Consider the following 288358-nt stretch of genomic DNA (forward strand, 5'->3'; position numbering starts at 1 on the left):
CACGTGGGCTTCAATAGTTGTGACACGCAAGCTCAGTAGTTGTGACTCATGGGCTCTAGAGCACAGGCTCAGTAGTTGTGGCGCACGGGCTTAGTTGCTCCGTGGCATGTGGGATCTTCCCAGACCAGGGCTCGAACCCGTGTCCCCTGCATTGGAAGGCAGATCCTTAACCACTGCGCCACCAGGAAAATCCTAGACTTCCAAAATTATTATAATTGGTTGAATGATAACCCCCAGAAAGATTTGTCCACGTCCTAATCCTCAGAACCTTTGAAGATGACCTTATTTGAAAAAGTCTTTCCAGATGTAAGTTGAGGATCTTGAGATCAACCTGGATTATCCGGTGGGCCCTGTATCCAATAACCAATGTCCTTTATAAGAGTGAGGCAGAGGGAAATTTGACATTTACCTAGAAGAGAAAGCAAAGTAACGCCGAGTCAGAGAGGAGAGGGATGCAGCCACAAACCCAGGAAGGCCACGGCAGGCCCCAGAAGCTGGAAGAGGCAAGGATTGGATGTTTCCCTAGAGCCTCCAGAGGGAATGTGGCCCTGCCAACACTTCAATTTTAGAATTTTAGCTTCCATCGCTTCTCGGCCTTCTGGCTAAGATCAAGTGTAGAATTTTAGCTTCCAGAACTGTGAGAGAATAAATTTCTATTGTTTCAAGCCACAGTTTATTGGCAATTTGTTATGGCAGCCTCAGCAAACTCATACGATCATTATTAAACTGGAGGAGAAAAGAACATCTAGAGTTTGGAGGCAAACGGATTCTGACCCAATAGAGAGGTCAGGTTCCAGAGCCATGCCCCTGAAAGCAGCCCTCTTTAGCTTCCTCCCAAACAACTCCTTTACTGTTGTCACCAGCTCAGACTTTCTTCCTTGGCCATGTCTGAAACTGAGACCCAAAACAGCTCCACAGAAGAAAGTAAACACTCAACTTACCACTTACCAATTTTTCTTGATTTGGCACAGGCAGATTAAGTACTAATTGATCCAATCCAGACTTTGAAAAGGAAGTTTATAAAAGCTTGCTTTTTTTTTTTTTTTCCTCAAAAGCTCAGGTGATGGCAGATGGAGACTCACATACCTACATCCATCTTAGCATAACTGATCCAGTGAGAGCCTTGCTGGAGAGGGGAGAGCATTTTCCCAGAGAATCCTTGGTCTCTCCCCTGGTGAAGAATTATCCTGCCATCTGGAACAAGGCAGTATATTCCTTTCACAGAAGTTGAGAAGCTAATTATCAACCAATTCCAACATAGACTGGCTTAGAAACAGGCAGTGACCGTCTCTATTCCAAGTCACTGCTCTGTGAGCGGCCAATTTTGACTTAATGAAACTAATCTTATTTTATTCTTAAATAGTGCTTACAGTTCAAAAAGTGCTGCCAAGTGTAGAATCTCAACCGTTTTATGCTGTTTCTCACAACACAACTATGAGATAGAAATGGGGCAGGAATGACAGTATACATTTTCCAGAAGAAAAGTGAATTTCTGAGAGGCGGTAGGGCTTGTCCAAGCTCCAAACTTCAAATCCACTGATGTCCTCCACACCAGCACCTCCTGAGGACCGACCCATGTGAGCTACGTACATAAAATAGGAGCCTGTTTATTTTCAGGTGCTCTCTTGTTGGGAAGTGAGGTGTTCGTAGACTGAAAAGAAATCTGTGTGTACACGTGCAAAGGGGCATAAATATCAAGGCTCATATTTATGACCATCCAAGTCCACATTTTCCTCTGACTCAAATATATTTTAGTCCTTTGCTCATGGTCAGTTTTACTTTGAATAAGATTTGTTTTAAAAATGATTATCCCAACTTGAACTCTATTTTGGGTTAAATTTGTTTTTAAAAAATTATCCCAGCTTGAACTCTATTTTGGGTTAAGTGTGGATTTACCCTCTACCATCAACAATCCTTCTGGTCTCTGCTATTGTGTCTTTTACAACCAAGGATGGTCATCAGAGAGCTCCTAGGTATTTCAGAACGACTTGTCTAAGTACATAGCTCTCAAGACTGGATGCCAACGTTTCTTTGGCAAGTCATTAATAAGTAAAGTTTTCAGGTGGTCATTCTTCAGAGCGCTATAAAAAGAAAATTAAAAGCAAGGTCAGGGCTTCCCTGGTGGCGCAGTGGTTGAGAGTCCGCCTGCCGATGCAAGGGACATGGGTTCGTGCCCCGGTCCGGGAAGATCCCACATGCCGCGGAGCGGCTGGGCCTGTGAGCCATGGCCGCTGAGCCTACGTGTCCAGAGCCTGTGCTCTGCAACAGGAGACGCCACAACAGTGAGAGGCCCGTGTACCTCAAAAAAAAAAAGCAAGGTCAGTGGTGCTTTTTAAAAATGCTGAGAAAAATCCTGCATTTTTTTATGACTTCAAAAAACCAAAAAAGTTCTTTTCCAAAGACAATTCCCATTTCTGCTCCATGGGTCATAGGAGTAACAAGTAATGTGAATTAAAGGCAAGAGATCTGAATTCATATAGTCAAAGATATTAATTCACCAAATATTCATGGAGTCCCCACTAGGTGTCAAGCATATGCTGGGGCTACAGCAGTAAGGAAAACAAAGTCTCCAGTTGTAACAAGCATACCTTCCACTGGGCAAAGTCAGGCAATGAACATGTATCAACTGAGTCGCCAGTTTGCAGCAAAACATATTCAGAGACTCAAGGTTGACCATACCTGCTGCCCTCAGTCAGCACTGAACTGGAAGATTACAGAAGGCTATAAACACACGCAAAGCAGCTGGCCTCACATCTACAACTTAATTTTAGATAGCCAAGGGTAAAGTTCCTGATGATAGTGACAGACACTGAAAAAGCAATCAGAGACCCAGGAGACACTACCGTTGCATAGGAATTTTTAAGGATGTAGACTCCTCAGAAGGATGGGCCTCTGGGATCAAGTACATGTTTGCCAAGGACCCCTCCCGGTGCCTGGGGGTTCTTCCACTTTCTTGCATCTGTTCTGCTATTATATTCATACACGTTCCCAGAGAGCAGGGGGAGAAGGACCCAAAACACAGAGAAAGTGAATTATAATGAAGTTACAAAGCATTTATTCGTCCCAGAAAGAGTTTACTGAATGTTTGCTGTATAGCCAGCCTAGTGATGAGTTGTTCATCTTCATAAGTTTTGCTTTGTTACCAAAAGAAAAATTAGAAGCAAAACTTGAAGCAGCATGTGATCTCACATGCATTAAACATTGTCCCTTTAGCATGAGAGAGCCCTTTTGTGGTGAAGGAACAGTTCTTTCTCTTGACTGTGGTTGTGGTTATATAAATCTATATAGGTGATTAAATGTCACAGAACTAAACACAGAGAATATAAAAAAATAAGTGCATGTAAAAACTGGTCAAGTCAGAGCAAAGGCTGTAGCCTAGTTAACTGTATTGTAGAAGTGTCAATGTCCAGGTTTTGGTGCTATGGTTATGAAAGATGTTGCCTTTGGGGGAAGCTAGGTGATGAGTGCACAATCCTCTCTGTACCATTTTTTGCAATTTCTTTTAAGCCTATAATTATTGTAAAATCAAAAGTTTTAAAAAAAGAATACACCAAGCTATTTTTTAAATTGTCCCTAAAGTGGTGTGCCCTTTACTGTGTCTGAGTTTAATCAGTCAATCCTTCATAGAAACAATAATGAAATAAGAATAATACAAGAGCAAATAAACAGGGTAAATAGGGTCTGATATAGTAGGAAGTCAACCAATTGTTGTTTCTTAGGTGACTAGGGTATAATTAATAAATAAAATAATAACAGTAATAGTGGTTGACTTCTTTGTTATTTACTATATGTTAGACTCTGTTTTTATATATTAATTCATTTAATCCATATTCAACATCCTTGTGAGATATATACATATTATGAGCCACACTTTAGAGATAAGGAAACTGGGGCACAGAAACGTTAAGTAACTTGCTAAGGCCATGCCATGTGTAAGTGGCAGACCTAGATTTGAACCCAGGGAGTCCAGCTACAGAGCTCTAACCACTAACCACCTAGGGTAGGGGGACATGCCTTCTTTCACTTTGATTGGACTCCATGAATAAAGCAATGCCTTATGCATCATATTCTGGGTTCCCCAGAACATTGGATAAATGATGGAATGTCCCAACGCAAACAGCTAACCTTATTTTTATTTTAAAACGTTTCTCTAAGTGTCATGTGACACTTCAATGTGCTGAGTCACCTCTCAAAAATCCATTAATTGAAAGATGATTCTTCTTCCAGGGCCCCTGGGCTAGGGTGAACAATGCACTTCCCTCACAGACCCGTCCCTCTGCCAAAAAATTCTATACCATTATTCAACAGTGCACATTGGAATTTGAAAACTAATTGCTGAGTCTGACACTTAATCCTGTCCACATGACTGGAGTTCAGTCCCTGTGAAAGTCATTCTGACTGTTGATGTGAGCGGACCTGATGTTTTCCTCACAATGACACACTCAGGAAACCTAATCACTACACAAGCAGCAAGCCTGGGGACTCTTACAGGAAGAGGAAATGTATACTGAATCATCAGGCCAAAAGAGGACCTTAGTATTCTTCAAACCTACCTCTGTCTCTTCTCTGATGACAAAACCTTAGAGTCGTTAAAAACACGTACCACATCATCAATACAGTAGTATTCACTCTGGAGGTTTTCCAAGAGTCCTTTGTTGCTAAAATAATTTAGAGCCTCACACTTTCTCCTACTGTGATGTCCAAAGAACACACCTTGGGTAACTAACTTCATTCTAAACATCACCTCTTAATGAGAGGCAGCCTAGGTATGAGTCCAGATCTACAAACCCTGAGTAACTTCACATAAGTTTCCCAAACTCTGTGCCTGAGTTTCCTCATCTGTAGAGTAGAAATGATGATAATGTTGTCTACCTTGAAGACTAAAGGTAAAGATTAACTACATCAATGTATACAATGTACCTAGAACAGGAACCGGCACAAGTGCTAGATGTATATTTGCTATTATTATAATTCTTTAATCTCATGAGAACTATTGTTGTAATGATTTGACAATTTCAATTGTAATAAATTAGAACTTAACACATCATCTCTATTACATCAAAACCTGGAGCTTTCTAGGGACTTCCCTGGTGGTCCAGTGGTTAAGACTTCATGCTTCCACTGCAGGAGGCGCAGGTTCGATCCCTAGTCAGGGAACTAAGATCCCACATGCTGCGTGGTGTAGCAAAAAAAAAAAAATTTTTTTTAATTGTAAAAGAAAAAAAAAAAACCTGGGGCTTTCTACTTACCAGGGTACGAGGATGACATCTCCACAGTGAGGTTGTATTGCTTCACAGTCTCGTGGTCTGGCTCTGTGATGGGCTCAGTCATTCCAGAATCTTTGTATAACCTGGATGTCACCATTGGTTATCTTATACGTCACACAGTTTGGTGGGTTGTCTTCATCAATGGCTGTCACTCTTCCAACTTTGTAGAAAGCTGCCAGTAATGTTTATTAAGGTTCATTCTTGTCATGCAGATATACCATTTTAAAAAGCTTAACATGTCTTTGCCTTCCAAATAGTATCATAGTTTCTCAGAGGGTCAACCTGCATCCTTTTGGACAATGCAGTGTGTCTGAAAAGCACAACTCTACACGATGGAAGGTGGATTTATAGATGGTCCACTTTAAGCCGCATGGCATGGGTCAAATGATATGAGTTAACACTAACTTTATAAAAAGAATAAGTAGCCTCCATGTAGTGCACATTTGTTTTCTTCCAGGCATTATGCTAAGATTAGCATCAGATAATGGCTCACCGCACAGATTCTGAAACCAGACTGCCTAGGTTCTGAAACTCAGCTCTACCACTCACTAGCTGTAACTCATCAGAAAGTTCTATAATCTCTCTGGGCCTCATATTCTTTATCTGCAAACTAGGAATAATGACAGTGTCTACCACATAGAGTTGCCGTGAGGATTAAATGAGTTAAAATACGTAAGACATAGAATAGTGTCTGGTATATAGTAAGTGTTATATAAGAATTAGCTATTATTTATACACATTATCTCATTAAATCTTGTCAACAGCCTTATGATGTATGTGCTATCACTGTCCCCATTTTATAGATAAGGAAACTACAGCCCAGTGGTACTAACTTGCCCAAGGTCACAGAGCTACTAAAGGTAGAGTCAGGATTCAAATCTGTGCTTGCTGAATCTACAGCCCACATTTTAAAAATGACTTGCTCTAAGTTCAGTGTGCAGTTCTCCCAAATAATCTTCTAGAAGAAACACAGGTGTGGTAGATGGGTTGCATTAACAGGGTCAGTGTCTTTACCCTTCTCATGTTCATGCTCTTTGTGTAACCTTATTGTGCCCTCCCACGTGGCTTATCTTGACCAATGGGACATGAGCAAACCTGCCGCCCCCAGAGGCATGAAAAGCCCTTGTGTGCCTAGGCTTGCCTCATTCCTGCACCTCTTCCTCTGCCCTGAGACCTGCTCAGACTAGCCTGTTGGAGGATGAGAGGAGCCAGATCATCCAGCCGCGCCCACTGAAGCCAGGCTAGATCCACAAAAAGCCAGCAAATCCCCCCAATTCCGAGCAAGCACAATCCAGCCAATTCTCAGACTCATGGGCTAAATAAATGTTTGCTGTTGAGTTACTCTAATTGTTTGTGGGTTTCGTTACGTGGCATACTTATAGAAAACTGACCCAACAGAGTTACCCCTCAATCATTTTCTGCCTGGATAATAAACTCCAGGGAAGATACCTGACCTTCTCCATTTAGTGGAATTCCACCTCACAATGACCAGGCTCACCAACATGTATTATCTAGGACAGCGGTTCCCAACATTTTTGGCACCAGGGACCGATTTTGTTGGAAGACAATTTTTCCAGGGAATGGGGCAGGGAGGCGGTGGTGGGGGAGGATGGTGCAGGCGGTAATGCAAGCTATGGGGAGCTATGGGGAGCAGCAAATGAAGCCTCGCTCGCTCACCGGCCCCTCACCTCCTGCTGTGCGGCCCGGTTCCTAACAGGCCGCGGCCCGGGGGTTAGGGACCCCTGATCTAGGACGTCTGGGTTACTGATAACCAAGAATGAAAATTAGGGTGAAGACATCATTTCATGTGCTGTCCCCACCCCCTTCAACCTACAGGGGCTCTTTCTCTGTTTGCATTCTTCCTTTACCAAGATTCATCAGTCTCTGAAAATGTATCATTAAGCAGGCAATGAACACAACCCAGAATACTACGAACAGAGAAAACGCCTTTGTGAAAAGGGACTTACTGTTTCGTTATGCCAAATCCAGAATCTAAAAAGTCCAACCTATTGGTTGTGTGAAAGCATCACTAGTAAGAGAAAGGTGTCATAACTGATACAGGACCACGGAAAAACTAGATGAAGGGTAAACTTGCCATCTCTAGCATATATTCCTGAGCAAAGATGGTGCCATTTTCACATTTAACACCTGGCAAAGTAAAATGGGAAGGTTATTTTTCTGTAGGTGTAAAATTAACCTTTCAATAAAACTAAAAGCTATCTTGAGTGTCTTTAGCTAAGTTTAAAATAGAGTAATTATGAAACTGTAAGCCTGCCAAACTTCCTCATCAAAAAAACCATTGGAAATGAAATATGTTTTCCTTTGTGACTTGAAACCCAGCGTGACTTAATTTTCATGTTTCCCCCTCAGTCATTTCTGATAAAGGAATTTCTTTGCCTATGCCTCCCTCCCTCCAGAAGCCTTTTGTCAATGAGAGATTCAGGTATTCATTACATACCATCAGAAATTTTTTTTTTTTACTTTAAAGATAATAGACTCCCATAATTTTTTTAAGATGAAAAACCTCATGTAGTCCTCAAGGCACACTCAAATCCTCTGTTCTAATCAACACAGCATGAAAAAAGACCTCCACGGTAATAGATTTTTAATATCCTCAAGGTCCATAGGCTAAATGTTTGATATCCTGAGGAGAGTTTGTTTTCCGAGTAGTAGTAACTTTCCAATTTCCTCCTTTAAAGCAAATTGCCACCAAGTTGTGAAGATTTTGTCTTCTCTGATGGGCATCGTCTCAAAACACCAACCCTTCCCTAATTTTATTTACTATGGTAGGGAAAATCAAGGGATGATTTTAAAAAGCAAGGAAAAGGTTCTAGCACATTGTAGAATGTTGAGTATAACATTCACTCAATGAATGTTAGTGGTTATTTTAATTATTGGTGTTATTATTACTATTATTATTATTATTATTGGCAATGCTGTCATGGCTACTGTTAGTATGTATCATGTAATTTCAGTACCTACAATGATCAGTTAATCCTCATCGCAGCTCCATGACATAATTCTTACAAGCTCCATTCTACAGATGCAAACTCGAAGGCACACAAAGGTTGTGGGAAGAGCCTAAGGTCACTTAACTGACAGTGGCAGAGACAGAATTGGAATCCATTTCTTTTTGACTCCAGTTCTGTTTGACCCCAACCGTTACGGTACTTCTGCTACATCATGTCGCTTTCCTATGAAGACCTAGACGTCTTCTCTCTGCTACAGCGGGTCAGTAGCCAGCTATTTGGAGATTAGTGCACATTAGAATGACTCACTCATCTCTTTGTATGAATTCTCAGCACTTGTTTTCAGACTTCTGGTGTCAGTCATCCAAATGCATCCCAAAAACAGCCTGGAATACTAAACAGAGAACTGGACCAGAAATGATAGCATTTAGCTGTCATCTCTGCCACTCACTAGCTGTGTGACCCAAGTCTCTCTCCAGCCCCAGTTTTCTCATTGTAAAATAAACAGGTTGAATCTTTCCAGCCCTCCCAGATTGGTGATGCTGTAATTAAAAATTCTAAACGCTTCTCCTCAGCTATCAATAAGGCATTAAATTTTCCTTAAGAAAACGTAGAAGTGTTCAACACATTTAGAAAGTTTTGCCTTCAAAATATAAAACTACATTTCAGGACAACTTTGGATAGTTGGAAAAGAAACCGACATAAAACAGTTGATTCCCGTAAAACACTAATTTTTTTAAATGTCAGTCTTAAAAGGTAAAACTATAGACATGTTAAAAAGAGCAGAGGTTTCCAGAGGTTAGGGGAAAGGGAAGAGTGAATAGGCAGGGCATGGAAGACCATTGGGGCAGAGAAACAATTGTGTATGATACCGTAATGGTGGGTACATGTCATTATACGTTTGTCAAACCCATGGAATGTACAACACCAAGAGTGAGCTCTCATGTAAACTCTGGACTTTGGGTGATAAGGATGTGTTAATGCAGGTTCCTCAATTGTAGTAAATGTTCCACTCTGGTGGGGGATGCTGAGAGTGGAGGAGGCATGCATGTGTGGGAAATCTCTTTCCCTTCTGCTCAATTTTGCAGTAAACCTAAACTGCACTAAAATATAGTCTATTTATTTTAATGCAAGTTTCTTTTAAATTCTACATTGATTGTCATTAACTTTGGAGGGTCATGGAATCCCTCTGATAATCTCATGAAGACTATGGGTCGTTTCCCTTAGGGACCCTCAAAGCCAATGCTCAGACCCTCTGGTCCAGATTTACAACTTATAAGCTAGGAGATAATGCTCCATTAACTCTAGAACCCCCTAGAACTAGAAGAGCACCACAGAACTGGGAGAATGCAAAGGGAGGAAAGAAATTACAGTAATGAGGCTCCCTCATTACTCAGAAATCAATTCTGAGTACTTCTGAAAGAATAGCAAAAGTCTATGGGGGGAAAACCAGGATCCTGTTTACAATAATTCTATTTACATGCAATTTTTCTGTAATAGCCTGGTCATATACTGTAAGATTCAACTGTGTTATGTTCTAGAACTAGGATATAGTTATTTATTTTACAGAGAGGTTAAGAACTTGTCCAAAACGGCATGGTGAGGCAAATAAAGAACTGAAATCCAAATACGTGGGGTTTTTATTTCCTAGTCTTGCCTCAAAACAACTGTCTAAAGAATGTATTTGTCTGCCAAGGAAATAAGCTGGTTTGAAGTAGTGTGGGTTTCACCCAGTGATATGCTGGGAAATGTTTAACAACCAGCTCTCTGTGGGGGAAAAAAAAAGAGTGTGTGAATGTGTGTGTTTGTAAGCGTGTATGTGAATATATATCCACATAAATACATAAGTTTATTAAAAATTTTACTGATATAAAAGATGTATAGAATACATTTTACAAATAAAAACAAAATATACAATGGCTGCCTTATGAGAAGGCCACATGGCAGAGAGAGGTGACCACTCTTTGCTCTTTCATGAAGGGAATGAGCCGTGGAACTTGGCATTGTCCCACAGTTTGCATTAAAACTGGCTCTAGGGCTTCCCTGGTGGCGCAGTGGTTGAGAGTCCGCCTGCCGATGCAGGGGACACGGGTTTGTGCCCCGGTCCGGGAAGATCCCACATGCCGCGGAGCGGCTGGGCCCGTGAGCCATGGCCGCTGAGCCTGCGCGTCCGGAGCCTGTGCTCCGCAACGGGAGAGGCCACACCAGTGAGAGGCCTGCGTACCGCAAAAAAACAAAACAAAAAACAAACAAACAAATGACAGTTTTCCATCGCATTTCAAAATGAACATCAACCCAGGAAACCTCTTGGTTCAGTGCCTAAGCTTCCAAATTCACAACATATATAAATGCTCAGCCTGTAACTTGTGGAGTTTTCCAGAAAATTTAGGGTTTGGACCAAAAAATGAGAGAGATCATCAGTTGCTTTCTCAGCCATGTCTTCTGGCTGAGGGGGAGTATCTGGTGATGTTTTGGTTAAGGAACAATTAAGCCAACCTAACAGGGACTGGTACTTTGAAAAAAAGACCCGTGGAAATTAGAAGGAGGATTCTCCCAAAGCAGAATTCCATCTTGTGAAGGGAAAAAAAAAAAAAAAAAAAAGCTTACTGTGTCCATCCTCTGCTAACGGTGAAGGTTTACAATCTCAAGAGGGTGGGGAAAGAAGGAGCTGATCTATCACTCCCAGTGCCGGGAGTATCGGCCATCATCACACGTGTAGACAGACTTATCTTTATGGAAATCAATGTGATTTTTAGCCTCCGATTCATTTCCCCAGCTAAATAGGAAGTAAATTATATTGTACTCATGACAAGAAGGAGAAAATGATGGCCGGCAACAAATAATGAAGGACTTGCCCAAATGCCTTCCAGCAAGACAGCAGAGAAGGCCAGATTCCTCTCTGCTGTGTCCCAGCTCCTTTTGCAGAGTCTACCAACACTAAGTACACGGAGGCCATGAAATGACTCCATCTCCTTGGGGAAAAAAACTCACTGGAGATGCACCACCTGGTGCTCACCTGGATGAAATTTCCAGCAGTTGGCACTTGCTCAAAGAGTTGTCCAGAACCAATTGCCCCCAGGCTAGAAGTGTAATGGATCACATCAGGAGGTTCATCAAGGTCATGACACAAGAGTTTTGCAACTACTGTATCTTTTGCAATCATCTCTTTGCCTGTGTACCTGTTTTATTTTGCAAGGAGAAAAAACACTTTAGGTGGATAGTCTTAAAAGGTAATGCTTTTCCCATACATATCCACTCGTTTGGATAATGCACATGTGTGACAGCCCTACTTATCCTGGGACAGACAGTTCAGCTATGAAGCATCATCTGGGAGCCATTTCCCAACGGGTGCTATGAATTTGGTCTGACTTTGTTCCTCTTCTGGGAGTATTTCCTTTCTACACCCAGCTGGGTACTTGTTTGGAAGTCTATCAGGGACATCACCTCAATAGAGCAGGCGCAGGTGGGAATCAGATAATTCTCAGAGATTGTTCCAGTCTACAGCATCTGCATGGTGGGCTCAAGAGGGACGATCTTAACCTCGCGGTCGTAGTGGACTGACTTCTATCTCTGTATAGTCACCCATTTCTTCACTGGGATCCCTCTGCCCCAAATGCTCACTTTTAAGCCTCCAACCTCTAAATCCTAGTCATTCTTCAAAGACTCACATAGATCTCACCCCTTGAGGAAGCTCCCCTGAATACTCTAGTCCCACGTGTTCTTCTTTTAATGTAAAATCATCTTGTTTTTTTTTACAGTCTTTTTACATGTATTCATCATATCATCCTGACAAGATACAACCTCCTTACAACAAAGGAGCATAGCAAATACTCCTGTCACCTCCAGGGGCTATAGCACTGGGGTCAGCATGTAGCAGGTGTTTGGTTAATTAACTCTAATCCCTGGGAAGGGGGGGTGGAGAAGAAGGAGAAAGAAAAGGAAAAGGAAGGTATCATTTACTGAGTGTCTGCCAACTCCTATACAGAACAGATTCCAAGCATTGTATTTGATTCTTAAACCAATGCTATGAGGTAGATGCAGTTATCATCTCAATTCCAAAGGCAGAGTAAGTGGGGCCCAAACAAAACCACATGGCTTGTAATTAGCAGAAGCTAGGTTTTAGTTCTCATTAGATAATCAGGAATAAAGCTTAGGAAACAGGGCATGAGGTGGGGTGGGACAGCTGTCCTATGTGTAGTTGAGACATTGGTTGGAGGGGGGAGGGGAGACACAGAAAAGTGACAGAAACGTAGGTTCGGAGACTGAGCTTCAAATAATAAAAATAGCCATACTGACAGAAATACAGCCCCATAATCCCTTATCCGGATTCCAAAATCCAAAAGCCCAGAACTCAGGATTTTCTCATAATTTATTGAGATCATCAAAGCCTGGCCTAACCTGACCTGCCAGATCTTTTTTTGTCCCACTTAGTGTGACTGTTTCTGTGTACCACTGCAGTGCTATTCATTGATGTGAATAGTGGGTACTTGCAAAATATATGATAGACACACCATATTACCTTTCTAAAATTCAAAAAAATCTTTATCTTGAAACATAGCCAGTGCCAAAGTTTCCAAATAAGGGATTGTGAAACTGTGATAAATAACATTTATGAAATTCACACCACATGCTCAGCACTGTGCTGAGAATGTTTTTATAAATTACCCCATTTATTCTTCACAACCACCCTAAAGAGTAAGTATTATTGTTATCCCATTTTATAAAGAAAGAAACTGAAGATCAAAGGGTTTCAGCAAATTACCCAAGATCACAGAGCTCTTGTGTGATAGAACCAGGATGCCAAGCCAGGTCTGTGACTCCAAAACTTAAGCTATCAACAACTTACTGTCAGATCCAGGAAACCTAGATTTCAACAGGTCATTTCTGAGGACCAGAATATGAGACTAAACAAGAGTCACTGTGATCACCAACCACATATCCAGCTGAGCCAATAAACATAGCAACGCCTCTGCTTTCCATTCACTTAAAATTTTTAACCCTGACCACCCATCTCAGCTCACCTAATCAGATATTGATCACAGCAAGGTGCATTGTCATTAATGCCGTGGATATAGACAGTCACTGGAATGGCCGCACGCCACTGGTCATGGTCACAAGCCTTAATGGAGAAGGACTGAGCACATGCAAACCCAGCTCTCTCCACATCAAGGCAAGAAGCAGTAACCACGGTCCCACGCTCTGTAACAAAACAGCACATCTTGCTGCAAACTGGCCCAGGCTGTCACTCTCAAAATTACTTTATTATATAGTGATGGAAAAAATAAAGTGTGAATTATGCCCTATTCGTTAGAATTAAGGATCTGACTCAAAATGTAGACACAAAATACCCTCATTCATCATATTCTATTAGCAAGTAGCAAAACAAAAAATGGTTTTTGGCTTAGCGGAACAGGGAAGACTTTCTAGAAGGGGTGGTCCTTATTTTAGGCCTTAAAGGATATGTAGGGTAAGGAAATGGCAAGTAGAGATCATTCCCAGCAGAGAGAACATCATACATGAAAACACAGTAATGAGGTCATAACTTATCAGACTTCCTTCCACCCAATCAATCCATGCATTCATTCAGTTTCAACAAGCATTTGTGGAGTGCCAGCTGTGTGTCAGAAACTGTCTTGAGCACTGTATGAGCCACAATTAAATCCCTGCCTTTATGGAATTAATCTGGGCTGAGAAGCCAACACTAAACAAGTGTAAACAAGAAAAGAAATTCAAATAGTCACATTATTAAGGAAATGAAAACTGTTATGTGATTAAAAATAATGTCTAAGGGTGAGGTTCTGAAAAATGAAAGGACAGAGGTCCCAAGGCAGTCGGCTTAGTCATTTGGCTGCCGACTAATGTAATGGACCAGGGGAGACAAGGAACAGTATAAGGTTGGAGAGAGAGGCAGTGGCCAGAGAAAACACAGTCTTGGGGATGAGGTAAGAAGTCTGGATTGCACTCCAAGTGCAAAGAAAATTACAGGAGAATTTTACAGAGATCCAATCTGGCTTTTAAACAAACTCATTTTAGCTGCTCTGCTCAGAGTATTGGAGGGGGAAAGTGGGAAGGCAGAAGCCCAGTTAAGAGATCTATGCAGTAATTCAGGTTAGAGGGGATGATGGCTGCCTTCACTGGGATGCCCCACCCCACCCCCCACCCCCGGAACAGAAGCTGGGATAAGAATTTGAGTGCAAGTAGTTCATGTGGGAGGAGAGCCAGGGCACTGTGGCACGGCAGAAGTGAGATAGTAAAGGAAAGCCTGCTGATAAAAAAAATGCATTCATTATCAGACAAGTTATTGCTCTGAGCAACTAGAGCTTAATACCCCTGGGGAACTCTGGAAGCCAGCACAAAACACGAGCTCAGAATGGTCCCTCCAAGGGCAAGGAGCTGGAGTATTCATACGCCCATTCTCTTCGGTGATTGGTTGAGAGCTTGTGGGGGTGGGTAGTATTTTCCCAACATTTCTAACCTGCTCTTTGTGGAGAAGGGGCAGGGCAGATGTCAGACCCCAAATCATCCCTCAAGCAAAGAAACACAGATACTTACTGGCAGTTGGAAGTCAGGCCACCAAAATGCTAAGGCCTGAAGACACAGACAGCACCTGCTACAATGGCTTAAACCTATAGATGTGCTAAAGATGAGCACCTGTCTTCTCTGCTCAGCCCCCGGAAGAAGCCTTACATTCCACATAATCTGATCCACACCCCACCCCAGCCTCAGCCACAGCTGATTGGACAAGAAGTGAATGACTAACTCTAGAAAGTTCAAACCGATTCTCTCTCAGAAAAACTTGAACGTAGAGCAGAGAGAATGATCTAGGTCTGAAAAGATGAACTAGAAGGTCAGTGGAGTGGAAGAGCTAAGGTCCTCATTCTGTAGCAACCATGAAGAGCCACAGGTTAGCTCATGAGTGGACAAAAAACTAGGTTTTGCCAAAAGTTATGCAACAGATGCATAAGCATCTACCATTTGCTTCTTGTAGGGGTTCTGAAAATGAAGACAATCTGGTATCTACCCTCAAGGAACTCAGTCTTGCAGAGGAGACGTAATATAGATGATAAGAGTAGGAAATAAGAGAGAGAATTTGAACAATCTCAACCTACCTTTGTCAACTGCAGAGTAAGCATTCCATGGGTCTAGTTCAAAGGTTAAGTCTCCCAAATAATCTTCCTCGGTTGCCTGGCATACTCCAACTGTTTCCCCAGTTGGAATTTCCTCATCCAGTGTGATGTCGACTTTATGGTGCAGAGTTGAGTTTACAGAGGTTACACTCAAAATAGCATTTTCCATAGTGAATAATCTTGTTTTAAAGAGAAGACAATTAGAGTGGCATTTGTTTGGTGTGTATTGTTCTCCACCTCTTATGGTGTTGGAGGGGTAGGGACTAGAGGTAGTAATGATGAAAGTGGAAACTATGGACCATGGTATTAACCCATTTGCTGAGCACTTGCCTAGAGTCTAGACACAACGCTAACCACTTTTCATGTGTTTTCTCATTTATTCCTCACAGCCGCCCCAGGAAGTTGGTACCATTTTACAAATGTGGAAAGAGATTTTAAGAAATTAAGTAACTCTAAGAAGTAAATACCAAGGTGGCTAAGAAAGGATTTGACCCCTAGCCTATCTGGCTCTAGAGACTGTATGCTTAACCATTGTGCTCTTAGCCCTATATTGTAAGAACCAGTTTCTTAAAAACGCTGTTCCCTCAATATGGTTATAAACTCCCTGGTGGTAATTATCACCAGAATTTTCCTTGAGGGCAGTAAAAGAGAATCCAGCCCATCAGATACTAAGAACATATTGCACTAATAACACCTACTTCTGTTGCAATTTCAATATATTTTATACTTTAAAAAACTACTTTGGGGCTTCCCTGTTGGCGCAGTGGTTGAGAGTCTGCCTGCTGATGCAGGGGACACGGGTTCGTGCCCCGGTCCGGGAAGATCCCACATGCCGTGGAGCGGCTGGGCCCGTGAGCCATGGCCGCTGAGCCTGCGCGTCCAGAGCCTGTGCTTCGTAACGGGAGAGGCCACATCAGTGAGAGGCCCACGTACCGCAAAAAGAAAACCAAAAAAACCAAAACTACTTTGCTTTCAGTTATTAAGAAAGCCTTTTCTTTGGAATCTTAAGAGATTGTTTACATCTGACTTGTTTATTTTCCTTCTCAGCAAAAAAAAAAAAAACAAGAAACCATTTCATTCTAATGGAAATTTGACTAATGAATTTCAGAGACTACATTTTCATATTCAATTTTCAAGGCCAAATTAGAAGAATACATTTTATTTCCTTACCTGCAGGTAAGAATGGGGTCCTTATTGTTGACATTGACGAGGAAAATCTTTAGATTCCCAGCAGTAAACAGTCCTCCGGGATCAATCACTTTAATAACTAGTGAGAAACTGAAAGGGCAACCACAGGAAAGACAGCTAAGATTTTATAATAAGTGACAGACTTTCACAGAAATAGAATCTATTGGACTTTAACTGACCAGTGAAAACAATTGATTCATTTAGTTAAAATGTCAGTCAAACAAGTCTGTGTTTGTTTTTTTTTTTTTCTTTGCAGTACGCGGGCCTCTCACTATTGTGGCCTCTCCCGTCGCGGAGCACAGGCTCCGGACGCGCAGGCTCAGCAGCCATGGCTCACGGGCCCAGCCGCTCCGCGGCACGTGGGATCCTCCCGAACCGGGGCACGAACCCGTGTCCCCTGCATCAGCAGGTGGACTCTCAACCACTGCGCCACCAGGGAAGCCCTGATACATAATAATTTTTTTTAAATGGAAGCAAGGGGATCTGATTTCTTAAAAACCTCCATGAACAGAGAATTCACGCATGTTGTATCAAATGGTTTCCCCTTCATCCAGCCCACTTTTCCACGTTATTCTTCCAAATGACAAAGCTGATCACATCCCTTTGCCTACTCTAATTTGTCACAATTTATCCTAAGCACTTTACAAATAGCTCATTCTATCCTTGCTATGGGTACTATTATTGGGTACATTTTACAGATGTAGAAATTGAGGCCTGTAGAAGTTAAGCAACTCAGCCAAGTTTTCGCAGACAGAAATACGATAGCTCTGGACTCCATCTGACGTCACACTTATGCTCCTACTCCTTTTTTTTTTTTTTTTTTTTTTTTTGCAGTACGCAGGCCTCTCACTGTTGTGGCCTCTCCCGTTGCGGAGCACAGGCTCCGGATGCGCAGGCTCAGCGGCCATGGCTCACAGGCCTAGCTGCTCTGCGGCATGTGGGATCTTCCCGAACCGGGGCACGAACCCGTGTCCCCTGCATCAGCAGGTGGACTCTCAACCACTGCGCTACCAGGGAAGTCCATACAAGTTGTCTTAACAGTTGGAAATGGCTAACACTTTGTTAGGAACCATATTAGTCAAATCCATTGAAAAGACAGGCAGAAACTTAGAAAAGTCTGTTAATCCCCTTCAATCATACAAAATCGAAGGGAATTCCTTAGAGTGGTAGAGCAAACAAAGCTATGGGTTCTTACCTTTAAACATTGATTTTTCAATATGGAAAACTGATTGACAAATGCAAAGAAGAAGGTGTTGGAAACACTTCAAAGTAACGTAACGACAATGGGGAATTATTAGGCCGGTTAGATGATTAAAGGGTTTTTATCTCAGCAAAGATATTTATGGGTTTGAAGAATGAAAGTACAGAATATATCCTGATGGAGAGATGAATGTTCACACCCATAAACTGTGTCCTAGAGTCACCAATGGTCCCAATTTGCCCAGGACTGTCCAGTCTAGCACTGAAAGTCCCACACACATCAGAGAAACTTCCCAGGCAAACCAGGACGGTTGGTCACCTTTCCAGAAAAAAAAAAAAATCTATTTTAACTTGAAATATACTGACAATCGAGACCAGAATTAATGTTTTACTTCTATTTATCCTAAAAATCAAATCAGTTCTCAATTTTCCTCTTATTTTAAAACCTCTCTTACAAAAAGATGATTATTTAGGAGACAACTCTTGACAAAAATCATAAAGCCAATCCACTTTTGAGAATAGAGACATTTCTTTCATAATTCTGGGAAGTCTTAGCCACAAGAAGAGCAGGAATAAGGTGTGGGCAGGATTACATTTGGTCTAGCTGGATGCTGAAGAGTAGACTGCAAAGGAATAAGGAAGAAATGAGCCTTGTTAACTCTTTCGTATGGATTTGAACAAGTGCTTTCACAGCCCCTATATCTCCTTTAAAGAGAGGGAATTGATGATTCCCTTGCCAATGAGGCATTCCAAAATTTCCTTTCCTCCCATTTATAGGTCTGCTCAGTGACCCTGGAAACTCTGGAGTTAGGAAAATTAAGGAGTAGTGTGCTCTCTGTAAAGTTTTAGTGAAAATCCACTGCAAAATTTTAGCCAAAGAATTATTTATTCAAATTCTTCAAACAGAGCTTCAGGCTTTCAGTGCCAGCTCCTCTGATTTCAAAGATGCTGAAAAAAAGGAAAGCTTTAGTTTTCACTTATCAAGATAAAAAGTTAATTTCTTAAACTCTCACTAATAAGTTTTACTCCAGTTTGTTAACAAATTTAAGATTTGTAAATATCTTGAATACACATAATCATTTTTCCATGATTATGCCAGGCCAAAAAAAGAAAACTGTTACGGACATTATCCATTATTTCCAGAGCTATTTATGTGATCAGATAAACATGGGGGCAGAGGATTTTGAGCGTAAGGGGAAATGGATAAAGATTTTGGCAATTTCTACCTCCCAAATATATAATGATAATACAAATTTAGGAGTGTTCTTCTCCTGCGGACTTCAGTCACATCCCATTTTTGAACCCTCAGTCTGTTTTACTGAAGATGCTAAGACAGGATATATCCCGTCCTCAATTTTCATAATCAGGAAGAATGTCCGTAAGAGATTCAGGAGCAAGCTAATTGGAATGGTTTAAAGGTCCATTTTGTTTTCCCGTAGAGCACGTAGATGCAGAACATGAGACTGAAAAGGGTGGTCATAAAAAACATTATAAAGGTAGAAATAATAACTATAAACCACTCCCCTCCGGCAGATATGGAGGAAATAAGGAGAAATTGTCAGTCCATTAACTTTTCAAAGCTGCCGGATTACATCGTAAATGAATTCTGTGTCCCAGCCATCTGGAGGGAAGTCCCCACCGTTTTCTATGGCAGGTCACAAACGCCATCACCGAAATCACCTTGTTGCTTAGAGCTGAAGAAAGTGGATGATTCAGAGAAAGGCCAGAATAGCCACATCTATACCTAAACCAGTAATTGTGCAATTACAGTTTAGATGATGATTTCATATCTAAGGCAATGCCAAAAGCATCCTCATTTGGGAGCACATTAAGGCCAGATGGGGTGAAATACTCTTGAAAAGGGAAATATGAACCAAAGGGCAGGCATTTTGAGTAAACGAAAAGCCAGTAGCAGTATTTACCTTCTAGCTTCGCTCTCAAAATCAAAAACTGCTGATGTAGAAATTGTTCCAGTGCTGTGGATTGTGAAGCCAGAGCCCTCCGAGGAAAGGAAGTACTGTTTATTGGACAGGAAAGAGAAAGGAAAATATTGCAGAGACATTGACATAGCTAGGTTACGCCCACCTGCAAGAACCAGGACTGAAATCTCTTTGCGCTCTGGGCCACCCCCCTCCCTCCCCCCCACCCCACATGAGAAGATCCTCCTTAAATGTTTGCCAGTGATGATGATGAAATTGTACTCCATTCAACGGACTTCAAGCCAGATCATTTGCCCTTAAATATTAAAAACAGATTTTCCTAATACAATACATTCCCTATGTTATCTGAACATTTTTCACACTCCAACCAAAGCTAAAATTGAAAAGGAGTTACACTTAGAAAAACATGATGACTGTCTAATGAGAACTTAGAGATTATTTTGTGTTCATTTGGTGGTGCTGAAGGTACACTTTTTGTGGGGGGAGGACTTGGGGGACAGAGATGTGGAAGGGGAAAACGGAAATATTGGGATGTCTGTTCATCTCATTTTATGTGTGTAGGTACAGGCAGTCCTTTATTAAGTTGTTTTTTTCTTTGACTTTCATTTATACTATCGTCTAGTTTTCTGTTAAATGCTGCAAATACATTGTCTTTTACTGATCACAACTCTGCCATAGATACTGATAGTATTCCCCATTTCACAGATAGGAATTCTGAGGCTTAGAAAATTCAAGTGGCTTGCCTCCAGTCTGAGAGCTGAGCTTTCCATAATGCCTCTTTGCTCACCACACTGCATCCCCAAGAAAAATGCTTTCTTTGTTTTGTTTTTGTTTTTTGCCAATGAGGGTAGGTGTGGTCAAGGTTTCTAGAATAGGTAAGAATCAAATGATTAGAAAAAGCTGGGGCAAAAAAAAAAATCCATGGGAGGATTAATATCAGTAGTTAATTATACCAAGCACTACTGGTTTAATAATTGTGTAGACCCAGAGATAATTTAACAGAGAAGACTAAACCCAGAAGGATTGCAAAGCTGCCTAAAAATCTTTTGGAGACATTTGTGACCTTTTAAATTTATTGATTTTCTGATGAATCACAGTGTTCTGATTAATTTAAATTCATACCATCCATTTCTACACATAAAAATAAGATGGAATTGAGTTCTGCTTTTTCTGTAGAACAATGTTGTAGAAATTAGCATTCAGAAACTGCAGGAAAATCAATACTTACTTTTGGGCAAACAGAGGAATAATGATGCCCATTTCATGGTGGAAGGACGAAGGATGGCTGGTAGTTACATTACTTGAGAGTGCTCAAAAGCACTGGTTATATGTAAAAATACATGATTATTTAAAAGACACCCGCATTTATGTGTGTAACCACTCAAGAATTGGCAGTTCTCAATTCAATTTCTACACTACAGAGTTGTCAACAGTTGTTTGGGAACAACATATAGTGGGAAGCTGTATTTTTATGAGGTTTAATTTTTCATAAAATGAAACGGTCTTTAAAAAAATTGATGGCACTTTTATGAATAACTGCCGTTGTTCGGAGAAGGTTGGAGCTGACGGTTGCTAGGCAGCCAGGGCCATCACTGGGAAAGCCACCGAAATGAACGATCCCCAGCACAGGAAGTTAGTCCAAGGGATGAGAAATTAACTCCCTGTGGAACCAGGCACCTTAGATTCATTTTTCTCCATTTTATCTATAACAACACCATCAACTGGTACAGAAGTATCTCAGCCATAAGAATAGCAATGGCAGTCTCATCCCAGGTTCAGAATTATGACAACATCTCATGGAGGGGAAGTATGGCAAGGGGAGCTTTATGTCCTTCTGGATGGACTTACCTTCAAAATCCAGTTTATTCCCTTCTCTGAAAGGCTTGTTCATGACTATTTGCTCTCAGAGAAGCTCAGGAATTAGAAATGTCAGAGCCCAAACTACAGGCCAAGCCCAGCAAAGAGAGTTAGGGCCTCCGTGCTTCAGGAGCAGTGACAGGATTCTTCTGGATTTTTCTGTGTTAATAAAAACAAATGTGGGGCTTCCCTGGTGGCGCAGTGGTTAAGAATCCATCTGCCAATGCAGAGGACACGGGTTCGAGCCCTGGTCCACTAGGCTAGCTGACATTAGAATCTGAACTCTTTGCTGAAATACTGTGTGAACTTAGTAGTTTGTCCCAAGGTAATATTTTCTTGAAGGAAATTAGTACAGAAGTATGATCTAAATGTTTTCATAACAAGACATTCTGTGATGTTTTTAAAGCACAAATACTGGCTAATCACAGATCACCTACAAAACCTTTTTATAAGAGAGATACATTCTCAAGAAAATATTTTCAAACTATAAAGGATATGATTCTAGACTAAACATTAATTATGTTAGTATAGCCTTGTATTTCAGTCCTATTAGAGCACTCTGTTACATTCACTTTATAAACAATAGGAATAGTTTGCTACCTATACACTTACACTGGAATATTAGAGCCCTCATTCTTTCTAGAACAAAGCCTTATTAACCATGTCTAACACATTGTCCCAGTGGCTAGCTAAAGTTACAGACCTTTAATGAAGTGCTGATCATGGTATCTTTGCTGGTTGAACCTAGACTCTGCCTCAGAAGCTTTCTCTATCCATCAGAGAGGGTATGCAAGTTGAAACAGATTTGCCATCCCGGGACCGAGCCAGATGTTCCCAGCGGACTTGCCCAGGTATTTATTATACACCTGGTAGCAGTTACAGCATCTGAAAAGCTAACTTTACAAACCCTCTTGCAATGTTTCTCGGCCTGTGGCTCAAGGACCACCTACGCATTAAGAACCTTCATCCGTGAGTCAACCGTTAAAGCTGGGATTCAGTGGGAATTCATTACACTGTTCTCTCTACTTTTATATATGGACGAAATTTCCATAAATGTTCATTAGATATGCAGACCTACTTGATTCAGAATACCTGGGGCAGGGAAGCCTGGGAATGTAAATTTTTAGCAGGCTGACAAGAGTGACTTCTAGGTACCCTAAAGTTGGTTCTTTTAGAGTGATTGTCAACCTTGGCTGTACAGCACATTCACTTGGGGAACTTTAAACATGACAATGTTCAGACCACATCCCAGATTAATGAAATCAGAATCTCTGGGCGGGGGCGGGGGTGGGTCATCTGGGCATCAGTATTTTTCGAAACTCTTTGGATATCTTCACGGTGCAGTCACGTCTGAGATCTATTGATACAGCACATCCTACCTCTTCTCACCCATCAGTAGTCTATTTAGGTCCCACATTTTTCATGCACTGAAAGGTACAAAGGTATCCAAGGGGATCTGGGAAGAGCATGGATATTATCTCATACTGTCTCTAGAACTTCCTTTGTTACAGCAGCTGAAAACAATTGTTGGGCCAACTTGTACTAGAAAGCAGAGTTAGTTACCACACACACTTTCACAGGTTTCCACCAGATGGGTGGACTCTGCATGATTTAAAGAATGGTTTATATAGATGCTCCTAGAGTCCAGTAGCCTTAAATTTTAGCCTCTGTCTTAGGGATTCCCCAGCAACTGATCCAGAGGTGAAAATTTCTGTGCAAGAAATTTATTCACTAAGTACTCCAGGAAGACTAAAGTGGAAGTTGGGGAAACAGGACAGAGAAGGGGAGGAAGCCAAGCAAATTGCTACCTCCAAAGCCCACAGAAGCAGTTTCAGCCTGATGCCACAGGGAAGCTGTGGAGGGGACCTCACGCCCCTGAGTTTTCCCCACTCAAAGAAAAGGAGATGGGGCTTTCCTACCCTTGCACCCCTCATTCAGTGGTTAGGGGCTACCCCAGAGAGATGGAAATTCCCAGGTGCTTCCTGCCCTTGGAAGTGCAAGAAAAGTCCAAGGACCGTCCTCCTCTTGCTGAAGGAAGCAAAAACACATTGAAGTTGGCGGAAGGAAGCGGGGAGCATCACACAGAAAAGGTACAAAGGTATCCAAGGAGATCTGGGAAGAGTATGGATATTATCCCCTACAGTCTCTAAAACGTCCTCTGTTACGAGCAGCTGAAAACAATTGTTCGGCTGACTCAGGCTAGAGAGCAGAGATAGTTACCATATTAAGAAACCCATCACCTTCCACGGAACAGTTCACTGTCCCATATTCTTTGATAATTCTGATAGCAAGTAGGATTCATTTCAACTCTGAATTGATTGGTAAGGGCTACCCAGAGCATTTTACTGAGAGAGACCGCGAGCTCCGGTTGGAAAAGTGTCACGTTCGATTAGTGATGCCTGCCACAAGCAAATGAGAAGGCAATCGCAGTAGGTACTCTCAGAGAACTTTGATATCTAAGATAGCGCTAGATTGCCTGGGCAAGTTTTTAAAAACACTGATGCCTGGATCCCACCTCCAGCGATTCTGATTTAGTCTGAGGAGGGAACCTGGCATCTGTGTTTTATTAAAGCATCCCAAGTGACTATATTATTGCCGCAAAGGTAAAGAACCACAGTAATATTCAGATAAATCGACATGCTGCTTCCCAGTTGTCCCAGGAAATGTTTTCAGGCATACTTTAAAAGAACGAAATAAATCCTCCAAAACCCAAATATTTTATTTATAATTCCTTTCTCAGTCTCATAAAAATGTCTTTTCGAACGTGAACAGCAGAACACTTTTATTTGTTTTGTCTTTTCTTGAAACTTCAATACAACATGGACTTTGAATAGGCTAGTCATGGCCAAATCTTCAATTGCCTTGTATGAATAGACCTAAATTACTGATTTCTATTCACACATTCTTCAGATAATTACATTTTGATATGCATCTCTGAAAGGCAATGGTCTTTACCTATTGAAAACATTGCTTGAATGTATATACTTGCAAATTGTAAGGCAAAAAACTAACTTGTCTGATGTGAGTCAATGTAATTGTTACAAGATCATTTAGCAAGAGCATGACTACTGGCTAAAGTATGTTACAAACTTGCATGCCATCTTGTGGAGGATGGTGCAAGTGATGTAATTACAAAGTAAATACTCCAAAAAAATATTTATTAAAAATATGACTGTGGTTTTCTCCAAACATCTGCCTTTTGTGTGGAGAATTAAAGATTTTTTTTCTAGGTAATTAAAGCTTTTCTTAAAATCACTGTTTTCCCCAATTATATACTATTCTAAGCAAAGTTTTTCTTTAGCTTGAATAACCCAGATAATTATCTCAATTCTCAAATTCATTTAGCTAGTATATGCCAAAACGATATATTTCATCACATACCAGAACTTGACAAGAATGTCATATTGTAGGATTTAACCCTTTCCCCCCTTTCTCTTGGTGTCACAAAGAGATGAAATTTTAAGGTGAGGTTAGGGTAGAAGACCAGGCCATTGGAGCAACTCAGAAATAAATCTTTTGGATACATACCCAGAAGTGAGATTGCTAAATCATGTGTAGTTTAATTTTTTGAGGAACCTCCATACTGTTTCACATAGTGGCTGCACCATTGTGCATCCCCATCAACAGGGTACAAGCTTCCCAGTTTCTCCACATCCTTGCCAGTACTTGCTGTCTTTGTTTTTGTTTGTTTGGTTGTTGTTGTTTTCTTTTATAACAGCCATACTGACCCTTATAAGATGATAACTCGTGTTTTTGATTTGCATTTCCCTGATGGTTAGCGACACTGAGCATTTTTTATAGACTTCTGGCCATTGTATGTCTTTGGAAAAATGTCTGTTCAAGTCCTTAGCCCATTTTTAAATTGGGTCATTAGGGGGTTTTTTGCTATTGAGTTGTAGGAATGCCCCCCCCCACACACAAATGACACTTAAAAAATTGAAAGTGTAGATGCTATCCAAAGGAAACATGGGCCTTTTCCCTAAAATGATTATACTTAAAAACAAGCCATTAAAACCAGAATTGCCACCCCAAATTATAAAGCAAAATTTACATATTCTGGTTTCTAACTCAATAGACTGATCTTTTCCTCCCTTTAATGTTTGTTTTTACAGCTGAGTTATACCATAGGAGTATATAATTAAAATCCTCAGGTCCGTAATTGTAAGCTCTACTGCAGTGTAACTGTTGAGTCTTTTGATGATTCCATCACTAATTATGCCTCTTAGAAGATCCAAATATCACTTTACCATAAAAATCTGATCATCGTCAGCTTTCAGTCAATATACTTGACTGAACGGAAAATATTATTTATTTCCATATAAAATCTGTAGGCTGCAATAAGTCATTGTACATATTTTATCAAAGAGGGAAAAATAATAAAACCATAGAAACAGATTTCTTTTTGTCATTAAATGGTATATCTTTTATCTTTAAAGGGCTACCATGAAAGTTCCAGAAATTATTCTTTATTGGAATTTAAAAAAAATCTTTCCAGCAAGTTATTAGTATGCTGGTTTAGTTAGCTGATTATTTCCTTATCCTATTACATAATGCCCAAAAGAAAGTAAAAGTTTATTAATGAAATGATATATATCCAAGATCTATATTCTAAGATTTGTCACTAACTTTGGAATACCTTGTATGAGATATTTTACCTTGAAATAGAGTGATTAAATCTTATTTCATGAAAATAGTCCCATTTTATCTAACTTTCATCCTTCTCACCCTCAACCCTACTCTCATCTCTCCCACTGTCCCGCCGTTTCTTGTCCTCAAAGCCAGGGCTTATTTTTACAAGCTACTAATTAACTGTTTTGATAGACACAGTAAGACACAACATAGTACTCTGAAAACTAACTCTGAGGGAATTTTATTTCACCATGAAGAAAGGAAAAGACAGAATACATGTTGAGCAAGATAGCTCTCTCCCTGCTATTTCTTGTTCATGACAGTCAGAGGCATCTATACTTCCCCAGGAAGTAGGATTCTTAAAGCAAAATTGAATTGAGACAATGTACATAGATTTCTAAAACTGCCTCTCTATGTAATAGATAATAGAGAAAGCCACATGCAACCCCCTTACCACCACTACTCCCACCACCATGGAACCAGGAAGGTTAAGATGGTCACATGGGGGGAGGGGTTGGTAATATGGATGGGGTGTGACATGGAGAGTTGGGGTACAGTAGAGATCCAGGGAAGCATTGGAAAGACCTCTGTGGGGAAGAGTAGGGTCAGCTTCAAGTCACCCAGGGATTTCAGTACTATGGGGTGGGAAAGAAGGGGGATCATCTCTCTGCAGCCATTTTTTGATCATCCCTAGATGGACCCCAGATATTGCTGACTTGCCCTTTCTGGAAATTCCCTAGCTGCCTACTCCCCACTTTCTGTTTGAAATTAATATAGCTACTCCAGCTTTCCAGAAATTGCTGTTAACATGGTATTTCTTTTTCTACCCCTTTACTTTGAGCCTATTGGTGTTTCTATATTTAAAGTATGTTTCTTACAGACGTTATATAGTTGGGCCTTGTTTTTGTTTTTGTCTTCATCCACTGACAATCTCTGTCTTTGAATTGATGCATTTGGACCATTTGTATTAGTTGAATTCATATCTACCACATTTGTAACTGTTTTCTATTCATTGCAATTGTCCTTTGTCGTTTCCCTCTTTGTTTTAACTGAACATTTTATACGATTCCATTTTGTCTTCTTTACTAGCATATCAGTTTCACTTCTTAATTTTTTTGTTATTGCCTCAATTTCTAATGTACATTTTTTTTTTTTTTTTTTTTTTTTTTGTTGCCGTATGCGGGCTTCTCACTGTTGTGGCCTCTCCCGTCGCAGTCCCGTTGCGGAGCACAGGCTCCGTACGTGCAGGCCCAGCGGCCATGGCTCACTGGCCCAGCCGCTCCGCGGCATGTGGTATCCTCCTGGACTGGGGCATGAACCCGTGTCCCCTGCATCAGCAGGCGGACTCCCAACCACTGCACCACCAGGGAAGCCCCTCTAATGTACATTTTTAACCAACCTAAACGTAGCTTCACATAACACTATATTGCTTTCTAGAAATGGCAACAATAACAGTGTAGGTAGCTTATACCAGGGTATTCCCAATTCCTCTCTCCTGCTGCTTGTGATACTGCTGACTTTCATTTCACTTAACAATATGCTATAATCTTCTACTACATTGTTACTATTAAATAAAATTATCTTTCAGTGAACTAAAAATCGAAAATTATTTTACCTTTATTTCTTTCTTCTCTCATGCTTTTCCTTTCTTTATGTAGATCCAAGTTTTTTACCTATATTATTTTCCTTCTTACTGATGAACTTCCTTTGACATTTCTTGCAGGTCAAGTATGCTGGTAATCAATTTCCTCAGTTTGTGTTTGGCTGAAAAAGTCTTTATTCCTCTTTGGCTTTTGAAGGACAATTTCACTGGATATAGACTTCTTGTTGATTTTTTTTTTTTTCCTTTGAGCATTTAAAATATTTCACTCCACTCTCTTTTCGCTTGCATAGTTTCTAACAAGAAGTCTGCTGTATTTCTTACCTTTGTTCCTCTACAGGTGTGGTGTTCATTTTCCTGTGGCTTCTATCAAGATTTTCTCTTTGCCTTTGGGTTTCTGAACTTTGAATATGATTTGCCTAAGGGCATGTGTGTATGTGTGTGTATCCAGATGAGATAAGGTTCAGGAAAATTCTTCTCTCCAAGAGAGTAGGCTTTGTTAGGAGAAAGCTCTGGGTTTATTTCACAATGATTCTTTTCTCTCTCTCGCTCACCCCAAGACACAGGTGATATTTTTTGAATCTTCACTGTGAAAACCTAATAAATGGAGTTCCTGGTGGTAAAAACTATGAAAGTGTGGGGTCCGCCTAAGACTGTGGCACCCAGCACTTTGTCTCATGGTAGTCTACCTTCAGCCTCCAGCAGGTCATCAGAATTACCATGAGAAGTCTTTATACCTGCTTATGGCTCTAGCAGTTTCTGCTCCAAGTAAGCAGAACTTGGCTGTGACTCTTGGGATTCACCAGTCTATCCACATTTTGGAGTGCTGGTTCCTCCTGATGGGTCCAAGAAAAGTCTTGGATTTTCAGCTTGTTCAGGATAAGAGGTCTTACTTTTTCTATCTCTAAGAACAATCCACGAACCAGAGTTTCAGGGATCTTTGAACATGTACAGTAGCAATGGTGGTACAGCATGAAAAATCTTAGTCCTGGAACATAGTGAGTCTAGATATATAAAAATCCACTCGCGTTACATTAATTATTGTGGGCCAGGTCTTCATCTAGAATTTCCTCTTTCATCATTATAACGACCCCAGAGATATGTCACGTTTTATCAATCTTACAGCAGCATCTAATATAATCTTTCTACCCTGTGGGGTGCTCGATAGGCATTACATGAAAAGTTAACAGGTGTTACATTTCATTTAAAAAGTGCTATGGACTAATAATTACAACAAATCAGATTAAACAAACATCTCTCTATTAGAGAACTCCTCAGGGAATTTAATATGCTGGGTATTGCAAATTCAGAGGAGATAAGTAGACATCATTGCCCTAAATCATTTGATCGTAGGATGTTTTATTTTTCTCTTGGAGCATCTGGTGGGACTTGTGTTTGGTGGAATATACTTTGGTATGGTTTTGGTAGTATGAGAAGAAACACACTGGCTTTCGAGCAAAAGGAACATGGGTTTGAATTTCAACTACACGGATTATTTTTTAGGCCAATTGCTTAATCCTGTTAGCCTAATGATGCTCATCTATAAATTAAAGGCATAATACATTAGCTTATTGATCCATTACTTAACATCATGATAGACAGTAGTATCTGCTTCAGGGATTAACACAGGGATTCAATGATATACGATATATGCCTGTCACCTGATAAACACTTAACAGTTATTAATGGCATTATCATTGTCATCATACACCAGACTCCAAAGAGTGGTAAGCTCTTTCCCAGATGAGAACCAGTTTTTCTCTGAACCAATGTGAAGTCAAATGCAAATGAAAGTTGTTGCCCAGTCATGAATACTTGAATAACACATCTGGTCTGATCTCCTGTGTTAGAAGGATGTGTGTAGGAGTGGATCTAAGTGTAAGTTTCCACGGCCTATATCAACACTGAAATGTCATTCCATGTTTGGTAAGATTCACAAAGAACATTGCATGAGACTTCCAAATATGGCCCAGCAACCAACTCTCTTCTGAGAAAAGTATAGGGTCAGGGCCAAAAGCATTTAATCTCTACGACCAGGCATTTGGGAGTCTTTCACGTGAAATGAATTACTTGCATTCACTGGCTAGTAAGTCACTGTGATTGCATATTAAAGTCACAGCGAAGCCCTGTTGGACTGTGATGTGTTTTCCACACTAAAATGTCAACGTGGTGGGTGACCTGCCATGCAGAACACCAGGGAAGCAATTGCAATATGATATCTGGTGCCCGTGTGGCTGGAGTTGCTCAGTGCTGGACTCAGCACCGTAATCTCGAACAGGTTGATTTGGAGCAATATGCATGCTTAGGTGGCTTAACCGCATGTTGTAAAGGAAGCTGTGACCTTTCCAGTCCCATCCTGGATGTGGTATTGTGCTCTTGGGAGGAGGATAAGACAAATGTGTGTGTGTGGGGGGGGGGGAACTTGACAACAGCAGTGTTCATTCGTGTAATTACTTGAGTGTGTTCAATACCTTATAAAACCATACGGACAATGCCTCAGATATTAGTGGCCATCTATTGTTTAAAGAAAATTTTGTAAAAGTCAAGTTGCCTTGGATAAGGACCCAGTAGCATTACCAGTAAATTGTAAATGTTGAAAGTACAGCATCAGCATGAACGATTCTCTAATTTTTCACCAATTTAGAAAAGTCGTACCACATTAAAAATTTAAGGCCATGATATTCTTGTCTATCAATCCATTAGCTAAAAATGTTACAGCCTAATAACGTCATAACGATTCCATATGACATCAAAAATTAAGACAGTAATATAAATCCTGTCATTTGCAAGATATTTTACAGTTGAAAAACTACTTTTAAGTCCATTATAACATGAGAGAAAGCAGTATGAGAGAAGACAAAGCAGATATCATTTTCCCAATTTTACAGCTGAAGCAGAGAAGCAGGCGTGTAAAAGACTTAGAGCAGGGCTTCCCTGGTGGCGCAGTGATTGAGAGTCCGCCTGCCGATGCAGGGGACACGGGTTCGTGCCCTGGTCCGGGAAGATCCCACATGCCGCGGAGCGGCTGGGCCCGTGAGCCATGGCCGCTGAGCCTGCGCGTCCGGAGCCTGTGCTCCGCAACGGGAGAGGCCACAACAGTGAGAGGCCCGCGTACCGTAAAAAAAAAGGACTTAGAGCAGTAAAGTTGGGACTTAAATCCAAGCCTCTTGGCACAAAATCCACAGTTTCATCCCCCTCCCATGGTATCTGTACCTAGAGGACACCTATTCAAGTTCATTCTTGGGGCATTATCAAGCCTGAGGACCAGACCTAGTGCTTTGAAATACAAGTTAATTCTGCCAGGAAGTTGTACTGTTTCGCAACAGTATGTGTAGCCAAAATCCCCAAGAATGAAATGAAATGCTTGGCATCTTTTGACAAAAGTTACCTAAGGATCAGGCTGGGCCTGCCTGCGCACAGTGAAATGTACCAGAAGGGAAGAAATTACTCAGACAACCCAGGCTTCTTTCATTTTCCCCTGAAATGTCCTCATAATTGAGGCAAGAGTTATGTTTGGAACATGAATTGTGGGCATAATTGATCTGGTTATCTCCATGACTCTATTTGGGAACACAGTGCCACATAAAACCACCAGGCACTGATAGTCTCTGCCCCAAAGCATAAATTACCTCGAAAACGGCATCCTCTGGATCCTTGGCCGCTGCTCTGTAAATGACTGTGCCGGGGGCAGTGTCTTCTAGGATATCAATCTCAGTAGCCGCCAGAAAATGTAAAATAGACGTCCTTGAATGAGCGTCACCATCATAAGCCCAGAAGCTCCTCGTTCAATCCTGGATCTTAGATCAAACAATGCATTGTGCTTGCTCTGTGCAGATGTTTTTATAGGGTGATTCCCATTAATCATCATCATAATAATAGACATCGTTTATCAAGTGCCTGTCGTGTATCAGGTATAGAGCAAAGAGGTATATAAATTTAAGTAAAAACAATATTGAACGTTTCATGAGTGCTTATAACTGCTAAGCACTCAAAACCATTGGTGACTATTATTTCCATTATTACTGAGGATCAGAAAGAGTAAGTAACTCAAGGTTACACAGCTAATACATTATTGGGTACTATTATTGTCTGACTATTAATGTCTTTCCTTAAGTCTGCCTTCTTTCTATCCATTTTTAAAACATTGGGGACCATAAACTTACATATTTACTAGTCAAACCACTCTTCAGGGGTCAGGAACACTGGGGCAGAGGGAGACCCCTTAGTGCTGGAGGAGAGGACCCACCCCCAGAGAAGCTGCTGCACCATTTTGCCAAGGGGACAGGATTTGTGCAGCAAAGGCATCCACAGCCTGCTTGGACTCTAGTCAGCGCACTGGCTGGGGCATCCCATAAGCAAAGGTGCATGGCGTGTCCACCAGCAACCTGGCACCAGGCTCACTGATTTAGAAGTCAGAAGAGTATGAGTTCACATTGGATCTGCCCTTGAGGAGTTTATCCTCTGCTTGGAACAGGGAATAGAAGGAAACGAACATGTATTCAGCACCTCCTGTGTGCCTGGCACTAGGGTTGGCCTGTGAACACACTCTGTCAGGTGACTTTCATCAAGAAGGGACTAATATCTCAGTTTAACTACTGGGGACACTTGAGGCTCAGGCAGGATGAGTAACTGTCCCTAGTCAGTGACCATCCCCACATCTAAGCCTCAAATGCTTACGCTTTTAATAAAGAACATGGATCGTCCACACATAGCTGTTAAATATTTGACTACCTAGCAAAAGGCAGAGTTGAGAATAAATGAGAAGAGAGTGAGAAAAAGAGATTCATATGTGGTGAAAATCAAATAGAAAGGGATTGGGAGACAGAAAAAGAGAGAGAGGGAGAGAGAGAGACAGAGCACAAAAAGGACTTGATCCCTGCCTTCATGAAGCATCTAACTCAGTGACATAGACATGCTGTTCATTAAATCATCACACAAATAAAGGAATAATTTTAATACATAATAAACAGACAAATGAATAATTCTTAACAGTGAGCAAGTTACTTCACCTTTCTAAGCCTGGTGACTCATCTATGCAATGGAATGCAAATAGAACGTACCTCCAGTGCTCTCAGCATTAAATAAACTAATCCATCTGTTGCTCTTAGCATAGTGCCTGCTACATAGTGCCCTGTAAGTGGCAGTCATGTATCATTATTTTTGTTATCATTATTCACCTTATCACTCTTATAACCGTGACACTATTAGAGGACACAGGGCATGATGCCAACATACATATGTCCACAGTGTCCTTCCTTCCTCAAGAGAACAGCTCTGTACCTTGGTCTCTTTGAGCAAGGGATCCGATGAAGATGGGTGTCTCATTCACAACTGCAGTCTGGATTAAAATGGTCTGTGAGGCTGTTGCCCCTTGATCGTCTTTGGCATAAATTATCAGGGAGTAGAGAGCCACCATCTCAAAGTCCAGCTTGGGTACTCCAGTGGTGAATAATGAAAAAATTTTTTAAATGCAGAATAATGGAATGAATGACTGGCTTCCTAAAGATGTAGACAGAATATTTTAGATCTATAATTCCCACTATGAATCAGCGCTTCAAAAAAAGAAATAAAAACCTTGTATTTAAAAAGTGGAAGCAGGGACTTCCCTGGTGGTCCAGTGGTTAAGACTCTGTGCTCCCAATGCAGGGAGCCCGGTTTCAATCCCTGGTCAGGGAACTAGATCCCGCATGTCTGCATGCTGCAACTAAAGATCCCCCATGCCGCAGCTAAGACCCAGCACAGCCAAATAAATAAATATTAAAAATAAAATAAATAAAAAATGGAAGCAAGGGGATCTGATTTCTTAAAAACCTCCATGAACAGAGAATTCACGCATGTGAATTGTTTCCCCTTCATCCAGCCCACTTTTCCATGTTATTCTTCCAAATGACAAAGCTGATCACATCCCTTCGCCTACTCTAATTTGTCACAGTTTATCCTAAGCACTTTACAAATAGCTCATTCTATCCTTGCTATGGGTACTATTATTGGGTACATTTTACAGATGTAGAAATTGAGGCTTGTGGAAGTTAAGCAACTCAGCCAAGTTTTCGCAGATAGAAATACAATAGCTCTGGACTCCATCTGACGTCACACTTAAGCTCCTACTCTTTTTTTTTGCAGTACGTGGGCCTCTCACTGTTGTGGCCTCTCCCGTTGCGGAGCACAGGCTCCAGACACGCAGGCTCAGCGTCCATGGCTCACGGGCCCAGCCGCTCCGTGGCATGTGGGCTCTTCCCGGACCGGGACACGAACCCGCGTCCGCTGCATCGGCAGGCAGACTCTCAACCACTGCGCCACCAGGGAAGCCCTATGCTCCTACTTTTAATCATCAGCCTAAACTGCCTAGCACCTCAAAACTGGATAGAAAGGGATCACAAGAGTCTTTTTCCTCCCCATTCAGTCACCCCAAATCTCTTACTCTATGTTTTCCATGATTGTTTCACACTGGTTTTCAGGGGGTTTTTAATAAATTTATTTATTTATTTTTGGATGCATTGGGTCTTCGTTGCTGCGTGCAGGCTTTCTCTGTCTGCAGCCAGGGGGGACTACTCTTCGTTGCGGTGCACAGCCTTATTGTGGTGGCTTCTCTTGTTGCGGAGCACGGGCTCTAGGCACGCGGGCTTCAGTAGTTGTGACACACAGGCTCAATAGTTATGGCTCACGGGCTTAGTTGCTTCACGGCCTGTGGGATCTTCCCTGACCAGGGCTTGAACCCGTGTTCCCTGCATTGGCAGGAGGATTCTTAACCACTGCACCACCCGGGAAATCCCTCACACTGGTTTTTGAACTGCTGTCTTCAGGGATCCCCTGAGGTTGAACAACAAGAGAACTGGGTTCAAGTCCACGTCCACTATGAAATGGCTTCAAGACTTTGGCCATGACCCTTCAGGTCTCTAATTTGGATTTCTTCACCCTCACATGAAAGGCTTGTATGTTCTGTTGCTAATGTCCTTTCCATGTCTGGTCTGATATGGGTGGGTTGGGAAATTCTTGTTTCTAAAGCTTTTCTCACTGGTAAAGTTATAGAAAATAAAGATTTTATTGAGTAGCAAAACCCACTGAAAGTTTGGCCACTTGTCTTTGCATGTTCTCTGTCAAACCATGAACCCCTTGTCCATAATGATGATGGATTCTAAGGCAATTATAATAGCTTACGTGTACTAAGCACTTACTATGTACCAACTGCAAATGTTTAATTTGACTCATTTAACCCTGAAAAGAAGACAAGACCCAGTGTTATCGGTACTATTAGTATGCCCAGTTTACAAATGACGTAACTGAGGCTTAGAGAGGTCACCAAGCAAAGAACAGAGGCAAGATGTGAATCCAGGCTTTTTGCACCGAAGTCCATGCCCTTAACCACGCTGTTCCACTTCCAGTGTGTCTGCCTTCTCAGTAAGAGAATCACCGACCCTGAGTACAGAGGATCATCACGCCATCCTGCCAGCATCATGCTAACAAGGGCTAACATTTATGGAGCACTTTCTATGTGCCAGGCATTGCTCTCAGCTTTTGACATCATTTAAACATCAAAACAAACTCACAAGGAAGATAACATTATTACTCCCATTTCACAGAAGAGGCAACTGAAGTTTGGACTATATAATACAGCCAGGAAAGTCACACTGCTGGAGGAGGCAGTACTTGGACCTGACCCCTGCCAGTCTATGCCAGGGCTCTTGCACTGACCCACACCACCTCTGGTAGTTACCCCTGAGTGTTTTCCTCCCACTACCATGAGAAGTCAGTAATATATTCCTATTTGACAGCACTCCTCTACCAAACACTTATCGCAGGCTGGACACTTCATCTCTTAGATTCTCACAATTATCCCATGGAGCAAATGCTGTCAGCGACCTCATTCTACCAGTGAGGAAACCGAGGCCCAGAAATTAGATGACCAAAGTAACACAGCTAGGAAGTGACAGAGCTAAGATTTAAAGCCAGATTTAAAAAGTCTTCCTGACTCTACAACCTGTTTTCTTTCTCTCAAACTCTGATGCTTCCTGATAAGTTAATTTAATACTTTAGCCTGATTTGAAGATACATAGGATTTTCAATCTGCAATTGAGCGCAGTCTTGTTCTCAAGGACTCTTGCCCAAGAAACACAGCCCTCAACTCAGGACGGCCCTAATGGTGTGGTTCCCTCTGCTTCAGGAGCCCACGGGGGCAGCAGCTGTGTCCTTCTTACTCCCTAGCTCCTTCCACAGTATCAGGCTTTTCAACAAATACTTGCTAAATTTTTAAAAATGCAAATGCTATTCGTTACACTTTACAATGGAAGAAGACAGGAAGATGGTGTAAGTCTTCCTCTGGTTGATTACTCCTGTCCAAGGAGCAGAAGGTGCACACCCAAAGGGTAACTTGAATTCCTTTTGCCATACTGCCTGTGCAACCCCATTAAGATTACCCAATGACAGGTAGCAATTTGAAGATTACATAACCGGAGCGTACCTTGTCTCATTTCATTGATGTATCTATATAATCAGGTCACTTCAAGCTTTGTTATTGTTTCTTCAGGAGACTAGTTTGGCTTTGAATTTCTTTCTTTCTTTTTTTCTTTTTTTTTTTGGTTTGACTGCCTGCCCAGTCACCCCTCCCAAGTCTTTTGCAAACCAAACAAGCATATATCCTGCAAGGAAGGAAGTTCAACAAAGGATAATGATATGCTAAACCTCACATAAAACAGTATATCCCCTTTTATAGAGTGATGTTGTAAAAACATATTCACTCATTTAGTTGTGCCTTTATCTGTAGATTTATTTCCATGCTATGAAACTGTTTCATGATTGAAATGTTTCTAAAGCTATCTAGAGCTGGTGTATGACATAATTGTGGTAATGTGACAATCTTTCTTTGTTCTCTGTAATTTAACTACACTAGCGCTGAATATTGAAGTATAAATATATTTATTATAGTAACATGTATGGTGTTAATTGCTCCTTATGGCCAAGCACTAAATGGCATTTTACATACATTATCTCATGGGATCTTCTTACCAATCCCTGAGTGAGGTGGTATTATTATTATTAATCTCTTTATACAGAAAAGAAAACCAAAGTGCAGAAAAGTAATTTTCCCAAGGTCACATTGCTACTAACTGGAGGGGCTTTGATTCAAACCTAGGTTTCTTGAACCACAAAACCTATGCTTAGAACAGCTGTGATTCACTTTTTCACCAAAAACAAAACAATAAGCAAACTACTGAACAATCTTTGTGTCTTTTGAGGTTTAGACTTATAACAAAAATCAAATTAAGAACAAGCATTAGATAGCATTTTGCACCTAACTGAGGTTGGAAGCAAATGTAAAATCTGACAATACCAAGGTTTGGCAAGGATATTCAATTAGCCACCTAGTGGATATCCTTTGCCTCCCTCTAGTCTGTTCTCCTTACAGCAGCTAGAGTAGTCTTTTTCAAATGTAAGCAAGTCATATATCTTTTCTGCACAATTCCCCAAAGTTTTCTTAGATGTGGGATGTGGACTTAATGTCCCTACTTCTTTACCCTTCCCTATCTTCAAGTCCTTTGCCATGTGATTTTACAGTTCCTTCTATTAGAAGCAGTGTCTGTATCTCCACACCATGGCATGGACATACGACTTGCTTTAACCCATGGGATGTGAGCAGACATAGGTCTTGAAATGTACATTTGGGCTTGGGCATGTCCTCAGTGTTAAAGTATGGTGAGAGGCAGGAAAAACAGAGCCTGAACCCAACATATAGCCTGGAGACAAACCAGGCTAGATCAGCTAACCACAGGCCAACCCACAGATACATGAGCCAGAAACAAATGCTTACTGTTGTGTGCCACTGAGTTTTGAGGTGCTTTGTTACACAGCATTGTTGCAGCTGTAGTTAAATGATGCCCCACCTTACTGAGAATACCTCTAAAATCCTAGCCATTCCCCATAAGATTTACAGTCCTTCCTATGTGACCACTCCCCTTGCTCACTCCCCTCGGCCACAGTAACTGCTTGCGGTTTTTTGAAAGCATCTTACTGTGCTTTACAGAGTATTTTATATCACTTGATCCTCCTAACAACCCGATGAAATTATGAAGGAATACAGTACCATTATCCCACTTTGCAGATGTGACAACTGTAGATCCAAACCTTGCACAAGGTGCTACAGCTATTTAATGATAGCATTGGGGCCAGCAATCTGTCCACTAACCTTTGCATTACCCCACAGGATTTTATCTATTTTCCTTTTAGGATATTTTAATAGCATGTAAACAACTATATTCTAAACAGTGAATTTTAAAAATTAAGATGAGGATGCACTGTGTCCCCGTATACAAATTGAGACTGGTGTGACCACTTAACTAATTGCGCAGTAACCTCGGGGGTCACCAGCATCTCCCCTAACACTGTCTGACAGTGTGTATTTCCTCACATCTTTATAATACTAGGTATTATCAAACTTTATTAACTTTGCCAGTCTGTTAGGCATAAAGCTATCTTTATTAAGCTCAAAACTGTGTATATTCATTCTGAATTTACTTACAACTTTTGGTGATCTTTTTCAGTTTCTACAGGAGAAAGTCTAATCCACTTAGCAAAGCTTTCATTCACTCACTGAAATTTGACTGAGCACCTACTATGTGTCAGGTACTATGATAGGCACTGGGCACCAAAGATCAATTAAGACCAGGCACTTGTCCTCAAGAAACCCACCATCTAGTTGAGGAGATAAATACCTGCACAGTGAACGATAATGCCGTGTCATAAGAGGAGTGATAAAACCTGTGGTGGACATTTGTTGTCTACCACCTAATCTTTTCTCATCCTTGCTTCAAGGGTCCCATTTTTAGTACAGATTTGCATTGCAATTCCACCTCTTTCTCTACTGGTCTTAGTGGGGCTGTGTTCCCAACCAAGGTGAAAGGCAGTAACCCAACTTTAAGTCAATCATCGTATCTCATTCCACTGGCCTTAGTGGTTGGTTCAGAGTGAACACGTGACCCAAACCAGTCCAATCAGATTGAATCTCAGGACTTTTTAATGGAATGCTGGGAAATGACCCTGGAAGATATAGCCCTGGGATTTGTTGGTAGCCATCTTGCAGCCATGTTGGAGGGAGGCTTCCTGAGAATGTAACCATATAGAGAAAACCAGAGAGAAACCGAGTCCTCTTCACATTGTTTGAATCATGGATCAAGCTGCACCTAAAGTAATATTAGATCTACTTTCTTAAAGAGTTCATATTTTAAGGAAGTTCTTTTTCCTCTTAAGTCATTTTGGGTTGGGTTCCTGTTATTTTCAACTGGAAAAATGCTAACTGATGCACAGAGGAGAAGAAGCTAACACTGGCTGTGGCTTTCAAGGATGGCGAACTGGAGAAGGGGAAGCCTGGTTGAATCTTAAACTATGGGAGGCAAAGGAGATCAAGACAATGCAAGCCAAGGAGACAGTGTATATTAGGGAAACTGCTTGCTGAGCAGTAAGGCTTGAGATGCACAGACCCTTCAGGATGTGATTCCACCTACGTTTTCATGACTCACCTCTGGCCATTTCCTCCTCACACTCTTCGAGCCGTACGAATACTTGGTCTTTAAGAAATGCCATATTTTTATACTTCTAGGCTTTCGCTAATGCTGTTTCCTCTGATGTAATGCCCTTTCCCTTGAGTCCTCTAGAAGGAATGTTAGCTCCTTGACAAAGGTTATCCCAAGCTTTCTCAGTTTGGATTTCTCCTGAGTTATGACTGCTCTTTGTGTCAACGTCTGTCTGGCCCACATCATCATTATAGTAGCATGACTAACACTGATAGAGACCTGACTGACTACCAAGCACTAGCCAAGCACTTTATGTATTTAATAGTGCCTATGAGGCACCTGTTGTTTTCATCCATATTTCATAAATGACAAATCCATATTTTATAGGTGACAAAAATCAGAACAGACAAGTTAATTCATTTTGCCCAGAGTGATACATACAAAACCAGTATCTGAACGCAGGCAGTTTGGCTCCACAGTCCATACTCTTACCCACTGTCTCATGCTGCCTCTCCTGATTCACTACAGCTGGTCATTTAGCTATCCGTTCACCCTCTCGGTTTCAGAGCCTCTTAAAGCCAGGAGCCAATGCAGATGCCCCTACATAATAAGTAAGGCTCTTTGGTGGAAATCACACATTTCTCTTTAGGACTCTATGACCCCCCCCCCAGCACAGCAAACAACATGCGCTTCATGTTCATATGGGTCCCCTTGCTCCTGAGTCCTATGGGGGGTGATGCAGAGGGGTCCATGTGAATGGTATGCGTGCAGTGACTTTGCATCATATTTGAGGAAGCTTGAGCTTAGGAAACCCAAACCTTGTAAAATGAGCAGTAAGCCTGCCTGAACTTTGCTCCAGAGGGGTAAATTAGCTTTATTATACTGGCTGCTAAACAAGACTTTCTAACATGGCTCACAGACGCTGTAGGATCTACCCAGCGCTACCGCCACCTCCTTTACAGCCTAGTCTCTCTTTTTTTTTTTTTTGGTCACGAATGGACTTTTATTTTTTTTAATTTATTATTTATTTATTTTTTTACATCTTTATTGGAGTATAATTGCTTTACAACTGTGTGTTAGTTTCTGCTTTATAACAAAGTGGATCAGTTATACATATACGTATGTTCCCATATCTCCTCCCTCTTGAGTCTCCCTCCCTCCTAGTCTCTCTTTCTACTCCCCCTTCAGCTCCTGTCATTTGGGCCTCTTCTCAGTCCCTTCTCTCCACTATATTCTTTCTTGCTACAGGGCCTTTGCACTTGCTGTTCTCGCTACTTGGAGTTCTCTCTCTCTCTCTGTTTAATTCCTATTCATTCTGAAGATTGCTTCTCATGTAGTTCTTCCTCAGGGAAGCCTGACTAAGTCACATGTCCCATTTAAGTGCTCTCACAGACCGGTTGGCCTCTTTTCCATGCCTCCTATTACACTTACAATGTTATACTTCTGTGAGTATTTACTTGACTAGTATATTTCCCTATGAAGCAGTAAACACCATGAGGGCAAGGACAATGTTCCGTGAGAGCCCCACTGCCTTGCCCTGTGTCTAAGGATGTCCTCAGTAGACACCTGTAAAATAAGTGCATCTTGGATTTTTCCAGCAACTGATACATAATGGGGTCCCAAAGCAGCCATTACCTTCGCTTACAAGATGTATAGGAATGCAAGGGACCCTGGAGAACTATCTCCTAGGCAGGGTTGGTCTTTTTCTTTCCTTTCCTTTTCTTTTTTTTTTTTTTTTGGTTTCCAAACTTGTTTATAAATGTGTACAGATGCTAAGTGTCCTGCCCCCATTCCATCCATACCCACCTCTACGTGCAGAAGGCTACTTACTGAGAGCATTTCCAGCTCTGCCAGGGTGGCAGCATGGCCTGTGCTCAGGGAGAGCCAGAGTGCCAGAGAGTTCATGGCCCTGGATGCAGCCCTCCACTGGTGGCCGACAGGGACCTGGTGGTTAAACAGCTCAACCTCTTCACCCTTGGTAACTCGAGATGTGCTTCTGCATTGGGTGCTTGAGTCCCAGTGGGACTGAGCTCTGGTTGCCCTCACGGCTTACATGCTTGATGACGCGCCTTTTTATTAGCTGCCTTCCACTTCTCATTTCGTTATCCCCCTACTGGAGCTTTCTGGGATCACCTCCCAAATAAATCTACTTGCACTGGAACCCTTCTCTTGGGTTCTGCTTGCAGAAGAACCAAACTAAGAGCATGTGATATAACCATTTTTAAAAATGTACAGCAAAGCATAAAGATTATTGCAGTGGCCATCCACAGTAAGAAAAGAACAGGAGGGGACCAGGAGGATGCTGTGCATACACTAGTCTTGTATCACCTTTGAGAAACTCTCTTCACGATCTCTGTTCCAATTATCCTGACCTGCTTTCCATTTCTCTTGATCATCTCTGGATAATTATATAAATTGTTTCTAAAATACTTTTTGCTTCCCCAAATTCTACCCATTCTTTTGTTCCCTCTTAGATACCACTTCCTTCAGAAAGCCTGCCCTGACCTGCCCAGGTTAGATTAGATACTCCTCAGTGTTTCCATGTCACGCCATCATGACATTGGACACATTGTGTTATAATTTCCTTTCACTTGTGTGACTCCCCGGGAAACCACAAACTTTAACTGCAAGGAATGTATCTATTTTGGACACTAAATAAGAGTACCTGATATGCATTTGTTGAATGAATAATAACTAATATTAATGACCATTTATAGGATATTCTTTCACATGAATTTTTTTCATTTACTCCTCACAATAGCTCTGGAGCAAGGGGTAGTATTATTATCACTTCCATGTCACACATAAGAAAACTAAGGCACAGAAAGTCCAACTGGCCTAAAATTACACAGCTAATAAGTGGTAGAGTCAGGATTTGAACCCCAAACTTGATGGATCCAAATCACGTATTCTTAAATGATAGAGATGAGTTCATGATTCAGAGTGAAGTCCTTTGGGGTAAAAATTGGGAAAGGTAAAAGTCCTCAGAATTTCAAATTTTGAGAAGGCCCTCACCAAACTACTACTAGTTCTGGGGAGAAAAGAGAGGGACCACATCAGAAATGGACTTTTGAACCAAGCAGACCTTGACTTACATCCCAGGTCTGGCTCTTACTGGTCACGTGACCACTTGGGCAAGCAACTCACCTCCTCTGAAGCTGGAAGTCAACTGCTGTTTGATTAGAAGCCTCTTTGGCTGAACTAAGCCAGGGAGCAGATCACTGTATTTAAGAGATAAGTGATTTAGATTATTGGCCATTATTTTAACAAAGATTTGCCATTTACTGTCATGGGAAACGTAGGATTTCTTTTTACATCAACTCATTATAAGTTTTATTAGACAGGATGCATGAAATGTGAGTAAAAATAGTTTCCTAAATGACACTATTCCATACAACTCCTATCTAGCCCTGCAGTGCCAGGAAATTACTCAGTGCTCGAAGTCACAATACATTCAGAGACAAAAGCCATTATACTCCCTACTGGGCTGGCCCACTTCAACTCTGTTTTTCTATCTTTCCTGCTTTCCCTCTCTTTTATTTGTTCTCTGCTGCCCTTGAATTTCAGCTGGGCCTCTTCTTTACGGTGAAGATTTTAGCTAAGGTAGACTAAGGCTAGACTCTCAACTTCTTTGGAAAGAGGAAGGAATAAGACAGTGCCCTGAATTCAGGTCCTGTTGCCTCTCCACTCTCAAATTAAAATTCTGTTCCAATTTAGTTGGTCAAGCAATTATCAAGTGCTAGGGAGTGGACCAGGTATTGTTGTATTGTTATTTTTTTGAAATGAACAACAAAACTTAAAAGACATTGCAGTGGTCATTCACAGTAAGAGAATATGTATATGAATGCTCTCATACAATGATGAATAGGGCTTTTTACCTGCTTCTTCTCTCCCACACCAGGCACTCCCAGCCTAATAGCAGGTGTGATGTCTCCAGGAAGAGGAAGGAAGCCGTTTCAGTGCCTTGCCCATGTTCCTTTTTCCCTTCAGCTCTTAGCATTTCAGGGCACTCAAGCCCAGTTCTGTCTGCCAGCCCCTGCGCCTTGTCTGATGGCGCCCTCTAACTCTGAAGTGCTGGAGAATTAATGCTTCTCTCTCTCTTTTTCTTTTTTTTTTCTTTTGTCTCCATCCAAGGAGACTTTCTTGACTCAGTTATTTCATGAATCTGTTTCTGAATATGTTGGCAAGGTTTTCTCCAGTCATAGATACTCCACCATGCTCTTTCGTATATCAACAAATTCTCTTCTGCTTCCAAATGTGTCCTTTAGGTCACAATTAAGAAATGATCTGAAAATTTCAGAAGCATGAAATTTGTAAATGGAAAACTTTAAACTTCTGCTCATCACTTTTCCTCTGGAACAGCATTTCGAAGTCTTATTCAGAATTTTTTTCTCCATAGCTGAAATTTGCACTCCATGAGGGATATATGTGTGTGCTGGGGTGGGGGGATTGTGGTTATTTAGCAAAGTATGGTGCTTGAGGGTTGTGATAGAATAATGGCCTCACCCAAAGATGCCCACTTCCTATTCCCCAGAACCTCTGAATATGTTACCTTACATGGCAAAAGGGACCTTGCCAGAGTGATTAAGTTAGGGATCTTGAGATGGGGAGATGATCCTGGGTTATCTGGATGAGACCAATATAGTCCCAAGGGTCCTTAAAAGTGGAAGAAGGAGGCAGAAAAAGAGAATCAGAAGGAGGTATGATGAATGTCAATACTTTGATGTTAGCCCAGTGAGACCTGTGTCAGAGTGCTAACTGCAGAACTGTGAGGTCATAAATCTATGCTGTCTTAGTCACCACCAAGTTTGTGGTAATCTGTTACAGCAGCAAAAGAAAACTAATACGGGGGCTATTTAGATTATGTTAGAAAATACTGATACGCACATTTTACATGATTGAGCAACTCGGAGCAGAGGTGACAATGTGCTAAAGCTGAAATCAGGTAACACCATGTTTTTTCTCAAAATCCTATAATAGCTTTTCATCTCGCACAGAGTGAAAGCCAAGTTCATATGCTGGCCTCCAAGCCCCACATGATAGGTGTCTCCATTTATTATCTGGCCTCATATTCCTCTACGCTTGCCTTCACTCCCTTCTGCTCAAGCCACACAAGCCTTTCTGTTCCTTAGACATATCAAGCAGGTCCTGCCTCAGGGCCTTTGCCTTGACCATACTCCCTGTCCAAAAGCATCTTCCCTGGATAGCCACATTTCCCGTTTACTCACTTCCTTTAGGACTCTGATATGATGGGGCCAAGAACAGTGTCTGGCCATAGTAGGCCCTTAATAAATATTTGTTGAATGAATAAATGAATAAAATGATTCCTTTTTGCTAACTGAAGTAGCTCAGTTAGATACTACTGACCTACTTATCAAGACCTTATTATTTTGTGACACTGTATGCATTAGAAAATTTACAATTACATGTCATTTCATTGGTTCAGATTTTCTATTCAATTCTACAGGTTGGGCCATGTCAACAGTGCATTTCTGCGTTTGACGATGCCTCTTTGCCATCACATTAAAGAATGAATTGATTTTAGGTTCTTCAGTATATTTTTATGTGCTGAGAAACTTAGGAATACTAAGTTTCCCACTAAAGGTGTATTCTGAAAAACAGCTCAATACCTTGAATATATAATAATTTCTAGGAAAGAGGACAATTATTTTAGGAGCATATCAACACATCCATCAAATTGTTATTTAAATAAGTAGAGTTGGCATTTCCAGTCAGAATAATTACAAAATGAATGCTCCATTTTGTGAAATTACATCAGTAACTCGAAATAAAAAGTATAAAAATAGTGGTAGGCCCATAGCTGGATCATAGGGAGAAATAGTGAAAAATTACTGAAAGCTATTTTAAAATCCTGGCATGTGACTTCATAGAATGATGGAGATTGAAGAGCCTACATATTTGTACCCAAGGACAAGAGAAGATGTGAAAAACAACTGGTTGAATTCTTTTAGTGAAAATTGTAATATAATGTCCAACACCTGGGCGTAGGACATAAGGGAGTAGTGGGGACTGTGGTGAAACTGAAAGCTTGTTTCAGGGCAGCCACTACTCAACTCATGGGAATGTATGCTGAGTTGCCAGATCTTCTTATTTTTTGTGAGGATCCTAAAATGGAGATTTTTATGTAAACTCTTCTAATATTCAAAACATGCTGGACACCAAATGCATCTGAGAGTCTATAGTTTGTGACCCCAGGTTTAAGATAAAAATCTTCACCCAAACACACAAAAATAGCAAAACAGAACAAATTAATAAAGTCTTTCTTAGACTTCATTAGATCCTGACTTTACTAAATGTCCCACCTGCTGAGTTGATGTGATCAATTCATCTGTAATTTCAATTTCAAAAAGAGAGATGCATATATAAGACAGGAGTAGTGGATTCAAGTAGAGTATTCCATACCTTAAGAAAAATTCCGTTTACAGAATTTCGAGGACTACAGAACAGCCCTGTCTAATATGTAATTTAAAATTTTCTAGTAACTACTTTGTTAAAAGTTTTTTTATTAAGGTGAAATTAATTTTGATACTATATTCTATTTAACTCAATGGATTCAAAATATCATCACTAAAATATATAATCAGTATTTTTAAATATTAATAATATATTTTATATTCTTTTATTCACTTTAAGTCTTCAAAATCCAGTATGTATTTTACACTTAAACTGCATCTCAGTTCAGACTAGCCATATTCAAGTGGTTAATGACCATGAGTGGATGGTGGTTACCATATTGAGGAGCACAGCTATAGAAGTTCATTGTTGTTTTTCCAAATATTATTATTCATCTTTATTGGAAGTATCAAGTCTAATCATGGCTAACTAAGAAGCTGGAAATTATCTTAGAGAACTTTTTCAGTTTTAAGACACCCATCATTTATTCTTAGAATTTTAACATATCTTACATGACTTTTTGTTGGCAATAATAACAGTTTGGCTTTTATCCTGTTCCAGAGGCAACTGATTCTAAAGCAAATAGCTAAATTCATCAATTGAGTTTTTTTTAATGAAATCAACCCATGCAACAGTGAGGGGAAAAAAATCACTTATACAAATGTCTTGGTATTATGCATTCAAAATTTGGATAATTAATTTTTAAATTCTTGGGTTTTATTTTTTTAGTTTAATGTAATACATACTCATTTTTAAAAAAATCAAACAACGCCGCAACTACTGAAGCCTGCGCGCCTAGAGCCCGTGCTCTGCAACAAGAGAAGCCACCTCGATGAGAAGCCCGCGCACCGCAACGAAGAGTAGCCCTCACTCGCTGCAACTAGAGAAAGCCCGCGTGCAGCAACAAAGACCCAACGCAGCCAAAAATAAATAAATAAATAGATGTCTTTTTTTTAATTATAAAAAGAAAAGTTATAGGATATGAGTCTAAAGTTATAGATACCAACCTGGGGCAGCAACCAACACAAAAAGCAAATGAAAACAAGGCATCATTTCTTGAAAAGCCACTTGCTTCAGCCCGAGCCTTCACTGACCACTAGGGAGTGGCACCTCTTGGTAAGGAGTCCTCTGGTGAAACATTCTGTCTCTGGGCGCCCAGTATACACCTCCTCGTGGCACAGTTCTTGCTAAGTGATCTGTAAAGTGACACCCTCTTCTCTCAAATGGGCAAAAGCTCCAGTAAGAAGATTTTCTTGAGCAAAGAGAAAAAGTCCCCGATTTTCCCCTATATGCAAAGGCCTCCCAAACCCTGGTAAATCTGGGGTGGCCAGAATTAGTGAGGACTCTTCATTCATTTTCAAAAGGATTCAGTTTTTAAATGACTCCACTAAGACACGTTGTCCTGCCTTGTTCTATGTGTTTATCACTCCAAGATTTGGCATAAGACTGAATGGAGAGTTTACATTAAAAGATCTCTGGGGCCAGCAAATAGGTGACCCACAGGCTAAATAGGACTTGCGGGCCACATTTTTTTTTTTTTTTTTAAAGTTATCTCTTTATTTATTTATTTTTGGCTGCGCTGGGTCTTCGTTACTTCACACGGGCTTTCTCTAGTTATGTTGAGTGTGGGCTACTCTTTGTTGCCGTGCACGGGCTTCTCATTGCAGTGGCTTCTCGTGTCTCAGAGCACGGGCTCTAGGCTTGCAGGCTCAGTAGTTGTGGCGCATGGGCTTAGTTTCTCCATGGCATGTGGGATCTTCCTGGACCAGGGCTCGAACCCGTGTCCCTTGCATTGGCAGGTGGATTCTTAACCACTGTACCACCAGGGAAGCCCGCGGGCCACATTTTTAAATGCATGAAGAGCCTTCACAATTTGAACTCCAAGAGCATTTGATTGGTCCAGCACCCTACAGTTTACCACAGTTGCTGCGCCTCCTTGTTACACCCCGCAGCTTCTCACATTTACCTGTCTCGGCCCATGAGCATTCATGTTTGCAATCCCAGACTCAGTGGTTCAATCAATTGCTATCTGAATAGGAGTCACATGTTGTTATGGTTACCTAAATAGGATTATGTGATCTCAGGTATGTTCAATGGAAGGATGATGTTAAGAACAAGGGAGATTGTGTTTTGACCAAGCTTTGCCCTGCTCTGGCTTTTTAGAGGGACATTTACAAATGTCTAGGGAATGACTGTATGGGTTTTACTCCAAGCCATATCCCGTGAAGGACGGTGGAAAAGAAAAGTAGCCATATGGGGGACTCTTGAATCAGTGCACTTCTCTCTAGCGCCATTACCCACTATTTAGTTAAACCACTCCAATCTCAGACTCGAGCTACTGGAACAAGCTAACTTCCCAGTCTAGTATCTCCCTCTGTCTTCTCACCACACCCCACACCCGGTTCATTTCAGCATGCTCCCTCCTAAATATTTCCAGATTCGCTAAACGTCTGTCTCACTCCACGCCTGACCACCAGCATCTCCATCCTTGACCGATTACCTCTTCAGCCACCATACTTCTTCCTCTCCAATGCATTTTCCAAGCGGCACACAGCAATCTTTTTTAACACACAAACATTAACGTTGCCTTCCTTTGTCACCTGTGTTCACCCTCACTACCTTGGTCCCCTTCCTGTCCTCAAACATGACCTAGTTCCCACCTACCTCAGAACTTTTGCTCTGGTAATTTTCCATCTGTGGAATACTTTTCTTTGGAGCACAGATCTGACCATAGTTTGTGTCCTTTTTCGATGTGGCATGTCTTACCTCAAATGTCACTTCTTGGAAGTGAAGCCCTTATTGATCACTCTGGCAGAAGCATTCACTTTCTGTCACTTTCTACAGTGTTCTCCTAGTTTTTTCATAGCATTCCTTATCAGTGTCTGAAACGTTGTATCAATTTATTAATAAGTTTGGTATCTGTGTCCTCCACTAGAGTGTCAGTCCTGGACAGGGATTCTAGTTGCTTTGTCCAGCGCTGGATCCTCACTGCCCAGAACAAATATGTACTGACTAGCTCCTGTAACCAAGCAGGACCCCATGAGGCTTTCCCAGAATAGAACCCCACCTGCTTTTGGTCTGTAGAAAAACTTTAAAGGATAAATTTAATCAGAGAAGTGAGAAAATGGGGAAAGAAAGGAACACAGTCAAGCAAGACAAAATAATAATACTTTGGCCATTAAACAAAGTCAAGGACCTTTAGTTCTTCCCCAAGGTCTATAGATGATATTCTAAGCCATGTCCTTTGAGCTGTTCTGCAGATACTGAAACCCACCCCCCAGGTGGAAGAAGTTAATTGTATGCTGCCCACAAGCACGTTGACCCCAGAGCTCTCACCGCAACTAGAGAAAGCCCGTGCACAGCAACGAAGACCCAAAAACAAACAAATAAATGAATTTATTTATTTTTAGAAATTTAAAAAATAAAAAAGCTGTTTACCCTCATATCCTTCTCCTTAGCCCTTCCTGTTTCGTTGTCTGTCTTCTATACAGCAGATTTTTCTCACCTATTGTATGAAGAAATTGTGATGTATATTTTCATGTAATTTGATTTTTGGAATTCTGTCACCTTATGTGGTGAGTTCTTCCAAAATGTAATTTTTTTCCAATTAAAAATATTCATGGAGACAGAAATGTTATTAGGAGTTATTGTTTAGTGGGCATAGAGTTTCAGTTTTGCAAGATAAAAAACGTTCTGGAGACGGTGGTGCTGATGGTTGCCCAACAGCGTGAACATACTTCCTGCCACTGAGCTGTACACTTCAAAATGGTAAATTTTATATGATGTCTATTTTACCACAATTAAAATTTTTTTTTAATTTTCTATTTTTAAAATTTTAATGATTGAAAAACCCTACTAGGGATTTCCCTGGCAGTTCAGTGGTAAAGTCTAGGAGCTTCCACAGGGATTCCAGTTGTCTTGCTCAACGCTGGATCCTCACTGCCCAGAATAAATATGGATTGACTAGCTCCTGCAGGGGGCATGGGTTTGATCCCTGGTCGAGGAATTAAGATCCCGCATGCCGCGCTGCACGCCAAAACAAAACAAAACAAAAACTCTAATTACTTTCCATTATTCTGAAGAGCCAGACCAAAATCTTTCAATTGTTCTGTAGGATCCAGCAGGTTTGGCCCTGCCTATCTCTCCAGCTCCCCAGATACATACATCTCTTTGCTGCAGCCACCCTGACTATCTTGTAAATTTTCAAAGACATCAGACTCCTACCACCTCAGGGCTTTGGTACGTGCTGATTCATCTGCCTGGAGCAGACAGATCCTCGCAAGTAACTCTTTTATCTTGTTGAGCTCTCCGGCCCAATGATCTTATCAGGCAGAACTACTGCATTAAAATCTGCATTTTAATAAGATCCCCAGGTAATTTCCGTGCACACGAAAGTCTGAGAAGCCAGCTCCAGATGACTGATGAGCGCAAACACAGCAAACTGAGTAATCCTTGCATCTCCCAACACTTTTCTAGAGTTTTCCTTCTTAGCTTCTAGTTAAGTTCAGACTGAAAAACTCAAAGCACCAGAGAAGGATGGGAATAAATCCTAGTGTCTGCTGCCACCTTGTGGTGGGAAGTTCAAACCCAGCCAGAATTTGCTCTTCTCCGGGAAATTAGCAAATGTTAAAGGGAGCGGTAGACTCAACTTTCTCAGCCACGTGTGTTGAGAGATCACTACAAAATACGAGATATAATAAGATCGCCCTTGGAAGTGAACTGTGAGAAGGCCAAATAAAAACCTGACAGAGAGAGTATTCATCAGCTCTACTTGAAAAATCTAACAAAAGCTGGGATCATTGGAATTCCTATTGGTTCCGGTTCTACCCTCTTAGGAATTCAAACATGCACACCTGACTGTGATAATCAATTGGTGTGTGATTATTTTATTACCAACCCAAATGGCAGTGGTTAGACAATCAGGTCACCTGTTCTGCCTCTGCCTTGCCCAGAAGTTCACAACAGAAAAGGGAATTTCCCACCGCTCTGTCAAATGCATCACTGGCGACCTCTGTGAAGTGGTAAACAGGGCCTGTCCAACAAATGATGTCTCTAACACCTTAAAGGGAATCAGGAAGCAATTCCAAAAATTTCCTACGTACTTTACTCCAAACAGCCCAGAAGTTAAAAGCGCCTCAGTCACTCACTGCATGATTTTGTTTTGAAGTTTGTGAGCTCAAGAGCTAAAGAAATCCAAAACAGCTACCACAGGTGAAGTTGATAGCAATGGACCATCCCCACCTGTATACACCAGAGCCCTTTAAGGTTGCTTACGGAAGAGTTGGCCGGTACCGAAGATTTCAGCAACCCAGAAAGAGAAATGGCTCATTCAAAAGGAAGGGGATTGAAAGGTAGGAAACTGGGACTCATTTTCTTCTCTCTTGAGTGAGATTCTTTGGATTTTGCATTGACCAGTATTCACCGTGATGATTAGAAAAGGCAGCATCTCTTTTTAAGCGTTGCATTCAGAAATGAAGGCTCTGTATGGATTAGAGGAAGAGGAGACAGCATTTATACACTGGATCAGAGAACCTAGTGCCACAACGGAAGCTTCATTTTGTGATTAGAAAAGTCTTCATTGTAATGGGGAAAACCTTTCCTTTCTACCTGAATTTGAGTTTTAATATTGCATATTATACTAAAATAAGCAGACAGTAAGTTAATATGTCAGTCTCACAATTTTAGACAGCAAATACTATTATTTTGAAAATTCAATAGTGCATTTTTCAAGATGAGTCCATAAGCAATGCTCTTTCTGTTCCCTTTTCCAGCAATTTTGGCTGCTGAAATACATACTAATTGTATTTCACCCAAGTGCATGCTTTTTAATGTAACCTAAAAACTGTCTTATACCTAATTTTTCTTGCCAATGGCAAAACCATGAAGACAAGCATGAAATACTCCAAAAATAATACATTTTAATTTGGAAAGTCAGTGAGATGAATTATTTTCCAATTTTGAGGGCAGGGTGTCTTCTTTCTTACCAGGTTCATGAGCAGTAGCTTAGATAGATAGAAATGAGGTGTTTTCATGAGACCTGAAGCCTCAAAGATCAGACTTCTGAACTTCCACAGGCAAAATGAAATTATGCAGAGATTTCCACTTTCAGTAAGAAACAGGGGTTAAAAGGAGAGGCAGCACAACCAAATAAATTCACAACCAACCAAGATACTTAAAAGCTTAGGAAAGAAAGGATTCTTTTCATAACAGCAATGGCAGCAGTTCTATCCTAGGCTCTGGAGCAAAATTACATTTGTTAATTATGTTATAAATAGACTGGGAATAAGGGTGGAGGGATGGGAATGGGAGAGGCATTCTAGAGATTCAGAAACTGCCTAGGTCGGGGCTTTTTATTTGAGGGGGTGCATGGACAGCCTTGGGGGTTCCTGAACCTCCTGAATTGTATTTCCATGTGTATGTGTGTTTATGGTAGTAGAAACAGATGGCTTTATTAAAAGATTCTCAGAAGGGTCCATAGGAAATCAGTCTTGGCCCGTAAATGACCTTTGGGCAAATTAGAATATGGCACCCCTTCCTCAGGACACTTGACTGCCCTCTGCTGGAAAGTTATTGTATTATAGTAACTATGCTCAACTATAATGAATGTGAATAATACCACCTCGTGAGTGTGTGTGTGTGTGTGTGTGTGTGTGTGTGTGTACAACTGACATAACTCTACGTCCTTGGTCCCACAAAGGAGGCTGCTAGCCTATGAGGGCTCCCTTGTTTTGACCTCTTAGCTTGCACTCCCTTCTTGCCTTTTAAATTTTTTCCACACAGATCTGTTCCACATGGTAATAAAAGCTATCATTTATTGAATGTATTATCAGGTTCCAAGCACATAAATTATTTTCTTTTATTTGTACATTCTTGAGAACAACATACCTATTTTCAAATGAGAAAACTGAAGCTTATAGATGTTAAATAACATGGCCAAGATCACACAGTTAGGAAGTATGGTGCTGGTTTGAACAAAACCATTTAGCTCCAGTGCTTGGGCTGAACTATTTAGTGGGCTGAACTACTTCTCCTGCATAATGACAGAGAAGCTGAATGATTTAGGTTCAATTGAGAATAGTGTTTTTCTGGAGGTTGGTATTTTGCTACTGGTGGGACTTGACATAGTTTAAGTAGTATATGAAAAATGTTTTTAATAGTTATGAATTTATATCCTCATTAGAAATATGTATTACAAATATAATGTAACATAATATAATATAAAACCTGGGATTTCACCCAGAGAAATGAAGATTTATGCTCACACAAAAACTTGTACACACATGTTTATAGTAGCTTTATTCATAACGGCCCCAAATTGGAAACTACCCAAATGTCTTCCAATGAGTGAATGGTTAGACAAAGTCTGGTACGTCCACATCATGGAATGTTACTCATCAATAAAGAGGAATAGAATATTGATAAACACAACAACCTGGATGAATCTCTGGAGAATTATGCTGAATGAAAAAAGTAAACCCCAAAAGATTTTACAGTTGACTCTTGAACAAAGCAGGGGTTAGGGATGCCAGCCATCTGCACAGTCAAAAATCCATGTATAACCTAGAGTCAGCCCTCCATATCTGCAGTTCCTTGGTGTCTAAGGTTCCACATTCACAGACTCAACTGACCTTGGATCATGTAGTACTTACTATTGAAAAAAATTTGCATGTAAGGAGAACTGCACAGTTCAGACCCATGTTGTTCCAGGGTCAACCATATGCTGTATGATTCCATTTATCGTACCTTCTTGAAAGGACATAGATTATACACATGGAGGACAGCTTAGTGATTGCCAGGGTTTAAGGAAAAGGTAGGGGTCAGTGGGAAGTGGGTGTGGCTATAAAACAAAGGATTCTGGTGGTGATGGAAATGTTCGGTATCTTGACAGTATCAGTGTCAATATCCTGCTTGTGCCAATGTATTTTAGTTTTGCAGGAGTTTGCCATTGGGGGAAACTGGATAAAGAGTACACAGAGAATCTCCCTGTATTATTTATTACAAATGCATGTGAAACTACAATTATCTTGAAATAAAAAGGTTAATTTTTTAAAATGCCTGGGATTTTATGGATATTGTTGCTTTGGAGGAAACTAACAAAAAACAGTTAATTGAGGAAGAATATTAGGTAAATCAGGGTATCATGGAATGGGTGATATTTACCTAGCACAGAGGATAACAACACAGACTTTGGGGTCAGATTGTCTGGGCATAAGTTATTTAATCTTATTTAAACTTTCCAACTTTTAATTTCCTCATTTGTGAAATGGAGAGGACAGTAGGAGGATTAAATTGTGTAATACATATGAAAGAACTTAGATGAGTGTTTAACACATAGAAGTCTATTAAGAAGTGTTAACTATTTACTAAAATATGCAAAAATGGTGAAGATGCTATATGACTATTTGGAATTTTGGAAATAATGCATTTAGAATTATTCTCTCTAAATCAGTATTCTATGTAAATGCAATGTTTATAGGACCTGCATTTGGAGACTATATTCTTAGAGACTATATTCTTTATTGACTACCCTAGCAGACTCTTTCATCTCTCATCACTGTAGCCTGGGAACCACTAAATCCAGCAAAAACTATCTCAAACCATTACTGAAATAAGATCTCCAATTTGCTAATATGAGGTAATATAATTTAACAATCACAAACCAAGGTTAAAATCTGCATTCTATGCTTGGTCAATTAAGTTAATCTCTCTATGTCTCAGTTTACTCATTAGTAAAATGAAGATAATAATATAACCTACCTGCTATGAGGATTAAATGAGATAGTGTCCAGAATGCACTTCTAGAGTTTGGCAACAAAACGCCAAGTGGTTGCTTTGGCTTTATTCTTCTGTGATTTGGGTCTTCAAATTTATTTTTTGCAACTGTATAATTTTTTCACATTTGCAGTGGATTTTAATGATTTAAATGATACCTTTTTTAAAAAACTTTTCAATTTCCTTGATGCAAATTATTTTTCTTTTGTTCAGATGGCATAGAGCTGTATCTCCCAACTTAGTAAAACAAAATGTGTTGGTCCCCAAAGAGGAATCAGCCAATGAGAGTGACATGGAATTTCATGAAAGCCAGCAAAATCAGAAAAGAGATTTGGTCAAGAAAGTGAAGACTTTTTTGGTGAGGATGCTGTCACACAAGTACAGAAGCAAGGCCAGCAAGTGTCAGCAGAGAGGGCTCCACTAACCCTAAGGAAACCCTCCTTTCAAATACGCAGAGCCTTCTTCCTAGAATTGTCAAGGAGCTTCCATCGCCCAAGTTGTTTACCAAACCAAGAATGAGAAAGCTCTCACAGAATGGTAATCAAAGGCAACATATGGTTAAGCGTCAAGGCCAAGAGGAAAAATGAAATTAGGATGGCTTTTCTTGCTACCCCAAGTATGGCATCTCCTGGGAGCTGGTCTGAAATGCAGAAGCTCAGGCCCCACCCAGGTCTACTGAGTCAGAATCTGCATTTTAGAAAGACCCCCAGGTGACTGGTATGTACATGCATTTTGAAAAGCTCTGAATTACATCACCTTTGAGGTCCCTCCCAGTCCAATTAATCAGTGGTTCTCATCAGTCTAAAGCTACTTTTCATTTAAATACAGATGCATACATAGGCATATGTATGTGTATATGCATATACACATACACATATATTAGAAAATCAAACCAAAGTGGGATTTTGTTTTGTTTTGTTTCTGGCAAAAGGAGTGAGGCAGACTTTCAAATGGGTACTTCTAACAGAAGAGGGTGTGGTGAGAATTCTATTTTTTAAATCTATGATTGGTAAGTCAGAAAGGAAGTTTTATTTTGTTGTATCTGCTTCCCATGTACCTTGTGAAGAATCAGCGTTTGAACGGTTAACTTTGTCATTTTTGCAACGCGGTGATGCTGTCTTGGGGGGGCCCTAATGAGTGATGACTAGTGATACTACTACTATTTGCATTCTCCTCTGTAGCTTTTTAAAATTAATAGACCTTATTTTTTAGAGCAGTTTTAGGTTTACTGGAAAATTGGGCAGAAAATACAGAAAGTTAGTTCCCATATACCTCTCTCTCCTTACCCTACCCCCATGGTTTCCTCTGTTATTAACATCTTGCCTTAGCATGGTACATTTGTTACAATTGATGAGCCAATATTAATATATTATTATTAAGTATAGTCCATAGTTTACATTAGGGTTCACTCTTTGCCCTGCACACTTCTATGGGTTTGAAAAACCCACCATGTAATGTGTCTCTCATTATAATATCATACAGAAGAGCTTCACTGCCATGAATATCCTTTGTAGGTTTCTAATACCCTTTATAGCACAGCATCCAGAAACATATAAAGTCCTTATGTATATGTAGGAAATTCAAACATACCTTCAAATTTCACATGGTTATAAGGCTGCAAGCCTAGTGGATACTTTTTCCAGAAAAAAAAAAACCCAAAAAACAAAAATGATGGCTTCCAGCTGACTGATTGCCCTTTCAAACAAACTCTCTCTTCCGGAAAAAGCAGTCACCATTACAAGGATCCAAGCATCTAGCAATTACCTGGTATGGATTGACCTGCCTATTTCTGTTAAAAATAGCAAAGAGGACAGGCTTATATACTGATGGGGCTGGAGTTGGAGAGTCCAGCAGAAAACAGAGGACCAAAATCTTCCCCTCATCCCATGCATTGGCTTATTTTCATCTTAGTTGGAATAACAAATCTCTGCACTAAGATCTTCCCGAGAAACTTGCCCATCCTTCAGGCTTCCACTCAAACATTCTGACCCTCAGCTGTGACCAAAAGACAGTTGCTCCTCCCTGTTGACCCTCATTACACTCTTTTAACAAAAACGTAGTAAGTAATTATTATATGCCAGCCACACTATTAGGGATAGAGTAGCAGATAGAACACACATGGTCCCTACCCTCCTGGAGTTACAGCACAGAGGGACATTCCAGCATTATGCAGATAATTACCTCTGATGCAAAGTAGCAGCAGAAGGCACTGTGGGTACACATCACGGATGCTAATTTAGGGGAGGGGGCTCAGGAAAGGCCTCTCTGAGGAAGGAACAGCTCAGATGAGATCTGAGGGACAAGTAGAGTTAGATAAGGAAAGGGTGGTGAAAACAGTTTCCCAGGAAGAGGGGAGAACACTTTCAGGTTCCAACATCAAGAGAGCGCTGGGCATAATTAAGAAATTAAAGTAATCCAGCCAGGGAGAGGCTGGTGAATAAGGTGGTAAGGGTGTCTGTAAGCCATGTTAAGAAATTTTAACTTTTCCTAAGGGTGATAAGAAACCATCAAATACTTTCGAGCTGGTGATTTATATAATCTGATTGGCATTTTTTTAAAGGTAGCTGAGGCTGCAGGGTAGAGACTGGATCGAAGGAGAGCAAGAAGAGATACAGAAGGAACAATAAACAGGCTCTTACCTTCGTTCAGGCAAGGGATGATAATAGCTTAGACGAGTCGTGGCAGTGGGGATGGTGAGATCAAGGGAGAAATATTCATAGGTAGAAGTTGCAAGATTTGGGGGTGAGCTGGACAGTGGCAGGGGAGAAGGAAGGGTCCCTGGGTTGAGCATCTGCTTTGAAGGTGGAGCCACCAGTCACTGAGATGAGGAACCCCGGCTGCTAGATATGGTTATCAATGGACCTAAAGCAGGTGAGTTGATTTTAGGTGCTGCGCACAGCTTGAAGACGCTGAAACAGAACAAGCTGCAAAACCCTTTTTCCAAATGACCCTGTCGATCCCTTTGACCACAGCAAGGAAAAAGCCTCATTTCCCGCCCTTTTCTGTTTTAGTAAAAAAGAGAGTAACCTCAAGTTTAGTGCCTTCTCCAGGCAATAACATGGTTTTGGTTTTACCATACTAGTCTCAGTGCCTATATTTCTGATATTGGTTTTTGATTTATGATAGTGTTTTAAGTTTTCTTTATAAGTACGTTTATTGTGTTAAGAATTGAATTGATAGAGAAAAATATTAAGGGCTCTAGGGTTCACGGGGCTCCTGGAATGTGGGAAAAACTATTAAGATGGTACGTGAATGACTGAGCTTTGTGCCACTTTGCTGCAGAGTGGATTTAAACTTGGCTTTTGTCAACAGCAAATACTCAAGGGATTGTCTTACACATTAGAGGGTTACTTTTCCGAATTCCACAAGAGTTACAGGGAAAGGCAAGAGAGGTCAAAACTGAAGTCTCAAAGACAGGTAACCACCTTGTTAAGATGGGTCGGTGACCACTGAGGTCATGACCACAAGAAAAGGCAAATGTTCAGGAGAAAGTGTAAGCTTCAGCAAAAGAAATCCATTTTTAATTTTTAACCCCAAAGAAAAAAGCCACTGAGACAGCGTGTGATGCTGGCTTTTCAGGAGACTTTCTAATAGGGAGCATGTGTCTATTACTGTGATCCTTCAAGATTGTCTGTTTTTTTCTTCCCCTTCCCTCCAAGCAACTATACAACTTGATGTTGTAGAAGCAGAGACAGAGGAGATAACCCAAGGAAATACACTCCTCCGAGCCAGGAGAACCACCAAGCAGTTATCTGTGACATCCCTTCCCTCAGGACTGCAGAAGGTAAAATGCTAAAACAAACTCGCCTCTAAAGACTTATCAGTAAGTCAGTGTTTAGGGATGTTGTAAAAACCAAGTTCTCTGCCACTGCAAGTCCCTCATAATAAAGCATTTAAAGCTGCTACTTGTGTGTCTCCTCTCCCAGAATTTAGGGCACAGAATGTAGACTTTCCAGTTCTGATTCCTCTAGTTCTGAGCTCAAACTGTCCAGCTTCTGCTACAATCTGGGCAACAGTGGAGTTTACAGCTTTATATTGACTTTGTCAGCTGTTCAGATATCAAGACTCATTAGTATATTAGCACCTGGCCTATCATGCATACATGTGGAGAGGAATTCTCTAGACCAACCCAATAGAATTTCTGCGAGGATGCGAGTGTACATTTGTCCAAAATAGTAGCCATTAGCACGTGTGGCCTTTTCAGACTTTGGAATGTGGCCAGTGCAACTGAGGAGCTGAATTTTAAAGTTTATTTCATTGTAATTGAAACTAGAATACAAATAGCCATATGTACAGTATAGACAGTACAGCACCAGGTGATCCAGGACTCTCCAACCCAAAGCCTGTACTACCTGTACTTATCAAGCTTTAGCCTAAATTTCCCAGACTATCTTTTTAATAGAACCCTGAAATACTATCATTACTTTAGATATAATAAGCATTTACTTAAAGCTGACTGTGTTCCAGGCCCTGTTCTCAGTGCTTTAAAAATACCAACTCAGTTAATCCTTAACAACAGCCCTATAAGGTAGAGAGCAATAGGTTACTACAGTAAGTAGGATATTATTTTAGGGGTGGCAACGAGAGGTTAAGTAATTGGCCCAGATAATTGGAAGAGCCAGGCTTCAAACAGCAGAAGACCTGGCTCTGGAGTGCTTAGTCCTAATTACTATGCTAGGTACTAACTGTACTGTCCAATATGGTAGCCAATAGCCACGTGTGACTATTTACATTAATTAAAATTAAAGTCCATTCCCTTCGCTGCACTAGCTACCTTTCAAGTGCTCAGTAAACATATATGGCCAGTGTCTGTTGTACTGGACAGCACAGATAAGAATATTTCCATTTTTGTGGAAAGTTCTGTCGAACAGTGCTGCTCTAGAGCGTCACTGCCAGAGTGCACCAATATTAGTTTTGAATTTTACCTCTTTTGTGCTAAGTTTGCACTTACCGTATTCCTATTATGTGCTGGGCAGTTTGGGGAGGCTATAAAGGTGATCCAAGGTCATGGTCCTGTTTGTGTGGAACTTATAGTTTGATAGAGGAGATGGACATTAAACTATGGTACTGTTAGCTCTCAGAATGTTCTCAAAAGTATATTTGAATAGCCCACATTTCAAAATTAGAAAAATTCAAACAGAAATCTGGATTTTCAACTTCCTTTTGGAAAACAGGAGGATTTGGCAACACTGGGCCCACAATTCCTGGGGCAACTGCAGCAGGCGCAGAGGCCTGCCCCCTTTGCAGGAGGGCGTGTTCTCTCCAGTTCACACCAGCCCCAAGTGAGCCTGTTTTGCAAACCCTGCCTGACCCTTCAAGGCATTTGACTTTTTAATAGTGGCATTCAACAAACACAAATAACTTATTACCAAGTGCTTAACAGAAAGAAAAAAGCCCCCGAAACACTTGGTTTTACAAGAGAGGAAAAAGAGGGGTCGTACTCTGGACGGACCGGGGAAGATTCTGCCAGTGACACTTGAGCCTGGGCGAGCTGGCAGGGCAGAGAGGAGGTTCCGCAGACTCATTTGTAAACTCAGGCAAAGGGCAAGACCCAGATGTGGTCCCACATCCTACTTTGTGTAGCCCTCACAATAGTCCTGATGCTAATTACTAAGCACAGGGGGAAGGAAGAGTGAACCCAATAAGACTAAAAAGGGCATATTATCCAGGAGCCATGACCTAGGAGTGATTTCCAATAGCACAGGTACTTGTAACCAGCAAGCCAGGGACCAGGGGAAGAGTATCAGGCATGCAGCGAAAAGAACCCAGAGCTTTCTTTTTATGTTTGGAGACATGTCTGTCATGAAAATAAGGAAACCTGCAGAAACGAGACCAAATTAACAACTGGATCCAGTGATAATGAGCTTTCTGGGGCACTGGTCTACAGCAGCCCCACACTCTGTGCTCAGCGGCTGCAGAAGCAATTTCTTCTTCTTCCCCTTACAAATGACCTGCTTTTTTCCTGACACTGTATTTTCTCTTAGAACCAGACAATCTCATTTCTCTGCACCCTATAGATCTCTTCAAAGCGAGCTCTGGGCACAAAGGAGATACCTGGGGGGTGGAGAATAATATGAATACGACCTCCAACTCGACGTTGTTATGTGGCAAATGTTCAGTTTATAAGAGAATGTCCCAAAGGTGAGAATGTTCATTTAAGCACCGTCACAGATATCATGTTGGCACTTCTTAATCTGATGTATTTTTGCATTTTTATGATAGTTCCGTATTCCTCAAAAAAGAGACCACACTTTCCAGCATTTAAAAAAAAGAAACATAGCACGGAAAACATCCTCCGAAAATCAGATTTGACAGTAGGAAAGCTTCAAATGCAGGTAGTGGACAAAGGCTTTTACTTTGGTGTTTCAAAAGCATCAGAGGGCCAGGCTTAACTGAATGCACAGCCCTGCTAGACAGCGCGGATGTGGGATGAAACTAATGATTAGCATGAAGGAACGTTAGTGGGGGGCGTTCAAGAGTGGCTACAGGATTGCTGAGGGCACCGAGAATGGTGCTGTGTGCCTAATAAATATTAAGTGAATTCAGTTAAAATGAAGGCACGCATATGGGCTTCTTTTGAGAAGAAATGAGATCCTCTTTACCACTGGGTGGTAAATGCATGTTTTCAAGCTCTGTTTGCTATGACTTGAATTAGATTAATACTTTGGGACTTGTAAACGTCCAACAATTCCTGAACTTATCTCTCAGGAAAAACAGGCCACCTTTGGGTGTGGACAAGGCTTTCTAACACATGGTTTCATTTCTCTGTATCTGGCTGTCATAGGTGGATGACCTCATAGAAGCAGTGACAGATAAATCCATGAAGCTATTGGCCCAAAGACACGCTGAGCTTCAACAGTGTGAGTTTCTAGGGGATGAAATCCTTCAGTCTTCCAAGCAGTTCCAGAGGATATCCAAGAGAACCATGAGGAAGTATAAATTGAAAAACGTGTGTTTCCCATGTACCTGGTGCTGCTTCTGATTTTGTTTCTGACAGCGCAAAAGTTATGTTCATAGGGGTTCTTATCTTTTGGTACATAATCCTGAATAAGTTTCTCTTAATCAGTGGTGGCAGTGGGGGGGTTAAGGGGGGTGGGGTGGGTGGTAAAAATATTCTGCCCAGCAGTCCTTAAAAAAAGATCCTTTGGGAAAAATTGATTTTTAATTCTGAGTCAATATAAGCAAATTTTTGCTTCATAATTCTTACTAATAATGGAAAATAGAAATATTTATCAGGGCATAGCAGTTCTGCAAAGAAATTTCTCCCATGAAATTTGCCAGATGAAATTAGAGGAAGCACTTAAAAGTATTTTGACACTTTCACTGTGTCTACTATTGAGCTAACTTTAAACTTTCGTTTTTAAAGATGCGAGTTTGTATCAAAATTACAAAAATGTAGCATTATTAAGGTATGATTCATGCAAAATGCCATGTTTCTGAACTAAAATAAATGGATAAGGATAGACCCTAACAAGTATTAGCCATGTAATTCAATATTTAAGACAATTATAAGTGATTCAGACCTGGCTTAAGTTTTTTAAAAAGATCATGAAATCCTTTTTGCAAGACTCTTGAAAATGACCCCTACAGAACAAAACGATAGAGAGAAAACATTTCAACAAAACATTTAACAACCACATTGCTCAAGTATTAAGGACAGAGATCTAGAAAGTTTTGCATATTGATTTACTTTGCATCTTGTAATTACCTCTGATATCCGTGATTCTTAATATCATGGAACCTCTCCCACAATAAGCACACACCACAAACATTTTGTACATAATTTCACAAGTTCACAGCCCTCCTGAGAGCCTATTCATGGACTTCATTTTCAAAAGTGGTAACGATTTCCAGAAATGGACTAATTTTCTCAGGTACATCCTACAAATGTCACCTTCTCACTATCTTCCACTTATTTTGTGAGCAAATCAATGTTACCAGTTAAAAACTACCTAGAATACCAATGAGCACTAACATATCTGGCTTGAAAATATTTCATTAAACATTTTTGGATGTTGCTTCCTATCTTTTAAGTATAAGAAAGGCATTTCAGGGCTTCCCTGGTGGCGCAGTGGTTGAGAGTCCGCCTGATGATGCAGGGGACGCGGGTTCGTGCCCCGGTCCGGGAGGATCCCACATGCCGCGGAGCGGCTGGGCCCGTGAGCCATGGCCGCTGGGCCTGCGCGTCCGGAGCCTGTGCTCCGCAACGGGAGAGGCCACAACAGTGAGAGGCCCGCGTACCGCAAAAAAAAAAAAAAAAAGCATTTCAATAAAAACAAATATATAATGAAGTCATCTCCCTTTGTGTGAAGAAATATGAATGAACTGTGAATTAAAATTTAACAGCAACGTAGTTCACTGCCAAAACTTTATATGTCTCAAGAGCACAACCAATTCTGAACACACTAAGATCATGTTGCTACTTCAGTATTCTTGGGAATGGCGAGTGATTGGCGGGTCTACGGTTTAGGATCAGTTTCCATGCTTGTTTCTTGAGCTTCTTCCACCTCTGAGAGCTTTTCATCATCTGCAGAAGGAAACATAAAACTTTAATCAAATTTGCTCAAATTATATGTTTAATGAATACGTGAAAACACTTTTATCCTTTATTAGCGAATATATTTAAACCAAAAACGGCAAAATGGCAGCCTATGACTGTAACTGACCCACACAAGTGGGTTTGGTTTTAAAAGTCTTGTTTTGGTTCTTGTTATTAGTTGAATCAAAATGCAAATTTTATGTGATAGACTTCAGCTAAAAAAAAAAAAATCTAGGTCTTAGGCTTTTTTGCAAACAATCAGAAGATAGGTTACATAAAAATTGGCTTTAGTCAATACAAAGAGCAAGTCCCCGGGTCCCCAAAGCACCTAGTTCATTGAGAATGCAAATGTGTTTATGCATTGATTATTTCATTCACTTATTGCCTGCCTGGGTCCTGAATTGTTACTTTATAGCAATATACTACAGTAAACCAAGAACAATTCCAAATCTATCATGCTTAAATTTCTCTTAATTTACAAACCACTAGACAGGTATTCAAATCGTACATATTCAGGCTTTTCTGCATATAATCAGAAAGATGAACAACATGAGTACCTTCTAATGTCATCCAGCTACACTCCTGTTCTGAAACTGAAGGTGCACTCTCTTTAAAATGTATATTTTAGAAGACATGCCTCTGATCATTTAAAAATCTTCATAGACATTCATTTTGTGACTCTTGTTACTTACTTTCCAGTGTTTGCTGAAGTTCGTGGATGGTACTAAGAAGAACGTGAAACTGTTTCCTTCTCAATTCTAGCTGTGTTAATAAGAAAAAAAATTAATACACATTGATCTATAAACCTATACAGAACACAAAGGCTAACATATACCACATGCAAATACCTTATCTTCAACACTTTCTTTAATATGTGAAAGATGCTCTAATTCTTTTCCCAGAGCCTCTAGTTCCCTGAAAAAAATAAAATAGTGTTATATTTTGCTAATTGGGGGAAGAGAATTCATAATTAATATCTAACTTTTTAGTTAGTAAATAGTATTTATTTTAAAAATAAAAGATAAGGAGTTATAATACTCCATTATGATGAGACTTTTAAAACTAAGGGTGATTTCTTCTAAATATGCACTAATTTTCATTAAAATTAAGTTTTAGATAACTTTTAAAGTATAGAAAAACTTGATAATAGGATATCAAACCCCAAGAGTTGGTAACTTTTAACATTTTGTCATAATTATTTCAAGTCTTTTTTTTTTTTTTTTGGTAAATTGCAGGTTAACTTGAAATACCCTTTGAACTTTACCCCTAGTCCTCTGAACGAGGCCTTTTTCTCCTCCTCTACTCCCCATTCAGGTAATCACTATATCATTCTAATCCTTTTTTATACATATATTTGTATCTCTAAATAACATACAGTATAAGTATATAATACTTGGGGGGCCCTAACTTTTATAAATGGTTATTATTCTGTATGTATTTCCGAAACTTAGGAATAATTTAAAATTCATTGTATATGTCTTCTGTTTTTCTTTCACTAATTGTTTTTGAGATCTGCGTTTAAAAAGTGTTTATCTAGTTAATTCTTTTTATTGAAGATCGGACTCCTCCTTTTGATGATGTACTCCCACAAAAATGGAATGCATAGACTAGTATGTAAACATTTATGGATAAAGATTAGTTTCTTTCAGAGTAAAACTCTGAACTTACTTTAATGTCTCATGCCTGTCTGGATGACGCTGGATCACTTTTGCCAATGCATCATATTCTGAAAGATATAAAAATGTTTACTAAAATAAGGTTTTTTGAACCTTGTTATCAAACCAAAATGTCTAACATCACAGAGCTCTCCTAATCACTTTCTTAGTACATAAAGAAGTGGAAACACTGAAGGATGGACAGAGTATCGTCAGTTTCTCTTGATTCAATTATAATTTCAAGGATACATGACTTCAAAAGTATTCCAAACAAGGATTTTACCTCCACTCTGTTTTTCCATTTACCCATGCCTGGGCAGAATACAAGAGGCTAGCATAAACGTAAGTGAACTTAAGTCATTACTGATCATCAAGTGAACTGATTCTGAAGAGGATCTTATTCCCTATTTGCCCATCAAATAGAAGATCAGCAAGGGGTATATATCTATATATCTCCTACCATTAATTTCAGATCTTAGACAACAGAAAATTATACTTCTCACTCATTTCAAAGGTAAAGATCTCATAAACTTAGAAATGATTTATAGTTCATGAACTTTGTTTCTGCTCCACTGAGAACTCCAAGATAAGTCATGTGTCTCCTGTTAAGTTTTCCTATGAAATGATATGTGGCACATTTATTTAAAAGTCTCTTTAATCAATAAAAATACTGTAAATTGACATTAATTCTTAAGTAAGTTGGTATATCCTACTCTAAATTGGCCACTGCAACCTGACCACATGCATTTTAGACTGAATTCAAAAAAAACCTTTTAAAAATAAGGAATTAGGGGCTTCCCTGGTGGCACAGTCGTTGAGAGTCCGCCTGCCGATGCAGGGGACATGGGTTCGTGCCCCCGTCCGGGAAGATCCCACATGCCGCGGAGTGGCTGGGCCCGTGAGCCATGGCCGCTGAGCCTGCGCGTCCGGGGCCTGTGCTCCGCAATGGGAGAGGCCACAACAGTGAGAGGCCCGCATACCGCAAAAATAAATAAATAAAAATAAGGAATTAGGAATTAAATATCATCTTAATTAGCTCATTAAAAAGTAAAATTCAAGAGTCATGTACCACAGGGCTTCCCTGGTGGCGCAGTGGTTGAAAATCTGCCTGCCAATGCAGGGGACATGGGTTCGAGCCCTGGTTTGGGAAGATCCCACGTGCCGTGGAGCAACTGGGCCCATGAGCCACAGCTGCTGAGCCTGCGCGTCTGGAAGCCTGTGCTCCACAGCAGGAGAGGCCGCAATAGTGAGAGGCCCACGCACCGCAATGAAGAGTGGCCCCCGCTTGCCACAACTAGAGAAAGCCCTCGCACAGAAACGAAGACCCAACACAGCCAAAAGAAAAAAGAGTCATGTACCACAATGTTCATTGCAGCTCTATTTACAGTAGCCAGGATATGGAAGCAACCTAAGTGTCCATCGACAGATGAATGGATAAAGAAGATGTGGCACATATGGAATATTACTCAGCCATAAAAAGAAATAAAATTGAGTTATTTGTAGTGAGGTGGATGGCCCTAGAGTAGTAGTGAGGTGTAGTGAGGTGGATGGCCCTAGAGTCTGTCATACAGAGTGAAGTAAGAAAGAGAAAAATACCGTATGCTAGCACATATATATGGAATCTAAAAAAAAAAAGGTTCTGAAAAACCTAGGGTCAGGACAGGAATAAAGAGGCAGACGTAGAGAATGGATTCAAGGACACGGGGAGGGGGAAGGGTAAGCTGGGACGAAGTGAGAGACTGGCATGGACATATATACACTACCAAATGTAAAATACATAGCTAGTGGGAAACAGCCACATAGCACAGGGAGATCAGCTCGGTGCTTTGTGACCACCTAGAGGGGTGGGATAGGGAGGGCGGGAGGCAGATGCAAGTTGGAGGAGATATGGGGATATATGTATATGTATAGCTGATTCACTTGGTTATAAAGCAGAAACTAACACACCATTATAAAGCAATTATACTCCAATAAAGATGTTAAAGAAAAAACAAACTTAAAAAATGCAAAAAAAAAAGTAAAATTCACTGTTTTGTCAATCAGTGTATTAATTCGATATAAGTGTGAATTTTTTTTTTTTTTTTTTTTTTGCGGTACACGAGCCTCTCACTGTTGTGGCCTCTCCCGTTGCGGAGCACAGGCTCCGGACACGCAGGCTCAGCGGCCATGGCTCACGGGCCCAGCCGCTCCGCGGCATGTGGGATCTTCCCAGACCCGGGCACGAACCCGTGTCCTCTGCATCGGCAGGCGGACTCTCAACCACTGCACCACCAGAGAAGTCCATAAGTGTGATTTTTAATAAAAAATATTTTGGATTACAGTGTAAAAAAAAGAAAAAAAACCACAAAAGAACCCTAAGTCATAAAACCCCCACAACTCCAAAATAACCATTAACATTTTCTATATCCTTCTAGTTTTTTTTTTTTGCGGTACGCGGGCCTCTCACTGTTGTGGCCTCTCCCGTTGCGAAGCACAGGCTCCAGACGCGCAGGCTCAGCGGCCATGGCCCACGGGCCTAGCCGCTCCGCGGCATGTGGGATCTTCCCGGACCAGGGCACAAACCGTGTCCCCTGCATCGGCTGGTGGACTCTCAACCACTGCGCCACGAGGGAAGCCTGATATCCTTCTAGTTTTGCATTTATATGTCACAATTGTGACTACACATTATATTTTTTATCTTTCTTTCAATTTACATTATAGGAGGAACAATGCCCCTGCCATTAAAATTATTTTGAAATAGTTGTTATAGACTAAAATAAGACAGACGCTAAATAAAAACAAGAGATCAGAACAAAGCTAAGCTTTATCCTCTTATTAGAAATTTAGGCAGCTTGTAAATGTTTGCTTGCATTGTGCTTAATAGTGGCACAGTGGTTACGAATCCGCCTGCCAATGTAGGAGACACGGGTTTGAGCCCTGGTCCGGGAAGATCCCACATGCCGTGGTGCACCACAACCCCCGTGTGCCTAGAGCCCGTGCTACGCAACAAGAGAAGCCACCGCAAGGAGAAGCCCACGCGCAGCAGCAAAGACCCAATGCAGCCATAAATAAATTTATATATAAAAAAAAATTCACGGGCTTAAATTCTTTTCTGTTTTTTGAAAGTAGTTCCATTAAACAAACAAAAAAACAACAAACAAAACCCTAAATAAATTACCTTTGCTCATTAACCGTAACACTATTTAAGCAAAGGGATCTGAGTACAGTAAAAAGAAAAAAACAAAAGAAATACTTGTTTAATCAATACAGTCCAACAACAACAAAATTTTTTTTCAGCATTACCTTCCTTCTCTGCTATTTTAAAGAATAATATAGTTTTAAAGAATTAAGTTTGACTCATAATTCTTTTTTATAATTCAGGTTGATTCTAGCTGAAGGTTTTCCCTCACAATGTTAAAAACTGCATGAAAATACTAGTCAGTAAGAAAGTATTTGCACACTAAATCCCACAAAACCCTTACCTTGGCGATTTTTTCGTATTCGTTTTGCTTGAAGAATTTGCTTTTTGCACTCAGCAATTTTTTCATGTGCTCCAGCAATGCTACATTCTATATAAAAGGTTTTTTTTTTAAAGATAGTTATAACAACATGTATAATCTCCACCCATTTTCAATTTTAAAATATGTTTTTAAATTAAGTTTCATTGCTAATAAAATAGATGCTGGCATTTAAAAAATAGCTGTAACTCAAAGTATTACATATCATTTTAGAAAACATTCTTTCAATTAATGTTGTTATTGTTATTATTTTACCACTAACCAAAGAAAAATGTTAGCAGATATTATTTCCCTTAGACCATAAAAATTACAATTACAGATAGAAACAACAATTAAGCTTCCTTACCTATTTCTTTGTAAATTTTTTCATAATTTTCCATTTCTCTGAGATTCATATCATATACCAGCAAAGTTTTGCCCATTGAAAATTCACATTGGGACAGTGTGCTCAGCATACGTTGGTACTGGCTGTATCTAACAAAAAAAAGAGAGAAAAAGAAAAAAGATTTTTGTGGATTTCCAGTTGAAGTATTATAATGCAGGCACAGATTTGCCAAGTAAATTATACCAAGTTCTGAGAGAATAATTTTCTTTGTTTAAAAAAAAATTAGAATATCTGTCCCTTATGTTTTCTTTTTCCAAATGTGGTTTAGTTGAATATATAAACTGTATCAGTTACAAATGCAAAGACGGGACTGTAGATCTTAGCAATATAAGCTTAATTCAAACAACTATTTGTTGAATTTTGTTTAAAATCCTTTTTAAAATGTTTTAAGATGGTTTTTATCTTCACAATTCTGTTCTCATATTTTTTTTACTCTATACAATTATGTGAAAAGCTAGTTCAAATGATGAAAAAAATTTAAGTTAAAAAAATTATCAAAAATATAAAACCTTGCCGCAACTTTTATTAGTATGTTAAAAAAAGAAAATTTCATTTAGATATTTTCTTACTAAACACTCCTCTGCTTTTAAAAGTGACCAAAGTAATGAGTCTGAATTTCACCTTCATTTCTTACCACTATGCCTTCTGCACATTTTTTTTTTTTCCTTCAGTACGCAGGCCCCTCTCACGGTTGTGGCCTCTCCCGCTGCGGAGCACAGGCTCCAGATGCACAGGCTCAGCAGCCATGGCTCACGGGCCTAGCCGCTCCGCGGCATGTGGGATCTTCCCGGACTGGGGCACGAACCCGTGTCCCCTGCATCGGCAGGCGGACTCTCAACCACTGCGCCACCAGGGAAGCCCGTTCTGCACATTTTAATAAACATAAAGCAGGCCTCTGAAGAGAAGGCCAGAAAAGTCTACTCTGGATTAACAGAGTTGACTCCATTGGACATTTAAGGTGAGTGAAAATCTGAAATATTAACAGGACTGTATATATGGTCTAAAAAAAAAATCACACCAGGACATTAGTATAGAAACAACAGCAAAATGAAATACCCCTCTTCCTGGGATCCAGAGTTGCACCATTTAATGAAGCTTTTCACTAGCAGATTAATTCTCCGATCATCTCCAGCACCATCTCCATCAATTAGGAGACGCTTCCGTATGACTTCGTCTGGAGGAAAGAACAATGTGAATTAAAATGACTGTCTGGCTCTTGTTAACTTTCGGGGAAAATAACCAATACCATTACTTATTCATTAATCCAAAAGAAAATTATTGAAATGTAAATGTACTTAATGCCACTGTACATTTAAAATTGTTAAATTTTGTTAGGTTTTACTATCATATATATATATGGAAAGTTATTAAGTGTTCGTGTCAGGCACTGTTTTAGGGGCTAGGGTTATAGCAGAAAAAAGCCTTGCCCTCACAGAACTGGCATTCTACTACCGGATTGTTGAGTAGAAATAATTTTCGGGTACTACCAGGGAAATAAACCAATAATTCTCGGAGAACTTTTTTTGAAAATCCTGTTCAGACAGAAGGAAGTCTAAAGCATTCATGTCTCTGACTAGTGTGAGGTACTGGTAAAAGGGAAACAAAGAAAAGAAGATTTAAAAGATGTAGTGGCAGAATAGGAAAAGAGAATGAGATGGGTCAGAGAAAAAGGAATAGTTTTTTTTTTTTTTTTGCGGTGCGCGGGCCTCTCAGTGTTGGGGCCTCTCCCGTTGCGGAGCACAGGCTCCGGACGCGCAGGCTCAGCGGCCATGGCTCACGGGCCCAGCCGCTCCGCGGCACGTGCAATCATCCCAGACCGGGGCACGAACCCGTGTCCCCTGCATCGGCAGGAGGACTTTCAACCACTGCGCCACCAGGGAAGCCCTGTTTTTTTTTTTTAAGGGTAATTTTAAAAATAAATTTATTTTATTTATTCATTTTTGGCTGCGTTGGGTCTTCGTTGCTGCACAAGGGCTTTCTCTAGCTGTGGCGAGCGCGGGCTACTCTTGGTTGCAGCGCGCGAGCTTCTCATTGCGGTGGCTTCTCTTGCTGCGGAGCACAGGCTCTAGGCGTGTGGGCTTCAGTACTTATGGCACACGGGCTCAGTAGTTGTGGCTCACGGGCTATAGAGCGCAGGCTCAGTAGTTGTTGCGCACGGGCTTAGGTGCTCGGTGGCATGTGGGATCTTCCCTGTCCAGGGCTCTGAACCCATGTCCCCTGCATTGGCAGGCAGATTCTTAACCACTGCACCACCAGGGAAGTCCCCAAAAAAGTGTAATTTAGTTATTATATCTGTAATGTTTCTTTCCCCGTGAGGACTTTTTTTTTTTTAATAAGTCTGTCTCACTTTTGTTCCAAGGAAAAGAAAAAAGAGCAAAAGGAACAGAAAAGCCGTGCAGATGATAATGATGAGTAACAGGTGGGGCCCCAAAGGGTCTGCCTGGCAGCCCGGACCTAGTGTTCTTCCTGGACAAGATAATGCTGGATCATAACAAGAGAAACGCAAAATGAAACCACAATAAGGTATCACTTTAATCTATCATATTGGCAAAGATCAAAGACCTGATAATCAGTGATGGCAAAGGTGTTGAGAAATCGCACTTACGCACACTGATGGAATGCAAACTGGTACACTCTTTGCAGGGCAGCTGGCCAATAATACAATATTCAAAACGCACATACCTTTCTGACCCCATTATTCCAGTTCTAGGAATTCATCCTATAGATACATGTGCACCCATGCACAAAGATAAATGTAAAGGGACGTTCTTAACAGTGCTGCTTGTGGTAGAAAGATTGCAAACCTAAACATTCACCAGTAAGAGACTGGGTAAATTATGAAACATTCATTAAATGTAATAATATGCAGCCAAAAGAATAGTGTGGATGTATATACTGATATCAAAAAAATCTCCTTAGATATGTTAAATAAAATGAAAACAAAACAGGTGCAGAGAAACAGTTTGCTGCCATTTGTGTAGAAAAGGAGGAGGCCATGTGTGTATATGTGCGCCCATCACATATATGTTTGTGTATTCAGAGAACATCTTTGGAAGAATCCACAAGAAACTGGTAACAGAGGCTGTTTCTGGTGAGAGGGATTACAGATATAGGATGAGAAGGGATTTAATTTTTATATGACTTTGTAGGATTTGTTTTCTTACCATGTGCGTGAATCTAAAAAAAATAATTTTTAAAGTGTGAATAATTCCTGGAGAGCCTGCAGGATGAATACAGAAAAATCTTTAAACAATAGTTCCTGTGTGTAGGCAGAAGTATTTCTGAGCGCAGGTGCAACAGAGATAAACTTTGGAAGGCAGATGGCTCCAGTTTTAAAATCTATTCTGTGACATCAGATAAACATTTTTAGAATTAGGTATTGTTCTCAGAGTCATGGCTTTGACAGATGGCTCAAGCTACAGATTCATCAAGTGTTTTAATTTTACACTTTAAAATATAAACTAATGCTTTCCGTATTTAACCACCAACAATGTTATTTGAGGAGACTAAGGACAAATCACAGTCCCTGAAGAGATTAAAATGCAGAAAATGAAACTGACTTTCTAAAATCACAAATGTTTTAACTTTGTTAAAAGTAAACATTCAGTGGGTGAGCAATGCAGTGGTCAACTGAGGCTGTTTAGTTTCTTTTTGATCTTCTTATCTCTAATCTTCCAAGCCCCCAAGAAACCCCATCTTCCTCTCAGATACCCAGGCACCCTACTTTATTGAGGACCAGGGATTTCAAATGTAAATGAATTCAGGGAATAGGGAGTAAGTAAAATGAGGAGTAAGTACCTAAAGGGGTAAGCTATTACCAGAGCTGGCTCTTCAAGAGATTTGTAAAGTTCGGTGACTAACTAAAAATGTTTCAAATACATTTTGTGATCTTGTCAGCTGTATACTTAAGATCTGAGCACTTTTTATATATGTATGTCATATCCTAATTACAGAATTTTTTTTTTTTTTTTTTTTGCGATACGCGGGCCTCTCACTGTTGGGGCCTCTCCCGTTGCGGAGCACACGCGCAGGCTCAGCGGCCATGGCTCACGGTCCCAGCCGCTCCGCGGCATGCGGGATCTTCCGGGACCGGGGCACGAACCCGCGTCCCCTGCATTGGCAGGCGGATTCTCAACCACTGCGCCACCAGGGAAGCCCATAATTACAGAAAATTTTGAAAAATGTTTAAAAGATTGTACAGGCCAAATAAACTTGGGAAAAAGGTTTGTCAGGGCTCACCCTATGTCTTGTTCATTCTGTTTGCTCTCCTGCCTCTCACACTGTGTCTTTACATTTCTGATGCTCAATAAAGATTTTTAAATTGGATTTGTGGTGCCTGCCTGGGACCATCTGCCCTCCAAAGAGTTTGTCTCAATAAAACACTAACAAGGACTAGCAGCAACCATCTTATTTTCAGGTCCATAGCAGAGATTTCCCTTCTTGTACAAAAGACACAAATATTTGATCAATGAGCAGATGTGTCCGCAGGTACCGGACTAAGTTCTGAGGACATGAAGTAAAGACCTGAGCTCCTTCACTCTAGTTGGAGAAGTAACACCCATATGAATACACACACACACACACACACACACACACACACACACACACGAAGCTGGGATTGTTAAATGAGTGACACACACAGCAGGAGATTAAGAGGAGAGCTTCCTTTAGCTTGGGGGGAACAGGGAAAGAGGATTTTGAGCTGCTCTTTTGATACTTGAAAACCATCAGTCAAAAAAGCCAAAAGGCATTTTAACAGTATCTATTGAAATTTCAAATAATATGGCCTCTTTGACCCAAAAATCCTAGATATACTTGCCTATATGCAATATGACATGTTCATCAACAGGGGGTTAGATAAATTTCAACATAAGAATATGATGGAATACTAAGAAGCGATAAAAAACAAAGAATGAGGAAACATCTGTGTACTGGGAGAGAGAGAGACCACTTAATACAACTTGTTAAAAGTGTAAGGTGAAGAATCATATTTATGGCATGCTTCTTTTCATATAAAAATGGGGGGAAATAAGAATATATATTCATGTGTTTATATTCACATAGATATCCTGGAATGCTATACAAGAAGCTAATAAAAGGGGTTACCAAGGAATTGGGGCAGTATCAGTTGGGGAGCTGGAGGACAGGCTGGAAGATGGGGAAATATTTTTTATATTATTTGATTTTTGAACCATATAGGTACTCAAAGTCTGTTAGCTGTTGTTTGAAAAAGAAAGCAAGCTATAATTGTGGTGATGGTATCATAGGTGTTTGTATATGCCCAAACGCATCAAATTGTACACAATACGCGTAGTTCTTTGTGTATCAATTATACCTCAATAGAAGTGTTAGAAACAAAGAAAGCAAGCTAAAGTTGTTTCCCTACTCCCCATCCCCACCCCCAGCAGGCAGGGAGAAAGCTGTGAGCTAAGGCAGAGGTGTGGAATGCAAGGCTGGATCTGGCTGAGAGTACTCTAGGACAATAGGGAGGCTGGATGTGTGTGAAGACAGATATCATCATCGAGACCCAAGTTCAAAAAGGCAGTTAGAGGTCAGATTATGGGAGTCCACACTAGTAAATGCCATCCTGGTAGACTTGGACCTTCCTGGTAGGCAACAAGTTGGAGTTGCTGAAGATTCATGGCTGGACTTTCTAGGAGGATCAAGTTGAGGGCAGAGTGTACAAAATGGAACGCAGCTGTGAAGCACCTAGGAGGCTACCAAAGCATAGGCAGTAGGAGCTAAAATGCCATGAATTAAAGCAGAGATTAGAATCGCAGGTCCCGGAAGGCAAATTACGAAAGGCAGGGGCCAGGGCCAACACTGGCCGGCACAGCACGAGGAGGAGTGCAGTCTGATGAGTTCTGGTGAGGGGGGATTCGCTGTCCAGGCATTCACGGGTCTTTCTCCTACTTCAGTCCTATCCCTCTTTTGTCTACAGAGCATTTCTTCACAGCCAGACCCTGGGCCAGAAGTCAAAACCTGGGTCCAACGTTCTGGTTAGTCCACAGTGTTTACTTTGTGTTTGTGACCAACTTTTAACTTCACCTCTAAAAATGGGAATAAAACTATCCACTTCATAGGACTGCTGTGAAACTTTATGGAAATAAAAGTGTACAGAGGAGCATGATGCCTGTTCATTGTAGGAAAGAAAAAAAGGAAAAAAAAAGTTATTCCTATCTTCATGCTAAATTTAATTCACAATTTAATGTTAAAAAGTGAGTATATGTTGGAGATACATCTATAGATACATCTATATACCCATGTAGATATATATTAGGCATACAAAGTTTTGTCCAGTTATGATTTCTCACAAATTTGCTTGTCTCAAGCTTTGTACTGTAAGGTCAGATATTTCTAGCTTAAACTGCATAGGCAGTTGCTGCCTAGGAAATTCTCTGGGGATGAGGATGATTGAAATAACATACATAAAGTACAGAGCACAGCTCCAACAGCAACAAAATAAAACCAAAGGGTAAGTTGCCAGTTTGCAAACAGCCTCTGTTCTTTTTAAATTTAAAGATGGCCAGCTGCTGACAGTTCCCAGCGTGTATGATACCAGCATTGTTATTTTTAATCGTACCTCCTCAATTAGCTCTAGATTGAACACACCTAAACATGTTCTGTTTACTGTATACATTGACTTCATAAATTGTTATCATGCTGAAACTCTCTGTAAGCAATCTGGATGCTAATATTAATCCTGGCAGGCCTTGGCCCACCTGTAAAAATGGTGAAGATGGCTTAGAAACTATTTCAGTGATGTTATCAACATCATTCCTCAGTTGTCCCAATTACTTTCTTAACTGACCACGAGGATCAAAACCATCTGGGAAAAGCCTTGAAACCAAAATACCTAACATCTGCTCTGAGAGTGGTGGTTTTCCACCTAATTTTAGGCTCGTAGGAAGATTTCCTACTGGATTCAGTTATATGTGTGCCATAATTATATCTACAAAATGTCTGCCATTCAAAAATCATTTTCAAATCAGTTATGACACATGCATGGCGACAAGCAAATATTTACTCAAAAAACTGGGATGTATTTTAGACCCTTTCCTGTCTTATATGCCACTTTCTACCTAGAAGAAATATGTCAAGAAGTCCTTTTAAAGGGTTAGATTTTAATGCCCGATTTTCCATAAACAGGCTGGAAGAAATGACTGCTTTACAGTCACTAAACCAACTCTTCATTTCCAAGCCTCTGGTTGGATGACACAGCCATCTTAGGAATTTTCTCATTTTAGTGTGGAAAGGACAATCTCTCCTAAACCCAGACTAACACGGCTTTCAAAACCCCTAATTGTTATTCCCTCAAAGTGGCTATTGAAACCTTGATTACAAAACAAGTTTTCATACCCTCTTGGAGCAAATACTGAAAAAAGGAAAGAGAAGAACAATTTGCAAGATAATGGTGGGCCAAGTTCCAAAACACTTACTTTAGGGACATGTCAAGGCTTGACAACCAGTGATAAGAGCCTGTTATGTAACTTCCTCCTAGGGCTAAGCTACCGCCAAGCGTGCCTGCCGATCTGCTAGACCGCACAGCTCCCGATCTCACCTGCTTTCAAGAAATAGCAATTCTGTGATCTAACAGTGAGGATAAGCATTTCCTTTCTGAAGGCACTTTAGCAAGAAATTCTGCAGGCACACAAGCACACCACTGGCTTTTTCTTGGTGTTCCTAAACACTCTGGATCCAAACTGAAAACCACAGGAAGGGATAACGAGATAAGATTACACAGGAAAAAACAGCTAGCTACTAGGAAACCAATGAGGCAATATGTATTTTAATTAAGAATACATATACCCTTGACCTGTCTTCTAGAAATGATTCCCACAAGTGTACAAAGACAACTATGCATATATCTCCAGTCATACTATTTGTAAGAGTAAAAAACAGAAAATAAAAAAAAAATGTTTACAAGGGGCTTAATTAAAAAATATATATAACAGAATATCACAAAATAAGGTAGAAAAAGCTCCAAAAGAACTCAAAGATGTATCATTAATTATGGAAGTATAGTTCAAAAGAGCACGTAAACGTTTGTGTAAACTTTATACATGCATACCGGCACACCAACTAACATATACATAATGCTTATAATATGCTGTTATCCTCACAAGAGCCCTATAAAGTGGATATTACCCCTATTTACCAATGAAGGCACTGAAAGTTACTTGAAGGAGTAAAGCTGGGACTCAAACTCAGGAGTTTGATGCCCGAGGTGTTTTTTGCCTTTTATGGCATTTAAAAACCATTCTGGAAGGGTACACAAAAAAACACCTTACACTAATTACCTCTGGGAAGTGGGATTAGCAGTGGAAGGTGAAGAGGGGAAGGTTTTCACTTGTCGCTTGGTGCATTTCTTCTTGAATTTCCTAACGTGTATTATTTGTCTTCCTCACAGTATCGACAGTCGTTATCTGGATAGAGAGCTTATTGGTCATTTTGAGGTATTTTTCTTCACTTTTTCTGAATTAAAAATTCTCATCAGTGTTCTTTAATAGATCTATGATGTGTTAACAAGAAAAAAGAAAACTGGCTTGACTTGACCTATTAACTAGAGGAGAGACTAAGGCCATGTAAAAACAACGTGTGTGTAGATTCCTCTTAAGAGTCATCACTGGATCACCATCGCTTATGGGTTATTAAGCTGAATTACATATATCCCATTGTGTTGGATTCCTCCTGGTAAAATAACACCTAGTCCCTCCTTTCAAGGAGCTTAAAATCATTAAAACAACTTTTAAGGCCAACAATATTAAGACACAAAGAAGTCAGGTGGAAAGAATAAATAAGATGGTTTGATTCTTCCATGTAAATATGGATCTCTCGGGAGACACTTAGGCCCAGTCTAAATAAATTGCTGATACCAAAGTAAATTACATAAACCAAAATTAAATTAAACATTAAAAAAAGAAAAGCAAAAAAATGAATGTTGAAGGCCTTTGTTTTTCTCTAGATTTATTTAAATGTTTATAGAGTATGGCCCTAATAAAGTCAAGGTTGAAACTCCAATCTTGCTTTGAGATACCTTTTATCTTGGCTAAAGAAGTATTATTTTATATTTGAACTGCTTCAGAAACCCCTGTGCTGGGACCACAGATGAGGGCAAAAAGTGGTCAAATCCACTGGCACTAGTGAAAAAAAAAGCCACGCAAACTCCTTGGCCACAAATGTCTAATTAACTTTCCGTCAGCAATTGAGATTGGAATAGCGGCAGCAGCAGACACTTAGCGTTTGTACACTCCTTTATTTGATGACCATAACTCTTGTTTGTTTCCTTTCACTCTGAAAAGTGTCCTCGTTTGGACAATCAATTAAATGGTCACTCAACTTCGAAGTGCTTTACATATATTAATCACGCTTCATCCTTGAAAACACCCTATAAAGTATGTATTATTGTCTTCCTTTTACAGATCAGTAGTGTCACCTCTGCAGTCAGAGGAATATATACACAATTACATTATTAGAAAAGCCATAGTGCCATTCCATTATTCTGTCATATTGTTCATGGGCATGTTAAAAACCATTATTTCAAGTTTTAACAAGCATATTATCCATGCATGACACTTTCTAATTTAATAAACAACAACAACAACAACAACAAAACGCTGTCAAAACCAACAAGCTCTATGAAATGGAGTGTACAGCCACATCCTGCTCCCACCCCCCTTCTCATCTCCCATCTGTGGCTCTGGCATATCAAGATATACACCTAATGTTCTCTGTACTGAAAAAAGTGCTTCTGAAACACTTTCTATCAGAGTACTAACACTGTTTAACACCCTTTAAATTAACACATACAAAATACAAACTGTGAACATAGTTTAAATTAACAGAAACAACATCTAAACTGTTTTCCAGTTAGCCAGAATGCTGGGGTGGCAACAGAGGAGAGTGGCTTTGCCAATAACTAGCTATATGACAGTAAGCCACTAACTTCCCAGGACTTCCACATGTCCATCTAAAGGCAACGGTACTGGTGATAATATTTATAGTTCAGTATCTATAGGTAACAAGATAGCGTCTCTCTCCTTCCCTTTGAGGAGGGCAGTTCCTCCAATTAACCAATGTGTCCTTGTACAGGAAATAAAGAGGTTCTCCTTCAAGGGCTCCTAGTCCAATTGGATATGTAAACCCAGATGTAAGGACTACACAAAGGCACAGCACCTTGCCAGGCACTCAAACTTGGAAGAGGACATCAGCCCTCCTCTAGTCTCCAAAGACAGGTATTGGAACTTCTTCAAGACCTTCTCAGGAGGATGATAGAAATATGGAGGCCACCCACTCCTCAGTCCTCTCCACTGTCATGTCATCATCCTAATCCAAGCCCACCTTGGAGTACTTCTCGTTGGCCTCCCTGTTTCCATTCTTGCCTTCCTAGAATCCATTCTCTACACAGCAACCCAGAATGATGCAAAAGATGTATCACTAACTCTTCTGCTTGAAACCCTCCGATCACTTCCGAGTGCCCACAGAAGACAACCTGATCTCTTTTCCATGGCCTGCAAGGCTCTGTTTCTCTGACCTCCTTTTGTATCCCACCCGTCCTGGTCCACCTGGATCCAGCCCCAGTGGCCTTCCCCATTTTCCTTAAACGGCGCAGAGCTTGTCTGCACCTCAGGCCTTTGCACTAGTTGTTGCCTCTATCTGGAATGCTTTCCTTGGCTCTTCACGCAGTGGACCCCTTCAGGTCTTAGCGTAAACATCACTTATCAGAGGTCACACCTGAGCACCTGATTTTAACCTAACTCTCCACAGCCCTCCCCCATTACTTTCTTATTCCATCTAGTTCATTCTCAGAACCAAATTATGCTCTTTCTCAGAAATTATCTTACTTACTTGATTGCATGCTGTTGCTTCCCTCCCCCAAGTAAGAGTCGGGTCTTCCTATATACAGTCTACTGTTATAACCAGCACTGTGCTTGGGAGGCATGCAATAGATATTTACATTATGTATCACTCACTCCTGCTTGATTCTTACCAAAAGCTCAGCTGAGGAAAATCAAGTTTACCGAGATTACCTAAAGAAGTTGTGGCTTGTCCTTTCCTCTATGGTCTAGATAATTCTTAAAACAAAAAAAGCCCAAAAACCTTGCTCTGAAGTAAGGCAGACCAGCAGAGCTCTTCACCTAAACCACATGGTCTATCTGCTTTGGAATGCCTTTCTAAGTTGTGATTTAGCCTTCTTTGACCTAGTAAGGCATGTGCTAAGAAACAGGTTTATGATCCTCAGTGCTGAAAAGAGGTTAAGGATATGACACTGGCTTTTGTTTATGAGGACCCTAAAGAGAAGCTTATTTTTTAGTGTTTAAATTTTAAAAAAAAAAATTTTTTTTTAAAAAACAACAAAAAAACCCCACTGCTTGTCCTGGGTATCTAATGTTGCCTTCCTGCTCTCATGAACACTATATCACAGGATGGCCTAGGTCCTGCCTCTTGGTATGGACAGCTGGGGAAACAAGTCACTTGCACCTTTAATTAACGTACAGATTTGACCCCCTGATTACAAGGATCACCCCACTTCTAACTTCCTCTTCTTTTTACTAGTCTTGATCTTCTTTTGGCCTTGTTTCCTCATCCATTTATTTTAACGTTTTCTCATTATAACGAGCTGCTTTAAATATTTTCTGGAATATGCCATATAAGTAAATTAAGTATTAAGGGCTAGAGCAGAAATATACATAAGGTAATATGGTTAATAGGTTAACCTACTGAAAGATCAACTGGTTAAGAGCAGAGAATATTTGATGTGAGTCCTGAAGAATAAATGGGCGGTCACCAGGCAGAAAAGGCAGGGAGTGGCAACCTGCACAGATAAAAGAGAGGGAGAAGGCACAGTCCTCATCAAAGGAAAGTGGAGGAGAGGCAAGTAAACCAACTCTTACATTGAATAGTATTTACTGAACATTAATGTATCAGATGCAGTGCAAAGCACTTCACAACTTTTACTGCATCTAATTCTCAAAACCAGCCTATGAGGTAGACTGTATTATTATCCCCATTTACAAGGAATGAAAGTAAGGCTCAAAGAGGTTAATTAACCTGCACAAGGTCAGACTGCTTTTAAGTGGCAGAGTGAGGATTCTGATGGCTTCTTTGGATGTAGGGAGCATTTGACTGCAATCAGTGCATTTACTAGAACTCACCTTCCCTCTCCATTTCCCTTCTGACAAAACCTCTCTCTCCCCTGCCGTTGTCTACTTCAATGAATAGAGAAGTTTCCAATCAGAAACCAGGGATAGTCCTCGGCCCTTCCCCTCATATCCATTTGCTCTCCTGACATTTGACCTCATAAATTTCTCTCCCACCTGTCTACTTCTCTGCAGTCCCTCTTGGTCCCAGCCTCTATCATCTCTCACTAGGACCAGGGCAGCTGTAGCTGAGAGATGGGATGCACAAGGGGGAAGAGGAAGAACTCTGAGCCAGATTGCTTGATGTGGAGCTCAGGCTCTATAACTTGCTACCTGTGCAACCTGGGGCAAGTTACTTCACCTCGTTGTGTCCCAGTGTCATCTGTAAAGTGGGGATAATAATTAGAACATGCTTGACATACTAACATACTATATAGATGTTAGAAAGGAGAGAGGCCACTTAACTCCTCACTTTCCCTTCCCCTCATCACATAGTAGAGTGTGGTGGTTGTTTTTGATGCAAATCTGATAACATCCCACCAATGCTAAAAAAACTTTTAATGGTTTCCCACTCCCCTCAAAAATTCCTGGCTCATAACTTTCTAACTTCTAGCCAATACTTACTATCTTTGAGTTCTTCCAATGCTTTGTGGCCTTTGCACAAGTAGTTCTCCACCTGGCATACCAATCCAACTACATCTAGTTATCCTTCAAAAAACGGGATTAAGAGTAACTTTTTCAGGGAGGCTTTCTGATCTCTGAGAATGGATAAGCAATCTTTGTTACATGCTTCTACGGTTCCGAACCTTGAACTTCCTCTGTAGTAACGTTTGCCACCGTGAAAACTAATTATCTGTGTTTTTCCCACCAGACTGTGACCTCAGAGGAGGAAAAGGTCTTGCCTGTTGGTTCTGGGCTGTTAAGCCCAAGGCCTAGTCCAGGTGGGATAAATATCTACTGAATAAATGAAACTGGAATGAAGCGAAGTTTTAACTGGACCTTGAAGAGACTTCACTTCATTACTCCTCATCATGATCACAAATTTGGGCCTATTACTCTTCCCCCCAGTGGCCTGGTCCTTCAAGGTGGAAACTCTGTCTACCTCCCACTCTTCAGAAATGGCCTCTCTATAGGCATCTAAGGTTACTGGCCACTCTTTCTTCAGATAGACCCTGCACCCCTAGGTCCCCCTTCCCAAATGTCAAAGGACTTCCCTACTCCTTAACTGGATACCTTCTTAGATTCTCCCTCCAGTTGCCCATCATGCTTGTCCACCTTCCCCAAGGTGTCACTCTATTTCTGCTCTCAATCTGTAGACCACCCCCTGGGCCCCTCCTTACATGGAGGGACCTCCTAAACTGTCCTCACAACTTTCCCGAAACCCAGCCCCTGCCTCTCCTCCGACTGCATTCCAGCAGACAAACCACCCTCCCCAAGACATACACACAAAGGAATCTTCTAGTGTCCTGATCTACCCTAGGTGGCCCCATCCCTATACTGGCTCCTCTTAATACCCAAGGGACAGTCCCTGGCTGTCCTCCGGACACCCCGTCCACATCTACTCTTTTTAGATACTGTCCCCAGCTCCCTCTCGCTACCCCCAAGCCAGGACTAGTTCTCAGGCCTCAGTGCGATCCACCCCATGGTCTGGGGGACCTTCCCAATCTGTCCAGAGGTCTCCTCCAGGTGTCACCCTCTGTGCGCTGACACCCCTGGTACTATTGTCCCGGGACTCCCTTCTTTCCGACTTGGCCCGAAACTCTCGGCCCATCCCCGAAGTTCCCACTCCCTTTCAGCTCTCCAAAGGTCCTCCGGACGCCCGGCTGCAAGGCCTCCACCCCTTCCTCCCCTTCGCCGCCCCTCGGGCCCCATCACCCCCACTCAGTGCTCCCTCACCACATCCTCCGACAGCCTGGACCCCTTCCGGGTACCATCCGCCAGCGCGTAGCTGCCGGCCTCCCCGGGCCCCCACGTGTGCTCCCGGCCCCTCGACGATCCTCCCAGCGCACCCTCCCCACGCCCCGCGCGGCCTCGGGAGAGCGGGCCTCGGAGTTCGCGGGGCTCCGAGGGGGACGGCGAGGGCTCCGGGGAGAGGCCCAAGGGCTCGGGGGAAGCGGCCGGGAAAGCCCGGGTCTCCGAGGGGCCCGATCGGGGAGGCCAAGGGGCTCCCGGAAGCGGCGGGGGAGGCCGAGGGTCTCGGGGGAGGCGGCGGCGGGGGCCGGGGAGGCCGCGCGGCCCCGGGGAGCGGGCCGGAGCGGCAGCGAGCGGGTCTCACCGTCAGTCACGGCTCCCATGGCGTGCGCGGCGGCGGCGGCGGCGGCGGCGGCGGCGGCGCAAGCTGAGGCGGCGGTTGGCGGCGGCGGAGGTCAAACTCCCACAATGCAGCCGGGTAAACAGCCATGGAGGAGGAGGCGGCGGCGCCCGCGGCCGCCCGCTCCGCCGTCTGAGCCGCGCCGCGCCGCCGCCGCCGCCGCCGCCGCGGGACCTGCGCTCTGCGCGCTCCCCGAACTCCCCGGGGGCGGCCGCGGCCGGCGCGTGTGGGGCGAAGCCAGGCGGGCGGTGGCGGCGGCCCCGGTGCAGCCCCGGCCTCTGCCGCCCCCCCCCCCGCCCCCCGCTGCCCCCGTCCGGCCCACGCCCAGAGGCCGCCCCGGAGGCCTCCGCCAAACGCCAGGTGAGCTCGCCTGGGCGCCGCCGGGGCGGCGGGGGCCACGCGGGGTCCAAGCCCCCCTCGCCTCCCGGGGGACGGCCACCGCGGCCCCGCCGCCCCATTCCCGCTACCGCTGCTAGTGGTGCGCTCGCTCTCCTGGGGGGGGCGGGGTGGGCGGAGGGGGCGCCCTGCCCGCCTGAGCACGGGAGTCGGGGGAGCCAGGGCACAGAGGGGGCGCGGCGTGAGGGTCCCTGCGAAGTTGGCGCCCACGCGCGCCTGGGCGGGTCTCGCCCGCGGATACTTGCGCGGGGCGCGGCCGGCGAGCGAAAAAGGCCCCGGGTTCCAGGTGGTGCGGTTCCGGCCCCGGCGGCCGCCCCCTTCCCCTCGGGGCTCGGGCGGGTGCTGGGAAAGGGGGCCCGAGACATTTAGCGAGCTGCGGGCGGAGTTCGCGCAGCTACTGGGAGCCGGCTGCCGGGCGTCCTCCCTGGGCGCTGGAATCCCCGTCGATGACCGGGATGGGGTGCTCTTATTTATTTTTCTCTGTGATTTTCAAAAACTGCCCCCATCTTAAGGGGAAGTCGCAAGTGAAGGGAGAGGGAGGTGCTCGATGAGAAACGATGCCTAGTGTGTAGAGTTACACATTTCTGGAGCACACTGCCGGTGATACTGGTGTCTTTTCCCAAAAGTCACTTTGATTCAACTTCGATGGGTTTCTCGCAAATGGCAACATTTCGATGGTGAGGGGCGAGAGGAAACGAGCTGCAGCAGTCCGGCTGATTTGATCTCCAGTGGGATCGATTCAGTGAGCTGCAAGAAGCGGGTCTGAGTTTTCAACCCAGGTTTGATATTCTGTGAGTTACTTTCCAATATTTCTGCCCCCCAGGTACCTCGCTTCTTCATATTAGGGATGAAGTATTTATCGAGTATGGATTTGGTTGTTTCAGTTTCCTTAAGCAAATTGGGTTCATTCTCCCGGTTTTCTCTTAGTTGTAGAGGAAGAGCTGTATATGCAAATGGATGACAGTGAAGGGTGTATCACCTCTAGTGAGAAATCAGTATGCATGAAATTTTATTCGTATATATGAAGTCTAAACTTCAGTAATGCTCTTCAACAGTTCTCTAAAGAGTTAGCACCTTTGAGTTTTAGCACAAAGGCAAAAAAAAAAATTTACCTTGAGTGAATATTTTGAGGTATAACTTGCCCTCCCCCACCGTGGGAAATCTCTCCTGGTTTTGAAAAAATATTGGCCTAAATTCTGGCTGTGCATGGGTTTGGGATCCTGTGCATTTTCTTGGTTTACAGGCAGAGAAGACACTCTAACCAAAAGATGAATTAGTTTAAATCTTAAGTACTACATATTGTAAGTTGAAGTGTCAGTTGACTGTCTATCCCAAGTGGCATTTTGGAGGGGATCATTGTTGTTTAAAAGATAATAGTCAAAAAAAAAAAAGTAATAGTCAAGTGGTGAAAGGGTGTTCTTTTTAAGTTACTTGTTACTTGGCTGTATCATCATAATACTGATTTGGAAACAGTATCTAGTGACTTAAAATAATCTTTAATGTTGTTGATGGGAAAGTATCACTGCTCCCTGTAACTTAAATTTTCATGAGGCAGGCTATCCGTGATTCGTAGATGGGGTCCTGGCGAAACACTTATAAGTTCATTTTGTATTTTGTTGGGCAGTGCCAGGAATTTTCTGAAGTAATAAGACCAAGAGAGATTGGAAAGACTTTAAAGTTTGAGGTATACCTGAAAATAAACATTTCTGAACATTCTTGACTCAAGTGGTGGGAAACACAGCAAAATTTGAGCCTTTCTGAACTTGAAAAAATCTGCTTTGTCAGCCGCATAACTGGCAATTGCATTGACACAGATCTTTTGTATTGAACATTTAAGCACTCTTTTAATTGACTTTTCTCCGTCTCATATATAGTGAGAGAACATCTTTTAATAAATCTTACAAGTGGTTTTCTTTTATACAGTTTATTATATATTCACATGTTCATGAATGTTAAAGTAGAAGAGACTCAAGCTCTATGCCATACTAACATTTCTTCCTTTCCTAGGGAAATCTCTGTGAACAGAAAGAAGTAGCGGATTTTAAACTATAAGAAAACTGATTTGGACTTTGCACATGTATGACTTTAGGTTTGGTGATTTACTCAAGTCATTAGATTTGTTCTTTGAGAGTATGAGAGTCTAGTTAAGGAAGTTTCTTTGAGTATTTATTTAATATTAGCCTCTGACGCTATAAAAGATGATGAGAGCTAGCTCTATGGTCTTTACCCTGGTCCTGTAAAACAGGCGTTTCGTAATATGCTTTTAGGGCTAGGATTATTTTGGCAGTCTGTGGACCTCAAGGAGTCATGAGTGGGCTTCAGGAGATTCCTGCACCCCCTATGGTTGTGACCTAATCTTTTTTGTGTATGTGTATTTTTCTGGGGAGGGGTCTATAGTTTTATAGGAGAGGTCCTGGGCCCCCCTAATAAGAGATATATGTTTTTATTAAATAAAATGGGAGTTAGAATAATTCTTAAGAGAAAAAAAATAAGAAAAAGTATATCTTTGTGCTCAGTACTTGCCTTTTAAAGTTGTCTTAACCTTGTCATGTGGTCTTAAGGGTGCAAAAGCACTGCCATTTTGTTCCCACAGCAAACTGTTGTCTGTCAGTTGATAAGCCATGCATACACATAGAGGGCTTGACATGCTGGCCCTAGGTGCATTGTGGCTGTTTCTCAATTATACTTAAAAATTTAGACCGAATACCTTGATGGTCGATAGGCAGAGGCTTGAGCTTGACAACCAGTTCTTGGAGTGAATGGTTCATTCAGTTCCACTCTCTACTGCTCTCCAGCAAAGATTCTGGAAGAAGTGAATTGTATTTTCCTTTCTTTAAACATTGAAGGAAGAGAGGATATTATGAGTGAAGAGAGAGATGAATAAAATGCTCATGGCCATAAAAATAAACTTGCTTCCGGTATTCCTGTGGTCTTTCCCTTTCCCTCTCATTTATTCCTGGTGAGCATTCTTGCCCTTTGCTTTCAAGTTGGAGAGTGGTTAGGAACACAGGCTTTAGACTCGAACCTGGATTTGATTCCCATTTCCTGAGCCAGCCAGCCAGCCTGCCTCTCAGAGTCTAGAAAAGATGACCATTAAATGAGATAAGAAACGCAAAAGGCTTTGCTCAGTCATAGGCCCCTAGTAAGTGCTCAAAGGTGGTAGCCCTTTTGAGGATGGTTTTATTCTCGTCTGTAGAAGGAGATAGCTCATACGTTCTTTCAAAGAGAAAACCTTTAATCATACTCATTCCCACATAAACCTTCTGGGACCATCCTGCTTTCAATTCAGAAAAGCCTTTCACATCTTTCTGGTTATCATGGGTAGGTACCCCAGCATCTATAGGTCCTATTAGACCTGTTTACTGTTCTTAACAATGGGGTTGCATTCTCTGTTAGGCTGGCAGGCTATGTCTAAATCCTGGGTATGTCAGAGCCAAACTAATAAGCATGTACCAAGGTTGAGAGCTGTGAACCATTCAAAAATGACTTGATTTTTATGGCCTAGAACAGAGATCAGCAAACTTTCTGTAAAGGATGAGGTAGTAAATGTTTTCAACTTCGCTGGCCACCCAGGTCCTCGTCACACCTTCCACCTCTGTCAGTGCATGGAGAAAGCAGCCATAGATAAAAGTGAGTTGGCATGGCTGCATTCCAGTAAAACTTTGTGGACACTGATGCTTGAATTTCATATAATTTTTATATGCCATGAAATATTAAAAAATTTTTTTCAACCATTTAAAAATGTTGTGTACAGGCAGCAGCTCATGGTGTGTACAGGCTGAGGCTGGATTTGACCCATGCATGGGCCATAGTTTGCTGACCCCCTTGCCGAGAAGGCCCGGAAGTCCTATAGGTTTATGAAGTCACCAAGCAGCACTCCCCGCAGCCATTTGCCATCTCAAGTATTCAGTGCTTTCGGTATGCAGACTTTATCTAATGCCCCCATCGTCCCCATTAGCATGAGACTCCAGTACAGTTAGTTGTTACTAGTTTTGGTGTGTGGCCTTCCCTTCTTAGCACACGCGTTGTACTCACCAGTAAATTATTTATTGCTAAAAATGTTCTCACTTTGCCCAGTTTTCTGTAGAGCTTGATGAGTGAGCCCTGTCCTGTGTGATGGTTTTGAAGGGAATCAGTGCCTTTGGAGCTGTCTTACGCCTCAAGTTCCTGTTACCCTCCCTGTGCCCTGGAAGGGAAGTAATTGATACTAGGCCTCAAGCTGCTAAGGAGCCGCTCTTACCTGTATGCAGCCTCCTCCACCCCCCTCTGCATGATGTTTGCTCAAATAAAGCACACAAAGATTCCTCTTGTGTTCTAACCCCTGGAGATTAGCTCCAGGATTGGTGTGTACAGAGCATGTAGATGTATATGTCTGTGTGTAATTTCATCCGGCCGTCACTGAAGCTCTGAGAGTCGCTGCTTCTTCTTTTCACCTTTTCTCTCTCTTGACCCTTTTCTCTTGGCCATTGTATAGGATGCAGATTTGGTGACCTAGTGGTTGCTATAATTGATTATTTTTTACTTCTCTTCCTGCCTTTTAGAATTCTCTACTAATTGCTTGTTTTGCAGCAAATATGTTCTTTTTGGAGTTTAACTTTTCAAAACCACATTATGCTGGAAATAAAACCCACTAATTGGGTGTTTTAGAATTTCCCTCCTCCAAATGTAAACCTAATGCAATATCAGAGGCCTGAATTGATATTTTAGATACTTAGTGATAAATTGCAGTTTTAAAGTTCTTGGCCATTTAATCTAAATGTTAGAAATGTAAAGTATGTTATTACGCTTAACATTTAAGTGTTTCCTTCTTTTGAAAAAGGTAAATTTGGTACATATTTTCTGGATGACACTTGGGGCAATATGAATCCAACAAAATCATGAAATAAAATGCGAAGCCAACATCTAGGAATTTATCTTAAAGAACCAGTCAGTCAAGGGTGCATAGATGTGTGTGCCAGACTCCTCACTACCCTGGTTTTTGTAATAGCAAAACACAGAAAGTAATCTGAATGCCTATTAATAAAGGGTTGATTAAGTCAATTAGAGCCTATCCATACAGTGAAATAAAATACTGTGCAATCTTTAAACAGGATGATGCAAGTTGATATTTATTGACATGGGAATGATGTTTAGGAGAACAGAGGATAGCATGAGAATATGTTTAATGTGTGATTTTTAAGGTGGATGAAAGCCCTGTGTATAGAAACCTAAAAGCAAGTATCTGGAAGGACGTACACCAAATACTAATAGGAGCTTGTTACCTCTAGGTAATAATATTGTGGATGATCTTTTCTCTTTATGCTTTTTTTTGTTTGTTTGTTTGTTTTAGGTAGCATATGCTGCTTTTATAATGAGGAAAAAATGATAAAGTTATTAAAGAATAAACATACTAATGGAAAACATCTCCTATATGTGGCTAAATGAGGCCTCATTCCCCGAGATGACCAATTTCCCTCATGGTCTGTGTTGTATTGAATGAGAAGTGAAATATGCTTTCTCAAATGCCTTTAAAAATGTTTTCTATATTACTAATAAGCAAGAATATTTTCCAGACTCTTCCAACAGGAAAGAAAAAATTCCATACAGGACTAAATAAATATCAGGTTTTAGAAGAAACTCACTGAAAACACAGACGCATAGGCATTGATAAAGAGAGTATGTTGTGCCTCATTTCTTGTTGTGAAGGATTCTTTTCCCGCTGTTGAAATTCTTATAAAACTGTAAGGAATTCATATGTATGGAGGGAGTCTAGGCTAGTGGTTAAAAGCATGAGCTCCAGCACTTCCTGTGTTGCTCTTGTCCAGTTAGAACTCAGTCTCCTCATCTGTAAAATGTGGATAATACCCATGCTAAGCTGTTGTGAAGATTAAATGATAAGTGCTTAGCAGAGTGCCAGATACTTAGCAGTATCCAAGGAGGAAGAAGTGGTAGGAGGAGTGAGGGCATAATAATAACAGTAATGATAGTGATAATAGTGCTGATAATGACAATATTAGCTACTAATATTTCCCCCCTTCTAGATATAGGTTTGCGCGAGGGCAGAGCCTTGTTTGCTGCATTCATCAGCCTAAACCCTCTAACCAGACCAGTTACCTTGACCAAGACAGGTGTGTGGTCTAGTTTCACCCAGTCATGCTCCCTTTACCCTGGCATCACTATCAAAAAAGAAGAAGAAGAAGAAAAAGGAGTGCTCAGGGACTCACAGGCATAGAGTTGGTGCTCCGTAAATAGTTGTTGAATGGATGGTAACCTAAAGCAAGCATTTTCTCTAGATAGTATGTGGTGAGCTTTTAAAAGAGGGTTTTTCTCATTTTTCAAGTTTATATGGAAGGCGGTTCCAGGCAGAGAAACTGTTAAAGGGAGAATCTGTTTTGAGTTCTCTAGTTTTTAAACTAAGTTTTTAGACATAGCAATTTTGCTTCATTTTTCTTCTTTTAGCCAGTTACCTTCAATTCCAGCTCAACCCTGTTTGTACCTGCATCCTTGTGGTATAACTATGATAACTAGAGAAAATTTTCAGTTTATTTTCACCTAAGTTAGCTGGGCTTTGGAGTATGTTCTACCTCCTGCCTAAACCTCTGTGTTCTGACTGAGGTACATTTCATTGTTTCTGTGGACTTAGAAGCATTGACCTGGCTGTAAAGAATGAGAAGTGTAACCACATCTGCCTCTGACAGTTATTTGGAAACACTGGAGTGTTGAGTTCCTTCCTAGGAAACTTTAGGAAATGCATGGAATAAAAGAATGTAGACATATTATGATAATTCATGAGGCACATCTGTCAGTTATCTATTGCTGAGTAATAATGACCCTCTCCAAAATTTTGTGGCTGAAAACAGTGATCATTTTTTTGCTTACAGTTAGGGCAGGGCAGTTCTTCCACAGGTCTTGCCTGGCCTGAGATCAAATTCTAAAAGTTAAGGAAAGTTAATCTCTATACCAGTGCTTCTTAAACCCCTTGCTAAAGACACTTGCATGGGGCAGGGAGAGAGAGTGAGAAGTGGGAGGAAGCAGATCTTTAACAATCTCCAAAGGACAATCCATTATCTTAAAATTCGACATGAATTTTGTATTCTACTCCATGATGCATGCCTTTGTTTTACCATAAAATTAAGTCTAAATTACTTGCCAATCAAATTACATTTTATCTCCCAAATCTCTGAGAAAATTGCATCTTCTAGACTCAGAATAATGACTAATCAGCTAAAGGTCTTCGGTTGTAAGCAACAGAAACTAAATCTGGCCACTTTAAGTGAAAAAGGAGGTTGCTGGAAGGATGTGGTGTAGCTCTCAGCATTGACAATAGAGCTGAAGAACCAGACCTCAGAATGGATCAGATCCAGAGCAGCTTCAGGGATCCACGTAGCGGGACTCGGTGGAGAGTGTCCTCGGCGTGCCGGACTTCATAACTTCTCCAATTGTTTTTAACCCCTCTCTCTACTGAGTGTGTCTCTCTCAGGCTCAGACTGCGTGCTGGCAGGTGCCTTGGTTCCTGCCTCACCAAGAAAGTACTTTTTGGGGCAATTATCATTTCTCAGCAGCGGGGAGTGGACGCAGGGCTGGTAAAACCACGGACGTCCACGGTCTAAACATTTGTGGGCCTCTGTGTGTGCGTTACTTTGTGCATTATCTATCACATTTAATACTTGCAACACTTCTTTCCCTCCCAATCCTACATGCCTCTTAAACCCCAGTTTGAGACACAATCTTGTGGCTCCACACCACCTATTTCCATTTCAGCTAATCTTACCACTGTAAGTGCAGTAACATATTTATCCATTTCTTATGTGGTAATCTTTTATAAAACAGTATGCATTTCCCTGATATTTTAGAAGAAAAGCACATGGACTGTAATTTAACCATTTTTTGGTAACACAGTCCCTGTGAAGAACATTTTTACCCAATGCACAGTGATCCCTTCAGGACACAGTGAGATAAATACTGTTATTGGCCTCTGCACTAAATGTCCCAAACTGCCCTGCGTTTGTTTCTGTCTCTCGAAATGTCTAGCTGCTTTCATTGTATTCTTGCTAATACCTTAAAATAAACATTTTAGACCTTCCATCTTATAAACTGAAGGGACAATCTATGTTTATATAGCCTTTAGAGTATAAGTTAAACCATGCTTCAATCAGTAAAATGTGCAAATACAATGTGATTTTATTCAGAGTGTTTTCACATATTTTCCTGTTTTATACTCTTATCTTTTGAAGTCAGAGAAGAGCATATTTTCCCCTGTTTTTTAGCTGAGAATATGGTTTACAAAAGGTAAGCAGTTACCCTTGCAGCATATTACTGTTGGCAGGAGAACCCCTGGGTACTTTTACTACCCATGCTTTTGCTGAGGGCAGTTCTAGAATGGTGGTTTACCAATTGCAGAAGCCCTTTATCCGGTTACTCAAGGTCCCACGCTGAATTAGAGATGCGTGAACCTACGATTAACCTCTTACTGTGGGCACATTGGTGTGTAATGGAGGTATCTAATGGTTTCCTTGGTCATTTGCAGCCGCTTTTGTTTACTCTTGCTCTGGAGTCCCAGCGTCTTTTTATTTCCCCACAGATAACCAGTTGAGAAGCCGCTGATTTACCCCACCTCGTCTTCCCATGATTAGCTGGTTTTGAAGTACCTCTTGGAGACCTTTAGTCTGGCCTTTTTTACTTCCCCAGGATGTAATTACCACCTTTGGTGTAGTCACTTGTCCTCCCAACCCCTGGACTCTTCTTTTAAATGGTCTGCCCTGTTTTCTGCTCTTCAGGTCCATCACTACAAGAGATTTTGAGAGGAGCACTTGACGCTTTTGTTTAATTAAGTCTCCAGACAGTGTTCTGTTAATAATAGGGTTGTATGTTAGGCCTTTTCCGCCTCAGTTTTAAAGTTTCATTGTCGTCTGAACCATCAACATGATCATAATGGCAATATGGTGGTTCTTGTTTGGCCATAGAGACGTCACAAGACTTTTCTGTAGCTTTAGAACCTCATTTTAGCATTTAACACTAGTTTTTAAATTATCTCTCTTTTTCTAATTTGTTTCAGGCACTGATTTCTACAGCTTTTAAACATGTTCTGTTAACAACAGTAGTCAAAAATCTAATTTTCTCATGGTCTCTTGCATTTCTAATTTGTATTAAGGTCTCATTTTTGCAGACATTTTGAACCTTTAGGATCCTTGAACTTAATCGTGAAGAGTGCTAACACAGTTCTGTATTGAAAAATGCATACTTTTCATTGCTTTGTATTTTATTCACTTTTTTATCCTTAAGTTTTAAAGTACTGAACACAAAAGGAGATTAAATATCTCCTCTTAGCTGCTCTTAAGAGGAGATATTTAAGACTCTAGTCTCTGCTCCCTGTACTCCTCACCCTGTTGATTATTATTGTTCTGGTAGTTATAACTATAAATCGAAGCTGGAAAAGAGACCATTTGCCATTACATTAGGACAGTTTAAATGGAGTCACTTGTTCAAATTTACCAGCTTCCTGAAGCTAGTAAAGATGTTTATGGTTTCTAAGATTCCTTGTTAATTTATTTCAACACAAGACAGTGAATAATACATGTTTAGCTATTATAGATAATGAGAAAGGTAGCTCCTAGAAAGCTAGTACATATTCCAGCTTTCTGTTTAGAACTATAAATGGCACTAAATTGAAAAATCAGTTGTCATAGTAAACAGCAGTGATGATGTCGTAGTAGGCAGGTTTCTGAATGTGTCTGTTGCTTTAGCTGACTGCCAGCAACGATTAGCTTTCTTTTCCAGAGAGCTGGTGTCAAGTGTTAATCAGCTATAGACTGGAAAGTTTTTACTGGCTAACATTTGTGGTGCAAGAAACACCAGTCTGTGTTTTATCTGTAGTCTCTTAGCCATATCATTGCATATGATATCATGCATATGATATTGCATGGTATTCTTACAAAAAGAAACAGTTCCATTTTTCATCTGTATTAGGAGTGCTTCAGAGTATGAAAATAGTGAATTTTGACCTCGAAGAGTCTAAATTATCTCTGTTAAGGTTGTGATGTGTCCCAGAAAAAATTTACACATTAAACCCAGTTCATCATTCTTGTTTTTTACATTTAGAGTAGTTTCTTAAATTGAAAACATAGTTCATAAAAAGTAGTATTGAAAATCTTAAAATACACAAAAGCTAAGAAATGTAACTTGGATTTTGAGTTTCAAGAATTACATAAACTTGGTTCTTACAGAAAGCTGAAATTCCAGAATGCTTATAGGGTTTTTGTTTAATAATTATTCCCTGATTTGCATAAGTCAGAGGTGTTTGTAGAAAATTTGGAAAATTTCACAAATACACAGAAGGAAATAAAAGTTACTCATACTTCTACTACCTAGAGGTACCACTATTAACATTTCATGTATGTCCACCTAGCTGCTTATAGAGTTTGCCAATAAAATATCCTTTGAAATGAACACTTAAGGGTAACAAGTGTTAGAAATGGATACACTACAGTGAGAACCAAGTTTTGTTAATCCCACTGCTTCTCAGTGTTTCCTTCAGGCTGAAGAGAGAGGCCTCCCCCCTGGGGTGGGACATGAGAGCTATCTCACTCTTTGGCCAGCTTTCGCTGAAGTGTAGCCGAGCATCTTTTCTGCAGACTGTAGTGTATCTGCCTGTCTTTATCTTAGCAACTCTTGCTGTCAGCTTTGAATGCCTGCTGGTTGCAGAGGGAGACATTTGGAGTCTTTGTTGGAGTGGCTTGTTGACATAAGCCCCATGGATTCTTATCAACCTCCTAGAAGGATTCTTTCAGTCAGCTCTTGATTGATCAGAAGAATGCCCCAATATTCAGAAATATAGTAACCTCCAGGGTAGTCGTGCCAAGTGAAAGCAAGGTGGAGTGTTTAGAGACTCCCAGGTGATTTCAATTAACATCTAACCTCAAATCCAGTCGCCTTGGTAAAAAAATCTGAAGGAGCTCAGAGCAGATTATGGTATAAGCATATGCCAGTCCTTGCCATTGGAAAAGTGCTAATCTGGTCAGCTGTGTTAAAGAGACAAGCGAGGCTGAGCAAAGCAGAATTTCTCATCCTGTTCATCTTTTGCCTAGTGCAGACGTACCCTGTGAAAGAGAGAAAGAAGGAAAGGTCACAGGCAGGTGGCTAGTAATACAAGATGGTTGGCTTTTCTTTCTGTGTGCCTTGGCTCGTGGTAAGCAGATCCTCAGGTCTGAGAAAATAGCAAAGTGAAGTGACACACAGGACAACTTCCCCAGGCAGTGATACAACTTCTGGGTATTCAGTGTGAAAATACAGTGCTGACTTTGATTCCAAAGCTCTCAGGGAGAGGAAACCCAGGGAGAAATAGGAGGAGGTGGCATCTCTTTGTAAACATTTTATTTTTCACATGTAGCAGACTCCTGCCTAGAGAATTGTTAAGTGTCAGCCCCTCCATTCTGCCAGCTGTTTTTCAAGAGCGCCCTCTCATGTTCTCTTGAACTGACCAGTTTAAAAGGTGTCACTTCTGCCTGAGAAACCTAAGAGCTTACATGCAGTGCTTGGTGTGAAGGAATTGCTCTGGAAAATGAATAACCTTCGTGATAACTGCTCACATGCAAAGGAGGGAGACTGCTGGTTTTACAAGTCTATGGTTTGAATTCTTAGTTCTGGCTGGAAACAGAGTCCAACTCTGATGGTTCAGGACTTTAATGAAGGGGTTATTTTCAGAGAGTGGGCAGAGTTAAGGGTGACATGGGGTTCCTGTCACCCAGAAACTAACAGCAATGGGAAGCTGTTGTCACTGCTAGGTCCAAAGGAGCAAAGAGAAGAAATAGCATTCATTCCTGGTGTCCAAAGAGAGAGCTAGAGCCAAAGAGGAGGGGCTGTCTGACAGGCGCAATAGCCCTGGAGGGATTCAGCCACTGCCAGAAAATGCAGCCCAGACCGGGGAGAGAATAAAGAAGCAATACTCCCCTCCTCCACTTTCTTTCCTCCCTCTTTGATCTCCTTCCAGTGCCTTCTATTGGCCAAACCCACCTGGAAGCCTGACTGCAGGAACCTAGTGATGCTACCCATAGAGGTCAGCCTCTGGGGCACAGAGCAGGGCCAGAATGGTGGAAAATTGGTCTGGGGATGGAAAAAGGATCAAACAGAAAATTACTAGCACACCCTAGTAGCATATTCATAATCCCAGTTTCATCATTTTATCTTATCATCCTCATCTCCTGAAATCCCAAAATAAACCCTCAAGTATATGAGCTATTGGTTATAACTCAGTTCTGTCTTTTAATATAAGTAGCCTAAACAGTTACCCTACCCTTATCAGAGTTTTTAAATACTCAAAGAGAGAATCTGAACAATTCTCAGAAGAATTGGAAAATCACTGAAAGACCTTCTGTTGGGGCATTTTGTTGTTGGTTAAAATTAAACTAAGATTAGAAAAAATGCATGCGAACTGTACAAGTGATTTCTCCTAAAATATAAAAATTGTAATTTCAGTCACACATTGGTGAGATGGGTTTTTGTTGTTAAAATTAAGCTGCAAAAGGAAAGCAGAACTTTTTTTTTCTTTAATCCTTGCCAATTATCCCTTCAGATCTATTTCACTAAGGTAGGTTGAAGATTCTTACTCAGGCAATCTAGAGATAGAAGAAGAGATTTTTAGCTGTTAAAAGAGGATATGTTTCAATCCATAACTATTGAGTATTTGGCCTTGAGAGATAGAAAAATAAATAAGATATTTACTCTGCTTTCCAGAAACTTATGACCAAACAGTGAAAAGAGGTTCACACCCATCTATAATAATCAGCAATAGGAACTTTAATAGAAGCATCAGCTGTGGACTTAGAAAGAGGGAGAAGTGGTTTGTCTTTCCCAAAGATTCTTTCATATGGCTCATAAATATTTATCAAAAGTATACTTGCTGTGTCCTAGAAGTACAGACGATAAAAAGATACCAAATGGCCCTGACCTCAGGGAGCTGGGGTCAGAATAAGCATTTTACTACTGTTTCATCAAGGGCAGCCAATCATTTGATGCCTTACCATTGCCTCAGTGATGGATGACATCGAGAATCCTTACCATGCTCTACCGTGGTCCTCTGATCTGGCCCCACCTACCTGTCCAGCCTCCTCAGGTGCTCTGGCTTCTTAGTTCCTCGAATATGACGTGCTTTCTCAGAGTTTCCCTTGCCTGGAGAGCCTGCTGCCACCCTCATCTCTGAACACCTCTTCTGTCTCCTGGACCCTCCTGGTCCCAGTTTAAATGCCACCTCTTCATAGAAGCCTTCCCTGACCTTCCAGACAAATTCCAGGGATCTTATTACTTTCTGTCAAACCCATATGTATTCAGGCACCCTGCTTTTACTCCTTCAAGCACCTTTCCACTTATTTGTGTGAAGTTTCGATGGCTGTCTTCCTTAGCAGAATGTAAGCACCATGAGAGCAAGGTACCTGTCTGTCTGTTTCACAGTTATGTCCTTAAGTGCCAAGCATGGTGCTCAATAAAGAGTTGTAGAAGGAAGGAAAAAACTGGTTTCAAGCCCTGGCCCCTACCACTCACCAGCTCTGCGACCTTTGTTATTTCACCACTTGGAGACTCAATTTCTTATCTGTAGAATGGGGATAATGGTGATAATGGCACTTAGAATGTGCTAGGCACTGTGCTTTATTGGTCTTATCTCCTCCATTAATTCTCATCGGGAGAGGTGAACTGATTTGCTTGAGGTCACATAGTTTGTTAAGTAGAAAACAGGATTTAAATCCTGATCTAATTCCAAAAACCGATTGCTCTTCTCCAGGCCTGTGATTGTCCTGGGGGTAAATCCAGGAGGGGAGAAGGTCCTTGATACAGGGTAGTATGGATGCCCAGGTTGGGAATGTTAACATGAATGAGGAAGCCAGCTGGAGATCTCTTAAACCAGTTTTAGGGAATCAGTGTGTGTGATTAACTCCATTTAGATGGAGAGGTAATGACTTGAGCCCTGAAGAAGCTAGCTGCATCTAGAAGTGGCCTGTAGTGTGAACGCCCTGAGGCAATCACTGGGGCCAAAGAGTAAAGCCAGGGAGTTGCTACTTTCTGTAAAATGCTGTAGGGGAGACCTCAATGGGTTTTATTTATTGAAAATATTTTGGAAGTAGGAAGTCTCAGTTTGGAGTCCCTTTGGGGGCAGAAGTGTCCAAAGCCCTCTCAGTTTGCATCTCTGTAGCAAAGGATACATTTTAGCTGATTCTTTCATTCCACTGTAGCACCCAGTGCAACAGTGTTTGAAAAGGAAGCACCAGTGTGAGGTAAGGGAGGGATGTTTATGTTCAGTTGTTTGATATAATTCTGTTATTGTTGGTTATGGTTTTTCTGTGAGAGTATGCCTAGCCCAGATGGGTGGCACCTGTGCACAAGTTACTTCACCTCTCTAGCCTCAGTTTCTCATTTGGAAATTAGGGACAATTAAAATACCTATTTCATAGGCCTGGCGTGCTGCATCCACACAGTGTCTGGCACAAAATAAGCTTTCAGGCATTGTTAGCTGTTACCGTTGTTAATATTTCCTGTCCATTCTGGTCCGTGCCTCTTGAATGAATGGGCATCGTTTACTTATCAAAGACAGGTTGACTGGGGCATGGGAATTGACTCTTTTTTTAAAGATCATGATTTTAGGGTTTACAAAGATAGTAAAAGTGGCAATGAAAAAAAGGCAATGGCACACCCTAGTTGGACAGTCCTAGTGTTTCCTAGATGTGATTATGATGAAACGTAAAGCGTGAACACAGGCTAATTCTTACAGAATCCATAGTGTGGGCCGGGGCTTTGCTTTCCATGCATTCTCCCTGAGAAGTAGGTTTGATTATATCTATTTTACAGATAGGAAGTTATGATCTTTTCTAAGATGTTATAAGACAACTCTGGAAGTAGACTCTAAACCATGTGCTTCTCCAAACCGTTTTGTGCCTTCAGCATTGACAAGGCCTGACTTACCTTCCAACAACTTCAACAACTCTGCTGGGAGGGCAGAATGGGAACAGAGCTAATTTCTTTTGAATCTGTAGGATTAATTGGAAGCAGTAGGCATAGTGTGCTGTCTAGTGCACAGAAGAGGCTCTAGAAATGTTTACTGAATATAAATCTTAATCAGATTGAGTGAGAAAAAGATGACAGAAAATCAGTATTAGGTGCTGGCTCCAGCCTATTTTCTATTTAAAAAAAGGCGGGGGGGTGAGGTCACTATTTTATTAGCATAGTCTGTTTACACAGACTGATGGCTGGAGTCTGAGGTGAAGAATTTTCCTGTGTGTTTTGCATGTGCTTAACTCCATTCTGTGCTGTTCAGTTATCTGTGGAAATCTGTTTGTTTCCCATTAGGTAACCCCTGATGCCCAGGAAGCTCCTAGTTCTGTCCTTGTGTTGGGCTGATTAGTTTAGTCTCAGTTAAGATAAACTATGTGTAACCTTAAAATATTCAGACCATAAATAGGAAGGTGTAGCTGCTGTCATTGGTCATCATCAATGTATTTCATAGATAGATCTGACTGATATTTCTATTTTCCTTTAACTCGGGTAATTAAGAGCTGACATAAAGGAAGTACCATATAATGGTAATGGGGCGGAGGGAGAGAAAAGAGGAGACCTTCTTGCATTTAAAAAAAAAAAGTTCATTCTGTTTCTCCATTGCCCCCACCCCCACCCCCGCCCAGCCCCGCCCCGGAACTTTCTTTGCAATAAGGCATTTATTGTCATATCAAACCTGAAAGTTTGGCCAGTCAGATGGTAGTTTGATTACTAAGCATCCTCTTCATGATTTAGCATGTTATACCACACAGTGAAGATACTTAATGGGATAATTGTGTTGATTTACTATGCAAGTAGTTCATACAGAAATTTAAAAGTGTCAAACATTAAAAGACTTTGATAAGCCCCAACTCCCAGATCTTGGTTTCTAATACCATTTCCAATAAAAGGAACAACGACACATGACTTAATTCTATGGCTGGGGCAGGGAATAAGCAAGATGAGCCTGGAGGGTATTCTGATGCCAGAAAGCAAGAAAGTGATGAAATAAAACACACATACACAACACACAATGAATGATGAGGTAGTCAGAGGGACACAGGAGCCTGAAAGAGTGCCCAGTGGTCACAGCTGGGATGATTTAACTAAATAATGTAGTTTTAAATTATAACCCAAGATATAAAATAAATATAAATAAAATATATAATGTACCTATAATAAATAGTAATAAAAAATATATAACTAATATGTAATATATATATAGCAAAATAATAATGTAAAGCACATACCCCTGAGTCCATACTGATACAAATAAATGATTGAAGAAGTAAAGCAAATTAGAGAGCGTAGATAAATTTTCTGTGTGGAAGAATTCCAAACGATTTTTGTCAATAATCCCCTGAAAGGAAGTGTAACATAACTGCCCATCCCTTAAATGTGGGCCTTGCACAGTCACTTCCTTCCCCAGAGTACAGTATGGAAAGAGGAGGGAGAACCTTTACAGGGGAGAAACCTGACAGGCACTACCTCAGCCAGTTGACCAAGTTAACAACAGTGACAAATGTACACTTGATATGACATAACAAGGGTGGCACTTGAGCTCTGTGGTCTTCCTCCCCCAATCCAAGAATCTCATTATAATCCTGAGAAAAACATTGGACAAACAATTCAACACTTTCTCAACAGTACTCCTCAAAACTGTTGTCAAGGTTATCAAAAAAGGAAAGTCTGAGAAACTGTCCCGTTCTAGAGGAGGAGAAGGGAGACATGACAACTAGATGTAATGTGATATGGATGGGATCCTGGAGTGGAAAAAGGACATTAGGCAAGAACTAAGGAAATCTGAATAAAGTATGGACTTCAGTTAATAGTAATGTGTCAGTATTGGTACCTTAGTTATAACAAATATGGCACACTAAGAGGTGAACCATAGGGGAAATGGGGTGGGGTGTATAGGGACTCTGTTTAATCTTTACAACTTCTCGGTAAACTTAAAATCACTCTAAAATTAAAAGTTTATTTAAAAAAAAGAAGACTGTGGCAAAGATTAATCTATAGTTCAAGTTTAATTTTCATCATGCTGGGAGCCTGAAGTAAATAAAACAGCCCATGGTGTTCTAGGCTGATTATGGTGTAAAGTGGGGCAACTTCCTTGCTGTTGTCTTGTAAAGCCATGACAGTTTGTTTGCAGAATCAGAGAATGCAGTATTTCTAAATGTTCTCTTGTGGAATTTCCTACTGGCATGACTTTCTTCCCCCTTTGCTTCTGCCCAGTAGCAGTCCCTTGAGTGGCATTTGCTGTCCTAGTTAATCAGAGGGTAGGAGAAATGACAAACTCTCCTCTTCCCCCTCCTACGAAGTTTCAATGGGCACTGGAAATGTAGGTCAAATTGCATCACTGTAAGGAAGGTACTTATGAAGTGCTGCCAGCCTCTCTTTAGATTCCGAGTCATCATGAACCAGTGTTGAGCCAGCTTAGGTGTGAGATACAGGGAATCGGGGAGTCATGTTTTTGATGTAGTCCCAGAATGTTACATTTTAGTCAGTGATAAAAAGATCTCTGTCTAAAGCCCTAGTGAAAATAACTTACACTGGCTTTAATTTGCATCTCCCAGCTTCTGGAATTCTTTTTGTCTCATTTATTACTGGCACATTGCAGCAATTTATATTAATTTAGCCAGAGAGATGTTTGAATTGTAGACATGATTGCCATGTGTACATAAGAAAATAAATCTCATATTTGATAATCACATAAGTCTAATAATGCATTTTGCAAATTGCATATAATCATATGCTCATTGGGATCTTGATATCACAAATAGGTTGTTATATTTAAAGTATACTATTTCATGGCTCTCTATTTTTTTAATGGCAGAACCTTACAGATTTTAAAATAAGTCTTTAAATACATGCTCTTAGTTTTTACACATTGTATACCTCCTGCCCTTTGTAAGACATCCAGATGTTGGCTGCCAAAGTGGTCCATGTTACATTGTCCTGAACAGTATGTATCCTGACAGCAAAACCAATTCTAAAACCTACTCCGTTTTCACTCTCTCCTTGCCTCTGTCAAGATAATTGGTAGTTCATTTGTATACAAAATGGAAAATCAGATGATAAAATATATTTGCATAGGCTTGGGTATTATTTATAATCTTATAGGATGAATAAATTATTCTGTGAAATATGTTTATAATCCAACATTTAGCTGTTTCTTTAACTTTGAAATAATTCAAGATTCAGAGGAAATTGTGAAGATAGTACAGAGAGGTCCTGGTTGCTCTTCACCTAGTTTCTCCCGTTGATTACATCTTACCTAACTATAGCACAGTAGCAAAGCCAGGAAATTGACATTGGTATATAAGGTATGGGTATAGTTCTGTGTTAGTTTATCTCATCTGTCGATGCATGTAACCACTACAGTAATCAAGGTGCAGAACTATTCCATCGCTGCAAAAATCTCCCCTGTGCTGCTTCTTCCCAGGCACAGTCATTCCTGTTACCCTCACAGTCTCTAACTCCTGGCAACCACTAATCTGTTCTCCAACTCTATAATTTTGTCGTTTTGGGAATGTTACATAAATGTGATCTTTTGAGATTGGCTTTTTTCACTGAGTATTTTTTAAAGACTTTTATTTTAAAAATAATATTTATGTTAAACATTTTTAAGGAATATTTATTTTTAAAAGAAGTTATCATCCAGAGTTTGATTCTCGAATTTTCAAACCTGTATTTTTCTAGCTTGGGTGTTGTATACTCTGTGTTGCTATATTTGAACAGCAGCAGAAGTCGTATGTGCCGACGTAATAGCTGATCATAGCATTAACCTTATTGCCTGCCGTTAAGGATGATACGGAGAAGTTAAAGGGAAAATTACCCCGGGAGAAGCCAATTTCATCAACAAAGTAAATATTACAATTGATTACTGAGCAGGAGTAAGAAGTCCAAATATATACTTTAATTGTACCAAATACAGTAACTGACCCGCATTTGCGTTCCATTTCATCCTGAAAGAACTCTTTAAAGAAGAGAGACTTTTTGGAACAGGATATTTAAATGAACAACAATTGAAATATTTACATTAATTAGCTAATGTAAAGATCGTGTCACAGAATTGCTATATGTGGTTATTGTGAAATATCACCATAAGAAAGCCAGTATCTTTATCGTGTTAATGAGATTCTTTGGAAATGGAGTCCTGTGTGTAAATGAAGGCTGGGAACAAACAGCCTCCAAAGGAACAAATCTTCCTCAGAATCCGGTGTGTTGTTTTTGAACAAAATATTAAAAATACTCTGCGAGCTGTAGGAGGGCGCCTTAGTGTTTGGCTACAAATAATGATACCATGGCTCTAGGGAATCCCATGTGGCCAGACCTACAGAATTGTAATTGAGCAAATAGAAGGTGGGTCCCAAGGCACCATTCTGAGCTCACTGGTGGTGAAGGTGAAGGAGTGAGCCCTGCTCCTCGGCTTGCCCAGAGTTCCTGTTCCTGCACAGATTTTTACAAATGGGATACTCTTGCAACTGGTGTTTGATCTCCATTTGACTCTAGCTCCTGACATTGTAGACAGTCTTCCTCCCAGACAGGAAAATATTCTTTGCAATTAAAATCAGCCTCTATTTACTGACAACATTTTTCTTTTTTTTTTCTTCAAGTAGCATTTGATCCTACTTAAAGTAGCTATTGGTATGGAGGAGAAGGGAAACAATCATTTATCAATCATTGAATGTATGCCAGCCACTGTACTGTGTATGTACATTTACACATGTAATTATAGTATTGAAAAATTGCATTAATGATACTCATTAAGTGATGGGTCTGAAATAAATAGCATACTAAGTAACTCTTCATAGCAAATAAGCCATTTTTCTTGGTCAGGTATACCTAAGAGGGCTGTGGCCCAAAACACTATATCTATATCTATATAGATATATACACACACACACACATTATATAGAGATAATTTAAAGAATATATATCAATTAATTAACTTGTATATTTATACAATGTGTGAAGTGATACAGGATTTAAAGATGTAAGATCTACCCCTCCTTTTAGCAGCTTTCTATCCAGATGAGGAAAATAATTTATAGGTACAAGAAAAAGCAACTAACTACAGGAGTGAACTACTTAACCTATCAATGCAATGTGTATAAGGCAATCCATAATTAATTACTAAGTAAATCTTTCAGATTGTAAATGCTATAAATATTCAGAGGAGGAAATGATTATTGATCTCTTACCCTTAATTTTTGTCACCTGTAACATGCAGATAATACCTACCTCATAATGAGAAATGAATAAAATAGGTATGTGTTTCCTATTAGTACACTTTCAATCAATTATAGTTGTGCCATTGATAATGAAAATTATGATGATATAGTAACAACAATAATACTGTATTAGTGTACGTTGACTGCTGTCACTACCCAAAACCTCAGTAGCTTAACACAATACATGTTTACGTGTCACTCAAGTCACAGCTCAGTGTGGGTTGGCAAGGAGGCTCTTGCTTCACCCAGTCATTCAAGGGTGAAATTTTGTGACTTTGCTCATCACCTCTAGGTGTTTGGAGCCTTCTCCATTTGACCAGTAGAGGGTATGAGAGATTGAGTATCAAGACAAGGAGGTTTGTCTGGGCCAAACCTAGAAGTGGCCCCAAACATTTCTGTTCATGTTTTAGGACTCAGTCATATGGTTACACCTTACTAGAACAAATACTGGGAAATTTAGTCTAATTGTGTGCTCAGGAAGAGGAGAATGTGGATATAGGTGAGCATTGGCAGTCTATACAAATAATAATTAGAAAGGCTTAATAGAAGAGGAGGGATGTTTCCTGGATCTTTTAGAGAAGAAAGTGAGATTTGTAATAGGTTACTCAGCCTGCCTTTAGGTGGCATTATTTCAAGAGGAAGGATAGAAGAACTTAAAAAGCCTGCAAGCATTGTGAATAAAAATTACACATTTGTCCCACTAGCCACTGCCTTTACTGTAAGCCATTTGGTAATGACCTTGGGCATGCCATCTAACTACTATAGACCTCCATTTCCTCACTTACAAATATTCTTCATAGGGATGTGGTGAAGTCTAAACAAGACTGGGCATACAAAGTGCTTAGCACAGGGTCTGGCCCAGAGTAAACATTCAGTAAGAGTTATTATTACTGATAATGTTAATATGTATGGCCCCAGAGCTAAATACTTGCTAGCTGTTCATTTATTTGTCATCTTTCCTAAAGGACTACTTAGAGTAGCAATGACTTGACTGAGTATATTTCTATGAACTTTAGAATTCCATAACCCCAGTTCAGTAATAAGAGATTAGTGTTCCCCTGGCAGAATACTGGGGGAGAAACCCTCTCTGTCCCCCAAGGCTGGCATCCTCGCATTTAACTCCACAGACTTTTTATTCTTCTGTGAAGAGGACAACAGTAGTATTGGGCTGTGATTTACCTCTACTCCCTTCTTCCCAGGAGTTTCTCAGTGTTGAACTCTCTCTGTGAGTTTGTCAGGGAAGAATGAGGGTAAATGTCAGAACAGCTACTTTTTGCTCAGGCCTAATTGCAAGTTCTTAGCAAGGCAAGAACATCCCACCCAGGCCCATGTTAACTTGAGTGGATGGGTAGCTGTCAGAGCCTGTGGTTCCTTTAACTTAATTCTGTTCAGCAAACATTTATTAACAGCCCTGGGGATACAAGGTTGAAATGTTGCAGACCCTGCCTCTAAGAAACCGACTTAGGAAGGGTGAGTTTCTTGGAAGGTAGGAAGAAAGGAATTCAAGGTGGTGAGAAGAGCAGGTGTGGAGGAATAGAGGTAGGAATTGCTGTGGGCGGCAGCGGAAGGAATGGCACAAGCTCAGCTCCAGTATGCAGCTGCCTCAGGTCTGCCCCTAATCGGCCTCTCCTCGCAAGCCTCAGTTTTCTCTCTTTTAAAGGAGTGGAGTAAAAGTTCTGACATCATAGACCTGGGACGATTAAGTGAGATGATATATGTAAAGGGTTTACTATGTGTTAATAGTACTGGGTACATAGTAAGTGCTTAGTACATGTCAGCTGCTACTATTGTTATTGTTTTTGTGTGCTTTTGTAAATCGACTTGTAAACCCACTGCCTTGACCAAGGATTTTGTGCAGGCAAATTAGAGAACTACTGGGAATTTTATTATATTTTTGGTTCTCTCTTAAGGCTACTGGTGAAAGAGTATACTGTAGTCACAACTAATGGAAAAATGGCCTGCTGACCCCTGAGCTAAAAGGATAGAGAGCCCAGTTAATCTCAGTGAAATCTGGGGGAGTTAGAGATGGGAGAGCCGTGAGATGGGAGAGCTTGAGATGGGAGAGCCGTGAGACTTAAATAGCAAAGGGAGGGAGGGATGGCTATGTTGAACCCTTTGGAGAGAAGAGGGGCTCAATGTGTGTGGATATGTAGAAGTTGTCAGAAAATGGAGCCTCCTTTCTTTTTTTTTTTTTAATGTTTATTTTATTTTATTTATTTATTTTTGGCTGCTTTGGGTCTTTGTTGCCGCGTGCGGTTCTTCTCTAGTTGCGGTGAGCAGGGGCTACTCTTTGTTGCTGTGCGCGGGCTTCTCATTGCGGTGGCTTCTCTTGTTGCAGAGTACGGGCTCTAGGCGCATGTGCTTCAGTAGTTGTGGTGCACAGGCTCAGTATTTGTGACTTATGGGCTCTAGAGCGCAGGCTCAGTAGTTGTGGCGCACAGGCTTAGTTGCTCCGCAGCATGTGGGATCTTCCCAGACCAGGGCTCCAATCCGCGTCCCCTGCATGGGCAGGCGGATTCTTAACCACTGTGCCACCAGGGAAGCCCTGGAGGCTCCTTTTAAAATGTTAAGACTTCGCGTGAGGAGTTTTATGGAGGGTCAGGAAAGCCCACGACTGACTGCAGGTACTAAAACGTATCCCTGAAACCTAGGCCAGAGGTGCTGGAGTCCTTCCTCGTAACTGGCTTCAGCTCCCTCTTTACAGGTTATGTTTTCAAACTCTTTTTTGTGTTCAGTGGAGTGACCCTTAGAGCAGTAGGTGCAAAAACTTGACGGTATCTGTGGGAGATTTATTCCAGTACTGCACTGTGGACCCTCCAGTCCCATGGTATCCATGGGTTCCGCATCCACGGTTTCAACCAACTGCGGACTGTAAACATAGTGCCCGACCAGATGAGTGATGGTTGAATCCACGAATGTGGAACCTGTGGATAGGAGGGCCGACTGTATAGAGTTTCATTATTAAATTTGCTTTGCCAGGGAGAAAACCGGTTAGGGTGAAAGCAAGGTGGAACTTGGGTGGGAAGAGAGTGAATAAACTAGGGACACTGTCAAATCATATTTTTGGAGAATATGCCTACAGTTGACAATGTAACCTGTTTTAAAGTTTTTGGTTTGTGGTTTTTCATTTGGGAGAAGAGACTTAGGAAAATGACAAAGGCTCAGTGTCACAAGCTTGGCTGCCTACAGGAGACAGGCCTGGAAGGAAAATAAGTGATGTGGCCAAGCTGCGTACTTTGGGAAGTACATGCCCACTGACAAGAGGTAGCCCACGACGCAGCATCAGCCAATTATCCCCATGTGGGAAAGCTGGCCTCAGTGGCCAGATTTTTGGACCTTCAAAGAGAAAGTGGAAATACGGAATTTTAAGTGAATCCTTCTAACTTTTAAATATTAGCAACAAATTCCCTTTTTCTCCCCCTAAGATCACCAAGCAAACAGACAAAAAAGTGAACTATTTTAGGCCCATGTTCTTTGTTTGCAGTGAGAGTCAAAGAGTGGAGAGAAAAATGTGTAACCTGGGAGTTAGGCAGCTCAAATGAATACACTCCTGGTTCTGGTGCCCACAAGGCACAGAACCTGGCATGGGGCACGTGCTCCACACGTTTTCATTGAATAAATAAACCGGCTGGGGTAAACCTCTCTAGAGAGATGGAGAGAGGAGTCTGCCTTCCCTCACCTCCAGCTTAGAAGATAGAATCAAGTCAAAACCTGTGTTGCCCTCCTTGTTGGGCCCACCTTTCTAGCCCTTTCTCTTCCCTTTCACAGCCTCTGCAAGCACCTGAGGTGCATTCTCACACTGCAGCTCCATGGTTTGCCTAGAATTTAAGGAAGTTTAGGAAATAAAAAGAAAGTGTATACTGCTATGCTTAAAAACAGGACCAACTCAGTTTAGCCTGTATTTTCTTTCCTGTATCATGGTTAGTGCTTAATTTTGATAGACTCAATTATATAACAAGAAGTGATCCAGATTATGCCATAAATTGCAACAAGGGTCTCAGAGTCTTAAAAGGACGTAGAAATGTTACTCCTGGAAAATAAGTCATTTTCTTTGTTAAAGTTGATATAACAGTGCCCATGTAACAGTGTGGGCTTTTTGCTGTTTAAAGTTAATGAGAGGATTTTTCTGAACCCTTGGGCATTCCACAGGATCTTCTTTTATATCAAATTCTGCTGATATCTGCCCTTTTATTTATTTATTTATTTTTAGTACAGAAGTTTTACTGTCTTGAGCAAGATTATTTTTGTTGCGGTTATCAGAAATCAATTCCTAAAAATTCAAGCTCTGATTGGGGGGGGCATTTACCCTTCAGGTCCAGGGGATTCTTAAAACCCTACAGAAGGATGTGCTTGGGTCCTCTGGGAGACTATACGTGGGATAGGAAAGCCCTAGAACCCCCTGGGCAGAAACTGTTTCCCTTTCTGTCCTGTGGGGCTTCAGGGCCTCCTGGGGCTGATGTACTCTGAGCAGCATGTTCATTCGTCAGTCTTTGCTGACTGGCTTTTTCCTAGAGACTGAGGGCACATGGGGGAGCTTGCAGCGTAGATCAGAGTAGACCCTCTTCGTCCCAATTTCTAGTGCTCAGGAGAACCAGTTGAATGTCTCAGTTTGGGTCATGTGTCCAGCTTTCACCAAAACAAGAGAGGAGTTTGGAGTTTCATAGTACAAGCATTACTTGGCATTGGGTTATATGGTGCTTACAAAAAGGGTCACCATGGGCTAGGCAGCTACTCTAGAAGAATGCCATCTTTTACAAGCTCCATCTTCCACCCCCCAACCAAAAATTTAAAAAAAGAGTAAATAAATTAAATTTATGCCTGTCAGGACTTTGGAGAACACTCAGATTAGGTCTTTTCTTTCTTCTTGTTTCCATCTCCTCTCCCACCTCTAATGGGTTGCCATTTAAAAAATCTTTTAAAAAATCGTATTTGTTCAATGCTTGTTACATAGTAGGTGGTGAATGAGTAAAAGCTATCAAGTTGTATGTTTCTATTGTTAGACAGTGTTCTCCAGTCTTCCTTTTAAATTATTTCTTTCTCTTCGCAGAACAAAATTAAGTTGCTGTTTAGGCAGTTTGGTATACTGGAAAGGGAGCTAAATAGCACCAAAGGCCTCCATTCTGGTTCCAGTTTCAAACCATTTATTTTCTGGGTTATCTTGAGCAAATTATGACCTTCTCTCAGTTTGTTTCCTCACTAGTAAAATGGAGATCATAAATAACAGCTCTTTTGAGCACAGTGTTATTGTGAAGATAAAATGAAAGAATATATACAAATATGTGATAGTTGCTTTTTTCCTACTAAAGAAAGATTTCTGACCCCTACTCTAAGTAGAAAAGTTACTATTTTTAAATGCTTATTTTTAGTAACTGCCACTACCATTTTTCTCTAAGAACAGGGTATCTCTTAAAGCATTTTTACAGTATTCAGGCTAGTAAACGGTGAATTCTTTTTACTAAGGCAAACACTATCTTGGGGGAGATTTCATAGCACTCTGATGACTTCCTTGGATACTTTGGAGATATAGCTGAAGTGTTCTGATGGAAAACTGAAAACCAGCTTGACTTAGAGAAGTAGGGTCAAGCACACATGATGCCGGTGTTGTTGTATCTGCATCTCCAGCCTACCTTGAAGGAATCACCTTCAAAGAGGTGGTTATCTGTAACGTAACATCTTTAGTGGCTGCCTGTATCCTGGGAATTTGTAGCTTCCTTTGAGTGATTTTGCATAGCCGTAAAATGTTTAGAATGCAAAGAAATGAATTTTGGCTCAGGACAGACATGTTAAACAAGATAGTGGCTTTTATTGGAAATAAGGCAGAAAAGGAACACTGAAATGGAAATCAGAGAAAATTTTTAAAAGATAGGAGACTGGGAAGCAATTAGAAATCTGAGAAAGAGAAACAGCTGGCTTATAAAGATTGTAGGAATGATTACTTTACTGAATGATTACACTGCTGAGTAACATTTTGTGGGTGAATAAAACTGTTTAAAAAAGGGAGAGGGGAAGGATATGATCCAGGAATAACTTAAAAGCCAATAAAGGTAATTATGAAAAAATGTTCAAACATGGCATAGAATTTCAGCCACTGACTTTGGAAGATGCTTTATTGGCACCTCAAACCATAGAAATATTTGCCGTCTTAGAGTACGTGATAATAAATAAAAGTTGAGCAAAGCCTTGGTGTATAGCCAGTGAGGATTATAGGAAGAAAAGTGTATTACCAGTGAATTTTTCATATGAAATCAGCCTGCCTTGTGCTTTATCTACTTGGACAGCATCTGTTCCATAGCTGTGTCATTGCCCACATTTGCTGTTTTTTTCCCTCCTGCTGCATGTCAAACTTGAAAACCAGCTTAATTTCTAACTCTGGTTTGTTAATCTCCAATCCCTTGATTCCATAACTCAATGCTCTTCCCCAAATTAATTTGAGTAGTACCCACATTCTACTTGAAATATGTATGAGTGCATATGTACAAAAATATGCAGATAAGGCAACAGGTAATTTCTTTGTGTCTTTTTAGGAAGATGGTTTAATTGAGTTTTTGTTTCCTGTTTGTACTATTATGAATTGCTTTTATAAACTGCTGAATGATAAAGGATAGAGAGAGCTTTCCAAATAATATTCTCACTCAGTGTGTTATGTGTGGGTTAAAATCTGACAGGTTTCGTAGGAGCAGGCTTTCTGAATAGCCATTTAAAAAATTAAGTGAAAACTCACTAGTGGCAAATTACACACAGTGATTTTAAGCCCCAGGAGGCTGACTCTATGTATATATTGAATAGTTGTTTGTTCTTAGTTTATTGTATAAATATAGCCAATTAAGTTCATTGTAAAAAAAAATTGAATTGCATTTGTTGTAAAATTGGTAAAGTGACTCGAATTTTAACACTTCGACATTTTAAACATATAATTTTGGGACACCTGGCAACTAATGAGATTGTAGATTTCTGATTAATTTTATACATTGTTTCATCCCTTTGCCCCTTTTTTTTGTAGGTCTGAACAAAATTAAGAAGAAGGAGCTTCTACAATCACAGCAGATGAAGATCCACTGGTAAATCGATCAGGATTTTTGGCCTGCCCTCCAAAGAAAAGGTAACTGGTTCTTTCAACATAGCACAGCTGAGTAAATGCTGCAGTGCCTCTGATTATAATGGAGTTTGAGTTTTACCAAAGGATGATAATTTTTTAAATTTAAGGTATCTGAGTAAGGTCTCCAATTTTAAGCATTGGATCATTGAATATGATCTTATTAATATGAAATGACAGTGAATTTTAGAGTACAGTATTTTTAGATGTTTGTCAAAATAAAATCTGCTAAATAACCTTCCCTCCCCCAAATTCATTAAAATTTTTGGAATACTTTGGAGATACGAACCTGCACCGCCCGCACCCCCCCCACCAATCCATATTCACCTTTTCCTGTGAAGTTGTCTAAAGATGTGCTCTTGCATTTTTGTCCTGTTCCACTTTCCCAAGCTCCTGTTTTCTTCTCTCTACAAGCAATGTAGACCCAGCTGCTGAGGGCAGGGGAGATTGTAAGGAAATTGTAAAACCGACCGGAGAACTTCAGGTGCACTTTCTGGGCCCAGTGCCTTTGCCCAGCCTGCTGGCTCTGCCCGTGAGCAGTCCCATATCATTACAAAAATAGCAGTCACCATTGATTGAGTTCCTCACTACATACTCACTATTTTCATTTACTATTTGGGGAGGAGGGTGGTAAGTTTCATATAATGTGAAAAAGAAGAAAAATTTCTGAAGGTGTTTTTATTAAAAAAAAAAAAAATGATGCATCCTCCCATCTACTCTTGAAAGGAATGAGGGGGGCTTCCAAGTTAAGATGCAGTTTAAGATGAGTCATTGAAGGATAAAACTGAACAGAACCCAAACAGGAAAGACCAAAGGAGTTTCAGCCTCTGAAATTGATCAACTTACATATTTAGGCAACAAATGCAATGCCTCAGTCAAGGTTTTAGGCATCTGTAGCAAAGATGGAAACATTTTGGACAACATGAACATGCATCTGCAAAGATAACATTTTGACTGTGACCAAACAGAAACAGGAGATTGTAGAAGGATGTAGCAGTTTTGTTAAGGTGTTTAGAAGAACAGGACTGGGCAGCTCTGAAGTCTCCACCTTCAAAATAGGCCCTTAAAATTTTCCAGCCCAAAGCTGAAAGGCCAGCAGTGCAGAGGTATCTTTCAGTGATCATCAAAGTCATCACAAAGGATGGCATTCACTGTGGAATGTCTGGAAAGTGCCAGAGAAGCAAGAAGCAGGGCTTTCCTAGATGGTGGTCAGCAACTGGCAGTGGTGGGATATGAGGGAGTGGGAGGTGAAGGTAGAGAGGAAACATTTGACAGAAATATGCCAAAGGACCTCTTTAGTCCATAACTGTTTACTGAGCTTCTGCTACGTGCAGAAGGATTATCCTTGAGGAGGAAAAGAGAATAGGAGGTGATTTTCACAGACTATAATTATGACTTACCCTTTTTGAATACTGTTCCGATGAAAAGTCAAGTATTATAGGATACCAGGAAGCCAGTGACAAGGGGGGTAAAGAAGTATCGCAAATCAAGACTGCAGGGATCAGACATGTGGAGGAATGAAGTGGACCAGGTGGAACTATGAGAAGCTGTTAAATTCATGACTAATCTCAAAGGGCTTTTACCTTTTCAATGCCAGCTGATCCTAGTCCCAAAATCCATTCAACAGATATTAATGGAGTGCCTACTTATATGCTGTGCTCTTCCAGGCACTGGGAATTAATTAGTAAATCAAAGTCCCTGCCATTGTGGCACTTACCTTTTAATAAGAAGAAATAGATGTAGCAAATGTAATAAGTAAATACATTGATTTGACTTCTGTTTTAATAAAACCACTCTGGCCACTATATTGAGATAGGATATAGAGGGCAAGGGTAAAAGCAGTGAAAGCAGTTAAACTGTGGTTATTGAAATAACCCAGGCCTTTCAGAATTTTAAGGGAACTGAAATCATAACTTTAATGACTTTCCTTGATTTTTTTCAAAGTTAGCAATTTAAGAAGACAGTTTGAGTCCACCTAAATAAGTCGGTGGGATTCTGCCACGTGGTGACAGTTTGCTACCTTGGGTATAGAAGTGATAAAGGAAGTCAGAAAAAGGTGAGGACTTTGGGCCAGGCTAAGTTGGGGAAGGTCAGAGTTGACTTGAAACTCACATGAAAGCTTGATTTTGATTAGCACATGAAGCTGAAGGAAGAGAAAAGATAATGGCATGTAACTAGTCACAGTAGCAAAAAGGTGGAAAGAACCCAAACGTCCATCACCTGATGAATGGATAAACAAACTGGCATATCCACACAGTGAAATTTTATTCAGCCATAAAGTAGAAAAAATTACAGATATATGCTCCAACATGGGTGAACCTCGAAAACCTGGCTAACTGAAAGAAGCCAGACGCAAGAGGTCACATACTGTACGGTTTCAACATTGTGAAATATCCAAAATAGGCAAATCTATTGAGAAAGAAAACAGATGTGGTTTCTAGGGGCTGTGGGAGGGATGGGAGATGGGGAGTGACTGCTTAACAGGTACAGGGTTTCCTTTCAGGGTGATGAAATGTTCTGGAACAAAATAGTGATGATGATCGCACCACATTGTAGTGTACCAAATGTCACTAAGTTGTATACTTTAAAATGGTGAATTCTATGTTATGTGAATGTTACCTCAATTTTTTTTTAAAAAAGGATGGCATGTGGAAAAGTATTTGGAGGATGTGTATTTTATGTCTTGTTTAGCTGGAGTGGAGTCTTTGTAAGGGGGCGTGATGGATGATAAAACTGGAAAAAAAGGATGTTGAGTCAGATAGTGAAAGTTGTTGGCTGCCAGGCGAGCAGTTTAGACTCTCTTCTGTTAGCAGCTGTAAAACATAGCAGTGTGTACTCCCTAAGTAAGAAGGAAACTGAAGAGAGGTTGGTGCTTTGGGAATCGCAGCCTCTGGGATTCAAAGCAAAGCAAGCGGCCTCTGGCTTTATCAATCTGTGCTATTGCTGCTCACCTCGTGGAATTTTATGATAACCTCATGGAAGTCGCAAACAAAATTAATTTAGAGTTTCTTCATCTTTTAAAGAATATGCTTATTATAGTTCCTGATTATAAGTGTTTGTTATTAAAAAAATTAGGTAACTATGTGAGGTGATTGATATGTCAACTAACCTTATCGTGGTAATTGTTTTGAGATATATATATATCCATATCTATATATCTGTCTCAAGTATCTCAAATCATCACATTGTATACCGTAAACATACACAATCTTATGTGTCAATTATATTTCAGTAAAACTGGAAAAAAGTTTAAACATTATATAAACCCTAATAAAAAGCATAATAATTACATTCCTTCTCTCCCTAGTACCCATAAGTCCAAAGCTATCTAGACTGTTGTCTGTGAATAGACTTATCGTCATCATCATTATTACATTTTCACAAAAACAGGCACATATTATGCATAGTATTTTGCATGTCACTTTTAAAAAACTTACTTCTTGGCTGTCTTTCTACTTCTTTCTTTTGGATTGCTACATTATATGCTAGACTTTCATTTGTAAAAACGAGCAAAAAAATTGAAAAGCAAATGCCATTTACCTCTATTACGAAGAAAATGAGGTATCATAAAATGTAAAAGTAGCTAACACTTAATGAGCCCTAACTATTTGCCAGGCGCTCTTCTAAGCATATTAATTCACTCACTCCTTGTAACAACCTGATGAGGTAGATACTGTTTTGATCCTCCTTTTACAGAGAAGTTAACTGAGGCAGAGACAAAATGTGTCCTGTTATGGTCCATGGTTAGGCTGTAGCAGAAATGGGCTCCAGGACCCGCTTCAGCTCCAACTGATGGTCGTTACGAGGGAGCTTGTGGCCACTGGTGTGAGATTATAAAGATTTTTCAAGAGAAGTCAATCTGGAATTTTGTGTGAAATTTTCCAGATTTTAATGTTGGCTTTAAAAAAAAATAGCTTTATTGAGATATAATTTAAATGCCACAAATTTACCACTTTAATCATTTTTAGTGTATTGACAATGTTGTGCAGACAACACCTCTATCTAGGTTTAAAACATTTTTATCACCCCCAAAGGAAGCATCGTTTCCATTAAACAGTCACTTTCCATCCTCCCCTCTCACCAAACCCTGGAAGCCGCTGCTCTGCTTCGTTTCTGTGAATTTGCCTATTTTGGATATTTCACATAAATGAAATCATATAATATGTGGCCTCTGTGTCTGGCTTCTTTTACTTAGCTTGTTTTTGAGGTTCATCCATATTGTAGCATGTATCAGTACTTCATTCCTTTGAATGGGTGAATAATACTCTATTGTGTGGCTGGCTATACCACATTTTACTTAGCCATTCTTCAGTTGATGGACACTTGGGTTGCTTCCACCTTTGGCTTTGTGAACAATGCCATTATGAACATTGGTATACAAGTATCTCTTTGAGTCCCTGCTTTCAGTTCTTTGAGTGTATACCTAGAAGTGGAATTGCTGGATCATATTGTAATTGTTTGTTTAACCTTTCAAAAGACTGTCAAACTGTTTTCCACAGGGGCTGCACCATTTTACATTCCCATCAACAATGTAGAAGGATTCCTATTCCTCCACATCCTTACCAACACTTGTCATTTTCTGTTTTTGTTTGTTTTTATTTCCTTACTAGCCATCCTAGTGGGTGTGGAGTGGTATCTCATTGTGGTTTTGATTTGTATTTCTCTAATGACAAATGATGTTGAGCATCTTTTCATGTGCTTGTTGGTCATTTGTATTATCTCCTTTGCCCATCGTCTTTTGTTGTTGTTGTCAGAGCTCTTTATACATTCTAGATACAAGTCCCTTATCAGATATTGGATTTGCAAAAATTTTCTCCATTATCTGGGTTCTTTTCACTTCCTTCAGGGTGTCCTTTGAAGCACAAAAGTTTAATGATTTTGATGAAGTCCAGTTTATCTATTTGGCCCTGTTTTGTAAGAAATACTTGGTAAGTTGGATTCCAGCCTTCTAATCATCCACTTGTGCTTGCTGCTGTGCTGCCACTTCCCCCAGAAACCAGTAGTGGTTTTGTTTTGATTCACCGTTTCGGCTCCCGAAGTTCCTTCACTTGGAGCAGTTTGGTGGAGAGGAGGATGCAGTAGAAAGTGGAGAAGATCATGGTCTCCGGGTCCTGCAGATTTTATGTCAAAAGAGAGGTTTGAATAGGTTAAAATAAAACGTCAAAACTTTGCTGTGAGTCATAGGTGGTGCCATTTAAAATCAGAGAGGCCCGGGGAGTGAAGTAATTGTGTGTTTCTGGGAAGAAAGGTTTAGGGACCCTGAAATCTGGAGAGTCATTTGGGTTCAGGTCTCGCCCTCTGTATGAGAAAATATGTGTTTAGGTTGGGGGTTGAAGATAGGGAACTGTATTCATTCATAGTCATTCATTCACATGTTAGTGAAATGTAGTAAAATCTGCATGCCATCTATCTTTACCAAGAGGTGGAAGGTTTTGTTTTAGAGGTGGAAAGGGGTTGCAAGCCTTTGTGGAACAGTCTGCCTTTGCGGAAGCAGTACAAACCCAGATGGGTTCCTGGATCAGGGTGTACACAAAGAATGTGGAAAAGTTAGGTGGATTGTGTTTGCTAGATCTGTGTCTTTACTTAGGACTGGAACTTTGCTGCAGAAAGGGGGAAGAAAAAGCTGTGTTGTTCCTTCCTTCTTGTACTAACACACCTATACTGTTAGTCCTAGAGTTCAGCCCTAAGGCATTTTGCTGACCAGCTTGGGGACCTGGACACTGCACATCTTATGGTTTGTGAGGAGGTGGGTTCCATGTTCCAAATGACACCCTTATGTTGGAATGCAAACTGTTAATCCTTGGGAGACTAAGCATATATCTCATTGCCACCTTGATTTCAGGGCATATACTCTTAACCCTAGTCCAGGAAGTCCAATTTAGATTTAGATGTAGAAGTGGGGATGAGTTCCTATGAGCTTAGTGTGAAAGATCAGGAAAGATTTTGTTAAGGAAATGGAACTTGAGGGGGAACGTAACTGAACAGTAGGATTTCAGCCAAGGGGGGGGACGTATTACAGATGGCATGGCCTGTATGAACAAAGGCTTGAGAGCTGGGATCTGGAGGGGGAGCATATTCAAAGCTATGAATTGGTCATTTGGGCTGGACTGTAGGGTACCTGCAAGAGGGAACACTGTAGATGCGGTGGAGCTGAGCCTGGGGCCAACTGGAGAGGGCCTGGAGTGCTAGCAGAAAAGTTTTTTTTTTTTTTTTGTGGTATGCGGGCCTCTCACTGTTGTGGCCTCTCCCATTGCGGAGCACAGGCTCCGGACGCGCAGGCCCAGCGGCCATGGCTCACGGGACCAGCCGCTCCGCGGCATGTGGGATCTTCCCGCACTGGGGCACGAACCCGCGTCCCCTGCATCGGCAGGTGGACTCTCAACCACTGCGCCACCAGGGAAGCCCTAGCAGAAAAGTTTTTATTGAGTTCAGTGGTCAGTGCTGAGCCCCTGAAAGTGTTAGAGCAAGGACTGACAAACTAACGCCATGCTTTACCCTGCAAGAATGATCTGCTAGCATATCATGGCTAGATTAGAATTGGGGCTTCTTATGTGACAGGTATGGTGCTAGTAATGATAGCTCTACGGTAGGGTACTTTTGCACTATTAACTTCTTTAATATTCCTCGTAAAGTAGATACTCCTATTTTACATCATATTTATTTATTTATTTATTTATTTATTTATTTATTTATTTGGACTTTGTTGGGTCTTTGTTGCTGCACGGGCTTTCTCTAGTTGCGGCGAGCAGGGGCTACTCTTCATTGCGGTGCACGGGCTTCTCACTGCGGTCGCTTCTCTTGTTGTGGAGCACGGGCCCTAGAGCTCGCAGGATTCAGTACTAGCAGTGCGTGGGCTCTGTAGTTGTGGCTCGTGGGCTCTAGAGTGCAGGCTCAGTAGTTGTGGCACACAGGCTTAGTTGCTCCGTGGCATGTAGGATCTTCCTGGACAAGGGATCGAACCCGTGTCCCCTGCATTGGCAGGCGGATTCTTAACCACTGCACCACCGGGGAAGTCCCACATCATTTTATAAATGAGGAAACAGGCACAGAGAAGTCAAAATTTCCCCAGAGTTATACAGTAAATAAGTGGTAGAACTGGGATTCAGCCTGGGCATATTGGCTCTAGAACACCTGTTCTTAACTGCTGGGCCCATAAGATGGTAATACTTACCATCACTTCAGTGAGAGCTGATGGGTACAAAGGTGACATAGGGAATTATTTTTAACAGTGTGTTTAATCTTTGCATTTTAGTGCATCTGAGGCAGTGCGCTAGAACTATGACTATACAGTCAGCCGCTTTTTATAGCTAAATGTTAGTCCATTTAGCTATTTTTTCCATTCCTTTCCTATAACTTAATCCTTTCTCTCTCTTTTTTAAAAAAACTCTTTAACCTGAAGGCTTTAAATGAAGACTTTAAATGAAATTTGTCAATCGTTCAAAATTACAGGCCAGTATTAAATTCCTAGAAACATTTGGGCCTTTATTCAGTTTAAAGTTACATGTTAATACCTTTTTATAGGTGTATTGTTAAATTTTCTCTCTTTTCAAGCGGTTTGCTATTACTGGTGAATGATTCTTTGGGAGAATTTGTACGTAGCTACACACATATGATTAAGAAAACAAACCAAAAATTCAAAGCTTTGAACTTTTGGGCAAATGACACAGTTTATAGAATGACTATGCATACAGGTTAAGCCTTTAAAAAGATAATTACCTTCATCTTTTAGTCTCCACTTTTGCAACTCTCCTTATTATTCCTAATTTCGCATTTGATTGTCAGCAATTCTAGCCACCCAGCTGATGAGTTAAATTTCTTCCACTCCTCTTCTCCCCCTTCTGGAATACTGATGTATTTATAACAGGCTGTAAGGTATTTCACTAGAGGGAGCACAGTTAAAGAGGGGCCTTGCCTGCCATACCCCTTATGCAGAAGAGAGCCCTGGCTCTGTCTCCAGAAGAAAGAAGGAAAGAGTTAGGCGTGGTCGGAGGAGGGAGAGAGGATATGAACAAAGGCACAGCCAATTTTAGGAGGAGATAATGCAACCCAAGGCAACACATTCCTAATTTAGCGGTTCCAAGTTTCTTTTTACTCAAATGACTGCAATCCTTTGGGGTTGATAATGGAGAATCTCTGTTATCAGCCCTGTAATTTGCACACATAAATATACTGTAGTTGCTGGTTTTCAAGTTTATTAAAATGTTGTATTGGGACTGGTGGTTCTTTCCAAATAAAAAGGCTGGTTGTGTGGGGTCTTGCATCTTAGGCAAGTTTTGGACAGTTTCAGCCATTTTACATTGAACCGAATCTAAAGATTTTGTTATTGTTGTTGCTGTTGTTTTGTTTTGTTTTGTATTTAGTGATGCCTTTGGCCTTTGAACAAAGCATTTTACAAGTGAATCTGCTGTGCAAAGAATCCTTTTTGTAAAGAGAGACCTTGTTACCCTGGCACCTACTGGGAACATCCCTAAATTTGGATGGTGAAGTAAGGCCACCTTTTAAATACATCCCTGGAAGGGATGAAATACTCAGAACTTGGCAGCGTTTCACTTCTGACGGCCTAGTTCTTAAGCCACATACAGTCTAATTGGTGGTGACAGCTTTTTCCATAAGAGCATTTTGATTAAAATTAAATTAAAAAATTTCCCCTACTTCTCATTCTTCTCACATCCTCAGTGAAATTACAATGTTGTGTTTACTCTGGTGCCTAGCAGAGTGCCTGGTATGTGGTAGGCGAGCAGGAACGGTTTGATAAATTGAATCCTCATTACTCAAACCTTACAAAACATATCATTTATCTGTACAGACAGATGCTGAAGATCTTCAGAACTATAGGACATCATCAGAAGTACACCAGTAGGAGAACTGATTGATAGCATACAAGGAACGCTATTACATGAAAATAATTATAGTAAATCAATGTAAATTGTTCATGTTTTAAAATATTTTTTGGGTGCAGAGGAGGGGTGTTTAGGTTAAGAAGTCATCAGGTTCTTTATTATAAAACCAAGTGTTTGAGTTTCTGTCGTACTCTTGTTTATAGAGAGTGCCCTTTGTATAAGAACACTTTTTAAATGTTGCCCAGATTTGAGTATCAGACAACTGTACTTTCTCAGCTAGCAGTTTTGGCTTTTGTTGGTGACTCATTCAAACGGTTGAGAAACCCAAACCAACTATGGATATCAGAAACTGCATGTTCTGGAAGGGGTTAGGACTTTCTCATGGGTGAAGAGAATGTAGTAAAATACATTGGCTGCAGCAGAAGAGAACTGGTAGGGAGATGGCCAGGAATTGCCTGTCATTCTCTTGGTGCTCACATCTTCTTCAACTTGGTGACACATTTCTTAGATGAGAATAGATCTGAATTGCTCCGTGTGATATAAGATACTTGTTTATAGTGTTCGTTTTGTGTTATTTTGTACTTTCCATGGATCTTTTTATGCAATCCTCAGAAACCTGGCTTTATCTCTGTTTTACAGATTAGGAAACTGAGGTCCAAGTAAATTAGGTAACTTGCTTACGTTACACAGTTTGTAAGTGAAAGACCCAGTATATGAACCCAGAAAAAATTCACAGGGACTGGCTCCAGAGCCCTCCCTCATTTTCCTTATCTGTAAATAGTAATACAACTCCTACCCTACACAATTGAGAATATTAATAGAGATAATGCAAAAAGGTACCTACGGCAATGCTTGGCACCTAGTAGGTGCCCAATAATTGATAGCTGCTATTAGTAACAATTTCTCTTAATAACTATCATAATACTAAGAGGATGTTTGGTATTTTTTATTCTAAGGCCTGTCGTGTTTTCTTTATTAAACCAATCAAAAAATGGGGGGGGAAGTATGAAACAAGAATAAGGACAGAAGTTGAAGTATTATAAATTGCCATATTGACCCCCATTGGCTTGAAGTCATATTAGTGAATCTTGAAGTATTTTCACATGTAAAAAGGGGGAAATCAAGCAGTGTCTTGAGGAAGTAGGACTGTACCTCATGTTTGCCATTCTTCCCCTTATTTTCATTCTCACCCTCTACTCTCAGGGATCAGAGAAGGGCTGTACTCAATAGGCAAGCTGTCTTTTTTACCTATATAGCTGGGTGGTCCTAAGCTTTTCTTTTTAATGGCAGCTCCAAATGCCATAAAATTCAAATTTTTGTTTCCCTTAAATGTAGAATTAGAAAATTCAAAACAATTCATAAATTGTGCACTTTAATCTCGGAAAACTAAAAAGTTAGGTGTTTTTATGTATTTCTGTAATTCTACAGATTTTTCAGTGATCTGGATGAAAAATTGAAGGTCTGCATTGGTGACATCCAAGATTGAGGGCCTTGGTTAAGAGTTAGGAACCTTATTACTAAGGGAATTATGTTTTACCTATGCATTTTTTTTCTCATTGATGCTCTTATGTAGGAAGTTAAAGCTTTAGAAATACGGTTTTTAATCCTACCAATCATTTCTATCATTTTTGTTTATTCTGTTTTTTCTGCTTCTTAGATAAGGACAGGAAGCATCCATAGTTTTGGGGAACTTTTGTTTGCATGCAATCCAGGAAAAAATGTACGCACTTATTTCTAAACATTTAAAAAATAAATTCATATATATGTGTGTATATATATTTTATTTTTAATTTTTTTCACTAAAGCCTTTAAATTTTGAACAAGCATTTTCTACAGGAGCCCTGCATTGAGTTTAGGTTGCAAAAACATTTCCTTATTTTTACTCTTCTTTTTAAACATTTTTATGTTTCCGAGAGTTGGACTTTGTTTCTTTAGCAGAGAAGTTGGCCACCTCTATGACGCCAGATGTTCTAGATAAAAAACCTGAATAAGCCCGCTTTTTCCCCACCTAAAGAAAGCACCTCTAGGCAAGCAGCTATGACACACGTGCCTCAGGAGTGCTGATATTACTGCTATGTGAAACATGATGATTATTGTTTCATGTCTCAGGCTGCAGATTTTCACATCAGTCTGACGGAAGAGTAATGATAAGAACACTTAATCGAAAGTGCTTGATGTGGTCTGCTACTGTTTCAAATATTTCAGGTGCTTTAGTTCATTAAGTAGCCCTTCATTTTATCATCTTTACCCATCACTTGAGCAAAAGCTTTGCGCGCAGTCTGTGTATTGGGGAGGGGTGCTAAGTTGTGTGGGCCAATGCTTAATTTAGTGAACAATATCTAACAGAAAACAGTATTTTCTAGAAATGCTGTACCTACACCTAAACCTTAGGTTCCCTCCCTGCCCAGGCAAAGACAATCATAAAGAGGGAGACCAACGGCTTGAATTAAAACTAAACTAGATTTGGGGGGGGGGTGCGGGGCGAATGAATCACTTCCAGGAGCATTGGAAAGAGAAATAAAAAAATTTGGGGTAGTGTCTCCAAAACAGGTAAATGGATTCGCCTCGGTCTCTCTCTTCTCCACTCCATTTTACACTGATTTCATGGTCTCCTCTTTGCTGGACGAGCTCAAATACCCCGGGAGCACGCTGTGACCTCCCGTGGTGGGCTTAGGGCCGACACCTGGGACTGCACCTGGGCCGCATTTCCTCGCCTGCCAGTGGTTTCCTCCACGCCAGGCTTCCGCTCGGCGGCGGTTTCCCATTCATGCTTTTGACAGCCGTGCGGCCGCCCGCGAGCGGAGATCCAAGTGCTCGCTGAACCGGCCCCTGCGCCCCAGGTTGGACCCCGGGCGGGAAGGCCCTACGGCGACGCCGCCCGCTGGTGCTCCGGGGCCAGCCGGCCGGCTTCTCCATAGGTGGCTGCGTTTCCGACTTCGCCCTGGCTCCACTCCGGGGGCTTGACGCGCAAACTTCGCCGGAGCGAGCTGAGAGGGTGGGACCGGCGAGGGGGAGGAGGCGGCGGGAGGCGCCTCCGCTTAAGGGAGCCGGCCGGGCGCCGCCGCTCGGACGGACGCGCGGACGGAAGGGAGGAGCGGGGCCGCTGGGTCCGGCCCGGGGATGCGAGCGGCCTCAGGGTGGGCAGCCCGAGGGCCGGGGGTGCGTCTTGGGCCTCCCCGCCGCGGCGGGGCGCGGGGCTGGGGCGGAGGCAGCTCGGGGCGCCGGCCTCCGCGCCGGCTCTCCGCGGCGGAGGCAGGCTGGGGATCCTCCGCCGCGGTGGCGGGTGGCCGGCGCTTGTCCCCTCCCCCGAGGGGCGCCGGAGTCGAAAGCGAAAGCGAGCCCGCGCAGCGGACTTTGCGCCTGGGGCGGGGGGTGGCCCGGGAGGGGACGAGCTGGGGGGCTGGGCGGCTGGGGGCGCTGTCAGCGCGCCCCACCCGGCCCGCGGGCCGCGCACGCCGCCGGAACTCCCCGGCGCCTCCTTAAAAGCGGCCCCCGCGCGACTCTTTCCCCCCTTTTTTTTGTTACATTGTAGGAGCGGAAAGAATGTCGGAGCGGGCCGCAGATGACGTCAGGGGGGAGCCGCGCCGAGCGGCGGCGGCGGCGGGCGGAGCAGCGGCCGCGGCTGCCCGGCAGCAGCAGCAGCAGCAACAGCAGACTCCGCAGCCCCAGCGGCAGCCGCCGCCGCCGCCGCGGCGCCTACGGCCGGAGGACGGCGGCCCCGGGGCCGCCTCCACCTCGGCCGCCACCGCAATGGCGACCGTCGGGGAGCGCCGGCCCCTGCCCAGTCCCGAAGCGATGCTGGGACAGTCGTGGAATCTGTGGGTCGAGGCTTCCAAACTTCCTGGGAAAGACGGTGAGTGTCCACGCCTTCCTCTTCCCCCCCCGCTCCGCCCCCCCACCCCCGCTCCCCCGTCGTGTGACCCTTCTCCCCTCCCCCGTCCCGTGACCCGCCCCCCTCGGGGGTCAGAGATGCTATCGCTCGGTTGGGGAACGCGGAGGTGCCCGCACCTACTCCGTGCGTGCGTGAGCGTGCGTCACACTCCCGGCCACTGACCTGCCTCTCCCCTCCTCCTGTGTGTGTGTATCTCCTAGGGACGGAATTGGACGAAAGTTTCAAGGAGTTTGGGAAAAACCGCGAAGTCATGGGGCTCTGTCGCGAAGGTGAGTCCAGCCCCCCGAAGGAGTTTGTGCAAGGCTAGGGGAAGTACCCCGGCCGGCTAACCAGGGAGGGAGCTCGAGCCCACCTGACCCGCTCCGCCCCCGCACTCGAGGATGCTGTCTGAGGAAGAAGGGGGAGGACTGCGCGTTTGGAAAATCCCGTTTCCGGGGGGCTTCCTGTAACAGGGAGCGTCAGGAACCCTTCAGTGCAGGCCTGGCTGGGTGCAGTTTGAGCGGCGCTCGGTGATGAGCGCTGGGGAGCAGCAGTGATTTTAACCCAGATCCCTTCGGGTCTGACCCCCTTATGGAGAAACAAGAGGAGTGGCGGAATTCTCAGCTTCCGAAAGCTTTTCCACGAATGTTTTAGGGGGCTCTGAAAAGGAAACCTTGCCACCTGAAATTTATTGCCGGCAATCGAAATGAATTTTGAACTTTAAAAAAGGTGACACTTCACCTGTGCAGCCTATTTCTATGGGATTTAAGTTAGGGTTTTATCAAAAGGATCATCACAACTGAGGAGCTCTTGGTCGGGTTTTCTTTTTCTTTTACTTTTTTTTTTTTTTTGAGCTGCCAAAATCAGCAAGGCGGTGGGGGTGAAGAATTTTATATGGTGAAACAAGCCTTTAGTGCTCTTAGCTAGTGAAAGCAGAGTCTAGTTATTGGTCAGTTTTTAATAAAACTGGTAGAGGGGTACTCTAGGGAAATAACTGTAGTTAAAAGTGTGCCTCCAAATGAAAGGTCAGGTATCTAGGAACTGTCACACCTTTACTTCAGATTTTCTTTTTCTGTGAATAGTCACCTTTGCTGGCTAATGCCTCTGCTAGGCCCTGGCACACGGTGGTCAGAAAGGACTTCTGAAGCCCAGTCAATTTTAGGTTCAGTTCAAGCGATTCCTTCAGTAGCAGTGCGGACAAGGACTTGAGTGAGTTTTGGTATCCAAAATACCGAGTTTATATTCCCAGTGCAATTTTAATTCTCAGCGTGACCATGTATTTTGGTATAGTTATTGTCAGGGGCCCAAGAATAGGTACAACTTTGGCAAGTGGAATATTTTAAGGTCCAGAGTTGGCCCATTGTTATTCTGTCTCCGCAGTTACTTCTTGTTTTTAGTGCCTGTGTTACCTCCACCACGTTCACTGTTTTGGTTTCTTTGAACTGGCCATTTGTTGGCCTCTTGGCGCTAGGAGAAAGAGTAATACCAGTGGCAGCTCTCTGAGAGCTTCCAGTTGGAACAGATTAGAGAGCAAATTAGTTGATTTCTGAGAATGAGAATTGCTGTTTGAGACCAAAGGAAAGAGAGGGAAAGCACAGGACTTGCTGGCAATGTTGCAATAGGAAAAATCAGTTGTTAGTCCGGTTTTACTGTTGAATTGGCAGCCCGCCTGGGCTTAAAAAAATTAAAATCACTAGGTGGTAACTCATAGGAAGCAGTTGGAGTAGAGCTTTAGAGGACCTGACCCGCTCCTGTTCTTAGTTTCTTTCTCTGGGTGTGGATGCATTTCCCATAAAGGGTTTCTAAATCTGTGTGAATACAGGGTGCTAATTATTGGTAATTCCCCTATAGAGGATGAGTAAGTGTATTAGCGTTTCACTGGGCAACTTGGTCTGGATTGAGACCCAACCAAATTTAGTTGCCTGGACCCACTTTTTGCTGTATTTATTATTTTCAGTTGGGACATAGTCATGAGTGGATTTTACCAAGAAGATCTAGGACCTCTTAATTACTTTATTCAGGCACAAAGGGATCATAGATTATTTGGTTGTGTGTGCTTCTGACCTATCAAATTATTTGTGACTGTTAGAGGTGCCATTTTTGTGTAAGCTGCTCTAACCATTCAGAGGATGCTGAAGCAGCCAGGATGGCTGAAACTCTGCCTGCCTGTTTTGAGTAGAGACTGAAGTTTTTAACTCAGTCAGTTCTTGATTCATTTGTGACTTTGTGGATTTTCTGGGACAGTTTAAAAATCCAAGCATAAGGATGTTCAGCACCTAACACAGTGGGCCTTTGTTTTTCTAACAAATAGTTCATGTCAGGCTGTTTAAGAAATGAAGATACATTTTTAAATTATCAAATTATTAGACAGTTATCCTTTGTCTTTGGTTGAGATTATCTACTACCAAGAAAACGTGTTTTGGAATTAAATTTATACTAATTCCTCTTGTCAACAAAGTTAAATTGGAAAGAAATATGTAGATAAATTGATAAAAATTGATAAAATTGAAGCACTCAGTCAGAAACTCCTCATCTTGGAGGATATTGAGGAATATTGGCCAGACGTTTTGAATTCTCCAGTTCACAGTTGGTGCATCTAAGAGTTGGAAACCTGGGTGTAAGATTAAGTTGCTTAATGTTGCATTTCACCTTTCAGAATCTAGCTTTCCCCTTTGGAAAAGGAGATGATAACACCTACTTCCCTTGGTTGTTACAAGGGTTGACATTAAATTAGATTATGGAAAATGACTTTACACATACTAATTCCTTTCAACCCCTTTAAATGCTGGTAATCTTAGACCTGATCTCCTAATTTGGTATTTGTCAAGGTCAGAGGTTTTTAACCTGGGGCTTGAATGGGCTTCAGGGGGTCATAGTTCCCCTGAAATTGTATGCAAAATAGTATGTATGTCCACTTTCAGGGCAAGTGTTCCCAGCTTCTCTTGGATTCTCAAGGATTCTTCACATATCTCTACCCCCAAAATTCAAAACTGCTAAGCTAGGATCTCTGCCCTTTTTTCTTTTTGCTCCTGTAGCTTATTTTGGCCAGTTTCCTCATGTGAGACTGCCCAAGGGTTAATGCTGTGGGAGAGGTCGGAACTATAGATTTAGATGGAAGTGAGATTATTAGTGGTTTAGCTAATATGTCATCCCCCTGTTTTCCTATTAGCTCAAGTAGGTAAATGTTAAGATAAAATTTAAGCTATCTTTCAGAGGGCAGCCTATTATTTATCTGCATCCTCACATTTTTATTGCCTTGATTGTTTTATTCTGTAATTTGTAATATTATTTGATGGCACACTTGGTTTTAGTGGAAAAAGATTGATAATACATTTTTAACTTTTTCAAAGACTAAACTCAGAAGAAAATTACCTTTATTTAAAGGTGATTTTTGAAATTGTAGATTTAACAAAGTAATGTTTAGATGAAATTAATTGGTATGAGTAACTGACTAAGGTTTCCATATTAGTACCTGAAAATGTAGGGAGCCTCAAAAAATAAAAACGTTAAATGCCTTCACAGCAAGTTGAAACAAAATGTAAAGTGTTATTGTGGGAGTCAGCAGTGAAAATACGACGTTTTCTTTGGGAAGTCATTCCTAACTTCTCTTGCGCCCACTTCTTATACAACATCAACGAACCCAGTACTTTTCCTTCCTCCAAACACTCTATCACCATTTGAAAGTGTGTGTTATGTGATGGCTCTTTTATTAGAGTGCAAGCTCCCATAGGACAGGCTTCTTATTGACCAAGATATATTGAGCTCCTGCACATTGTTTGTGTTCAGTGAATATTTGCCCCCAAAATGAATGAACTGGGCTACTAGGAAGACTGAAGAGTTCAAATGACCAATTTTCCATTGTGTTGTGACTCAAAAAAAAGGTACCTGTTCTGTGGCGAGATGCACTTTCTGGCCCCAGGGGAGGCCAGGGACTGTCTTTCAGCATTTCCTGTGTCTCTGTCCTGAGTTTAGCACTCCATTTACACTTTCCAGAAAGAGTGCAGACGGGACACCACCTCTCTTATCTCTGATACTTAGGCAAGGGAGTAGGATGGCAACCTAGAGGATATCCACACTTGATGACAGTTGACCTCCCTGTCAAAATAACAGGGACACAGTTGAGCCTAGGGCAAGATGGAAGAGAGGTTGGTTGGCATCTACAGGCAGCTGGTTAAAAAAAAAAAAAAAAAAAAAGACAGACTAGGAAGATGGGTAGCCTCAGTCAACACGGACTGAGTCAACATAACAATACCACCTTTTTCTTTCCTAGGGAAAAAAAAAATGTTCATAGTGAGTTAACTGAAAACAAATTAGGTATTGGTGCCAAAGACTATTAAAGTAACTATGTTATAGACATAAAACTTTCTCTCTGAAGTAAAGAGCTCTTCTGTTTTTCTCTAGGGTTTCCCTTATGTTTTTCCCCCCAACTTTTCCTTTGGACAATTTGAAATGTACAAAATTAGAGACAGGATTTTAATGAGCCTCCTTATATCTTTCCTACAGCTTAAACAGCTAATGAGTCCCTGCCCAATCTTGTTTCATCTCTGCTGAACTCCCCACATGTCCCAGACATCATTTTTCTTTTGGTTTTCTTTTTTATGCTTGCATGGACTTAAGCTTGTCTCCTGCAAAATGGAGCCTTCCTGTACTCTGCGCCTTCTCTTGAGGCAAGCCCGGCTGCCATTTGTGATCCCCTCCATGCGTGTGTAAGGGTTCTGCAGGTGGCAGGGCTTGCAGTCGGCCGACATCTCGAGTAGAGACTGAAACTAAGCCTCAGACAGGAGTCAGTGCGATCCAAGTTGACTGCATCAGAATCGCATTAGCATACATTTAAGGAGAGCATTCGGATGATTTGGTTGCAGATCACCCACACTTGACACTCCCTGGATGAGTGTTAGGGCTGCAGTAGTCAGTGTCCTTGCTGACAGTTCCTGTTTGTAACTTTCTACCTGTAAAGTCGGCGCTAACCCAGGAGTGAGAGCTCCGGTAGACCTAGAGAGACACTCCTAAGGAACGATTCTTTCCCCTGAGTGTGGCTCCTTAGCTATTTTACCGCAAGCTGCACTCTAGCTGAGAATGCTTTTTACATTGTTGAATGGTTGAAATAAAAACTTTCGAAAGAAGACAATTAGTTCATGACCTGTGGGAAAATATGTAAAATTCAGCTGTCAGAGTCCATGAGTAAAGTTTCATTGGAACGTAGCCACAGCCCTTCATCTACTGACTGTCTGTGGCTGCTTTCTCCATGCAGTGAACCGTGGAGCTGAGTTAGGTGCGACTGAGACCATACATACCACCAAGGCCTAAATTCACCATCTGACTCTACAGAAAAAGTTTGCCATCCCTGTTTTAATGGGTTTCTTGGTTAATGAAGGGCCATTCTTTCTGCAGAATGTGATTCTACTACTCGAACTTTCTGTTTTGAGGGGGAGAATCTTCAAAATAGTAAAAACCACTATTAAACCCAAAGTTAATTCAACATTGAAGAAATAATGTTGAGCTAGAAGGAGATACATGTGAGAGTATTAGGTTTTGTGTAAGAAGGTTCCTATTTTTGTCACTTGTTTCATTCCCTGCCACTTTTCTAGGGCATATACCTGTTTCTGGGCAATGCAAATATAGAACATCAACAGAGCTGTTACTGTCCCAGCTTCCCAGAGCCTTTGACTGTGAGGATGGGGCTTGGCTTCTCTTAAGCTCCTGTATAGTGTGTAAATCCTCAGGAGAAGGAATCTAGAACTTTCATGGGATTTTCTTCAAAAGGGTACCTGACACAGATTCTTGAGAATTTCTGCCCTTGAGCTGGATTACAGAAGCTGAAGCCCTGTTGGAGGCCTTGGAACTTGACTTACAAGGCGGATTCACCAGGAAACACATCTACATTTTGATTTATAAAGAGGGCATACTGAATCCTTTGATCTCTCATCTTTGATTTTGTGCTTGCTGGGAAGTGTCACACCTGGCACAGTCCATGCTGAATTCTTCAACCCACAAGGCTTCTCAGTAAAGGAAACCATGCACGTTTCCTGTAGTAGCAAGGGGCTTCCAAGCTGAACGTACTCCATTTACAGTTTTGATTGGTTCTTACGAACTCTGATCTCAGGAGGGAAGCATGGGGAATTTATGCCTCGTTATTGAGCATGACCTACATGTTACGCGGTCTGATTTTTCCCTTATAACAACATCCTGCTTCCTCCTGGCCACATCTCACGATATTCCTACATGTATGTGGAGAGCTCAAGTTCAGTGAGAACTTTTACTCTGTGTCAGCATAGGTTTTACCTTATGTATTCACAGCTGTCGTATGATCTAGGTATTACCATTATCCCCATTTTACAGATGAGGAAACAGAGGCCCAGAGAAGTGAGATTACCTCACCAAGAACACAAAGCATGTAAGAGACCCTGGAACCCATATCTGCCTAACTCCACAGCTCACATGCTTTACCCTCTGCTGTGCTGAGCTCATTCCAGAATGTGCACCTGCTTTTCATGAGCCAGAACAGGTTGCTGTGACCTTTGTTTTCCTTCTCTTTGGCTAGAAATACTGACTTTAAAAAAAAATTTTTAAAAAAAATTTTTTTTTTTTTTTTTAAGTAAAGAGATGAAGAACCCTTTCTTTGGTGTGCCTTACAGCAGTCTATATGCTGTATTTAGCAGTTCTTTCATAAAATCTCTTTTTTTGAGGAGGAGGGGAAGTATGCACAGTTTGCATTAGCAGTAATTGGCTTTTAAAAAAAAGATTTAAATGAAAGCTAAAGTTGCAGCGGATAGCAAACACAATCATCTGGGATTTGTACCATTAAAAAAAAAATCCTTTAAAAAAAAGAAGTGAAATTCCACTGTTTAAATAGCATTTCAGTGCAAGATTGCTTTTAATCACATTGATATTCAAAGTTTATGGCAGTATTTTTAATAAATGTGCTCCTCTGATTATTAAAGTATTTTTTCATTGAAGTTCTAAGAAGAAACAGAAGCCTGTTAGTAGACTTAACAGTTGGAGTTACTGTACTTTTGAGAGGAAGGCAGAAGATTACATTTATATTCATCTTGTACAGCAGGGATTATTATAAATGAGCAGAAGAAGGAGAAGAATGATTTTTGCATTTCAGGCATTTATAACATAAAACTGGATGAAGTATTCTTGTTCCTCTTTGTGATAAAGACCCTGCTAACATCAAATACTTTTTCTCTTATATGTAAGCTTATGGTAAGGAGAAAGTAATAGTTCATTATCAATTAGACTCATAATCTTAAAAACAGAAAATATTCCCATCCCAGATTATACAGATGTTTTCCACAATCCTGAACTCCAGTGAGGCAGTTTAAAAAAAAACAAAAACAAAGATTGCATTTAACCAGTGGTCCCAGGCTTTTGTATTTCAAACCAGAAAGTTTCTGAAATAAATTGGGGACAAAACAAAGGGTTGCTAGCGTTTTATAATGTATATAATTAGACATTACAACATATAATTCTTATCATCATAAAAGTGTGAGGGCCATTGCTTTAGAATAAAGAACAATCCTTTAAATTTGAAGAAAGTTTAAGTTTGGAAAGGCCTCATTGCATTGTCCTCATTTTTCACATTTCCTTGTGGACTTTTTGGAGCTCAGTGTGTATTTTGGTGTTTGATAATCACTGCTTTAAATCAGCTTCCCTAAGTGTCTGTTTTGTAACCCTAGTAGGTGTTATGCAGAAAACGGGGTTCCATTTTGTAAGTTTGCAAAAGATAACTTTAAATACAGGCTATACTGAGCACTCCAGTTCTGGAATTAAACAAACCTGGGTTCAGATCTCAGCTCCAGTAGGTGAGTAACTTGAGAAAGATTTACATAGCTTTGCCAAGCCTCAGTTGACTTACCTGTGCAATGGGAATTGTAGTACAGTAGTACCTCATAGTGACTGGGAGGATGAAATGGTATAATACGGTTTCAGCCTTTTGTTTAATGTCTGGCAGAGCAACTGTTCAATAAACGTTACTTGCTAATTTTATTATTTTTGTCAATCATGAAAATGCAGTGACACGAGCATGCCTCTAATCAAGTGGTTTGCCAGGACTCTCGGGAGCAGCAGGAAGTGAAATGCTAGTTTTCCTTTTGCAGGCAATTTGTAGGCAGTGAGAGGACACCTCAGTGTGCTCAGGATATCAGAGCATAGCAAACGAACCCAAGCTCCCAGCTTTCACAGACTCTAGTGAAAATGAGAAGGGGGGGGTTGACATTGCTTGTTTCCTCCTTTAGTCAGTCTCTTGACTTGCAGAGGGAAGCCCAGTGTGGGGATTGACTTTCCGCTGCTTGTACAGAGTTGCACTTGCTCCTCTTCTGGAAGCCTGTAGTTTGTGTTTCATAGAATGTTTTACAAAGCTCTTTTTCTGGGCAAGAAAGGTAAATTGCAGCCACCAGAATAAAGTCATCCTCACTAAGTTGGGAAATGGGTCAGAAATAACTGAGGCTACTATTTTATGATTTTATGTATGTGTGGTGGTAGTCACGGGGTTTTCTGCCTGATGAGGGAATTTTAAAAATTGCCTTTCAATTCTAGGAAATTTCCGTTTAAATTAGAAGCGGTTCTCCATTTAACTGACCTTGTTCTCTTTGGAAACTATATAGACACATATGTTTCAATGGAAAAAAATTGTTATTGAACTTAATACGTATTCATTGGAAAGATTCTGCTAATAATTTCACTAATTTTTTCCCTACTAATGGTAGCATGTAGCCATCATTCTCTGTAATCCCACTCTAGGCCAGTTTCGAGTCTTCAGTTACAGGATTTGGACTTAGGGCAATTCATACCTGATCAGGGACACCCATGTAACTACCTTGGGCACTTACTGTATATTTGCAGCCTGGTCGTTTCACTTTCTGTCAAGGTCCAGACTCTGTCCTTCAGCAGGCCTCAGGATATCTTGTCCAGCCATGATTCCTGCCTTGAGAATCCTCTGGCTGTTTTGCCTTTGTTCATTTGCTTTTATCCCACAGACATTTGACAGGCACATTCTCTGTGCCTCTTGTGGGGTTAGAGTCCAAGGGTATAACTGCAAACAAGAAGGCACAGTCCTGTCCGGCAGTTGGTTAGCAAGTGTTGATGGAGTTACCCACTAAGTGCCAGGTTCTCTTGTGGGTGTTGGGATAGAGTGACACAAGTTAGAAAGAGCCCCTGCCTTTTAGTGAAGTGAGACACAATAAATACACAAACATTTTTGAAGGACATTGCGTGCTGTAAAGTCAGTAAAGTAGGCTAATGAGTTGGCGGTGGAGGAGGAGGGGGTTCAAGCTAACATGATCGGGGACGGCTTATCTGAGCTTTAACATTTGAACTGAGATGGGAATGGTGAGAAGCAAGTGGCCACTGGATCATGTGGAAGAAGGCGAAAGAGTGTTACAGGCAGAAGGAAAAAGCAAGTATGCGGCCTCTGAGGTGGGCATGGAGCAGAGTTGAGGGAGATGAGGCTAACAAAGATCAGATAACAGAGGCCAAGGTCAGGAATTTGGGTTTATCCGAAGTGTAATGAGAGCCTACTGGGGGGTAGCAGCTTCAGCAGGGAGTGGCCTGATCTCATTTGTGATGTGTAAAGACCACTGGCTGTTGGATGGTGGATGGATTGGAGAGAGGGTATAGGGACCAGTCAACTAGGTGAGAGGTGATAGTGGCTAGAGCCCGCTGATGGCGCTGGCAAGGCAGAAAGGCTGTCCTCTTAAGGATGTATTTTGGAGGTGGAGTTGTTTTTTTTTTTTTTTGGAGTGTAGTTGCTTTACATTGTTGTGTCAGTTTCTGCTGTACAGCAAAGTGAATCAGCCATACGTATATATGTCCCCTCTTTTTTGCATTTCCTTCCTATTTAAGTCACCACAGAGCACTAAGTGGAGTTCTCTGTGCTCTACAGTAGGTTCTTATTAGTTACCTGTTTTATACATAGTAGTGTATATATGTCAATCCCAGTCTCCCAATTCATCCCACCCCCCTCCCTTTTCCCCTTGGTATCCATACGTTTGTTCTCTATGTCTGTGTCTCTGTTTCTGCTTTGCAAATAAGATCATCTGTACCATTTTTCTAGATTCCGCACATATGCGTTAATATACGATATTTGTTTTCCTCTTTCTGACTTACTTTGCTCCGTATGACAGACTCTGGGTCCATCCATCTCTCTGCAAATGACCCAGTTTCGTTCCTTTTTATGGCTAATATTATTCCATAGTATATATGTACCACATCTTCTTCATCCATTCATGTGTTGATGGACGTTTAGGTTGCTTCCATGTCTTGGCTATTGTAAATAGTGCTGCAGTGAACATTGGGGTGCATGTATCTCTTGGAATTATGGTTTTCTCCGGGTATATGCATAGGAGTGGGATTGCTGGGTCGTATGGTAGTTCTATTTTTAGTTTTTAAGGAACCTCCATTCTGTTCTCCATAGTGGCTGTATCAATTTACATTCCCACCCACAGTGTACGAGGGTTTCTTTTTCTCTACACCCTGGAGTTGATGATTTAGTGAAGAATTGAATGTGGATGAGGGCGAGAAGTAAGGATTGGAATCTGAGGCTTGAGCAGCTGAGTGGTACCATCTAATGAGCTGAGGAATGGTGGAAAATGAGGAGTCTCAGGGTCAGGAGCTCTGTTTTTGGCCACACTGTGTATCCTCGTGCAGCAGTTGAATATAGAGCCTGGAGCTGGTGGAGCAGCCTGGGTTGGAGCCACTGGGTGAGTCTGTGTCATCACTGTACAGAGGGCATGGAAAGCTGGGGGACAGGTGAGTTCCTCTCAGGTGTGAGTGTCAGTAAAGAAAAGAAGGGAGCCAGTGGCTGAGCCCTCATTAAGGGGGTGCGTGGGTGAGGGGGAATCAGCAGGAGAGGTGAGGAATCACCAGTGAGGGGGGAGGGAAACCAGGTGAGTGTGGTGGTGTAGGATTCCAGAGAAGAAACACAGTAAGTGAGGAGTGATGGCCCATGTCCCATGCTGCTGTGAAGTAGAGTAAAGCCAAGCCAGGGAATTGATCTCTGGCTGTGGCAGTGTGGAGGTCGTTAGTGACCTTAATCGGGAGAGTCAGGGAGGCAGATGCCTGGTTGGAGGGGAGCTATATGACCAGAGCTGGAGAAGTGGAGAGGGCAAGTGGGGGCAGGTCTTGAGAGGGTTTTGCTTTAAAGAGAATGGAGAAATGAGTTAAAAGCAGGACGGGGGCATAGATAAAGGCAATAAAGGGAAGGTGTGTTTTGTTTCATTTCGTTTCATGTTATTTATTTTGGATAGTATTAGGGCACATTTGTCTGCCACTGGAAATGATCCAGGAGTGAAAGGTAATTGATCACATGTGAGAAAATGGATAATCACGAGGATAATACCTTGTGATGGGAAAAGGCCATGGGATCACAGCCCAGGTGGATGGGTCAGTTCTGGGTTGAATCAGAGACTTTATTCTCTTGTAATGAGGGGAGGAGCACGTGGATCAGTTGCAGGTAGGGATGTGGAATTGTGGGAAGATAAGGTAGGGAGTTCTTTCCTGTCATTTCTGTGACGTAAAAGAGAACATAGGAGGTTATCAGTTGAGTGTGGGTAGGAAGAAGAATTTTGTATGTCTTTTTCTTAAAGTATCTAGACAGGGCTGATGGGGGGGTGTTACCCAAGTAAGTGGGCAGTTATGTAGCCTTTAGAAGCCTCCCATGGTGCTTAGAAGAAAATCGAAACTTCCTAGCAAGACCTGTGAGGCCTTGGATGGGTGGGAGTGTGAGCCCAAAAAATCAGCGATCTCAGCAACTTGAGGGAGAGTAAAGTCAGAGCTCAGGGTGGGGAAGCAGTGGTCAGGCAAGGAAGGCTTCCTGGAGGCGGTGAAGGGGAGAGTTGGAGCTTTTGTTAAGCCACGAAGGAGGAGTTAGCTGGTGTGGTATGGGAGCAGCCTCTGCAGCGGGTGCGGGTGCGGGTGCGGGTGCGGGTGCGGGGTGTATCTAGGGGGTGGGGGAGCCTGGAACTTCGCTGCAGTCCTGGAAGGGGAGTGCTGGAGGGCAGGAGGTGGAACTCTCCATGCACCAGGAGGGAAGTCATCCTGAAGAGAGGTTTGTACTTTGTCCAGAGGGTGGGCTCTGAAAGGTTGCCACGGTAGTAATATGGATGTTGAATTAGCAGTGGCTGAGGTAGAAGCTGGAAGCCAGTGGGGCCTGTAGCCTACCTCTTTACGTGAAATCCTCAGGGGTATAGGTAATCATAAGCTGAGGAAGTGAGGTTTCAAAATATAGCTTTAAAATCTAAAGTAGATAGTTTCTCCCTCATAACACACTTCATTGGTGTCTGTTTCTTTGTTTTCAGTCATTGATTCAACGCGTATTAATTGAGCACCTACTTTGAGCTAGGTATTCTAATTTTCAGAAAAACAGCAAATGTTCTAGAGCTGTCCTCACAGAGTTTCTATTTTTGTGGGCGAGAGGCAACAACTTTTAAAAAAGTGAAATATAGGGCTTCCCTGGTGGCGCAGTGGTTGAGAGTCTGCCTGCCGATGCCGGGGACACGGGTTTGTGCCCCGGTCCGTGAAGATCCCACATGCCGCGGAGTGGCTGGGCCCGTGAGCCATGGCCGCTGAGCCTGCGTGTCCGGGGCCTGTGCTCCGCAACGGGAGAGGCCACAACAGTGAGAGGCCTGTGTACCGCCAAAAAAAAAAAAAAAAAGTGAAATATATATACGGTAGTTGGTGATGGATGGTCTGGAGAGGGATTAAGTTGGAGGGGTACAATTTAAGGTAGGGTGAGAAGGAGGTCTCTGAACACGACTTGCAGGGTGTGAAGGTGTGAGCCATGTGGATATGTGGATGAAACTTGGGCAGAAGGAACAGAGAATCCAAAGGCTGTGGCAGGAGAAGGTCCTGGAGGGTTCCAAGAACAACAGGGGGTCAGGGGGACTGGTGGAGCTTGAGTAAGGGGAGTGTAGCAGCAGAAGTCAGCTGCTGAGGGCTTGGGAGGGAGTTGGGGAGGCAGATCACTTAAGGGCCTCGTAGCCCATTGAAAATCCAAATCCCTTCACTGCAACCCACAGGCCCTGCTTGGTCTGGCCTCTGCCAGGCCAGCCAGCATCCCCTTCTGTTTTCCCCTGGGCCTCAGGCATGCGGCCTCCTTCCAGTTGTTCTTGCAGGCTGGGCTCTTCCCCTCTTCTGAACCCTTGCATGGGCTCTTCCCTCTCTCTCTGCCCCCTACCCCTTCCTTCAAGTCAGGCATCACCTTTTTTTTTTTTTTTTTTTTAATATTTATTTATTTAGCTGCGCTGGGTCTTAGTTGAGGCACACAGGATGTTCATTGCGGCATGTGGGATCTAGTTCCCTGACCAGGGATCAGACCTGGGCTCCCTGCATTGGGAATGGAGAGTCTTATCCACTGGACCAGCAGGGAAGTCCCGGGGGCGTCACCTTCTTGAAGGAGTCCTCCACATCACGATAGGTTCATAGCCCTTTTCAAAAACTGTTAGTATCTTTTTTTTTTTTTTTGGCGGTACACGGGCCTCTCACTGTTGTGGCCTCTCCCGTTGCGGAGCACAGGCTCCGGACGCGCAGGCTCAGCGGCCATGGCTCACGGGCCCAGCCGCTCCGCGGCATGTGGGATCTTCCCGGACCGGGGCATAAACCCGTGTCCGCTGCATCAGCAGGCGGACTCTCAACCACTGCGCTACCAGGGAAGCCCTGTTAGTATCTTGTGTTGATATAAAGCAAGCCATCACCAGTACTAAGATAGGTCATTACTGTTAGATTTGGGGTATAAATACTGGGTAGAAGGAATTATCACGGCAAGTTTTTACATAAGTCTCGGGCAAATTTGACCTAGAGGGGAAAACCAATATAGAATAGCCACTAATGATATTCTTTGGCCTCTGGTTGATAGTGTTCACTGCAATAGCATTTCATTCCCCTGTTGATTATGAAGTTTGATAGGCCATTGTTCATCTTTATTCCCAGTGTTCCAGCACCCTCTTTTTGGTTGAGTAACAGTATGCTGTGAAGAGAGAAATGGTTTTGGTTTTAGAATAACTGGTTATGTACGAGTAAATGACACTGTGCCCGAATCCTCCTGTTACATCACTGGGGTTTTCTTTCCCAAGATAAACTCTGTGCTTTTTTCAGTCTCTGAATAGGAAATTTATTTTCTGCCTTCCCTTTATTCCTATTTCTAGGCCTTTTTCTGTCTCTCTGATGCACCACTGTACTCAGGACAGACTCAGAGTTTACTGTAGACTTTGTGTGCTACACTTTCTATTCCTCTTATCTCACTTAGCACCATGTCTCATGAGCTTTTCATTGTTAACTGGCAGCTGCAGTGGCTATTTCTCTAAAAGATCTTGTGTTCGGTAGATGTTTTCTTAAAAGCTGGTGGCTGTTGCTGAGAATAATCTGTGTTGTGTGAGTTTATAATCTATCCATGAATCATAACCTTGTCATTGAAGAAAGAGTTATGGCAGGGTAACAAAATAACTGATTTTTTTATAATCTAAAAACCAAACCATCCAGATAGATTAATAAAGTTGGTAAGCTCTAGTATTCATTAAATGCTGGGTAAAGCTGGGAAGCACTAGTATGCAGCAGTTTCTTGTAGAAATGTCACAAAGATTGTTTTTCCTCACTAGTAATTCTGAAATAAAAGGAGCTCCTTAAAAAGAATTTGATCGATGGTGTTCAAGAATTAAGAAAACATGTCAAATCCTGATAGCTTTGTGGTTTGCATACCGATTTTATTTGAATGGCAAAATGCTTTTGAAAAGTGTTTGAGAACTTGAAAAACTCTTGAAAATTCTAATCACTAATTTTTACTTTCTCACTCACCAAACCACGTCCTGGTTGATATTAAGTAGCTCAGTTGATTGATCTGAACTCATTCTTTTTTTCCCCCATCTCTGTCTTGCCGGTGGTGCTTCCCCAAAAGGGAAATAGGTTTCAACAACAAAACTTTGCGTCACATATTTTTTCTCTGCTCTGGTCGTGTTGTGTTAACGGTGGTCTTGCCTACGTGTGCCACGGTTGGCACAAGGCAAATGGGAGTTGGCTCGAAGGCCAGGCAGCCTACTCTTCTGGCCACAGAGCCCCTCACAGCATCCCAGCTGCTCTGCACACAGTGGGCTCACACAGCCTGTTGTCAGTGAAGCGACTGACAAGTAGTGGAGAGATGACCTAGTGGCTCCCTGTTCATCCACGGGAGCTGGGAATTACTGGTTCAGGAGCCTTTGGCAGGAATCTAGAGTTTTGAAATGGTTATGACTAAATTGGTCATAATTTGGGTTTCTTTTTTTTTCTACAGGAAAAATAGGTCTTAGTGTATATTTTAATGGCTTTCAAATAGTGCTGATTACTTTGAGAGGTCAGACTCCAGTGCTTGATTTCGGTAAAATTTAGCAGCCCCTGTTCAGAGACAGCTTTTCCTTCCATTTAAAAAGATAACAAGTTTTTATTTTTATTCTCAAATCCCCAGGAAATTTTAAGTGCTGTCAGTTTTATGAAAAGGTAATTAAGGAGCGAGTAGGGAATATGTCTTTTGAGCAGTTGGTTTGGCATCATCACTCAAGTTCTTATTTGCCTGATGAACATATCTTGTAGTAACATCCCTCTGTGTGCAGCCGTCCACATCTTTCCCTGGAAGGCCTTGGCCAGGATTATGTCTATATGTGGGCACTGTCAAAGGAAGAGAGGAGCCAGAGTGGAAGAAGAGCCACCTGATCTTTTTCAAGCCTACAGTTTAAAATTTGGGGTGGTTCTAACACACCCCTGTTGCTTTAGGATTTTTGTACCAACTTTTAAGGCCCTAGGCAGGGGGCTGCTTCTGCGGAGACATAGTAAGAGTTTGCACGTTCATTTTGTTGAGTCTGGCTGTTGAGTGCCGTACAAGGTGTGGAGAGTGGAGCAGTGCCGTTACAAAGAACTGCTAGGAGTTAAAGTGAAACAGGGGTCTAGAAGAGCTCAGAAATCAATGGAATGTATGGTAGAAGTTTCTACTGCTAATGTTCTTACCATGATTTACTTGTAAGCAGCCCCTGAAAAAGTGGAGGGGAAAACGTGAAGCTTAATTACTCAGAATTGTAACCGAGCTCTGACGGAGGTTTGGCGAGTGGTAGCTGTGGATACCCATGTGTGGAATTGGTGCTTATAGATGTCTGGCTCTTTGACTAGGGTGTCAGGAAGGAAGAGCCCCTGAAGACCAGAGAGGGCGCTCGTGGACTTTCTTTTACCACAGAAAACAAGCCTCCTCCCTGGCCTGTGAGGCCACTGACGGACCCACCCGGTCAGGGTTCCCTCTTCCTTACAGCCTTTTTACCTTCTCGTCAGAAAAAAAAGTACATCATTGCCATCTCTTTTTTTTTTTACTTTGTTTCCAACACTCTTGGCTGTATATCTTTGGTTTAGGTAGTCTCCTTTGTATACCCACACCCTCTTTAAATTGACCCCCTACCCCTCTAAATCTTATTTCAGGAAAATAATTCACGTTAAATCCTGCTTTCTTTTAACGTCTCTCATCTTACGTTATGAGGTGGGTGATGGATGTAAATAGTGACTGAGGTAAACCTGTATCAGAGGGAAGAAAATCCTTGAATGTAGAAGTGGAAACAGATACATGAAGAGCTAATACGTGGGCTTTGGAATCAGGGTTCTCAAACTTGAGTAGTGAACAGTCTTTGAACCCCTTCATAGATTTATGCAAAATATTGTCTGTATTTGCATAAGCACAGTTTTCTAGGGGGAGACAATATACATTTCAGCAGATGTTCAAAGGCCTTCATGATCTAATACTAATAGTGTTCAGCACTACCAGTGAAGATACCCGAAGTTTTTTTATAAGATCTTAGCAAGTCTCCATTATTATTTTATTTGTAGTTAAAGCAGGTTTTGTGTTCCAGTTGCCATATTCAAGATACATATTTTTAAAATTTCCTATTGGGTTTCTAAATTTTTTGTTTTGCTTATTAATGCTTTCACAGCAGTATTGTTTTCTATAGTTTTCATTAAAAAACATAGTATTCTGGCTACATTAAAGGTTACGAGTCATAAGTGGGCCACCTGAGAAGATGGCCATTTTTTTTCATAGTAATACCTTGTGGACCTGTGTCATTTCAGATAGACAGATATAAATCCTGCCTGAAGTTTTGTTAACTGCACCTGTTTATAACTGAAGGGCAAGTGAGGGACAGACTTGAGGACATGAAGTGGCGGCCTAGGTGTTCTTTGTGAAATTCACACCTAATAGTGTTATTTGCTGAAGGACCTCACTCATTCCCCTTGCCCTTAGGGTGAAGGTAAAACTACTTACTGTGGCTGCTGGATAAGGTTCTATTTGCCTGAGGCCACCCCAGGCTCTCTGCTCCTTAGCTCCTCCCTCCAGGTTCTGTGCTGTCCCTGGGTAGGGACACTACCCCCTTTGCCCAGACACCCTCCCCCTCTCCTGCTTCCTTATTTCCCCTAACTCTCTTCCCCAACAGAAGGAAAACTGACCTTCATCTCTCAGGTCCGGGCTTCAACATCAATTCTTCCGGGCATCCCACCTGGGCCCCTGGGCCGGCTTTATGTCTGCAGTGTGCTTTCTATGTTAATCCACAGGACATCTCCCCGTGTCATTGTGTATAGCTCTGCCTAGGTTTGTTTAAACTATTGCACAGTGTTTTGTATTATGAATATTAGCATGGTTGTGTGAACCTGACCTTTCTGGATGGGTATTTAGGCTGTTGGCAGTTTTGCTGCTTTTACCAACAGTGCCCCCAGTTAAAGTACTGTTATAAGCTTCTTAGTGCTAGTGAAGTTTTATTTTGCTTGTTTTTTCCTTAAATAAATAGACAAATGTAGAGTATATTTAAGTAGATACTGCCAAAGTGCCCTCCGAAAAAGCTTTGCAAGTGTCAGAGTCTATCTAGGTGACAGAAAAGTATGTTTATGGCTGGGGGCACAGTTATTTACTCTGAGAGTTTGTCTCTCCTTAAGGAACTGGCAGGATCCAGCTGTTTTCCCTGTCTTCCTACTCCCCAAGTTTTGAGCTGTTGAAATTGCAGTCGTCTGTCCTGTGGAAATTTAGAGCTCCGTGTTTTGAAAATGCAGTCTGACCTTCAAAGTGTTGTTGTTAAAGGAAGAATCAGTTGTAGGCTTCCAGTTACAATAAGGTTCATCATCTGAGGTTCACAGAGTACCTAAGGATTCGCTCTTTAATCCACACAAAATCTGGGGTCCAGTTTTTGCCACATTACCATTGACTTTCTTCACCTACTCAGCTAAGCCCTGGCCTCCACAGTCTCAAACAAAGGCAAAAGCTGTTTTCCACCTTCCTTGAGAAAGTCCACAATGAGTGAACATCTCATAACAGGATTGGGGGTGGAATACGGAACAGAATGTTAAGTGACTGTAGTCTAAGCTACTCTTTTTTCACAAAAAAAGAGGAACCATAATTTTCCTGTGACTGTGGTAATCTCCCTTGTCCTCCCTCTTGATAAAATGATATTCTTCATTGGGTATTGAAATAAATCTGTGCAAAGTAGTTGGTTAGATAACCTTTCTGGTGAGGGGGTAATGGTTCCTGCTGAAGGGATAATAAAGTTGACGCCTCACAGGTACCTGTTGGAGGGAGCGGCTAGTTGATTTTTTTTTGGTATCGTATTTGAGATAGAACCCTCAGTTTTCCCAAAGAATGTTTTTTTTAAAAAGGTTAAATGGTTGAAAAAAATTTTTTCGTTTTAAAAAAATGTTACTGGAAGTTGGGTGGTTCAAAATTCATTCACACATTTAGTGCTTAAAAAGTTACTGATACTCATCCTTATTTTCAGAATCATCAATTGTCCTAACTCCTTTGCAGCTGATGGCCAACACTGCATTCGTATTGAGAGGCCAAAGGCTAATTCCTCCAGGAGCTGGGGAAATCTGAACACCCACCCCTTTATGTCCTGTCCTTTCGTATTTGCCTGCCAGCTGGTAGCCTCCCACCTCCCATAGCCTCTTTGCTCCTGCCTACTCGGAGGCTGTGATTGAGTCTGGCTTCTTTGGCGGACCACGTGCCGAGGTTTCTCCCCTTTGGGGAAGAGAGTTCACAGAGAGAAAGAATTGCCTGGTTCTCTGGGTTCCTGGGGGCAGGGGATGTATTTGTGGATGCTTATGGGAACCATGCTGAAGAGTGGATGGAGAAATCAGAGATCAGACAGTCATCCTACTTAAGCACCTCTTTCTAGAGATCAAGATGAGATGGGGTAGCACTGGGAGAGAGATGGCCTGTGTGAGATGCAGAAAGGGAATACTTTTGGATGGGAGCTGAGGGAAGAGAGGGTGAATGAGTATTATGCCCTGGTGACTCAGTTTTTTAAGTACTTCCTCTCTGGGTTTCTGTAATCACATTAGGAGTTTCGCAGGGTGTTAATGCTTGTTGCATAGCATCACATTTCCTGGGTCACAGTCCCTCCTCCATATCTTCACTGCTGACCTTGGGCAAGTTATGTAATACCTCCTGGCCTCAGTTTCCTTGCAAGTGGGCATGGATTAGAGTAGTGTTTCCCCCATAGGGCCGTTTTGAGGGTGCTTTAGTTAATGCAGGGTTTCTCAGTCTCAATGTTGCTGGCATTTGGGGTCAGATCGTTCTTTGTTGTAGGGGAATGTCCTGAGCATTGTAGGATGTTTAGCAGCATGTGGCCTCTACCACTGGATGCCAGTAGCACCACCCCCTCCAGTCGTCACAGCGGAAAAACGTCTCCGAACATTGCCAATGTCCCCGTGGGGCAAAATTGCTCCCAGTCGAGAACCATGGCTTTAAAGCCCCTTGCTTAGTGTGTGGCAGGTAGAGTGTTCTTCGGAGCTTGAGTCGTAGGAGATGCTTGATAAAAATGTGCATGCGTGAATGAATGTTTGTGTTGCTGGAGTACTGGAAGGGTGCTAGCTCCCTCCGTAGAAGTCACATGCAGGAGGTTCCTTGGTGAGACTCTCGTGGCACTCAGGTAACTGAATCTTTGGGGCTGGCTACCAAGAGGAGCCCTCCCTCCCCATCCTGAGTTTCACTTCCATTGCACAGCAGCAGCCATGAAGTGTCAGAGTAGCTATTACTGTATATCCTTGATTCCAAGATGCCAATTTTTCTCATGTTTCATTATTTCTGAAATCAGAATGGATTATAAAGTTGAAGGGTGCATTTTTTTTATTCTTCCCCAAATGCTGGCCTTGACACACACTTGATGGCATCTTTGAAATTAAGGAATGAGGTATTTCTGTGTATGTCTGGGCTTTGCAACAAGATTGGAAGCTCTTTATGGGCAGCGGCTGTCTTACCTGGCCATTTTTTCCAGTACTCAGCACAGTGCCTCAAACGCACAGTCTCAAACGTTTGAGCAGCCTGCACTTTCCAGTGTTCTTTGATGGTGCCCTTAAACTGCCTTTCACGTGGTGTTTGGACCTTCACACAGCTCAGGACAGAAACCAGTGCAGTCTCGCACAGGTTGGTACCAGCAGTGTTCTTTGCGTGGTCCCTATCTTGCCCTGCCGCAGTGTGTTTGGGTGGTTACTCGACTGCTTTACTACAGTCTGCTTACTGTAAAGATGAGTGAGTACACAGTACAAACTAGTTTTCTAACGCTGGTGATAAGAAACATATGTCTCCAACTTTTACAGGAGGGTTGTATCATACGTGCTTGTAAGTTATTTGAATTATACTATATGATGGCACAAAAGAGAAAAGCAGTGTGGCTGATTTCACCAGTCATTCAGTGCATACTGACCTGAAATGTGCTTGAAACGGGAGGTGTGAATCAGCCAAGATGTAAGTTCCATGAGGCACAACAGGGTTTTGCTTACTGCTGTCTCTTCAGCATCCTGCAAGAGTGCTTTGAACATAGTAAGGACACAAATTATTATGGAATATTGATTGCTTTCCTTTATTTGGACTCAGTTCCTGCAAGTGTCTCAGAATGTAAGCATCTCATTGTCCTATGTTTGTGATGTTTAATTACATGGATTTTTTCATACAAGAAGGACCTTAAACGCAAGCCAACTACTTAATCTGGTAGAAGCAGCCATCTGTTCTGACATCAGTGACACAACTGGCTGTGTAGGACTTACTGGTAGAGCTCCATGTGGTGTCCGAGAAATTTTCATGGATGATTTCAAGTGAGTTTAGAAACTAACCAACAGATTCCTCTCTTAAAACGGAACTCCACCATCACAACCTAAACAGATGAAAATCATTAGGCATGCAGAAAGCGTTGACATCAGTTGTACATTAGGTGGGCTTAAGCGGATCAAGGGACTGCTGTGTTTACCTTTGAAGAGCTAGAACTATATCACCAGAGACTGGGTTTCAAAGGTGATACCTAATTAGAAATTTTGTGGCTTGTGGTGCTGAGTACAGGATCCCACTGATCTCCTGTTTGACTTTCTCATGTATGGTTTTGTGTAGAAAAGAAGGGGACTGCCTTTGGTAGGTTCTAGGTAAATATTTGTTGATAGATTAACCTCAGATTTAACATGATGAAAGTGATGAAGGTCTCTCCTGGAAAAGAGCTGGATATTTCTTCGTTCATGGTTCGACTCAGCCCATACTTTTTGCCTTAGACTGGTTGGTCAGTTTTCTCCCTTGCCCCTTTGACTCCCGATTGAATATTCATGCTTTAGTAAAGAATGGAAACATTATCATTTTGTAATGACCTTAATCTGGTTTGCAAGTGTTCTACAACTCAAACCCATTTAAAGAAAGGCAGCAGGCCAGGCCCCACGATAAGAAATCTCAAAAAGAAGAGCGAAAATGTTCCCTCTTTAGCCTAGTGTAATTATTTTTGCTGTTTGGTTGCATAGGCAGGCTGCCAAAAGAGAGGGGTACAAATTAATTAACCGGCTGTTTGCAGAGATATGGCCGTGTCATTACTGATAAGCATAGATGTAAGTAAGGCAGTGTGTCGGCTGTTTTTCTAAAATGTGGGAGGGCAGAAACATGTTACCTCAAATAAAATAGACCAAATGCTCAGTGGGGGGAAAAGTATAGTTTCTGTTAGTTTCCACTTATTAGCACATGTATTTCTTTTTCCTTATTCTAAGTGCTTCCTAATGTGCTGAGTGGCGGGAGAAAGTGTGGATTGTCGTGTTAGTTTTTTAAAACTATAGCTGAATGCTTTGTACCTCAATTGAACATATTTGGATTCCACCCCCGCCAACTAAAATCATTTCCATTATAACTTTTATACACCATACTTTAATTGGGATTTATTAAGCCAGTTGTGAATTTTAAGTAGTATTATGTGTAAAGAATGTATGTGAATAGTTTTGCCCAGACAAGTGTCTTAAACAGTTTTCATAATATAAGCAGCTGTGTCAATTCTGTAAGGACTGACACTTTGTGTTTCTTATTTATTCTTCCCCAGAGGTGACACTACTAGGACCCCTAGTTAATATCTGTTGGAGGAAGGACTGAAGCTCTGTGACCAGTGACATGTCATTGCATGCTGGTTAAGGGACTAGGATCTGGAATCAACTAGATTTAACCTTTAACCCCAGCCCCACCTCTTGCCAGCTGTGTGATCTTGGACCAGTTACTTAATCCTTCCATGCCTGTTTCCTCATTTGTAAACTTGGGCTAATAATAGTACCTGTACCACAGCGTTGTTGTGAGGATTTTGTAACATACAGCATGTAAAGTACTTATCATCCTGTCTGGCCCAGTAAGTTCTCCATAAACATTTGACAAGGTGGCTATTGTTATTATATTGTATTTTGCCTGACCTTTTACTTTAGAACGTCTCTAGAAAACAAACACACAAGCTACTGGGGAGAAATGGGTGTTGAACTTTGAGGCATCACTCTGAACTGTGGCTGCACAGGGTGTTATCTGCAAACCACATCTGTTTGCATATGGTTTTGGTAAGTGAGCTTTGAGTTCTTTGTTCAGGTATGTTGACCAGTTTCCTCTGGAAGAACAAGGAGTGAAACTACAAAGTCTGAAGAAGCAAAACTGAGATAAGAGAATACATAAAACTTTCTTGTGAAAGTATTGCCCATTAGGTCAGAAATGAGCTAACAGTCAAAGCAACCTTGAAATACTTTAATGTTTCCCAGTCGTAATAAACTGCACCTCATCTGTTTAAGCAGAACAAACCTTTGTAACATTAAGAGAGATTAGGAATAGAAGTAATTAACCAGCAGTCAACCCTCCGTGCCTGCCCCCCCCCCCAGTGTTGCCTTACAAATCTGTGCCTGCCCAACTCTGACCAGAAAAAGCAGCTGTACAAGTGAATTTCATGCATGAAAGAGAGGCCTAACGGAAAGGATTACAGAACCAAAAAACTATGATATTCAGACAAGTTGGTGTTGGGACCAAAAGAACAATTCACACTTCAGGGACCTAGTCTGACCTATTCCCAGCTGTCTCCTAGGCCTGACCAAGCGCTTTCAAATAGGAGGCACTCGAGTATTTATGGAATGAGTGGAGGCGAGAACGAATGTGATTGATTTGTTTTCACAGGCATCAATGAGAACATTAAATTGAACATTAAATTGACGTCTGCAAGAGTGCAACAGAATCTTTTAAGACAGAGGAAAGATTTATCTTTATTTTCTTTGTAACTTCTCTTTAAATAAAGCTGCCTTTGGGGAAGCTTTAATTCACTTGCATGTAGGCAATGAGTAATCTCAGACATTTATGCATGGTTCTCATCATTCTTGGAACCATATTTTTAATTCCTGGGTGACTTTGAATTATTGGTATTTAGTATACATGCCTTGCCTTTCTTCCCCCCTCCCCATGTAGAGGAAATAATGTTTAAGGACTTGATTTATAAAGCATTTCTCTAAAACCGGGGGAGAGTCTTCAAGATGATGGCTTCCTTGGTATCTTCTTGGAAATCTCAGAGGCACCTAGATTTAAGATGTCCCCAGTGTGTATTCCTCCTACTCTGACCTGGCATTCTTCCAGGATTCCTTCTCAGAGACTGGTACCACCCATCCATCCTGTTCTGCAAGACAGGAAACTTGGCATCATTCTCTGCACCACCCTTGTATCCAGGCCATTACCAAGTCATGTCAGCAGTTCCTTCTCAATATTTGTGGATTGTTTTTATGCCATCTCACTGTGATCTCCAAGTCCACGCTACCCTGTGTCTGTCACCTGTACTATTGCAAATGCAAATGCCTGGCCTTCTCACTTTTACTTTTGAACCACGAATTTCCCTTCTCCATCCCACAGTTTGAGTAGGGTTGAAAATAATAAAGAATCTGATAATGTTATCTTCCATTAAAATACTTCCAGTAAGCATTTCCTATTGGTGGAGTAAGGACTTCCCAAAATCTCTGTAAAAACAGTGAGAACACTGGCAAGAATTGACAAAATTAACTTTTTCAGAGTTCTAAAAATTAAAGGCTTGCAGGATTTATGGAGCATTTATACAAGAAAAAATAACTGAATCTCTGTAAATAAATACAGCAAACTCTGTGGTGTTTTAACTCACTCTGTGTTAATGCTGCTGCACCCCACCCCCAACTCCACAGTACCTTTGAAAACCTGCAAACCTCACAACTACAGTAGCTGTGAAAAACAGTAGCTTAGAAGCCATCGGAGTGGAAAGAATGGGTTTGGGAGCTTCCCTAAAGCCATATGCCCAGAAAATTGTCACTGTTTGAACTGTCTAGTAGCTCCCTAAAAAGCTCCATTCTCAGAAGTTGTCCGTATCAGAGCTCACTCTGTGCCCTATCCCTAAGGTGTTTGTTTTAAAAAATAAATAAATAAATAAATAAATTAGTGGCAATTATTGTACATTGCAGTTGTTTGAGGTGGTGATATCAGTTGAGGTTGACAAGAGGCTGACCAAAAAACTAAGTAGAAAACACTGGGAAATGAGATGTCAATTGGGGTTTTTAAAGAGCTCCAACATTTTCAAGATTCCTGGGAATCTAGAAAACCAAGTGCATTAAATTAGCTATACTTCAATTTAAAAAGAAGAAAGAAAAGAAAACAGTGTGTGTGTATAGGGCTGTTCACATGCCCAGGAATGACCTGAGAAAACCCTAATATCTCACCGCTGGCTGACTTTGAGGTTCTATGCAAGCAGGAAGTGAAGACTAAGGCAGAGTTGTAAATTGATTGCTAGAGCATTGAAGACGTGTCCCAACATATGCACAGAGCCCCTTGGCAAAGCCTGGGAGACTTATTGGTTCAAGATATTTAAGGAAATCCCTGTCCAATAATTAGCTAACCAAGCACACACATAACAAAGAATACAGACTCTACAATTAGACCAGGTAACTCACTAAACAAACCAAAAGGGCAGGTGGATCTGATTTGTAGAATTGCCACATTACATTGTCTGTATTGTCTAGTTTTCAACAAAAAATTATAAGGCAGAGAAACAGCAGAACACGGGCCACATGCTGGCGGAAAAAAGCACAAAATGGAGCCATATCAAAGCAAAGCATTTCTAAAATACTGTTGAAATTAAGTTGGTCTTATTCAAACTACATTGTCTGAAGTTAAGATGTTAATTGTAATCCCCAGGGCAACTACTAAGAAAATAACTTGGGGGGGGGAGTAAAAGAAAAAAAGGGGAATTAAAAAGGTATATTAGAATCTATTAATTTAACACAAAAGCATGCTATAATAGAATAGAGGAACAAAAAAAGACATAAAACATGTATTAAACAAGTAGCAGAATCACAGACATAAATCCTACCTTATCAGTAATTACGTTAAATGTAAATAGAATAAACACTAATCAGCAGGCAGAAATTGGCAGCATGAATTTTAAAGAATCATGATTCAGTGATATGCTGTCAACAAGAGACACACTTCAGATTCAAAGTTGGAAGTATGTTGGAAGGTAATAGAAAATATAACATGCAAACAGTAGTCAAAAGAGAGCTAGTCTTGCTGTACAAATATCAGACAAAACAGACTTTTTGAAGTCATTAATGATAGAGGAGGATATTTTATAATCATGAATGAGTCAATCCATCAGGAAGAAATAGCAGTTACAAAGATATATGTACCTAACAAGAGAGCTTCAAAATACATGAAGCAAAAAACTTACACTGTGAAAGGAGAAATGGACAATTCAACAGTAATAGTTGGAGATTTCAATAACTCACTTTAAAGAATGGTTACAACAGCTAGGCAGAAGATCAGGACGGATGTCAAAGACTTGAAAAACATAAACCAATTAGACACAACCAACAGCGGAATATTCATGCTTTTCAAGCACACGTGGAATATTCTCAGAATAATATGTTAGGCCACAATAAAATAAGCCTAACTAAGTGTAAAAGTACTGAAATCATACAAGTACAAATTACATTCTCTAACCCCAATGGAGAAAATTAGAAATCAACAACCAAAGGAAATTTGGGAAGTTAACAAGCTTGTGACAATTAAAGAACATTCCTAAATAAGCAGTGGGTCAAAGAAGAAATCACAAGAGAAATTATACTTTGAAATTAATGAAAATGAAACATAGCATACCAAAACTTAACATACTGCAGCTGAAGCAGGACTTAAGGGAAAATTTATAGCTGTAAATAGTTATATTAAAAAGTAAGAATGATCTCAAATCAATAACCTAACCTTCCTCCCTAAGAAACTAGAAAAAGAAGAGCAAACTAAACACAAAGCAAGCAGAAGGAAGAAAATAATGAATTAGATGAACTAGGTAGTAGAAAAACAAAGCAAAAACATCAGTGAAACCAAAAGTTGATCCTTGACAACATTGGAGTGCTTTGATTTTGATAAAATTGACAAACCTTTAGCTAGACCTGACCACATCACTCATATCACTGAAATCAGGAATTAAATAGGTAATATTACTACCGACCTGACAGAAACAGGGTTATAAAGGAATACTGTGAATGGCTGTGTGCCTACACATTGAATAACCTAGATGAAATGGACAAATGCCAAGAAAGATACTGTCAACTTTAAACTGCAAACTTTAAAATTTCCCACAAAAGAAAGCCCAGGCCTAGATGGCTTCACTGGTGCATTTTACTAAATGTATAAAGAAGTAGGACCCACCCAACACAAACTTTTCTAAAAAATAGAAACTCATCCTATGAGGCCAGTACCAAAACCAAAGACATCACAGTAACTGAAAACTACAGACTAATATACTCAGTATACATGATATAGTGTATATTTATTATATTCTATAATAGGCAAATACTAAATACACATTTGAGCAATGTACAGTTGAGGAAATATGTTCAATATGCCTTTGATGGATGGATTGGAAAAAGTCTGGATAATATATGAATAATTTCTCCAATATTGGTTACATTATTCAAGTTTCAGTCCAGGTTATATGATGTTCTGTTTTCAGCACTTATCAAACATGTATATAAATCACCTGGGAATCTTGATAAGATGCAGATTCTGATTTGCAGTGTCTGGGTTGGGTCCTGAAACTCTGTAATTCTAACCAGGTTCTCAATGAAACAGAAACAATTGGCCTGTGGACCGTACTTCAAGTAGTGAGGCTTTATCTTGAGGATGAATATAGAGTTCAGTGTACTTTTTTCACTGTGACCATTAATATAGAAAATCTAAAGAGCATTTCCCCTCTGACTTGAGGAATCTGAAACAAACTCAAGACAGTTATTACACTTTAATTTTCTATTAAAAGCTCTGAATCTTCTGCGGCATGCTTTGGGTAAGATATGTAGAGACTTTACAAATATGAGATAATTATAACATCCCTTTAAGGATGTTATGAAAGATACAGCTCTCTAGTTTGCTACATTCATCATAGCCACATGGCTGTTGGATAATACTCAGGTATACCATAAAGCAAATAACTTGCTTAACATGCTATGCCAGCTGAAGGCTAGCCATGTGATTTTGGTTTTCATGTGTTCGTTACAAATATATAGAAAGACAGTTGATTTTTCTGTGTTGATCTTGTGTACAGACTGAATGTTTGTGTCCCGTCGTCCCCCCCCCACCACAAATTCATATGTTGAAACCTAATCGCCAGTGTGATGATTTTTGGAGGTGGGGCCTTTGGGAAGTGGTTAGATCATGAAGGTGGAGCTCTCATGAATGGGATTAGTGCCCTTGTGAAAGAGGCTCCAGCGAGCTCCCTCTCCCCTTAAGCTCAATGTGGAGGACACCATGAAAAGATGACTCTGAACCAGGAAGCAGGCTCTCACCAGACACTCAGTGTGCTGGTGCCTTAATCTTGGATTCCCAGCTCCCAGAACTGTGAGAAATGAATGTTTGTTGTTTATAAGCTACCCAGTCTATGGTATTTTGTTACAGCAGCCCAAACAGACTAAGTAAATTTTGTATCCTGTGATACTGCTAAGCTGGTAACTTTGGGGAGGTGTTTTGTAGGTTCTTTGTGGTTTTCTCCACAGACCATCAAGTCATCTGCAGATGGAGAAAGCTTATTTCTTTCTTTCGAATCTGTATGCCTTTTATTTCCTTTTCTTGCCTGATTTCTCTGGCTAGAACTTCAGTGCTTTGCTGAGAGTGGGTATCCTTGCCTTGTTCCTGACCTTAGGAGGAAAGCATGCAGCCTTTCTCCATTAAGTATGATGTTAATTGTAGGGTTTTTTGTAAATGTTCTTTATCAAGTTAAGGAAATCCCCTTTATTCCGAGTTCTCTGGATTTTTTTAAAAAATCATACATATTTTTTCTGCATCAACCATTACGGTAGTATGATTTTTCTTCTTTAACTTGTTAATATCACGTATTATATTGGTTATGGATTATTTGAAGTGTCTAGGTTCCAAGTGTTTGGAAATTTTCTAGTATCTTTCTGTTACTAGTTTCCAATTTGATTCTGTTGTGGTCAGAGAAAATACTTGGCATGATTTCATTTCTTTTAAATTTGTTGAGCTTGATTTTCTGGGCTAGGGTATGGTCTGTATAAAGCTAACCACTTAAAAATATAAAGCTAGGTGAGTAGGCAGTACCATTCCATAGTTAATGCTGTTTTTAGTTGTATGAGAGCTGTGGGTTTTCCACATACAAGATGTCTGGCAGATGTGGTGTTGGACATTGACTGCCTTTTGAAGAAAAGAAAGTATTCTTAACTGAGTCATGAGTTTATAACCATAGGCTTAACAATAATAATAATAATAATATTAACACTACTCTTCATTAAGCATTTACATATACTCTGCTTACTGTGTTTAGGCAGACATAGAACTAAACATTTTACGTGAATTATCTTATTCAATCCAACAATCTCCTGACATAGATACCATTGTTTTCACCATTTTTCAAACGCAGGAACTGGATGTCTAGACGTAAGTACCTCTCTTGAGGTTATAATACCAGCTAAGTGGTAAACTCTCTTATAGCCCATATCTTATCATAGTCTACAACTTAGCTGAATGGTAGTGATGCAGGTAAGATTCCCTAAGGGTTTTGGAAGGTGCCTCTAATTTCCGTTTGAAAGGTCAGAATTTGCTGACAGTATTTTGAGTAGCTAAAGGTACACGTGAGGTAGCCTGTCATGTATGTCACCTTTGTAACCCTACCTGGCCTTCCCTAACTCAGGTTCCCTAGGATTTTGATATTTGCTTCCTCTGTTCTTTGCCAGGTACTGTATCTCATTTTCAGTACAATTAGTGACAACAGTAGCACTTATGACTTATCTATGGAGGGTCACTATAAGGTTGGCCGCTTTTACATAGTGATGAATAACTGTTAGACTGCTTTCTAATCTCTGACTCTTTGGTCCTCTGGTGTTTGGTACTGGCAACATCTCTTTTTTTTTTTTTTTTTTAATGTAATTTTATTGACCACTTTAGTTCAGACAGGGTCCCAAACCACATACATTTTGGCAGGTTGTTGATTGCCTTTTTTTGTGTCTGGTTGGTTCATCATCTAATGTCTTACGATCAAAGGAAGGTCCAGTTCCCTTTAATTATTGGAGCAGAGAATATGAATTTGGGAGAAGTGTGTGCAGAAGGTAGAAATAAAATTCTGTTTTATCTTTTCCCCGTTGAGATGTTAAAGCTCACTTAAGAGCAGTTTAAAACTTTTTTATTATATCATTGATATTCCTTTTGATTACCCAGAACTGACAGTTACCATTTGAAATAAATTTGGGACTGACTGTAGTAAAAGTCAGTTATGTGCAGACCAGCCTTCCAAGTTGGTCCATCAGGTTACTTCGAAGTGTTTCCGACACTAGTGGAGCTGAGAGTCCTAGTATCTAAGGAAACCTTTGCGTAGCAGTGAGAGCAGACAGTCCAGAGGTAGCATCAGAAGTCTGCTGTTCGATAGGATGCCTTGATTGACTTTGATTAAACAAGGCGGGAGAGGCTGGGAGTGCGCTGAGCAATGGTGAGGCTCCTGTGAGGTGGTGAGGAGCACGTACGTGGGAGTAACCTACCTTCACATCTCAGCTCCTCCGTGTGCTGGCTCTGTGACTTAAGGCAGGTAATCTTGTTCCTCACTTGCTTTATCTGTGAAGTGGGGACAGCGACCCTGAAAGGTGGGTGGTGTTGTGAAGAGCAAATGAGTTAATACTTAGCACTGTACCTGGAACATAGGAAGTGCTCAGTAATTGAGAACTTTGATTGTTTGTGTTATATGTATTGCTTCTCAGATGGTGGTGTTGCTGTTGTGATTTTTGTTCACTGATGTATACCCAGTACCTAGAATCGTGTCTAGGCATAGTAGACTTTTGATACATGAATGAATGATATACACAGAGTACTTGCCATGAGACCTGACAGACAGTGAGTACTTAATACACTGAGTGTACAAGAGGTGGTGGCTGTAGACCAGCAAAAGATTAGAGGCAGTGGCCAGCGTAACCCACTGACAGTGAAAATGGAAATAATTATAATCCTAATAGGTAAGACAGACCTAGCACATGCTCTGTGCCAGACGTAGTTCTAAGAGCTTTATGTATACTAACTCATCTCATCCTCATAACTACACATTAAGGTAGCTACTATTATCGTGTCCATTTTACATATGAGGGTACTGGAGCTGAGGAACTTGCCCGAGTTACTGCTCCTAGTGAGTGATGGCATTGGAATTTGAACTCAGGAAGTCCAATCCAGAGGCCTTTCTCAAATTCTTTTGTTGAGAACCTACTGTGTGCTAGGCACTGTGCTGCGCAGACATGGCCTCTGCCCTCATGGAGTTTGTATCTTAGGGCAGTAGCCAAAGCACAAATTACAAATAACTAATGAGTGAAGAGAGAGTACTGCCTGAAGAGATAGGCTCCTGCTTTAAACTGAGTGGTCAGGCAAGGTCTTTCAGTGGAATGTAAGCTGTGATCTGGAACCAGCCAGACAAAGCATTCTGTACAGAGGGAGCAGAATTAGCAAAGGGCCTGAGGTGGGAAAGTGGTTGGCCTGTGTGCGTAACTGTCGAGGAGATGGAATTCTGGCATGGATGAGGAGTGGCTGTGTCTTATGGTTGCAGAGATCAGGCAGGGTCTTTCTAAGCACTGATTTTCATTCTGGCTGCATTGGAGTACTCTACATGGTAAACTAAGGGTTTAATCAGACTAGGTGACATTTATGATTTAAAAACATCACTGTTTTTATTTTTTAATTTTAAAAATTTATTTATTTATTTTTGGCTGCATTGGGTCTTCGTTGCTGCGCGCGGGCTTTCTCTAGTTGCGGTGAGCAGGGTCTACTCTGTTGTGGTGCGCGGGCTTCTCATTGCGGTGCACGGGCTCTAGGCGCGGGCTTCAGTAGTTGTGGCTCATGGGCTCTAGTGCGCAGGCTCAGTAGTTGTGGCGCACCGGCTTAGTTGCTCCGTGGCACGTGGGATCTTCTCGGACCAGGGATCGAACCTGTGTCCCCTGCCTTGGCAGGCGGATTCTTAAGCACTGTGCCCCCAGGGAAGTCCCTAAAAACACCACTATTTAAATGCGTATGGGTGGGGGAGTTGGAATAGGCGGAGGGGAGAATAGCCACTATTTAGGTCAAAGACCAGAGGACAGTGATCTGGAAGATGATTTTAAAAATGGCTCATGTTTACAAAGTACTTTGCATTGTTCTAAACATTTTACATCTGTTCATTAGTTCTTCCTACAACCAGTGAGGCAGGTACTGTCACTTTTCCCGTTTATAGATGAGGAAACTGAGGTAAAGGCTACCAAGCGGCAAGGCTGGGATTTGAATGCAGCCAGTGTGGTTCTGGCGGCTGTGCCTTTAACTGCCAGGCTCTATTGCCTTAGCAAGCTAAGTTCTTCCATCTGTGTGTCTCCCATCATGCATTAGCTGGCCACATTAGCTACAGTGAGCAAGGAACAAACTGCAGCCCATCTTTGGCTTTCTCCCCTCTCCCTCACCCCCGATCCATGGTCTCCCCATCTCTTTGCAGAGCTCTCCAGAGCATGTCTTCAGTCTGGTCTCTCCCGTCTTCATCACATAGGCACTTCCTGTCTCACTCTGACTTTTACATCAGCCCTTGGGGACCACCCCGCTACCCCCTTACCTCGGTAGATCCACACTCATGCCAGAGTGACCTTTTGTATCATGTGGCTTCCTTCCTTAAAACTGTGGGTTCTCCCAGGCTTGCAGGGTGGAGCTGAAACTCCGAAACTTGAGCCTTGACCCTCTGCAGGGGGAGCACCAGCAAGTCTCGTCCGCCTCTCCCCTGCCTTTCATTGCTTACAGGGAGGAGTGTGTGGTCAGCAGCAGGGGCAGAGACCACTTGAAGGTTAAGCTCACATTATAAAATAGTCAGTTGCCATTTGGTGTATATATCGATCTCCTGCGACTTTAATCAGTGAGAACTGGGGCCCTTGCAGCAGAACATGTCTAGTTTGTGTATATTGTGTGTTTTTGTTTATTTTGCTAACACTGAGTGTTTACTATGTGTTCAGCATGGAATGCTCTCCACGGAGTAGTTTTATTTCATCGTCACAACAGCACTGTGAAATGTAGGTCCTGTTCTCTGTATTTTACAGATGAGGAAACTGAAGTTAATAATTTAACTGTGTTCACATAGCTAGTAAGGGAAAGATTAGGGACTTGAATCTCAGTAGTCTGACTCCAGAACTGTTCCTAGTTACTGCACTGCACACCCTAGCAAAAGAGAATTTGCCAGTGTGCACATTTGAGAAGCAGACCCTGCAACACAAATTTTAACCAGAAACCGCCCCCAGGAATGGGATCATGTGTTCAAGGGAAACCTTCTCACCCTTGAACTTTTATCTCACTGGATACCCAGTTTTAGTGGGTGACTGTATGTCTTTACATGACCTAAAGGCACAGTTATACCCTTGACTTATGGTGGCACCACAGGGACTTCATCTAATACTTTAGTTACTCTCCACCCAATAATATTAGTACATCCATTTGCTGCTTCCTGTCCATCAAGTTAGGCATTGTTAGGCACTGTCACTAGAGCAGAAAACAAGACAGATGTGGAACTTAGTCTAGTGGGAGGAGATTAAGGCTCACACAGTTAGATGGATAGTTACTAACAGGGCATGGTGCTGTGTGGCAAGGCTAAGTCAGTGCTCTGAGAGCAGATAATGGGGCCCTGACTAGCCAAGTCTCCAAGGAAGCGACATTGAAGCTGAGACCAAATGAAGTAAAGTAACAAGCCAGGTCAAGATCTGGAGGAAGGGAGTTCAAACAGAGGGAACAGCAAGCACCATGGTGCTGTGACAGGAGAGAGCATGGTGTGCACCAGGGACAAAATGAAGGCCAGAGGGGCCAGGTGCAGGGTGCCAGCGGGGAGAGAGCCTTGTCAGGGGTCTTAGTTTTTATCCTAAGAGCAAGTGGCAGCTACGGGAGAGTTCCAGATGTCAACCATTACTTCACTGTCACATAATCTTGAGTTCACTTCTCAGACTCTGTGCTAGGCAAGGCGAGGAGTCTGCTGTCAGACAGCGCTACAGAGGCATCAGTTACCATTCAAAAATCATAAGTCAGTGAGTGAAGGACTGTGATGGAGATATGAATGGTATGAGTAAGAGCACAGCTCTGGTCGAATGGCGGGAATTTCAGAAAGAAGAGAGAAGAGCTTTCTGTGCTGTAGGAACAGTTGTGTCCAAAAGGTAGGATTGCAGAGAACAGGGCAGGTTCTGAGAAGACCCACACAGTCTTGAGCTTAGAGCAGGTTGACTCAGCCTGGAGAGATGGGAGGAGAAAAGAGTGCTAGGGCCTTGCTTACAGAGAGGTAGGTCAGGGGTCCAAGTACCACTTTGAAGCCAGCAGAGGTCTCCAAGGAGAGGAATGGCTTTATTACTTTGTAGGTTGGTGGCTTTGGCAGCAGAGTGGAGGAGGCTGAAGAGGGAAGCAACTCAGACCCTATTAGGAGCTCTGTACCGGTGTGTGGAGGCCACCAGGCTCTGACCGCGGGCACTGGCAGTGGGAGCAGCATGGAGGAGGCAGATTCTGGCAGCTTCTGGGAGAATGTTGGGAAATGCCTGGGCTTCTGAGCCCAGCAGACCTGGGTTCAAATCTTGACTCTGCCACTCACTAGCTTGTGAGATCTCAGTGTCTGTGTGCCTTAGTTTCCTGAGCAATACAGTGGGCGTGCATGACTCCTACCTTACAGGCCGGTGGGGGACATTGATTGAGCACTTCCTGGGGCCTTCTAAGGCTTTGCGTGTATTAGCTCTCTTACTCTTTCTACCCTGGGAGGTGCCTGGTGAATTAGGTACTGTGATCGTCAGTATTTGACACATGAAGAGACTGAAGTTCAAAGAGGTTATAGAACTTGCCCGAGATCACATTGGATTCGGGGTGCTGGGGAGTGGCCCACACTGTTAGCCACTCTGCTTAAAATACCTGTGACAGAGAATAACTAACTGGGGAGGAGCTGGAGACAGCCCTTTGAAGAGATGACAGCTGAGCTGAGACCTGATGTGTGAGAATGCCCCAGGCATCTTGTGAAGAGCAGGGGCAGAGCCTGGCCAAGAAAAAGCTTTCCAAGGAGAGAATGGAGATCAGTGTGCCTGGAGCAGAGTGAGCCAAGGAGAGGGGAGCAGGGACTCAGGGGACAGGGAGTGAAGGGCGGAGGACAGACCGCTGGTGTATCCCATAACCTTGGGGGTTGTGGTAAAGGCTTGGATTTTATTCCGAGAGGAGTGGGAAGTCACTTGGGAAGTTATAATGGTATTTACGTGATCTGTTGGAGGATTTCGAAGAATCACTCTGGCAGTCGTGTGGAAGGGATTGTCAACCACGTGGGAGACTTTCTTCCACAGTCCATAGGAAAGGTGCTGGTGACAGGCTTTACAGTGGAGGGCTGGACAGTGGAGAGAAATGGACAGAGGTGTTAGAGGAGAGCTGATCGGACCGGCTGGTGGCCTGGGTGTGATGAGGGAAAGAAGAGTCGGGGTGTTGTGTGGGTTTTTAGTTTGAGAAGATGAGCAGAGTCATTTACCCAAAAGGGTGAAGATTTTGGGGGGCAGGGAACAGGGCAGGGTGGAAGGCAAAGCTCTCTTGGATGTGCTTGTTTGATTTGAGATGTATGAAAGACATCCAGATGGCAGTGTCTAATAGGGAGGGAGTTGGATTTGTGAGTCTAGACAGAGCTCGGGAGCCGTCTGGGCTAGAGATAGAAATGTGGGAGTCGTTGGCATGTAGAAGTTTGGGTGCGTGGGAGAAGGGAGACGCACAGGGTACTGCAAAGGTGAAATGCTTTGCTACGGTGCCCAAGTTTTGTTGTTGGGCACAGGCCTCAAAATGGGGATGGCAGCACCAAAGTAACTGTTCAGGACTGGCTTTGGCCAGAGGGCCTTCAGTCTGCATGGGACTGTGAAGGTTCTGCACACATGTGCTCATGTGTCCATGTGCTTAAACCCAGTCCTTCCTACGCTGCTGGCCTGGGGTCTCCAAAAATACATGACGGCCTCGGTGTGGGTGCCGGGCCATTCACTGATTGGAAGATTAGGGTGACCTGAAACCTGAGAAAGATTTAGGGCTTACACACGATAAAATCCATTCTTTCAAATTGGGTCAGAGTCCATGGGGTCAAGTATAGTTTTAAAACTTTCATTGTATTTCATATAATGGTTTAAGTTGTATATTTAAAGAAAATTTTGTAAACTTTTTTTTAAATTCAGTAGGCACTCATTTTAACTCAATAGGAACTCTGTTTTCCGTCATAAATGAAGCTTTTCCCTTCTTGCATTTGGGCAAGTTCCATGTGTTAATTTGTAGATGGGCTGATTGTGAACTTACACTTGGAAAGTATTCAGAAACATACATACTGTCGCTCACAAAAATTATTTCATTTTCTCTGTTACCACAACATTCCACACGCTGTTCCTGTTGCTAAGGCCTCTGGAATGTCCTAATTCAGAAAAAGGATATAAACTCCTTTTTTTCCCCCAAAGAAGACATTTTATTTAAATTATTTTGTATCCTTTAGCTTACGTCCAAATATGGATATCTGAAAGTAAAGAATTCAGAAAGCTAAAATTAAAGTTGCTTTAGGTTCTCCGAACAGAAACTTGATTTCATAGGGTAGCATGAAGTGCGTTTAAATGTACCATGTTTTTTTCCACAGGGATTGTGTATGTGTGTGTGTGGGGGGGGGTGTGGGTATGCGTGGAATTGAGGTCACAGATGGTGCAAACCTCAGTTTGAGTCCTGGTTGTACTTTTTTGCTGGGTGAAATTAGACAAGTTCTTGTCTCCATCGGTAAAATGAAGATTATATTGAAGGATAAACCTTATGAAAAGTGCTTAGCTGAGAACCTGGCACAGAATGGTCTCTCAGAGAATGCCAACTGTTTATCATTATGATTATCATCTTTATTGTCATCAATTGCAAATAATTATAAGTTATTGAGGAAATTGAACCTTTTTACAGAAGTATAAATTCTTGGTGCCTCACAGAATGACCCCTACTCACTTAGTTTTATTAGTATTTCTGAGTCTCACAAAAGGATCAAAGGAATCAGAACAAAAAAAGAACAGTTTTCTACATAAACATCATTGTGGCCAGTTAAATTTTTATTATTTGCAAGGATTTATACAGTTTTTAATTTTTTACAATTGGCTTATTTATAAAGGGGTGGGAAGCTAGTCCCCAGCAGTATCTGGTATCTGGCAAAGTGACATATTTTAAACAGCATCGCTTGAAATAGAGTGCTGTGAGAAATCACACAAACCAGGCACATTGCCGAGGCCTAAGTCTAAACTGAGACCACTTAATTTAATACTTTAACTACTGTTTAATTAATAAAACTGATCAAGTTGATTTCATTAATGAAACTGTTGATTTGATGTGTATAGGCATTTCATACTTTTCAGCTGTAAGTTATGAATGTTTTGCCATTTCTGTAATTCATACTTAATTGTCCTGTGTCAGAATGATTTAGCATAGGGATATATGGAACTTAAAGTAAACTACTTTACATTTGTATTTTTAAAACTGAAATGTTGGGACTTTCCTGACGGTCTGGTGGTTAAGACTCTGCGCTTCCAATGCAGGGGGGAGCGGGTTCAATCCCTGATTGGGGGACTAAGATCCTACGTGCCACGGGGCATGGCCAAAAAAAGAAAAAGAAAAAAGGAAATGTCATGTCAAACTGTAGCCATTGAAAATGGCTTATTACTTGTTGATCATTGCATGGATATAACCTTTCCCCTTCTCCCACATGTACTATTTTTAACTCAATGTGGGCATGCTTTCCAGGAAAATAGTACATTGTTTGGCTCTTAACTTTTCGTGAAATTGTTAAGCTTAGTCACAGAAGTCAGCAGTCTGTTAGAAACTTCTTCTGTTGTCTTATCAGTTTATTCCGTCAAAGGTGTTCAGCCCTGACATTCAACTTGTTGGAGTTGGAATCTGGAAGGAATTTCTAGAAATCATATTCCTTCGGTCTTCAAGGGACCAAATTCAAGCCATTGTTGTGAGTCAGAATCAAATCTCAGCTATTGACTTAGACAAAGTAGTTCACCTTTCTGTGAATCAGTTTCCTCCTCTCCAGAGCAGGGTTATAATGGTATCTACCCAAGTAGTTGTGAGGATAAAATGAGATCAGAGCGCGTAGAACCTGCTCAGTGCTGCTGCTGCATCCCAGAATCGTGTTGGTCCCTGGTATATTTCAGATTCACTGCTAGCTATCTGTGCAGTTCAGTGTAATAGAAACTGTTTAAGAAAATCTGACCTATAGCTGTGTGTAGATATTATTAGATCGGTAACTTGACATTTTAGAGATTATCATCACTTTACATCACCTCGGGGCATTTTCTGTTTCCTTTAAAACCACTGAGCCCACCCAAGCTGGAGAAAGTGTGAAATTAAATCTTACAGGAAAGAAAGCAGGTGCTAATCAGCTTTTTGGATCTTTATTCCCTCTTTAAACTTGGTATTTGGTCTACTAAAATATTTGCCTAATTGAAATGTGCTAATTATCCATTCATTGCAGATGTTCTAAATAGTGCTTATAGTGTAAAATGCCAAGTCTGAAATATTTAAAAGATTTAGATTCTGGATTTGAACTGTTAGCTCTGTTCCCTGGATTGTTACTAATAATTAATTGTCCACAGTTAGGACTTTTTAGTTAACCGTATGTTACCAGGTATCAAGTTACTGTACTTTGTTTTCATGTGTATGCAGATAGTCTAGTTTTACATTTGTATTTTAATTAACTTCTTAGCACAAAAGAAATCCAGCTTGTATCTTGTCCTATTCTGGTAACTGAACTGAGATTAATGTATGAAATGTTGTGCTTGTACTGAGGTTCTTTCTGTCCGGTGGCATCAGTGTGCAAGCAGAGGACTAGAGGTTAGTTGTGACCTGAAGAAAAAAAAGTACGAAAATCATTTTCTTTGTATTACATGCTGACAAAACCAGCAGTTTTACTCTTCAGTGAAACCTCTGCTTCCTTTCTTAACGGTTCCATAGAACTCAGAGACCAGATGGCTGGAATAGAATGCATAGTTAACCAAACAAAACCATTAGATGGTACAGCTTTGTGAATTGCTAGGCATTTTATGTGCTTGCAGATTCTTCCTCATAACCCTTGGTAGAGTTCATCTAAAGTTGCTTTATTGTGTGAATGTATTCATTGTTCGCATTTTAAAAGATTTGTCTGGTTTACCTCATACTAATGATTTCTCGTGCATTTTATTTTAACCCTTTATAACGGTGTTTCTGTAAGCCTGATTTGATTTCTCTGTTTTAATAGTCATGGTGTGTCACATCAGTTACTTTTAAACTGGAACAACTTTTATCCTGTGTACTTTATCATAAGGCAGCTCCTTTAGAAAGTGTTGCCACCCCAGATGGTTTCATATTAACAGGAACCACATGAGCGAGTGATGCTCTCTTTCTTTATTGCAGACATGCCAATATTTGGTCTCTGTCCAGCCCACGATGATTTCTACTTGGTGGTGTGTAACGACTGTAATCAGGTTGTCAAACCGCAGGCATTTCAATCACATTATGGTAAGTGCTTAACCATTTAAAAATCATTATTAGAGGATAAAAGGTAGAGCAGTATTAAACCAGTGACAGCATGGGTAGGCTATAATACCCCTCCCCCTGTCAGGAAGTAGGTTTTCTAGTTCATTGAATGGGTTAATGCCTATCAGATGTTGGGTATTTTCTGAATTTTCTTGAAAGGGATGTGCGTTTTCTGATTTTTATTAAAATTAGACAGGGAAAAAGTGTATTTTATAAAATCTTTGTTGAAATATTGCATCAGTGTAGTAAAAGGTTTGTTTCCTTCTAGATCCCACGGTTGTGAATTCAGTGGTTGGTAAAATTATATATACACACACAGAGTATAGAGACATGGCTTTTTTTTTTAAAGGAAATGTGATTTTGAAATGTCCAGGTTCAGTAGTTCTAAATGTATCTTGATGTTGTAATTTGTGAATGTGATGAAGCTATGCTATCTTGCTCCATCAAAATGCGCATGTACTTAGAATGAAGCATTGTGACTTGAGGAGTTTCATGAACCTCTGAGCTGTCCCTGTTCTTCTAGGCTCCAAGTCTGTTGTTATCTGATGTCAATCATGTGAGAATCCAAATAAGCTTGTTTTTCCATTGTCATAATGCTGCCTAAAGTGTTTTTAAAAAATTCCGATCATAAAACTTAATTTTATATCCAGTTAGATTCAGTAACAACTCGAAAGTATTTGAGTGCCCACCTTGTTTCAGGCATTGGGGATGTGGTATCATTCCTACCTCCATGGAGTTTAAAATCTAGCTGGAGAGAAAGGCAAAACTAACGAGACACATTTTTTTAAATGACTGCAAGTTGTTTTGTCATTGTCCTCATGACTACAAATGCAAGCTTGAGACAGGGAAGAACAACAGGGTCTTTCTGTAATAGCGTGTTCAAGCAAAGCCTCTAAGGAGGTGACCCTGGGGACCTGAGCCCTAAGTGATGAGAGGGAGGCACCCATGCGGCGATCTGGAATAAAAGCATTTGATACAGAGGGGAGAGCTGGTGCCCAGACTTGAAGAAGGCTAGTGAAGTTGGTGAGGGAAGTAGAGACTTGGGAAGTCAGACCTTTTGAACCAGGACCCTGTTCATGTACAGGCTTGTAGGCCAGAGGAAGAAGCCGCTTGAGGGCATTGGAAAGTTTATGTAAGGGAGTAACACAGGACCATCTCACTGGTTGACTTGCTGAGTGTAGATTGTGGGAGAAGGGTGGAAGCAGGGAGAATGGTTCAGAGGTGAAGATGATAATAGACTAAGGCTAAGTGGGGGAGTAGAGCTGGGGACACAGCCTAGCTAGCTTTGAACCTACAGGGCTTTCTGTCGGGCTGGGTGCAGTTGTAAGAGTCACACTGTCATAATCAACATCCCACCTCTTCCCCCAAGGAATCTTTTTTGTAATTATAAAAAGTTCTTTGACTTTGTGGTTCTCAGTGAGGCCTGGGAGTAGGCACCAGAGTGAGTACAAAGCTGAATAAGATACTGTCTCCTTGCTTAAGACTCTTAAGTGGCTAGTATCAGAAAAGGCAGTTAGTCAGTTGCCAAGTATTTTGGAGTTAAGATTCTGAAGGCAGACTAGACTGGATTTAAATCTAAACTTGCAAGAACCATAGGTTAGTTCTTTGTCTTGAGCAAGTTTTTCCAACCTTGGCTTCCTTTGTTATAATGTGGGGACAGTAATAGCAACCTCACTGGTTTCCAGAGAGGATGAAATGAAACAGCATGGTGAAGCCCCTCATGCAGTGCCTGACAGTTGATAGGTATGAGAGAGAAAAAAGGGTACAGCTGTAGATACAGGAAGATGTGGCGAAAGTCGTAAAACAGTCCAAGTTCTTAAGAATAAGGAGGGGCACAGATTGCTTCTCGCACAGTAACTCAGAGCAGGCTTCTTAAAGGAAAAGCCTTCACATTAGGCTACTCGGAAGAGCAGAATGGATTGTTTTTCCCATGTGCAAATTTTTTCCCGTCAATTTTTAGGTGTGTAATACATACATGTCCATTGTGGAAAATGCAGAAAATACTTAAAAAAAAATCAACTATAATACCCTAAAGTTGGAAGTGTTTTGATGCGGATGGACAGGGCTGCCACATACAGCTGCACAGCTTGTGCACTGAACAGCCATGTTTGGTGGCTCCAGGTTGGCAGCAGGGATGATGGGAGCAAGTGCAGAGGCAGGAAATTCCAGGCTGTCTGGAATGTACTCCACGGAGTCTCCATTGGCTGGAGCTAGTGTACCCATGTGTGGAAAAGCTGTGTGCAAAGGCAGGCTGGGGCTGCTCAGAGAGACTCAGTGCCATCAGACACCCCTGGCCTTGATATGTCGGTGGGGACCTATTGCAGGTTTTTTAGCACCTGAGTGATGTGACTTAGTGATGCTCTAGAGAATGGGCAAAGTGGATTAGAAAGGAGTGTGAAAACAGCTGCTGTTTGTACCAAGGCCCACTTAAAGGTGTTACCTCTTGCAGGACTTCCTGAGGCAGAAGGGGGCCCTCTTGGTCCCCTCTTCCAGAAGCACTTCACTCAGTTACATACAGCACGTTTCATGGAGATGATTTTATTTCTCTTCCTCTGTCTCTCTCATAGAATGTCTGTGTATTGGGGGCGGGGTGTGGGTGAGGGGAGGGAGTGTCTTAAAATCATATTTCTGCTCTTTTTATCTACCAATATGTAGCATACACAGTGTCTGCTAATAAGGTACTTGTTCAATGACAAAGCAATCGTGGTAACTTCTAAAGTAGAAGAAGATGTGGTGTGAATGCAGGATTTACATACATAATCCAGTGCCTTTTGTCGCCAGGCAGGAAATGCAACTGATAAAGGCCCCTGGGTGGGGACTTTGGACCCTCTTGTGGCAAGGGAAATTTAAAGCTGTAAGAAAGAAGAGAGTCTGGCAGAAGGATGAGGGCCAGGTGCTGAGAGAGGGATTCAGCTGGGAAGTGTAGAAGGAGGTCCCTCTTTGGGAGCAGCAGCCAAGGAGAAGGCTGATGGAAAAAACAGAAGGTTGGGAGATGGATAGTTGTGTGGGCTTGGGGGCAACTCCACGCAGTGGAGGAAGGCACCATGTGATGGCTCTCGGCTGGTTTGGGAGTAACATCTTACTCACCTGGAAAGGAGAGGCAGTCAGGGGACCAGGACCAAGAACCATTCCCAATGTTGCCAGTGCCTCTTCTGTCTTTGGGGTGAGGGGCTGTAACAGGAAGAAGTATTGGGAACCCGTTCTTCTTTGTTGTCATTCCAGAAGGCTTATCACTACATGTTTGTTTTCCAGAGTTAACACCAAAAGACCAAAAATGTTTTTGAAATTGAAGAAATTTCTACAATCTGTTTATGACTATATTAGGAAGAACTCATACCTGCTAACGGAGAGATTCTACTGTCTTATCTTTTTTTTTTTTTTTGCGGTACGCGGGCCTCTCACTGTTGTGGCCTCTCCCGTTGTGGAGCGCAGGCTCAGCGGCCATGGCTCACGGGCCCAGCCGCTCCGCGGCATGTGGGATCTTCCCGAACCGGGGCACGAACCCGCGTCCCCTGCATCGGCAGGCGGACTCTCAACCACTGGGCCACCAGGGAAGCCCTGTCTTATCTTTTGATGAAACTGGTGAAAATGTGTGGGTGGGCAGTCTTCTGTGAATTCATGTATTGCTGATATTCATCTGTGACTTTTATGAACAAATGAGCAGTTGCTACAAAATTCAGCAGGCGGTTCCTTTAAAACCACTGCTGCCTGGCAGTGACAGGGAGGGAGCTACAATGGCAGCAAGGCTTATAACTCAGTTCACGTTGGTGGTAAATGTTATTCTGAATTGGTGAGGAGGCTATTACCATAGTAGCCAGAGACCTACAGACATACCTCACTTCCTGTGCTTTGATTTACTGTTCTTCACAGATAGTGCGTCTTTTACAAATTGAAAGTTGGGGGCAACCCTGCATCAAGCACATTTGTTGGTGCCGTTTTTCCAGTAGCATTTGCTGGCTTCGTGTCTCTGTGTCACATTTTGGGAATTCTTGAAACATTTCATACTTTTTCTTTGTTCCTATGTTTGTTATCATGATCTTTGATCAGTGATTATTGTTGGGACTACAACTTGCTAAAGGCTCAGATGATGGTTAGCATTTTTTAGAAATAAAAAGTTTTTTTTTAAAATAAAGCATTTTTAAATTAAGGTATATACATTCTTTTAAGTCATAATGCTGTTGCACACTTAATGGGCTACGGTATAGTGTAAACATAACTAAGTATTGGGAAACCAAAGAATTCGTGTGACCTGCTTTATTGCGACATTCACTTTATTGCGGTGGTCTGGAACCACACCTGCATTGTAATATCTGTGGAGTGTGCCGGTACTCTTGCTAGCCGAGCTGCCTCTTTGGGAGTTAACTATTAAGCAGGATTTCCATTGGAGCAATGATGGTGAGTGATTGTAGTGTCATTTTGGCATTTCTAGTTTCATAGTCTGACTGTTCTTGTAGTATAGATGGCTTTCTTTCTTGGAAACTGCATAGTAATACCATGCTTTGTTTTAATGTTTTGAAATAGTCCAGGCTGCCGCATATTTCTCTTCAGTTATTCAGTATTTTTAGGAGTGAGATGTTTATTCCTGCTAATTTTCAGATTTAAAAATACAATTGAATCAGTGGATCCCAAACCTGATGTGCCTCCAAATCAAAGGGGAGCTTCCTAAGTGGCCCCTTCCTACAGCCCACTGCAGACTAGCTGGCTGGGAGTCGCCAGGGATAGCACCCAGGAATCTGCATTCCACACAGCTCCCTAGGCTGATTCTGGCCCACAAGCTGGCCAGGATGCATTATGCTCACAGCAGATCCCCTCACTCGGTAGGGGCTGCTGCTTTGTATTCCTGTGCTTGGCATAGTGACTGGCGCAGATCAGCACTCCGAGATTCGTTGAGTCTATCAAGGATGGCATGAAAGGAGGCCCCTGCTTTTTTTTAACTGATTTTTAACTTTTTGTATTATTTGCTAGAAGTCTCACAGTATTTGCCTCTAAGACTTTACATATGAAAGAGGGCTGAGATGGTGACATTCCCTATGGCCAGAAGCACCTTTCTTTTGAGGTTGTGAACCAAGTTGGGAATCTGAGTTGATCATTCAGTAATAAGTGTGTTGGTCCTAAACTGGCTGCTGAATAGCGTAAACTTTGTATTCCTGTTTACATGCCTTTACTCTGGATCTGAACAGGTAGGATCAGCTGATGACTTGTGGGGGGCCTCTGGGGTTCTGTGTTGAAAGAGCCTCGCGGGTGATTCTGAGAAGCTGTGCGCTGCACTGCTCTGTGCTCTGCTGCTTCTCTTTGAATTTCCTTGTGAAGACTACCATAATTTCTCTCTTAGGCAGACATGGGCTGATCTTACCTAGGTGAAATAAATGAGTGATGTTAATTCAGCTTGGACAGGTGCTACGTTTAGCATCTCTATAATTAATTGAAACCTGCTCGAATGTCAGCTGTTGAAGTATTTTGCCTCTGATGAGTTAGGCTGACCCACTTTTTCACCTTGTGGCTCAGCCCTGAGTCCCTGAGCACATGTACCTCTGCTACCTTTCCCCAATTTCGATCCACCGAGTTCCATCTTTATGATTTGCTTATTTAATGCCACTTAATATTTTTTCTTTAAATCAAACCACTTCTATTTAAATAAATCTTTCACAAAGAAAACCTTACTAGAATCATCAACAGGAAAACTACTCTTCTTTGCCATAGATGGTAAGTGTGAAAATAAACACAGTGAAAAGATTAAATCCTTTGTTGCTGCTCTTGCCAATGCCAGCACTGAACCTTGAAGCCTGCTCTCTTAGTTAAAAGCGAGACTAGCACGTTTTAGGCAAGTGTCATCCACAGAGTAGCGTGATGTTACCAGAAGACTTGAAAGAGATTTGGAAAGGGAGTGAGTTTTCACTTGAGATTTAATGTTATTAATGTTGAAGAGTGATAACCTACTCCATGTTTGGGGAAACACCAGCTCAAGCTGTTGGATTTGGTTTCCTCTGATGTTCAGGGAGCTGTCTCCTGAGGCCAACCCTAGCCTAGGAAATGCCTTACCGAGCAGTGTTCTCAGATCTCATGTTGATCTGCAAAAGGATCACAGTTAAATACCCTTTGCCATTTATCCATCGGTATCACGTGTTGCGTGCCGTCCCATTGCTGTAAGTGGGGTGGGAGTCTTGGCTCGGTGTAAAACATCTGCCCCTCTCTCAGACCTCGCTTCACGGATGGGGATGTCATACATATGGCTTTTTCATAACTTTGTGAAGGTACCTTTAGCAGAAACACCTCTGCAATCTGAGAGCTTTCTCCGCTTGCAGATACTACAAATCCTGTAAAATTAACAGCCACGTGTATTGCTTGGACTTAATGTTCCTTAAAGTGCACTGAGGTGGATTGGATTCATTTAGGTGCCAGGATAAATTATATTTTTCTAAAATGTCATTTTCAGCAGAGGATGAGTAAACAGAAATTACTCATACTTTTTTGAGCTAATTAATTGGTTTCAAAGACGGTCAGTGTGAGAGCAAAATGAATCTTACTCTATGAGATCCCGTGGGCTGTTTCTGGTAAAAATGCCGATCCCATTGTTGACAACAATTTCACATAGTTGTGACCAATGATTGCCATCATATCATTAAGTTAATCTGCATCACAGAGCAGAGGTTTTGCTGTTTAATAAAGAACACCCTCTCCCTCTTGTCATCTGATTGACTTAGACATGGAAAGTAACATATTCAGGTATTTTGAATGAGTTGTTTTATTTGGTTATTAAGTAACTTTGATTTTGGATAAAGAAAAAAATGTTTCTTTTTTCTCTCCAGTTGTTAGCTAAATTTGGCCTCTACATTCTTATAATCTGGGTCTTATTCTACTTTGAAACTTTCAGTGATACTTAATCTTTTTAGGATTGGCATTCATTTAAAAGCCCACAGGCTAATGATAATTTGTACTTGATTCACAAAGTGTTTTTGCACGTATTATCTGATTTCTTGTTCTTAGCAACCCACTGAATGGATGGTTTTATTCCCAGTTTACGGATCAAACTCCTAAATTAAATTTCATTCACACAGATAAAATGTCCGAGGCTGGGTTTTCTGTCTCCTTACATCTGTTTCTTTTGCATATAATAAGGATGTATAGAGTTAAAAGAAAATCTAGAGTAGATGTAATGAATTCCACATGTCACAAAACTGTCATTAATGACAGACGTTCTAGTTCAGGTAGAATTTTAAGTTTGCTTAGAGTGGCTGGGTCAGCATTGTAAAGCCATTACCTCAGAGAGGACATTTAGTAATTTGAAGACGTAATGGTAGTAGGTAGATATTTGATTTAGCATAGTCATTGGATTTCTCTTCAGCCTGTTCTACTTTATTTAACCCTAAATCATAGTAGTTATCCAAAGCCAAGCTACTCCTCTTTTTGTTACAGCCTCATAACATTTTTTAGCTTCTTTAGAGAATTGGTTGGCATATTTCTGCAGTCAGTATAAAGATTGAAATTTGTTGCAGAGCCAAAAATACTTCGCTCTTTTACTTCAAAGACACACGCCAGGCCTTTCTCCCGGAGCCAGGGAAGGGAGCAAACCAGAGCAGGCACATCAAAACGTGAGCAATGTCAGGGTAGACGTTAGTTTAATTCTCGAAGGAAATTCCAAGTTAACTATTTGATCTAAGCTTCTTGTCACTGAACAGCATGATGTGAAATTAATGCAGTGAATTCAGTTCTTCTTTACCACAAGCCAAATAGTGCTAATTAAAAATTTCAGATAACTTCAGCAGCATCAGATAAAGGATCAATGTAATTTTATCTTTTTTTCTTAGTAATACAAAAGCAGGTACGTTTAAAATGGTGTTATTTATGCCATTTGTAGGAGCAGCATTTTAATTGCTAGTTATAAAATGTATTGATTTTCCTTTATACTGAAATCTGGGCCTTTATTAATGTCTGTGCCTTTGGGTTTTTTAAAAAAATCATAAACTGGAAATGAATAATATCATTCACATTTAACAAGTATTTATTGAGTACCTCCTGTCTAGGCATTGCTCTCCACTGAACTAGGAAAGCAGTGTCTTTGATTTCATGCAGCTTAGGGAGGGTAGAGCGATGAAAGATAGAAATCTTTCTAGGGTAGAAAGATGAAATCAAGTAAAATAAGATGATTTCAGGTAGTAATAAAGGCTTGGGATAGTGTGAGAGAATAACTGGGGCAAGGCACTTCTGGTAGGGCTAGTCAAAGAAAGCCGCTCTGAGGAGTTGATGTGTAAGGTCAGTGATGAAAAAGAGCTAGCCATTTGAAGATCTGGAGGAGCAGTGTTCCACAAAGAGAAAATAGCAGGTGCAAAGATCCTGTGGGAGGGAATGACCTTGGCAGAGAGGCCAGTGAGGAGGTAGAAAAACAGTGTGCAGGGAGGAGAGGGGTCCAGGTTGAGGTTGGAGAAAGGGGTGCTGGCGCCAGATGGAAGGAACCAGGCTTGGCCAATGCAGGCCATGCAGAGTCACTGGAGGATTTTGAGCAAGGAAGTGTCTTGATGTGATTCATGGTTGCTCTGAGGAACATAGAGGGCAAGAGCGGAAGCAGGGAGACGGTTAGTGGGCTGTACTGCGCTAGTCCAGGTGAGGGTGGGATTTGGAGAGAAAGCTTAAGTTGAAGGTGGTAGCAGCAGAGGCAGAGAGATGCGGATAGACTGGGAATCAGCACAGAAGTAGAAGGCCAGCAGGGGTGGCTGATGGACTGGGATTGAGTGATACGGGAGAAGAAGGGATGAGAAATGGCTCTTGGGGCTTTGGCCTCAGCAGCTGGATGGATTTACTTAGCTTGTAGATCATGGGGTTGTTCTTTCAATTTGTATATGGGCTTTTGTTTGTTTGTTTTGTTTTAATGAGGTGTACTGACCTGAATGAAAAGCCTTTGATGTATTATATTCATTCAGTCTTTAGACATTTTCTAGAGATTGTGGGGATAGAAAATAGTTATTGCAGTGATGCCAAACTTTGGGGTCATTTATTCTTTTGGGTTTTTGTTGTTTTTTTTTTTAGTGGAACAGTAATTTAGTCATGTAAGCCAGGAAACAAAGGGATGCTCTCATTTGGGTAATAGAAACTTATTGATTAAAAAGGAAAAACACATGTATTTGATTTTTTCATTATTAACATAGTAATGCACATTGTGAAAGAAAAACAGTAACCATCAGCAAGAGGATAAATATGCAGTCAGAATAAGTAAATCTCCGTCTTACTTTTCAGGGGTACAGGTTGACATAAACTCTTGGGATGTTTCTAGACCCTGGACAAAGGAATATTTAGCTGTGTATTTCTTGTTTTCTCACACACATGGAAAATTAGACTTATTATAAGTTCACTTTTTTAAACTTAGTGATCTGGCTTGTTTTTCCATGTTAATGCACATTACTTCCTTCTTTTTAAAGATTGCCTATTATTCCACTTTCTTAATGTACTTAATTTAACCTGTCCCCTATTGGTGGACATATAAATTGTTAGTGCTACATTATCACGTGCAGCGCTTTAAACCCATTCTTCTTTTTTTTTTTTTTTTTTTTTTTTTGCGGTACGCGGGCCTCTCAGTGTTGGGGCCTCTCCCGTTGCGGAGCACAGGCTCTGGACGCGCAGGCTCAGTGGCCATGGCGCACGGGCACAGCCGCTCCGTGGCACGTGGGATCCTCCCGGACCGGGGCACGAACCCGTGTCCCCTGCATCGGCAGGCGGACCCCCAACCACTGCGCCACCAGGGAAGCCCTAAACCCATTCTTCTTTGGGAATGTCTGTCAGTATGTCAGTGTATTGATTTTCCACCTGGAGGCTGGTCAGAGCTGCCCTCCAGGTTAGTGCTACTGTGATTGAATGAACTACTTCAACAGGTCTGATTTGTGTCACCAGAATGAGGCAGTGAAAATGTGAGTTTCCAGCAGCATCAATCAATCAATAAAAATTGTTAATGTTCACCTGTGCTACTCTTGTCTGCTACATACAGAAATTATTAGGATGGATGTGCTTCAGATTTTAAAGGGGACATTTCAGGATATAAATCCATATTTTAGTTATATTTGCTGAAAGATGTTTTTCCTGACAATCATTTCACAAGGCTAGTTTGTGGGTTGACTAGTTAAGATACACATACACCTGCTATGTCAACCCCGTTAAGCTGTGGTCTTATATCTGACCAGAAGAGGGAGTTTTTATCACTTGGATATGCAGTAGCACCTACTTACTACCTGGCTGGGGTAGTTCCTCCCACGCACATGCTAGTTCAAACCCCTAAAACTGGTTTGGGGGAGGGGGCAATGGCTAAATATATCTGTTTCCTTCCTCATTCCTTATTGTGTGTATAGAAATTCCAGTCTTTAGGTTTACTTCTCTATTCTGTTTTTAAGACGACAGCTCTCAATTTGAACGTCAGAGCAATTGTATACGTTTTCCTCTTGTGTGTTTGAAAGTTAATAAAAAGAGAAATGGAGGAAGGTAATTACCTCAATTTAAAATACAAGCCATCAGCCCCTAATCACACATGATATAGTTCTTGATTTGTAGTCTCCTAGGGTGAAAAACTCCAGTATGAAATTTGTTTCATTACTTCTTACGCTTGATATTTTAGAAAGATTGCTGAAACTCCTACTATAGAAGATTTGTAGTGAGCTTTAGAAAATTAAGGTGTTGTTTCGCAAGAGTGGCTAATAGGCCTTTTTCTGTGTTACTCTTACCGTGCTCAGTTGTGTTACTAGACTCTCAGTCTGTGTAGCCAAACAAATGAAATGGGTTCCACAGTCAGGATAAAGTGCTTTGATGTAGTACCAGAATTTCATACTGTTTAAATTTTTCTTCCACTTTCTTCACAGTGCATTTTTTGTAACAAAAACTCAAGTGAGTTTCTTAGTGGATTTTTTGATTGATATGGGAATATATGAGATGCATACATCCACCATATATACTTACATAGATACACAAATGTAGTAATCTCAAACATGCTATTTTCAGTTCAGCCTACTTCTTTCTTGTTTTTTTTTAATGATTATTTATTTTCTTATTAGTCACCCATCTTTCTTGTTTCCTTGGCGCTCACTCCCCACCTTCTCCAACTGTAACGGTCCTCCACTCTGTAATCCATCTGTGTAACTAGGTACATTCTTAGTATGTAACTTAGTATACATCATTCTGTATTTTTTCTCGTGCTCATAACTCTTTACAGACACATGTAATCTCCCATGTTTTATTAGCAGGGGCTGCTGGTCATAGTTTTACCCAAAAAAAAAAAAAAAAGGGATCCTGTTATGCATACTTCTGCTTCTTTTCCACTCAGCAATACAACATAGAGATCCACTCACATCCCAAGATAATACTAATCCCCTTTTTAAGGTGCGGCTGTGCGGTAGCTTCCTCAGCCAGACCCTCTGTCTGTGGACATTCACTTTGTCTCCTGCTTTTTGCCTCTATGAACAAAGCAGCAGTAGCCACCCTGCTACATAAGTCCTTAACTGCTGGTGGTTTGGTTTCTATGGGATAGAGTCTCAGGAAAGGATTCTGGGATCAAAAAGGGTATTTATTTGCATTGTTAATAGCTGCTACTAGGTTGTTTTCCAAAAAGGCTCTCTACTAGCCACGTATGACAGTATCACCATCAGGAGTAGGTGTTTTATTTATTTTTCTAAACTTCCATTTCTTAGTTTTCTAAAGCCTCTTACAGTGTTTTACACGCATATGCACAAGTGTGATTAATTGTCATTTGACTTTGAAGTCAGTTTTGCAAACAAGTGCAAACTTCTGTTTACTACCAGTGTAGCATGTGTCTTCTGAGTTTGAGTGATAGTTTGAGTAATGATACGAGGCAAAGAGATCTTTCAAAACGAGTGATGATTTTTAAAATATTCATTTAAACAGTTATAGGCAGTTTTCCTGGCACTTGTGGGAGATTTCTGTTCATTCTGTATGGAATTTATCTTAGGGAAGAAATCTAGTTCTGTTAGGCTGAGATTCCTCTCTGAAAAATGTGTAGTCTTCTAGAAGACAATAATTTCTGTTGAGATCAGTTGCGGGGCCAGTGAAAAACTATTGCCAGTTTTATTTCTGATCTCATTATCCTCCTTGAATTTGGTGTGATTGGTCACCTTTTAACAGTGTTCACTTTGTGTATCAAATAATGACTGGGCTGAGGTCAGACTGTGGTTCACACAAAGCCTATGTAAATGAGGCTGTGAGGTTATACTTTATTTGCCTGCCTTTGAACAATCTGAACAGCTGAAAAGGGACACACACACGAAGTGTGGCTGAGCCCTGAAGAAGTGTCCACCAAACAGATCAGACGATGCCAGCCAGAGGGAGGCTGCTGCGTGCTGTTAGCCCCCAAGGTGAATTATCCCCTTTTAAACTTCATCTCCCACCTCTCCTAATCCTGTGTGAGCACCTAATGAGCGCTGGATAATAACATAGCAGCATTTCTGGGTGAAGCTAATCTGATCCTGGATAGCAGGCTTCCCGGCCCACAGCTGAATGAATTGCTTGGTATTTCCAAGTTTGAAAATACTTTCTCCCCCTTTCAAGTGCTCCTTGGCAGCAGGTGAGGAATGTTAAAGCTCCTGTAAGTGCCAATTAAGGCCAATTATAACTCGGCCCGGCCTGCTGAGACAGTGAAGTGGAGTGAGTGGAGGCTTGTGCTGCTGTAAGCTGGAGAACTGGCTGCCACTGGTGACAGGAACACAGGATTTCCCAACTGCCAACAGCTCGTTTGTTGTCCTGCAGAACACCAAATGACACCTCTGCTGGCTTCTCAGGAGTGGATTTAGGAAATCCCAAGATGTGTTGGGGACCTCACTAGTTTCTGTAACAGAAACCGCTGTCTTTCTTTTGGTCTTCCTTTATTTTGAATGATGTCCACCATCCAGTTTCTCCTTCTTTCTAATCGTAATATCTGACACTTATCGAGCATTTAAGATGTGCTGGGCACTGCATTACATGTGTCACCTCCTTTACTCCTCACCGAGGCCCTGTTAGAGGAGGCAGTATTACTGCTTCTCAGGGGAGGGCACAGACCCTGAGGGACAGAAGTCTCTTGCCCAAGGCTACACAACTAAAAGTGCTGAGGCCCGGCCAAACCCAAGCCCTCGGGGCCCCTCCTAGCTGCTGCCGGTTTGCTTGTTTGCTGGGAGCGGGCTAATTCACAGAAGAATTTGTGTCAGTTCAGGACTCCCTTTGTGCAACCAGAGTAAAATTGATGAGTGCACACCATCCACACCACAGCCAATACCTATAATTTTTGGTCTGTAAGGCATGGATGTTATTCTATTAAAATGGTATTTTAGTCCGTAGTCTTTTTTTAGTCTGTAGTCTGTTTATTTTTTCATGAGAAAAAAGAAATGTGACCATGTCCCCAGACCTAGGCACTGAAATATGAGCCATCATTGGGAGATTTAATATCAATATAAACTTTATTTGGATAGGATATTGAGAAGTGGTTTGAAGAAAATAGTAATAATGCTTTCCAAGCAGAACAGGGTGGTATTTGGTTAAGTATTTTACTCAGGGTATTAAGAGCGGTATGTGTTTAAAAGTTCAGTCTGAGCTTTATATGCCCAGTTGTTGTGTATTTGTTTTTATTCTTATTGTACAAATTTTAATTTTTCTGGTTTGCACTACCATTCATCCCTTCTTTGATGTAGATCTTAAAAATAAATTTGGATTGTTTCTTTCTTGTTTATATATGAAATTAAGTGTAGACGTATGTTTGTAGCATATACGAAGATTTGCTGAAGCTCATCCTGAAGTTCCTCCAGGTTACAGAAAGACGTCGTTTCCAAAATTGCCTTGGGTTGGCTGGTTCTCGTAAGGATTGTTTTCCCCACTAGCACCATCACCATCTACAAAAGGGAACATTAGAAAGGCAAGCGTTTGTGCTGGGAGACTGGCAAGGAGTCTGGTGTCCAGGCTGAGGGGTGCAGTGATGTGGAGCTGAGGCTTAGTCTGAGTCAGGTCCTCTTATCCCAGTTCAGTTCTGCCATTGATAGTGTCAGGGAGACTCCTCAGCTCCCCCTTGGCGAGGGCGAGGGCAGGTGGGTGCAGGGAATGATGCTAAAAAACTTTCTGCAATCAGGTAGTAGGGCAATAGAATTTGTTTTTCTCCTGCTAGCTTAAGAAACCCGTCAGTGAGTTAACCTAAATGTCTTCTTTTTGCTAATTAACTTTGGAAAGATTTGCTCATCCTGTGCTTCTAGTCCCGCTGATGGCTCTTTCCTTGTGTTCTTCTGTCTTTTAAGAACCACCATAGTTTTGCATTGTTTGAACCGGAAATCTGGTGGGGGATCGGGGGAGGGTTCCAGAAAGCCCTCTAGATCTTAATATTGCTGCTGTGGTTAGGGTCTGAATGCTTGCTGTGAAAATAAAGCAGTGTGGCTACTACTCTTTTGTTTTACAGTAAATGTAGAATTTGTGTCTGGTCTAATAGAAGCCATTTCCTATGCCTCACAACTCTTTACCACCCCTTCCAGGCCAAATCTTTTCCACACATGTAATTCATGACTTTGTGCCAAATAGTCTGTGTTGGGTGATGGTATTTTGTAGAGGAATTTACCCCCTCCTTTTGACATTTAAAAGTGTTCATTCTGAACTGTCAGGCATCTGAGTCTGTTTATGTGTGCAGCCTTTATTATCATAAAATTCAGATCAGTTGGCTGCTTTTTTCCACGTCTATTTGATAGTAAGATTTGGCGATTGACAAGATTGGGGAGTAGTGACGCAGGGAGTGTAATAGGGCTGAAGACAAACAGCTAAACCAGGAAGGCCTGGTTTACAAAGAGCCACTTAGAGAAGTTTTGGGATTAAAAGTCTAAAAGTTCCCCAGCTTTAGTCAGTCATCCAGTGGTTGAACTCTGGACAATAAGGTGTATATTTTTTCTGAAATTAGACTGTTTTACAAACATGCACAGAAAATGGGTTAAGGTTTTTCTTACTAGATTTAAGGAAAAGTGTGCTTAGGTATAACAGACTTCTGTTGTTTTAAAGTATAGATAGTGGGGAAATAGAATGTGGAGAAAGACTGCTGATATTTGTAAAAATGTATAACATTAAAACTTGTAGGTTTGCCCAGGCTTAAAGTGTAGATATATAACGAATCAAGTACATTTTCTAATATACCTGGTAATAGTTGTCATTTTACTCGCTCAGGAAAATCAGGTGTGAGTAATTTACATTCTAATTCTAGCAGGTTAAATTTATAAATTCCATCTCCCTCAGTTTTGGCCAGCTGCCTTTCAAAGAGAAGGATTCATTTACACCAGCCAGGACGCCTTGTATGACCATATTAGATGAAATTAGACTCCACCCCTTGTTTTCTGTTGATCTGCCAGGACCTTTGTAATTCAAGTGCTTTTTACAGTAGTAGCAAATGTTACATAAGACCAAACATGGAGCATATTTGGAGTTGGTGGGCAGACTCAAATCATGATGCAAGCCTGCAGTAGCAAGTGTGCAATGAAGCACAACCAAATTATGTGAATGGAAGGTAACAAGAAGCCTCTTCAGAACAGCCCTTCCTCCGCACGGGGGCTGAAAGCTCCACCGGGTAAGTTTTCCGAGGCAGTTTTCCGAGGCTGGACTTGGCCCGGGGCCCAGTTCTGGACGAGCTTGCGGAAGGTGGGCTAGGTCTTTGGGAACAGGACAGAGACCCACGCAGAGCCGAGTGTGGCGAGCTGGCGCAGGACCCCTTCCTCTGGTGGCCGTCCTGCCCCGCCGGCAGGCCCGGAGCACTTCGTGGCTGAAGTGGTGGAGAGAGTGCGCTCTGCAGACCCGTGGAGCAGGGGGGTAATCGCAGCTAGAGGGATTAGCTGCTGCCGGCCGTCCACAGGAGCCATGCTGAAATGTCATTTGAGTGATCTGGCCAAAGGTCAAACGCAGGCAGGAGTTGAGTTTGCTGTTAACGCCAACAAAATGCTGAGGTTTGCACCAAACGGTGCCCATATCTCAAAACAGGGAGAGCAGTGGTTACATCGCTCTCTAAAAATGGACGAACGTTGTAACACGCTTTAACTGTTTGTTTTTTATCTCACTTGTGGTGAGTGAGGTTTCATGACAGGCAGTTCACCGTGTTTCCTGTAGAACGTGTTTGAAAGCTGTTTTGTCGGATACTTCAAATCCACAGCAGAGTTTCAAGCAGAACACTGTGTCAAGAGGAAGAACAACTTCAGAATACAAACAGTAACCCTGGGAAGTCATTCAGTAACTTAAATTGAGTGTATAAAAATTTAATTACTGACTGACTGCCAGAAAAGACTATTTTTTTTCGGTTGTGTTATTAAGGTAGCCAGTACAGCCAAGCAGATTCTTCCTGGGTGGGTTGGGCGGCTGTTCTCAAAGTTACCTTAACTCTCTCATGCCTCGTCTGCAAGCAGGAAGTGAGGTGACAGTTGAGATCTCTAGTTTTCACTGGATTCACCTTTCATGCCTCCTGCAGTAATGTGCTTGACCGGATGGTTCTCATTGAGGCTGAAATTTAGCTACTGGTTTGCAGAACTTTAAATACAAACAGATTTTCAAACCTTTATTCAAATTGCTGTTTAATGCCCTAAAATTGATTTTTCTAAGAACTCTTATTTCTCGTCAGGCAGTTTTAGTGTTGCTGTTTCTGGTTTCATTTTTGCATATCGCTTTTGGTGTTGATTAGTTGACAGCCCCATCCTGTAGGTGGGGCAGACGCTGTTTTCTGTCTTCAGAAAAAATGAACACGTGCTGCAGACTCCTCGTTGGCATTGTTACGTCATGAATCACCCATTCCTTATTAACAGAGCGCTTAATGAGGAGACTTTAAGGGCTGTGTTGTGAGTTTGGGGTTTTTGTTATTCCCAGGTTCACGGTCTTTTCACCCCTTCCCCACCTTCCCCCCCCAGTAAAGTGAAGTATAAAGGCCACAAAACTATTGGGAAACAGCAATAAGGATGTGGCTTACAGACTAGCGCAGCACTCTGAGGCAGATGGTGCTGTCATTCCGTTGCACCTTGGACTTGCTGTTCCTCTTGGCCTCAGAGGACAGTGCTCCCTGAGGGGATTCCTGCACAGAAGTTTTCGTTTTAAAAAACAAACGAACAGAACAAAAACAGAGAACTCCTCTAGTTTGAGTTCTGCCAGGTTTCTTTTAATTTTCCCCCTCTCCCCTACCCTTTGTGTGTGTGTTAAAACTGGATTGGAGTGGTAAAGGCATAGCTTGTTTTTCTTAATACTTTTTGCATTTTGATGATAGCCTTGTATCTTTCATTAGAGAAAAACTGGGAACCAGACCCAAAACGTGACTAGAGAGGTGCTTGCGTAAGGACTGAGGGTGTCGATGCTTGACCTGTGCAAGGTGTTCACAAATTGGAAGGCTAAACTTAAAATGATAGATCGCTAAACGTGTGGGATGCTTTTTCCCCCAGCAGATAAAGGATTAAAGCAAAAGTAAATGGAGACTGATGGAGTTTTGGTTTTGGCTTTTGGTTTCTTCTCACATGTTGATACCTGAGGCGTGCCAACATTTCAAGTCAATGGGAGCGAATTCGGGGGAGATGCTGTGCGTCGCTCAGACCTGAGATCCTGTTTGTTTCAGGCAGGGTGAGTGCTTGCTGTACTCTGCCAGTATCATTTGGGTAACAGTGTGTGTCCCGAGGACAGCGGAGAGAGCTGCTTGTGACTGTTAGCAAAGTGGAAGTGTCAGCCAGCATGTCGTTCATTGCATGATATCCTGTAGCCAGACATGGTGACGGCAACATCACAGGGGTGGCGTAGTTTGGTGGCTGTGTTTTGCTCAAGGCGGTAACAGCCTTTCCCCCAAAGTTGTATTTGCTAAAAACATCTGTGTGTGTCTGTCTGAAATCATGATGATGACTCTCAGTTCAAAGTCTGCACCTTGAACAGGATAGGAAGGGCCCCCTTAAGGAAATGAACTGTTATTCAGACCATTCAATGTTCCTTAAACAAGATGCCTTATGACATCGATTATGAAGAAATGATATTCTCCCAACGGAGGTGATCAGTTGTTATACCATCCAGTATCCCCTCTTTTTCTCTATCATTCCATCTCCTTTAATAAAGTATTTGGAATTTTTAAAAGCCATTTTTTTCTAATGTTTGCACAGACCTACAAGTTGAGACAGCAGGGGAGGGCTACCTCCAGATATTCAGTAAGGTTTTCATATTTCTCACATACTTGAAAGCAAAGTTCAGAAAGAACAGTCCCCATGGGAAGAATTCCTGGCAAGAGGATTATCTGAGGTTGCCATATTTGTGGTCCTTTCTTAGCAACATTATTTACAATCCATTCACGCCTGTCCCTTCCCCCACCGGAGTTGGAGTCATTCTCCCTTGTAATCTGCCCTTTGTGATCTGTTCTCTTTCATCAGCTAGTGTGAATGGGAATGCTGCAGTGCCGCCCTGCCCAGAGACGTGGAAATGCCAAGGGACCTGGAATACTTTAGTGGGGCTTTTATTTCCGTCATAAAGCACTGACTTCAAGAGCTTGATAATTTGATTATAGACCTTGGCGAAAAGTTGTTTCAAGTGGCCCAAGTGCTGTAAATGACTCTCTCTTCTGCACTTTCCCCTCGTGTTTTAATTTAAAAACATTCTGCATTAGGGGGAGGAGAAATGCATTTGGCAGAAGTCGCCGTTGGAGACTAATTTGTTAGGGCAGCCAGTGTTGAAATCATCCTTTTCAGTTAAATCTCTCTAGTGGAAATGATGCCGAGTGCTTTGTGTAAAGACTTTTTTTTCTTCCTCACTGTTTTCCAGTGCCATTTGTAACCCACCTAAGCATGCTCTGAGGCTGCCTCGCGGCTCTGGTTTTGGCTTTTGGTGAACTGTCCTTTGAGGCACTGTGTGTCAGAGGTCAGCTCTGGATTCCACAACTTGAGATTTGAATGTTCCAGGGACAGTCCCACAGATTTGCTTCCTTTTTAGCATCAGACTACGCTTTGCTTGCTCTGGAGTAGTCCGGTCGAGTCCCTGGGGACCCTCCAGAAATTGGATCAAAGAAAAAGCAGATATAGGATTAAAAAAGAATATGTAATGACAAGGAGTGGAGTTGGATTGTGTTTGCAGGTGAGACACGTGAAAGTGCTTTTAGAAAAGAATAAGAACGTTCACAGGGAGAAGTTGACAGTGAGAGTCGTGAGGAGACACTATTAAATGCTTTATGTCCACACGTAGTCCACGGTGTGACTTTAAAAGTGTGTCAAGGGGCTGTCCTGGTGGCGCGGTGGTTGAGAGTCCGCCTGCCGATGCAGGGGACACGGGTTCGTGCCCCGGGCCGGGAAGATGCCACATGCCGCCGAGCGGCTGGGCCCGTGGGCCGTGGCCGCTGAGCCTGAGCGTCCGGAGCCTGTGCTCCGCAACGGGAGAGGCCACAGCGGTGAGAGGCCCGCGTACTGCAAAAACAAACAAACAACCTTGGCACACTTTTTTTTTTTTTTTTGCGGTACGCGGGCCTCTCACCGCTGTGGCCTCTCCCGTTGCGGAGCACAGGCTCCGGACGTGCAGGCTCAGCGGCCACGGCTCACGGGCCCAGCCGCTCTGCGGCATGTGGGATCCTCCCGGACCGGGGCACGAACCCGTGTCCCCTGCATCGGCAGGCGGACTCTCAACCACCGCGCCACCAGGGAAGCCCCCCCTTATTCATTTTTAATGAATTCTAAACGTTGTTCTTCCGAGCTCTTGACTGAGAAGAGCTTAGTATCTTCCTGGACTGGCATGTAAAGTAAATCTATAAACTAAGTCTCTACCACACTGGGGAAGGTAGAGTAAGTGGTTTTGGTTTGTTCTTCACTGATTTCTGTCTGCTTGGCCTTTCTCACTTGAGTCTGTAACTGGCATTACCTGGGCTAACAGGGGGCCTCTGTCTTACTCCCTCTGGAGTTCCCAGTACCTGGTCCACAGTCAGCCCTGGGCTGCAGGCTTTACAACTCTGTTACTTAATCCCAACAGCCCTGCAGGGTAGGATTGACAGATGAAGAGTCTGCCAAAGTAGATAGAGTCAGGTCTTTTCCCAGCGTCACCCAGCTACTTAGTGACAGAACAAGGGTTTGAACCCACATGTGTCTGACTCCAGCGTTCTTGCCCCTTCACGTGATCTTTTTTCAAAAAAAAAAAAAAAAAAGTTTTTTTGGTTTTACTTTGGATTCTATTCAAGCCCGTTAGTTAATCAAGACTGTGCCCAACAGCCTCTGCTGGGAAGGCAACCAGGACCAGGGCGTGACTGCAAGCATGCATAATGGTGTTGGTCTGTGGGGGCCGGCCAGCCTAATCCTATAGAACAGGTATTTCTGTTATAGGTATAGAACAGGTATAACTGCTCCTCCTCATGGGTTCTTTGTAGAGCATATCCATCTGGGAACTTTCTAAGTGATTCTTTTTAGCCAAGCCAGAAAGACAGCTCTGACTGGCACTTTGTACCAAAATTCACTCTTCAAACCATCTTTAATGTTTCCCTGCGGGAAAAAAAACAAATGCAACACTGGCTGACACCCATAGCTAATCTTTAGGATAGCAGCTTCCAAAATAGGAAGATTAAATCCACAACAGCCTGGGTTTCCCTTAAACAGATTCTGGATCCCCACCCCAAATTTACCAAAACTCTGTCTTAAACTTGTATGTTCCAACTGTGCCGCCCTTTGTGCTAATAGCCTGCATTTGCGGAGCACTTGGAAAGGTGACATATGCCGCAACCCTCACCATCACCCCTCTGCCTGCCTTTGGACCGTGCATTGTGGCCTGCTAATGACTCCGCTTAAGGTGGACTGTCATGTGGTCCCGCCTGGGCACTAGAGTCAGCCTGCCTGGGGTTGCATCCTGATCCTGCCTCTTCGCTAGCTGGGTGATGTTGGGCGACTGACCTGAGTCCTTTAAATGCTTGGCCTTCTCATCTGGAAAGTGGGGATCATGGCAATATCTGCTCTGTAGGAAGATGGTTAGGACTAAATGAGTCAATCCCTATACGTTTCGTAGCATGGTGCCTGGTGGGTGGTTTCTGCCCACTGACAGTAGTGACTGCTGTTGTTGCAGGTGAGACTTTCCATTAATCAGTTGCTGGGATCATAAAAGATTAGCAAAAGACTTAATAAGATACCAGAAAAGGGCTTGGAGTAAAAACAGTTTTGTGGGCTTTTCCGAGCTGTTAGCCATTCTGCCTGCTCTTGTGTGATGATCATTGAGCGTGGGACAAATTGATTCTATGCTCCCGAGTGATAATAGGCCTTGCATTATTTTGGCATGTGTGAAATTGAGGCCAGAACACCAAATGATCTGTCTCTTTTAAAAGTATGTATTTAATAAACAAGTAAACCATATTTGTTGTAGAAAAATTAAACATTGTGCAGAAGTTTTTCAAAAATAGACCTACAGCCCCAGGGATAACCACTTAAAAAAAGTTTGACAAATATTTTTCTAGATTTTTTTCAAGCATGAATGATTTGAAGTGACAGTGTGCTTTTGACTGCATTTTAGGTTTGTGTCCTAACTTTGACACTTACACATTATAAGTTATCTTTAGTTTTTTATTTCAAAGCAATGTATATGCCTTTAAAAGATCTAATTATTTGCTTTGAACTCCTTTTTGGTTTGTACCTAGGTGTCAACACTTACATATATATATTTTTAAGCCTCAGCGTGAATCCACAATTATAAGCCCAGTGTTCTTGGTTCCTTTCTATTTTGGAAGACTGAAAGCTGTCCTCTCCCCTGGCCACCTCGGAATCCTACCCTTGCCTGCAGTGGTATCACGTGCTCAAGCCACAAGGGAAGAAAGCCCGATGCATCCATCTCTTGCTCTGTCTCTTTCTCCCTGTCTCTGTTTCCAGATCTGTCTCCGTGGTCCCCCCCCCCCGCCCCCAACCCCAGCACTGCCACACATACACCACACACTCACCCGTGTCTGTCCTTCTGTCTCTGCTCTGTCTTTTCACTGTATCTGTGTTTGTCTGTCTGTTGGTCTGCCTGTCTCTCCTGCTTGCTGGAGCCATTCACAGTGCCCTGCTCATTCAGGGACAGAGTGTGCTTTCTCTGGGCTGGTGCCAGACCCTGGAGAGAGGAGTGCTTTGAAAACTCAACTTGGACTCCTCACCAAACCACACTTCAGTTATGCTTAGCATCTGGCCACCAGTTTGTCCACTTAATATAAGGTCCCTAACCCTACCCATAACTTGCCCGTTTCCCTTTTGATCTGGAAACAAACACTTTTTTAAAACTGGAAGCCCAGTTTAAAATCTTAAGAAAAATAGGGGCCCAGTGTGAAAGGTTGGGGAGAGTCCAACTCAACTATAATTTAATTTGTGTTTTCTTCTTTGCTTTCTCGTGAAGGGAAAGCCAAATGCCACCCTTTCCAGAGAATGAGTTACCAGACCATGATGTGAAGGAACAACTTAATTCAGCAGCATGACAAGGATTTGAGCTGGCACTTTTCAGCCAGAATCACAGTTACACACACACACACACACGCACGCACGCAGTCTGTTTCAAGTTCTAGTGAATGAAAGAAGTTCACATGATGGATTGCCATTCTTAGTTTTTAAATAGCTTTTATTGTTGTAGTAGAAAGTACAACTTTTCTGAAATGTTATTGATATATCAGCTGACCTTTAATGTTAGAAAGCTTTCACTCTTGATTTTCTAATGCAAAATCCCATATCAAAGAGTTAATAGACAACTCAGGAAAAAAAAAGCATTAACAGAAGAAAACAGGGAAAGTGGACTATGATGGGGATAGAAAATTGAAAGGACAGGGACTTCCCTGGTGGCCCAGTGGTTAGGACTCCGCGGTTGCACTTCAGGGGGCTCTGGTTCAATCCTTGGTCAGGGAACTAAGATCCCACATGCCACTCGGTGCAGCTAAAAAAAAGAGAAAGAAAAAATTGAAAGGGCAGACTGGAAGTTGCAGCCCGTTCTGCCATAAGACAGCACACATTCCTAAGAAATTACTGCATTATGCAAAATGACGTAATAAAAACCATAGGAGACTCATTAGAAAAATGGGATAATGGGCACAACACTCAAAACTTCATCAGTGACACCCAGGGAAAGATAGGAACCTAACAAGAATGGTAGCACAGTTTTATGTGTATTAAATGGCTTAAAAATACATAAATATTCATTCTAACATGACAGTTTTCCTTGAAAACAACCTGACATGTGCTTTTGCAGGTAGGTGTCGGAAGGGTTTCAGTTTGTAAGCTATTGTGAAGTGGTGGAAGGAAGATTATCTGATATCGAGGAAAAGGTGTAGCACCAGCTGTGTGGATGGTGTGGCTCCTAAGGTCCATGGTGAACTGAGGTGGATGGTGGATGTTTGGGGGCGGGGCGGGGGGGGTGGCTGGGCAGGCTGAGGGTGTGAGCTTTTATTCCCACGTGGCTCAGTTTAGCCAGGTGTGGTTTTCTGCATTTACCTAGTGCTTCTTGCAGATGAAATCTTGCAGAAGGAAATAGAAAAATTATTTTTGCTCAAATTGTTCCTTAGTAGATCAGTGACTTCGGAATAAGTTTACGTTTTCAAAAGAAGCATTACAAGTGAACTATGTTAAATTCGATTGAGAATTTTCTTTACATCATTTGATATCAGAGAAAATATATCACTTTTACTCTGAGACACCTGCTTGAGAATTCTGATACCCCCCAAATAGTAAAAAGAGTGTATTTCCTAGAAGTCAAAGTTTTGGTTGGAATTTTCCCCCCTCTTTGTACCACAGACATGGTAATTATTCCTTTAGTACACTGCCACTGGGGGTGATTTTTGTGGCTGAACATTTTAATTTAAATAATTTAATAATTTTAATGTATATCAGAGATATATATTACACACTTTTGAAACCTGTTGTTTTATAGATGCTATTGTTTTGGAAAACAATAAGAGTTCTGGAAAACACTGAGAGTGGTACCCTGCTTCACAAAGTTGGGCCATCTGAAAACAGATTGGGGGTAGTTTCAGGTTGCCCCTGATAGAGGGGCACTACTTACTGGTGATTAAGGGCTGGGGGACAGGAATTCTAACCACCCTGAAATCCTGTACAAGGATTGTTGTGTCCAAAATACCAATGCTGTCCCCGTGAAAGACTGGTGAGTATTAGATTAAGGAGGAGGAAGGAACAGTAGAGTTGATAATTTGAATAAAAGTGTTGAGTAAAAAATAGTATTTTATGTGTCTTTGGTAAGAATGATGAAAATAGTTTGCAGTTGAGGGAAGTTTGGAAAACACTAGTTGAGGACAAGTAGTAGCGGTGAACTTCATTTAACAAACCCTGGTATATAGTGCCACGTGCCTGGCAGTGTTCTCAGTGCCATAGAGATGGTAATTTACTCAGCTGTGGTTAATGGTTCCTGAGGCATTAGCCTCGTCTAGGGTAGGCTCTCACCATTGACTGCGCAGTGGAATCACACAGAAGAGCTTGTAAAAGTCTGGATGCCCAGGCCACAGAAAAATCAGAATCAGAATCTTTGAAGGTGGGACTGAGGCATCAGTATTTTTTAAGCTCATTAGATTATGCCGATGTGTAGCCAAGGCTGAGAACCACTGGTCTAGGACCATTTGAAAATCACTGTCTTCATAAGAAGAGCCGTACCAATCGGGCAAATGTTAATTGAAGGCCTGCTCTGTGCTGCCACGCTGCCAGGGGCAGATGACCGAGACAGGAAGCTCCACCATCCAAGGGAGTCGGCAGAACGGGAGACAGATTTTTACAGTCCTGGCTGACAAGTGCTGTTGCTTGAAAGTATATTCAGAGTGTTTTGGGATCACGGAAGAGAAGGAAGCTATTTTTTTTTTAAAAGAAAACCTCAGGTGCCAAATTTGGAAAATTATTAAACTTGTTATTTTAGCTTTCCCTCCCTCACACACTACTTTCATATCTGGGGCGGAAAAAAGCAGCAGGCACTTATAAATTACTATCAGTTTAGCCTTCCTAACCTGCTTGTAGCCTTTGTGTGGTCTAGTTGGAGAATTTGAATTCTGCCTGTAGATAGCATAATGATTTTGTCCTGGTGTAGAGCAGGCTCTTTAGTACCTCATACAGCGTCATTGAGCTATTGCCCTTCTGGGAATAAGTCAGCACAGCTTCACAGAGAGTCTCAGGACTGATTTAAAAGGACCTTTGGAAATAAATCCTTTACATGATGGTTGTAGTCAAATTGATTCTAATGTGCTTAATTTAAAAAATACTCATATAGCTTCCGTATTGTGATAAATAAATGTTGGATCACATACATTTTAAAACTTAAGAGTAAAGCAAACGTATTTTAAATTACAAGTTCAACTAAAGGCAACTACTGAAGCTACCAGCTTGAGGTACTTAAGTAGATAAAGTTACTAAGTAATTTACTTGTTTCCGATGGTAACATTCTTCAACAGGTCTCGATTTATTTAGTGTGGGTTGCCTTACTCTGAGAAAACCTGATTCTCTAGTGGATAGACTTACTTTCAGTTAAGCCTGAGTAGTCCTTACTTAACCATGAATTACTTCCTGGTATAAAAAGCAGGCTTAGCTATTTGTGGTATTTTTGTCTTGCGCCTGTGGCATCCTATGGTGTGAACAAGAGCTGTGCCATCTGTAGTCAAGTGAGATTATTTAAAAGGGGGGGGGGCGTTGGGAGTGGGGAGTGAAGTGATTCACTGGAAAATTTCAGCACAGATTCTTAGGGAACGATAAGATAACCCTAGAAACATTCTTATTTGGTGTCATATACTGGTGGGTAGTGACCAAAAAAAAAATTAAGGTACAACTTGTTTCTTAACATTTTGCTGTTTTGAAAATTGGAGAGGTACTATGCTAGAAAGGAAGAAAGAATTCCGTGCAGTGTCAATTAGCAGAGCTCTGCAGACGAATGAATACTTTTCCCCTCTCTGACTGCAAGTTGCAGTGAGGTTCATTTCTAAAATGCAAAACCCACTCTTCTCAGGGTTAGAATGTCTGTTTCCTAATGGTTGTCTATGTATGATAAACCTCTTCATGCCGAGACGTTTCCTAAGCAGAAGGACCAGTTCCTAGAATCCAGAATAAGTCTGTGGGGTCTAGATAAGCCATTTCTGAAAGCTGCTGAGTTTAATATATTTTCACTTAGTGACACGTATTTGAACCTAAATGTGTTGATTTCCAGGGACTCCCGCAGGGTTCCATTGGAGACTTGCCTGAAACAGTGTCTTCCCCCCCCCCCCCGCCCCTTTTGTGTTCCTTTTCAGAAAGAAGACATAGCTCATCCAGCAAGCCTTCTTTGGCCGTTCCTCCCACTTCAGTATTTTCCTTCTTCCCTTCTCTGTCCAAAAGCAAAGGAGGCAGTGGAAGTGGAAGCAGCCGTTCTTCCAGTGGAGGTGTTCTAAGTGCATCCTCGTTAAGTTCCAAGTTGTTGAAATCGCCCAAAGAGAAACTGCAGCTCAGGGGGAACAGGCCAATGCATCCCATTCAGCAAAATAGAGTCCCCCATGGTAGAATGTGAGTATGGCCCAGAGGGTTCTTAAAGCTCACCTGCCAGAAGTGGAACTGTGTACACAAGTAGCATCTGAGAGTGTACGTGGATAATGTGAAAGAGAGCCCACTTTGGGGAAAATTCAAATATATGTTGTTGTTTCTTTTTGTTTCCCTATTATACCTTGGGAGACTTTATAGAGTCATAATAGCAATAATAATACTTATCTGTTGATCCTTTCTTGTGTGCCAGCTATTGAAATTTAGCTAAGTGTATTGTCATTTACTTATCACAACAACCCTTTGAAATAGGTATTGCTGTTATCTCCATTTTCTGGGTAAGGAGAGGGGGAAGCGTGATAAGATTGAAGAACTTTAGCCACGGGCCCCTCAGGTCAAACAGGCCTGGGGTTCAAATCCCGCCTCTATCATTTCCTAGCTGAGGGGCCTGGCCAAGGCCCTGTTTATCTCAGAGTCTGAGATAACGGCCCCTGTGCAGGGTTAGTGGGGGTGGTAGGATTCATGTATTAGACTCAAGCACCTGGCTAGTGTCCGGCCCACAGGAGACCTTAAAGGAACGGATGCTGGTGCCGCCGCTGAGGATGACAGTAGGAATAAAAAGGTGAAGAGATCCCCAGAAGCTGTTCTAGGATTTTCTGGGGCCTGCACAGCAAATAGGGAAGCAGTGCTTCCTCCCACCCCCAGTCTTGGGTTCACATCCAAGCCCTGATGAGGGGAGAGTGGAAGAAGTTCACACTACCAGGCAAGGCCTTGACGAGCTTCCCTGGTGGGCCTGTAGGCTGGCAGGCTCTTTGTGGGTGACATGAGGGAGCAGCCGTGCACTCCTGTGGAAATATGTCTTGCCCCATCACGGCATGCTTCGGCCTTGGTGGCAGGTGGCTTTTCCCTGGCCTGCCTCCCTTGCGGAGGGTATGCCACACATCGCAGTCCCAAGGTCTGATAACCTGGTTAATCTTCGGGCAACGGCCAGCACCTGCTCTTGCGCACGGGCCTTGCCAGCTGGGAGAGGCCGTGGCATCTTGCAGTGTCTCTGCTGCTCTCGGGCTGTTCCAGGTACAGCTGTTTGGTGCTATTTGTCCTGGTTGTTAAGCCCGCAGCCTCTGCTCATCTGTCAGAAGTGCAAGTACAGGAAGCTTGGCTTTCATTCCTGGAGCTGTCAGAGAGCCAAAGAAAACGCCAGTACAGTGTGTAAGCCATTCGCCCGCTTACCAGCTGTTCGAGCACTGACGCCACTGGGCAAAGTGTATAAAACCTCATCAGTCCAAATCTTCTTTATTTGTAGCTGGGCTTTAGACGGGGACCAGGCTAACTGTTAGCTTCGTACCAACATTTGCCACCCAAATGACAGTATCAGTAAGATTCCAGAAAAAAGTCAGTTCTTGGTTAGCGATACAGGTATTCAGTGCTCACCAGCTGAGTGTCAGGCACTAAGATTCCAGGCTGCTATAGAGAAACCTTTTTCAGGGACTGGAGAATTACCACTTCACAGACACATCGTATCCTAATTAAACATTGGTCTTCCTCATTGACAGAGGCAGAGAGCCTCTTCTTGGAGATACATTGTTAGGCACATTTGAGTTCTTCCAAGTCCTTAGTGACATTTCTTGGAAATGTTCTCTAATTTCAGTTGTTCTTTTCTCTGCTCACTCATTTTACTTTATTTTGATGGATCATTTCTTAAAAATGACAGCTCTCAAAAGATATCTTCTAAAGGTCCTGCAGTAGTCTTTGGTCCTTTTAGACCTTTTCATATTTTGCTTCTTGCAGGAATTACATTGGGTAACGGGAATGACGATAGACCAGGTAAATTTGATGGTTCCTCTGGAGCTTTCTGCCTCTCCAGAAGGGCTTACAGACTGAGTAAAAGCCTTACTGAGTTTTCTGCGTAGCCCTAACAAATTTTCGTAATGTACCTTTGGGAGCCTAGCTCTGCGTGGTGCACAGGTAGACCCAGGCTCTGCCCTCGTCCCTCTGGCTCACCAGTCACCCTGGGCTGCTGGGGCACTCAGGTGCTGGTGTTCTCACTTCCCCCTACGACAGCATGACGCCCTCTGTCAAAGTGGAAAAGATTCCTCCGAAGATGGATGGCACACTACTGAAATCTGCAGTAGGGCCAGCCTGTCCTGCTGCTGTGAGTTCCTCAGTCAAGCCTGGCCTTAACTGCCCCTCAATACCAAAGCCAACCTTGCCTTCGCCTGGACAGATTCTGAATGGCAAAGGGCTTCCTGCACCGCCTACGCTGGAAAAGAAGTCAGAAGATAACTCCAATAACAGGAAATTTTTAAATAAGAGATTATCAGGTAACTTCACATTTTCTCTCAGTATTCCTTTCTGTATTAATTGGGCATTCCTGGGAGAGCAAATCAACCGTTTTCTGTAAGTCCTTTTTTTAAAACTGGCCAACTTCAGCTTAAGGATGAAGTTCCTTAAGTAGTGTCTTTGAGCTCTTCATTCTTGGTTTTAAAGTGCACGCGTGTGGGTAGGTGACGTAAAAGTCGCTTTCTGGTGGTGTATTCCTAAATGGAGTAATGAGTAATGCTGGCTTAAACAGTCTCTTTCCTGTCATCTGGTGGCGGAAGTCCCCACTCTCTTAGAGATGTCATGGCTTTTTTGTGGCGCTCGTACATTGTGTATTTTATATTTATTGATAATGCGGTAGATTTGCTTCAAGTTATAATTGATCTGAGATAGGAGAATCTCAGATTTCTCCTATTTTCTTATTTTCAAAATAAATGAAGCAGCGTTTGACATTGTAATGTCTGTGTGCTTTTGACAGAAAGGGAGTTTGATCCTGACATCCACTGTGGGGTCATCGATCTCGACACCAAGAAGCCCTGCACCCGATCTTTGACATGCAAGGTAGGGGGGCTCCTGGGCAGAGCCCGATGCTCCAGGAAGCTTGGGGACCTGGGCTGCACAGCACTGCGCCCCAAGCGTCTCTCACTCACAGGGCATCTGCTCTGAGGATTGTTCTGAATTTTTAAGTGGGGGAATGACTCCGTTTTGATGAAGAACGCCTCAAGTTCAGAAAACGTGGAGCCTGTTGTTATAAACTGCTATCTTAAGAGAGGTTTTGCCTTCAGTGAGCCTTACTGTATGCAGGGGAATGGTGTTTTTTCCCTAATCAATCTGTTATTTTCAAAGCCTTTTAATATTTCCTCATAGAAATTTAATTTGAGAGGCTCCCCTTTACTGTGGTTTAAATTGTACTGACTTGGAATGAGTCCAGACATTTCCTTTGCATATATGTGAATATTCTTAAAATGTTTGTGTTATCTCTGGTTCTTCAGTTTTACAGCTACTTTAAAAATATCTGTGACTTTGAGATAGCTTTATTTTTTTAGTTCTAAAAAAATTACTAGGTACCACATAATCTAATGTATATGTAAAACCCAAGAAAATGTAAAGATTCCCCCTTTCTATCCTGAGTTTTCCTTTGAAATGCCAGTATGCTAGTGAGAAGGCGGTATATTTGCTATAAAATAAGGGTTGACATGGGGGTGGCCTCTGGCTTCAGTAGACCCCCTTCATAAATGAGCATATATGCTTATGTCCCCAGCCACCGTGCAGAAGGGTTCAAAAAGTATTAAGAATCATTGCCTTGAAGTAATTTTAAAACACTTGTTTGGAGGAGGAGGAGGTTAAAAATTATAAAAATTAGTGTTGTTCTCTAAAAATTAATAAAATTTTTGATGTATTATTTTAAGTTTTACCAAAGATGATGTTTGAATAAAGAAATCCAGACTCCACTCCAGCCCTAAACAGTAGAGGAATGTTAAAATCTTCAGAGACGGGAAATGTTATTTCTCGGTAGTTCTTATTTTAATTTCAATTTCTAATTTAATTTTAGCGTGTGGATTTTATCTTGCAACAATGGTACTGAATCTTGTGAGGAACTAGGTTGGTCAAAAGCACCTTTAAATACCTAATTTTTAAAGAATTATGGATTCTCTTCCCAGAGGAAGACATATATACACATATGTATTCTGAATTTTGCATTTTATTTCAGAGGTAGATGGTCATCCCCACTCCAATTGCACCATTGAATCTCTAGGTTAAAAACTCCTCAGGACAGATTGCTTTGTTTTATATAATATTAACTGAACACATCGAGTGGTGCGTTGTTTGACGGTAGCCAGTTGAGCTCTGTAGAATCATGTCCTGTTCAGCTGCCCCTGAGGGAACTTGTGAGTGTGTGCCTCAGCCCTGCTCCACGCCAAGTCACACTGCCAACCCCTCTCTGCTCTCTTCCTGCCTACCTGGCTCTCAGAAACATAGATTTCTCAGTATTGTGATACCTGTGGTCAATGAAGGATGCTTGCTTTACCCAGGGTGCTCTTTTTTAATCGTCTGCGAGGCATGCTGGTGAACCAAAAGCTTTATCAACTCCGAATCCGCAAGGAATTTGACCAGCCTTCTTCCTGAACCTTCATTGGCTTTGTGTCGATCCTGCATTTTTCTCGCTTCTTCCTTTTCAAGTCGTGTGTGCTCTCCATGTGTCCTGTTAAGGGTGTCATTGCCATCTGTAGCAGGGTGCTAAGCCTGTCTTTGCATTAGTATGCATCTCCATCCAGGCATGCCGTGAGTTCGGCATAGAGCTGGCAGAACGTGCAGCATTGTGGCTGGCCTGCACTTGCACAGAACACCCTTACTTTCTTCCCGTGTTCTGTTTGTCAGTGCTTCTCCCTCTCCTTGCCTCCGTTGCGGCCCGAATCCATTCAGCGGCGGGCCAATAAACACACTGGAATGCTTGACATGCAAGCGGCGGGTCTTGCGTGTCAAAGGACCCAGCTGAATGTCCCCCACGCTGCTGCCCAGATCTCTCCTGTCTTAGACTGAGGACGTTGTCCGTTCTCTTAGCTGTCAGGACATCTGCTGCTGCCCACTCCTGTCCCTCTGTCGTCTGCCTGCCACCCTCACTGTCCCCTCCTCACTTCCTCATCTGCCCAGTGTTCTGTTCTGTGTCCTCTGTGCCTTCCATGCAAGTAGATGTGGGTTCCTCTCAGGGTAGGAGCATTTACTGCACACGTCTGCGGGCACAGACCTCCTTCTGGGCCTCAGAGGATACAGGCTTGAACAAAATCAAGGCGTGGCTCCTGCCCTTTTGGGGCTTACAGTCTAATGGAAGAGATGAAGATTAACTTGGTAATGACTCGAGTAACTGTAAAAGTTACCACTGAGGGGTAATAAAAAAAAGAGAGTCCTGTGTAATGACAGCCTTCACTAGGGGAACTGAGTCAGGGAAGGCTCCTTTGCTGTGGGAATACTGGGCTGAAATCCATATGATTTGTCTGGGCAGAAAGGGGTGGGAGAGGCAGACGAGACAGCCTTTGTGAAGGCTCTGGGACGGGGCAGGACAAACAGCTTAGGGTGTGAAAGGCAGCCAGGAGGGGGAGGCGGCACCTGGTGCCAGAGGAGCAGGGGGCAGGGGTGTTAGAGCACGCGGGGCCCCGGGCCTCATACAGCTGCTCTTTATCCTTCGCGCCTTGGGCAGCCCCCCACAGAGTTCTGATGGGGAGGAGGGGGCATCAGGGTTGCGGCTGGAAGATTCTTCAGAGCTCAGGGCAAATGCTATGTACTCTTCAAACCAAGCTGGGAAAATACTGATCGTCTCTGCCTACTTTCTTCACTTGGTCTTTCCGCGTCTTCTAAGCACCAGGGGACACGCAAAGGTGAGGAGAGGCTTCTGTGTCATCTGTCTGGAGAGACAGGCAGGTGGACCCCCGGTGACGTTGTATATTCGTTTGTTCATTCAACATGTATTGGGGGGCCGTTATTTTTATCTGGTTTTTGTTTGAAGCGTTTATGGCGTGCCAGGTGCTGTACTAGGTGTTGGTACAGCACTGAACAAAACAAAGGTCCTTGTCTTCATTTAGGGTTACTTTCTTGTGGATATATTACATATTAAAGAAAACCAAGTAAAATCTTAAAAAGAACCTCAACACAGTTTTGTAACTGTCTGTGCCAGGTGAGATTTTGGGCGAACATAGTTTGCAGTGTATGTGGTACGGACGTAGATTATGTTATTGAACCGCAAAAGAGAATTAGAAGCCTAACTCCCCTTAAAATCCCTTAAATTGTAGCGAAAATGTAAGCCTGTAGAGCAATACATTTGTATAATGTGTGTATAATGAACACACAGAAAGTATCATTTGTAGTATTGTTGTAACATAGAAGAGGAAAGGATTTATGTAGATGAACGCATATTTGGGAGGTGTGATTTGGCGCTGCTGTGGTTAGCGGCTCCTTGCATTTTTTTCTTTACAGACGGAGGCCCTAAGCAGTATGGAGTGGTCAGGTTTACTGGACCATTCTTCTTCTCGAGTAATTTCACATTTCTCAACAATGACCGTTTTGGGGAGGTCCAAGAGGGAGGGGATCTAGGTGTACATGTAGCTGATTCACGTCATTGTACAGCAGAAACTAACACAACATTGTAAAGCAGTTATACTCCAGTAAAAAGAATGTGACCATTTTTAAATTCTGAGGTTAGACATTGTCTCTGGATCCAAAAATCCTATCCCGTTTTCTTGATTCCCATAGGGAGTGTCTTTCGATAGGGACTCAGATGCTGGTTTGCCTCTTCTCCTGTGCACAGCCTGTCTTCTTTTGGCCTCCTACTCTTTAATCCGCCCAGGACTCCCTCGGCCTGTCTCCAGGATGCTGTGAGCCCCTTTCTCTCTGTATGGCATTGTCACAGGAAGAAAGAAACAGTTGTGTTTAATTTTTACTCTCTGGCAGTTAGTGAAAGAAGACTTTGTGATACGTATTTTATGGAATAAGTGCGTCTCCCCTGTTAACATTCAAAACTCTAAATGGCCCAAAGGGGGCTTTTCTAGCGGAGTTGGTAACAGCTCCGATCAATGAATGGTTCCTGTCACACAAAACACGAGGACCTGTTACCTGTTTGTATCTACTGTTTGCCCCTCAGTCACATACCTGGTGGCATGGTTATTTAACATTTCTTCTTTCTTCTGGTGGAAATAATATCACCAGGTTCTTATACATTTGGAGGCTGGAATATCTGCTTCTAACTATTAGGAAAAAAAAATCATACTCAAGATTTTTAGCCTATCAGATGCTGAGCAGCCTTTGATTAAGCTAATGCTCCAAATTGCTTTTTTATTGGCATTGGTATTTTTCGATGTATGGCAGAAAAAATGATTACTGCGATTCCTCCATTTCTGGTTGTTTGTTTTTGTTGTTGTTGTTTTTGGTCTGTAGACACATTCCTTAACCCAGCGGAGGGCTGTCCAGGGTAGAAGAAAACGATTCGATGTGTTGTTAGCCGAGCACAAAAACAAAACCAGGGAAAAGGAATCGATTCGCCATCCGGACTCTCAGCAACCAACGCAGCCTCTCAGGGACCCGCATCCCACTCCTCCTAGAACTTCACAGGAGCCACACCAAAACTCTCACGGAGTGATTCCTTCCGAATCAAAGCCTTTTGTAGCTAGTAAACCTAAACCTCACACCCCCAGTCTTCCAAGGTAAGCCCCGTCCAACAGCTCTCTCTCCCTCTTTCAGAGAACAGACGTGCAGACTGTAGAGCTCCGGTGTATCGTGATGTCGAGGACAGACATCAGGCTCGCTGCGAGAAGAGATGTTTCTCTAATGGGGTTTTACTTTAAGAAAAACAAACGTTCATCACTGAGTTTCAACCAGGGCTGTTTGTGGCCAAATGCAAGCAGCAGAGTAAAGCTAGAATTACCTGTTCTGCCCTTGCTCAGCGTTCGGTGTCTCCTGACCCTGCTGAGTAGGGCTGCGGCCCGGGTCCTGCCCGCAAGTTAGTGATGGGAACATTTCACATGGCTTTGGCAGCCATTTCCCATCCATTTGTCTCGCTTCTTGCAAAACACAGCAGTTGGGATTCTTGCTGGGGGTAGGCATTCAGCCTGCGTCTTTACAGCATCCATTTACAGCGTGTTTTTTCATTCATTCATTTGGGACTCTGGCCTGAGCGTGTAGGAGTCATTTGAGCTGTGTAGTGAGCAGCAGGTCAGAACTTAGACACATCCCTTGGAGACAGTGATGGTGGGCTGAATATATGTGTGTGCGTGCTTGTATATTTAACCCAGTTGAAGTAAAGGACTTTGTACCCACTTTCCAGAAAGAAGGGAAAAAGAAAGGCATAGAGAACGAGGGTTTTGAGTCTGGGCCGAGGGCTTGTGCTTAGGAATGTGCCAACCCTTGGGGTGCTCTTGCTTAATTAACCTTTTATCCTCACGTGTCTGATTCTTGAAGTGGTCACATGAGGGGTGGAAGTGCCTCCGTCTTGGAAACCTGAGAGTGCCCGTGAGCCTGTCCCCACGTGGGCCCCCTGGTTTCCGAACAACACGGTTGGAGGAGTGATCAGAGGAGGTGCCCGAGAATGTGGCCAGGCCCAGGCTGTCGATTCCTTTGCAAGTCCTTTCTTTGGCCAATTTCATTAAAGTTTTTCCATCTATTAAAAAATAGGCTTAAGTCTAGAAACACCAGGCCTTTATGTGTGTTGGAAAAGCACACTGCTGTCCTTGAGCTACACACTCTAGATTACCCACATAAAATGGTAAAGCTACCTTCTTTTATCACCTCCTGTCCCTCTTAGGTTATTTTCGAGCACGTTACCAATTACCTCATTGATTGCCTTAGTAACCCAGTTCCAGGTGAAATTTGAAGAGGAATCAAAGAAAGAATTCTCTTAAACTCCACATGTATTTCGCCTTCTTTGGGGAGAATAGGAGGCGGACCAGGTGGCTGTGGAATAGAGAAGTGGTTATAAGTTACTTTGGTTAGACTGGGCAGACAGCTGCATTTGACATCGCGCGGTTCGGGAGAGAGGACCCTTCACTCCCAGGCCCCCCGGATCAGCATCTGTGTCCCTAGTGCTAGTGGTGGAGCCCAGACCTCCCCTGATGGTTTTGGAGACATTGTTGTATCTGAGTTAAGGCGGCTGATTCCCAGACATGTGATGTGTTCTGATCAGTGCTGCACTTTCTACTCACCAAGGCCTCCAGGCTGCCCTGCTCAGCAAGGTGGGAGTGCCCCCATTGACCCTCCTCCAGTCCATGAATCTCCACACCCTCCCCTGCCTGCCACTGAGCCAGCTTCTCGGTTATCCAGTGAGGAGGGAGAAGGCGATGACAAAGAAGAGTCTGTTGAAAAACTGGACTGTCATTATTCAGGTCATCACCCTCAGCCAGCATCTGTAAGTTCCACATCCGCCCCCGCGCCAACCCTCCCCACGCCGCAGGGACGGGGCACTGCAGCGGGGGTGCGGCGGGGACCCAGGCATGCCCTCCGGTCCGTGTGGGGTGAGGTCAAGGTGCGAGTGCAGCTCAGAGCAGGGCGCCCCGAGGCGGCATGCACTCGGTCGGGCGCGTCTCCTGCTCTTTCCGTTCTCTTCCATGACACTCAGGGCCAGGCGTTGTCACACGCGCGCTTCACAGCCCTCGGTCCTCAGTAAGCGCCGTCTGTCCTGGCCTCTTCTTTCCGGGCCGCACGCCCTCGGAGTTAGCGAGTCCGAGCGTGTGCTCTCTCTCTTGCAGTTTTGCACATTCGGGAGCCGGCAGATTGGAAGAGGCTATTACGTGTTTGACTCCAGGTGGAACCGGCTTCGCTGCGCCCTCAGCCTCATGGTGGAGAAGCATCTGAACGCGCAGCTGTGGAAGTGAGTGCCCATCCCCCCACCTCTGTGGGCGGCTGGCGCGTCAGGGCCGCGTCCTCTTTGTTTCTTACGGGGCTGATTTAAGGAAGGTAGTGGTCTCTGAGGTGAACACATGGCCTTTGACCAGCGCTGGAGGAAGGGCCCTCATCATTCATCCACTCACTCTCGGAGCAAATGTGTCTTGTTCTCGGTGCTGGGGTTTCAGGCCGAGGGACTCCCAGATGGACAGAGCTCACATTCTAGGTCGGGGAGAAATGCGAAAGCCAGTCAACAGAACATAGAGCTCATAGCTTGTCGTAAGGGAGAGAACAGAAACGCTAATAACCTGTAGCGCTTCCTGAGACTACTGTAGGCCAGGCACCTTAGCAAGTACAGTTTTCACACCTTGCTGTGTCAGGTGGCCTGGATTATTCCTGTTTTACAGGTAATGAAACTGAGAAGCAAGGTCACACAGAACGTTAGAGGTAGAGCCAGGGTTTGCACCCACCTAAGAGCTGAGATGGGAAAATAACAGGATGGAGGGATTCATGGAGAGCCTGTCTTAAGGGGCCCTTGAACTGAGATGAATGGATGAGAGAGAGCAGCCGTGGGGCTGGCGGGGAGGAGTGGGTTCCAGGCAGGGAGGAGTGGGTTCCAGGCAAGGAGAACCGTATGTGCAAAGGTCTTGAGTCAGAAAAGAACGTGGCTTGTTTGAGAAAGAGCAAGAACGCTCCTGGAACAAGAGGGGATCCGAGAGGTCAGGTGACACTGAAATTGATTGAGGGCACTGAGGAGCTGCTGAGGGCTTTAGGGAAAGGAGCCATTTGCTCTGGTTTACAGTTGAAAGTAAGACGATCATCTCGTGTGGCCTTATGCACGCCGTTTCCCCAACAATTTTAAGTGGAAGAACAGTTCCGTGGCCCGAAAGGTTTATTAGCTCAGCCTTTCCTAAAGTAAAATAGTTTTTGTTACTGCAGGACTTCTCAAAGCCTTTAATGGGCACGGTCCGTCGTAACTCTCAAAGCAGAGGATATCGTGTATAATGTGGACTGTCTCCCAGGCTCTTTTGACCTGGGAACCTCTTTTAGGGGAGCATCCTGGGGACTAGCGTTTGGTGGAACCTACTTCGGGAAGCACTTGAGCTTTGCTAAAGGGGGCTGTCCGATAATACTTAGTCATCCCAAACCCTCCATTTGGGCGCCATTTACTAGTGCCTCCCTGAGTGGACTCTGCGAGTACATCTGTTTTTGCCTCTCTGCTTTGCTTGCCTGATATAGTCAGAGGGAGCTGTCAGAGACCTCGGGTAGTCCAAAATCCAGAGAACCATCCCCATGCTCGTTGATAGGACTTGCACTTGTTCACAGTGAAGACCAGCCCCGCAGCAGTGTTGCTCTGCTTTATGTCACGTTTCTTCCTGGTTCTTCCTAGGTAAGAACCTTTCTGAAGGAACAGTGTTCTGAACCACAGACAGACTTGGGCCATGGTTTGCTGGGATTCTTTGGGGGGTGGCCTCACATCAGAAAACTTTAAAATGCATGAAATCTCAGCTTCTTACTGGTGGGACCTGGAGAGCTCATTGAGCTCACAGAACTATGGGTTTAATATACTCCTAAGGGTTTAGAAGGGTCTTCAGAATTTTTATCCCCGTTATATTGGTAGGTGGTTTATGGCCAGTGGTTTGGGTTGAGAGAGTTTCGGTTCCTAATGGCTTGTGTTGGAGAGGTTTTCTTCCTTGTGCTCTGAACCTCTGAAGAAGCAGGATCCTAAAGTTGACTCCACTGTCTGTCTCTCTGTTCTGTCAGAGGCTCACTGCCTTATCCGTCACTTGCTCCCATCGAGGAGAAAACCGTTCTTTCTGTTAACGTGACCTTTGGTTTTGAAAAAGTCAATTCGGTAGAAACAGACGGGCCACTCAGTGATGAGCTGGCACACGGGCCTGGGGCAGGTAGGAGCTTGAAGAGAGGTGCCAGGCCAGGTGCTTGAGGGAGTAAATGCTGCCGACAGGGGAGTGAGGGGAGCCTGGTGCAGGCCACCCCTGAGATTTGCCGGGAGTGGCTCGGCACTTCTCAACCAGAAGAGAGCTCTTCTTCAGGTGGCATCTTTGAGGCACTCAAGGAAAGTCTTGAGGTCGGCCAGGTCCCGTCCTACTGGCTCAGCCGAAAGTCCTCCCTTTTGCAAAGAGCCCCGGCAGCACTCTTCTCAGCCCCTTACCCTTGAGTTACTGTGGTTAACTTCGGGATAAGTGGAGGTGCCATTTGAGCCTGGCAGTGAAGTACGTTATCTTCAGTGTGTGGAGTCTCTGGGCAGCAGTGAAAGTAGACTAGCTCTTCCTCTGGAGCATGGCCACGACCCGAAAGGCGGTTTGCAAGCTCCTGTGAGCTCTGTCCGCTGCTTGCGTGCTGTGACTGGGGACGACTATTGCACTTTCCCTAAGGAGGGGCTGGGATGGCTGTCAAAAGTTTTGTGGTTTGGGTTTTCCTTTTTCTAATTAATTTCTTAGATTGGTAATAAAGTCACTTGGTTAAAAAAGGAAACATGAATATAAAGAGGCATAACAGTGAAAAGTTTTAGTTCCCCTGGCCCCCATACTCCTCTGTTTTCTACCCACTCCTCACAGACAGAAGCAGTTTTATCGGTTGCTTGTGTCTCTGAGTTCATGTGTGCAAACACAGGTCAGTATGACTGCCTCTTCTTTTTTTGTCTCTTCTTTGTGCAGAAGGTAAGAACTGACTTAAAAGAGCTTTTTTAAGAGAAACCGGCCATATCATCCAGAGAGGTCCACATCCCTGCCCCTGTGGAAGCCTTTCCTTTTCACAGGATTTGGTTGTAGCAGCCTGGCCCTTAGGCCCGTCTTCCTAAGCCACCTGGTGGCTATGAGAAGCCACTGCGCCCAGGGAGCCGGAGCCCCTGTGCTGCGTTTCGAGCAGAGCTTCTCACAGGTGCCGTTGCCCTGGGGATCTTGTTGAGATACACACCACGATGAAGGAGGTCTGGGGTGAGGCCCAGGGACTCAGCATCTCTAGTAAGCCTCTCAGGTAATGTCAGTGCTTATCCTTCGTGAGTAGCATGGGGGTAGAGGCCGGCTTCTGAACCTTGGCTGGAGTCTCCTGGAGAGATTTGGAACTTACTAACGCCTGGACCCCACCCCGAGATTCTGGTGTGGCCCGTCTGGGTGTGGCCTGAACTCCACAGGTGATTCTGATGTGCAGACACAGTTGGGAAGCACTGACTTAGGGCCAGAGCCACACTTTTGAGTGGGAGTTTTAAGACTGGGGCGCACACTTGCAGTTGTTGATTCTGTTTATTAATAACTATAGTCCTTCTCAAAACGCATGTGGAAGCCCTTGGGCAGCAGTCTAGGCCAGCGCTCTCACTTGAAGGATGAGGAACCCAGCCCCCGCTGGTACGGCGCCCGGATCAGCCAGAGCTGCCCGTGGAGGCCGGGAGCCGCGCAGTCTTGGCACTTGGCTTCCAGTCAGGCCGTTTGCTGTTTTGCCATCTCAGTGTTCATTATGCCACAGGGGTTTCTGAGATTTTGGCGCCGTCACATTTTTAAAAATCGGAGCTAAAATAAAAGCCGGGGTGAGGGCGGCGGGGTGGGGGGGTTCTTCCTGGTTTGACTGTTTGAATACATACTTTACCCAAATATTATAGACAGAATCCACTGTTAGCGCACCATGACCAGAAGTCCCCCTGAGATTTGGGGGCTTTGTTCCCTTGTACAGGCACGTACAGGCGCTCAGGCCAGTAGCTGGGACCTAGCAGTTGTTATTAACTAGCTGTGCCCTTCCTTTTTCCTCGTTCTTTCATGAGTTGTCTCAGCGTTTGAGCGCCTTCTGTGTGCCAGGCACCGTGCTGGATGGACAGTGGTAAATCGTGGATCGCTCCGTCTGCGGAGATGCTAGACAGTGATCATCGGTCACACGTTAAAACTGCCAGAGTCTTCCAGAGTCTGGGAACAGGGGCAGTGCGGGAACGAAGCGAGTCAGGACGGTCAGGGCAGCTTTCCTAAGAAAGTGATGATGGGGGCTGAAACGGAAGTGTGAGCGGAAGTTGGGGTGAGAGTGCTGTAGGCAGAAGATACCCAGGGTCTCGCTTCACGGCCCGTTCTCGGAACTGAAGGAAGATCAGTAGCCAGGATCACGGAGTTCGGGGTGCCGGATGGGAGGGTGCGGGGTACGTGCCTGCGGCTGCAGCACCGGTGAGGTGCACGGCCTTACAGGCCGTTGTTCTCAGAGCGCAGGAAGCCATTAAGAATTTGAAGGGGAAAAGTGACCCTCTGTGTGGCCCAGCATCTCAGCGCGATCCCTGTGACCAAGGGGTGTGTTCAGTGCCAGAGGTGAAGGGGGCGTCCTTCTGAAAGTTTCCACGAAGGGCAGTGGTGGACGTTGCTCAGGCCCTCTTTTGTTTCGCAGGAAGATCCCGCCAGTGCCCAGTACCGCATTGCCCGTCTCCACGCGTGTTCCTCACCGGACAAACTCTGTGCCGACATCACACTGTGGGGTCAGCTGCCTGGCGGCAGCCACCGTATCTCCCTCCCCTGCCCCGCTCTCGTCCTCCTGCATCTCCCCCAGTAGCAAGTCGGTACCAGCTCATGGAACCACACTGAACGCACAGCCCGCCGCCTCCGGGGCCGTGGATCCCGCGTGGAGCATGCAGTCCAGACAGGTGTCCTCCTCCTCGCCCTCCCCCTGCACGCCCTCCGGCCTGTCCTGCGTGCCCTCCTCCCCCATGGCCAGGAAACCTCAGAAGTTGAAATCTAGCAAGTCTTTAAGGCCCAAGGAGCCTTCTGGTAACAGCACTAACTGTCACCACGCGAGTAGCAGTGCCGGCAGCGGCGGCTCAGGAAAGAAACGCAAAAACACTTCCCCGCTGGTAGTCCCCTCCCCCTCCCCCTCTTCTCATTCCATGGAGTCTTTTAGGAAAAACTGTGTGGCTCACCCTGGGCCTCCCCACCCCACGGCGGTAGCCTCTCCCCACAGCATCGGCCTCAACTGCGTGGCCGGCAAAGCGAACTCAGTGAGCGGCCGGCACGAGCAGCCCGGGCGGGGCGCCCCCGGCGGGAGCCCCGGCGAGTCCATCAAGAGGATGAGCGTGATGGTGAACAGCGGCGACTCCACACTCTCCCTCGGCCCCTTCGTGCACCAGGCCGGCGAGCTGCCCGTCAGCTCTCACGGCGCCTGCTCCCACCCGCACACTCCTCTGGACAAGCTCCTAGGCAAGAAAAGAAAGTGCTCGCCCGGCTCGAGCGGCATCAACAGCAGCAGCGGCAGGCCCACCAAGGTGGCCAAACTGCCGGCCCTGAACAACGTCCACGTGAAGCACGCGGGCCCCAGCCCGGGGCCGCCAGGACTGGCAAACAGCTCCCTCCTGCATCAGGTAGGACAGGGCCTGGGAGCCCCGTGGGGAGGCCCGTGGCCCCTCCCTTGAGATCTTTCGTCAGCTCGGAGATCTGTGTGGTCGGGTTGGTGGGTTTGCCTAAAAGCCAATGCCCGGCTTCATGGGGTCTTTTAAGAAAAGGATGAGTTGATGGCCGGACGGAGGTCAAACAGGCTTCTCTCTGCCTGACTCTGATGACTCGGAGGACGCTCCTGGGTGAGGAGGCCACGACAAGTGCGTTTCGGCAGCAAGTGCTGCGGACACCGTCTCGTGCGTGACGGCAGACCCCTCCCCGAGGCCGGCGGGCCGTGTTTCCCGGAGAGCAGTCCTTCAGTGTGTTTTTCTGAAGAAAGCTGGGCTAAAATCAAACTGATTTAGAAAGGGATGATTTAAATTTGAAAGAGACTGTTTAATATTTTTCCCATCAAAGAATTTCAGAATTTTAATTTCCTTGTTAATTCTCTCCCTGTTTTTCCTCCTCCCTGTTTTCCGGGGAGGCAGGAAAACAGCATTTACTGTGGGCAGAGCAGAAGATTAAAATCTTGTTTAACTTAACAGATTGAAAAAAATCTGAACGTGACCCACTTGTAGAGAAGGGCTCTCTGGCCTTCGGATTCATTGCTGACCATGGCTTTCTCGGGCGCTACCTTGTCTTTTCCCCACTCTTCCCCCTGCTGCTGTTTCCTCCTGGCCTTCCCTTCTGTGGCCGCTTCCTCCAGCTTCCTTTCTCGCCTGTCCAGGTCCTCTCTCATCTTGTTATTTCATTCAGCAGGATACCTCCTGTCCTTGCTTACAAGCAGGAATTTCAGCGGTGTCACCCCCAGAGCCCTACTTTAAAATGTGAGCCTCTTTTTTGTTTTGTTTTGGTTTTTTCCCTTCCTCATCTTCAAAACTGAACTTAAATGCCAGGCTAGAACTTTTCCAGAAAATACCAAGAAGTTCACGTGATAGAAGTTTCCCTCCAATATCTGTGTGAATTAATACTCAGTGCCAAAGGTATGGGGAAAATAATTAGGCACAAATTTAGGTAGCAGCTGCTTCAGTTCTCTCTGAGCCACAAATACATATGGGCTTATTCGTGTGTTGTTTGGGTCTCTTTGAACAGGGGTTCCTGGACAAGTGAAACCTTCTTGATTTGTAGTTATTCCTTCTAGTTTAACGATAAGCATAAAAACGCAGTGCACACACTGTAAGAATCCATCCCTTAATAACTCCCTTCTGGGTGTAGTTTCCTGATGCACATGAATCCCAGGAGGGATGTCCCAGTGCCTCGGGATGCCCACGCCAGTGTCACTGAGCACGCCGTCTTCACGTAGACGCCGCTGCGGACCTTACTGCCCGCCAGTGTCAGAAGGCGAGGAAGAGGCAGGGCGGGTGCGGCCGGGAGTGACAGTGTCTGTGGGGATTGGGGGAGTGGGAGTCTCGTCTACACAGAGCAGCTGCTCCCAGACGCTTGTTACCAGTTGCAAAGAGAAACTGCTGATCTGGACTTGCGTGAGAAATTTGACCATTTTCTAAAGCTCTGTAGTTTTTCCTTTTGTTTTGAGCTGGTGAAGCCCACACGTTTGCCAGCGAAGTTTGGCTCATGAGCTGCCAGTTTGCCACCTCTGATTTCCACCGTCTGGGGGGGGTGGGGGTGGGGGACTGTGTCCCACTAGGACAGACAGCCTAAGTTTGGGTTCTTTTCCTCAAAAGCAGTTTCGTGTTAAGTTTGTATTTGAGAAAGATTGCCTCTGCAGTGGCATACTTTCTGTTATGCTGCACAAATTCTAGGGGGGCCCATGGCTACAGAGCAGAGGATGGATGAACCTTGCGTATTTTTACGTCTGTGATCATTTATCTGCAAGAGGGATCCTGTAGCTTTCTTCAGACTATGAAAGGGACCCATGACTGCAAATGCTGTAAAGAAGGCTGCTTCTTAGACCAGTAGGGACCTGAGCTCGCTGTTCTCCACGGAGCTGATTCTAAAGCAGAGATAACTGAACCGGTTGGAGTCCCCTCAACAACGGAATCAGTGGGACCTGCTGGGGAGCCTAGGAGATGGGGCTGGGTGTGAGCCCAGCCCCCGAGTTGATTCTTGGGCTCTGCCACCAAGGACCTACAAATAGCTCACTGTGGGACTGTGAAGGCCAGAGTCCCCTCTCCCCGCCTCAGCACGGCCTTGGGTGTGAGTTTTCACACCTGTGTGGTGGCCCATTTGACCTTGTTCACGTCTCAGTTGACAACCTGGAATACCTTCAAGGAAACAGCATCAGTAAATAGAACCAAAAGGCAAACATGTGAGCCTTTTCTCTGAGCTAGAAACCCAGGCTGCTTCTCTTCTGGACAGTTTTCTAAAAGCCAGTCTTTTAGAAGGATTGTGCCCCAGGGCACAGAAGGCTTTTGAAAGCTAAAGCCAAATTCTAGAGCTGCCTGCTCCTGGCATTGCCCAGTCGGTTGGAGACGCAGTGGCCTCGGGAATACCTTGTTTAGAAATCAGGGCGGGGCCGTGTACAGCTGCTTACTTACCTTTCGTTGTCTCCCCACCCCCTCTTTTTTGAAAGCCAAAGGCACGTCCCTGACAGCTGAAAATAGCACGGGGAGGAATAATCTGGACACTTTTGACGACAAGTTACACCTCCACTCAGCACTCTGGACTCCACGATGCCTTTGAGTCTGTTTTCCCAACCTCCTGTGGGCCTCGAGGGTAGAAATCTGCCGGGCTGTTGTTTTAACGAGGATGTCCCTGAAGCTTTGTCTGTAGCAGTGAGTACTCGTAAAGGACACTGGATCAAGTCCAGCCACCGAATTGCTTTTATCAGTGTTAGAGTGGTCTGGACTACTTGCTACAATCTGTGAGAAGTTCCTGTCTCGTTGAACCTGCAGTATTTCACGGAGCCACTCTTGGAGGAGGTTGGCTGGCGAGAGTGTCTTGGCAAGAGCGTGACTGTAGACTTTTCTCCCTCCCTCCTCTCCCCGCCTAGTTCTTTCCTCACCCTGTCGTCTGTAGGTCCCTCTCCAGCAGTCAGGCACCTTAACTGGAGACACCTCCCAGGGGCGAGCAGAGCTGCACCCCAAGCAGCCCTCTGGAGAAAGGGGGTCTGCAGCTAGGTTTTTATAGCAGGTGCCGGGAATGGTATATGGACGTCAGTGAGAGGCACCATGACAAAAGAGCCTGTGTTTTTGCCCAGCCTTTTGCAAGTAATTTGGGATCAGAAGCCGTCAGCAGTTTCTAATGTACAAACTGGTTTAAAGCCATTGATGGCCAGAGAGCAAGTATACACCAGTTTAGAGGCTTACTTTTCATGGTACAGAAGCAATTGTGTGATTTTTTTTTTTTTTTAAAGAAAATGCAAATGCAAACAATTTTGATAATGGAAAGCCAAATTCTGGTGGGTGGGGAGGTAGACAGAAATCACTATGGGGGAAAATTTTCCAAGATTTCCAAAGAGATTGAATTTTTTTTTAACCTTTGTTTTCATGTTAAACAGTATACAGTTAGGTTGGTTGTCGTGCCCAGTCTCCTGTTTTTAAAAATTGCCTTTGTAACGTGAAATAGTTGGGATGCAGCAGACTCTGTCGTTCACAAAGTCACTGATATACTTTAAATGTTTCCAAGGCACTCGGTGCATTGCCCGCAACCTCTTCTTTGGATACTGTCCTGGGACTAAGTGTCAATTTCCGCTTGGAGCACTCCCCATACTGTGTGGGTCTACACACCCCTTCCTGCCTCTACACATGTTTATGTGGATGCCGTTGGCATGGGGAGCAGGCACCCAGGGAGGGGCGCTGGTGACTGTGCACACCTGCCCATGCGGAGATGGCGGGAGGCATGTGTAGTGTCTGCTAGTCACACCTCCTTTCTGGGGATTTACGCCTGCCATCTCATGGAGAGTTTCAGAGACCCTCCGGGATAGTGTTTCCAGTACCCCACCCCAAAAGAAAGAGCTTGATAGGCTCAGACAGCACTGATTGAGAAGGTGTCCTTGAATTTGAGGGGATGAGCTGGAGCTCTTTAACAGATGATTCCACCGCCAGAGCTCCTGAAAGGAGAACCGGGCACTTCTGCTTAGAAGAGCACACGAAGTTGCCGAACACAGGGTAAAGTTCCCAAGGTTCTGATCATGGCCCTGGGCAGGGCTGGGACAGAGCCAGTCAGTGCATCCGTTTTCCTTACAATTCTTGGGTTACAAACTTCAGTTTCAGGGAATTTTAAGTCAACAACAGGTAGAATGAATAAATACTTGGTTACCAGCCTAATAATGTGAATTGCTACAGAACTATTCTTATTATGTAAGGTAACAAAAACTTTATTCAGATACTTTAGCTATAAATTGATGTAAAATATTGATTTTCTTTTTAAAGGAAGGGGAGAACAGTATCTTGTTCACCTATTATGCAATCAGTCAGTAAATGTTTTAAAAATGATACTGTAAGAGAGCTTGTATAAGAAGAAAGCACGGATGGGCCAGTTTGGTGTCGTTAGGAGAGGTCAGTCTGGTTGTTCATCCCAGGAGATGGAGAGAAGGAGGTAAGAGGGAATCAGAACGTACTTAGTTGATTCCTTGGTGACAAGTGCAATGGGGTATGGGTAGAATTTATTTTCAGAGCCAAGGGGACTTGATGGTTATAAATAAAGTTGCTTTTAGTGATGGAATTTATAGACAGATCATGTTGTTCCGAAAGATGTGAATAGGATCCACGCTAGCAGGTTGATGCAGAATAATGTAGATATTTAGATTAGCGAGTCTTGATCATTTGATTTCTTAGACTGAGGTTTTAATTGAAATTTCATTATTGTCTCCCGGTAGTACACAGAGCATCGGGATTAGGAAATTAGCCATTTTGGATTCCGCCTGCCACAAACAGACCTAAACAGTGCTATTAAATTTTAGACTGTTGTTCAAATATTGTATTTTCTCCTACAACTACTTTTTATTATGGTGAACAATTAAGACCATTTAAAACACGGGAGTACAAGTATTTTTTTGAATTAAATTAACTTGCAAAAACCAAATTTGCAGTGGTTGGGTTGTTTCTAGACAGACTTTGGTATCAATTTAAAACCAAGATAATTTTTATATTCTTTCCAATAGAATTTCATGACAACTCCTGCAGTTTTCTTAACCTACAAAAAAAAAAAAAAAAAAAGTGCTGCAATGATGAACAAAGAATTATACAAAACCTACTTTTGTATCTTTATTTTGGAATTTCTTGTTCTATTATAAATATGGAAGTATCCCTATTTGAGAAGACATATTTTGTTAAAAATGAATTGTACATATTTAAATATGTATTTTTGCACAGGTCTTTTTTTCGGATATCCTGTTTTGGTACAATTGAGATCATCTAGTATTTATTTATTAATTAATAAAAGTAAATACCTTTTTATAATTTGAAGTGGTTCACTGCCAAGCCAATAGTTCTAGAACCTGCCTCCTTTACGGTTTAAGGGATGCCTCTGTTCTGTGAAAGTCTTTTGTCCCTTTCAGTGTCTTGGGAGTGGATTCATACAGATGAAGTGGGCATTGCTTCTCCCTAGTTGCCTGATTTCCCAATAGACTACACGTAATAAGTGACACACTGCTTTTCTTTTGTTAGTGTTTTATGTGTGAGTGTGTGTGTGTGTGTGCGCGCGCGTGCACGCGCCCTGAGCACATGTGCGTTAGTATGTGATGTGATTAAAACTAATGGGGAAAACAAACAAACAAACAAAAAAAAAACTGAAAGTGCCTGAACCTAGTTTTAAGCTTAGACAGATACTTTAAAAAGACTTGAATGTTCAGTTGAACTTTTGGAGTTTGCTTTTTCCACCAAAATATTGTTACTAAAATTTTAGGGGAGGAGTCGAAAACCACCAAATGCTGGTAATTTTATAAGGTATTTTAAAATTAAGACCTTTTGGTTCACAGGAATTCAACTGGTGATGGATTGCCTGGTGGCACCAAGGGTTACAAATCTTCTTGTCAGCCAGCAACTTACACAATGTGTCTGTTTTGTTATTCACTCATGAAATGCAGAGTTTAAAATAGAATATTTAAAATATTTTGTATTCCAAAAATATACAAAGTACCTCTGAGAACACTGAAAAAAATGTATAATTTGAAAAATGTAACTTATAAAGGCAGCTGTCTTCCTGCGAGAGTTCTGTTGCCAAGGAATTTCTTAATATCTCCCATTCTGTCCTGCGGGGGGAAAAAGTTGGGCTTTGGAAAATGATTGTTAAAAGTTTCATTGTTTAGCAGAAAATAATCATTTTTACATTTTGTGCAAAACCTTTCACATTTTCAGATCATTTAAATGAGCACTACATACTGTCAGTGTGAATGTAGGGCCTTGAAAGCATTTTGCTGTGTTTTTTTGTTTGTTTTCTGTTTTTGAGCTTGGTTATAAAAGCAATCTCCTGTGTTAAAATGTGTGAATAGGTTGATCATTTGTACACATAATCAAGAGCATCTCAGCTGGACTTTGTGTTGGCTGCTGTATAGAACATGAACAAATGTCAAGGGATAGAAAATTACTTTGGATATTTAAAAGAGAAGAAATATAATAGTCTATTTGTTTTGTAACAAGTTCTGTAAATAAAATAATTTATACTATTTATAAGAAAAAGTTGTGCTTTGCTTTATGAGAAATTAGTTTGTGGAGCAAACATGTTAACGGGCAATAAAACCAGGATTTCTCAATAAACAAGGTTGGCTGCATGAAATATTTTACATGTTTCTGCCTCGTTGTGATACTAAACCCTTTTCAATCTAGTCTGACTTTTCTTCATTTGTAGCATCAGACACCCTCATGAAGCTCAGCTTCCCTTCCAGACCACCTAAAAGGTTCTAAGGGCTTAGGATGTTTCTGTTCTTGGGCACAAAGGTTTGCCTTGGGTAAATTAATAACCGGGTAAACAGTGAACACTACTGTATTCTTGCCGTGTAGGTTTGTCAACAAAGGGAAGTTGATAGATTGAGAAATACATTCTGTTTGTACTGTTTGATGGCATGTGGTCAGTTTTCATTAGAGGTAAGTTTTTTTAAAACTTTTATTTTGTATTAGAGTGTAATTAACAATGTGTTAGTTTCAGGTGTACAGCATAGTGATTCAGTTACACAAGTGTCTGTTGTTTTTCAGATTCCTTTCCCATTTAAGTTATTACAGAACGCTGAGGAGAGTGGTAAGTTTTTAAACCAGAGCTGGTCTGGTTTCTTCCTTCCTTTTACAGACCTCCCTCACTGGCAGTACATTTTGATATTAGGCACAGCATAATCTTTCACCTCTAGAAGTTCGGCCGGTTTTACCATTTGCAAATCGCTCTTATAAATTACAAATTATTTTTGTTGCTTAAAACAATGAAGGAAGTAGTGGATTTGTGTACTGGAGTAAAGGTGCATATACATTACAGGAAGGAGTGAGGCTGGCTTCAGTCCCCGCTGCCCTGCCCCGTGGACTTCCGTTCAGTCCTTAGATCAGCCGACGGCTCAAACTCATTCTTGAGTAAGTGCCCTGTGGATAACTCCTTTCACTTTGGATGTCCTCCTTAATCTTCACTCAAGGAAAAGGTTCAATCACTCAATCTCTTTACGCTTTTTGCTTCAGCTCTCTTGCAGATAACCTGGCCCTGGACAGCAGGAGGCTATCCCAGTTCATGGAATGGGGGTTGGCAGTTTTGGATGCTGGCCTGTGGGAAGTGACCAGCAGAAAGGCAGGGTGAGACCATTCTAGGCAGGGGGAGCACGCTGGGCTGACACAGGTGTGAAGAAGTGCAGACTGGAGGGCAAACTGGGTGAAGCTTGCTGGAAGGGAGGGGCGGACAGGGTGGGAGAAGTTGGCACCAGATGGTCAAGGACCTTAAATGTCATGGGGCCTTCATCCTCAGGAACATGCAGTTTAACCAGATGTAACTGTCAGAGCCCAGAGGTTTTCATGGTCCCGTCCCAGCACATGCAGAAATAATAGTCGTTCACATCTTTAGTGGTGACTCTGGCAAATCAAAGAAGCACCTAAATCTCTGTCCCTCTTTCTCACGTTTTCACCCTGGCCTCAAACTCTGTCTTCAGCCCCCAACCCCAACCCCCAAGTCCTCATCACAGGGCTCTCCCCTACATCAAGCCTAGGGTCCTCCCCCTTCTTACTCCACTTTCTGCTCTCCCAGTCCTCCCTTCCTCATAAGAAACGCTTGCTCCTGTTGCTAGTGGGACTGAAACGAGTCTTTCGCCTGGTAAGGCTGTGATTCTTGCACCTGTTATCTTCACTTTCCATAATCGGAGCTCATGGAACAAAGGTGGCACTGGCAGAGGATCTCTTCCAGGGGAGGGTGAGACCATCAGCCAAAGAGAAAGTTTTCGGGGGGAGGGGAATAATCGAACACTTATAATTTAATAATTTCTTAAAATCCCCATCACGTAGGGCCCTCCAATAAATGTGGAAGACAGAATGGACAGGTGAGAACCTTGGGACAAAAGTCATTCATAAAGCTGTTGCAGTGATCCAGGTGAGAGCTGTTAAGTTTCCAAACTAAGGCAGTGACCATGTGGATAAAGTGGGGACAGATTCCAGAGATCTCTTAAAGGTAGAACCAGTAGGACTTGAGGTCTCATTGTACTGAACATTCAAGGGAAGAGTGAGTCTAACAGAACTTTATAGAGATTTCTAGCTTGGCCAAACTGGTTGAGGAGCCTTAACATGAAATACGTGGTATGGCAATAGAGAAGGGAAAACATACTCTAATGAATGTGAGTTGCCCATGGGAAATTCAAGTGTAGTACCCAGTGGCTATTTGTGTAGTCTGGAGCTTATGAGAGAGGTCTGAGCCTAAACAGAATTGGAGGGTTGTCTTTCACTGGGAGTGGATGAGTTCACCTAGGAAAAATAGGTAGCTGTCTGGCTTATTATTAGTTAAAATAATACTCATCAAGTTGAAGGCCTCATGTGCCAGATATGGTAGCAAGCACTTTATCTACCTTCTCTCTCACACAGCCCCGAATAGAGTTGGTACTTTGATCCTCATCGTACTGATGAGGAACTTCCAAAAAGGTAGGTGTCTTGCCTAAGGCCCCACAATGAGTAGGGGTATTGCCAGGCTTTGAATTCAGGTCTGTCAGATCAGTGGTTCTAAAGTCTTTCCCCCCCCCCTTCCAATAGATGCTTAGAATCACATGGAAGAAATCATAGGTTCTTCTGACAGGCACAGGCACCCCACATTTTATGTTCCGTTTCCAGGATTTCACAAACGAAGCCCATGCTCCATGGCCCAGAGAGGGAAGGCAGCCCAAGACGAAACCCTGGAGAAGAGAGTATTGTAGTAAAGACAGATGGAGAAGCGGTACTGAAGAGTGGAAAATCAGATCAGGGAAGACAGAGAAGGATGAAGTTGAGTTGGTTGAGTGAGAAGTTCAGACAGTTGACTGTCTTAATTATCAACCCATCAACCCACGTAGGTATTTTTTTTCTTCGGCTTTCTCCAGGATAACTGGAATCGGTATTGAGATGAAAAGTTAGAAGAACCTGGGCAGGGAGATTGCCAAAGAATTAAGAAGTATGAGTGTGGCTAAGTGATGGCCTCGTCTGGGTTTTCAACGAAGAACTGGAAGCTGCCGTGTAAGTCCACGCTGGCCCCCTAGTGAAGTGGTATTTGCAGTTTCCCTCTTGTTACGTCTTACGATCCTCCTTCCAGGCAACTTGTCTGTGATCAGACCAGTTAAGTGATTTGTTCAGAGTTACAGAGCAAAGTCCATGTTCAATTTGATATAGCCAGTAATGAAGAAGGACTACGTACAAGGCCGATCCAGAGTTTTGATGGTGGCACAGCACTTTCAGGAATAGATCAGGATAGGAATAGGATAATAGAGTCCGAGGGGCACTCCAGGTTTCAATTTCAAAAGCAGAGCTGTTCAGAGGTGCTTGTGATCCCTGGGACCTGGGTGAGCCCGTGGCAGTGGATGGAAGTGGCACGGAGGAAAAGAGCACTGGAGTTAAGGCCAGGGAACTAGGCTGTTGCTGCACACGTTGTCCATTTCAGAGTCGGGAGGGGTGAGGGGAAGACGGAGCCAGCTGCTCAGGTCTGGAGTGGACGAGACCTGGTAACTTACAGTTGTGAGGGCAGTGAGCACAGTGGGTTGGTGGTATTGCTGGGTGGTGAGCAGCTTCAAAGAAAAGGTGTTTTGAATGAGGGTGGAAACATAATGGCCAGGAGAGAGATCCAGGGAGTAGCAAACAGTGGACTTCATCTTGGCCCCAAGTTCCTGAGGTGTAGATGAAAGAAAAGCCTCTGTGCCAGAGCACTTCAAGAAAAGTTGAGTCCTCCAAAACCAAGTGTAGAGTTATACCAGTGTTGATAATCCACTAACTACACAGACACTCTGGAAAAGCAGGGCTCTCATAACTTCTGAAAGAGAGGGTTAGTACCGTTGTCAGGACGCCACCTACTGGTACTCTTGACTAAGTGGTCCCTTCCCCAAGGCAGTGTCAGGACTTATGATATGTAGTTGCCGGGCAGGAGGCTGATCATTCATTGGCAAGTTGTACCTTTTATTTCTTACATCCAGTCTGCACAGGGAAAATTATGCCACTACAGATTTCCAAATGATGAGAGGTACCGTGCACTTCAAGGTTATTATAATGGCCTGGACCAAATTGACCCACGTTCTTGATACCCTTTGTAGGTCTTCCGAGACAGAAGAATAATACAAAATGGTTTTGAAACCAAAACCAGTGATCATTAGAGCCTTTCATGTTTTCCAGACAGGCATGTAACTTCACTTCCCCCATAGACGTTGTGGAGATGTGACGTTAGTTACTAACGACTACAAATTTGTGTAGAATTAGAAGGATGAAGGATTATCACAGCCCCTCTCCCTTTTTTACCCTGTAATCAGGGGGACAGATGTCAAGTATCAGCTATTAATCTTCTTCAAAGACAGGTTTCAGACAGCACCAGGGATTAATTTAGAATTAATTACACAATTGATTTGCTAATGGTCAGTAAACCTTCCATCCATCAATTACTATTAATGCCTGGTCAGGTTACTGAAGACTACCTGTGTCCAGTCACAAAACGTTACGTGCACTGCAGCTGTGTGTGCTCCGTGAACAAATGAGGTAGGTTATCCTTGCAGCCACTGGGTTAGGTAAAAGTTAGGTGCAGACACTTAATAACAAAAATGCTTGTAGACAGTATTTCCACTCCTAAAAGACTGCTAGTAAATGAAAAATTGATCTGTTTTTTCTCATTTAGGAAATAGATTACCAAAATTTGACAAAGCTTATACATACTTATTTCACTGGATAAATTTGATGCACAGATGTTATGGTTTTAGAGAATAATGACAAAATCGTTCATCCCAGTGACTTCATTTTGTACTTGAATAGTGTATTACGAGACTAGGGTTGCTAAAAGTGACAGGTTGCCAACTCTGATCAGTACTGAAAAGGGACTAAACACAGTGAAAGTGTTTTAGCGCTATTATCACTTAGCAAATAGAACTATCATTTGATGATAATCTTATTTCCATATTGTGATATGTGTGCCCTTCATGACTAAAACCAGAAAGTTAAGACTTTAATTCTTTGGATGGATTCTCCTAGGTGATTAACGGATGATAAATGATCATCAACCCCAGGTGTACGGTAGGGGGCTGGGTCCAGGACAACAAACTCAAATGGCAGTGGAGCCAGGCAGATACTGTAAGGTAACAAACAGGGCAGGCCGGGTGAACCGGGCCTGCTGGAGGAGATGTGCTAGCCATTCGGCTGGACTGGAAACGTGAGCTCAGAGTTAACCTGATCTGTCCATTTTTCCAGAGAAGCTAGATAATAGGTGATTTTTGAATTGTCTTTCAATTTTTAGATGGCAACCATATGTATTTTTTTCTTAAAAAACGTATGGGGGTCAGGGGGCCGATGACAGTTGCTGCCCATCGGTGACCAGTTTGCAGCTTGGTAGCGTCAGGAAGCCTCCTTTGGCGTCCCTGACTTGTTTTAGGTTTCTGAACCTTTTGTTTCCGCAATTGTGAGAAATAAGGGCCTGGACCTAAAAACTTCCTCGACGAGGATTTTATCAAGGTTTAAAATACCCCCACTGGTCAAAAAGCAGAGAACCAAGGTTTGAAATTAGCATTCTATGTAGTCTTACTACGTAACCAACGTAAGTGAAAAACATCAATGAGGTGGTCAAATACAAAAAAATTCTCAGTTTTTCCCATAAAACATGGCTTCGATGGCCCAATTTATTAATTTTATGTGACAGCTTTCGGCCAACACTCATGGTAATTAATGTGCATGTGTTATAGTTTGTAATGTTTTCATATAAATGAATCTCATAATAAAGCCTGGTTTTCTCCTCCAGGAAGTAATTTCTCCCAGCATCAGAGAGCCAGCACAAGGAGAGCTGGGATCAGAATTTGGTTTTCCAGCTGCAGTGTCCAGTGCTCATTTCTGCTATACCATATGGCCATGTTAAAAAGAAATGTGTTAGGTTCCAATTTTATTTTCACTTCCAAACTGATACTCTGAAGCTAACACAGAGACTCTGATTTTGTATTAAAAAATACAGATGCATAGGACTAAATATAGAGAATATTCATCAAAATATTAATAGGCGTTATTACCTCTGCAGGGTAGAATGACAAGGCAAGTCCACTTTAGCATCCTGAATTTCTTTTGCAATGAGCATATTCTTTTTTTTTTTTTTTTTTTTTGCGGTACGCGGGCCTCTCACTGCTGCGGCCTCTCCCGTTGCGGAGCACAGGCTCCGGGCGCGCAGGCTCAGCGGCCATGGCTCACGGGCCCAGCCGCTCCGCGGCACGTGGGATCTTCCCAGACCGGGGCACGAACCCGTGTCCCCTGCATCGGCAGGCGGACTCTCAACCACTGCGCCACCAGGGAAGCCCCCATATTACCAATTTCTTCAAGAAATTACAGTGATCATTGTTAATAAGGTTTTATAAATAAGCATTTTTAGAAATCCATCCCGCATTTTAAGAGTCCACAGCACCTGCAGGAAGCTCCTGTCAGAGCACAGCTCTGGTCCCTGCTTCCTTGGCAAACAGTCAGTGGCCCCTCTTTCAGTACAGTACTGACGGCTGCCACTGTCTTGACTTTGAAGGCAGTGCTTCTAATACTTTGCCATTAAGTATATCATTTGCAAGAGGGCTTTGCTTTCCCAACCTGTTATTACTCGTAGTTTTACTCAAGTTTTTAATGAAGAATGAATGTTTGTTTCAAGTTATTTTCAACAGATTATCCACTGAGATCATGTGTTTTCTCCTCTAATATGTTAATGAATCATTCCCAACAGCAATGTAAACATGCTCTCTTAAAAAAAATGAATCAAAACCTCATACTTCTTTCCCCTTCCTTTTTACAGTAAAAGCCATCTCCCATTCTCTTTTTAACTCAGCTCTACCAAAACTGCTCGTCAAGGTCACCATTTAGCAAGCCTGGGATCCTCTCTCTCAGCAAATCCGGCTGCCTCTACAGTTTATTCCACCACTCCCCAGCGTCCCTGCAGCTCAGGGCCATGGTGACACTTAAAAGGTAGGTCAAATTGGGCCATTCCTCTGCTGAAAACCTCCAGCGACTTTCTTCCCTCGATAATTGCTCTCGTGGTCTCTCTCTCCTTTTTCTGTAAGTATCACGGTACTAGAGAGGCCTTCTATGACACCCTATAGCAGAGAGCTCTCATGCCCTATTAATCACCTTTATCTGGTTTTGTATTTCTTTCTTCCTAGCACTTCTCCCCCTCTGACTCACTAAGTTTATAATTGGGATATAGCTAAAATCTGCAGTGAGACTGGCTTTGGCGGCAGATTCTAGAATCTAGCGTTATGGTAGCCTCAAAAAAGAAGGAGTAACTTCCTATCTTCTGTAGATACTTGTTTCTGAGGGAAAGCTTACGATACACTGCATTTCTCGCCTGTCTTCTATGTACGAAGCACTGTGTGTTTAATCATACAGCATCTTCTCTTCTTCGTAAAATTCAGAAGGCAAGAGATGACATGCATGATCCCCTATTTTACGTAAAATTCAGAAGGCTTAAAGGTAAGAGATGACATGCATGATCCCCTATTTTACTGAAGAGGCAGAGTCAGGATTAGAACTCAAGTAAAGGCCTGTAGTCTCTGTAACCATTTACCGTAAACCAGAGCTGTTCAAATGATGCAAATGTGACATTATTTATTTGAACATTACTGGACCCCATTCTTAAAGAGAGAGGTCAAAAAAAGTAAACTGAAAGAAACCATGCAGTATTTATTTTATACAGTTCAACTGGGCACAAAGTAAAGTAAGCACCTCTACAGGAAATCCTTGGTGTATGAGGTTGTTTTTTTTTTCCCCTTACATATTAATTACTCTGGATAGTTTCTGAACTCTGTTTAATAGCAGGTCTCCTTTCTTGATAGTTTCTTGGTACTGCCAGTTCTTGCTATCAGGTCTATAAATAAATCGAAGAAAAAATGAATTATTTACCAGTCACATTACTCCATAACAATAGTCGACCTACTTTAAAAAGAAGGCACTCTTCTTTTAAGAGTGCCCTTTATTTTGTGCAGTATTACAAATGATACACAAACTTAAGAGTACCTGTTCGTTTCCACTATTTCATTCACTTTATCTATTTTGCAGTGTAGCCTCCCAGCAGCAATAAATCTGGAGAGTTCCCTAATTGAGGGAGAAGGGGAAAAAAAGCCTTTAGCATTAGCCTTATAGAGAATTCTTAGAAAAATATAAATAAACACATGATTTGTCTTTCAAGGTAACATTTTGATGCGCAGTAGTTGAGAAGATGGTCTCCAGTGTATTCTTATCTACCAGCATTAACGTGACCCTACAAGTGCCTATTCCTACGAAGCGTAGGTGGTCAAAGAATGAAGCCATTCACAAGTACAGAAGTGCTCAGGAAAAAACCTGAAGGGGTTAGAAAAATTAAATAAACATAAGGAGGAAAATAATGCGCTTTACTGGGGCGGGGTAACCTGACGAAACCGTCCAGTTTCCTTCTACTTAACCTTTCCGGAGCAGGGAACTCGAAGGATTTTCAAAATCCTTCAGAGCACAGAGGGAAGGAAAGCTTTCCTAGGAATGTGAAAAAAGGCATTTGTGAGTATATCCCGTCACAACCCAAACTCCCCTAATTTAAGACAGTTACTTAAACAACAGTCAGTCACACACCCAGCTCCACAGCAGCATCAGCAGTGAAGCCCTCTATCCAGGTCTATGTACCACCATATGACACAGAGAAGAAAGAAAATGCTCAGAAATGCACTAGACTTTCCAATGCTGCCAAAGAGAATCAACAGAAAGCTGACTCCTTTAAGATAATCCATTTATAGTAGAATAATTAGGGGGAGTCTTCCTAATTAAGAAAAATCTGATTCCAAATAAAAATTATGTCACAGACACTAAAACATCTTGATCCTAGCACATAAACACCAACAGGAAAGGAACTCCAAATCTTAAGAACCAAATCTCGAACGGAAGTGCCATTTCAAGTCAGTGGGGAAAGGTTGGCTTATGGAATGGTGTTGAGGCAGCCTAATTATCACAAATCCCAGAAACCATGTAAGGAGAAAACGATAAACTCGATTATGTAAAGAGAATTTCTACATAGCAAAACACTACCAAAATCAAGTCCAAAACCAAATGAAAATGTGGCTAAAAGATGTTTGCAGTATGTCGTTGCCACTGGTCAGTCAGTGGTGAAAGCCCCTGAAAGCCCCGCTATTCCTTTTCAGTAAGGAAACGTGCAATTTTGGAAAATCTGGTGATGGGCTTGAAAGATGGGGAAGTTATGCTATTGAAGATTTTAAGCTAGAGGTTATCTTAAAACTAGCGAGAACTACGTGTAACAATGTTTATAGAGCATGCTGTATTGCTATACTCGTTAAAAATTCAACTGTTGGTTTTTGAGTTATGTTACTGAGTGGCTTCAGGTAAAAATCTAAAAATTAAAAGAGATCAGCACTGTTTCTAAACTCACTTGTGTTCATTTTCCAGCAGTGTACATAGTTGCATCTCCAGAGTGCAGCTGCAAAACCCGCTGGCAGTGAAGTACACAGAGAATACTACCCAACCAGATACAACCAGCCTTGTGAGTCCTACCCAGATCCAAAGACCAGCAGGGGAAACCTCTAAAGAATCATCTTGATGTTATGTTATGATTCAGGAGAACAGCGCTAGACTTGACGTACAAGCAAACTCTAACTCAAGATTGCCCTCTGCTGAGGTAAGACCTCCCAGTCAACTGCTGACACCCAGGCTGACAATTCCACTGCTTCTTCCCATGCCCACCATCACCAGACTAGTTCAGCCCTTCATTTACTACCCCAATGCCCCCCCCACACACACCCTGCCCCACCCCACGACGAGACTCTAAACAACTTTACAACATCCCCTCAGATCCACAACATCCCTTCAGATCCAACCTAGTATCTTCCTCCCATGCTTTGCTCTGGACCTCCCTGTGCCCATCGCCACACGTTCCTTCCCGTGCACCTAGGCTGCTGGTTTCTCAACCATGCTCCTTAAATCTATCTCTGCTATTTCCTCCATCTGGAATGTCCTTTTCCCCACCACTTCCTATAAAAATCCTAAATACGCAATGACAACCAGTCTCAATGCCCACGGGAAGCCATCTGTGGTGTGCCCATTTCGGTGGCACTTCGATCACATATTCTGACTCCTACTTATGCTCACTCTGAACTATGTACACTAAGAGTAAGCAGAGTCTCCTTTCTGGTTACAACACCGAAGTTTAACTACTAATGCCCTAAATCCGTGTTCAAGTCCCATTCCCTAGGTGACGCTTTTGTCGCCTCCCCGTGTGTGCTAATCAATCAAACATATCCCAAGATGACTCCTCTTCCCCAAACAAACCACCTACCAACAAAATGGGAGAATACAGCCCATGGGTATGGTTTCTAACCTTACATATGTCAACAGAAGGCCCGGTTTATTCAAATAATGGCCTGGTCCCCTTCTCCGACAATATCTTATCAAGTCTAAGGAAGTGGAAGTACACTCCTCGTTCAATCGTCCAAAATCATTTTAGGAGGGAAGGAAACAATCTGTGAAACCCAGGCGTGAATCAGATATTTCAAACAAGGCCTTTCTGGTAACAACAACTGCAGCTCGGTATGTACTTGACAACCTCTGCCTCTAAAGCTGGTCTGAGACCATGAAGGGAACAATTAATACCACCAGAAATCCACATACCATCAATTCAGATGCCATTGTAATGACTTGCAGAACACTGCAGTGTGTCTGTCTAACTGGTTCCCCTGCTTCCGTGCATCTTATCCACAGCTTCAACTGAGCCTCGCACTGCTCCCAACCAGCGGACACGGCTTTACCACCACCACAGCACAGTTAAGAAACTAAAGGCTAGGAAGCCAGACCAGCCCCTGCTTTTTGCCCACCACAGGAAGCCACTCCTTACACTGTCGCATGAGAATCACGTTTATAACACTGCTCTTGGGCAGTGGTTACCAATTTCACACACGAGTTCAGAAGTACGAGTTCAATTCAGAAGTGAAACAAAACCAAACCAACTGAGGGAACGCAGCCTTCTATTTTGGTATGGATAGGATAACCAACAAAAACCACTATCACTGCCTCTTTTTCTTTCACAAAAGAGAAGGAGGAAATTTCTGGCTCCATAGTTTGGGTACGGTTAAGATCTGTGCATTTTACTGAACGTAAAGATTACTCAAAACCAACCCGCCCACCCATAAACAAACACTGCTATGCATGCTAAGGTGACTGGGGGTGAAACGCACTGGTGTCTTGACACTTCCTTTCAAGCGGCTAAAAATCAGATGGAAGGTGATAAAACAAATGTAACAAAATGTTAATAAATTACAGAATCAAGGATCTATGGGAATTTACAGTGTAACTCTTTACAATGTTCGGCATGTTTGAAATTTTTTGTAATAAAATATTAGAAAAAACCCAAAATGGCTAAAAAGAGTGTGGTCTTTTAAAATGAAATGCAGCTTCATTAAAAAGTGCGTTTTTCACCGTGAGCCACTGCAAACTACATCTTCAAAGTTAAAAGGCTGATGTTTGGGAACCACTTATATATCTAGATACCACCTGGACAGCTCACGTTCTGAACGTCTACGTCTCCCCAACTCTACATCCACTACCCTGCGTCCAAGACACGGGGACACTTCCTCCATGAGCTGGTGAACAGGCCACCTGGTCCCCCATGCAGTGTGTGTGAAGACAGCATGGAACCGTGGTACCCACCGGAGGCTGCTCCAGTGGCTCCCCACAGCGCCTGGATTAAAACCCAAGTTCCCCACCAGGCCCTACACGACCGTACACTGCCTGACTCTCGCACAGCTACCCCCCTACCCCCACTACTATGCTGCAGCTATGCATCTTTCTGTGCCACTGTATTATCTCTGTAGACTCACTTCTACCTGAAATGACTTACACGTTTATTTGCTTACTTGCCAACTCTCCCCATAACTAGAATGAAACTCCATGAAGACAGAGACCTGAAACAATGCCAACCCATTCAGTTAAGGCTTTAGTACATATTTGATGAATCTCATTCAAGCGCTGGAAGTTCCATTTTTAACAACCAGTTTGCCCAGAATTGCAGTAGCAACCAAAAAATTGAAGGCATTAGCAGAGGAAATAGCTCTCTATCTATCTTATACTTCACACTAGGTCCTAAGAGTCACTACTGTAGTAGCAGTGTGGCTCACAAAGACGTAACAGAGACGACTTCTGCTCCAGTTATTATTAAAAGTAGACTTCTGTCCCATCTTTGCTACTACAGTAGAAACACATGAAAGCAGAGATAACAGATATGATTGTTTTGATATTGAAAGGAAAATTCTTAGATCTTGTTTTTATAATTGGGGGAAGCAATGTAAATGGAGAAAATATACAAGTTCACACATGCAAAGGTAAGTGTAAAAAATAAACTGACATGTTACTTAAACTTACTGATCAATGAACTCCACACCAACACCAAAGGCTTCTGCCATATAGCCCAGGGTTAATGACCTGTATGACTCGAGCAGCTGGCTGTACGCGTGAATCCGCATCTCTCTCACGTAGTATCGATAATGAGGAGCAAAAAGCCAGTCCTTTTTCATTTCCTGTTCCACAACAGCTGCAATGAATAACATGACAAATTATAAGGACCTCCCTTTGGATAAACCGATTAAACTGGACGATGGATTTATAACATGATAGAAATTAACAGCCTTTATCTGTAAAGTGTATACAGAGTATTAATGAGCAATCCACACACACAAGTGCAAATTATTTTACTGAATATCTACTACTATCTATCACTGTTCTAAATAATGAGGACACAGTAGGAGACCAAAAGACAAGATCTCTGCTGCCACAGCAACTAAATTTTCAAAGAGAAGAGATACATAAATGAACAAATAAAGAAGGTACTCTCTGAAAAGAACGAGTTCTGTAAGGAAAATAAAACTGATGTGATAGTGAACAGGAGGGCTTCCATGGGATTGGAGTCGACAGGAGAAGACTTCTCTGAGGAACCTGCCCTGCAGAGAGCAGGAGGCTTAGAGCAACACAAAGAACGCAAAGATCCAAGGCAGGAAGAGCCTGGCTAAGCCCAAGAGCAAAAAGGAGAGCAGGTTCAGAACGTAGCAGGAGGACAGCTACAAGGATACAGAAGGTAAGCAAGACAAAAGATTCAAGAATACACTTATGTTTCTGGCTTGAACAAGACAAAAATCCCTGGAGAAGGAGAATTTTTCTTTTTTTTTTGAGTTGCTTTGTGTGTGTGTGTGTGTGTGTGTGTGTGTGTGTGGTGGTGGGGGGGGGAGGGGGGGAGGGAAGGATTCAAACATTACACTTCAGCAGGGTTGAGGTGGATTCCCCTGTCGGACACCCAAGTCAAAGATCCCAAGGCTTGGGTCTGATGCTCACTGGCAAGTGTGGGGCTGGAGACATGAATCTGGAAATCACTGCCATCCATATGTATTTGATGACAGAATTATAGAGATAAGGGCAATGACCAAGCCTGGGCCAGTCAGTCACTGAGAGGCCTAACAAAGGATGAGGCAGTAGGTCCAGAGAAAATACATTATTTCAATACACTGAAGTTCTAAGGTCCTTAAAAAAGGATAACTGGCAGTTACAAGGAGTTCTGCCTGTTTGATCTGCCACTACATACACAGTGTCTGATGCCCGACAGCCACTTAAAAATACTGACTCAACCAGCTATTTCCAAAAGACATAAAGATACATTTTAAAGAAAAAGAAAAAAACCTACTTACAAAACTGCATGTAAAATACACCCACACGTTTAAAGGTGTTATGTGCTTATACGTCTGGATACAGATGCCCTTGGACAGACACCCTTGGAACGTGAAATCAGTAGTCGCCTCTAGAGAAACGACCTGGGCAATCAAAGGGAAGAGAAACTTTTCCTTCTTTCTATGATACAGTTTGAAAATTTTCCATGTATACAAAAAACTCTGGGGTTTTTTTTGGTGTGTTATTTTCTGATTTTTAAAGTACATATAATGAATAAAAGTTCTGGAAGGATATATAACAATCTTAAAATGTTTCTATTCCGGAAGAATTCTGTGTATGTGAACGTGTAAATGAATTTGGACCTAGGGCTGTCTCATCTCAGTTTATTTTTAGTTTTTGAAAACCAGCAGGTATTACCCAGAAAAGGATGCTATATTTTACCTTTCAAATAAAATATTTCATAGTACAAAGTCTATGTATATTTGGAGAAGCAAAAAGGCTTATTTATATATAAAACCAAATAAATGCTACATGCCTTAGTACATAAAAGGAGAGAGTAAATGATACAAATGATGACTGCTGTCAAAAAGATTTAACTATCTTCCTGTGTATTTTAAATACCTGGGAAATCATGAGCAGGCACCAGGCCCTGTCCCCACTGTCCCAGAAGTGTGCAAACAGCAGCCACCCATATGAGACCCGCCACAAGGCACCAAGTGCTAATTAACCCTGCTATACCTGCACACCCGTATCAAGTGGATAACAGCCAGCACACGCTGAGCAAAGAGGCAGCAAGCATCCAAACTAAAAGCCACCACTCGATTCCAGAGAAGAGGGCAGAGTAGAAGGACTTGAGCTCACCCACTCTCGCAAAAACACCAAAATCACGACCGCTGAACCACTGATAAAGAAGACTGGAACCTACCAACACAGATATTTCACACTCAATGAAAAGAAGAAGCCACAACAAGACGGCAGGAGGCGCACTGTTGTGACATAATCGAAACCCATTCCTGCCGGGCGAGTGACCCCCAAACTGGAAAATAAATATATCACAGAGGTTCTCCCACAAGAGTGAGAGTCCTGAGCCCCACATCAGGCTCCCCAGCCTGAGGGTCTGGCACTGGGAGGAGGAATCCCAAAAGCTTTGAAGGCCAGTGGGGCTTGAGTACAGGAGCGCCACAGGACAGGGGGGAACAGAGATGCTACTCTTGGAGGGCGCACACAAGGTCTCACGTACACTGGGACCCAGCACAAAGCAGCAACTCCACAGGAGCCAGGGCTAGACCTAACTGTGAGTCTTGGAGGGTCTCCTGGGGAGGCAGGGGCTGGCTGTGGCTCACACCAATCACTAGTCTCTGGGGGGAGGCCCCAGAGACTATTGATCAGCATGAGCTCTCCTGGAGGTCACCATTTTGGCATCAAGACCTGGCCCTACACAACAGCCTACAGGCTCCAGTGCTGGAAAGCCTCAGGTCAAACAACCAGCAGGATGGGAACACAGCCCCACCCATCAGCAGACCAGCTGCCTAAAGCCATAGTGAGCTCCCAGCCACCTATAAACACACCCCTTGACACTGCCCTGCCCACCACAGGGACGAGACCCACCAGTGAGCAGGCACCACTCCCTCGCACCAGGAAGCCTGCACAAGCCTCAGGACCAACCTCACCCACCAGAGGGCAGACACCAGAAGCAAGACGAGCTACGATCCTCCAGCCTGCAGAAAGGCGACCACAAACAGAAAAATCAGACAAAACGAGACAGCAATGTGTTTCAGATGAAGGAACAAGATAAAAATCCATAAGAACGACTAAATGAAGAGGAAGTAGACGACCTACCTGAAAAAGAATTTACATTGATGACAGTAAATATGATCCAAGATCTCAAAAAGAATGGAGGCACAGACCAAGAAGTTACAAGAGACGTTTAACAAAGAGAAGATTTAAAGAATAAACAGACGAACAACACAAAAACTGGAATGAAAAATAAACTAGAAAAGATCAGTAGCACAATAACTAAGGCAGAAGAACGAACGAGTAAGCTGGAAGACGGGATGGTGGAAATCCCTGCCACGGAACAGAATAAAGAATGAAAAGAAATGAGGACAGTCTCAGAGACCTCTGGGATAACACTAAATGCACCAACATTCACATTATAGGGGTGCCAGAAGAAAGAGAGAGAAAGGGCCTGAGAAAATATTTGAAGAGATTATGGCTGCAAACTTCCCTAACATGAGAAAGGAAACACTCACTCAAATCCAGGAAGCACAGAGAGGCCGATAACAAGATAAACCCAAGGAGGAACACTCCAAGACACATATTAAACAAAAAGTAAAGACAAAAGATATAAAAAGCAACAAGGGAACAGCAACAAATAACATACAAAGGAACCCCCATAAGATTATCAGCTGATTTTTCAGCAGAAACTGCAGGACAGAAGGGAGTGGCATGATATATTTAAAGTGATGAAAGGGAAGAACCTATAACCAAGAATACTCTACCCAGCAAGGCTCTAGTTCAGATTCGATGGAGAAATCAAAAGCTTTACAGACGAGCAAAAGCTAACAAGAGTTTAGAACCACCTTTACAACAAATCCTAAAAGAACTTCTCTAGGCGGAAAAGAAAAGGCCACAACTAGAATCAAGAATATTACAAATGGAGAAGCTCACTGGTAGAGGCAAATACAAAGTAACGGTAGGAAATCATCCACACGTATATATTATATCAAAACCCGCAACTGTGAGGAAAGTACACAGGCAGGATACTGGAAATGCATTTGAGATTAAGAGATCAGCAACTTAACACAATCCTGTACATATACAGACCGCCATATCAAAACCTCATGGGAATTACAAACCAAAAATCTACAATAGAGACACAAAAGAGAAAACGCAATCCAAACACATCACTGAAGACAGACATCAAATCACGAGAAGAGAACAAAAGAGGAAGGAAAGAAAAAAAGACCTTCAAAACCAAATCCAAAACAATTAACAAAATGGCAATAAAACATTCATATTGATGATTACCTTAAACGTAAATGGATTAAATGGTCCAACCAAAAGACACAGATTGGCTGAATGGATATAAAAACAAGACTCGTATACATGCTATCTACAAGAAATCCACTTCAGATCTAGGGACACATACAGACAAAGTGAGGGGATGGAAAAAAGGTATTCCATGCAAATGGAAATCAAAAGAAAGCTGGACTAGCAGTACTCATATCAGACAAAATAGACTTGAAAATAAAGACTTGCAGGAGACAAAGGACACTACATAATGATCAAGGGATCAATCCAAGAAGATGTGACAGTTGTAAATATATATGCACCGAACACAGGAGCACCTCAATATATAAGGCAAATGCTAACAGCCATAAAGGGAGAAATTGACAGTAAGACAATAATAGCAGGGGATTTTAACATCCCCCTTTCATCAATGGACAGATCATCCAGACAGAAAATCAATAAGGAAACACAGGCATTAAAGGACACATTAGACCAGATGGACTTAATTGATATTTACAGAGCATTCCATCCATCCGAAAGCAGCAGAACACTCATTCTTCTAAACATTCTCCAGGACAGATCACATCTTGGGCCACAAATTGAGCCTCAGTAAATTTAAGAAAAGTGAAATCGTATCAAGCCTCTTTTCCAACCACAGCACTATGAGATTAGAAATCAGTTACAGGAAAAAAACTGTAAAAAACACAAACACATGGAAGCTAAACAATATGTTACTAAACAACCAGTGGCTCACTGAAGAAATCAAAGAGGAAATCAGAAATTACCTAGAGACAAATGACAATGAAAACATGATGGGCCAAAACCTTGGGACACAGCAAAAGCAGTTCTAAGAAGGAAGTTTACAGCAATACATTCTTACTTCAGGAAACAAGAAAAATCTCAAATAAACAACCTAACCTTACACCTAAAGCAACCAGAGGAAGAACAACAAACAAAACCCAAAGTTAGTAGAAGGAAAGAAATCATAAAGATCAAAGCAGAAATAAATGAAATAGAGACAAAAAAACAATAGAAAGGGTCAATGAAACTAAAAGCTGGTTCTTTGAGAAGATAAACAAACTTGCTAAACCTGTAGCCAGACTCAACAAGAAAAAAAAGGGAGAGGACTCAAATCAATAAAATGAGAAACGAAAAAGGAGAAGTTACAAGGGATACCACAGAAATACAAAGGATCATAAGAGACTACTACAAACAACCATATGCCAATAAAATGGACAACCTGGAAGAAGTGGACACATTTTTAGAAAGAATGTGGACAAATTTTTCATGACTGAACCAGGAAGAAATAGAAAATATGAACACACCAATCACAAGTACTTAAATTGAAACAGTGATTAAAAAACTTCGAACAAACATAAGTCCTGGCTTCAGAGGTGAATTCTGTCAAACATTTAGAGAAGCATTAACACCTGTCTTTCTGAAACTCTTCCAAAAAATTGCAGAGGAAGAAACGCTCCCAAGGTCATTCTATGAGGCCACCCTCACCCTGACACAAAACCAAAGATACCACAAAAAAAAGAAAATTACAGGCCAGTATCACTGATGAACATAAACACAAAAATACTCGACAAAATACTAGCAAACCAATCCAACAATACACTAAAAGGATCTCACAGCATACTCAAGTGGGATTTATCCCAGGTATGCAAGGATTCTTCAATATCCACAACTCAATCAGTGTGATACACATTAACAAACTGAAGAATAAAAACCATATGATCATCTCAACAGATGCAGAAAAACCTTTTGACAAAATTCAACACCCATTTATGATAACAGCTCTCCAGAGTGGGAATTGAGGGAACTTACCTCAACATAATAAAGGCCATATATGACCAACCCACAGCTAACATCATTCTCAACAGTGAAAAGCTATAAGCGTTCCCTCTAAGATCAGCAACAAGGCAAGGATGGCCACTGTCACCACTTCTATTCAGCATAGTTTTGGAAGTCCTAGCCATGGCAATGAAAGAAAAAGAAAAGGAATCCAAACTGGAAAAGAAGTAAAACTGTCACCGTTGGCGATGACATGATACTATACATAGAAAATATGCTACCAGAAAACTACTAGAGCTCATCAATGAATTCAGTAAAGTTGCAGGATACAAAATTAATACACAGAAATCCTTTGCATTCCTATATACTAACAACAAAAGATCAGAAAGAAAAATTAAGGAAACAATCCCATTTTCCATCACATCAAAAAGAACAAAACACCTAGGAATAAACCTACCAAAGGAGACAAAAGACCTGTACTCTGAAAACTGTTAAGACCCTGAAGAAAGAAACTGAAGATGACACAAACAGATGGAAGGATATATACCATGTTCTTGGATTGGAAGAATCAATATTGTCAAAATGACTGTACTACCCAAGGCAATCTACAGATTCAGTGCAATCCCTATCAAATTACAAATGGCATTTTTCACAGAACTAGAACAAAAATTTTTTTTACTTTATATGGAGACACAAAAGACCCTGAGCAATCCTGAGAAACAAAAACGGAGCTGGAGGAATCAAACCCTCTGATTTCAAACTATGCTACAAAGCTACAGTCATCAAGACAATATGGTACTTGGCACAAAAACAGACATATAGATCAACAGAGCAGGATAGAAAGCTCAGAAATAAAAACTCAGGCACTTATGGTCAATTAATCTACAACAAAGAAGGCAAGAATATACAATGGAGAAAAAACAGTCTCTTCAATAAGTGGTGCCGGACAGCTACATGTAAAAGAAATTAGAACATTCTCTAACACCATACACAAAAATAAACCTGAAATGGATCAAAGACCTAAATGTAAGGCTGGACACTATAAAACTCTCAGAGGAAAGCATAGGCAAACCACTCTTTGACATAAATCACAGCAATATCTTTTTTGATCACCTCCTAGAGTAATGAAAATAAAAATAAGAATAAACAAATGGGGCCTAATTAAACTTAAAATCTTCTGTACAACAAAGGAAACCATAAACAGAAGGAAAAGACAACCCACAGAATGGGAGAAAATATTTGCAAATGAAGCAACCTACGAGGGATTAATCTCCAAAGTACACAAACAGCTCACACAGCTCTATGTCAAAAACAAACAAACAAACAATGCAGTCAAAAAATGGGCAGGGCTTCCCTGGTGGTGCAGTGGTTAAGAATCCGCCTGCCAATGCAGGGGGCATGGGTTCGAGCCCTGGCCCAGGAAGATTCCACATGCCATGGAGCAACTAAGTCTGTGCACTATAACTGCTGAGCCTGTGCTCTAGAGCCTGCGGGCCACAACTACTGAGCCCATGTGCCTAGAGCCTGTGCTCCTCAACAACAGAAGCCACCGCAATGAGAAGCCTGCTCGCCGCAATCAGAGGAAAGCCCACACGCAGCAACAAAGACCCACTGCAGCCAAAAAAATTAAAATAAAAATGAGCAGAAGATCTAAATCAACATTTCTCCAAAGAAGACATACAGATGGCCAAAAAGCACATGAAAAGATGCTCAACATCAGTAATTATCAGAAAAGTGCAAAGCAAAACTACAATGAGGTATCACCTCACAAGGGTCAGAATGGCCATCATCAAAATGTCTACAAACAATAAATGCTGGAGAGGGTGTGGAGAAAAGGGAACCCTCCTACACTGTTGGTGGGAATGTAAATTGGTGCAACCACTATGGAGAACAATATGGAGGATCTTTTAAAAACTAAGTATAGAACTACGATATGATCCAGCAATCCCACTCCTGGGCATATATCCAGAGAAAACCATAATCCGAAAAGTTACATGCAACCCAATGTTCACTGCAGCACTATTTAAAACAGCTAACACATGGAAGCAACCTAAATGTCCACTGACAAAGGAATGGATAATGAAGGTGTGGTACACATATACAGTGGAGTATTACTCAGCCACAAAAAAAGAATGAGATAATACCATCTGCAGCAGCACGGATGGACCTACAGATTATCATACTAAGTGAAATAAGTCAGACAGAGAAACATAAATATATGGTTGATACGTGGTATCATACGTGGTATCTAATTTAAAAAAAAAGATACAGGGCTTCCCTGGTGGCGCAGTGGTTGAGAGTCCGCCTGCTGATGCAGGGGACACGGGTTCGTGCCCCGGTCCGGGAAGATCCCACATGCCGCGGAGCGGCTGGGCCCGGTGAGCCATGGCCGCTGAGCCTGCGCGTCCGGAGCCTGTGCTCCGCAACGGGAGAGGCCACAACAGTGAGAGGCCCGTGTACCGCAAAAAAAAAAAAAAAGATACAAGTGAACTTACTTACAAGACAGAAACAGACTTACAGATATCAAAAATAAACTTACGGTTACCAAAGGGGAAACGGGAGGGGGAGGGATAAATCAGGAGCTCGGGTTGAACATACACACACTACTATATATAAGATAGATAACCAACAAAGACCTACTGTATAGCACAGGGAACTCTACTTAATATTCTGTGATAACCTATATGAGAAAAGAATCTAAAAAAGAATGAATATATGTGTATGTATAACTGAATCACTTTCCTGTACACCTGAAACTGACACACTGTAAATCAACTATACTCCAATGAAATTAAAATATTTTTTAAAAATAAAAATAAAAAACTATCTGGGAAATGAGTAAATTTTAAAAGGTTGCCAGTAGGGATGGGGAAGATGGGAAGGTTACCTTAACCATTCAAAAGTTTCCAAAAGCCATCAATTTCATCACACTAGGATAGCACTTCCCCCCATTTTTCTCTTAAATTACAGTTACACAGAGCACTCAATAACGTACGGGCACTGTGCTGGTGTCAAGATCACTACAAAGGAAAAAAGCGTAAGGTCTACTCTTAATTATCCCAAGTAGCAGTAGAGAAAAACTCTAAAAAAGAATCACAAAATAATTTGCTGTTTAAAAAATGGGGCAGGGAATTCCCTAGCGGCCCAGTGGTTAGGACTCTGCACTTTCACTGCCAAGGGTGTGGGTTCAATCCCTGGTTGGGGAACTAAGATCCTGAAAGCCACGCGGTGTGGCCAAAAAATAAAGATTAAAAAAAAAAATAAGTAAGTAAAAATAGGTCATTTGACCAATAAGCACATGACAAAATATGCAGCATCACTAGTCATCAGAGAAATACAAATCAGAACCGTAAGATACCACTTCACACCCACTAAGATGCCTATGATCAAAAAGACACACGGGGGCTTCCCTGGTGGCGCAGTGGTTGAGAGTCCGCCTGCTGATGCAGGGAACACGGGTTCGTGCCCTGGTCTGGGAAGATTCCACATGCCGCGGAGCGGCTGGGCCTGTGAGCCGTGGCCGCTGGGCCTGCGCGTCCGGAGCCTGTGCTCCGCAACGGGAGAGGCCTACAACAGTGAGAGGCCCGTGTACCGCAAAAAAAAAAAACACAAAAAGACACACGATAACCAGTATTAGATGTGGGGAAACTGGAACTCTCACACACTGCTGGTGGGAATGTAAAATTGCGTAGCTGCTTTGGAGAACAGTTCAGCAGCTTCTCAAAAAGTTAATCAAAGAGTTACCATATGACACACCAATTCCATTACTAGGTATATCCCCAGGAGAAACTAGACATTGTGTCCACACAAAAACTTGTACATAAACATTCATTACAGCGTCATTTATAATGTATCCGTCATCTGATGAACGGATAAATAAAATGTCGTATATCCATGCAATGGTGTTATCATTCAGCTCTAAACTGAATGAAGCACTGATATGTGCTACAGCATGGATGACAGTAAAAGCATTATGCTGGGCAAAAGCAGCTAGGCACAAGAGGCCACATATTGTGTAATTCCATTCATATGCAATGTCCAGAATAAGCAAATCCATGGAGACAGAAAGACTAGGGGCTGGAACCAGGAACGGGAAGTGACTGCTAATGGGTACAGAACATCTTTTGGGGTGATGAAGATGTTCTGGAATTACTGGTGTGGCTGCACACCTTGTCAATATACTAAAACCACTGAAATTACATACTTTAAAATACTGAATTTTATAGTGATTGACATCTCAATAAAAAAAGAGGATGGGGCATAAAATAAGACTAGGAATGCAGAGAAGGGATTTTTAAAATTTTTGGACTGAAGGAAGAAGGGAAAAGCGCCACATTTGAGCAGAATAATGACGAGATCCACACGCAGAAAAAAGGGAGAAGGGCGATTCTGCAGTACAACCTTGGGTGCAAACCCACCCATCGTGCACATATGGGAAGACAGGGCCATGCAGGTCATTCACACTTGAGGAGCCCTGTTCCCACGCTGCATGACGGGAGTAGTATGAATTCCCATAAAGCAGCCTAACTTCATGCAGAAAGCACTCCATAAACACTGGGCCAAAACCTACTCCAAACACAGAAGACCATCATTTGGAGTCCTCCTAACCCATGTTTTGTAAATTCTACCTACTTATTAACCAAATACTTCCTGAAACTTGCAGCACAAACAAGAGAATTATCAATGCCAAGTTATTTAAGTTTTAGGAAAATCATCTGGGAAGGACCCCTGGGTTGAACACCACAAGCACTTTCAACAGATTTTCTCAACCAACATCCCTTGAAAATGATTTGCAAATCGGCACAAAGATTTAGCTGTTGCATAAATAACCCATTGTTGAATTCAACTCAATTAACATCAACTCAATCAAACGGAGATTCAAGATCTCAATTCTAAAACTCAGTACTTCGAACCATTTGCTCACTTTCTGCCTTACATCCCAGTAAGACTCTAAAGCAGGGGTCAGGCAAACTTCCTCGGCAAAGGGCCAGATGGTTGATATTTTTAGCCGCTGAGAGCCATAGAGCTGTCATGTAGTTTTCTTTGTCCTGTTTTCTTAAACGATCCTTAAAAAATGTAAACATCAGTCTTACCTCCTGGACCACACAAAAGCACTTGATCAAAGTCTGCTAACCCCCCTATAAACAAGATGGGCAAACGATTAGCTGTACTGACCAAAGACCTACAGCTGTCTGCACACTATATTTTTCATATATGTGAAAAATCATCTTAGGTTATCTGCAAACAGGGTCAGGAATAAGATGAAGACAGTCAAAACGAGCAACTCTATCCTTACCTAATGACTGGAAGAAAGCTGAGTAACGGCATTCATAGAGTGAAAACAGGTACTGCCGAACTGCCGGAAGACTGTGCAACACTTCCAGAATCTCTGCTCCTTTAATTACCTAGAAAATTTTTTTAAAAATAAATATGTGCTTTAATGATTTTTGTGTATTTAAGGTGTAGTTTCGTGTATTCAAGGGGCATTCTTTAAATATGATCCAGTCATTACCTTTTCCCTGAGATCTGGTCTTTCTAAAGCAATCATGCTGACATAGACAGTGTAAGTCACAAAGGTTTTATAATCCATGAGTTCATAGGATGTAAATGTTGAAACAGTGTCAAGGAAGAGTTCAGCTGCCTGTTTGAAATCACGAATAGCCACACAATAAAGACCTTGATATACTTTTAGGCGGTTTCTCCGGTCCCAGTCTCCTCCTTCCTCTATCAAGCTATAAAATACAAAACAGTAAGGTGATGATCTGAAAATAAACAGTGCCACTTTTTACAAGTTTTGTGTTATTATGAAAGAGAAAACAGCTTTTAACAACTTAAACCAAAAAGAAAAATTTAAGGAGAACATTTCTGTAAGTAAGAACATTAATTATTTGACCAAATTTACCAGTTGGAAACAAAAGAAAATAGGTAAATTTCTTACATCAATTTCTTATCTGTAGCATCATAATTTAGAGGGAATAAATCCCCACTGCTAAAACGCACCTTCTGGGGACTTCCCTGGTGGTCCAATGGTAAAGAATCCACCTTACAATGCAAGAGACGCGGGTTCCATCCCTGGTCAGGGAACTGAGATCCCACATGCCGTGTGGCAACTAAGCCCGCGCGCCGCAACTACTGAGCTCGCGCGCCTCAACTAGAGAGCCCATGCGCCCTGGAGCCTGCACACCACAGCTAGAGAAGAGAAAACCCGCATGCCACAACTAGAGAGAAGCCCACACACCACAACAAAGAGCCAGCACGCCACAACAGAAAGGTCCTGCGTGCTTCAACAAAGATCCCGTGGCCGCAACTAAGACCCGACACAGCCAAAAAATAAATAAATAAAACACTAAAAAAATGAAAAAATAAAATTTACCTTCTGGCCTTTTCTGTGTTCCGTGTGATGAGGTCATTATCCATGTAAAATAAGCCAATTCTAAGGAGATAGAACACAATATCCAGTCGGTGACCCAGGGCCACGGTTTTGTCATATGTCTTGCGAAAGGCTGTCAGAGCACCCTCCTGTCAAGAGAACCAAGGCAACAGGTGAGAAAAGGTTAAAAGTTTCAAAAGCTAACAGCTCTCTAGGATTTTCTTAGCAAGGAGTTGGGGAAACATGTAGGAGTAGAGAGAGAACAGTATGGCCATGAGCTGATACTTGTTAAAGCCGGGGGATAATTGCATGGGGCTCCTTATACGATTCTCTCCACTTTTATAAAAAACACATCAACTGTGTCTAAGCATATACTTATATTCTAGAAAACAATGGAAGAAACACATTCATAATTTATTCACCATTATTTCAGTATTCTTCTTTGTTCTATATTTTTTCCTTTAACAATTACAATACACTACTGTAAAATTACTGTAAACTGTCAGTCTTATCACCTAAAGGGTAATAAATATTTTATCTTAATCACTGACTACCAGAACACAATTGAGTATTTAAATATACAATTCTATCTCAAATCATTGTGGAATAAAATGTTTTTATTGCTTTTTAAACATGAACATGTGGGACTTCCCTGGCAGTCCAGTGGTTAAGACACTGAGATTCCACTGCAGGGGATGCGGTTTGATCCCTGGTTGGGGAACTAAGATCCCACATGCCACGTGGCCTGGCCAAAAAACAGCAAGAAAAACTACCACCACCACCATCAGCAAAAAAAAAAAAAAACCCAAAACAAAACAAAAACAAACAACCCCCAAAAACAAAATCAAAAAAATGAACATGAATAAAATCATTTGTTTATACTTGGTACCTTTTAGTATGTGTCTGGCTTCGTTTTACGTAATTATTAGTTATGCCTCATACATTTCTAAAAAGAGACTGGCAAAACAGTAATGGGCACACCCAGTACTAAGATCTCGGTTTTTAAATACTATCCCCCAATAAAAGAAACCAGGGATCCTAGGAGAAATGGATGATTCCAGGTTTGCAGAGTGAAAATAACAGGTGAGCCTGTGACATCTTGTTATAAGGAAGACCAAGGAGATCATGTCAAAAGGACCAAGAAACCATCTTGAAGGAACCTGCACTAACAAACTTGTAACAAACTGAGCACCGGAAAGAATAATGACTGTAATCAATACACCACAGTGAATAATAAAAATCCACTAAGTCCATTATTTAGTAATAGTACACAAAATAAAATATTAAAGCAAGAAAGTAAACGGGAGGGAAAAAAGACAACTCTTCTTTTTAGAAGCATGCTGTTTAACAAATATGGAACATATTATTAGAACGTCACCGATTTACAACCCCCTGATGTTGATTCAAACATATCCTTGTTGAAATTCCTTAAGGCCTGAATCAAAAGCTTTAAATTTCTCATTCACGTGTAATAATTCATCCTCTTTAAAACCAAACCAAAGCAAACCACACGCAGCCTAGAAAGCCACACAAACTATTAGCTATTTTTAAACTGTTCTGTATTTTCCAACTTTTTACAATGACCAAAGCTGCTTTTTTTCCAAACCCTAAATTTATAATCAGAAGAAAAAAACTTGTTTTACATTTAAACTAAATAATAATAGCTCGCACCATTTAACATTTCAGCACTTTGCAGCAGGAACTAGTCTAAGCTCTTTGCTCCTAGGCACTATCATTATCCCTATTTAACAGATGAGAAAACTCATACAGAGGAGTAAATCATAATTACTGAAGTCAGAAATACAACCCAAGCAATCTTATCCAAGAGCTCACACTATTTAATTTTTTTATATTGACACCGTGTCATCCATTATGTAAATACTTCAGGGTGCACTGCTTAAAATTCGGACATTCAAAGCCCATCCTCTTAACCACTATTACAGAACCACTAAGTTAAAAAATTTAAAAGATCCAATGCTTGTGGGTATCCCTCTTGTGCCCTGATAGTGGAGTATAAATTAGGTTGGCTGCTGTGCAGGAGAACAGGCCACACATACTAAGATAAAAACTGTTCTTCGTCCCAGAGATTTCATCTCACAGAATACACCTTAGAGAAACATAAGCATATATACACAAAGAGGCGCACACACAGGCATGTTTACACAGCAGTGGCTTGTCCTAGCAGAAAGAGCTGAAAACAACACACATACCCAACCACTGAATAGCTAAGTAACTACAGCATAGCCGTACCATGGACTACTAGCTAGCAGTCAACCAGAATGAGCAAGATTTAGGCACATTAACACGGGAAGTCACTCAGATATAATGCTGAATGAAAAAGCAAACGGGACAACGTGAGTACACTACGATTCCACCGATGTAAAACAAACTTTTTAAACCAATACTACCTAATTTCTACAAGTACATACACATGCCTGGAAATGTACAATAAAAGAATTTAAAAGATCATCTGAGGAGATAGAGAATAAAGAAAAACCAAATAGAACTTCAGCATTAACTGTAATATTTTAGTTTCTTACAAGGAGACGATTACCTGTGTAAACAATAATTTTCAAAATGCACCAGAACCAATGCTTCCCAACCAGGATACGTTACAAAAGTGAACTACTGAGAATGATCCCAATTTTGTAAAAACAATAAATAAACAAACACCTCCGAACAGGCACTTTGTTTTATTGGCATAGAGAGAGAGGGGGAAGACTACACACCGGTGGCTGTCTGGGGGCAGGTGACAGAATGGGTGTACCAAGAAGACTACTAACTTTTTCTTTATTAACTTTTTGCACTGATTCACTAGTTCAGGCAAGCAGGTTACCTCTGCACTTGGTGGAAAAGGACGTTAGCTTTTAAAATGAGACATTACTAACCTTGCACAGTGCCCATTTCAGGCTCTACAGAGAGGGGAGGCCATCTCACTCACCTTGTCACCTATCCGGCAGAGGTACTCGGCCTTTGCCATCATCGCGTCTCGGATTTCGCTCTCGCCCAGATTCTTCTCCGCATCTTCCAGCTCCTCGTCCAGACGTTTCAACTCGTCTTCATTTGCCTTCTTCATTTTACTGAGCAGGTCCACGTCCATCTGCCACTCAAGGGATTTGCACAAGGCTTCGTAATAAGGAGCCATGTCTGAGAGCGAACAAGAGGGATGTGGCTTAGGAGTGAGGCCCCGTCCTGCCCTAACCTCAGTGTCTACCCACTCCTTCCTCGTACACGACTGCGAGGTCATCCACCAGTCGCCTACCTGCCAGGAGAAAGGAATGGGACAGAGCATGGTAAAGGGCTGGGCGGTCAGCATCAGGGCCAGGCCTGTCACCGCCGCCCTCTACTAGGGCCGGGGGGCGGACAACCTCGGTTAGCCTCTCGGCGGCTTCTGTTCCCACAGAGTCTTCCAACAAGGGAAAGGCTAAGCTTGTTTACACACACACACACACACACACTCAGACCCGTGCGTACAAGGGTACAGGGCCCGCTGCCATTCACTGCTAGGAAGGGCGAAAGGAACCGACCCAAGTTTCCCCTCCACCCGCAATGCTGAAGTCCCCGAGACCAGTCGCTAATGACAGTAAGTCATGTCTCTCTTCCGTGCCTGGCACGGGGCTCAATACCTCGGGATCCGCCCGCCCCCCGCCCCGAGGCTGGCCCCAGGGGGGGAGGCGCACAGAGATGCAAACCTCTGAGGGCAAAGCTGGAGGTCCCAGAAGGCGCCCCCGACAAAAGGAAAGCCCCGAGGGGCGCAAAGGCCAGGTCTGGTCTCGGGGACCCCGTAGCAGGGGCGCCCCGGGGTCGCGAGCCCCGCTGTGGAAAACCCCGCAGGCTCGGGAGCGCGGGGCCGCCCAGGCCTAGGCCGCTGACTCGGCTCTCGCGCCGGCCTCACTGTTATCGCGGACGGCTGCCATCAGCTCGTCGCGCACGGCCGCGTCCCCGCGGTGCTCCGGCAGGCTGAGCAGGAAGCGCAGCTGCGCGATGCGTAGGTCCGGATTCTTGGGCAGACCCTCCTCTTCCAGGTTCTCCAGCGGCATCGCGACGGCGAGGGTAGCGGCTCGGAACAAACGGCAACTCAGCCCGGTCCCGCGGCGGCGGCGGCGGCGGCGGAAGTGGAAGGAGTCCGCGACTGCGCCCGGAAGCCTCCAGCCCGGCTTCCGGTCCAGGGTCCCTCTCCGCCCATAGCGTCTCCTGCTGGACAGGCCCGGGAATGCCTCACCCATCCCGAATGCGGGCGCCCTCGTGTGGTCGCCGGTGGCTTTCCCTCGCTCTCAGCCACGAGAGTCCCAGAGTGGGTGGTGCCCAACTCCAAGGTTGGATTTCCCTCTCCCCACTGGTAACCATTAGTTTGTTCTCTATATCTGTGATGGCTTTTACTTTTATGTGCATCTCATTTGAATTCTCCCAGTATTAGGAAGTAGTACTATTAGCCCATCTTGTAGATAAGAAAAATGAAGCACAAAGAAGTTAGGGAATATGACCAGCCAAGGTTATGCAACAGCTACGCCTGAATAAAAACCTCTGTCTGCAGCTCGAAAGCTCATGTTCTTTCCGCTCTTCTCAGAAAACGGCTCCCAGAATTCCACACTCTTAATACCAAAGCACCATTACTTTGTTTACGCAGAATTTAAGTCGTTGCGTGCCTGTGTTTTCAGCCTCTCTTTGTTCATGTTGCTACAGAGTCTTCAGAACTGGTAATGGTTACAGGAAATTCCACCTAGTGGATTTTCATAATTTACTTTTACTCTTCCCTCCGTTAGAAGTGCCTTTAGGTTGTCCAGGGTTGTTATTTTCCTAATATAAAAACCAAGATGAACACCTTGGGATGTACACAGCATTTCATATTTTACGTTTTTTTTTTTCCTGAGCATAAATACCCAGGCAGGATTAACAGGCACAAGGAAGGAACCCTTTGTGATTTTCAAATATTGAATATCCAGTGGTTTTCAGAAAGAGTTAAACCAGTTTACACAGTCACTGAAACATTTGGGACTGCCACGTTCTCACCAGCAGAAGGCATTACCATAGGTTTTTAATAGCGCATCTGTTTTGGTAAAAGTAAACATTTTGAAGGCAACTCAAAAGACAGAGAAAATGTAGAGAGCACAGAAAAAATTACCAGCACTCCTTCATGTTAAACTTTTGGTGAAGAACTCTGTAAACCGCTTTCATTCGTTCATTCATTCAGCAAACATCATTGCACGGCTGCAAAGTACCAGGCACAGTTTGAGGCACTGGGAACACAGCAGTGAAGACCATGAAGGCCTTGTCCTCGGGGGAACGTACATTCTAGACACCCTTAGCTTCACTGAAATTCACCTAGATATATATTAATAGGATCATTCTAAACTTGTACCTTATAAACTGCTTTGTTCGCCCCACCATGTATGGTAGATGTCTTTCCATGCCGGTAAATATGGATTGACGTCATCACTTCTAATGACCACATAGGATTCTATTATTTTTATGTACCAACTTTTCCCCTTTCAATCCTTACTTGATATCAATTTGAATCATTTTCATTTTCTCACTCTCGTAAACACCCTAGGGTTGACCATCTACATGCATATATTTTCACACTTGGGTAATTATTTCTTACCCCAAATCCCTAGAAGTGTAATTGCTGAATAAGAGGGCTGAACGTTTTGCATTTTGACATAGTATATAAGGGTTAAATTATTTTTCTAAAAATTATACACCAACTCACATTCCACCAACATTAAACAGAGGGCCTGTCTCCCCCTTTGCCAAGACATTTTTATCACCCATTTTAATCTTCGGCAACAGAAACAGTGTTGCTTTCCCATTACATTTCTCTTATTAGTATGACGCTGAATTTCTTTTCACAATTGTACTGACGCTATATATTTCCTCTTTGATGAAATGCCTATCTTGCTTTATCAATTCCTCTACGAAATCTTCCTTATTGATCTGTGAGCACTCTTCATATCTTAAGGAAACTAAATGCTTGTCTACTGTTGCAAAATTTCCTCTAGTTATTTTTCTACATTTTTATGGAATTTTTTTCAACATAAAAGTTTACAGTGTTTATGTAGTTAAATTTGTCATTCTTTGCCTTATGGTCTCTGTTCTCATTCAAACCTTTCCAACACCATGGTTTGAAAAATATTCATCCATGTTTTCCTCTGGTATATTTATGCTCTTCTTTCTTTCCTCCCTTCCTTCCTTCCTCCCTTCCTTCCTTTCTCTCTCTTTCTCTTTCTTCACTTATATCTTTGATCCATCTGGAATGTACATCTAAAGAGAAAGGTATATCATATTTAAAATATTTTTACAATTTACTAGGGGAATAATATATATTTATAATATATATATTTAAACTATACATATATATTTTAATATATATAATATTATATATATCTATAAAACCATATTTTCCAGCCCAGAATCTATTACTTGACATAAGATATGACAGCAAAGAATATTTGCAATTAGCTCTATCTTAGTGACAAAAGCCTGTTCCCAAATGCCTATCCTCCTGCTTATAGAACTCTTAGGAGTGGCAGCTGTGGTCATGTGACCCCAAGCTGCTCAGATGAGTGAAGCTGAGGGAAACTGATTCATTGGCTGGTTAGCAATTCATGACCAATTTGTCTTGTCTCAACTAGATGAACCGGTTGGGCAGATTCTGTTTTCTTCTGGAGAATCCGAACTAGGAACCTCCCTGACGGTGTTCAGAGAGAAGCTGTCAGGAGAGCCACCATCTGAGTAAGAGTTCCAGAAAGAGAGAACAGAGAAAACTAAGAAGAGAGACACTCTAGAGCTGAACGACACCATGTTTCTAGTTTGAAAGAATCCACTGAGTACCCAGCAACAGGGATTTTTTTTAAAGTCGCCCCACTGTGAAAACTCAGAACAGTGGGCACAACAAGAAAATTCCAAGGGTTAAAGGGAAGAAAAAACAAAGTCACTTAGGAAGGAATGAGCATCAGAATGGCTCATATCTTCTGAAATGGGACACTGGGGACCATGAAACAGGGCCTTCAGAGATCAAGGTAAAATGATTACCAGCCTAGAATCCCATACTCACCCTTTACTGTGGAATGAATATGGGCATTTGAAGACCTACAAAAATCTCAAACATATCTCCCATCTGCCCATTCTCAGGAAGGAAGTCACAGAGGATGAACTCTACCTAGAAAATGGGGAATCCAACCCAAGGGAAGAGGAATCCCTGGGATGGTATAAAGAGAGAGCTCAGGGAATGGACAAACAACAAGGTGCTACACACAGTGAACTGCATTCAGTATCTTATGATAAACCATAATGAAGAAAACTTTTAAAAAAGTATATATATTAATAAGTGAATCACTTTGCCGTACAGCAGAAATTGACACATTGTAAATCAACTATATTTCAATTTAAAAAAAACGTCTGGCAAAGCATACATCAAAATGTTACCAGTAGTTATCTTTGGGTGGCAGAATTATGTGCAATTTTTCCTTTTTTTTTTAAATGAAGTTTCTGCTTTTTTCCAATGAAGAAAAAAAGAGAGATCTCAGGATGACAACCTTGTCGATGACCTCGAAAGCTCCAGAAAGACTGGAGCAGGAAGTGGGTTCCCCGTGATACCTCTTTTTCTTTCTCCCCCTCTCTCCTCTTCACATTCACTTCCCTAGGAAATCATACTCACAGTAACTTCAAAATCTACTCAGAGTCTGGCCGCTTTCCACCATTTCTCCTGCTAACACCTGGTCCACTCCGCCACTCTCTGCCTCCTGGATCTTGGTCTCCTAACTGGTCTCCCTGCGTCGCCCCTGGTGCTCTTCTTGACAGACCAATCACCATGGTGTGATCCTTTTCAAGTTCAAGTTCCCCTTTACAGTGGCCCACAAGGCCCTGCGAGATGCCGCCTGCCAACGTCTCTGTGTTGTCCTCTTCGACCGTCCTCCCCTCACTCATCCGCAGTAGCTCCTGTCTCCTAGCTATGGCCTGAACACATTAGGCACATTCTCACATCAGAGCCTTTGCCATGACCATTCCCTCTGCCTGGAATGCGCTTCCCCGTGACCCGCTCATCCCTTCAAGGCTGCTCAAATGTCACCTCTCCCAACTCCTCTGTTCATAATATCATTAGCGCGCCCCCTTCCTGCACTCCCAATCCATCTTGCCAAGCTCACTTTTTTTCCCATACAATGTACCATCATCTAAAATAATATGTTTTATTAGGCTTATTGCTTATTTCTATCTCCTCCAACTCCAATGTAAGCTCCAGGAGGGCAAGAATCCTATCTTTCATGCACATTCAGTGCCTAGAAGATGGCCTGGCACCTAGTAGACACCCACACACATTTCTTGAATCAATGAATGAATGAATAAATAGAGTGGAGGTTTCTAGAAGGGAATCTCCAAAAAGAAGAAACAGATCAAATACATGATGAGTTTGAAAATACTGAGAGTGTATTTATACTCTTGCCTGAGAGTCTAGGTCTGAGAAAGGAACTTAGAAAACTATGCCCAAAACCACAAGACAATTATTAACCCCAATTGCACCAAAGTTGTACAGGAAAGAAAATATAACTGAAATAATTCATGGCTCAATTGTGAATAACATTTATGTCATTATAACAATGTAAATGGAAGCAAAGCTAGGATAAAAACAGATTGAGAAGATGGAGAGCAGGCGTGGAATTAATGAGAGCAGGATAGGAAATCCATGGAAACGACGGGCCCAGCAATTAGGAATGGGGCCCAGATCACTGTGCTCTCAATCAGCACAAATTCTTCTGCGTTCATGTCCTTTTTTTTTTTTTTTCCAGCCAGGACTGAAACTTTTTCAGAGGATCTGAGAAAATGTGTGTCTGCATGGAGCTTTTAACTGGTGGGCAGTTAAAAGTTAATATCTAAAACTGGAAAAGAAGTTCAAAAGCAGTACAAACACGTTGTTTAGAAAGACAGGGGTCAAACCCCCAAGACAAGGTTAAAAGTGGTGGCCTCTGGATGTGGGATACTATTGGGGAAGGTGCTAGAAGCCAGGCACTGTGGGTTTTTTCAAACCAAACCTTTAAAAGCCATATACTACTTGAATAATTTGAAGAACACATTTAAATATTTAAGAAAAGCAGTCAAGACTCTGCATTTTTGTTTGAAGGCTCTGCTTTTGAATTTATAATCGTGAAGGTCTGGAATCTGCAAATCTCTTTGCCTCCTTAAACAATACTTCTTCCTGGATACATGATGGGTGTTTATTCTTAAATGTGTTACTCGTGGACACTTCTGGAAACCCGTATCTCTGGTGGAGATTTTCCACTTGAGGAATTACTTTACCCCACAGACAAGAGGGTGAACTCTGACGGCGATGAGCATTCTTGGATGAAAACAACAGACTGATTACAATGAACGCAGGAAAAATTTTGACTTTTATACTTGGGATGCTTTTAGTTGTCATTTATTCTTTTTTTCACCTCACTTTTCACATTTTTATGTGAAGATAAATCTCTCAGGGAATTATGTGAAAATCCTCACTTCTGTCGTTTGATTTATGATTTCAGGTGAAGCCCAGCTTTAAACAAAATCCAGTATAAATTATTAGCCAATGTTTTGAAACCTGGAGCTAAGACATGAAGTATTTCAGTTCAAAGAAGGGGGAAGATAAATTCAAGTCCATCAGCAAAGAACTAAAGAATCCTCCCAACCCCCCAAAAATGATCATCAGAGACTCAGATTTTTGATAAGGAGTGGATATATGATCAAAAACTCATTATTAAGTTTAAGGGAAAACCTGTATACATAGTCATTAAGGCAGAGAGAGCCGTTTAAATTATATACGACTGGTATTTTCTGGTTTCCGATTCTTCCTACTGTAGATTCGTAACCAAACTTCGACTGCAATTGCCCAGAGACCTAAATCACAGGGGATTCTGGGACTCATCGCCAGGTGCCAACGCTCTCTGAGGCCACGTGCCCAGCTCCTGCTGTCAGGCTCTCTGCTCGGCACAGAGGAGACACATTTCTAGTCAGGTCTGTCTTCGTCTTTGCTTTTTAGCACCTTGCCCACTAATTGCAGAGAAATCAACGGAACCCTGAACTGTTGCCGTGATTGGCTTGATCAAAGGGGTTCTTTGACCCATATTGACAGCTCATTATTGAACAGTAAATTGCCCATTCCATCAACCTCTCTGTAGCCATTAACTCAATTTGACTGGATTAATTACTTGCACAAAGACCCTGCTAGAGGAGCCTGAAGTCTGGGGTCTTTGTTGCCTCTTGGAGAAAAAATAAACATGCCTCTTCTTTGTAGAATCCAGCCCCCTAGAAATTAAAACGTTGACTTGACACGGGCTATGGTGAGCTCAGGGCAGGGATGTCTCCTTTATCAGCTCTGCTTCTAGGGTTTATTTTTAAATCATACCTTCTTCATTTATGATGAGTGTTACAAGCTCTTTTCTATTGGAGCCCGGTTTTATTTAGAAACCCGATCAAGCGGGCCCTCCTTCTTCTCAGCCTTTGTACTTTCCCTTTATGTGAGAGCATTTGGCTCTGAAAAGGATGCTCTGTTTCAGGGGACTGGATTCTTTCATTCTGAGCAGAACGTGGTCAGTTTGCTGTACCCGGCCCCGCAGGCCGCTGATGTGGATGACGACCGTGCCCACTGCATTAAAACATGGTCCTCTTAGTGTATAATTAACTTCATCTGCTTGGCTGTGGCGATGCTCACTTTTAATTGCATGCACTTTCAGCTTTTTTACTGAATTTCAAAGGCTTGATATGAGAGGCTGATTGCAGCTTCCCCGCTTACGTCCGAGATGGGTTTAAGCCGGCGCAGTTATCTCTACCACTGCCAGCGCCCTTCCTTGGAGGTAGCTCCTGATGACACGTCAGAGGATGCCCACTTAGACCATCTGCTCCGAACACACCAAACTCCAGTGTTATGGCAGCATAACGATCAATCCACGGAGCATGCTCATTTCGCCCTCGCTAGAAGATACCTTTGCAAAGAAGCATTTTGGAGGAAGAAGAGTACTTACAAAATGCTCTTGTTTCTGGATTTGGTTATCGAGCTGGAATAACTGATGTAAACAATATCAGTGTGATTTTTGATTACTAAAAGCCACGTGCACACAGCAGGAAGTGTCGAATGTGTCACACAGCATGACACTTTTCACACAGCCTCACCGTCATTATACTGATTTGCTGAACAAATATTTATAAGCTCCTACTGTGTGCCGAGCACTGTTCTGGGTGCCGTGGGTATAGGACAGACCGGTAGCCACTAAGTTCATGGAGCTTATGTTCTGGTGGGGAAGGAATGGGGAAAGGTAAACAAACAACAGACCACTAAGTAAATTATTCAGACAGTGGCCAGAATAGCGAGGACGTAAACACATTCTTGGGATAGAGATGGTAAGGAAAGGCTTTTGTGACAAGGGGACATTTAGGGTAAGATATAAATGATGGACTTGGTTTAGGATCACTTTTTAAGGAAGTTACCTGGTACCACCTTTCTCAGTTCCATTAGTAATTACCTCCCTTCATATACAAAACAAGTGATGAAACACGTGATAGCTTTTTTTTTCCCTCTTGACAGTTTAAAAACAAGAGTGCGATAGGAAAGAGCACGGATTTACAACTGGCCTTGTGCAGCCATTCAGAACATAACAGGTAAAGTCATAAGCGCGGCCATGTTCCCATTTCTGGTGAACTGCTCAATTATAGAAATATCAATCCTGTTACCTGTCATAGCTCCAGTGCCACCCATTAGCCCCTCTGGAGAGGCTGCCCTAGGGGGACACATGACACACTGTGTAAACTGCAGGTGGCCTAGGAGACGCCCTGGCATGACCAGTTCTGTCCCAAAGGGAAGTACGGGGCACCGAGACTCTTACTTATCAGAACCTGAATTAGAAACGTGGTGGGATTCCCCAGTTAGTAGTGGACGTACAGAGCACAGCATGAAATAGGCGGTGCAGTTAGAGTGGCCACGATCAGATCAGAAAGTTAGGCGCGAGCTGGCAAGAAAGAGCAGGAGGAAGGGATGAATGTCTCACAGAGCCAAGGACTCAGGTGGTGGTGGGAAGAAGAGTAGCCAGACAGACAAGAGTGGTGTCACCAACGGCGACAGGCATACCAGAATGAATATGCATCAACCCAGGCTGTGCAGGGACCAAGGTCAGCCTTACAGCCAGAACCAGCAAGCAGCAGATCGGTCTCTACGAGCCGAGTCGTGCTACAGTTTCTAATTGTCCCAAGAGGTCTAGTGCATGCCTCCCCCTCCTTGCCAACCAGACTATTTTCCAGAGTCCTCATGAGATAGGACCACATGGCTAAAATTCCATGTGGCCCTCCCTCCCTCCCTCTCCCTTTCTTTCCTTCTTCCTCTCTTTCTTTTCTGTTTCTCTCTTTCTTTCTCTCTCTCCCTCTCTCTCTCTTTCTTTCATCACAAGTATCCTCACAATCAATGCTAGTCACTAACCCTCTCAGAGTGAGCCTCTGCCCCTAGTAAGTCTGGTAAAATTGAACAAAACTACATATGCCCTCACCTTTTCAGGCAGCAATCCCACTTCTAATCACTACCCTGAAGATACACCCCCAGTCATACAAAAATACACACGCACACGCTTATTCATGGCATCATTACGTGAAGCTGTACAGTATTGGAAACAATTTACATGCCCCAATATAGGAAAGGGGTCGAATAAGCTACAGCACATAACGCACGATGAAGCATTAGGCTGAGCTAAAAAAGAATAAGGAAAATCCTTATGAACTGATATGATTTCCAGAAATCAAAGGTTATCATTTAACAACAAAAATGATCAAGGGGCGTAAGGCAAAAGGCACTACAAAAGGTATAAATTCAAAGCTAACCACTAGGCCGTAAATACTGAAAGAGGAAGAAAAAGGGTGAGTATCTGATTTTTGTCATCAGGAGTCTAAGACACAACCACAGAGCCCTGCTAAACATCGTGCAACCAGTCTAGAACACATGGCACCTACATTCCAATTTCTTCTTAAGATAAACTTGAAAAAACTACACTGGACACATCGAAACGGCGCTGTATCCAGCCAATTCAACAAAGCAGAGGCGCGGGAAAGTGAACTTTGGGAAAGAATTAAATAGTGAACATTTAAAGAAGAGCTGTGGTTTAATGGGAAAAATCAGAACTGTGTCAGACTTCCTACTGCTCATCTATACCACTTAGTAGTGCTTTGATTTTGAACCTTTTTTTTTCAGGGCGTAGGGTGCGGGTGAGGGAGGTTTCGGAGGTCTCACAGGTTCAGTCCCTTTCCTCCGAGAAGCCCCCGTGAAGGGAACGGAGAGCGGTGTTTCGTGCGGTCACCAGCAGAGGGCAGCAGCGCCCACCGAGTCTCTCAGAGCCCAGCCTGCGGAGGAGCCCGGCTCCCGGGGGCCCCAGGTCCGCCTGGCGATCAGGAATTCCAGGGGCGGTGGGCAAGGCGGCGTGCAGCTGGTCCAGGGGTAAGCGTGTACCGCACGGAGGCACTTGGTATTAAGCACAGCCAATTTGGGCGTCTTCTAAATTTCCCAGGAGAAAAATGATAGAAAAACCCTCTCATTTAAAAGCTGAATATGACCTTCAAAACAGTGCCCCTGATTTTAGTTACAAGTGAAGCAAAAGATCCTTAGAAATCCGTATTCCTAATTTTAGACGTGGATAAAGATAATTTATTATTTCCTGCATTTAGTGAACCATATGGTGATTCAGGCCCTACTACGTGCTCAACTCAATATTACACGTTGCAGGCAAAAACAAAACAAAACAAAAAAAAAACATTTAAAAAAACGTAGACCCCATAGAAACAAACAATCCAAGTCCAAGTCAATGAATTTTTCGAAGTGAGTTATGATGATACCAATTATGTATTTTAAAATTGACTTTTAACCATAAAATGAATAATTAGCATTGACGTGGAGGCCAATATTCTTCGTTAACTCAGACCATTGAGCCGGGTACTTCTTTAAACATTCAACGAATGCTAAATCATTTAATCTGTGTATAACAACCCAGTGAGATACTCTTATGACTCCTTATTACAGAGGTTCATAGAGGTTAAGTAGCTTGACCAAGCCCACACAGCTAGTACATGACAGAGTAGGATTTGAACTCAAGACGTCTGGATCCAAACTCCAGGCTCCTAGCCATGATATCACACTTACCACTGCCAAGCATTGACCATAGCAGAGTCCTCCACGAGGACTGATCTTCCACATAGAATTAATTCACACTCCCTCCCTGAACTGTTACTTTCCATCACCCTAGAGTGACTGATCACCCATCCTTCCTACCTCTTTCCCTTCCTATGAAGTGCCATGTCACATGAACCATGACGTTTAAGAGAAGACAGAATTCTTTTGTTCTTTAGTTTGGGTTTATCCTAAAAGAACATCACACCTCATTCTGACCTTTTCCTTGTACTGTGTTGATAATTTAAGTAACTGTTTTCTTGACTTCTTAATAGAATGTCTCATTTAAGTGTAGCTTCAAAATTAATCACCCAAGTTACCCAGACTCAAAGCAGCTGTTATCCTCCCTCCCCTTATCCCCAAGGTAATTTTGCCAGGTCATGTAGTGGCTTCCTCCTGTATTTTCCCTAAAATGTCTCCTAAATCTTCTTTTCCATTTCAGTAGCAGCTACTAGTGTTCCTTACCCCCAGCCTGGGGCTTTATAACAGCCTCTCAACTGGTCTCCAGACCCCGATCCATTCCACAAACCTCTTCCAGATGAAGCTACGAAAGCTACGTATAGATCAGGTCATATTTCTTGCTCTGAAACTTTGCACGGCTTCACTTGTCTATAAAATTAAGTACTGAATCCATCAAGAATTAGTCTTTTCTAATTGGGTCATTTGTAGAGACATGGATGGACCTAGAGACTGTCTGTATATACAGAGTGAAGTAAGTCAGAAAGAGAAAAACAAATATCGTATATTAACGCATATATGTGGAACCTAGAAAAATGGTACAGATGAACCGGTTTGCAAGGCAGAAATGGAGACACGGATGTAGAGAACAAACGTATGGACACCAAGGGGGGAAAGCGGCGGGTGGAGGTGGTGGTGGGATGAATTGGGAGATTGGGATTGACATGTATACACTAATATGTATAAAACAGATAGCTAATAAGAAACTGCTGTGTAAAAAAAATAAATAAAATGCAAAAAAAAAAAAAAAAAAAAAAAAAGGATCAGTCTTTTCACCCAAGCTCCAACTTAGTTTTACAGCTCCCTGGTTCACAAAAGTACTTCATTCCATAGGCAAATTCATAAAGACAGAAAGTAGAAAAGACGTTACCAAAGACTGGGGGAAGAGGAGAGTTAGGCTTAATGGTTACAAAGTTTCTCTTTGAGGAGATGAAAACATTTTGGAAATCATAGTGAAGGTTTATTCAACACTGAATGTAATTCATGCCACAGAATGATACACATAAAAATGGTTACAATGTCAAATTTTATGTTGTATATATTTTACCACAATAAAAAATTCACAAAAAGTATACTTCATTCTAGCACAACTAGACCAATTGCTTCTTCCGCTCTGAACCACATTCCCCGATTAATTTTTACCTTTCCACAAGGCAGAAAAAAAATGGTCTGTCCATATCGTCTATGATTTCTCGAACCTCGTGAGGCTTCCGGCTTCCTCCTTCTGATCAGTGAAATATTACAATAAAAATTTCAGACTGGGCTTCCCTGGTGGCACAGTGGTTGAGAGTCCACCTGCCGATGCAGGGGACACGGGTTCGTGCCCCAGTCTGGGAAGATCCCACATGCTGCGGAGCGGCTGGACCCGTGAGCCATGGCCGCTGAGCCTGCGCGTCCGGAGCCTGTGCTCCGCAATGAGAGAGGCCACAGCAGCGAGAGGCCCGAGTACCGCAAAAAAAAAAAAAAAAAAAAAAAAAAAAATTTCAGACTGTCTCTAGTGGCTTTTATTGCTTTTCTGTCCCAAGTTTATAGGAACATTCTTTTCTTTCTTCTCAGTGAGACCTTCTAATAAAAGCCTACAGAAATAGCAAAACAAGTTCATGTCATGGACACCGCTTTCTAACCAGATAGATGGTCTCTCGTGGAGTACTTTCTCCAAGGAGGTCATGAGTGCTCTGGACCGTCACGCCATGCACTGTGGTCTTATCTTTCCCTTTTCAAAAGCAAGCTGGCTGGGAGATTTCCTAGACCGTATATAACCGCCAAATGCCTGAACATTTTAACATCCCTCTTTTTTTTTTTTTTTTTTTTTTTTTTTTAGTGGAGAACACTGATGCCACACTTTAAGCTTTATTTTAGGGAAAAATAATTGAACGCCTACTCTGTTTAAAAGGATGCTACAGTTACTGAACAGCAGCTTTACTGTCACTGTGGGATGTCTAAAATTGAAGAATTCATATGTCTGCAGGAAGAGTCCTAAGCAAGCTTTACTCCAAGAACCTTGCACTCAAAACAGCAAGGTCCTACTGCAGAGCGTGGGGACCTACATTCAATATCCTGGGATAAACCATAATGGAAAAGAATCTGAAAAAGGATATATATGTGACTGAATCACTTTGCTGCACACCTGAAACTGACATAACATTGTACATCAACTCTACTTCAATTTTTTTTTTTTTTTTTATGGTACGCGGGCCTCTCACTGTTGTGGCCTCTCCCGTTGCGGAGCACAGGCTCTGGATGCGCAGGCTCAGCGGCCATGGCTCACGGGCCCAGCCGCTCCGCGGCATGTGGGATCTTCCCGGGCCGGGGCACGAACCCGTGTCCCCTGCATCGGCAGGCGGACTCTCAACCACTGCGCCACTAGGGAAGCCCTCTACTTCAATTTTTAAACATCAATAAAAAAATCTATCAATCAATCAATCAATCAAAAGAACTCTACACTCAGAGAGGATGAGGAGGGATTCTGGGACTATGGCACCAAGAAAGCAACCTCCTTTGCCTCCATGCTCACCTCCATTGATCTGCTTCTCATGGGGTCCTCTTGCAGAAGCCTAAGGACAGTGGGGTCCAGGTGAGGCCGTCAGCTTTGTGGGGTGGAGAAAACCACCAGAAGTATTTTTCCCCTTGGGCTGGGGAAGTACCTGGAGCCCAGGCCTGGGAAGACCAAGGATGAGAACAAGATAGCAGCAGATACTGGAAAGAGGTGGGCCCGCAGTCATCTGCGATTCTTGTGACGAAAGTTGACATGGATGGTGCCTCTTGGCATTGGGCAAGGTGACAGCCCTGATTGATATTGCTCCCCCAAGACCCTCACACTGCAGCCACCCCCCACCAACACGCACACAGAAAAACTCAGCAGAAAAGGCTGAGACTTCTCACCTGCTACTCTGACACAGTGGAGTAGCACCTAAGAGAGAAGGGCTGCAACCTAAGAATCCTCTATCCAGCCAAGATCTTCCAACAGTCAGGAAGATATCTGAAGATAAGCAAATAGCCAGAAACTATGAGACTCAAATACCCCTTTCCAAGGAAATAGTTAAGATTCAAAACCAACCACAGAGGAACCGCAAGAGAGGTCTCAAGATGGAAGAAGATGAATAGCAGAGGTCCAAACCACTCAACCCCTCAAGGATATACAGGGCCTTTTTATAAACACAAAGCTGACTTTTGTTAAAGCAGTATAAGAGACACAGCATTTATGCAGCAAACTCTACAAGTTAAAAGCACAGAGCAAAAACGATGACACATTCAAGAACTATTTGATAAAATTACTATTATAGTCAGAGTCTTCTAGATATCTTCCTGAGACAGCATATCCAACAGGAAAAAAATAAGCAAGAACATAGAGGAGTTGAAAAATACAATCAATAAGCTGGATATAACTGGTACTTATATACAGAACCTTACATCCATTGAATAGGGAATGTACATTATTTTCAAAGGTCCAAGAATATCTATTAAAAGTTATCATAAAGAAGTGACACAAGTCCACAATTAAAACCTTAAACATTCAAAAGCACTGAGATTTTAAACATCACAATTTTTCAGTTCATAATCAAATAAAATTAGATACAAGCAACTCACAGACATAGAAAACAAACTGATGGCTACCAAAGGGGAGTGGGGGAGAGGGATAAATTAGGAATTTGGGATTAAAATATACACGCTACTATGTATAAAATAGATAACCAACAACCTACTGCATAACACAGGGAACTATACTCAATATCTTGTAATAACCTATAATGGAAGAGAACGTAAAAACAGGATATATATATTTCTATATATGTATAATTGAATCACTTTACTGTACACCTGAAACTAACACAACATTGTAAGTAAACTACATTTCAATAAAAAATTTTTTTAAAAGATATAAATAACAAAAATGACCAAAAATCTTATCCATTTGGAAACTAAAAAGGAGCTGTTGATAATCCGTGGATTAAAAAGGAACCCCAGAAGAAAAATTACCAGCTATCTAGAAAGCAACAAAAAGCAGTGCACAGCATACAAAACCTGTAAGACACAGTGAGACCCATCCCCAGAGTTCATGGTCTTGAATGCATCTATGGCTAAAGAAAAAAGACCAAGAGGTGCTAAGAATTCACTTTTATAATTTCCTAAAGAGAACAACAAAAGAAACCCAAAGAAACTAGGAAGAGAGATAAAATAAAGATAAAACCCCAAAGTAATAAGGTACCATAAGAGGATAGCAGAGGATAAATTAAATCCAAATGTTGCTTTTCTTGGCCAAGACTTATGAAAAAGATAAACCCCTTAAAGGAAAGAGACAGCAAGAGAGATAAAGAAAGTGTGAGCAAATATGGGTAAGACTAGAAAGGAGAAATAACCACAGAGACAGAAGTGATTAAAATAATTTAGGAGAATAGAATAATCAATTCTACAGCAACAGTTTTCAAAATTAGAAAGGATGGATTCCTAGCAATATGATAAAGTGTGAAAATCGACTCAGCAAAAAAATTAAAAATTTTGAAATGTCAAAGAAAAGCTAGAGATATTGATAAAAAACCTTCATAAATGTCTTTAAAAGCTATAAATATGGGGCTTCCCTGGTGACGCAGTGGTTAAGAATCTGCCTGCCAGTGCAGGGTACATAGGCTCGAGCCCTGGTCTGGGAAGATCCCACATGCCGCGGAGCAACTAAGCCCGTGTGCCACAACTACTGAGCCTGCGTGTCTGGAGCCTATGCTCCGCAACAAAGAGAGGCCGCGATAGTGAGAGGCCCGTGCACCGCGGTGAAGAGTGGCCCCCACTTGCCGCAACTAGAGAAAGCCCTCGCACAGAAACGAAGACCCAACACAACCATAAATAAATAAATTAATTAATTAAATTAAAAAAAAAATCTATAAATATTTGGGAGACATTAGAGATATGTGACTATGGGCTGTATATTAAATAATATTTGGGATTATCACTAATTTATATTGCTGTTGCAAGTTAACTATGACAATGCCCTCATTCTTAAAACTTTCATGCTAAGATATTTAGGGATGAGATTCCATGATGTCACGCACACACACACACAACACATACAAATATGGCACTATCACCATAAATTACAGTAATCAAAACAGTATAGTATTGGTATAAAAACAGACAAAGTTAATCAGGGGAACAGCCTAGACAGTTCATAAATAAAGCCACACCCATACAGACAACTGATTTTTCTTTTTAACATCATTATTGGAGTATAATTGCTTTACAATGGTGTGTTAGTTTCTGCTGTATAACAAAGTGAATCAGCTATACATATACATATATCCCCATATCCCCTCCCTCTTGCGTCTCCCTCCCACCCTCCCTATCCTACCCCTCTAGGTGGTCACAAAGCACGGAGATGATCTCCCTATGCTATGAGGCTGCTTCCCACTAGCTATCTATTTTACATTTGGTAGTGTATATATGTCCATGCCGCTCTCTCACTTCATCCCAGCTTCCCCTTCCCCCTCCCCGTTAGACAACTGATTTTTGACAGAGGCACAAAGGCAACGCAACCAATGGTGACTTTTCAACAAATGATGCTGGAAAAGTTGGATTTCCATATGCAGAAAAAGTGACCTGCCTCTCGACACGTTAAAACCCAATACTATAAAACTTCTAGAAGAAAACATTGAAGAAAATCTTGTTGACCTTAGGTTAGACAAAGATTTATTATCCAAATCCATAAAAGAATGAATTTATACGTCGGACTTCATGAAAATGTAAAATCTCTGGCCTTCAGAAGACACTGATAAGAGAATGAAAAGACAAACCACAGATTAGGAGAAACTCACTGGAAAGTGTATATGTGATAGAAGACCTGTATGCAGATTATACAAGGAACTCTCAAAACTCAACAAAGCCAGCCACCCAACACAAAATGGGCAAAAGATGTTAAACAGACAGTCACCAAAGAAGATATATCTAGAAGGCAAATAAGCATAGGAAGAAATGCTCCACACCATTAATTAAGGAAATGCTAATTAAAACCTCAGGAGATCCCTGTTACAATGGCTGCAATTACAAGCGGTGGAAGGACGTAGAGGAATTGGAATTCTAATCCACTACTGGTAGGGATGTAATATGTTACAATAGTGAGGCAAATAGCTTGGCAGGTTCTTAAAAGTTAAACACATTATATGGCAATTCTACTTTTAGATATTTACCAGAGAGAATACACATGCATTCAAAAACATGGATACAACTATTCATAGAAGCTTTATTTGTAATAGCCCCAAACTGGAAATGGCCCAAATGTTCATCAACAGATGAACGGATGAACAAATTTCGGTATATACATACAATGGAATACAGTTCGACAATATAAAGGAATTTGCATACAAAAGCATGGATGATCATTCTGAGTGAAAAGAAGCCAATCACAAAAGACCACGTATTATACGAGGCCATTTATGTGATATGTCCAGAACATGCAAACCTACAGAAACAAAAAATAGATTAGTGGTGCTTAGGGCTGGGGTGATGGGGAAGTTGGGGGTTCGTGCCCCGGTCCAGGAAGATCCCACATGCCACGGAGCGGCTGGGCCCGTGAGCCATGGGCGCTGAGCCTGCGCATCCGGAGCCTGTGCTCCGCAACGGGAGAGGCCACAACAGTGGGAGGTCCGCGTACCAAAAAAAAAAAAAAAAAAAAAATTGACTGTGGTGTTGACTGCACAACCCTGTCACTAGACTAAAAGTGCTTGTATGGTACTTTGAATGTGGGAATTGTATAGTATTTGAATTGTATCTCAATAAAACTGTTATGAAAATAAATAAAAGACAGTCCCCTGGATTGTCTTCACAGGTATGTGACAGACAACTTTATATAATCCTGATGTCTCAACTTATTTAAAATTACAGCATTCTACTCCTTAATACTTTTTATCCTCTTTTCCCTATTGTTTCCCGCCGACACTTCCCCTCATCTAACATACTGTATATCTACTTCCTCTCATTTAGTGCCTATCTTTCTCAGTAGAATTCAGCTCCATGAGTGTAGGGATTTTTCAGTGGATTAGCCACTGCTGTATCCCCTTTGCTGAAACCAGTGTCTTGCACATAATAGTTGCTCAGTAGATATCTGTTGAACTAATGAGTAAATGAATTAGAACCACTGCTTCTGACAAATGCCTCTGAAATGATGCGCCTTTTGGCATGCACATGACAATCATGGTTTCAACCTCAGATTCAGCAGCAAACTGTCTCTAATCTCAAAATTCATATATTTAAATTTAGCAAACTGAACCACCTGTGAGAAAATGGGTGGCTGAAAATCTCAATAAATAACGGACTATGACATTCCCCAAAGAGTGGTGATCAATGTGCTGTATCTGCTGTTTCCACCTTAACATCTGGGATCTGATTCCACAGGCATTGTATTAACTAAGGCTTCAGGATTGTCAGCCACAGAAACAGGCTCTAGTGGCCTTAAGCAAAAGTGAAATGTATTCAAGGGAGATGTGGATCCTCGCAGGATGCAAGTGAAGCCTGGAGACCGGTCTCATTATGGGAGCTCCAAGGAATTCCAGCCATCTGGCCAGTGATTTCAGGGAGTGAAAGTTGGGAAGAAATAATTTTAGCATCTGTTCTGCCTTATATCCCTTCTCTCAGGATTCAGAAAGTGGGGAGAATCCAATTAGTCCAGCTGGTCCAACGCCTGTCCTTGGCAAGGCAAGCATCCTGATGGACAGTCCTCCAGCCCCACGCACTTGGGGGAAAGGTCATTCTTCAATGACGTATCAAGGTGTGTCCCCAGCGGAAGAGGGGGCAGTGCTGGAGAGGACGGAGCAATGGTGGTCGCTGTTGTCAGCTTTCTGTTCGGGGCCTTTTCGTGATTAGATGATTAGTGTTTTCCTAAAGGGCGTGATTTCACTCAAGTTTCTACTCAGCAAGCTTGAGTACACACGTTATGTCATTATGTTCAAATTAATAGAATAGTCACATTATACAATAATATCTACCTCTGAATCTCTTTCTGACTGATATGGATGGAATTCAATTGGGTCATTCTTGGGCAGGGGGATTGGGAGTGGTGAAAAGAGGGGAGCTGCTGTGTCTAGTACTGAGCCAGGCGCCCTACTAGTCTTGGAGAATTTTCTTTGCCCATCAGCCTTCTGAACTTCTGCCCTTCCCCCACTCCACTGCCCCCCAAATTCAACTTCCTCCCCTCTTCCTAAGGTAATTCCTCAATGAACTTAAACTTTGGGGGAAAAGCTAGGGAGGGAGGCTATTTTCAGGCAATTTGTACTTAAGGTTCTGAATACAAACCTCTCTGGTCACTGTGTTCATTTCCTAGGGCTGCCACAGCAAAGTACCACAGACGGGGTGTCTTAAGCAACAGAAATTTATTTCCTGATCGTTCTGGAGGCTGGAAGTCTGAGATCAAAGTGTTGGCAAGGTTGATTTCTTCTGAGTCCTTTCTACTTGGCCTGTAGATGGCTTGCCTGCTTTCCGTGTCTTCATATGGTCTTATCTGTGCCTGTGTCCTAATCTCCTTTTCTCATAAGGACAACAGTCATTGTTTTAGGGTCCACCATATGACCTCAACTTACTTTACGTCTTTAAAGGCCTATCACCAACTATAGTCACATTCTGAAGTACTAGGCGTTAGGATTTCAACATATCAATTTGGCGGGGTGTGGGGGGGCAGGGGAGTGCCCATCATTCAACCCATAACATAATGGAAACACACAGGGAGAACTTTCTTGGACCAGGGGAGGAAGAGATATGGTGACAACAACACAAGTTAATATGCCTCAGTGAATTAACCAGGTATGTTCTGTGATTGGGCCAGCAGTCACCTAACTTGTGAACTCTGCTTCGGCCTTGTTTTGCTTTTCTGCATTAGTAGCCGAGTCAGGGAATGGCAAACGTGTCTGATGTGGTTGATGCTTGTGTGTTGTGAAATCAGAGGAAGGTGGGAGCAGGGGAGCTAAGCCTGAGTTGTATTACTAACCAACTACAATCTTTATGCCCTAAAGATTCACAGAAACCGTTTGCAAGTTGGTTCTAAGCCCCATTCACTTATTCAACCAGGGAACTAGAGTACACTTGGGTTAGGGTCCTGCTTTGTGGAGTCCTGCTTGCATCTGAATCCTGGTTCTGCTGCTTATGGACTGTGTGGCCTTGGGAAAAGTTACCTCCTGATGCTTCCGATTTCCTGTCTACAAACTGGATAATAATAATACTGTCTGGGGCTTCCCTGGTGGCGCAGTGGTTGAGAGTCCGCCTGCCGATGCAGGGGACACGGGTTCGTGCCCCGGTCCGGGAAGATCCCACGTGCCGCGGAGCGGCTGGGCCCGTGAGCCATGGCCGCTGAGCCTGTGCGTCCGGAGCCTGTGCTCCACAACTGGAGAGGTCACAACAGTGAGAGGCCCGCGTACCGCAAAAAAAAAAATAATAATAATAATACTGTCTGACCCGTAGTGATATCACATGAAATGTGCTTAGAACAGGGTCTGGTCTCTACTAAGTGCCCAAGAAACATCAGCTATTATTTATTATGTGACAGCCAAGAAATTTTAAAATCGTACCTTAAAAATTTATAATCACCTGATGACTTGAGGGAGCTGTTTTATTCTCAAAGTTGATATTAAAAACAGAAATAAATACGCCCGCAGCTCTCTGAATGCCAGATCTGTGAAGACCTAATCCATTTAAAGCGACAGCAGCGCTGGGAGCAGCTGAGGGAGAAGTCACAAAGCCTGGGACTGTATAATGCACACTGGTCTGTGGACCATCACTTTGCCCCTAGAGACTCTTGCTTTACATACATTTCTAGCCACCTTGCCTCTTGGGTTTTCCAGAAGCAGCAAATTAGAAAGTAAAGGAGGAAAATGCTTAGAAGCAGGAGCACTGAGAGTATCGAGAAGTGACAGGGGACAGTTTGTCAGCTAAGGAAGAAGCAAGAAAATTAAAAAGCCGACCAAAGTCCCACATAACTCAATAACCTCCCGAGGGCTTCCCTGCACGGCACAATGATTGATGTTCTTAGGGGTGACCCGAAGCCCTTCATTCCTTGCCATGGAAACGGCCTCTCCATCCACTCTGCTGCCCCAGCATGAGAAATCAACTGTCTCCTGGCTCTTTCCCTCTACAGCTATCTAGTTGGTCACCAAGTCCTATCCATTCCCTCTTAAATGGATCTTGAGGCTCTGGTGCCTGACAAAAATGGGTGGACATCCTGAAATATTAACCCACGGTCCCCGAAGCGCTACCTTATTATTGTCTGCTGGACATGAGAGACTTCTACCCGGCCTCCCGGCCTCCAGCCTCATTGTCTAAGGACAGTATAATCAGGGTGGGGTGGGGAACACACTCATAGCCGGTGAGTACCTATCAGGTGTCAGACAGCATATGCTCATCATTCTGTTCCAATCAAAAAATGACACCTCTTGGGCTTCCCTGGTGGCGCAGTGGTTGAGAATCCGCCTGCTGATGCAGGGGACACGGGTTCGTGCCCTGGTCCGGGAAGATCCCACGTGCCGCGGGGCGGCTGGGCCCGTGAGCCATGGCTGCTGAGCCTGCGTGTCCAGAGCCTGTGTTCTGCAACGGGAGAGGCCGCGACAGTGAGAGGCCCGCGTACCGCAAAAAGAAAAGAAATAAAAAAACAAAATAAAAAAATGACACCTCTTAACAGAGGCACAAAGTTGCTATTTTAAGTTATTTTAGAAAATCTAAGTAGATGTATTTAGAGTGAATTAGAGAAAGTGAGGTCATCAGCTTGATAATTCAGACCCCAAGCACCACTTTCACTTCAATTATACAGATAATTGAGAGAAAACTAAGAGAGGAGAGTGGGTAGCTTAGAGCAGCCCTTAATTCGTCACTGTGAACAGACCAAGGTTTGGTTTTCCTTCTGTTTCCGTATTTCACTTTATTCTTCTCTTCTTATGCCACCACAAACTTGAGGAAACATTAACATGGTGGGTTTTCATAATATCTCTATAGTAGCTCCCTTTTGACCCGTCTCAAGTTCTCTGCCGTGGCTCTAATGCAGGGCAGGGCCATGTGCCGTGCTGGGTGTTGGCCGTGTGAGCTGCTTTTGCCGGTGAGAACAAGCTTAGATGGGACTGGCTTACGCTGCAGGAATCACTGAGTTCTCTGTGCAGGAGGATCCAGTGTCCACGCTCACATCTGGGTTATTCTCCACTCACTTCACCCAAGGCTGAACTCCAAAAGACCCATTAACACAAACGCCACAAAGAACTTCAGGTTTGTATCTTAAGAAAATTCTCATTATTTTCACTTTAACTCTGAACTGAATGCAAAACGTGCCTAGCGTCTATAATGCAGGCATTTCTGATAATCAGCTTCCCCCTGATCACTAGGTCGATAAAGTGCCTTCCAATTACGCGTCTTAAATGGAGCATTTTGCCTGCAGTGAAGCAATTTGGTTTCTAGCTTGAAAACCTTTGAATATCAGCTGACCTCATTTAGGCATGTACTGGTTCTGGTTTGTTCTAGGGAGTGCCCTTTACTCACAACTGTCAGTCATTGACAAAATACGGCTATTCACGCACTGCCATCACCTCTATTGCCTGTACAGAGCCTGCTGTCCTGGCTTTTCCTCTCTGGTGTGTGTTCCCCAGACTTGATATGAGAATCTCACGCATCTCGGCAGTGCCATGTCCTTAGATCAACAGCGCTCAGTGTTTTGTTCAGACGAATCTCTCAGTCACCAAGCAGCACCTCGGATGGCCAGGTCACACTGCCTGGAGACAGACTGCCCTTACACTGACATTTTCTCTGCCACATCTCTGAGCTTTGCAGTGCATGTCACGGAATGTCACACAGCCATGTGAGAGCACTGCTTCCCCACCAAAGCGAAGCAGAGGGTGGGAACAAATCCACAGACAATTCAGCAACCAAGGAGATTTTATTCTTAATATCTACTCACCCACCACCTACTCTCAACCATCCCTTGATTGCCTGGGATAATGCCTATTGAAACTCCAACCTTCTTCTGTTTTATTTTAATCTATGATGTGCTCACATTCTGAGCAAGAGAGAGAGAGAGCACAAGAATGCTTCTGGTCTTGTTCTGTCTTTTAAACATTTGGGGCCAATTTTACATTTATATGGAGTAGAAATCGATGCAGATAAAATACTTTTGCTTAGAATTGTCAGCATTTGGGTTTTTTTAAAGTGTGGCTTTTGACCTACGTTGGTCAAATAATTGCATAGATCCAGCTTAAATCACTTTCAAGCTTTTCAGACATTTTCAGACACTTATAAGACAACCAGTTTTTGCATGACTCCATGAGCAATTCTTTTTTATCCTGTCTCCTCCCTCTTTTTGCTGAGTTTTCTCTTCTGATCCCTTTATAAACAATCTAGAACACATGTAAGTGATGCCAGAGAAATATGCATTCCACCTCCTCCAAAAGCCTGGGGGCACAAAGAAAAGTTTCTTTCTATAATTTCTTTAAAAAGATACTTAACAAAATAACATTTAATTTTTCTTCTAATTAGATGTCTTACTATTACCCAAGAGAAGAAAATTTAAATTGTCTGTAGTTCTACCTTTCAGAGATCATCACTGTTACCATGTTAGTGTGTATGGCCACCTAGTCTCTCTTTTATTATTATTATTATTATTATTTTGGCTGCATCGGGTCTTAGTTGCGGTGCACGGTCTCTTTGTTGTGGTGCGCGGGCTTCTCTCTAGCTGTGGAGTGCGGGTTTTTTCTCTCTCTCTAGTTGTGGCGCACAGGCTCTCTCGTTGAGGCACATGAGCTGAGTAGTTGTGGCACGTGGGCTTAGTTCCCCGACCAGGGATCGAACCCACGTCCCCTGCAGTGGAATGCAGATTCTTTACCACTGGACCGCCAGGGAAGTCCCAGCCACCTAGTCTCTCATAAACACAGAGAATGTGGTAAAAGCTTTCCATAAATTTTTGAAGTCAAATTTAATGGTAAAAATGAAGTCAAGATTTGGTAGCGAATTGAAATAATTCCAACAGTCAAATAAAAATTACTTTATATAAATCAAAAAGAGAAAGACAAATACCGTATGCTAACACATATATATGGAATTTAAGAAAAAAAACTGTCATGAAGAACCTAGGGGTAAGACAGGAATAAAGACACAAACCTACTAGAGAATGGACTTGAGGATACGGGGAGGGGGAAGGGTAAGCGGGGACGAAGTGAGAGAGTGGCATGCACATATATACACTACCAAACGTAAGGTACACAGCTAGTGGGAAGCAGCCGCATAGCACAGGGAGATCAGCTCGGTGCTTTGTGACCACCTAGAGGGGTGGGATAGGGAGGGTGGGAGGGAGGGAGACGCAAGAGGGAAGAGATATGGGAACATATGTATATGTATAACTGATTCACTTTGTTATAAAGCAGAAACTAACACACCATTGTAAAGCAATTATACTCCAATAAAGATGTAAAAAAAAAAAAAAAGAGAAAAAAAAATCACTTTACAATGAACTTATTCCTAAAAAGCTGGGGCTAATTCTGATGGAGCTGTCTGGGAAGATTAGCTAAAATACACAATTCCAAGCTTCTCATAGTGGTACTTATGCTAAGTGTTCTTTAATGAAGGCAGAAAAGCTTAACCCCAGAAGAGTAACAAGCTTAGAAACCTGCAAGAAGACTGGATTTGTGTAACAGGGGCAGAAATTGACGTCCTAAGAGAAATGGTCAAATAGGGAATTCTTTTTAAGGATCCTACTTCCATGTATTACCATAATACAATTTCTTTTATATTTTTGATCAATGCTTTTCTTAAAATTAGGATCTCGTATTGGGAAGGGCACATACACCACCTTTCCACTGGAAAACGAAAGAATGCCAACTTTCCTGTCTTTGTACAATTAAAACAGCAATTTGAAAACATGAACACTTGGCTAAAATTAGATAGGGATAGCTAGTCCTTTTACATTCGAGGGAGCCAAAGTATTGGATATATTCCCTATGACAGGGGGCTTTTCCAAGGATGGACAGAGGTTTCATAAGAGGTTCACTGACAAAAGACTTCGTACCAGTAGCCCAGTCTGGAAAAGAATACTGGTATTTTACGTAAATTTTCTATTTCAAGTAACATTTCAACCATTAATTTATAGAAACAAAGGCAAGGATATATCATTGCTCTGGTCTTATCCTCCAAAATAATTTGCTCTTTGGGCCGGTCTCTAGGTAAAGATTGTAACTAATGACTGGTTCCATTTGGGAAACCCATATTAATACAAAGAAAATTTTAAGAGGCCTATGGGCTCTTTTTTTTTTTTTTTTTTTTTTTCAGTACGCGGGCCTCTCACTGTTGTAGCCTCTCCTGCTGCGGAGCACAGGCTCCGGACGCGCAGGCTCAGTGGCCATGGCTCACGGGCCCAGCCGCTCCGCGGCATGTGGGATCCTCCCGGGCCGGGGCACAAACCCGTGTGCCCTGCATCGGCAGGCGGACTCTCAACCACTGTGCCACCAGGGAAGCCCTATGGGCTCTTTTGAACTGCACCCATGCCTAATTATTTCACATATTTATAGACATCAATGTTGCTGCCTCTGTATAGCAGCTGCTCTCTTACTTGGGGCTGCCATGTGCTACAGTGAAGCATCATTCACTGTCCCACAAAACAAGAACAGCCATGGATTTGGGTGTTAACCCAAATGACCAGCCAAAGCAGAATATAACCCGAATACAAGTGGGATCCCGCAGGGCTGCGGCTACGGGCCATGCCCTATTCAAAAACCAGGAGAAAATGCACATCAAACGCCATTGAAATCTTTACTCAGTCTCACAAGAAAACACTTAATAGACAACATTTTTGTGCAAACCTAATTTCCCTTAAAAAGCCTCTCTTCATGATGCTCCACGTTTAAACTTTTACCCTGTAGCCAGTGACTTCTATTAAAACACTGTAAAAAAACAAACAAACAAACAAAAAAACACCAAAAGAAAAACCCACTGTCTTCTCTCACTCCTTTTCCAAGGGACCTTCTGCCCACATCCAGACCTAAAAGGTTCCTCCATCTCTGCTGTCCCTGTCTTCACTCCCTGCCTTTATTTCTTTATCATCTGGATCCACTTATCCTCTCTTGCTTCTTTGTCTTTTGTTTTTCAATCCTCCCTAAATAGGAATCCGTACCACAAAGCAGTCTGAAAGCTGACCAAGCAATCCAAAATCAAGAACCCAAGAAGCCTTCCCTCTTTGATGGAACTAATAGGGATAAAATTGTCAGTTTGTGGAATCACAGGCATGCCTGTTTCCTACAAATGTTTGAAAAGCATTTTCAGAAAGCATCTTTCCACCTGTCTCCTTACTCCAAAGACTGTCTTCCCCAAGAGAAATGCTCTATGTCTCTGAAGAAGGCCATTGCTTTATATCCATATCCAACTTCTATGTTCCATCTAATTTATTCAATAAACATTTTGTGCTGGGTTACCAGGAAGAACAATTCCTATGATAAAATGGTAACACATTCAAATGGCTGTGAGAATCTGTACTGTGTTCTTTTATCTTTATACTTATACTCGGAGAACACGGGTAAAATATTGTGTAAATTACTCAGATGTGGGAGGTCATCTTGCAAAAGGAGGAATCTGAGTTAGAACAAGAAAAACGTGACCGGGAAAAGTGTTCTGGATAGAAGAAAGAGCATTTGCAAAAAAATCTCTCCTCTACGATACAGGGAAGAAAAGCAAAGAGGGGCATGATACTTCTCTTCAGATGTTTGGAGGGTTCCAATGTGGAAGGCAGAGCAGCCTTGCCCTGAGTTATTTCAGGGGCTGAGAAATGGGAAAAAGAGGCAGGAGTAAAAGAAGCCAAATGTACTCAATCTGAAAAAGAACTTTCTAATACATGGAACAACCTGATAACAGTGATAATAATATAATAGTAGAAAATATTTCTGCTTGTTATTATAGACCAAGCACTGTTCCTTTTTTTTTTTTTTTTTTTTTTTTTAGCAGTACGCGGGCCTCTCACTGCTGTGGCCTCTCCCGTCGCGGAGCACAGGCTCCGGATGCGCAGGCTCCGCGGCCATGGCTCACGGGCCCAGCTGCTCCGCAGCATGTGGGATCTTCCCGGACCGCGGCACGAACTGGCGTCCCCTGCATCGGCAGGCGGACTCTCAACCACTGCGCCACCAGGGAAGCCCCAAGCACTGTTCTTAATGACATATATCCTTTATGGATAAAGAAAAAAATATATCAAATTAATCCTCATGATAACCCTCTACTATCACCATCCCCAATTTATAGATACAGAAATTGAGGCACAGAGATGCTAGGGAACATACCTAAGGCGCCACAACCAGTGACTGGTGGTCCCTGGATTTGAACCCAGGCAGTCTGGCTCTAGTATTTGTGTTCTCAAGTAGTCTGCTATACCTGCCAATGCAAGAGCATATTTCCTATCACCGAAGGCTTCCAAGTAAAGGTTGGGTGGCCCTTCTGCTGGAATGCCCTAGAAGAGTTTCCTGTGTTGAATGGGAGGCTGAGCTCTATCACTTCAAAGGCTCCTTTCACCTCTCAACCGGTGAGGCTGGTAACTCATCTCAAATCTTCCTGACAGGTTCATAACTCATCACCACACATCAAAGTCTCCTTTCTTTCCTCCACAATTCAAGAGCTATGGATTCACAAAACCATGAAACTCCCTCAGTCCCAGCGGCACGATGTTCCCTTCACACTGTCTTCTTATTCTCTCCCAAACTGTGGTTCTGTAGATCGACTCAGCCTTTCTGAAAAAACCCTTTCCAGCTTCCCCTCCTGCCTATCGGTTTCCTTCATTTGTATTCTCTCCCTGTCCACAACTGCATCACCAAGGTCCAGAAATCAGTCTGGCGAAGACACGGTTTACCTCTGAGATTCTGAGGCAGAAGACAGGAGGGACATGGCTGGTCATGCACAGATCAACAGGGCCCTTTCCAGGGCAGGATCTCTCTGCAGATGTATTACTATTGTGACTAAGAGCTCCTCAGGTCTTGAGGGCAGAGTGAGAGGACAGAGGAAGAGGAAAACGTGAGCTCTGTGTGTCAAGCTTGGCCACTCAGGCCTAGAGAGCTTTCTGCTGAAGGGTCTCTCAGCCTTGGCTTGCAAACGGGGAGCCACCTACCCATATCCACAGAACCAGAAGAGACTTCAGACATTTCTGTGTGTCTTAGGAACAGCTGGTGGCTCCTAGATGGGTCTAATTAAGCATCTTCCTGGATGCAGGCAGTTCTAACTTTAAGATTAAGAACGTTGCCCAAACGACTGGCTTCAGACGTTTTATCCCAGACGTGCCATTTTGTGGCACAGGCTAAAGTGCATTACAGAAATTACTCCACCCTGAAGCTCAGCCAAGTCAATTATATTGATGGATGAACCCAGGATGTCAACCGTCGGAATACAATGCTTCAGACCAGGCTCATTGTCCTTTAACCTTGTCATATCTGTGGCTATTATCCTTTCCCCTGACAGCCCCTCCTCAAATAATAAATGTCAGAGCAGATGAAAACTGACTGCATTTGCTTCAGTCAAATGAAGCAAGGTGCAGCTGCGTTTCGGAATGGAATCTAGGCTGGACTCAGTTCTGTCACGGGAACTTGGGCAGGTTTGGTCGGTCCCTTCCGGCTCTCCTTAACAAGCACTTCTAGTACCGTCTGGTCTGTCTCACTTGCTGAGACCGGCAGCAGGACACACGAAGCAAAAGAGACCGGCAAACAGCAGGATGGCTGATTTGGGGATGTAAAAGCCAGAATCAAAGAAAGACAATTATTGGGACTGAAATTCCAGGGCTCCTGTTGATTCTGCGTTTCTGCTCAAAAATAGCTAAATCAAGAGATCCCTCTAGAACTCCAAATGTGTCATCTCTGCTGTCATCATCATTAGAGGGTGTCATCAAGGGAGACCCTCTCCCCGACCCCCTAAAAGGGAGCAGACATCAAAGCCAGAGAGGTGGCCACTTACCAACAAGTTTCACTACCTCAAAAAAACAAATAAATAAAATAGTAATCAGGAGCCATACAGTAAAATATAAAGAGAAAGAGAGAGAGAAGAAGCTCAACGAAGTCAGAGGGGAAGGCTACACATTAGGGGTCTTCTGTTCATCTGAACAGAATGCTGGGGGGAGGGGTGCGCCTAGCACGGAGAAAAGAAAGCAGAATAAGGGCACGGAGCCAGACGACAAAAAGGGGGAAATAGTAAAAGAGCCTGAAATTCTGCTTTAAGAATTCTTTCTTTTCAGCTGAGTGGAGCCAGGATTTCCTGTAATTATCCAGCCGTGTGCTGGCGTGGATATTAAGTGGGGCTTCTCTTCAGAAAAGGGAGACAGGGACAAGGGTGTTGGGCCCCGGTCGGGTTCTGTCTCGACAGCAACATCAAAGTCATCAGCTCTCACTCGGCAGCTCACCGAAGCCACAGGACAGGCTGGCCTCAGAGGCAGAGCTTAGGTATCCTCGACAATCGCCAAAAGCCTTTTTGGTGGGCAAAACCATTTTCCGGGACCCTGCTAGCTCATACACCAGAAAGATGAGTGTGCGATGCTGAGAATTCAGCTCCGCCTTGGGTTGACATGGCAACGCAGCCTTGGCTTCCTTCTGTTTCCCAAGTTTCTAGTCTTGTCTGTGAAAAGGAGCAGCCCTCAAAGATAGAAGAAAGTGAAAGGCTGAGAAAAAACCTTTCTTTGGGTATAATGGAAATAGGGTCAAAGAGTAGGAGAGAGATAAACAAACAGGGGCCAAAGAATGGGAGATCTCAATAAAACCCAGGGCCCAGCAAGGCCACTTCACAAAGAGGAAGAGACACAAACAGTGATAGAAAGGAAGGTGACGACACTGAAAACTAAAGGAAAGAGCAATCATGGAGAGAGATTAGCTTGGGCTGCTGTAATAATCATTCTTGATATTCTGTAATTGACGATTCGGCATCTTGAGATCATGGGCCAAACAAACAGGCAAAGTGGTTTCCATCCATACTATCCCTGGGTCTTGTGAGCACACAGAACTCACGTTACAGACCCTCCAACCACAAGTCCCAACATCTCTGTTTCGTTTCCTGCCCAATAAGGGACATCCCCACCCACCCACGTTCCTCCACTTTAATAAGAAAGGCTTCTGCCATGCTTTCCCTCGTTCCTGCGGCCTCGTGACCACCCTGGTGCTTCTCCAGGTGGCCCTGCGTGGCATGGTGTGTCCCCTCCTCCTGGGAACAGTGAGTAACAAACCCTGCTTTCAAAGGCAGTTGTCTGTGTCTGCCATTGTAGCACAACTGATTTTAAAAACCCTGGGTACATTTTAAAACAGCTGCAACACATCACTGTGGATCTTCAGGAGTGTGTGCACTTCTAAGTTGTGCTAGCATAGAAGTGAGACAGATTTTGTGCTCACAGCCCACATGATTTTGAAGGAGGCGTTCACAAACCAGCTACTGATGACAAGAGCTGACCCTGTCTGACGACTTGCAAACAACGAGTCCTTCTCATGACTAAACTCATTTCATCCTCACCCCAGCTCTACGAGGTAGGTGCCATCGTCATGCCCATTTCACATATGAAGAAACAGACTCAGAGAGGGTGAGTAAGGAGCTTGTGGTGACTCAGTGGGTGGGCAACAGAACTCAGAGGCAGTCTGGCTCCCGTAGCTGGGTTTTTAAGGCTATATTTATATTATGTTTATTCTTACCTCAAACCCACTTGCTACATACTAGTTCTTTCCCATTGTGACCGTCATAGAGCCATGAGCACCAGCAAACATTTAGTGAGGGCCAAAGGCATGCACTGCACTGTCCTAGGCACCAGGAGTACCTGTCCAGGAGAAAAGTGAGCCCTACTCTTAAGGGATTCAATGAAAACATAACAGTCACTAAGTTCTTCTGCTGAGAACTGCCTGATAGACAGTAGGTGCTCTTGAAGATAAAAGGGAAGAGGAACCACAGGCTTCAGGATAGCTGGAAAAAGTGCACGCCTGTGTGTGTGTGTGTGTGTGTGTGTGTGTGTGTGTGTGTGTGTGTGTGAGAAGGGGCAGGGGGCGATTAACCTGGACCTTAAAGGAAAGAGAGGGGTCACAAAACGGAGAGCCGAGGTAAGGGTATGGAGGTGAGGTGAGGAAAGGCAGGAGAGGAAGATTGCACATGGCCTGTCTACAGTTCAGCCGCAGTGACCCTATTCTGATTTGAGTGAGGGGTTAGGTTGATATTGAAGAGGTTGGTGCAGGACGATAAAGGGTCTTACATAGCGATGCTAAGGAACCTAGTGCATTGAGGGAGACCTGTAAGTAGCCAGGAGGAGAGGAGGACACAAAGAGAGGAGAGAGCAGGAGTGGGAGGTGGGGGGTCCAGAAGAGAAGACCATGGGGTTCACTGAACAAAGGCCCATGCAGGCACAGAGAAGATGGGGAAAGGCTGGAGCGACAGAGCCCTTTGTTCCCACTTTGTTCTCCGATCTCTGGGATCAGAGTCTCAGAATGAATAGAGAATGATCTGCAGTTAGATTACTGGTGTGAGAGAAAATGGAATAAAAATGAAGGGAATTCCCTGGGGGTCCAGTGGTTAGGACACTGTACTTCCATTGCAGGGAGTACGGGTTCGATCCCTGGTCAGGGAACTGAGAGCCTCCAAGCCTCACTGCACGGCCAAACAACGACAACAACAACAAAACACAATAAGGAAGCTCTTGCCCTCCTTCTCTATTCCAAGTCCCATAGCAGCATTTTAAAAGCTGGCATATAGTGGGGTTTTGATGACTTGGATCACTAACATTATGGGCTAGTGTTGTATTTGTCAGTAAAACTTTTGCTTTAAGCAATTTTCTTTAATTTTTAACGTTTTATTAGATAAATAAAAAGCTACTGAAGAAAATACAAAGTATAGGTATTAAAAAGGAATATTCCAAATGACATATAGTCCTACCAGCTAGAGATAATGACAGTAATTTTTTTCTTGTATTAGCTAACCTTCCAGACATTATATATGTTTACATACATGTGTATATATACTTATAAGTGTATTTATATAAGTATACTTATATAAATATACTCATACTATGTATAGTTCATTCATCAACATACTATTACTGTATTTCTAGGCCAATAATTTTTTTAAAAAATTTATTTTTTATTTTATTTTTTGGCCATGCCACGCGGCATATGGAACCTTACTTCTCCGACCAGAGATCGAACCAGGGGCCCCTGCAGTGGAAGCGTGGAGTCTTAACCACTGGACCACCAGGAAAGTCCCCCTATGCCAGTAATTTTAAATATACAATTTTACAAAATGTTTCTGACTTACTAGTTATATGAAGGTACCATGAGTTATTTGTATATTCTACTTGCTTTCTGTTCTTAAGTATTATAAGCAATACAGCAATAAATATTGTTGCACATATTTCCGGTTACTTGTCTGACTATTCAGGTAATTTTCAAAAATGGATGAAAAACGTTACTTCTCAGACTTTTTTTCCTTTGTTGCTTTCAATACATCCTCTTCCTCTCTACACATCTGTCTACCATTAACTTTCTCTTTGGTCAATTTTCTTCTGCTCTGCATAGTCTCACTTGAAAAACAACTATATACATCTCCCACGAAGAAGAATTCCCAATGATTTCTGTACCTACTCTGCCTGCGAGGAGAACTCCCCAGCCCTTACATGTGGGCTGTGCACAGTGACTTGCCACCACAGTATGGTATGGAGAGGGGGGAACAGAGGAACTTTATAGTGGAGAAACCTGACCAACTACCCAAGCCAGGGGATCAAGTCAACACCAGCAGTCACAATCACGCTGACATCATGTCCCCTTCAAAAGAGGTGATGAAATGGCACTTTACCCCCATGGTCTTCCTCCCAGTAACCCACCACCCCACTCTTAGGATGAGAAACACGGCAGAAAAACTCCAGTTGTCAGCCATCCTACAAAATACCTGGCCAGACTCTTCCAAACTGTCCAGGTCATAAGAAGCAAGGGAAGTCTGAGAAACTCTCACAGCCAAGAGGGGCCTAAGGAGACACGGCAACTAAATGTAAGGTGTTATCCTGGGGCGGGCGTTAGGTAGAAACTAAGGCCATCTGGATGAAGTACAGACATTAGGTTTACGAATAAAGAGGCATCAGGTAAAAACTAAGGCAATTTGAATAAAGTATGGATTTTAATATGTTTTAATAATAGTGTCCCTAGGGACTTCCCTGGAGATCCAGTGGTTAAGATTCCACACTTCCACTACAGGGGGCGTGGGTTCGATCCCTGGTCGGGGAACTAAGATCCCATATGCTGTGAGGGGTGGCCAAAAAAAATAATAATAATAGTAGTATCTCAACACTGGTTCATTAATTGTCACAAAGGTACCATACTAATGCAAGATGTGAAGAGCAGGGCAACTTGGCACCTAGAATATTACAGCCTTCTGTACTAGCTACTCAATTTATCTGTAAATATAAAGCTGTTCTATAAAATAAAGTCTATTAAAAACAAGCATAAGGGCTGCCCTGGTGGCGCAGTGGTTGAGAGTCCGCCTGCCGATGCAGGGGACACGGGTTCGTGCCCCGGTCCGGGAAGATCCCACATGCCGCGGAGCGGCTGGGCCCGTGAGCCATGGCCGCTGAGCCTGCGCGTCCGGAGCCTGTGCTCCGCAACTGGAGAGGCCACAACAGTGAGAGGCCCGCGTACCGCAAAAAAAAAACAAAACAAAAAAACACAAAAAAGCCAAGCATAAGAGCACCTTACTTGTGGTTAGGGACCAATGTTACCTCCTCAGAGCCGTCCAAACGTGCAAGTGCACAGGTGTGGATGGAGCTTCAGGCCACTGTATATAGGCCCTCGTCAGGGCCTTCCCTGAGCGGCGGGGTGGGAGGAGAACAGTGAACAGGGTGCTGAGTGTGGTACCTGCTTAGTGAAGAGGAGCCACTGTTACCAATTCTTCTTCCTTACGTCACTTCAGCCATTATTACCCTTTTCTGAGCCCAGATTTCCTTAAGGTTAAAGGTATGTGTTTAACTTCTGAGGTACTAATACAAAACTGTAGAAACGCTCCCCACCGTGACCATCACCATCGTCAGCTACCACTTACCTTGATTTCAAAAGAAGTAGCCCCACCAGCCCACCATCCTCCTTCTTATAGATCTTTCTGAAATTCCAACCCTGCTTGAATATGTGTATCCAGGCTAGAAACTCCACACTCCCTTTCCTGCCACTACACCAACAAGGAAAAGGAGAATTTTCACAGTAGAGTAAAGCTCCACCACCAGGACCACCACCAATAACGACAAAAAGTGACCACAACTGAAACAGCTTTCTCCACATGGATTTAATTTGCTCTCTGACAAGCTGAAGGCTTTAGGGGGAGAGATGTCCACCTGAATGGCAGTAGAGGGCCACCATTGAGTCACACTCTCCAATAAGAGCAAACCATAGGAATAATGCTATTATCATGTTGTAAAACACACTAATAACTTAAAAGTTTCTTGTTTGATGGTGACTCAGTTTTTTAAAATATGGGTAACTTGGACTACTTCTAATAAAAATAGCTAACATTTACTGAACACTTGCTATGTGCCAGGCTGTTTTCAGAACTACATGTTTCTTAACTTATTTAATCATCACCCTACTCTATGAGGTAATTGCTATTATTGGCCCCATTTTACAGACAAGAAAACTGAGATGCAGAGAGGTCAAGTAACTTAAAGTCACATGGCGGGAGAATTCACATCATGACAGTTTGATTCTACAACCCATACTCTTAACCTCTATGCCATAAAAATACACATGTATCCTTACATACATATATGTGTACCTATGCACATATACATATAAGTATATAAGTGTGCATATGTTTGTGTGAATACACATAAGCACATTATCTTTACTATAAAACATTCTAAAATTAACACTGTTTAATTTTTCATGACAAGCTCTGTTTCAACTGAAGCTCAAAATAGAAAACCACTGACTTACTAAAGGCTCATGACAACCTTTGTAGATGACACTGTATACAGATGACACAGCAAAAGTAATGGTTTGGTACTTAAAGATGAATTCTTAAGTAAAATCCAATTTTCAAACCAGTTTTAGCAGACAGAAGCCTCTGAAGATTATCTGAATGTTATATAGAAGGAAGAAGCTCTCCCTTAGGACCACTATTACTAGAGATACAATATTTCAGTACAATTGGAAAATTCGAAGTCCCTTTGGAGTTGGAGGGAAGTGGATTTCTCTAATGAATGCTATTTCCAATTCTCCTAAGAAAAATAATAAAGGCCAGATTGATTATCTTTTGGAGTGACTGAGTAGGCACTTCTTAAACCTCCCCACAGGTAGCTGACCTCTGACTTGGTATTTTGAGTCTGTAGGTCACAGACGTGTCATTTTCATGAGTGAGTAAGTACATAGATAACCTGAGAAATGAATCCTCCTGGTATTTTGAAGACTTTTTTCCAGCTATTTTTAATGATATATAATTTCAAATACCTTTAAGGCATAGCAGAATTGTTTAAGTTATTTCTGCACCAATGTCACCTAAGTGGGGAAAGGCCCCATTTACAGTAGCCCAAAGACCCTTAGAGGGAAGTCTTTTTCAGTACCAAGGACCAGGATGAGAGCTGGAGAGCTGTGGTCCTAGGAGAAGGCCGACTGAAATAGCAGATATGAGAAAGATTCGAAGCAGTCAAACATAAACAGAGCCCATGAGGTTATCTGAGCATCATATGCTGTAATGGTCCATATGATGGCTGAAATCTCCCCACGGGTGTGTATCACAAAACCGCAGGTTTTCCCTGAGTGATTAGGAGTACTGCTTCTGCTCATGTTACCATGGTGATACCAAGGCCCATTAAAAGGGAGTTCTCTAAAGTATTGTGTTCCATGTCTGCGTATACCTCTGTGCATGTAAATGAGGGGTGATGCACACACCCACCAATGCTCACACGCGGACATGCAGGCACACACAAGCCAAATGAACTGCCTGATTCTTATGTTAGGGAGGAATTTGATTCCAGTACTTATTTTCAATCTTCTTATACGTGGGTCATCAGGTGGAGGTAGGAAGATTCACTGTTACACAGGAATTTTCTTTGTAACTATGGCCCTTCCTGAGGCAAAGTTCTCCCTTCTCAAGACCAGTGGTGAAACATAGGGTAGAGAGAGGTGCCAGGTGAAATGTAAACATGAGGACTGTTTTAAGTCTTTTTTCTTTTTTTTGCACAGGGGTTGGGGAAGTCCACCGGAACTTTCTCGGGCAAGTCAGGGGCAGCCTTCATTGTGTGCACAGCTGTTATGAATTCCTAAAAGGAGATAAAACAAATTTATCCCCTCTTATTTATTACTTTGGTCAAAGGAGTCACCTGGTTGCCCAAGCTGACATCCTCAGTTACCTCAGCGCTTGCCCTCTCTTCTACCTCCAGCATCACCAGTCACCCAGATGCTCAAATAAGCCTCAGTGGTCCTTGCCTTCTATCCTTGCCCACAACATTCACTCTGTCTCCAAATCCAGTGCAGTTTCTTCTCCCAGCCTCTTAAATCAAAGGTCTTCTCTCAATCTCCACAGTCACAGCATTAATTCAAGCCCTCATCATCTTTACCAGGACTATTGCAGTAGCCTCTTAGTGAACTTCCCTAGTCCTGCTGTCCCCTAAGCCATCACCCACACTGCCAAAGATCTTTCTAAAACAGATACAGCGTTGTCACTGCTTTATTCAACAACACCCTTGACAAAGCATTCAAGACCCTTCACCATCACATTCCCAGGCATTTCTCCCAGTTAAAATCAAGAGGCTGGCATGCCCCTTGAGACTTAGCCCAAAGTTCAGCTTGAGGCCCTATCCTGGGTTCTGAGGAAAGTTTACCATTCTCCCCAAGATTTTTCCTAATTTCTATGGTTTATATTCTGTGAGTCTAGATGCACTGAAGTTGATTTGTGAGATTAATGTATTGTATTGAGGGCTTACTATATAGGAGGCACTATGGTAAATGTCGTACACACATTATTTCATTTAACATCCCCCAAATCACAGAGAGGTTACAACCGCTATTCATTCTGCTTTATGCATAAGGAAACTGAGGCTTAGGGAGAACCAAGCCCAAAGATACCCAGACAGTGAGTGGAAAGCAAGTGGGCGGTCAGGTGTATCAGACTCTACCCTACTCTATGCTACCACCCTTCCTCTTTCTTCATTTCTTGATCGTTCATTTATTTATTCATCTATGAACGAATGCCTCTGGGTGTCAGGTACTGTGTTATGAATGGGGGAAGATAGTGGGAAGAATAAGAAATGATGCCTGCTCCTAAAAGGAAAGCATTCAGCCGGTCATGATGGCATCTCAAGAGCAAAGGTAAACCTGACCACAAAGTGCTCTGGGCCACCATGACCCTAAAGCTCTTCATTGCTCACCTGGCATCCAAGATCCTCTGTCACTTCCCTCTTCCCTCCACCTTCATCTACGCTTCTATTCCAAGAGACCAGCCTTTGTCCTCTACTCTAGACAGGCCAGTTTTCTCTGCAAATATGCCAGATCATTCCCACTTCTCGGGCTGTAATCGCTTTGATGTTTCCCTGCCTAGATTATTTTCTGCCCCCCTCAGTCCTGTCTACCCTTCAGCACCCATCTCAAGCCCCATCTCCTCAAAGAAGTATCTCCAGATGACCCCTGGTGACAATGCTGTCTTCTCTTCAAGTATTTACATAATACATTGTTTTAATCAATTTGGCCCTCTGTCAGTTTCTGTTTGATCCCCAACCCATTGATTTATTTTGTTTAATTTTTATTGGAGTATAGTTGTTTTACAATGTTGTGTTCGTTTCTGCTGTACAGCAAAGTGAATCAGCTATACGTATACATATATGCCCTCCTTTTTGAATTTCCTTCCCATTTAGGTCACCACAGAGCACTGAGTAGAGTTCCCTGTGCTATACAGTAGGTTCTCATTAGTTATCTATTTTATACATAGTAGTGTATATGTATCAGTTCCAATCTCCCAATTCATCCCACCCTCCCTCCCCTGCCCCCGTATCCATACGCCCGTTCTCTATGTCTTTGTCTCTATTTCTCCTTTGCAAATAAGTTCATCTATCGTTTTTCTAGATTCCACATATAAGTGATATTATACGATATTTGTTTTTCTGACTTACTTCACTTTGCATGACGGTCTCTAGGTCTATCCATGTCTCTGCAGATGGCACAATTTTGTTCCTTTTTATGCCCAATCCATTGCTTTATTATCAAGTCTTTTATGCCTGCTTCAGATCCTTTGCAAAATTTCACCCATTTTCAGTAGGAAGGTAGCTCAGCATAGCACTTAACAGTGTAGGCTGTTCAGCTGAACAACCCCTAATCGGAATTCTCTTCCCCCCGTTTGTTAGCTGTGTGTCTTGGGACATTTAGGTGCCTTCACTGAGTCTCAGTTTCTTCATCTGTAAAATGTTGATAGGAATAGGGTTTACCTCATAGAGTTGTCACGTAGAATCAAGTGTGTTACACTTTAGAAAAAGCCAAGAAACACACATACGCCCCCCACACAGAGGCAAGGGGGAGTCCTGTTTTAGGTGATATTCACTAGGTATGTGTTGTAGATGAGCTCATGAAAAAATAAAGTCTAGGTAACATCACCATCTAGAGGGATAGAACTCTGAACACACGAATGCAGGAAAATACATGAGCATGAACAAAACTCCATACTGAGGATTTATAATCATTTGGAAGGCTAAAATGAACTATGCACATAATACAGATGTTAGCTGAGTCATTATGTTTGAACCAGACCTGCTTTTTGATAGATTTTGAGAAGTCCAATGCCATTCTCAAGAGTTCTCTAAATTCCTTGGGGGGTTCAGGTATTTGTGAATCACCATGGCCCTGAGCTCCAAGTTCTGCTGAATTAATCCTCAAGGTTCCCACACCTTGTCAGTTCTTTCTTCTTAATTTCCATTAAATGAATCTCTCACACAACCACAACATCTTACTGAAAGTCTAGGGAAGATTTATGTAGGATTTCTACTGAAGAAATTCAAACCGCTAAAAATCAATGCTATACAGTCCTGTTCTTAAAACACCCATGGCCATTTCCATGGTTGAGTTGCAGCCTCCCTCTTGGTTACCTGGTGTTTGACTTCTTCCCAGCACCACCTCCACTGTTATATGGAATTCTTTCTAACACACAGATATGTAACCAACTGTCATCTTTACTCCTGCAAAATCTGTGCTCGTAGGGCCTTCTCTTTTTCCTTAGAAACTCATCAGGTATTTTTCCAGACAGAGACTGTTATCTTCCTAAGACGGACTCTGGCCCCTGTTACTAATTCATTTTTTAAATCCATCATATCTAAATTATGAAAGTTATCCAAGCTCATCAGAACACTGGTGTCCCCCCGCCACTAAATGTGTCATCTGTGGCACAACTAGGCCACTTCTGACATATCTACAGAATGAGATGATCAAAATTATTGTTACTGTCTACCAAACCATATGTGACAATTGTACAACTAAAAGATGTAAACATAATTATATCTGTCCAAAAGCAGTTAGGGAACATAGCTCTGCCTCAGGTATATGAACAGGAGGGTATACAAATCTCCACAGGAAATCACAACACAAGCCCATGATTTAAATTTGTTACCAACGTGCCCAAGAGGAAGGTACTATTATCTAGCCTTCAAGAGGAAAGGTGAAGAATTAACTGCTAAGTTATCAACAAAGTTATCTGCTAAGTTATCAACAAAGTTATCTTAGCCATGAGATCAACAAACATTTATGACGTCACGCCCTTTCTCAGGAAGAGGAGTGGCTGAGCTGGGTAGCTCTAGCTCAGAGCGTCTCCTGATGATGCAGCATCTGTTGGTTGGGACTGCACTCATCTGAAGGCTTGACTGGGGCTGGGTCTATTGGTAACAGATCTCAGCCCTTTGCAGGCTCTTGGGAGAAGTTCCTCACCACACAGGCTTCTCCATAGGACTGCTTGAGCAGCTTCACAATGTGGCTATTGGCTTCTCTGAGACTAAGTGATGAGAGAGAGAGAGAACTGTGACTCTTATGACTTAGTTTCAGAGTCTCACGCTGTCACTTCTTCCATATTTTATTAGTTAGGAGTGGGTCATTAAGTCCAACCCACACTCAAGGGAATGGGAATTAGGCTCCATTTTTTAAAGCAAACGTCAGAGAGTGTGAGCATATTTAAAACCACGGTGGGAACACCTTTAATCTCATAAGACCACCTATAGGTGAACTTCAGGTGAAAACTAAATCAAATATTGCAAAATTTAGGGAGGACTCGCTTTCTCCTCCCCTCTCTCACAAGTCCTTGCGGAATCCTGTCCCTGTTCTACAGGGAAAATCGGACAGAGATGGATAAAGAGACAGGATGGAGGGGAAGAACATGAACGTGGGGCATGCCAATTTTTAATATTCTACGCCATCCAGAATTATGTCAGAAGCAGAGTAAGATTAATTGGGGAATTAAATTTCCTCTTTTCTTATTCTACTCCTTCCCCTCCCAAACTCTTATTCTTAGCCATGGAGGCTATCAAACGACACGCAGGGTTTTTTCCTTCATTATTCTTAGCTCTAAGGACCCATTAAGCAGCATCGATGCTGCCAAGGATCAAACAATCAATCACTTCTTTCTCTGAAACGGTGCCAGAGTGATCACACATTTTGCTCTGCTTGATAAAGGCTACGGCCAGGAAGCTAGCACACACAGGATAAAAATACTTTCCAACTGATATGCAGCTATTATTAGAGCTGGTATTTACTCAAATGGTTTGTGTCACCATATTGCATTTACTGTACCGTGTCAAAGAAGGAACGTTGAGCTCCATAAACAGATTTCTTTCTTTGATGCTGCTCTGATTTACATATGTAGTTTACAGTCACTATTTCCTCCTTCTAGAAAAAGCACCACTCCCTATTTAAAAAAAAAATAAAAGTTTTCTTTAAAGCGAAGAATTCTGGTTTGAAATTCAGTCCTGATTCGGAACTCTTTATATGTTTTTTAAAAATGATCTGGCATAATATTAACTCTTAGGTTTGCCAAAGACCTTTACTGTGAGTATTTAATGAAACAAGGTCTCAAATTAGATGCAGCTGGCCAAAGGAATTTTTTTTTAAAGCAAGGATGGCGATACAAGATTCAGTCATAGTTTCAACGATGAACAAAGAGACAGATGAGTCAGAATTAGGAAGGTAAGCCTGACGCTCCTAGGTGAATTCCTTCTTCAGGTTTCCTCTCTCACCTCCAGCTCCTGTGTTTGATACCCTTTTAAAATGGAGTTAGAGGGTGGCTTGCTAAGTCAAAGGATCATCATGTTGTCCCAGATGTGAAATCTCATTCATAGTAATCGGGACTGACCCCATTAAAAACAGCTCCAGCTGTGAAGCATATCGAAAAAAAGAAAGAAAAAAAATATGGACCCCTTTGATGAAACGTGGCTCCTGAGACAAGCGTCTGGAAGGGAGATGGGGGTGAGTAGGGTCTCAGGGTTCTCCAAGGAAAGGAGATCATCTGAGGATGAGAACTTGCTTGAAATAGCAACATCATGATATGATATCCGGTACAGAGTGGAGGCTCATTATATATTTTGTAAGTGAAATAACTTAAATCAGTTTGGGAGGAATGAGGGCATTTTTGAGCTAGATCTTGAAAGATGGATACATTATTCCCTGAGTATAAATTAGGTATCTTGGAGAAATCTCAACTATCCCAGGAATGAGGGGGATATGTCATTACTATAGGAATAAAAATAACATTTTGGAGTTTAATAGAATTAGCCCCCCCCATCAAATTTCCACTCTTTAAAAACATCTATTTTTTAAGGTTAAAAATTCTGTTCAACTCCTTAGAGAGAATATGAAAAATACATAAACATATAAAGACAAAAACCAACCACAATGCCTTTGCCTCGGAACAGACACTATAAACATTTTCGCCATTTCTCCCCAGTAATTATTTTTAATTATTTTATTGAAGTAGAGTTGATTTCCCCAGTAATTTAAGCACATTGTTACATACCAAGGATAATACTGCAAGTAAAGTTTTGCGTCCTGCTTTTCAGAATTTAAAAAATAACGTTTTAGTCTGACTAAAAAGCGAGTACCTGTTCTCTGTAGAAAATTTGGGACAAACTAGCAAAGTATAAAGAAGAAATGAAAAATTGCTAGTAATCTTGTTGCTTCACATAAGCGTTGTTAATATTTTGGTGACCTCCCCTTCTAGGTTTTTTTTGTTTTTCCTGGTCCTTAACAAAACTGTAAATTCACTCGAGAGAGTTAGGGGTCATTCCTTAGTTGTCCAATTACCATTTAGCCAAAATCTGAGTTAAACACCCCTGGAAAATCAAGTCGTTTAATAAAAATCTAGTGGATTTCTTTTCCCAGTTGACATTTTTAAATTGTGATCTTGGGTGTGGAGGGGAAGTACAGTATTATCTGGCAACAAAAATGCTTCTAGAGTTGTAACCTGTCTGCGCCTCCTGGGTGGGCGCCCGCATGTCTCCGCTTTGAGAGAAGGGCTGGACCAAAGAAAGGACAACGGGAGACAGTGGATAATGATGTATGAAGGAACATTTTGGGGCTAAGAGGTAGCTTGAAATGCCGTGAGGGCTGCAGTCACCCACTCTCACCCAAAACGCCTCTGCGACCCAGACTTCTATCCAGCTCATACCATTTATATCGAGCGACAGCAAAAATTACATTAACCAATGGCCCCTGTTTCCCTCCCAGGGGACTGCCCTCATTTCTCTAAACTAGGATCGCGAAGATTATTGCCAAGAAAAATTAAGCTAAAAGGTCTCGCAAAAGGAGAAATAGAAACCAAATGATAATCATTCTGGATCTTAAGTTTCACCTAAATACAATTGTATTAAGCTAGTTTCCAGGAGGCAGTGTGGTATAGAAAAGGCACAAACGCAGCTCTGCCACATATTGTATGGGATCGTGGGCAAGTCACTTACTCCTTCTGAGTTCTGGATTTATCACCTGTAGAACCAGGGCTAATTACACCTTCTCTGTATAGATAGTGAAAGGCTCAAACTGGCTGACAAGGGGAAAGTGCCCTGCACAAATTCAAAGGAGTCAATGTTTGTTCCTTTCTTGTTTTAAATTCATGGACTGCCTCTCACAAGGTGGGGCAGTGGTCATGTGTGTCTGTGTCCCTGTGGATTAATTTTACCATGGAGGGTAACTATATGCTTTTTGCTTATTGCAGGTCTGCAGAATTGGAAATAGAGGGGGGAAAGAGATTTAATGGAGGGAGAATGTTTTAGTCATTTATCTTTAGTAAAAGAAAACTTGATTACAAATGTAATATATCTTTGTCATTAAACATTCAAACAATACATAAGTACATTAAATAAAGAGCTAAGGCAACTCCGCCATCACATGCACCTCCACAGAAGTGACTGCTGTTACCAGTTGTGTGAACATGCTTCCAGAGCTCTTTCTATTCATCACACATATATAAAAACACACACTTGTATTTTCACAGTATGTTGTGGCCAATCCCCCGTGTTAGTGCACCATGGTGGCATCTCACTTTGGTAAACAGCTGCAATAATGTTCCATAAATTGGATGAACAACAATGCAACTGACCAATCTGAGAAGAGAGAGTTGCAAATGCTAGTTCTTCACATTGTATTGGAGCAACTTCCAGCAAACAGTAAATATATCGAGTTCTTGTAAAGCTCAATACCTTATCTATAAAATGGGCAAAACAATACTGCCAGCCCCCGCCATAGCATTATTGTGAAGATCCAGTGAGTGTTACAAACTGTGAAGCAAAACATGGTGCTGCCTTTTCCCTAGCCCTGTATGAGGTAGACAGACAGACTAGAGCCAAAGCTGGGCAACCGCTTATGTGCCGCATGTTAATGTTGAATGCCAAAGCTCAGGGCAATTCATCAATGAAAAAATCACGACACACTGGTCAGAATGGCCATCATCAAAATGTCTACAAACAATAAATGCTGGAGAGGGTGTGGAGAAAAGGGAACCCTCTTGCACTGTTGGTGGGAATGTAAATTGATACAGCCACTATGGAGGCCAGTATGGAGATTCCTTGGAAAACTAAGTATAGAGCTACCATATGATCCAGCAATCCCACTCCTGAGCATATATCTGGAGAAAACCATAATTCGAAAAGATACATGCACCCCAATGTTCACTGCAGCACTATTTACAATAGCCAAGACACGGAAGCAACCTAAATGTCCATCAACAGAGATGGCATAAAGAAGATGTGGTGCATATACACAATGGAATACTACTCATCTTTAAAAAAAGAACAAAATAATGCCATTTGCACCAACATGGATGGACCTGGAGATTATGCTAAGTGAATTAAGTCAGACAGAGAAAGGCAAATATCATATGATATCACTAATATGTGGAATCTAAAAAAAATTGATAAAAATGAACTTATTTACAAAACAGAAAGAGACTCAGATCTTGACGTCAAAGGGGAAATATGGGAGGGGGAGGGATAAATTAGGAGTTTGGGATTAACATGTACATACTACTATATAAAACAGGTAAACAACAAGGTCCTACTGTATAGCACAGGGAACAGTACTCAATACTCTGTAGTAACCTATATGGGAAAAGAATCTGAAAAAGAATGGACATATGTATATGTATAACTGATTCACTTTGCTGTACACCTGAAACTAACACAACATTGTAAATCAACTGTACTCCAATAAAAATTCTGAAAATATATAATAATGCAATGATTAAAAAAACATGACAACATGTTTCATACCAAAGCTAACTGCTTTAGTATTTCAATTTTAGTCAGTTCTGTATTGACAGAATTCCAAAGAGCCTTGCTTTCCTCTTGTATAGGGTGGTCCTTGTTCACGTAGGCAGAAACCACTGGATCTTCTTTACTAATCAAGAGGAAATGGCAAAAGGCTATTTTCCTGTCTGCCCTAGAAGATAAAACAGAAATGAAGCTGGGGTTTTTTCCAGTGCCCTTCAGAGAAGTGCATCTGGATGAAATAATAAATGGTTAACACCAGTGAGATGTGGAAGATAAGAGCCTGAAGGGCCAGTCACAAAGACGTCAGATTAATAAGGGCCCTTTCTGTCCTCTCTCGCTCTCTCTCTCTCTCTCTCTCTCACAAGCGATACTGTGGCAACTCATTTCTTATTAGGCCTGCAGAATGGCCTGCAGCTCTGTCTCCAGGGCACTGGCTCATTTGCACATGACACCTTCATCTTTATTCTTGAATTTGGCATAAAAGAGACCATGACCAAAATCAAGGCCTTTGGGTTTTAGGAGGGAGGAAAGGAAGTAGGGTGGCTCTATTCTTAGAAGTTCCTAAGGAAATATATCCCACATCCCACCAGACTGTTGAAGTTCCAGCGTTACAAAAAGCAATATTTACTGTAGCTGAGCTGGATGCACTGTAAGACTATAGAATCACAGGATCCACAGCCACCCTCCAGGGACCTCAAATGCAGGCCAAACTCAGGTCACGTTCAAGTGCATCTTGAGCTGAGCAGAGGAAACTGGTCATCAGACAGATTTCTGGTCAATGAGATCAGCTGTCCTTGCAGTTAATTAAGAATTCTTTCAACTTCTTTGATTCTACCCTGGGTTAGCAATCTCATCATATAATAATTTATTGGCTTTTCATCAAAATACTACAGATCATCAAAATTGCTGAAGTGAAGGCCCGAACTTGAGGCCCATTTTTTTTTTTTTCTCCACTCTTGATGGCTAATGAGTATTTCTACTTCTTACCAATTGCTGAGACTCGTGAAATACTTTGACAAATATAGTTTTGGGGCTTTCCATTGGGAAACTGTTTCTATGAGCAAAAGGCAGACCTTCCTCTTTTGTCAGGAACAAAAATCCATGCCCCAGAGTATTCTCCTGTTGCCTGTGGGCCTGGCTCTATTCCACGCTATATTTTTTCAGACCAGGAAAGTTTTCCTTAACTGGAGAAGTACACTCCTATCACGGATTTCAAGACACCCCTCTGCTTTCACTCTCAGGTGTGGTATTGTTTGTGCTGCTGGCTCGGAAGTGACTTTCAAACCCATTGTTCAAGTGTCCCCAGAATGAAGAAGACAAACCATCCCATCAACAGAACAGTAATTTCCACTTAGGGGAAAAAATACATCTTGCCAATTTCAGTTCACATTGTCCCCAACACATTTGCAAAGCTCTCTGCCCTGAATAATCTGTGATGCATAGAGTATAAAGTAAAAACCCCTCACATGGAATGACTAATAAAGGCAAAGGCGAAACAGCTAACAATGAAAGCAAACACAAAAAGAAAACAGCAGGAGTCAAGGGCCTTGTCAATCATAAGAGAATGGCTTTCACATCTAATCAGCAAAGATTAAAGGATGGATATTTAAGGAATGGAAAAGAGGGTGCCCTTTAACAAACAATTGATGTAAGGTGAGAAGGCAGTGCAATAGGTATGAGAAAAAAGAAGTTTGGAGTCAGACTTGGGTTCAAGTACTGTCTCCTCTACTATGAATTAATTGGGTCTGAGGAGGCCACCTACCTAGCTTCTCAGCCTCATTTCTTTCTTTTTTTAAAAAAATTAATTTATTCATTTATTTTTGGCTGCACTGGGTCTTTGTTGCTGCACACGGCCTTTCTCTAGTTGCGGCGAGAGGGGGCCACTCTTCATTGCAGTGCGCGGGCTTCTCATTGCGGTGGCTTCTCTTGTTGTGGAGCACGGGCTCTAGGCGTGCGGGCTTCAGTAGTTGCAGCACGCGGACTCATTAGTTGTGGTGCACTGGCTTAGTTGCTCCGCGGCATGTGGGATCTTCCTGGACCAGGGCTCGAACCTGTGTCCCCTGCGTTGGCAGGCAGATTCTTAATCACTGCGCCACGAGGGAAATCCCTCTCAGGCTCATTGCCGCCATCTGTACGTGGAGATGAAGTGAGCAACAGCCCTACATCCGCCTTGCTGGGAACCAGTGAGAATCAGATGAGATAATGGACTTGAAGTCATTACACAGGGCTATATGAAGTTTTGCATCTCTAAAGAGAAAGACGGCATTCGAAAGAGCGGAGTTGGCAAGTGAGGGGAGGTGACCGTGGCCTGTGAGAGCTGGGGGTGGCCTGCACCTTCAGTCTCACCTCCCACAACCCCTTCTCCCTGCTCCAGGAGGTCCCAGATCTTCAGACCTTTCCAGTGGGGTGCAGGAGAGACTGTGGGCATGGCACTTGCTGTGGAGCCCTGGGATTGCCCTCCTGTTCACCCTGAGAGCCCTCCTTCACAGTTTTTCTGGTGGTGGCTGGGGGAAGCAAATGCATCTTTGAAATAATAATGAATTGAGTTAGCAGCAGACTCAGTGATGAGGCGGTTGGAGTGCTGATGAGGGCCATGGTAACAGCTTTGAGAGTCTCTGGGACTTTAATTGGAGCCTGGAGTGCAAGAGTGATAACCTGAAATGGTTTCATTCCAACTCTGACTGTGTACCCTGTTCTAGTGACTTTTGGGCTACAGAGGGAGAAGGAAAAAGCAAAAGGCAAAAGCACAGAGGAAACAGAAAAGAATGGAAGACACCCCAATAACAGCAAGTGCCCATTCTGACTTGGCAAACCCAGGGAGTGTCGTTTCCCTCCTTCCCACAATTCATAAATGTCACTTCCTCAGGTTCCTTGAGTCCCCATGGCCATGCCTGATTGAGTCCACTCTAGGGCCTGTAGGATGTGGGAATATAAATGCATGGACACATATATCTTGTATATGTCTTCTCCTCCAGGAACCAAGGCCATTCCTGAAGAGGAGGACAGTGGGATCAAGGCCAGGAAAGGAAGTCCTGGGTTTGAGGGTCTTAAGAAAAGCTTAAGGTGAAGGATATTTCCCTAGTCCTGAAATGTTCGCTTGACATCAGACTTGACTCTACTCAGTGTGTGATACTGGGACTAAGCTTTGAGCACTGGGGTTAGGTGTGATATAAGAAGGAAGTTCGCAGAAGATTCAAGGCTTTCAGCCTGGCTGCCACCAGAAGGAAGCCCCAAGAACAGAAGCTCTAGGGATGTCCCCTTCCCACTCACCCTGAAGTCCTCAGGAGGCAATCTGTAGAAACACTCTGTGCATTTTATCTCTCGAGGGAGTGTTTCCTCATCCATACCAGTAATTCCCAAGCCAGCCATGCATCAGCATCCACTGGGGCCTTTCTTTAAAAAGTACTGATTCCCAGGTACCCAGTCTTTTCCCTCTTTTACCAAATCAAGAATGTTGGGACTTGGACCCAAGAATCTGTTTTTTTTTTCTCAATTATTATAATATTAAAGTATCAGAAATTCAAGTAAAAGAGTGGCCCTAAATTCCAATCCAAAAGCATATGAATTTTTTAATTGTTAACTTCTAATCCCTGACTATGAGCATATTTAGTATTTTCTTATTTTTCATAGTACCATAGAATTTGGTATTCTGCAGTTTTCATTGACTTTACCTGACAATAAGTTTCTGATTTCACACTAGTTTTATTCTACCTCCCTGCTCTCCTTTTAGATAACTACTGTTAAAACTTATTACATTTTTTTCCCGCAAACACTTTTCTATGCCCATACATAACATGCTAATATACATATGCACATTTTTGGCTGTTCCTTTTTTTTTTTACAACATGTATTTCCGTATGTTGCTTTTTCACTTAATGCATTATGGAAATCCCTGCAGGTTCCTAGGTGTAGACCTAACTCATAGGTGCATAGTATTGTATGATGTATTAGGGCTCTTCAGAGAAACAGAACCAATAAGACAGAGATTGATCTCTCTTCCTCTCTTTATTCTTGGGTCCGAGTCCCAAGATACTTGATTTGATACAGCAGGGAAAAGTCTGGTTACATGGGAATCAGTACCTTTTTTTTACATTCTTTTTTTATATTCTTTTCCATTACGGTTTATTACAGGATATTGAATATAGTTCCCTGTGCTATACAGTAGGACCTTGTTGTTTATCCATTCTAAATGTAATAGTTTGCATCTACCAAGCCCAAACTCCCAGTCCATCCCTCTCCCTCCTGCCCTCCCCCTTGGCAACCACAGGTCGGGAATCAGTACTTTTTAAATAAAGGCCCCAGAGTGATTGTCGGTACATAGCTGGGTTTGGGAACTACTGGTATGTCTGAGGGAACACTCCCATAAGAGCTCATCATAAGAGAATGAGAGAGAGAATGAGAGAATGATATCTTCACACCATGCACACATACACACACACATGCAAAAATTCAGAATGGCTTAAAGACTTAAATATAAGACATGATGCCATAAAACTCCTAGGAGAGAAAACAGGCAAAACATTCTCTGATGTCAATTGTATCAATGTTTTCTTAGGTCAGTCTCCCAAGGCAATAGAAATAAAAGCAAAGATAAACAAATGGGACCTAATCAAACTTATAAGCTTTTGCACAGCGAAGAAAACCACAAACAAAATGAAAAGACAGCCTATGGATTGGGAGAAAGTATTTGCAAATGGTGCAACCAACAGGGCCTTAATTTCTAAAATATACGAAC

The 288358-nt window shown here is 42.3% G+C and overlaps 4 protein-coding genes across 5 annotated transcripts; 2 read left to right on the plus strand and 2 right to left on the minus strand.

Annotated features, from left to right (window-relative positions):
• Nucleotides 1-34259: 34259 nt before the first annotated feature.
• C10H3orf49 (chromosome 10 C3orf49 homolog) lies at nucleotides 34260-62265 on the plus strand. Its single transcript, XM_089919890.1, is given in 6 exon segments — nucleotides 34260-51046; nucleotides 54681-54858; nucleotides 54860-55004; nucleotides 58127-58260; nucleotides 60545-60802; nucleotides 61252-62265. Coding segments are annotated over 6 exon segments (1038 nt in total). The 5' UTR covers nucleotides 34260-50921; the 3' UTR covers nucleotides 61450-62265.
• On the minus strand, nucleotides 62081-83077 carry THOC7 (THO complex subunit 7). The gene is made up of 8 exons (XM_022572649.3): nucleotides 82959-83077; nucleotides 69600-69717; nucleotides 68505-68632; nucleotides 68123-68209; nucleotides 64675-64732; nucleotides 63855-63921; nucleotides 63699-63768; nucleotides 62081-62994 (listed from the first exon to the last, which is right to left on the minus strand). The coding sequence occupies exons 1-8, from the start codon at nucleotides 82975-82977 to the stop codon at nucleotides 62927-62929; spliced, it is 615 nt and encodes a 204-aa protein (XP_022428357.1). The 5' UTR covers nucleotides 82978-83077; the 3' UTR covers nucleotides 62081-62926.
• A 1024-nt stretch (nucleotides 83078-84101) lies between these two features.
• Nucleotides 84102-217622, plus strand: ATXN7 (ataxin 7). The gene is given in 16 exon segments (XM_089919518.1): nucleotides 84102-84181; nucleotides 110622-110720; nucleotides 123087-123407; nucleotides 123647-123715; nucleotides 162607-162711; nucleotides 188897-189146; nucleotides 191181-191440; nucleotides 191917-191999; nucleotides 196365-196630; nucleotides 198129-198327; nucleotides 198668-198789; nucleotides 203181-204144; nucleotides 204917-204961; nucleotides 204963-204984; nucleotides 206688-215804; nucleotides 217514-217622. Coding segments are annotated over 13 exon segments (2805 nt in total). The 5' UTR covers nucleotides 84102-84181; nucleotides 110622-110720; nucleotides 123087-123097; the 3' UTR covers nucleotides 206798-215804; nucleotides 217514-217622.
• Nucleotides 217623-218344: 722 nt separating this feature from the next.
• On the minus strand, nucleotides 218345-239672 carry PSMD6 (proteasome 26S subunit, non-ATPase 6). 2 transcript variants are annotated; one of them, XM_022572647.2, is made up of 8 exons: nucleotides 239442-239672; nucleotides 238488-238693; nucleotides 235550-235695; nucleotides 234689-234908; nucleotides 234473-234581; nucleotides 223075-223243; nucleotides 218698-218775; nucleotides 218345-218548 (listed from the first exon to the last, which is right to left on the minus strand). In XM_022572647.2, the coding sequence occupies exons 1-8, from the start codon at nucleotides 239584-239586 to the stop codon at nucleotides 218452-218454; spliced, it is 1170 nt and encodes a 389-aa protein (XP_022428355.2). In that variant the 5' UTR covers nucleotides 239587-239672; the 3' UTR covers nucleotides 218345-218451. The 2 variants fall into 2 exon arrangements, with proteins under 2 accessions (XP_022428355.2, XP_089775645.1); XM_089919519.1 differs by lacking the exon at nucleotides 239442-239672 and having other exon boundaries at nucleotides 238488-239215.
• Between the last annotated feature and the right edge of the window lie 48686 nt (nucleotides 239673-288358).

Source organism: Delphinapterus leucas, chromosome 10 (genome assembly GCF_059928025.1).
Source record: "Delphinapterus leucas isolate spDelLeu-1000000601 "Yukka" chromosome 10, BTC_Dleu_Yukka2, whole genome shotgun sequence".
In the NCBI taxonomy this organism is placed as follows: Eukaryota; Metazoa; Chordata; class Mammalia; order Artiodactyla; family Monodontidae; genus Delphinapterus; species Delphinapterus leucas.

What these genes read in the sequence shown, in the direction of transcription:
- PSMD6 (XM_089919519.1), bottom strand. Translation starts at nt 238,862, where the DNA reads ATGCTGACCGCCCAGCCCTTTACCATGCTCTGTCCCATTCCTTTCTCC. An exon ending in TCTGCCGGATAGGTGACAAG is followed by an intron (nt 235,696 to 238,487) that starts GTGAGTGAGATG and finishes TTCTCTTGACAG; the next exon opens with GAGGGTGCTCTGACAGCCTT. An exon ending in GAAATAGTGGAAACGAACAG is followed by an intron (nt 218,549 to 218,697) that starts GTACTCTTAAGT and finishes ATTTATTTATAG; the next exon opens with ACCTGATAGCAAGAACTGGC.
- THOC7 (XM_022572649.3), bottom strand. An exon ending in GACAGGCATGAGACATTAAA is followed by an intron (nt 63,922 to 64,674) that starts GTAAGTTCAGAG and finishes TATTTTTTTCAG; the next exon opens with GGAACTAGAGGCTCTGGGAA. An exon ending in AAGAAAGTGTTGAAGATAAG is followed by an intron (nt 63,769 to 63,854) that starts GTATTTGCATGT and finishes TTATTAACACAG; the next exon opens with CTAGAATTGAGAAGGAAACA.